We start from the raw sequence: 284,226 nt of genomic DNA on the forward strand, positions 1-284,226 counted from the left end.
TCACCTGACACAAACGTAACTCCTTCAGCATCACAAAGTGTTACACTGGACAGTTAGCCCCTCAATGACAAGCTTTTAATGGCTGAATTAGTGTCTATACACCAATGCAAGATCCTGCCCATTGGAAGCAACTTGGGGTTCAGTGTATAGCTCAAGGGCACTTCTGCCAACCTTGTGATTAAAGGATAGCCCGCTCTTCCTCCTGAGCCACAGCAGCCCCATTTCAAGCAGAAATGTCAAATACTCTCTAGTTAGCTTGTCATTTGTGAAGATTTGCTGCATTTCTGGATGTATATACTGTATAGATCCATAAATGCTTGATATACTGAAGTATTATACTGTTGGTCGGACAAAACAAGTACTTTAAAGATTTTGCCTTGCACTTTAGTGAAATTGTAATAACCTTAGATGACTAAATTATTAATCGATCAATCAAAAATAAAAATTAAAGATTAGATTCAGTAATCAATGCAGGCCTATGGACCTTCATCACACCCTTTTGACATGAATACGGGGTTCCAATAAGAGCATCAAAATTTAAATCTGCAGGAAAAAACCCCATCACCATTCTGATTACAGCCAGTCAAGTGATTTCTGAGAAACCATTGAGCAATACGTGACAAGCTTCAAAGATTTCACAAGAAAGAAAATGTGGGTCTTGCAGTTTGAGTACTTTAACAACTTTTGAAACTTCAAGTAGATTTGTACTTGTAAGTATTTCAGGAACTGAAGAACTGACGTAGCCAGTGACTACGGAATAAAACTGAACACTAGACTTTGTCTGCCTCGTGTAGACATGTCATGGATGTTACTAGTGCAGAGGACAGGGTCGAGTGTGCCACACCACAAGAGCAAGTGAAGATTCAATTTGGTTTATGAGTGTGAGTGCAGATGGATGAGTGAGAGGTAAATTGTGAAGCGCTGAAGTTAAAGGCACTATATAAACGGAGCTCATTTACATGAAAAATTACCTAATCTATTTATCAATAATCAAAAAGGTGTGGATGAAATTTCCATTGATCCGGTAATTTATATATTGTTTTTTTTTTTCTAAAGGACACAATAGAAAATCTTCCTCCCCCACCACGACCTCCGCGGCCCTCCGATGCTCCTCCCATTACTTCTCCACCTAGAATTCCTCCACGGATCCCAGAAAGGTTAGTTTAAAGACCAGTGAATGTGTTTACTGATGTTACTATGCCCAACAGTACAGCACTGAGCAATATGCTTCAATACAATTGTATATAAAACAATACGATACAGCAAATATATCGTATTACAACGTGGCAATGTCTAATAGCAATTCTAATAGAAGTGTAGGAGTAAGAGTGTGGACATGTGACAGAAAAAATATAGAGAGACCAGTATAGAACCTGCAGGTTGCTATAAGTGACAGTCGTAATAAAAAGGAAATGTTCACCCATCAGTGATTCACAACTGTACATTTCAGCATTTTGGAGGAAGCCAAAGTGAGACAGCGTTGAAGGCGCTAATGTTCATTCTGTGAAAACACATAAATATCTACACAGAGGTGAGAGAGCACATATTGAGAACATTTTAAAAGCTCAGATCAAAGTGATGCTAAAAGTGGTCTGATTGTTAACTATAACGGCACTGAATTCCTGTAACTTTCAGAAACTCAGCAGTCTGATTATCTTAAATGATAGAGGTCTTATCTTCAAAAACTAATGTGGGTAACATCTCAGTGTGTACCACACCATACCAGGTATAAACTCTGATACACCTCTAGTTTGTTCAGTTGTTGAACACATATTTATGGTATTATAGTGTGTTGTATATGTCATCTTTGTTTCTTGTTTATGATGCCATTTGTACATGAAGAATCTTACTTCTTTGTGAACATTAAGTCTCTAAACGTGTGTGTGTGTGTGTGTGTGTGTGTGTGTGTGTGTGTGTGCGTGTGTCAGAGAGGGAGATGTTTCATCAGTCTGTTCAGTTGGCATGCAAATACAACAGTAACAGAGTAATATGGCAGTTGCATGTCTGGCTTTTCGCATAAGCGTGATGTTGAAATCCCAACAATGCATTAATCATCAGCCAAGTTCAGCAAACTTCAATAGCTTAGTAGTTATTTGAATCGAGAAATTTAGAATGGACTAAGTAATGTTTCAGTGGCACGGTGGTGCAGTGCAAGAACCCTCTTGCTGTGAGGGGACAATGCTAGCCCTGGGGTGGGGGGAGCACTTCTGTGTGGAGTTTGCATGTTCTCCCCATGTCAGTGTGGGTTCCCTCCAGGTACTCTGGCTTCCTTTCACAGTCCAAAGACATGCAGGCTAGGCTAACTGGTGACTCTAAATTGCCTTTTGGTGTGAATTTCAGCATGAATTGTTTGCCTGTCTTTATGCATCAGCCCTGTGATAGTCTGGTAAACTGTCCAGCACCCTGTTGCACCCCACTTCTTGCCCAGTGTCAGCTGGAATAGGTTCCAGCACCCTCACGACCCCTAACACGATAAGCAGTTACAGATAACGAATGAACAAATAAATAATGTTTCTTAAATAAATGTAGGCATCATAATAATGAATCAACTGCATTTGGAGATACATAAAGAGAGAAGTAGCCTATCACTGTTTAAAATTAAATCAAATGAAATGTTAAATGAGATCACGAGAAAAAAACAAACTATATGTTGAATTAGAGCATTGAGTTTGTCCCTGTGTGTGTGTGAGTGTGTGTGAGAGCGAGAAAGAGAATGTGACATAGAGAGGGGAAGTGGAAGGTGAACTAGTGCACACTGTCTCTTTCAGTTATTAATAACTTACTCTGCCTGCTGCTTTGTCACTTTGACATTTGGTGTTTTGACATTTTTCTAGCAAGCATACTCAAACCTGTCGCATCACTACCACTTATAGCGCACAAATTTATAACCTCTTAGGTGCCTGTGGGTCAAACGCACATATTTTGGGTTGGTAAATTATCCCTAGCGTAATAAATTTAATTCCATCCAAATTCTTTTTAGGGTTGCTTATCACATTTTCTGAATTAATTATTACTTTGTGGGCCAGAGGGAAAGCTTTGGCAGGCTGCAAGTTACAATCACTGACCTACACCATGCCAAGAAAGTTTGAGGTGCTGGTGTGTCTGATGAGGCCGCATGTGTGAACTTGCGAGTTTAACTGAAAGTGATGATTACACAGTTATCCACCCTTTACTGTATACTGTATGTACTGTTGCTGTTGCATTATAGTCAATGACCTCATGAAACTGTCTGTTTCCCATAGGGTGCCAGAGAAGATGCATGAGCGCTACATATCCTGCCCGACGCGAGCACTTCCTCAAAGACCCACTCAGAGACACACAGACGCAGCACCTCCTGTACCTCGCCGCCTGCGGTGATTGACACATCGGCTTCTGCTGAATTTAGATTATAAAGTTAGAAGTATTTTAATAGAGATGGAGAAGTTAGAAAGACAGTGTAAACAAATAGGATTTTGACAAGATAAATACTCACACAGAGACAGTTTTTTTTATTTTGTTTGTTAACCTTTTATTGATTTATGTATCATTGTGTTGGTGTGTGTGTGTGTGTGTGTGTGTGTGGGTGTGTGTGGGTCTGTGATATTCAGTGTTTATGCTGTCATATGTTTTATTGTAAAAACGTGTGATGTTTTTCACCTGTAATATTTCTGGAACATTTAGATTTTACTGTCATTGTCGTTAAGTATCCTAACAAGACTTCTTATAGGTTTAGAGTACTTTAGTTCTGTTTGTCATAGGTTTAAAGTGTCATGTGTTGAAATATTGAAAATGTATTATTATTTGTTACTATGTTATTAGAAATCCTTCCTTTTATTTTGTATGTTCATACTTAATTGTGAATTGTTTTGCTATTATATTGTACTTATTTTACCTCAGATGATGTCACCATTATACTTTCTGAAGGGCTTACAGTTTGGAGGCAATATTTGTATATCTTTTTTAATAGCGAAGAATTCATTCATGGATGATCAAATGAATGAATGAAAGCCTTTAGAACGTCAGATTTGTTGTACATCAGACTTTATGTAGCTTCTTCTTTTCATAATGAAATATAAAGATAGTTTATTTGAATGAGTTCTTGTTATTGTGATTGGCTGCTTTGCAACTCCCATTGGTTTTCTGGTGCAATATGAGATTTGGTCACTGGATGGTGCTCCATATTCTTCGTTTAAAGGTGGGTTTCACTTACATATTTGCATTTGCACTTACATAGTTCCATTTATGTGAACACTTTTCCAAGTTGATTTGATCTCATTGAGCATGCAACAATTTAATGGAATTATATATTACTTCATTGTTATGAATATGAATGAAGTCTGACTGCCCAAACTGTCCCATCTACAGCTCTGGGATGGGAGACACATGTACAAAGTGTGAGGGAGTGTTACCAGCCAGGACTTCTGGTTAAAACTTTCAAAGTAAAGTCTTAACTGATGAACACACAACATTAAAGTGAAAAATATATCTATATTTCCGACAACATTTGTAGTAGCACAGCTACAGGCATGTTTTGTTATTTTATCACTTGCTCTATAGATTTAGGGTTTAAAAAAGTGTTCATCTTATTTCTAATTTTATTCCTCACTGATCAGCCAAAACATTAAAACCACTGACAGATGAAGAAGATAACTTTGATCATGTCCCAGACTGCTGGGAAACCTTGGGTCCTGGCATTCATGGAGATGCCACCTGACACACTCAACCCACCCAAGCCCTGCAGTAAATCAAGTACACACCTTCATGGCAACAACACTTTTTGATGGCAGAGGCCCCATACCACACCGCAAAATCTGCTCAGGAATGACCCGAGGAACGTGACAAAGAGCTCAAGGTATGACCCAGCCTCCAGATTTCCCAGATCCTAATCTGATTGAGCATCTGTGGGACATGCAGTACCAGACTTCACAACCCACAGGACTCAAGGATCGGCCCTCAGCACCCCGGTGCCACAGGTAACCCTCAGAGGTCCTGTGTCCATGCCTCCACAGGACCAAAGGTTTCCCTGCAGAACACTGCATTGTAACAAGATTATCAGTTTTATTCACATCCCTCACTAGTAGTTTTAATGTTCTGGCTGATTGGTGTATGTAACAGTTTTCCAGTCAGTAAGAATGTGCTCAAGTTTTTTGTTGTTCTTATTTAATTATTTATGAATAATCCGCTTTAATGCTTTGACTGTTACAGGTGAAAGGTAGAGGCTAGCATATACATTTTACAGATCAGATCTTAATTTGTTAGTTTCTTTGGAAACCAAAATTAGTCACCAAGTGTCTTTCCTGTGACCTGTGTCACACATGCTGTTGCCTGCATCTACCCAAATATGACAAAGGTCATCACAACTCTCAAAAAATTCATTTTCTGGTTTGACAACGGAAACTTTTGAAGCTAGAAAAAATTTCAGTAGCACAGTACTATATTTTGAATCCATCAGTGGGTACATTTTAGTTGTGAGACAGTGAATCATGATGACACGTACTGGATTAAATCAGATCTAATATTAGTCAGGCTCATTTGTAATACTGTAAACTACATATGGAATCGCCATTATAAAGTTTAGGTTATTTGTCAGTGCATCTCTTTTAGAGCTGCAACAATTAATTGATTAGTTGTCAACTATTATATTATTCACCAACTAATTTGATAAGTGAGTATCTTTGGGTTGTGGACAAAAGACATGAGGATGTCATCTGGGGCTTTGACACTGATTGACATGTTTCACCATTTTCTCACGTTTTATAGACCAAACAACTAATAGATTAAACAAGAAAAATAATTAGAGAGATTAAAGGGTAAAAAAAAAGTACACCCATTTTCAAAATCCATACATGTTATTCCCATGGTCTAAGACAGTCCAAAATATTAGTAAAAATGAACAACTCTTCCAAATCCAAAAGCTAGAGTACTAAAACTCAAATTTGTAATGTCATCAAGTATAAAGTCTGGAGCTGCTCCAGAGACAATGAATTCACATGACATTAGAGAAAATCAATTTATTGTGTTAGTCTGACTAAAACCTTTTAAATACATGTACGTAAACAAGTTTGTCCAACTGAATTTGTTCTAATTCACATTTCTTAAAGTCGGGCTAACACACCCAGATAACGCAAGTGAAAGTTCAATTACTTCTGCATGTATACAGTCAGTCTGACCCTAACTGGCTGAGGCACTCGGCGCATGCTCCACAGTTTCTACCCTGGTCTTTGTCCTGAAAGTCAAATAGCATTAAGTCTAAGAGAAGAAGAAGCTGGTAACAACATGGCGAAATCTACATCCGGAGCCATGTATATTTGTACGGATGAAGAGTACAGAGCCATAAAGTTGTCCACAATGGTACCAGTTTGCAGCTAGCTAACCGTAGCTAATTTGTTTGCTGATTGTTTGGTCTGTGACGTAATAGGTCAACTGGAAAAAGCTCCAATACTAACAAGCTGATAGGGGGTCACCTATGGTAGTGGAGTCGGACGTACTTCGGTCAGTGAATAGATCCCCCTACCGTGCTTGTATACTGACACAATCACAGTAAATAGCCTAGTTGAGTCATAACTGCTCGACTTAACTGTGCATGTAAATGTACTGAATGAGAACAGGTAGAGGAATGTTCTGAGTATATGGATATGTTTTCTGTTTCACAACGGAGAACACTACAATAGAACAAAGCTCATTTTGGATATAAAGAAGGAAAACAAACTGCTGGTTCACAAAGTCAGGCTCCTATTCACTGTCATCTATGGAGCAAGCCCAGACTTTATACCCTATAACATCACAAGTTTGATGTTACTTCTCTGGTTTCTGGCTTTGAGAGAGAGTAGTTTATGTTCACGTATACAGTATATTGATTGAACTTTCCCAGGCTATGGAAATAGCATATTGGAATTCTTCATTTTTGGTGGTGTTCCCCTTTAATTGTTGGCTAACATGGTAGTTATGAACTTTCCATTATAATATGTCAGTGTTGTGTTCATAGCTTGTTCAGCTGGTCAAAAGACATATATATTACTACTATTTTAAGTGAGAACAGTCTAATGTGGCTATAGCTCTAACCTTTATGTCGGTTTTATCATGCAGTGACTGAGTCCAGGCTTTTATTTTGAAGGGACGGCGGCCCAGCCCTCGGTGCTCGGTGGCTGTGTTGTGCGGCGGTGTTGACGCAGCTGAGGCCGGTGAGTGTGAAGCGCTGACAGGACGGACGCTGGTTGAGAGAAGCCGTCGGCGCACGGAGCCCAGTGAAGTGTGTCTGCAGCAGCGAGCATAACACTGGATTACCATCACACAGAGGTAAGCATGTTCCTGCTCAGGACTACTGCTGCATGTCGCTGCTGCCCAGGCTCTTTATTTTTTTCTGGAAATGTATTATTATTCCATGTCTACCTATTTGGGCTACATTGGCACCATAAAAGCTGACTTTGTGATATTATCGTTTGATGCAAAAGCAGCAGCACTTAATGCATTTCTTATTCAGCATTCAGTCATTTAGTGTGAGTTCAGCAGACTTTGTCAAACATAAGTGCTTTTATGAGTGAGTCAATTTTGATTTTGCATCTCAGCAGAGAGGCGCTCTGGCTGTGGGACAGTTACTGCAGTACAGAGTGATCCATACAGTGGGAATGCGACCCGCCATGGGTGCCGCACTCTTGAGCTAAATGCCCAGGAGAAAAGCCAAATGCTCAAGTCTGGGAATTAAACGCTCCCCTACTTTACATCATGTTAAATACCATTAACATAATTTATGAAAAACATAGATTAATTAATTCTCTCTGGCGTGGTTGTTTGTGTAAGTTGGCAGGTAGCAGTAAGGCTCATTAGCGGTTGTCATTGTGAGTCATAGGGAGCAGACTACAGGCTACTCCACATGCATACAATAAGGCTGTGACATCAGGACCATGCGCTTAATGGAATGCATCTTATGCGGCATGGAGGTGTCAGAAATAGTTTACTGAATAGTATTTCACTGTCATTTTCATCACAATGTTGTCAAATGAGGCTGCAGCCATTTCGATTGGATGAAAATGCATTGTGAAATTGAATGCAGAACTAGTTTCAGTCCATGAGGTGCATTAGATTCCCACTGCTGCATTCTTAAGTAGTAATAAACAGGTTGTTATTTTATTTTAGAGGAATATTTATGTAGAGTTTCTCATTTTCCACCTCTTATTCCAGTGGTATCTTTGTAAGTATGAACAGCTGACAGCACAGAGATAGTGTGAGTATTCTCTACAGTTATTGACACAGTGGACTTGAATGTTAAACTTCATGTTCTAGCTGACAAACAGGTCTGCCTGAGACCTCATAACGAACAGCATGTGACATGAACAAATGCCTCGAAGCACAAGTGTAGACCTATACAGACACTTAGGCAATCAAATATACTCACGTCCTGTACATTCTGCAGTTTTAAGAATTTTGAAAGTACAGAGCAGCACTGGTTGTTGTCTTAGTTTTGAGCTAAATTGCTGCAGCGGGTAAACTTAAAAACACCAGCAATAAAAATCCTCTAAATTCCAGCATATTTAGCATATTTCTGAGTATTTCTGAGTGCAGCATGAACTCTACGTCAGTTTATGGATGCCATTAAATCCCAGTAGAAACAGAAAATGAATAATCGCCCTCATTGCAAAATTTGTGTCTCCGCTGCCAATGAGCCATGTCTGTTTCCTCTGTAACTCAGCAGATGTATTTGTCTTGTTTGTCTGTGTTTTCATTCATACTTTTACTACAACCATGGTTTCTTTTTTACTCTAAAGGATCTAAGTAACATGACGCTTAACAAGCTTGATAAAATATTAACCCCAACACAAATAATTAATCAAACTGCTTCAAGGACAGAGGCAAAGCAGTCTGGCTGATTTTCTTCAAAATCCTGCTTTCAGTGCTTTGTTATGTGGGCAGCACATTTCAGAATATCACACTCTCTTCTGCTTGTGTTATCATATAGACACTTTTAGTAAAGATAGTGTATCGAGGCAGTGTTTACTCAAGAAGAACAGGACCTCCATTAGCTACATGTTAAAGGACTGCGTGTGTGTTTGATCAAGACTCAAAGAGTTATTGTTATGATTATAAGTGCTATGCACTGAGTGAAACAATATTTGTATTCTCTCTGAAGGCACAGCTTGTGTCCACTCTGTTCATTGCTACTGCTGAGTGTTGACTCAGTAGTAGTTCAGCAGCGTATGAAGCGGACTCGTGGTTGACAACATGTCAGCAGAGGAGTTGTAGATACTTAAACAGAGAAGGTGGTGGGTTTGGGTGTGTAAATGGAACTCACATGTTAGCCAGAGGCTCAGCCGTGAGCTATTTGTCCAATCAGTCACTCAAAGAGCAGCCAAACCCCTATGACCTTTCACACATACTGTTGTGCAATTAAAGTTAAATATGAACTATGTGAAGTAACGTTTTCTTGTTGGGATTGAAGGGATTCAACATATGGGAATATCCAGTGTGGCGCAATGTATTTTTGCAGTAGTTTGTATTTGTTTATTTTGGATTAACTAGCTTCAGTTTTCCAGGAAGATTTTTTTCTGACATTTTGGGGGTTTACAGGTGTTTTAATATGTGTCAGTGGGATTTCAGAGTGACCAATATTCAAACAAGATTGGGGCTTGGCACCAACTTTTATAGGCCAGTAACATCTACAGTAGTTCTTACTTTTTCAAAGACACAATAAATCAAGGTCAAAGTGTTGCATTTCAGTCTTTTTAGCTTGACAAACAGGAATGATAACCTGTAGTATGTGGACCTGTTGGTATGAACCCAGCACAGTTGTTAATATTTTATGGAGCTTGTTCAGAGTCACGTTACACAGGCCCCCTAGATTTGAGAGGAGCAACCCTCAGAAACATGAATCTCAAAACTGAATTTCAAGGATTTGCCCAACATCAGCTGGCCCCCAGATCCCACGGTCTTGTTTTCCCCAGATGATTTTCATTTGGTTTGGAAATCTGACAAAGAATATTAGAAAATATGAACAATATGTTTATTTCAAGGGGCGGCACGGTGGTGTGGTGGTTAGCACTCTCGCCTCACAGCAAGAGGGTTGCCGGTTCGATCCCGGGCGTGGGAACCCTTCTGTGCAGAGAAGGGTGTGTCAGCATGGGTTCTCTCCGGGCACTCCGGCTTCCTCCCACAGTCCAAAGACATGCAGACTGGGGACTAGGTTAATTGGTAACTCTAAATTGTCCATAGGTGTGAATGTGAGCGTGAATGGTTGTTTGTCTCTATGTGTCAGCCCTGCGACAGTCTGGCGACCTGTCCAGGGTGTACCCTGCCTCTCGCCCGATGTCAGCTGGGATAGGCTCCAGCCCCCAGGCGACCCTCAAGAGGATGAAGCGGTTAGAAGATGAATGAATGAATGTTTATTTCAGTTTAATCACCACGTCATTAGAATTTGTTTGCATTGCTAAATAAATGTGTGTTTTACCTGTTACTTTGAAACATACAACATGAGAGGATATTGTCTTTGTAGTGTAGGCCTGAACCCATGTGTTCAGAATGAGTATAAACTAATTATCAGCCATTATGAATTGCACCTCTGAATATAATGCAAAGTTAAACTGGAAAATAGTAAAATAATGTAATGATATTCTTCTGTTTTTTTTAAGGCATATTTCTTAAAATCAGCCTTATTTATTAGTCAGAGTTCACACATGCCAACTGCTCAGTGAAGCTGGATATTAGCACGACATGGACCAAAGCCCTCGTAGTGACAGTATTTGTAGAAAGCAGTCTTGTCTTTACTGTGAATAACGGATGTCTCTGGACACCAGGTTTCTGTTTTCACTCCATGTTAATGTTACAACCGGTTGCTTAGCAACCCCCTCCTCTCCTCCCCCCTCATCCGCTTTCTCCATCTGCTGCCATTGGCTGAAGTGGATGGTGAAGTGAAGTGTTATGCTTTGGCTTTTCAAGGTCCGTGGCACAAAGAAGCCTCCCCGATCATGGACACATGTAAACAAGGCAGTGAAAAGACAATTTATACTTTAGTGATGGATTTAAGCCACACTCCTCTCCACCAACACCGCACCTCCACCCTTCTCCCCTGTGTTACATGTCAGCAGCTGATGGAAAACAACAGCATCCTGGCAGTTGTTGGCAGATATTTTAATAAGAACCAGCATGTGTCCTTACTCATCACCACACAGACTACACCAGAATTATCAAGTGACAGTGATGCATAGCAGGTTTATAAATCACTCACTGCAACATGTAATAAACAGTAATGAAAATCTAATATCTGTGCCGCCACCTATGAAGCCAGGCCGTTATTGATGGAGCTGCCTGTTGTGTTTGTGTCTGGGTGTGACGGGATGGGACAAGTCAGACTGGGCAGGCATTCCTGAAATAGACTGGTGATGGGGGCCCGCTGGAGTCCTGCTGCACACTCATTTCACACGAGGATACCTTCATAGCACTTAAAATTGCTGGATTATCACATCGCTGTTTATATTCACGTTTAGCCGCCATATCCTATGACTCAATTATCAAGTAGTCCTGTCACATAGGCGCTCAGAGAGTTATATTAGGGAACACACTCAGAGCTTCCAATCCACGTCGGAGTCAAAACATCCAGCAGAGATGAGGAAACACTTTCAGCACTCTCTCAGACAATGATTTGAATTGTCATCGCAGCTCACCTAATGTGCGGTACGCCCCATTATCTAAGCCAGGAGGAATCTGTTGTGCACAGCTGAGCTCGTTATCTAGTGATGACATTAAAGGAACATCATGTGTGTCTCTTATTCATACTCCCAAATTAAATGCCAGTATATTATCTCAGGAAATTATCCTTTTATTGCAGTCATTGTGTGATTTATTTCCTGTTATGTCACTTACTGTATCCCAGTTGTGATTATTTGCTCATAAGCTTTTCATATTTTTAACTTTTCACTTTGCGCCTATCAAAGTAAACTCTCTAAAAGCCCTCCAACGAGACACCCCAGGGCTACTCGAATATTCAGTTCAATGTTTATCCTCACTCCGGGGCCTGTGATCCAAGCTTTATCACTCTTGGAGTGTAGCCTGGAGCCCTTGCTGTGAAGATGTATCACCCTGGGTAAACTGTCAGCTCACTGACATTCTTATTACACTGGCTCTAAAAGCCTAGCAGGCACGTTATAAGAAGGCTGGCTCTCTAACACAGCATCTGTAACAGTCTGTGCGGCCAACTGCAGTCCTCCCCAGGACCCTCACACGTGCCAACCAAGTGTTCCCTGTCCCGTGGATCCAGCCATGGTCACGTCCAATAACTGTCAGGGCTTCTCATGGACACGCTGGCAGGCTGCGAGCCTCTCAAAGCGCCGAGGGGCACATCTTTCATTGGCTGGTGTGACGGGTGCTTTAGTTTTTTGCCTCAGAAAAGGACATTTTATCCCTAAAGGTCACAAATATCCACAGAATATGTCCTCGAATATGACAGCGATACCTCAGGATCACTGCAAGTCTCTGTGTTACTGTGATATTTCATTAAGTGAGGTTCAAATAATTACGGCATAGAAGCAGCGTTCATATAGACTCAGCTTAAGCTCCATCCATTATCAACATGAATGTGTAATCCTGCTTAGAGGCCTATAATGACTGCAGTGTGTAAGTTACATACATTTCCTTTTATGCTGCAGTTGTTTGAAATGAACTTCAAATAGCTCGGTGGAGGAATGTGTAGAATCCCAGGCTGCTGTCCAGCGTGGAAGCTGTTTATGGAAGAGAGTTGGGAGGGTGGAGGGGTAGGTGGGGGTCTCTTCTCAATTAGGGGGATAAGCTGCTGCTCCGGAGCGGCCCTTTCGAGCCATGTTTGGAGCTGTTTGGTGGGATCCACGCACAGCACTGGATAGCTTCTCTCCTCTCTGCCATTTGTTGACAAAGCAGAAGTCAAACTGCGTTACGTAACAGCCCTTTCTCTACTTCCATAGTACAGCTGAGCGTGCGATGAGTGCTGTTTTGTGTGACCATAGCTCACTTTTAAGGCTGCCTCTGATTGTGGCACAGAGACCCCTGCGTAAAATACATCATAGTTCAACTTAGTACCACCCCTTCGTTGTTTAGTTTTCACAGAGGGGAGATGGACAGAATCTGGAGCCTGATTCAGATAAATGATTGCCGCTGCTCTGGTCCACTGGACGCTGAACTCATAAAACAGTTCTGGGAAAAATCAATTTTTATTTTCGAAAAAAAAAAGAAAAAAGCACTGTGTCTTTTAGGGTCTGACAAATTTGTTGGAATCCATCCAGTTTGTTTTTCCCACATCTAATAATAAAGACGGTTCACCCTGATCAAAGCTTCTTAAAAGCAGCTGTTCTTTAAATGTTTTATTAATTACTGTTATGTAAGAGTTTAACAATGTTTCTTGTAAATTATTTCTTCAAATTAGGTGACAATCTTTCTACACCCCACTACTGTTAGTCCTCAAAACAACAGATATATTTCAGTGCTAAGATGTAATGTTTCACTTAAGGCTGAGAAATATTGACAAAATACCAATATCTTGATATTATCAAGATTTGTTTTGTCCAAGTGACCATGTTGAGGAGAATTGCTTTCAGCAGTTATCTCTACAAACCCTTCTGCAATTCAGTATTTCCCAGGGTACAATTAGCAAGGTTAATGATCTCGATGCATAATATATTCTCTGTGGTCTTGAAGGTGTCCTCTAAGTGTTTCACCTCCTCTGCTGTCCTTTATTATCCACATTATGATTAATTGAATTTTACCTTATACTTAGGGCTGGGCAATATATCAATATTATACTGATGTTATATATACAGTTGTCTTAGATTTGGTTACTGTAATATTGGAAATGTTCTCTTTTCCTGGTTTTAAAGGCTGCATTACAGTAAATTGATGTAATTTTCTGAACTTATCAAACACCTCTAACCGTTCTATTATTTGTCTTTACCCACTTAGTCATTATGTCCATATTACTGATAATTATATATATATATTTTAAATTATTTTTTAAAAGATGTCATTGTGTAAATATTTTGTCAAAGCACCAATTGTCATGATATTTGATTTCCTCCATATCGCCCAGCCCTTAAAGGTCCGGTGTGTAGGATTTAGGGGCATCTATTGGCAGACATGGAGTATAATATTCATAACTATGTTTTCATTTGTATAATCACCTGAAACTAAGAATCGTTATGTTTTTGTTACCTTAGAATGAGACATTTACACTCATCGGCCACTTTATCAGGTACACCTTGCTAGTACCAGGTCAGACCCCTTTTGCCTTCAGTACTGCCTTTGTGGCATAGATTCAAGAAGAGGCTGGAAACACTCCTCAGAGATTCTGGTCCATATTGACATGATAGCATCACACAGTTGCTGCAGATTTGTCGGCTACACATCCATGATGTGAATCTGCCGCTCCCCCACACCCCAAAGGTGCTCTATTGGATTGAGATCTGGTGACTGTGGAGGCCATTGGAGTACAGTGAACTCATTGTCATGTCCAAGAAAAGCTTTGTGACATGGTGCGTTATCCTGCTGGAAGTAGCCATCAGAAGATGGGTACACTGTGGTCCACGGTCAGCAACAATACTCAGGTAGGCTGTGGTGTTTAAACCATGCTCAGTTGGTACTAAGGGGCCAGAGTGTGCCAAGAAAATATCCCCCACACTATTAACCACCACCAGCAGCCTGAACCATTGATACAAGGCAGGATGGATCCATGCTTTCATGTTGTTTACACCAAATTCTGACCCTACCATCTGAATGTCGCAGCAGAAATCGAGACTCATCAGACCAGGCAACATTTAACCAATCTTCTTTTTGTCCAATTTTGGTGAGCCTGAGTGAATTGTAGCCTCAGTTTCCTGTTCTTAGCTGATAGGAATGGCATCCGGTGTGGTCTTCCCATCTGCTTCAAGGTTCGACGTGTTGTTCATTCATAGATTGTCCTCTGCATACCTTGGTTGTAATGAGTGGTTATTTGAGTAACTGGTGCCTTTCTATCATCTTGAACCAGTCTGGCCATTCTCCTCTGACCTCTGACATCAACAAGGCATTTTTACCTTTTTTTGGACCATCCTCTGTAAACCATAGAGATGGTTGTGTGTGAAAATCCCAGTAGATCAAATACTCAGATCAGCCTGTCTGGCACCAACAACCATGTCATGTTCAAAGTCACTTAAATCACCTTTCTTCCCAATTCTGATACTCTGAGTGTAAGTCTACATAACGAGTGGGTTCTCTACCTCAGAGTTGCTATGTTGTTTCTACAGTAGCCCTGAATGGACAAGCCAAACACTGGCTCTAGATAGGACCATTTGCGCTTTAGCTTCGGCCACCATAGTTGTCTTACAAGCAATGTGCAACCTCACCACTAGATGCCGCTAATTCGTACGCACTGGACCTTTAATTCTAAGTAATAGTTAAGCATTTTGGGAAATGTGCAAATTCACTCTCTTTCTGAGAGTTTGATGAGAGTGATGCACAGTAATGGCTGTACATTGAGTACAAAGCTGGAGCCACCAGCCAATTAGTTTGTCTTAACATAAACTGGAAACAGAGGAACTAGCCGGGGTCTGTCTGCCATCCACAGCACCTCTAAAACTCACAAACTATCACATTTAAGCATTGTTTAATTCCTACACAAACCAAAGTTAAGTTTATAGGAAAACCAGTCTAACTGTTCCCTCCTCCTTCTAGTCTTCATGCTAAGCTAAGCTAACAGACACCTGGCTCCAGCTCCTTCGTTAATACACAGATATAAGAGTATTGATCCTCATCAAAGCGAATAAACATATTTTCACAAATGATGAACTATTCCAGTTGTCGAGTTGATCTCACAATTTAATTACCGTTTTAGTCATCTCAAGGCAAAAATAACAAATATTCACTGGATCTACTTACTCAAATGTAAGGATTTTCCGTTTTTCTCTCTTTTACATTATCATCATAAAATGAATATCGCTGGTTTTCAGACAGATGGTTGCAAAAAAAAGTCAATTTGAAGATGTCGCTTTCGGTTCTGGGAGCTTCTTTTAGACTAAATTTTAAAATGATTGATCAGTTTTATTAGTAGGAACTCAAAAATAATTTTTGATCGCAGCTAATATGCACACAAGTACATAAAAGTATCATATAAATTCAAGTTCCTGTTATCATACAATTCTAATCACTTCTTAAAGATGTGGTATCATCATCATCATCTAATCATACATTGACATGCGGTCAGTCATAGTCATTGCAATAGTTTGAAATGTTGACTGAAGTACTGAGACCTATTAAGACGGCTGAGTCATCCAGTGGCGAATTCCAGCAGTCCTCCAGTGGTCTGTCTGTCTCTCATCTACTGGCCCTGCGGGAGCATTTGGAGGGGGCAGGAGGATTTTATATGGTGGTCTGCACAGCTGTTGAGTGGGTGCCACATTCCCAGGTGGCATGTGGTGACAGGTCCATCTGGGCACGCCTGTTGTCAGAAACAAGCAGACCCCCTACATAGCAGGGGTCAAGGTCAAAGCTGGGACCGTCCCGCCCAATCGAGACCCTCAAAGCTCAGCCAGCAGCGTCAGGAGGCTTCAGAGGGACCTGATCTACACAGACTAAGGACTCGCTGTGAGCATCACCGAGTAGGTAATGCGCCTCTCTAGATCTGCAGTGGTGATCGTAGCCTTTTGGGAGTTGCTTGTTTTGGAAAGGTATTTTGGTTACGCCTGAGATAGTTCAGTTGGAGATTTATGTATCTGTGTGTGTGTGTGTGTGTGTGTGTGTGAGTGTCACATATTAGTGGAGCTGTGAGCTGCAAATGGGATGAATCATCCTCCTTTTGCTGTGTATTCCTGCTTTTAGGTAATGACACAGGTTTGAAATGAGAGGCCATTTCATTTGCTGTGGTTTCATGGAATCTTGACTGATAATTTTAAGGCACGAATAACACCTGCACTGTTGGAAATGTTTGGTACAACGTCTCTGAAGAGTCTTAAGAGAAGACTAGAAGACTTCTGAGCTTTGTACCAGTTTTCAGTGCAGTTTTTACATTCTGTGTAATTTTTAATGAGACTGCTGATCTAATCTAACAACGTCAGATCATGATGCGTCACTTCAAATTCCTGATGGAGAATGTGAGCTTAAAGCTTAACAATTACACGCTCAGTTTAACTCACTATCTGTTTAATTCAGAGCTCCCCAAAGTTCAGCAGGTCTGTTTGTTTGTGCCAAAGTGACCCCATTTGTGAGGCAAAGACATCTAAAACCTTCCTAGATTATAAGGAGTGAAGGTGTGTTTAGGAAATTGCAGTTTTACAGGAGTTTGGCTGATAAAGTCTCCTCTTATTTTCCTGTTTGTCTTGGCGCAGTCACCGCTGGCCGTCCCAGAGCTCTTGCACTGGTCTCCTCTTTTTCACAGGCTGGATGGATGGTGTTTTTTGCCCAGCTCTGCTCTGAGGCATCTTTTCCTAAAAAGGCCAGGGGTGATCTCTGCTCTTGTGTGTTTATACTGTGAGCCAAACGCTGCAAGCTGTCATCTTCCCATTATCTATCATATGTGAGAGGTTCAAGTACTCCCACATCTCTCTTTATACTGTATATTTACCATGTTGGGGTTCATCTGAGGATACAGCGGAAGTAGAGATGAGATCAGCGCAAGCACTCCTCAAAGGAATCTCTGTTAATGGTTTTGGAAATGAGATCACAGATGCATTGTCTCCCTGGGATGCAGGGGGTCAGGAAGCGAGTTGATTTTATTAAAGAGAGAAGGGAAATAAATACACAGAGTCTCTGATGCTCAGGGACAGCTCAGCTCCAAGACTCGAAGATGTTTTAAAAGGTTTTGAGCCTCATGTCCCCGGGGGACGTGTTTGGAATGGCTCCCATTTTCCCTCATCCATTTAGGACTATTTGTGGAGGTTTCCAGCTGGAACATGAGTCCCTGCCTGTTCTGCAGGTTGGCTTATTTACCACCGTGTGTTAACATAGTGCACACACAGTCCCACACTAACTCAGAGTTGAACAACTAAAGATACAACTTTAAAAGTAGCTTAAAATTTTCATTAGAGAAGAAATTTCAGATGGATTTTGCCATTTGGGCTTTTTTCATCAGTGTTATCTTTAGCATACAAACATAAACACTACTTGTCTGTGTGTTAGCATGTCTGCTTGAACGGCTGTTTGAGTGCCTTTGTGTGTGGTTGTGTGTGTTTGTGTCTTGACTCAATCAGCCCTTTTCTTGGCATTTCCAATGGGGACGTCTCCTAAATCAGTCGTGCTGGCTGGGCACAATAGGAGGCCCAGCGGAGCAATGGGAAGTGTTCACAGCCACTTTTCTGGTGGCCTTGGTGTTGCTTCTGCATGCTCCACTGATGCAGCTCAGATTAACATATGTTTGTTCCCTCTCACACCCTCCCTGCGTGTCCTTAAAGGGGAACACAGATACACAATTTGAATTCATGTTATTGGTTGAAGACAGGCCAAACCTCCTCCCAAAACAAAATAAAGGCATGCAAATTAAGGCTTGTGATGTCACTGAATAGGCCATGTCACAATAGTACCAACACAGGTGTAAATATTGAAATGATGATGGATGAATTCCATTTAGCTGCTTCAATTTCAGGATCCTACTTGCTTGCTCTTATCAGTCTTACTGTAGCACTTGATAGAACAGAGGCGTTGTTAGTGTCATTATTAACAGCTGTGCTTTTCCTGCTATGACAAGTCAAAATGTCTGCTGTGAGAAACGCCTATTGTTATCAGCTGTTTAACTCATAAATAAGTCACTATTGAATTTGAGATGGTTGAAACAGATCATTATGCACAGAAAATCCCCTGCCTAATTCATTTCAAATGTAGCACCTGTTGACATCCTAGAGAAGAAATGTTTTTTGGCTTTGTAATCATATATATCACAGTCAAATGTTCTGCTGCTTGCTCCCTTTTTCAGTATCAGTGAGATGAGATTTTACAGCACTTACCAGGGTTGAACAGTACAAGGAAAACATCATTTTATGTTATATTTTCTCATATCAGACCCTGGAGGTTATTGATTTTTTAAAAAGCAATAACTTTTCTATTTATAAAGCAGTTTAAGCTGTAAATGTGTCATTGATTACTAATAAAACATGAAGTCTTGTGTGTTATAGACTAGATTTAAACAGATGACTTGAGGTTCACCACCTCCCTGTCTGGCTGTATTGTATCTCATTTCAGCGTGTAACCCAACCATTGGAGTACTACCACAATTTCATTAGCTGTATGTGGTCCCCAGTTACAGCTATTGGTTGCAGTGACTCCACTATTTCTACAGTAGAAGCAACAGCCAAGCCAGCGCTTTCAAGGAATTTTCTTGAGGTGTAATATTGCTCCAGAGCTCATAAGAAAATACACAACATGCTGCATGCTGACACTGCAGCAAAGCACTGGCCTGGTTACCAAACTTGCCCTAAACCACAACTAATATTAGATTCTGATATCTGCAGCAGGTGATATTGTTACACTTCAAGGATACACAAAAAATTAAAAGCACATGTGTAAGTTTGGGATTTTGTAAGGAAAAGCTTAAAAACAAACAAAACACCAGAAGGCACATACCTAATCTAACTTTCTTCACTGCATTATGCAAACATCAGTGTTCGTGACATGTGATTAACTTCTCTCTGCTCGACTGGTTTAGCAATAACAATCTGGAAGTGAGCATCAACAAAACTAAAGAACTTGTGTTGGACTTCAGTTAAAAATCAGGCAGAACTACTGAAGCTGGTCATCAACAACCAGGTGGTAGAGAGAATGGATCATTTCAAACTCCTTGAACCAAGTCTTCTTCTCCCTGCCTTCATTTTCAGGCAGATAGTATGACAATATTAAGACAGCTTAGAAATTTAGGAGTGCCAAAGGCTGATGTGTGTTACAGCTCTACAGAGCATTAATATAAAGTGTGCTCACCTTCTCAATAACTGCTTGTTACAGCAGTTCTACAGCCCACAAGAGAAACCTGATGGACTGAGTCGTGTGTACAGCTTCAAAAATAACTGTTTGTGTACTCCCCACTGTTTCTGAGCTATACCACATCCACATTCTGTAGAAATGTTTGACATTTTAAAAAACTCTTCACACTCTGCAAACTCTCTATTCAGTCTTACCCTTTTGGGTAAAAGACTACGCAGTGTTAAGACCAGAACATCTCGCTTCCTGGAGCATTCTGCATCTTAAATGCTTCACTGGTTGTATTAACAAGCACTTTAACATTTAACCTAAAGGGTGTGAGCCTCATGGTTGCACTATTGTATTTACTGTGTTGGTACTGTTTTGTAATTGTGGCAGTTTGTTTCTGTGCACGTTCCTTGTTGTGTGCATTATTTGATTATAAGATATTTTGTTAGATATGTATCAATTGTGGCTGATCCGACCAATAATAATTGGATTTTGAATCTCTGCAGTTTGTTGTTGTGCCAGTTAGCCTCTCTGTATGTCTGCAGGCTGATGTTTACTGAAATGCTACATTGATTTATGTGCAGTATACTTCCCAGATATCAGCTCCTTTCCTTGACATCACTGTGTTGAATATTTGCATCCTTATGTTTCTCCTCCAGGGCTCTCCAGAAGAGGGCAGCGTAAGACAGAGCGCAACTCCCAGTAAGTCCCCTAACCCTGAGTTCAACAAATATTTCAGTGGGCCTTTGTTAGGAAAGTACAAGCTTTAATGTGTTTGATTAAATAGCTGTATGCTGGTGAACCACAAAGACATTCAGGTCATATTTGCACACAAACACTTTTCAGTTAAAGCTCTTATTGGTGCAGAATGAGTCAGCATCTTTCATTTCATCTGTCTGTTTCTACATTTTGGGTGATTTTTGCATTTACTTAGTAATTAACTGATGAAAGTTTCTGACAACATTTCAGCCCCATGAAAAAAAGTCTCCTTGTCTTTATGTGTGTGTGTGTGTGTGTGTGTGTGTGTGTGTGCGCTTAAGTCCCATCAGGTCCTCGAACAGTCTCTGCTGTCAGGATCACGCCTCTGACAACCATGAAAGGCTCTCCTGACCTGATTCCTTCCGCAGGTGATGTATCCCTCCACCTCATCAATCTTTCAGTGCCTACAACTATGGGACACCTTAAACTCACAATGGCAACTTAAGAGTGACACTTTCAAAACTCACTTGTTGACATTGTGGCGTCCCTTTATTAACCTGCGTTGAGACAGGACCAGCTCAGGCTGCTCTACTTTCAGCTCTGACAGTGCAATCGTGGCAATTAGTTTCATGGGATAGTAGGATATTAATTTGATGGCCTGGTTTTGATGTTACAGCTCTATTTTGGTCATTTGGGGCATGAGATAGCAGTAACTTTTATTCCCAGCAGCTCTGAAGCAGGAGTGCACTCCGAGAATACCTGATATAAGACTGTTATGCCATTAAACGAAGAGGAGCAGAGGAGGCGATGCTCATATTTTGAATGTTTTCAGATTTGGACCCCAGCAGAGTGTGCAAAGGGAAAGGAGTCGTGACTCTAAGAGCCACCCTCGTCCACATAGATGATGAGGGCTGCATCAGCGAAGAGCCAAATGTCATCACAACGCCAAGTAAGTCCGTGTGAATGCCACAGCTGCTTCGTAACAACTCTCCACATGATGCAAAAAATATTTAGAGGACAGTAATAGTTGCATGGGCATGTGAAAACAGGACACATCACTGTTGAATGTGGACAGACGATGTGAGCGTTGCTGTAATTTAAAAAGCATTTCATCATGTTCTAAAGTCGTAAAAATTCCTCACATGCCTTTCAGAGCTCTGTTTTGATGTCGGGATTATATAACTGGGCACGTTTAGGAGTGTATGCTCGGGCACACTCAGAACTGTGATAAAGGGCGATTGCTCATATTTTCATGCGAGTGTCAAAGAGCTGTATTGTTGTGGCCAGCCCACACTGCACTCTGGAGCAGGGCGCCTTGACTGTGGGCTTGTTTGTCACGTCGAGCACATTGGAACTGGACTGGAGGCTGGCCAAGGCTTTCGGGGAGATGCTTTAATTGTTGTAGAGCCTGAACATAAAGGCCATTGGAACAAACAGCCTTTGCAGCTCACTGAATGGGCGCTTTGTTCTGATGACAAAGTTCAGAGATTGTGGGAGAATCTTTTTTTTCTTTCCCTTTCCTGACCATATTAACATCTCTGTGCATGAAAACCTCCCAAGGAAAGCCTTCACGCCCTGCAGACTGAAATGGAGATGTATTTGGTCAGCAATTAGTTGTTGTGGTTTAAGTTAAACACTGTACTTTTTATTTTCATTCTCAGTGTTTTTATTCTTGCTGCACTGGCTGCCAAACTGAGAGTGTTCTGGACTCTTTTCAGGTGGCTGGACAAGCCAGATTAATGGAGACAGCTCTAAAGCAGGATTGGCTGAGGGAGGCAGCAACATCACAGCTGATTTACCTCCTGTAAACAACACTCAGTGCCAGGTACGTTTATTTCCACCCCATTTAACACGGGATCTTTGTTTTGCTGTTTGCGGTTTTACAGTTATGAGTGCTATGTGATATCTTCCCTTTGAGGACTTTATGTGATTTCAGTGTAATTCTCGGGAAAACTTGGTGTGAATTTGACAGTGTGTTTTCTATTACTTTCAGGTCAATTCACCAGAGAGTATAAAAGAGAATCAAGCTCCATCCTCCACTGACAGTCAGAACTGTTTCACACCGACCTCCAGCTCTGTTTATCCCTGCACCAGCGCAGTGAACCCCACAATCGTCCTGCTGCAACACAACAGAGGTGAGCACAGCAGTCTGTGAGCTGTGAGTTCATCCTGGACATGCCTTTACATGTCTGTGTGGCATTTTATCAGCCAAGCTTTATAGTACTTCTAGCTAGGTCTCAGCTGTCTGTGATGCATTAGCCCTGTGTTGCTCTGTTACACATAACCAGTGCTTTCTCACTTTTGCTTCATTGCTTAGTCACATTTCACAGTCCTGTCCTTGTCTGTCTTTCTCCCACAACAGAGCAGCAAAAGCATCTTTCTCATTTCAAAGGTATGCACTGGGGTCCTGGTGATGTCTGTAATGTATTTTTCATTTCTTTGACTTAGCCAGCAGCAGTCCCAGTCATATAACAGAAAAAATATTTTTTTGTTCCTTGAACTGAACCATCTGTCACCCTCCTACTGCAATGACACAGCCGGCTAAGTGATTTCACCACGAGCCTCTTGAAGTGAATGAGTCATGTTTGGTGCGTCAATGTGTTAAATGTATTGGGAATGTTGATTTGTTGAAGAAGAACGTGCCAGACTACACAAAAACACATTTTTTTTTCCCTCAGTATTCAGACCTGCACCAAACCAGATGTAAATCGCAACATAAAAGTTGCATGAGTGAGATTACTTCCGCTAACTGAAACATCTCATTCTTGGGGGTGAAGTGTCACACGTTGCACATGTGCATGTGTCAGTAGTAGTTAGCAGTTTTGTCGAATGCCTTTACTGTCGCAAAGTAGGGAAACATAACGAAAAGTTATAAAGGTATAGAATTTCAATTTTCCATGTTGTAACATTTTGGCGGAAATGCACTTTGATAACACTCAGTATGCATTCATGCACATTTTTTGCAAAATAAATGCAGTTTTGGTGATATTTGTTAGGTATTTAATGCCGTGGCAACTGTTGCTATGCATATTTTCCCAAGGTAGGGGAGACCGGGGATGGTTGTAACAAAGGGATAGCTGTAACACTCTCAGTTTGGCCAATTAGAAACTAGCTGTGGTGACGTCATCAACATAGTCCATACCCATTTACAGTTGGAGCTCACTGGTGAAGCTGCATGTCCAAAGTTGTCTGTTCTAGAGTCAAAAAACAGTATTTCAGGTGAGAAACCAAACATTTTCATCACAATAGTTTTTTGCATAGTGTCCATTGTGTTGTATGTACAATTGTTTCACTTACATAGGTTCAAGTAGTAGTTTCTCTAGTTTAATTTGATGTCTTTCATTAGTGCTAGCTTTGAAGCTGAATGCTAAAAACTGTTAGCTCTTTCATGGCTGCTAGGCATGGGGAGGGTTGTAACAGTTCTTAAAAAGTGTATATTTTGGGCCCACGAAGCCTGCACCCCAGGCAAGGACATCTACATTTGCCACAACTGCCAATCAGATTAAAAATAGGCTATAGGTATTATGCCTTAGTTTGCTCGGATAATAGCTACTCTTTGAAAGTGTTGTTCAGCTGTTCAAATGCTGTTCAAACGTCAACCTTTTTTGTATTTATGTTATACATTTCTATTAATTTTAATATTATAATTATTGTATCCTTACAAGTTTATTGTTCCTTCTTTATTATTCATTGAAGTGCTTTAATACATTTAGCCTATTGTGAATCTTTTTTAAGCACAATAATTTAATTGTTACATCCATCCCCAGCTAGTGTTACAGCTCACCCTGGTACTGGGATACATTGTAACAATATACCTCTTTGTATTTGACATTAATTTCCATAATCTGTGATGGTGTAGTAGAGGTCAAAGTGTGTGTTATTTATAGCAGACAAATATGGGTACCACGTATCAAAATTTAAGAGCTCTAACAAAATAACCCACTGAGTTACACTTGCTCAAACAAAAAGTGTTACAATCATCCCCAGTCTCCCCTACTGATATTGTATTATAATCATCTTGCTCAATCTTCTTTATTTTGTGAGAAAAAAACACATTCTCTGATGTAAAATGGAACAGTTGGTGAATATATGTACAAAAGGCTAAATCTTGATGTGTTGAGTGGCACAGAGTACAATCTTGGAACCCACTGGCTATTAGTCGGATGACGGTGATCTTCTGGGGGTGAGGGCCAATATGTTGCGCTGATCTTTTGTAGCCAGCAGATATCAGAGCCAAGACTTCCTCTTCCATGCACCATCATTTCGGCTAATCTCTATAAACAGATACCCACATATGAATGCAGATTAAATTAAAAAATAATTATATACAGCTAACTTGTCATCAGATGATAGCCAATGGGTTCTGCCATTCAAACGTGATTGGCCAACACTACTTAGACTACAAATGGACTTCCAACACTATAATCTTGTCCTGTCGCCTACAGATTCTGCATACATATGCATTTATAGAGATTACACAGAATATATTTGGTGCACAAAATGAAGTATATGAAATACAGTACCCGTAGATTCTCAATGTAGGTTAATACACATACTAAGAATTAATTGCCCATAGTATTTAGCCCAGGTCTAGAACACATCAATACTTATTTGTTTTTCATGCTCATCTTTAGCTGCCTGCTATTCACTGTATGCAGCCCACATTATTTATGTGTCTTGTCATGTAATTCAATGCAATACTTAAAGTGATTTTAGCATTATGTGTCATTTGACTAGAAATGTACTGTGATGTTTTTTGTGACAGACCCAACCCCAGAAAGAGACAAAAGCCCTGATCCTGGGAGAGACTCGGTCAGTCCAGTCCCTGATATGGACTGGAAGAGGCTGCGGCTATCACTGCACTCCCCTGTCCTCGGTCCTCTCAACAAGCCCATTGTGCCCGTACGGGTGAGCAACAAAACCAACCGTCAGATGAAGACAAATCTACTCACTGCAGACGTTAAATGGGTGTTTTGTTCATATGATACACAGGTCTTTGATGTCAGAGTAAAATAATTAGTGGTTATATAAAGCTCTATACTACTATGCTTTATTATAACATAGTATGTTGTTGATGTATTCTGATGTGAGAGTGATTTTTGTCTTTTTATTGGCAATAGCAGACGTAACTAATAACAGCAATGGCTCTGCTCCATGTTACACTGTACGCTGCTCTGCTGGGATCCCAACGTTGATATATTTGTCTCTCATCCTCACCTATTCATTTAGAATTCATATTTCTTGATTTCAGAACACTGAGAAGTCCAAAGACTGGTACAAGACAATGTTCAAACAGATACACAGAATACCCGGTAAGAAAAAAATCATCATTTCCACATTTTGTATGTCCGACCAATTTTCGTCTGTCACGTTTCCCTGTTGGTGTCCGAGCCCTGTGTGTGTTTCTATATGTGTTTGTATGTTATGTCATGCTGTGTTTTGTCTCTCCATCACTGTGCTCAGAGCCTATTGAGGAAAATCCTTACCGCCCCACCTACATTTTTCCTGAGAACTATGACATTCAGATGAAATCAAAAGGTATCCGACGGCCGAGTGACTCCACTCTCGTTGGCTTTACTGACCTGCAGCCATCCTGGGCCCTTTCAAATACTTTAGCTGTGTTTAACCTGTCAAGTGCAAAACCTCTCATACCTTTATGATGCCCAAAGTATTTGAAAGTCTTTACCTAATATTTTCCGACATCTGTTCCATACCATGATGCCACTATTTCCATAAACTTTGAATACACTGCAGGTTTTGTGCAGATATCCTGATCTAGCTCAGTTTAACATACACTCTTAAATTAAAGGGAACTGAAATGATGTAAATAATATGTTTTCCATGTAGAAAGTTATTAAGGGGGCAGTCCATAAATTTTACACATGACTGTCAGTTTATATGTCTAGAGTAGTAACCCTGGTGATGTCATTGGGGTTATCTCAGATAGAGCCTGGAGAATCAGAGAAGAAATTCTACATTATAAACTGGGGGCAAGGCATTTAGAAGAGTTGCATTATGGGAAATATAGTAGCATCTTCTGCTGTACCAATTTTGACCACCGTTTTTAAATGGGTCTTTAGTAATTCCCCCAACTACATCAAAGTGTAATACTAAATCGCTGGAGTACTCCTTTAATGTTCTGCTATAAACTGCTATGCTATGATTAATAGTTAAACACTGGTAAGCTTTGTAAAGTATAAAATAAATGCAGTGTAACTTCTAATTAATACGGAGTGGGCCTTTAAAATCTTCATTTAAACATAGTAAGCTGTAAACTTGATGACTTTGATACCTGATATTGACATGTTGTGAAGGATGATGCACGAAGCCTCGTAGTGTCATTCTACATTCACTTAACAAAGTGTAACAATTACCCATGGCTTTTCTCTTTATGCTGTTAACCATCTAATATTAAAAGCTTCAGACAGCTATTTTTTTTTAACAATATTTCATTAATACGTAAATAACAGAATTGTCATCATACTGATGAGCATGATCAGTCTTTTGGTGTAGTGTGCTGTTGTAACCACTAGAGGCTGCTGCAGTCCTGCACTGAGACTAAGGGCTTTATTGCCCTGTGTAAAGTCTCTCAGGCAGAAGGTAACCTTCAGACTGTGTACGGCTGCTAACAAGCTTCAGCTGTCACTGTTTTCTTGATGATTAGGTTTAGGTTCCTGGTTTTAGCTACGGGTCTGCCCATTCTAGTGAAGGAGGCAAGTGTTGTGTGTAGAGAAAGAGCTGCCTGGATGCTTATTTTTCGTCTTTAGTTGCACCATGTGCTCAACAGTGGGTTTTCTGAGCTTGACATGATTACCTCTGTATGTAGCTGTGACTGATAGGATTCAGTAAGTCTTGTCTGATAGAAAATATAACTTACACAGAGATGTGGCAGTCGTGTTTTTGCTTTACAATGCATTACTTATTCAGAGCCTCGATGCTCATCGATGCCTGCATCCCTTTTTAGCTCAGTAATGCTTCCTGTAAAGTGCTTTGATTTGACACTCTTTGATTATGTTTGGTGAACCTGTAATGGCCTAATGGAAGGTGTGAGGCAGAGTGGGTTTAATGCCTTGTGAATTATTTAGTTTTGTGCTATATTCATTACTTTTCAAGTAACACTGTATAGATAGATACAAGCTGTGATAAATGATTTTTGGTTATTGTCACTTTCAGATGATGGTCACACTCCCTTTGGTTACTTGGAAGATTGTGAGTTGAACTTTCATTCAAGTACAATTTTGAAAAAGTTAATAAAAACTGTGTATGATCCATTATTAGTCTTTATTAACCTTCATCCAAGATAACGTGTTTTACACATCAGTAACATCTTCAGGTTTAATGCAGCTGAGTATCATGCTGTTAAGTCTGTCGATATTAATGTGCCTGTTTTCAGTGAGAGCAGTCCCACGCTCAAAAAGTGATGCAGAGGTCGATTCAAGAGGCCGGTCGATGCCTGTGCCAACACGGTCCTCTTCCCTCAAACCCTCTGCCAAAAGGTCAGTGTCTTCCATTTGTTCCAACACTCCTTATGATATTCACTTTGATATCTAAGAGGACTTTTAACTAATAGATATCACCATGTAACTTTCTCAGCTTATCATTTACATTAAGACAGTAATTTATTGAACTTGAGTTTTCTAAATAAAAATAAATAAATTAATATGCAAATGAGGCATTATCTTATTAAATATGTGCTAATTTGCATACATTTCCAGAATAGAAATCTGAACAATGGATGAAGCCAGGTTCAAAATTCTTCTTTCATTTTGTTGACATAGTAGAAGCGAAGGTCTTTAAGTGGGGATTTGGGATATCTCTTTTAATCACTCCATAAATCAGAAAACACTGTCAACAGCCATAAAAAAATTTTTGCCATAATTTTAGAAAAAAATGTTATGTAAATCAGGCTATGAATGATATATAAACAAACCCCTCTGTAATGACCTTCAGAATATAAACAGGAATTAAACTGAGATGTTTGGTTTATGTAAGTGCTACTGAAGTAGAGATTTATGGCTCAGAGTATGAGAAAAAAATACTTTGACAAAATGGCCTTTAAATGTAATGTATTTAAAATTCCATATAATTTTCGACCAAAAATAAGACAGTGTTCACTAATAGATATCACCAGAGAACCCAGTTGATAATTTATATTAAGTCAATACTTTTTCGTATTAAATTTTCTCTTTAATGTTCTTTTTAAAAAAAGATAAAGTAGTAAAGTAAATATAGGCTAATTTGTTAACATTTCCAGAACTAAAATAAACACCTTAATGTGTATTTTGGACATTTTCCTTCTACCAGTCTGAAAGACAACATATCACAGAGGCAAAATAGCCCAAAATCTCAAATGAAATTTTGTCCTCTAGTGTCTCCTAACACAAAAGCGCAGTGCTGTCCATGTTTGTTAGTTATGAAAGGCGCTATCAACAACTTGAAATACTTCAAACACCAAGATATAAAAATGACTCACCATAAATATAATTCTAAGTAGAGAAATTGTGTTTATGTTTGTTTCTTAAACCGACAGTTTGTTTTTGTCTTCATTTACATATAATGCTAGTAAGCGTGACTAAACATGACTGTGCGCAGCAGGATGTAAAAGCAATTCCTTATTGCTCAATCTGATGTTACTTTGTCCCCAGTGGCTTTCACTACTGTGTCCCCCAGTTTATACCGAAGGGGTGATTAGTCTCACCCCTCCACATGCATGTCAGCACGGCCACAGGATGATCTGCTCTGAGAGAAATGAGTGATGGAGTGATGAAGTGATGAAGGAGGACAGGTGATGGAGGATAAACTGTTGCCCATTAGAGCCGCAGATGACATGTTGAGGACTGACCTTTATCTTTCCTCAGCGGTTATGTATGAAGGGGCACATTGCTGAATATGTATTTGAAAAAAACAATGCTGCTTGATGTTCTTGATGCTCAGGGCAAATTTTCTTTTTATTTATTTAAAGGTGTAAATTGGGTATGTCTTATTCATGAGTCTTATTTCAGTCCTGAGTAGTAATTTTAGTGGTGGCTGTCCAATACAGTAAGAAATCCTCCCAGGAAATGCTGCACTCTGTTTTTTGTCACCAGGTCCAATCTTGTTTACCTTATCGAATTACTGATGCGGCTCAACCGTGAATTGGATTTTCTGTCATATCATCATTAGAGGAGGAGAGCGACAGGAGGAGAGAGAGCAGGGATAATGAGGGCGGACGTCATGTTTATGATTAAAAAAAAAAAACATCTTAGCCTATGCTGGTTGCCATGGAGACTACTTGATAAGGATTGGCTCTCTTCCATTCCACACCCCACCCCTCCTTGACACCCGCCTCTCCACAGGAACGAGTGGGAGCCCCCGGATAAAAAGGTAGACACCAGGAAGTACCGCGCTGAGCCCAAGAGCATCTTTGAGTATGAGCCGGGGAAATCGTCGGTGCTGAAGCTGGAGAGAACGGTATGCTAGCCGCCTGCCTGTCTGCCTCCTTCTCTCTCTCTCTCTCTCCCTCTCTCCTTCTTTCTGTGTGCATGTCGTGTAAGCTGTCCCCCACTCCACCCACCATGCACCCCCCTCACCCACCCACCACCTCTGTATCTAAGCTCCCGGGTGGCAGCTTCACTAACAGCTCGGACGGCGACGTATGTGTAGCCTGAATTGCCATGTGCACCACATTCCTAAACGGTGTCCTGTTGCGGTGACAGATGATCCTGCCTGGCAGCAGGGGAGTATCACTTACAAGGATAGCCATTGTCTTCCTGTCTGCAATTTAAGGTTATTGAGCCGAATCAGCTCAGTGTGAGAGGATCCCAGCGCAGACACAAAACATGGATCCTGTGTGTTTTCTTTAGAGGAAGTGTAATGCTCTCTAGCCTACTTTCATCTCTAGCCTGTGCAGTTTTGTGGTGAATCAAATGGCGTGACATTATTCAGTGTCCTTGAGGGCTGTCTTTTGAGGATGAGCTTTGTTACATATAATAGATCATTAGTAGCTGCTCCCAAGATCTGCAGTGTACTATTCACCAAAGGGGAACATATATAACACCTTTTGCATTTAGATTTCTCAGGTCTATGGTCTTTTAAATTTCCCTGTTACATAATAGAGGACATGCAGCTGATGAGTGTTGTGTTTAGGTAGTTAATTGATTATGTAATTATTGTTTGTGTGATGCACGGTTACATCAAGCTGGTAGATGTCGTTAGCCAATATCTGGCTCAATCCCAGTGGCAACCGTCACACTCATTATAGAGAGTTCGCTCCAGTTCATCCTGGAGCCACCGTGCAATAATGGACTCTGCTGGTATCATGGGTCAGTGTTCTTGTTGCGTCAGCTGGTCATTTTCTACGTCAGGTATGTTCTTTTTATTCTCTGGTGCTTAAAATCGTGTTGGCACTGACTTACTTTTGGTCTTGCAAAAAAAAAAAAAAATACTGTAGACTATGCAGTATTTTAAAGATGATTTTACTACATTGTCAGAAAAAGCATGTTTTGTTGGTCGTCATCAGTATGTGTCTGTTGATTAGGTGGAGTAAAGTAAAAACAACAAAAAGCAGTTCAAATTTAATAACTGCACTTAAGTAAATGTCAAAGGCTTGGTTCGTGTTTATTTCAAGTCTATTTTAATACAGTACCCATATGCTCATATGTACATTGAAACAGTTTTTAATATTTTAAGGTTTTCTTATATTCAGACAGTTTTTAGTAGGCTGAAATTGTACCTCCTGGCCATACTGACCAAGGCAATTGCAGACCAGCTGTAACGGAAGAGATGCAAAATCATATTCAAAAGTTCAGCCAAAGCAAATGTGAGCCCCCAGCAGTCAAATCAAGTTTAAGTCTACTTTATATTTAGTTGGACAGCGTTTTTCTTGCTGAACTGCACTGAAAGGATAGTAACAGTATGTATAGGAGAAACAATTATGGTGACCTGTAACTTTGTTAATGCTCTACTGTTTGGGGAATATGCTTTTTTAATTAGGTAGATGAATAGATTGATACCAGTCTTGTATATTTAAGATTAATTAATTGGCATTTTCTGGCTTTATTTGATTATGACAGAGTAGATTGGAAACCACCAACCCAAAGCATTGGTACCTGACAATCTGACTCTTTACAATCAGCTTTATCTCTCCAGAGTTACGTACAGCACTTTAAAGACAGACTTGAATAAATGTGAACCTGTCCTTTAATTTACATTTCATAAAGAAATCAGTCACAATCAGTCATTTATGATATTGGATACAAACATGGGCTCAATCCACACTATCTGATAGACTCATTACCTTGGTGTGTTTATTCTGTGCTGTCTGAACTGTCTTTCTCTTTGTCTTTCTCCTCCTCTTCTCGTTGCCATGCCCCTAGACTCAGGATGTAAATCCAGAAGATGTAGATTTAGAGAATGAGCCTTGGTATAAATTCTTTTCAGAGATGGAGTTTGACAAAGCGGTAAGTGGTCGCTGTCTTTAAAGTGACAGTATATTGTATGTTACTGCATGTGATAACATCCATGTTCAAATAATGCCTAAACAAACCGTGTCTGTCTATATGGACTACCTCAGTTTCTACTCCCACTTTCACTTGCAGTATTGTACTGTATTATTTTAATTGATCCTGCGACAGCATGTGTAAGAGGAACATGTGTTTCCTCTTGAACTAAATTTACTACCATGTGTCCCATCAACGTGGCTTAATGAGACCAACTACTGATCACCATTTATTCATTCCTATTTTTTTAATCATAAACTGTATTTACTTTGAATGTTCACTGTTTTTGGACGCAAACCTACCTGCAGCAACTTGCACTCGATATAGCTACTGTCATTCCTCACCACCACCTCATACGATTTAAAAGGACATTGTGTCTAAAATAGTTGACTGACATCTATTTTTGTCGTCTTAATAAGTGTGTCTCAGCAATTTATCTGTATTTGTGATGCTGAATGAGCTCGATCAGCTCAGGCAACAGAAAAGTGTCTGACACTTGAGTTAGCTGCGGCTTTTACCCTGTGCAGTTTAGATAGTTAATATTTTATAAGGCTGATTATTGATTAGGGTTTGTTATGCTTCAGTAGTAGCGCAGGTGTCCATGATAAAAGATCATTTAAATTATCACAGGGCTGAGTTTATGACTGTCCTGTTTTCTTTACAAGAGTATCTTGTCTCGTTAACTCACCACCCAGGAGGAACACTTTGTTTTGTTGTTTTTTGATGTGCACCTTGCCAACTAGAATACATATCATAAGCCTTAGGTCTGGCCTGGATGATTCATCCAGTTTCACTTGGAGAAGCTGCAGTCCTCCCGAGCATTAGGCTCCAGGATAATCCCAGGTCCTTGAAATAATGATTGCTGCTCGTCTGCTATCTGGTGTATTTACCAAAATACACAAACAGGTGCAGGCATGTTGCAGCAGTATACGATGTCATGACAGATCCATGCCTCAGGTCTTAGTTGGCACCAGACAAGCATGGCATTGGCCGCCCACGAACAGATGTTGGTTCTGCTCGCTCTCTGTCAGTCATTGCCACACTGCCACACCCTGGATCATATGAGGTGGCACCACTAACCAAACATGAGGTCATGTCCTAGCATCAGCCAGACGCAGAGGCAGGGTCTCTCCCGTTCCAGGTTAGTGTATATGCGGAGGAGGTTTAGCGGTGGAGGCGGCCGACTCTGTCTCATGGCAGCCTGGATGTTTGCCAGATGATCTGGGCTTGATGACTGGCTCCTGTTTAATGTCAAAGTCACTTCTAAAGCTGCACCTGGTATGTGCAGTATTTGACCTTAAGGCCCAGCCAGACACTCTGGCTCATTGGAGTTTGATTGACATATTAGCACTCACTCAGTATTACCAGAGGAGAGATATGGCTGAAAGTCTGCAAAAACTACTATGCTCGGGGGTTAAATGAAGAGCTAGGCCTTCATGGCTCTGGTCCAGTTAGGTCTTGTTCTTTATAAATAACCTGTAGAGTGCTGTGGAGAACCACTTGTACTAATGAAGTAGTATTTTAAGAAGAGCAAACTTCTTGACAGTGTTAAAAGTTCATCTGCTCCACATCTTTATAACAGTCTTCATGTGGTTTCACACCACTAATTAGCCAGTTGTCAGCTAAATACCTCTAAAGAGTAGGCTTACTCTAAGTACTACATTAAGTAATCCTACAAGACTGCACTATTTTCTCCTCTTCTTTATCCCGTCCTGTCAAATCATTATTACTCATCCACTAGTGGCCTCTCCTAGTTACCTAATAGCAGCTGAGTATAAGTGACACCTTTGTATAATCACCGTAATGGTCCTCTTGATTAATATTAACAACTTCTGGGTTCAAATCTAAGCACACACCCAGTGACAGTTACGGTCAAACATAAGCTCATCGATATACATGGCGAGCTGGAGCTGGAATTCCACACATAACTATGGTCAGGAAGAGCATTTTGGCCCCCTACAACCGACAGAGTGACTCCATCTGCCGAGCATATGCTGACGAGGGGGCTGCTGCCACACTGTCTCAGCGCTGAGTTACATAGACAACCCCCCCCCACCCCCACCCCCCCACCCCCACTACCACCTGACATATTCTAAAGGAGGCAACTCTGTAAGCCCGCCAGCTCATTGTGCTTTAATTTTTAACCTCTGTTACACACTTAGCCTTTACCTTTAAGCATTTAGCAGAGATGAGCTGAGGGGCGCTCATGGCTATAACAGGCCCCTTCACTCTGGGGGAGCTGTTTGTTTTCATGAGTACATATCAACACAAATAAGGTGCTGGAAAGAATGAGATTCATGTTACCATGACCTACTCATGAATGCTATTTTGAATATGAAAGCAGCTTTGAGTAGCTGGGGACACCTGTTAGGAAACATGCACATGAAATTCTGCAGAAACGTTGTCATCGGTGTTCCACTGACTCACCGAGGCCTTGATTCATGCCCATATACAGCTTAGGACATTTCTTACTGCATTTAGCGAGCACTTTCATCCTCTATGTATGTGTCTTCATCTGATAAGTCAAAATTTTTTAGAATCTTTGTTTTACGCTCTTTAGCCTCATTTCATAAGCTGGATATAACATTTTTCTAAGAGTAAGGGATGTTCAGTGATATCAGTGTATGAGCAGTTTTACTCTTTTATATAAAGAAAAGTTCACATTACAGGAATACTTCAAGACTCAAATGATCATTTGTATATCAGTTACTCACCCTGTGTTATGTTGAATTTGTGAAGAAATCTGTCTTGCATGCCTCCACGGTGAACAAAGAATCCAAAGAGAGAGAATTCTTGATGAATTAAACTCATAAGCGACCTCGTTTAATGACAGCAAAACTGTATCGAACAACCAAAAAATAGTAATTTTACCTCTCTGAACATGGGAGCTGCTGGTCCACAATCAGTTAGTTTGTGTGTGTTATTGTGCGACTATGGTGTTTGAAAGGGTTAGTTCAGATTCACCTAAATCATGCAGTAACGCACATCAAGGCAGCAGTAGACCAGTAGCTCCCATGTTCAGCTAGGTAAAATTACTAGTCATGTCAATTGAGTCTGGCTTTGAAGAGAGCAAAAACAAGTTTTACCCCGTCAAATAAGAGCTGTCTTTTTGCAAAATATTGAGCATACAACTCGAACAATGAGACTTGGATTATACTGCAGGAGTTGTATGAGGGTTCGTGAAGGGATGTTTTGTTATAGTTTTGCTGCTGTTTAACGCTGCTGCCTATGACTTCAATTCATCAAGAATTTTCTCTATTTTTGGATTCTTTGTTTGTCTGAGGCACCCAAGGAAAACAAAGTCTTTATCACGGTTTCATTGTAGCACAGGGTGCGTAATTGATATACAAATGATCATTTTGGGGGGTGAAGTTTTCCTTTAACTGACACTAATCAGGCATCTTGTAAATAACCAGATTAAGATTCCATTCCTTTACTCCAGATAAGCCTTCCATGCTTGTTTCCTGTTTACTTTCCACTGATGCTGTGTGTGTATAAGCCCAATTACCCTAGGGTGCAAGAGAACACTTTCTTCTCCCCCCTGATATCAGATTTGAGGGGAGGGGTATACAAGATGTGGCAGAGCAAGAAAGAGCTGCAGATTATTCAGTGACACTGGCGTGTTCCCTGAGTCGACATGGAACATTTGGCTTTATAAATAGATCAGACTATAGACCTGCCAGCCTGATGTTCTGTTCTTATAAAGATAGGCATTTATTCTGAAAGGTTATAAATGATCATCCTGCCCTGGCAACTAAGTGCAAAGGCATGTTGTGGCAAACGAGCTGTTGAGAATGCTCCTTGTCTGGTCATCAGTGTGTGGAAGCGGAGACTTGGCCACGCCGTGGGGAAGTGGATGTGGTATTAACTGCAGGGCCAGGCTGGCTGGGATGGGATTGTGCAATCGTATTTGCAAACAACACTTGCGCTCTTATTCATAGTGCCCGTGTCACGTCTGTTATTTTTACCTGCTGTGACGTCCGAAAAGAGGAAAGCAACAGAAACAGTGGGCTAAAATTAGTTGGCTCTAAACCATTCAAAATGCTAGTGGGTGCTGCCACACTGAGTGACCACCCCTGTGTTTTGGAGATAATATCTGCTGCTAAATACTTTTACTCTTGTAGTCCTTTAAATATTATCCACTCACTATGTTTCTTCCTGCCTTTATGTTTTTGTCTTTATAACATTGTTATAATTATCTGTTTCTACAATGAAAATGTTTTACTGTACTCTTCACTTTGTCAGTGAGCATTTGTGTCTCTTTTTGGCTCTTTAAGTGTTTGAGATAGAGTGTCGAGTTAGTGTGTGCGCGTGCGTGCGTGTGTGTGTGTGTGTGTGTGTAATTCGGCCTGCTTGCCCCACCAGCTGGTTAATTGTCCCCCGGTCTGGTCCAGTGGTAATGAGAGTGACTCAATACCAGACAAAAGAGACGGCTTCACTGGGAGACAGCAGCCCATTGGCTGAGCCTGTGACAGCCCCCTCCCCGCATGGGCGCCCCCTGACCGATGCACGCCCACCCGCCCACTCCCCCCCGCCCTCCACTCTCCTCACTGCCGCTTGTTTTCTCCAACTTGCATGCAGGCCAAAACACACGCTTACTCGTCCATGCCAAGCCCAGTCCAGAGACGCTAAGAACCCCGGGTGCTCGAGACAAAAACCCAGACCAGCGAGTGAACGGCAGAGAGGAAAAGCAGAGAGAATCTGACCATAGCTAATGCTCCTGCCTCTGTTCTAGCTGGAGGAGACCTTCCTGTGGATCTATCAATGACTTCTTTGTTTGGTTTGTTGCAGAGTGCCCCCTCTTTCAGCCCCCTGGAAACAGCCTCCGACCTGCAGCAGTAGTAAGTCCATGCCTCCCTTTTATTCCAACACTTGTGCTTTAAATCTTTCTTCCTCCATCCAGCATGCTGATGATAATTTAAGGCATGTTATGGGGATAAATGTCAGTGAGAGATTTCTCCACCCTGCTCAGCTCACACACCCTCAGCAGGGGGACTCCGGCTTCCTGAGGAGATCCTGTTAATAAGGCAAAAAGCTACCAGAACAGTGTGTCCTCTGTCTGCATTTCATGTGTTTTTTTGTCGGGGGTGGGTGGTTGTAGTGTGGAGACATGGCTGCTATGTGGTGATTTATTTAAAGACAGAAACCTGGATGTCACAGGGATAGAGAGAATTCACCCAGCTGCTGCATAACTTAAAAACCGTTAGCTCCCTCTGAATGGGTGTGTGTACAGAACTATGACCAGCAACTGGATTGTGAAAGAGGATGCTAGCTGTTACAAAAACAATGCCCACCGACAGAGCCCTTGATCTTTTTTGTTTTTGCCTGACGAGATTGACATCTTCTATTTCTGTTTATGTAATAAAATGTAAGGAATTTAGGACTGAGCCATGGTAAATGTCTCGCGCTACAGCCCAGGGAAAATAAACTTCCTCCCTCCATTTCTGCTGAGAACTTTCCATCTGCTACACTCATTATGTCACCATAGCCAAATTTATGGAAAAAAAATCCAACTTTTTAATCCATGGATTTGTTGTTAATTTTGAAAGGAAGAGGCTCCTGGTTAAGGGGTGGTGGAGGTTCACTCACCCAAACTTTTCAAAGGAAACCTCAAGTCATAAACTGACTCCCCTCAAAGGCACATATGTTGAGGGCAGGATGTTTTTCTCTTTTGGGGTCTCTTTGAAATCAGAGACATTTTGAAAAACATAAAATATAAAACCGTATAAGCCAAGGTAGTGTCATTAGATGAATGACTTTAACCTCCAAGTAAATTTTTGTCTTTTCAGGCATCAAAGAATGATATAAATTATCCCAAATAGTCTGTATGGCCTCGCAATAAGAGCTGTCATCATGATGAAGTAGTGCATACTCAGTACTTGGCATTCAAATGAGTTCCTCATCATTTAACCTGCGTTAGACTCTGTTCCAGACTCTCTCTCAGACAGCATACTGATAGTTGATATAACCAAAACAGTTGCCTTAAATCTTGCATGGCTCCTGTCCTGCAGATTTCCTGTACTGCATTTATGTGAATTCTTGTACGTGGCCTCGAACCAATGTGATTTTAGTGGCTCTCTGCAGTCATCAGTGCACACAGCTATGAATGAGCTTTTTGTGTCAAGGTAGTGAACAAGGAGAGTAATGTATCCATACATTTGTGCAAGCTTGTAAAACTCTGACTTGGCAACACTGCAGATGTAAAACACGTTTTTGGAAAATACAATCCTCTTTTTCCTAACACTAGTGAAAAGGGTTTGTGTGGGTTTTCATTTCACTTAAATGACACTGGAGTCTCTGTCAGTTTAATGACCATGTTTGTCTGCACAAATAGAGGAGCAGTGTGAGTAACACGTGAGCGCCATGTGAAAGAGAGTAAAACCTGACAGTTGTACAGGTGCATGGCCTAGGCTGATGCACCATGTGGGAATGTTCAGGGAATATTTATAGAAATCTGTCCTGTCGGCCTCTCTGGAATGCCAAGATATGTGTGGTAGCTAATGCCTCCTCTCAACATCAGCCTCCATATTCGACACTTTCTTTCCCAAGTTTTTTCTGTTTCTGATTATTTTGTCTCCCACAAGTCTGCGAAGTCAGGAATTACCTCAAGATATGCTAAATAGGAACCATATGACAGCTCATTACCCAATTTGTGCGCCTCTGGTAATCATAAAAACATGCAACAAAACTCCTCTGAATGAATTTGACTGTGTTTAATTAGTCGTCTGCATTCTTCTCACCACTGTCTAGCTCCTCGAGCAAGTCTGGACACAGCGAGGTGGAGAAGGACGGAGAATCATCCTCGAGCGAGCCTGGGGCTCCAGAATGCGACCGCCATGTTTACAAGAGTGTCCTGGAGGGCGGCGACATTCCCTTACAAGGTCTGCGGGCCCTAAACAAGCGCCAAGCCAGCTCCTCCTCCTCTAAAGGTAGGATAAGAGCCACTTTAGATATGTGGCCAGTAAAATGGCAGGTGTGTGTATGTTAATGGGTATGGATGTGGGGGCTAGACAGTACAGAGGGCCATTAAAGGCCTTTCCTGCTGAGACAGAACAAATGAGTTACAGACTCTGATGCTGGGCTGTTCAAAGAGTCAGACAGGGACACATGTGTTTCCGTTTACCTTTCTGTTGGAATCCACACATTTTCTTTGCTCCCAGACCTCACAGCATTGGCCAATCACCTCGCAGCATTCATTCTCCCAGCAGCTTTTGATTTATTATTGATGCCATGGATGTTTTCATCAAACGTGTACCGGCCATCTGCTTTGGAAAAGTCATGGAGGGAGTGAGGTTGTCTTGCTAAGTCGATGGAAGCTAACCTTGGAGAGTCCCCCCCCCCCCCCCCCCCCCCCCCCCCCTTGCTCCAGTTGTGAGCTGCCGGTCGCTAGGCAGGCTTAGGGCAGGACTCCAGTGTTCCAGCGCCAGGGAGCAAAGGGCCAGTGAGGGAATGGATGAGGAGGGACAAACGAGATAAACAGACAGGGGTGAGATAAACAGGAGGGACACAGAGGGTGGGTAGGCATGAGGAAGTCAGCTGTCAGTGTGAGGTCAGGGGCTGGAATGCCTGCGCACATGGCTGGGGAGGAGAAGAGATGTAAGAAGAAAAGAAAGAGACAGTGTGACCTAATACATGTCATTACATTACATCTGGGAAGACACTTTAGAAACTGTCCACTCAGAGTTAAAGTCATATATTTTCACAATAATAACTAATATATTGGCGCTTAGAACAAAGATATATCACGATAGTTGTTTCAGCTTTTACCCAGTCATATTGTGGGCCCTTGCAGTAAATGGATTTGGCACTCCAGTCAAATGACTAGCACGCTCCTTCATTAGCGTCCTGCCTAAAGAGAAAACCAAGTGCTAGAAACCAAACACTTCATCATGTGTCTCTGTCTTGTGCTCACAAAATAAGAAAATAACTGTATTAATCTTTGTCTTTGTAAGAAGTGAGTCACCGCAAGGGCTTTTCAGCTGCCAGGACTCTTTAGTTGCCAAATGCCTTGGATAGAATATCTAGTTTAGTTCCTTAGTGTGTTTTTTCTGGTAGATATGACTGTGACAGATGGATCCCTCATGCTACAGAAGCGTCTCACAGCACGTCAAAGTGTCACTTCCAGGTTCCATCTGTAGTGCTATCACAAGCATACTATAGCCAGGAACAGACGCGAGTATTTCTCAGAGGTCCTTGACAGTCATGTTTTACTGGGCAGGTTGATTTAGGATACATTTTTTATTTACAACTGTGTAGGGCAGGAGTGTATTAACGGATGCCACAGGGGTTTTATCACTGCAGCCGCATGTGTAATTGCTAAAAGTAGAGGAGAATATATGTAGGAGGTTAAAGCGGGACAGGCAGCAGTCATGTGGGCGAAAAATGTATGAATACAAAATAGGTAACAGGAAAGATTTTTTTTTCTTTTTGTTTTAAATTGTACTGATACTGCAGTCAGTGTTGAGAATTCCTATATGACCTCCAACATCACATAACATTTCATGGCATATTACTGTTTTAATACTTTATGTTCACTTGTTATTTTTTGTTTACAGTAATACTGATAATGCAAGAATCTGATAGACAATAAATTTCCCCTTGTTCCATTTTTACAAAGCATTATTCTTCACTGCAGTACCATGCTGTTACTATAATAGTCATCTATTACTTGATGCACAATGCATCAAGTCTGCTTCCTCTTCTCATCTACTTTTGATGGAACTTGGTCTTTACTTTAGAAATGTGCCTGACTCTGTTTTAGTGTGTGTGAACCTGTGACCATTGTAATCTAATATGTTGTTTATTCTGTTGTCCTGCATGCTTGCCAGTGGATTATAAAGGTGGGAATGGCTATATAATTTCACCCTGCTCCTCTGTAAATAGTCGATCGGTTCTTGCCAGTAATGCAATAGGTAACCAGTGTAAGAGTATGAAGCCTCTATCTGCTGCCAAAGCCTGCATACCCCAAATCCTGCCCTCTAAATTCAAGCCCAAGCTGCTGCCGCCCAGTGGTGACAGTCAGGAGAGCAGGACTAAAGCTGTCAGGCACCCAAAGGCCCACAGCTGTGAGGATCTGTACACGGGGCCATGTGACACAGACTTTGCTAGAGCAGAGGAAAGGGAGATCGGGCAACATTCAGACTCTAAGTCCAGCTGTGGCAGCGAGTGTGCGGATGGCCTCAGGAATGTTTCCCCTGCAATTAGGAGGAGCGCATCTGAGTTTTCCAGCCTGTACAGGACCATGCATCACATCCAGCGGCCCAGCTCGGCCGGCTGCAGTCCCAACGGCAGCGTTCGCAGCCTGGCCTCTCTTTTTGAGAAGTCAAAGGCCGACGGGGGTGAAAGGTCAGAGGCAGATGACGGGGGTAACATTCCACGGGATGCTGTGTCGTCACGGGTCAGCGAGTTTGAAATGATCATTCAGCGGTCCAGCTCGGCGCCCAGTCGCTCCTCCTCCCTCCCCACCCTGCACAGCCAGGGCCACAGCCCCAACCACAGCCCCGCCCACCTCTACATGGCGTCTGCAGTGTCAGCGGAGTCCCTTTTGGTAGCTGATGCCACCCAGATGGATGCCTGCTCCCCAGTGGAGGCAGAGGGCAAGAGCTGTGGGGAGGAGGCCCTGACACCAGGCAGTGTGACAGTGGAGGAGGCTGCTTTCTCCTCAGAGGACAGACACAGTGTGAGGACTGATTCATCCTGCAACACTGAGGCAGAGGTTGAGCAGATCTTCAGCAAAAGTTCACCCGAACTGATCCCTCAAAATGTCAGTGGATCAAAGAGTCCCTCAGTACTGCTTACAGCTTCCCCAACACAACACAACCATCTTCTCCACAACCACCACCACCACCACCTGCACCACCTGAACCATCAACTCCTCCTCAAACCCAGCAAATGCAAAGGCTCTTGCCCAGCCTCCTACACCCGCTTCACCACCATCCTCAGGCACGAGAGGCAGCAGGCCACCCAGCAGGAGAGGCCACCTCAGGAGAAGAAGACCACGCTTCCTGGGAACCTCTTCCTCATGGGCCCTGCTCCTTTCAGGTTACGGAAAAACCTGCAGTCCCACCAAACTCGGAGGACTCTGTTAGCCACAAAGGTGACCACGGGCACCCAGAGGCCCTGCACTTTGTCTCCTGAGCCCAGACCTCTGATCCCTCAGCGCCTGTCCTCCTTGGAGGTCCTGGAGAGGCTGAGTAATGGAGAGGGGAGCAGCAATGACCACCTGAGTAACGGGCAGGGCTTGGACGCCAACGGGAACCTACTGCAGCCGCTGGCAGCTCACCGCAGAGGTGGCTATCTCCATCCCTTCACCACTGTCACCCTCCTCTCTCCTCCCTCTGTGGTCACTCATTTATCTCGACTCTCTTTTCACCTTGTGTCCCTTTTCTCCACAAAGCGACGCCGCCACCCTCCATCTCTAGACTGTGTGGTGTGTTTACAAAGTGACAGGGAGACCTCCATCTCATTCTGAGTGTGCTGTGTTTGGTGCTCTTCCATTTCACTGTGAATGAGTTTGGTCCCACAAACGCATCAAAACACTTCAGTGACTGTAGGAGGTTCAGGCAGCTTTTGGTAATGTATATTTCTCCTGGTGACATCAGATTTGAGCTGTATGCAAGAGTGCCAGAGCCTGCATAAGCATTACATCAATACAGACTAGAATCTGTGTTTTATTACTACGGTGTAAGATAAATGTAGATGGAACATAATCTGCTTTTATGATCCACAATGAGACGTCAAATCCTGTCCTCACACAGGCAATGACTTTGAAAGCCTTCCAGCATTCCTCTGTAATGTTTAAGCAGGATATTTCAATATAACATTGCATACACTCTGTCAAACTGATGTCTCGCCATGTCTGTATCTGTTTTTTTTCTGTTTTGGGAACAATTTACATCTGCCGTCTTTCATTCTCTCACCATGAAAGGTTTGTTTTAGCCGGACAGGATGTTCCCCTGCTTTGATTTCTTTTACGTAACAGCCGGGACGCATTAGACACAAACCTGAAACACTGATAGTTGTTACTTGTGGCCCTTGCTGGGACACAGAATGAAACATCTATGGTGGTGTGGGGAGCAAATTAAGTCTCAAAGACATCTAGCTAAGGTGAAACTTCACTAAACTAATGGATGCTGGTTGGTTGATCAGTAACACCACGATGTCATGTATATTTCTTTTGGCCAAGATACAGTAGGTTTCACATTTTCTTTCCTGCATTTTGTTTTTTCATGGACACACATCGGACCATTCTGTGTTCATTCCTTCATGCATGCAGGAATACATTTGGCTTTTTGGATGTGTGTGTGCTTTTTGTTTTAGTGTTGCAGAGATTATGGTGTTCATTTCAAGCATGTATAGTTGTATTTATTGTATATATTTGTATGATTCTATTCATTGGAATTAAGGAGTTGACTGCAATATCATCACCTTATATTTGAATTGTTTTGTTCTTGAGTTGGATTTGTCTTGAGGGTGACAGTGAAAAAGCTTCACTGAGTAATCTTCTTGCCGTTTCTGTTTCAGACTCATCCCCAGTTCTCGGGGAGAGCCAGGATGAAGTGTTGCGAAGGCGTCATGGAGACAAAGAGGTAACTTTCATAAAGTACACTGACAATGCATTAGCTAAGTTACGAATGAGGAAACCATATATTATACATAAAGAATGTGTCACATGAATAAAAGAGTGGAGGAGACTCATAATCTGCCGGGGACAAACAGTTCAGTATGGTTTCCTGACAGAAAATCTTGGAGGAGCAGCGGCGGCTGAAGCGGGAACAGGAAGAGGCTGACACAGCGTCGAGGCGACACACAGGCATTGTCCCGACGCACCACCAGTTCATCACCAACGAGCGCTTCGGAGACCTGCTCAACATCACAGATAACACAGAGAAGAGGAAATCAGGCGTAGAGGTACAATACAGGGCCATGTCTTATCCTTCTGTAAGCAGGAAAGAAGACGGCAGATACTTTGTCAGTTTGGGGTGGTGGGGGGGGGGGGGGGGGGGGGCTTGTCAGCAGAATTTCTGCAGACACAGATGGCTTTCTCTTCTGGGTCAAAAATTCAGAGGGTGAGAGCAGTGATAGAAGTCAAAATGTGAGTTGTGGAAAATAGCACTGAATATCTCAAATAGACTGTCAGATGTCACTTCCACAATGTACACCAGGGTGAATCAACTATATATTGTGAAGGGGGCCACAGTTTCAGAAAGCTTAGGGTCCGGAGGCCAAACATTCATTATGCATGTACACTTGACACAACATGCCACCGATTTCAAAACTTTAATCTCTCTAGACTGCAAAAATAACCTAATCATCAACATAAAACCAAGCAGTTTCAGGGTCTTTTTTGCATCTATAACATTTTCCTCACTGTGGCCTCATTTTTTATTGCAATATATAAATCCTGCAACTCTATGGAAACAGCACAATCATGACCAGATAGGGAGAACGCAAAAGTGTCTTTTGTTCTTTTGTGAAGTATAATGCAAATACAGTTATAATGCCATATACCATAAGAACAGAAAAGGCAAGTTGAATTTCCTAGATCATTTATTTTACAACAAAAAAAAGGAATCCATACAACATTTTTACAAGAGCCCACATCTTTGGGAAAAAGGGGTGCCCCACAAATTATACATATTGAACTGTTTACATTTTTACAACCCCTATTTTCAACCTGTCGCTCTGTGTAAACAGCCTTCAGTTCAATGTTTCACTGATTTTTTGTCATGTGAATGTTGGTCTCAGCCAAGTCATTCATGGCTTCCCAGTTCTGCTGATGAGTACAAAATTTAATAGTTTTTACAGGATCTGGTTAGTACAAAAATTAATTTTTAGCAATAAAATGAGACGTGTAGAATAATGGATTTATGAAATATCACTATTTTAAGCTTAGATTTACTTATTAACCTGTTGTTACGGTTTCTGGTTATGATAAATGGTGTATTCTTTGAGAGAAAACATGCCTTTCAAACCTCCCGGCAGGTTGTGGTGTTCAGATTAAGCATTAAGCCAAGTGCACAGGCGGGCTCTGCTGGTTTGAAGGATTTATTGTGGCACAATGTCTGTTATAACATGATCTTCTTCAAGACTTAAATTTTATTTATTTGTAAACAGAACTGATCTGCAGGCTGGTCTGGCCATAGTAGGCCCGCGGGCTGCCAGTTGAATAGGCCTTGTGTTCACTGTTTACTAGCTATATTCTAAAATGCAATGTCACTGGTCGTAGTTGCACCCTGGTTGTGTTTACCAAGGTGTGCCTGCTCCATTGGCAGGCCAGTCTCACAGTAAACAACCCCCTGTGGTTTGTCACTGAATGCTCCAGAGGACAAGTAACCCAGTCAGTCACAAGCACCTCATTCCTGTCATTGCAAGAATATTTATGTTCAGACGGGACACTGAAAGGACAACCCGGGCAGATTTACAGCTCATAACAAATTCCCAAAAAATATTCTCTTGAAACACATCTAGACAAAGCCCAGAGTGTAAAGTGACCACAAAGTAGCAAAGATGTACACAGGAATATTTAATCTTTTGGATAACCTTCACTGGCTCAAAAATAACATGTAGGTTTCATGAATGAAGACTGACACAAGTTTCTTTTTCATGTCTTTTCAGAGAACTCCAGCTATGGCTCGCTTCGACTTCAGAGCAGAAACTCTAAAGTGAGTAATCTATTTACAGTTTCTGTCTGAGTCTCACAACAGGAGGTGTTTGTTGCAGGGATGTTGGGTTGGATTGCGCGGCATTCCAGATTTGTTGATGATGCTTTTATATCATTTCCACATTGTGTAGATTTACATATGAGTAACCAATAATTGGCATGTGTTTTAACTTCTAACTCATAGGAGGGGTTAGCAGCTTCTGATGAAATGATGTGAAATTATACAAAGGCCTTCTCGTGCTATTTTCACACTGTAAAATTGTTCATTACTTCTTTCGCTTCATGTGATCAACTAATCTCTTTGAAACATTTCTAGGGAATTACCGTTTCAGAAGGGAGACATCGTCTACATCATTCGACAGGTGGATCAAAACTGGTATGAAGGGGAGCACCATGGAAGAGTTGGCATTTTCCCTCAAAGTTACGTTGAGGTATGTGAGTTCTCTCTGTCAGCTTGACTCACAGTGATAACTTGAAGTGGAGCAAATAATGATTTTTCAGTTCATCTTTTACATGCTATAATTTTCCACAAATAGATATGTAATTCTCAATTGCGGTTTAAGAGATGTTTTGCACAATCTGCTGCACAGAGTGATTTGTTTCCTTTTTCAGCTCCTTCCCCCTACAGAGAAAGCCCAGCCAAAGAAAAGTGCTCCAGTGCAGGTACTGGAATATGGAGAGGCTATCGCACGCTTCAACTTCAATGGGGACACAGTGGTGGAAATGTCCTTCAGAAAGGTATGGAGTGGGAATCATTACAAACTGAAGAATATTTAGGAGCATTTTTTTCTTATTCGTAGTGATGCTTTTATCCTAGTATTACTCATGCTCAATTTATACAGGAATTTTTAACAATATTTATTAGCAATGTTCTGAAACTACAAAATATGTATCTGCAGGGAGAGAGGATCACGCTGATTCGTAGAGTTGATGAAAACTGGTATGAAGGCAAAATCTCAGGCACCAACCGCCAAGGCATCTTCCCCGTCACCTACGTAGAAGTGAACAAGCGACCCCGCGTCAAAAATGGGGTGGAGTATCTCGACCCTCCTGTCAGCCATTCGCCACAGCGCAGCACCAATGCCTCTCCTCAGGTAAGGAGGCCAAACAGGTCAATCAATCGTGGGATATATTTATGGATGTAGCGAAGACCTGACGAGAGTTTTTATTACTACTAATTCTCTGAATCCTGTGGAAGCCCTGAGGGGCAAGGTGAAAGCAATAATTTTTGCAGACAATGTTGGCCAAAACCAAAAGTTTATCTCCTGCTTAGGAGATAAATTGTTGGCCAGCATTGGCTGCAATTTTTTTTTTTCATCTTGGCTCTCAGGGCTTCCGTAGAATCCAGAAATTCTCTTCTTGACACCCATCTTTCATTGATTTTTCTTTGTGTGAATTTGTCTCATCTTTCATTTGCCTTTATTTCTTTCTCTCATCCCATCTTCTTCTCTTTGTTTCTTCCTCCCACGTTCCTGTTACTCTTAAAAGCTGTATCGTAATCGTCTGACCACCTCCCCCCTGCCCCTCCCTCGCTCCCCCCGCCGCTCCGTGTCCCCTGAGGTCCACGCTGTCTCCTCTGAGTGGATCTCCCTGACTGTGGGAGGAGGGAGCCCTCCTGCTGCGCCCACCCCTCCCCTGCCACCACTGCCCACAGTGTCCTACCGCTGTGGCGAGTACCTGCCCCCGCCCTACTCTGCCAGCCCTGTGCCTCCCATCTCCGGCAGCCCGTACTGCGTCTCCCCCATGGCTTCCCCATCTGCCTCCCCTCTTCCCCCACCTTACCCACCCAGACCCAACTCAACCACTCCCTTCCTCACGTTCACCCCACCTCAGGGGGAGGACTTCCTGCGCTCTCCTCCCTCCACACGAAAGTCACACAGCCCCTCTGGGGGGCCAGTGCTCGAGGGCTGGGTGAGGGGGGAGAAGGAGATGACAGAGGGTGAAGGCACAGAGGGAGACAGGGGCCACGCAGCCCCAGGCAGCAGGCGATATAGCCCTGCAGAGGTATCTTCTGCATGGTGTGCGGTGCTGCATCTCAGGCTCACTCAGGAGAATGGGCTTTTGGCCACGGTTTGATTCCCAAAAACAGATGTTTAATGAAGTATTGAGGCTGATATTTCTGTGTGGAAGACATGACTAACTTGTAGATTTGTCCTGAAGTTGATTTTGGCCCCATGGATGAATCTGCTGGTTTAGCGGAGACAGAAATGGTTAAAACTGGTCACACTGCTTAAAGCTGCAAGTCTGCATGTTGTTGTGTGTGCGCCACTAACACGCAAGTGTTTTACAGTGTCTTACAGTGTTTATATAGTGAGTCTCAGATATCCCAGCTGTAAACGACTGTAAGAGGAGCTATTGTGCTTGCATTTCTAGGATTGATTTGAGAGCTCAAGTTTCTTTCTCTTCAAAAAATTCAGCATTTGGTTGGTTGGTTGCATGTTGTTGTTGTTCCATGCAGAGGTGTGATAAGTTGGATGCCATTGGAGTTTATTTAGGATAGTAAAATATTTATCAGTGAGTATTTATAGGATTCACAAGTTGGCTTCTATTTGAAAAGCTGCCGTGAGGTTAAAAATTTCCACCTGCAGGGAAATGCAGCCTGACTGTGACTGAAGTATGAAGATGTTCACAGCAAATGGATATGTGGCGCGAGTTTTAGAGGAAAGCTTTTATTTTGAAATGTCCTCGCTGATGTGATGTTTTTGTGTTGCAGTTTGTGAAGAACGAGGCTGACCATCATGGACGGAGCTCCAGAAGCCCTGTGATGCTGTTTGACATCCAGGATAACAACAATGTTAACTCCTTTGCGGTAAGATGGAGCAGAGTTTAACAAAAGTTATATGTAGTTTGAATGATTTCACCGTCTATGTAACTTTTTTAACCCATCCACGTCGACGATCCATTTGACTCACATCATCTTTAACTTCCATTACGTCTCCTATATTTGAGCTACATGTTAAATATGTGGGATATTAGAAGACTTGCCTTTCATTAAAGGAGCAGTTCGACATTTTGGAAAAAGAATGTATTTGCTTTCTCTATCTATCGGCACCTCTAAAGCTCACTAATTAACACGCTACATCTTGTTTGTTTAATCTGTACAAAAACCTAAAGGATTTGGGAGGTTATGTGCTGCCAGTTTCTTGGGAGCAGTGTTTTCGGGAAGATGATATCATCCCCAGTTTTCCCAACTGTTTTCAGTGGAAAGTGGCTGCTCAAAATGTTGTTTTTACATATTATAAGATTTTAAAAAATTAAAAAATGAAGTCAACTTAAACTTTACTGTCTCTAACCAGCTTTACCATTAGTTATTATTTTTGAATATGCTGTCATCTCATCATTATGCATCTAAATCCGTCTCTAATTTCAAAGACTTTTCATGCAGGCAGTTGTGCAGACTGTGGAACACAAATATCATGAATAGAGAGAATCTAGACCAGGCGTGTCCAAAGTCTCCACGGATGGCTTGACCTTCAAAATATATTATATGTGGCCTGCTACACAGTATAGTTCACCTTGCATTTTTACTATTCACCTCATGATGGTGGGACATATGCAGGCGGAACTACTGTGTTTTCATAAACAGTCGGTAAACAAGCAACGGTTATATAGCAACAGACATTTCCTGCAGACATGGCCACAGTAAAAATGCAATAAAGTCCACAGCAAGAGCTGTTGGTTTTGGGAAAGTTGAATCCTTTTTACTAAAAGATGAAACCATTGTGTTTGTCTCAGTGTGTGGGATTTTCTTTGATAACTCATGATGGGTGAGGCAGCTGGCCCCCAGGTATTTTCACATTATTTAATCTGGTCCCCATTCAAAAATGTTTGGACACCGCTGGAACAAACTCACTTCTGTAACTGCTGTGTAATTTGAGAGAAACAATAACTAAAATAGTCATGTTAAATCACTTAGAACAAAAACAAAGAGGGTAGATCAGTGATTCGTCATTAGGTATATACATTCACAGCTCCAGATTCTTTCTCGCTGGTCTTTGTTCGACTGATATGACAGAAGTTGCTGTATTGAAAGAAAAAAGTGGCTAAAGTGGTCAAATCTACAAGGTTGCAAAGTCGGCAACTTTTTCATCAACTTTGCATTACAGCACATGATAAACATTTTTTATCTTTACACTGTTCTCCCATTTCAGTCTTTGTGCTAAGCTAAGCTAACAAGCTGCTGGCTTCATCTTCATACTGAATGGACAGATATGAGAGTGTAATCAATCTTCTGATCTAACTCTCAGCAAGAAAGCAAATAGGAGCGCCCAGGAGTGCATGAACCCAAAATGTCGAACTATTTCTTTGAGCTGTCAGCTTCCCTTTAATATTGCATGTTCATACTGAATAGTATCCTGTAAAAAAGTGAACTAATATTTCACGTTTCCTGTCTACATGCTCTCACTCTGGTGTCTTGCCTTTCCATGCCTCTCCTCCTGGGCTCCACCAACGTCTCCTCTGCTTTTTCTCCCGGCTTTTTATGGACCACTTCCTTTTCTGCCTTGCTACTTACTGGACCCACCCTCCTGTCTCGCCTTCACCCCCCCCACCTCTCTAACTCTTCAACTCCCCCCCTCAACTTCACCTTCGGCCTCTCCCGGGACTCTCGGTGGGGCCACTGTCTGTCTTTCTCTGACGACTTCACCTACTACTACTACTAGGAGGCAGTGTGTAATGAGATCTTGAATATAGCTGAGACCTCGGTGAGGTACTGCAGCACCCTGTCCCACCACCCTAATGACTCTGTCCATAGACTGCACCCCCACCCCAGTAAACAATCTCTCATCATTTCTCAGCAACCCAAGTCCCACAGCAGCAGCAGCCCGGAGCCGAACCGTCTACACTGTGGAATGTGAGTAAGATCTGTGTTTCAGTTTCACTTTCACACCGTTTTTTTTAAATTTAGTATTTAATTTTTGTTTCCCAACTTTGTAATTTTACCCCTTTACAATTTTGTCCTTTGTATCCTGCTCCAGTTTCCAGGCTCTGTACAGTTATGTGCCGCAGAACGAAGATGAACTGGAGCTGCAGGAGGGAGATCTTGTCAGCGTCATGGAGAAGTGCGATGACGGCTGGTTTGTTGGTATGTGCCTGTAGGCCTCGGAATACATTCCTGACAGACGCAGTCACACTCGCTGTGTCACATAAATCCATATAGGGTTTCATGCAGAATGACAGCGAAGGACTTTACGCGTGCAATGTGCATGCTCAGGTCAGAAGTAGAGTCATTTTAACCGTGTCGCATCCTTCCATATATAGGGTTTCCAAAAAAATGACAGCAGAGAATTGAGTGCAATGCACATGCGCAGGATTTAATTTTACATATATCTTCAACAACTTATTTTTGTATTAAAGGCAAACTTCATCCCCCAAATGGTCATTTCTACATCAATTACTCACCCTGTTACATTGAGTTCATGAAGAAAACTTTGTTTTTCTGGTATGCCTCTGCAGTGAACAAAGAATCCAAAACAGAGAAAACTGTGATGGATTGAAGTCATAAAACAACATTAAAGCTATATCAAAACATCTGTTTACCATCTGTCACACAACTCTTTCAGTATGATCCAAGTCTCATTTATCCAGTTATATGCTCAGTACTTTCCAGACAGACAGCCCTTACTTACAAACTAAAAGTGCAACTTAATCATACTCTCCAGACTACCTTGACAAAATCTGCCTCATTCAGTTAGTATGTTTGTGTTATTTTGTGACTTTGGTGAATCTGAACTAAGTCTAAGGGCACCCGACACCTGTAGTTCGGTTCATTTGGTCCAGATAAAATGATTCATTGTTGCAGTTTAGTTTTGGTTCAGTTCCTGTTTACACTGACTTTTTTTGCAAATGAACCAAGAGGGGTAAACATAATGGTCTACTGACTTGATGATTGGACAGTTTTGGTGTTTATCATCAGGATCAACATGGCGAAATCAAATTCCGGTGACTGACAGAAGTTTATGTAACAGCACTAATGCTTCTAAAGCATTTATATTTATGGTCTTTGGTTTTACAAAGAGCTCATAGAGAAAAACTGATTGCAAGCATTATTAGTGGGCTATTATTAGACTGCAAATAAACCGCCTGTTATGAATAATGACCAACATAAAATAACATAAACTTAATGAACAGAAAAAGTACACAGAGTCGGATACAATGATGACATTTAGAGCTTTTTAGTCAGGAAAAACACCCTTACTGACATGCATATGTGTTGCCATGGTTGCACATATGCTTTAGCATAAATAGGTTATGGGATATACTTGGCCTTTATCAAGATCAATTATGACATACTGGACAGATTTTATGATCAGCAGATGGATTTATTATTGTTTAGTTGTGGTAATCACGCTAAAAAGACATAACTGCTATCATAAATCCTGTAGTTGGTTAACTTTCTTTCACACCACAAACAAATCTAACCAGAGTCCATTTTGAAGCAGACCAAGACCCACCTTTTCAAGCGGTCTGGGTTCAATTATTTGGTCCACACCAGGTTTCAATTGACAGCTTTCACACCAGCTCAAACAAACCGCAGTAACCGCACAGACAGACCTGACTTTCTGCTAACCAAACAGTTCAGGTGTGACAGCGCCCTAAAACACCAAAGTGACGCAATAACCCAAACTGATTTAGGTGGTGGTAGGTTTGCAGCTCCAGCATTACTGTTTTCCTCAGTGGAGTCTTCTCTTTAAAGAGAGAATAGATTAGTTGAACCTACTCAGTTTAGTTCCCTGTTGGAAAGAGCTGTCTGTTTGGGAAGTAATTGAACTTGGGTTTTTGGAATCGTCATTCCCCATGGAGGCATGCGAGAAAAATAACAATTTCTTTCAGTTCAATGTGGTTGAATAATTTATACACTAATGGTGATTCAGCGGGTGAAGTATTCCTTTAAAAACAAAGTCTTTTAGCCTCATTCTGAGAAAGAATCATTTTACTTTCTTTTGACTTGTCCTTGTTTCTCTTTCTTTTTCTCTCCAGGTACCTCAAAGAGGACAAAACAGTTTGGGACTTTCCCTGGGAATTACGTGAAGGAGATGAAACTGTAAAGATATCTAATCCGGCTATAACACATGGTTGCCTGTGAAGCTTGGGAAGTCATTACTATCGCGCATGGCTGTTGGTTAGCATAGTCATTTAGCCAGGCGAATCCATTTTGTCTGGGAAAGTGATCGGTTTGGCCTGAGGTATGTCAAACTGCACGAGATGGAGACAGAGACAGCTCACTGCCCAAACCTCAGTACGGTGTACACCTTGACCACATATTACACAACCCTTGACAGAAATTGTCCATCTCCACGTGTGGAATTTCTCCACCACAAACTAGCTTTTATTGTACAGATAATAGCTTCCATCTTGTCCATGTAATTTACATTACACAAGTGTTTACGTAGTGTGGAGGCCGGCAGCAGAGCAGTGTATGGATTAAGGAGTGGATCTTATTACCTGAACTGGACTTGGGAGGATTCAGAATGTATTTTTATGGGATGTGTGGTTGGAGCTGTTTGTCATGAGCTACCTTTCAGGACCAGTGGTGTTTATCATGATTATTTAAGTACAATGCAAACCATGCATCTCCTGATTCAAAGACATTAGACGTTGCTTTCAGAGTAAAACCTTTAGTGTTGGTTCAGCACACCAGACAGTATGAAATTTAATGTGGTGGTTTATCCTTGGACTCTGCTTCTCTTTTCTCAGTTTAGATTTGAGAAACTGACTTAAATTCAGTGCCCTCCGGAGTTTAAATACTTTAACCCTTAAATATAAAGCTCCTTTAGAAACTGGTCTGACATACCCCATTTACTTTCTGTTACATTTTATGAATCATCAAAAAATCAGTATTTAAAGAACATAACAGCATTCACAACTCAGTGCCCGAAAGCTTTAGATACCAGTTCAGTATTGCCTTCATTTTCTATCAAAGGTTGTTATACAACAGTTATCACAAAGTCACGTGCATGACAAGAAATACTCAAATGTTGAAGTGTGCTCTTAGCTTCTCTTTTTTCCCAGTAACCACAGCAAACACACGTACAGGACACGTGGACTGTGTTGCATGTCTTTAAAGTGAAATCGTGTATGTGCACATCCTTTTTCTTCAGAATCTATTCATTTGTCATTTTACACCTCTTCTGTCAAAAGAGAAGTGTGTTTACTGATGGATGATGCCTGTAAGGTAGCTGGTGGTAGACGCCTGGCTCCAGCGCAACCACAGGACAGGCGTGGTGGCACTTAACTTCCTGTTTAGTCATATAAGCAGATCCCACCTAACAAGACAATGGTATATTAATCACAAAAAAAGCTATGTAATGTTTTAAGCAAAGCCAACAAGGTGTCTTAGAATATAAACATGCTGATTTTTAAGAGCGTATTGAGATTTTAACCACACCCTCACTCACAAGCCATGTAAATGTGTACAGAAAACTTTAAGAGGCCTTCTAAATATGGCTACATATTTTCATATGTAATGACTACAACTTGGGTGATACACTCAGTGGAATGATTTAACAATAAGGTCAGCATTAGTACAGCATGCACTGTAATATAATAAGAGATTGACAAGTCAAATTGGAGCATGAGACGCTATCAGCCTCAATATTTGCCACCTTTAGCTTAAAGCAAACAGCAGTGATGACGGGGTTAACAGTCTGCTCTTTGAGCTTCAATAGCTCCCTGATGGAGGATTGCTTTGAATTCTGCTATCAAAGCATCACAGCCGTCTTCCCGCGAGTACAGAGCTCCCGCATCTCCAGCACCATCAGATCCTGTAACAGACACCACATGTCAGAATAGATCCTCCACACGCACATACTGAAAGATGATAGCTATTGTTTTTCTCCGCTTGTGTTTTCATCAAATTCCTCTTTGTCATCAGCTGCTGCACTGTGCTCACCAGTCCTGAGTGGAGGTGTCAAATAGTACTTGCAAATAATTCTTAGAGCTTGTTATGACCTGCTTGTACTGGCAGATGGATGGGAGATTGCTAAAGAAGTATTTTAAAATCACTTTTTTTTTTTACACAAGGTGGACTGAGGTGGTGAGCTATCTGATGCTCCAAGTAGCTGAACTCAGATCCTTTTCCCTATGAATACACACATTTCTAATCAAACGGTGCCAGACTATCAGTGTATCACTCTCTATAATTGCCTGAGTACAGGAAAAATTAGAAACGTAATGTGAAGTGTTGAAAGATGAAACAGTAGCTCTCACTAGATCTAAAAGTGTATGTTTACTATATCTTTGTTTTTTTTTAATGTGTTAGCTGCAGTTGTGCAGTGATGATGAACATTGACCTGATTGGATTGTGGTTTGAAGCTGTATGTGGCTGCCACATATATGAAGTTCAATAACTGATGAAGTGCATTAATTTAACAAGATTCAGTAGCAATCAGTGTTTCGTCCTCTCTGATGTTTGCTGTTGGGACAAAATCAGGTGTTTCCTCTGGCACAGATCACCACTGACAATTTTGCCAACATCAGCAAAGGGAATGTTTTGTCAAGATAATACACTGCATTATGGGTTTGCCTGTATAGCACTGATACAATATTCAGGTATTTTGTTACACCACAAAGGCATGTTTTCCCCTCCGCTGCTGGCTAAACATTTCTGTCCCTGCGTAACTCCAGCTCCGCATGAATGTGCTGATAGGTTGGGAGTCTGTTGGCCTGTTTCTTCCCTGACAGAACAAAAGGAGAGAGGTTTTTGCTCCACCTCAAACACACCACACGATGGACAAATAAACAATCACTCGTTTAGCCATAACACAACTCACTTTAGCTTGTTTCTGTGATATTGTGCTCTAGAAAACATCACAGGATGTATGAATATATGAATATATGAATGTGGCAATGTACACGCAATATGTAAAAAAAGAAAAGTCTGTATTTTCATCTTAAAGGAACATGCAGACGATCGATCAGCATGGCACAAGAAGGATTGTAAATATGTAAAATAAAAATAATAGACTGCGAGCGAGGGGAGCGTCAGATTGAGCTCTCTGTCGCTTGCGGCGGTTTATTTACCTGAAGGATTTTTGGCAAAGCACAGAGTGGAGCGTTACTGAGCACAGGATGTTTGGCGCATATGAACATTACGCTGCCATTTGTGACATTCATAATGCCTTATGTTAGATGCAAAATTGTGCCTCATTTTCATTTAATTATTTTGTTTTCCTTTGGAGTATCACTGAAATGTATCCATGACATATTTAATGTAACCATGGTTTTCCCATTAGTGATTTCCCCTAGTGATCTCTGTGATGGGAGAACATTTACTAAGAACTTGTCAGTTACTGTGCAAGTACCTAAAAGTGTGACACAATGCTTTAACTTAATGATTAATAATCATGAGAACGAGCTAGTTTGATGAGACGCACAACCTGCAACAGGTTTTTGGTTTGTTTGCTTCAATTTGCAGTGCTGTTACATTGACAATATTAAAATAAAGATACTATACACTGCTGTGACTTCGGTATTATGCAATATTTAATAAACCATTTAAACTATGTCGTGTGTGATCTGTTTTGATTTCTGACAAAGGTCTGAATGGGAATTTTAAAAACATTAAAGATGCTCTGGCATATTAATGTGTAAGGAGTGAAGTCTTGCAGTGTACAGGTTTATGAGCACATGTTTTTTAAATGCACGTGTCTTTTAAAGGCACATTCCCTGTGGCTGTATAACCATGAGCTAATGCAAATTAATGTGAGCTAAAGGTGGAGTTGTTGATGAGCTGTTGACTGTCATGTGATTTTTTTTAAGTAGCACACCATGTAAGCTACAACCTGGATAGTAATTGAAACTAATGGTATAGGGGTGGAATGGGTTAATACACTTGAGGATAGCTTCTGTATAGTCTGTGAGTTTACGTAAATAATTATAGTACACTTATGTTGGCAGCTGTGTGAAGCCCGTAAAGCAACAGGATGTCAGATAGGCAACATTCCATTAGGCTGATGATGTTGACAGATGTGTTTGTACAGCCTTAACAGTCAGGAGCAGATGTATTTTCATTTGATTTGATCTTCAATATTGTAAGGGCTTCACTTTAAAGGCCCTACAGACTTCAGTGGCATGCCCAGGGGCCTACTGAGGATGCATGTTAATCCTACAAGAAAGGACGTGTTTCATTCGGTCAGTCTGCCCAGAGCTTTTTCTCTCTACTTTCAGCAGAGATCCTCTGGCAGGAATTCAACTTTTGGGAGCGGCACATTCCACATCCTGGGATTTAGCTCTACCATAAATGGTAAGTTTGCATATAACACGGTGACGTACCGGCAGGCGGACATCCCTAAAACAAACACTGGAGCTCATCTGAGAGGAGAAAAAAATGAAGAGGCATCACTCTGCCCTGCTTTCAAAATACTGAGTATTAAAAGCAAATAAAGGCTAAATTTAAGAGCTTGCATTTGATTGTTGTCACTCATAAAAACTTAAAAAGGTTCACCAGTCTTTTACATGATTTGAATGGTTGGGATGTCTTTGTGTTGCTCGCTGGTTTCAGTCAGGTTTGAAAAAATCAACTCCAAATTCACAAATGTTTTCAGCCACAGCCCCACAGCAGCATATTACTGTCTCCCACCTTCTGACTTCTCTCTCCTGTCTGTGTCTCAGCTCCAAGCTCATTTATTTCAACTGAAAATATTTTGAAAGAGCTGTTTACGATATTCAGAGCATAGCTATGATTCAGTCTGAGTCGAAATTGACCCGCACACGGGTCCAGTTATCAAATGAATTATAAATTATCCAGTGATACCTGGACCCACACGCCTCTCAGCATGCAGGTGGCCTTAGCCAAAGACTATAGCAGCAAACAGTGCTAACAATGGTGCTGACAGTGTTAACCTGGGGGGGAATGTAGGGTAGGCATCATGCTTCTGTGATGTCACCATTCTGACCCAGGGTGGCGGGATGGTGTGCACAGTGCAGAGCAGCAGCAATTAGCTAGCCAGTTGGGTACACACACAGGGACTGGCATGCACTCACTCATATGAACAGCCTCAGAACGCCATAACTCCACTAGGCTATATCTTTACATAGCACACATGTTAATGTTGTGGATGTCCTAAACAGAACCTTAAGATGGCGCACAAAAGTATGGTTCCAGTTTTTCAAGGCTGAGAACATCTCATTAAGGGCGCATTCATACCAGGATAGTCCAGGGACTCGGTTCGATTGGGCGCTAAATGCAGAAAAATTTCACACCTTCATTTGGTTCGGTTCACTTTTACACTGCACTTTTTAAAGGACACCAGGGTTCACTTGCAAGTGAACCGAGAACCCCAGTTTTCAAGCAGACTAGGGTTCGCTCGTTTGGTCTGCACCAGAGTTCGAATGAGCGTTCACACCACTCCAGACGAACTGAACTATCTGTGGAAGTGGACCAGGGTTTATTTAAAGCAGACCAAATAGCACCAGTGTGAATGTGTCCTTACATGAGCATGGCAGTTTTTCAGCAAGTGTTGCTTTAACAGGTGCTGGTAAATATTTACAATTTTAAACTTCATTGCCCATGTGTATTGTATTGTAACTAATTTAGGTGTTTTAACAGTTTTGGCACAGAGTAATATGCCTTATTGTCTTTGGATGCACATCAGTGAGATCAATTGACTGTTGGATTTGGTCTCTTAAGATAAAAAAAAAGTCTTGGTCCAGGTTCCCATTGTAACTTGACTTCTATGAGAAAATGACCTCACATTCCTGGAAGCTTGGCCAGCTTCCTCACAGACATTACGGAGTGGGACACTTTCTCAATAGACGATCTTTGTGCTCTCACTTATCAGCGAGGAAACTTCAAAATCTATTCGTCCAAGTGTAACCTGTGGGTCCACCCCCTGCTCTGATGCTGCAGAGCCAGGCTGAAACTTCTGACTATCGACCGCTGCACATGTCATCAGCAGAAGGAAGTGAACCTCAGACAGATCTTTAAACACAGCCACAGTCGACTCTGTGAACAACCCAACACTGACGAGATGCCTCTCCGGGTAGTAGTGCAGGGTCCCGGGCCGTGGGGATTCAGGCTGGTGGGGGGAAAGGACTTCGAGCAGCCACTGACTATTTCCCGGGTAAGTGTTACTGTTTGCTGCCACATTGTCCCTCAGTTAGACGGTACCTGGGCATGTCCTGACAAAACTTTCACCTCGTTGTTTCCTCTCGACTTTACTGAGAGCAGACTGTTAGGTAGCGTTAGCTACCGTTAACAAAAGGTGACTTCACAGAGGTTGAAGTGATATGACTGACGTGACCTGTTGTTACAGTGTGTGTCGGCATATTGTACGTTACAGTCAGCTACTGACAATAGACTTGTCCAGCGTTTTACTTTGAGCGCTTTATAAAGTTACATTTCTATATTTCAGTTCTTATGTTACTTGAAATGCTGCTCTGGTGAATTGATTTTTGTTCAATATTGTTTTATATAACTGTAAGTTACTGTAAACGTAAGTGTAGCCCACAGGTTAACAAAACAATAACTTAGCCTATATATAGTCAGGGTGGGAATCACTTATCAGATAAGTCACGATACAATATTATTGCGATATGCTGCATATTACGAGAAAGTATATCGCAATTTAATACCGTTTTAAACTGCAAATTTTGTCCCCAAAAGAAAACTTTGTTAACATATGTTTTATCTACTAAAATATTATTCAGTCCGTATATCTCACTTCAGTCATTTTTATTGTGACAAAATATATTTAGTGGACTGAAAAAGGTATACAGATATTAGCATTCAAGTAGGCTACCAAAATTTGAATTTGGATTTGTAAGATTAATAATTTATATATTTAAAAAATTCTATACTTTGTGTCAGTGTATTGTCACAATATTGTTACGCAAAAATATCAAGACACTTTGCTGTATTCATTCCCCCCCACGCATAATCAAGGGCCTACCAGTATTTAATCATGTCTACACACTTTTTTATTGGGCTGTCATATTTAATCTTTTTTTTTGTCCTAACTTCAAATTGAAAGGATAATCTTGAGAAACTGTTCTTTACTTTCACATCCCTAACTGTCCATGGACCCCTCTTTGTCTAAGCTAACAGCTTTCACAGCCCATTTTGTTACTTTACAACAGCACAGTGTACATAAATGCAAAACTTTACAAGGCATCATACGTGTGTTACAGTGTGCCAGTAATGAAATCAGAATATGACCCTCCACTGTGTACTTTGCCTGAATGGCGGCTGCTGTTCCTGTTGTAAATGTTGTTACAGTGGTCGCTCCACTCCACCCATGGAAAAGTGATCAGGAATTCCTGGACTGGGTCACAGTCTCTGTCTGCTTCAAGCCTTTATCTTTGATAGAGTGTCTGCACTCGAGGCAGCTCTGTCTACCAGCACACACCTCTCTGCAAGTGGCTGTGCCCATGTTTATTGTAAATAATGAAATGTGTGTGAAGGTCCTTGAAGGTCAGAGTTAAAACAATACAACAGTGGAATTAAGCTCTGATTACAAAAGAGCCGTGCAGACTTTAAGGTTATATCTGACTTTAAATCAAAAGTGTGTTTTCCACACATTTATGATTCAAGTTATTTTAGTCATAAGTGGTGTTTATTTTGTAAAGAATCTTGTCAGATATCGATCATATAAAGGTTTTCCTCCACAGGTGTCATATATTTAAAATCTTATAATCCAAGCTCACATATAGTCCAAAAAGGTTGCTGTTTATTATCAGTTATGTGTCCTGTGTTGTAGGTCACCCCTGGGAGTAAAGCGGCCCAGGCCAACCTGTGTATTGGAGACATGATCTTGGCCATCGAAGGAGAACCGACAGAGAACATGACTCACTTGGAAGCGCAGAACAAGATCAAGGGATGCATAGAGGAGATGGTGCTCTCCATAGACAGGTAGGTTGTAGCAACATGTGCCAGTCTGATGCATAGCCGCGGGCCTGAAAAACACTGAGTAATACGAGACGGCTCAGCTGCAATCCAGGTGTTTGGGGAGTGATGTGGTGTTTAGTCATGGTTTTTAAAGGACAAGTCTCCTTTGTTTCACTGGAATCTTAAGTTTGAGAAGTGTATGTATGCTAAGATATGTTGTAACTTTGTGTTGTGTCAGCCCATGACATAATACCTCTCTGCTAGTGGATGATTTTACGTAGCAGGCATGTTGAAATGGAGTCAACAGGCAGGTTGAAGCAAATATGTTTGTTCACATTAAGAGGGAATGTATTGAATGCAAGGTGGGGTAAACTGTGGAGGAAGCCAAAGAACATACCTGCAAGGGGTCTGTTGCTTAAATACACAGTTATAGTATCACGTTCATGTGCAGCAACACAGGAAACATACCTAAAGACAAAAAAAAACAAAACAAAAAAACTCAAACATGTTGTATTTAAAGCTGATATATGCACATTTATTTTGTGGTTTCAACGTTTTACACTAGTTGTCCTCTCTCTGTTCTGCAGGTCAGAACATAAAATGTGGTCGCCGCTTTCATCTGAGGAAGGGAGAACACATCCATACAAGATGAATCTTGCATCAGAGCCAAAGGTGTGTGTGTCTGCTGTCTCAACATCAAAGCAGGATGAGCTTCTAAAATGACTTTCTCATTTTAGCTTGCAATCTGGGAAATACAATTACAGGTAGCAGTACAGTTTCTGGAAGCCTGCTCGTTCTTTTCCCACCGCGCCCACAGAGCCGTGTGGGTTGGGTTTTTTCTTTACACTGCCAAAGATGAAGTCATTGTTTACTTCCCAACAGGAGGTTTCCTAGGAGATGGTAGTTTATCAGCCAAACCCTGACGCAAGCCTCAGTTCCTGCCCGCTGAGTGGAAAGTTGCGGCCAAAGTGTGAATTCATGTAGGAAATGGTGTGATGTGTCTCAGGCTGTGTGTGTGTGTTTCACAGGTCACAGATGTTGTGCATTTTTCTCACACACACAATAACGCGTGTCTCAACCGCTTGTCTGGAGTCTGTCACTTTGACGTCTCTTCACTGTTGTATTACTTTAAGCCATTGCATCATACTTTGTAGGCCCTTGGTCAGTGCTAGTGTTGTGAGTTTATTTGCTCACAGACTCTGGGGTACTCTGCAGTGTAACAGTCAGATGCTTGAAGCATGAGCTATATTTGGACGCTTTTCCGTTTTCCCACTGTGAAGCATGAGCTAGATTTAGTGGCATTTATGTGCCCACTTTCATGGCATGCCAGTGTCATGACATGTTTGTCCTCAAAGATCGTTGGCTATAATTAAGGCAGAATCCACAGTCATACATTATCCTGCTAAATTATGTGTGACTTTGAGTCAAACGAGAAGCAGCAGTTGAAGACACAAATAAAGACTGTTTTGACGTTTTCAGTTGAACATTTCCAAGTCTCAGTTTTCAAAGTGTGCAGTCACAACATTATTGATTTCATCGTTGAAAACACCAGAGATTGGGTGTTTTCAGATATTGAGTAATATTCCTAACTGTCATGAGATCAGCTACATGTTTTTACACGCGCAAGCTCACATTACAAAATCTAAATTATAGTTCATCTGAAGGCGTCAAAGGTTGTGATTGACATTGCATCAAGTCTGCACTGTGAGTGTTGCATGTTTGAGACGGTGTGCGAGTTATTTCACAAATCTGCACTCACCATGTTGTGCTTTGGTACGTACAAAAAGCTTTAACAGAACTATTTTCCATTCATGTTTACAGGAGGTGAAACACATAGGCTCGACCCACAACAGGAGTGCTCTGCCATTCACTGGTTTTGGCCCCAAAGTTGTGACCAACCAGTACAACAACCCCTCTGGTCTCTACTCGTCAGAGAACATCAAGGACTTCAATTCGGCTGTGGAAGAAGTGAAGACCAGTGCCACAGCTAATGAGCCCAGCAACAAGTAAGATAATCTAGAGATGACACAGCTTTAGAGGAAGTTGTCCAAGTCGAGATTGGATCCCGAGGGAGTCAAGATTAGTTCAAGACACAGCCAAAAGCAAATGCAGTACTATCAATGGCCTTAAAGGGACAGTTCACCCCTAAAATCAAAAACACATATATTTCCTCATTCCTGTAGTGCTATTTTAGCCTGGTAAGATTATCCTGCTGACGATAAAAATCCGATCATTTCCAATCAGGCATCTGCACCGTAGTTAAAAACATAAGCAACCAAACAGGGACTGTGTTATAGTTGATGACAGGCTTGCACACCAATAATGGTGGCTCCCAAAGCAACAAGCACTAACTCCTGTGTTAGTAGAGTAAACACAGCAATAAGTGAAGTTTTGCGCAAATAGAGTTGATAACAGCAATTAAACAAGAATAAGAGTTTGCACTTGCTGAGTTTCTTGGAAGAAAAAACGCTTTCACCGTTCTTCCGACTGACTCTGTTGAAACAAGAGGCTTGTTGTAGCTCAGTGGTGGTAGGTGAGCTGGCAGTAGATGCACGCCACTCTCCTCCCTCCTTTCTGAAAACATTGCTTTTGAGTTTTTTTTTTAATTATTTTTTTGGGGGGCGCTTTGAGCACCACAAGCTGAGTGCCATCTTATTCCATTTCATTGGAGAGAAGGCAGACATCTCTACGGCCGACATCTCCAACACACGGCGACTCACACCAAAACAAAGCAGACTGATGAACAGCTCTGTTAAGAAACATTATATGTATTTTTTGATTCTGGGATGAACTGTCCCTTGAACAAAAAATGAAAAAGCATTGCTTGTGTCAGTCAGTATGGAACTTTGATTGCTCCGTAGGCTGTTAAAGGATTACAGAGAGGATGGGCCTCGGTGATCAGCAACAAATCAAACAATATTTTTGACTCACTTCATCAATAATCTGACAATATCTTATATTTGATTGTTGTGCTTGAAGTGTGTGTATATTGTGTGCATGCTTTGCAACAACACCTACATGTTGCTTTGTTAGCTGTGTTGTCAAAATATGTAGTCTTGTCAGGCATGACAGAGTATAAACAATCTATGGCTCTAACCCAGCTCTTTGTCCACATGACATTTAGATCAGAGGAGAGGAGGAGGTTAAAGTTTAACAACATGCCCCACTGCCCTCCAGGTCACTTACATGCTTAGGCTTAATGTTTCATGTCACACACCTCTCATTGTTGTGTTTTACTCATGTTTCACAGTCTATTTGGTTTAAACAACCCCCAACAGATTTATCTACCATTATGCAACATTATCAGTACGTTTAATCTTTAACATTGAAGCTTTTTACTGTGCATACTCTTAAGGGAGAACATTCAATTCAAAAGCACTTTGATCAAAGAGCGCCAATGATTAATGTTAAAAGAAAGTATCACAATGCATCTAAGAGTCAATCATTTTATTGATTGAAACACTCCCCTGTAGCTCGCTGGTAGGTCGGCTTCTAACTACATCAAGCTCATTCTCAGAGGAGCTTGGAACATCTAGGCCAGCTTCCAGAGGGCTGGGTGATACATGTCTTTACAAGTCATAGTAATGTGAATATACGAGGTATTCACTCCACTATTGTAGGAGTCAGCATGTGTATTTAGCCTGTGTTGTTTAGGCTGCACATGTTCTTTTTGGTTACTGTCACCTTGGTAATGGGTTAGTTTCACATCATATCCCTGTTTTCACTTGTGCGGCAGGATTCAGACAAAGACGGTGAGTTAGGCTCCGATATTTCCTGTTGACTGTCACAGCACATCACATCAAGTCCTGCTTTAATTATTCCATCACAGCAAATGTATGTCTGTTTAATAAACGGCATAAAACACATCATGACTTCAGTATGGATTTGTTTAAAGGCATAACAGTTAATAGCCTACTTTGCCCCTTAGCACCTTTTTTGCAGTGATAGTAGTTGCTACAGCTATAGTAAAAAAACCAATAAGAAAATTGTATGACTTAATGCAGCATGTAAGACCAGGAAAAAAGATTGCTATAACCCAATACTAAACTATACCACAAATAGGACAACCTTAGATCTCAGTTCTGTTGGGTATTAAACAGAAGTGTAGGGGATTTCTTTCCCTAGTGAAAATAAGTAAGATACACAAAAGAGCAAAGTTATATTTTTTATTATTTTACTGTTTATTTGATAGGGGCAGAGCAAGTTACTGAACATCAGGATAAAATATGAGATATAAACATGTCTGTGTTAGCAAGATTGCTTCTTTCCATCCATAGTCCCCAAGCAGGTAACAAAAAATGAAACTTAGCTATATTCTTTAAGTATCAACATGAGGTATAATGAAAAGACAAGTGTTTGCTGTTTGTTGCCCAAGAATGTTTTGACATGTTTGCATCCTGTGGTTCCTGCAGACATGTTAAAATGTACACACCTCTCTTGTAGTGCTCCATCAGATCCATCGCAGACAGCCAAGCGGGTGCATGTAGCAGCAGATTCAGAGGTTTACAAGATGCTGCAGGAGAACCAAGAGTCTGACGAGCCTCCTCGACAGTCTGCTTCATTCAAAGTGCTTCAGGAGATCCTTGAGACAGGTACAGATCCTGCTTATTACTCTCAGCTTCCTCAAGCATTACACTTTTACAATATATAGCTTCAGGGTGCAGAGTTATCTGTCACTTTTAATGAGATAGCAGATTTATGAGCTTTCACTGAGTCTACACATTTATAATACTGCTTTCATTAGGGTTTTTTGTCATTTTAAGCAACAAGTTATCAGGAGTGGAGCAAAACAAAACAGACAACCACTTAAGTATGTTAAAATTGTTCATCTGTATGTGTCTGGTGTTTGTAGGTGACCCTGATAAACCGTCTGGGTTCAGGAGTGTGAAAGCACCCTCGACAAAGATTGCATCATCAGTGGGGAACACAGAGAAGTTACCCTCCTGTGACAAATGTGGATCTGGGATTGTGTAAGTTTAAAATGATTCGTCAGCACTGTTACACAGATGATGCTTTTATATTGCAGCACTGAGGAGTAGGACTCAAGTATCAGCATGTGCTTAGTTGTCCCCTCAGGTGATTCAGTCGTACCTACTGTTTGTCTTGCTCAGTGTTTGACACTACAAACTTCCACACTGACAAAATGTGATGCAAGGCAAAGGTCCCCAGAGTGTGTCGTCTCTGTTTGGAGTTTGTCTCCACCTTGTGGTTGAATTTAGTTACCACCAATACAATGCCTTGTTGCAGCTGTTGACTTGACATTTGCTCACAGTGGTTTATTTTCCCAACGCTATATTTATTTTGACAGTTTTTACTTAATTTGAGTGGACTTTACTGCTTTGGATTCAGTATCCTTTAAAATCTGTGTTGTTACGAGTGACATATGCTTTTCAGCAGACTGCATAATGAGAGTTTTTGCTTCCATCAGATTAAGTTAAAATCCACTCACTGATTAAGGGGTTAATTATGTACCCAGACACTTTGATAACCCTTTTTGATTATAGGATTATTTACCAAGTTTTGTTGTGGTTCAGAGATTTGAGATATGAAATAATGTGTCACCAAATATGAACTTTTTTGTTTTCAGTTATATATATATATATATATATATATATATATATATATATATATATATATATATATATATATATATATGTGTGTGTGTGTGTGTGTGTGTGTGTGTGTGTGTGTGTGTGTGTGTGTGTGTGTATATATATATATATATATATATATATATATATATATACACACACACACATATACAGTACAGGCCAAAAGTTTGGACACACCTTCTCATTCAATGCGTTTTCTTTATTTTCATGACTATTTACATTGTAGATTCTCACTGAAGGCATCAAAACTATGAATGAACACATGTGGAGTTATGTACTTAACAAAAAAAGGTGAAATAACTGAAAACATGTTTTATATTCTAGTTTCTTCAAAATAGCCACCCTTTGCTCTGATTACTGCTTTGCACACTCTTGGCATTCTCTCCATGAGCTTCAAGAGGTAGTCACCTGAAATGGTTTTCCAACAGTCTTGAAGGAGTTCCCAGAGGTGTTTAGCACTTGTTGGCCCCTTTGCCTTCACTCTGCGGTCCAGCTCACCCCAAACCATCTCGATTGGGTTCAGGTCCGGTGACTGTGGAGGCCAGGTCATCTGCCGCAGCACTCCATCACTCTCCTTCTTGGTCAAATAGCCCTTACACAGCCTGGAGGTGTGTTTGGGGTCATTGTCCTGTTGAAAAATAAATGATCGTCCAACTAAACGCAAACCGGTTGGGATGGCATGTCGCTGCAGGATGCTGTGGTAGCCATGCTGGTTCAGTGTGCCTTCAATTTAGAATAAATCCCCAACAGTGTCACCAGCAAAACACCCCCACACCATCACACCTCCTCCTCCATGCTTCACAGTGGGAACCAGGCATGTGGAATCCATCCGTTCACCTTTTCTGTGTCTCACAAAGACACGGCGGTTGGAACCAAAGATCTCAAATTTGGACTCATCAGACCAAAGCACAGATTTCCACTGGTCTAATGTCCATTCCTTGTGTTTCTTGGCCCAAACAAACCTCTTCTGCTTGTTGCCTCTCCTTAGCAGTGGTTTCCTAGCAGCTATTTGACCATGAAGGCCTGATTGGCGCAGTCTCCTCTTAACAGTTGTTCTAGAGATGGGTCTGCTGCTAGAACTCTGTGTGGCATTCATCTGGTCTCTGATCTGAGCTGCTGTTAACTTGCAATTTCTGAGGCTGGTGACTCGGATGAACTTATCCTCAGAAGCAGAGGTGACTCTTGGTCTTCCTTTCCTGGGTCGGTCCTCATGTGTGCCAGTTTCGTTGTAGCGCTTGATGGTTTTTGCGACTCCACTTGGGGACACATTTAAAGTTTTTGCAATTTTCCGGACTGACTGACCTTCATTTCTTAAAGTAATGATGGCCACTCGTTTTTCTTTAGTTAGCTGATTGGTTCTTGCCATAATATGAATTTTAACAGTTGTCCAATAGGGCTGTCGGCTGTGTATTAACCTGACTTCTGCACAACACAACTGATGGTCCCAACCCCATTGATAAAGCAAGAAATTCCACTAATTAACCCTGATAAGGCACACCTGTGAAGTGGAAACCATTTCAGGTGACTACCTCTTGAAGCTCATGGAGAGAATGCCAAGAGTGTGCAAAGCAGTAATCAGAGCAAAGGGTGGCTATTTTGAAGAAACTAGAATATAAAACATGTTTTCAGTTATTTCACCTTTTTTTGTTAAGTACATAACTCCACATGTGTTCATTCATAGTTTTGATGCCTTCAGTGAGAATCTACAATGTAAATAGTCATGAAAATAAAGAAAACGCATTGAATGAGAAGGTGTGTCCAAACTTTTGGCCTGTACTGTGTGTGTGTGTATATATATATATATATATATATATATATATATATATATATATACACACACACACACACACACACACACACACACACATATATATATATATATATATATATATATATATATATATATATATATATATATATATATATATATATATATATATATATGTATGTATGTATGTATGTATGTATGTATTGTCTTGTGAAACAGTACAACAAAATCATTTTTTAAAGTAAGTAAGACTGTGTTATTTTTAAAATTAGGGAAGTGAACGCAATCATTTTTACACGTTGAACTGATGAACTGCCCTGATTCATGTTGTGACTTAGTTTCTATGCCGAACCTCACAGTTTTATTTCACATAGTTAGCAGAATATGAGAATCAGAATGGCTGGGATGTTTGTTGCATCTCTTTCCCATGTTTCCTGACATTTCTTTCTGCTGTCTGTCTGTAATAAAGCCATAAAAATGGCATAACATTTAAGTTACAAGAGAAATGTATGTGGAAACTGTGTTCACATATGTGCACTTTTGGTCTGTAATTTTTTAGGCCCTTAAGTTCCAGTTAAGGGAAATCATAACACTCCAGCAAACAATGATGTTTCAGACAATAATGTGGATCTTAGTGGCAGCATGTCTCCTGTTTCAACATGACAGTGCTCCTGTGCACAAAGCCAGGTCCACATAGAAATGACTTTATGTGTTTGGTGTGAAAGAGCCTGACTGGTGTGGACAGAGCTCTGACCTCAGCCCCATCCAGCACCTTAAGGATGGACTGGAATAACAACTGAGAGTCAGGGCCTAGCATCCAGTGTTGGTGACCAACCTCACTAATGCTCATGTGGCTGAATGGGAGTACATCCTGCAGCCAGGTGCATAAGTGTTGTGGAAAACCTTCTCAGAAGAGAGAAGGCTGATAAAGCAGCTTATGATGACCCTTGTGTTAGATCACATTTGGGTGTGATGCTCAGCTGTCCAAATATTTTGGCCATTCAGTGTAGCTCCTAACCATTTGTAGTGCACATAAATTCAGTCATGAATTAGTGTCTGGATTAACTCTGTGATTTCATGTTAATCAAGTTAAATGTGATCTTTATATCTTTTCCTCAGGGGGATGGTGGTGAAGCTGAGGGACAAGTTCCGTCACCCCGAGTGCTACACCTGCACAGACTGCGACATCAACCTAAAACAGAAGGGACATTTCTTTGTGGAGGACCAGATTTATTGTGAGAAGCATGCACGTGAGCGAGTGACCCCGCCCGAGGGCTACGACGTGGTCACCGTCTTCCCCAAGTAGAGCACTCGCTGGGCTCAGCCTCGGACTGCACGCCACTATAGGACACCGTGACATTATCCAAGACATTACAACATTTAGTTCATGCTACTCCCAAGACTATAAAACTGTCTTCTCTCACAGTATGTGTCAGTACAGTCACTGGTAGGCAGGACAGTAAAGAACTACGTCTTTGAAAATGTTGATTTGCACATTAACTTTGGTCTCTGAAAAAGGAAAATTAATGAATACTATGAAATGTTGGCATTTTTCTCTCCCTAAAAAACATTTGAATCGCAACCACTGTGTTTAAGTAATATTTGTCTTTGTACATTTTGTTCCTTTGAATCATTGAAACAATGAACATTTCACCCCAAGACACATTTTCTACAGTTTTTTATCAAATAAATAAACCTACTTTTATGCAACAAAAATAGCTCAAGAAAACATCTGAATATCATGACCTAATAAATATTTTAGTTAAAACCATTTATCTTGTCTTCCTAAATCATTAATTGTGCTTCATGGTGTTTTAGTATGCTGGGATTGAGTAAGTGCAACGTGATCATGAAATTGCAGAGATGAAGTCAGACTCAAGTCAAATATGTTGATTTTAGACTTCAGAAAATTGGAAAAGACCTCCAACTCTACATGGAGCTTTATGCCAGTGTCTCAAGACGTCACTTGGCCTTGACCTTGAAAATATTTTGATATTTTGTAAACATTTTCCAATGTAAGATGTTTTAAATGCAACAAGATGGGGTAGAAACACAAAATTAAGATTTTCTGATTAAGTTCAGTCACACCTGTTTTAACAGAGAAATACATTTTAAAATCATTCATTATGTTTGCTGATTTAATATATCATCACTCTGTTTTTAAAATGGCATTTGGCGAAAAGCGCATTATGACTAAAAGGGACTCAGGGCCTGACTTGAGACTTCAGACTTACTTGTGACTTGCAGAACACTGACTTAGTCCCACCTTTGTAAAATAATTTTCTAAAACAAATGGCCTCAAGTGAAAGTTATGGCTTACTTTGTAAAGAACTAAATCTTTTGAACAGTCATTTTGAACAGATTTTGTTTTGTGAACTCAGTGTAAGTGCTTTGGAAGACTACATTTACATGGATGCACTGATATGTATGGGCAGAAGCAGGCTGAGTTTCTGGCCAATTAGGATCTCAATTTGTGATGTGACTGCAGGTGTTTGCCTGATGGAAAACATCTGCTCTGACATCACTGATCAGCTTGTGTCTGGAAAAGTTTCCAACCACAGAGAGCAGTGCAATAGTTTTTTCTGTTGTATATGGCCCCTGACATGGGAGCTGTCATTCAGAGTTCCTCATACAAAGAGAGAAGTCAACAGTGCCAAGTGTTTTTGACATCATCGTCACCACAGAATGACTTGAAATAAAATGTAACAGGGATAACACTTGATTGATCTCTTGATAAAACCTTACACTTCATTTGAGGAGCAGAGGTGTAACAGTTTCTGGGGTCAAAGTCAGCTGAGGTCATATAACCAGACTCTGCAGGTGAGACTGAGTCCCACTCCGCAGATGAAACACTTGTTGGGCTGCTCAGGTCAGATCCAGCCGGCAGGTATTCCGACGTGTGTCCGTGTTGGTCGGCCATGCGCAGAGTCTCCGTCAGAGCCCAGATGTAGTTGTGGGCGAAGCGCAGAGTTTCGATCTTGGTCAGCTTCGCGTCCTCTGGCAGCGCTGGCAGGATGCTCCTCAGCGCGTCCAGAGCGGTGTTCAGGTTGTGCATCCGGGAGCGCTCTCTGTCGTTCGCCTTCATTCTGCGCCGGCCCCGCTGTGTAGACTGCTCACACCTGCTTCTGGGTTTGAGATATTTCATTGAAGTGGATTCACCTCCGGTAACAGTCAGCGGTTTTCGAGACAGGTTTTCACTGCAGCCTCCTGAAGTGTTACCAGCTTCATTCACGGGGCTGGGAACAGTTGGAGAAAACCTGCTGTGCGTCACTGCGTGTCTGGATGTGGGCAGGTGATTGGGGGCGCACGGTGCTTTAGGAGACATTCTGCGGGATTAAAAAATAATTTAAGGAGACTCAAAACTCTGATGCATAATCACAAATATTAAAGAGCATTTGCCACTATTTTACAAGAGTTTGCAATAAGAAAATAATGAAAATCTTGAGTCATTCAATCAAGTTTTGTTGCTAAAAATCTCTCTTATTTTAAAGCTTTAAGTCTGAAAATCTTCAATAATCCTCTAATATGTTCAGAAATCTCTTACTGTGCTGAAATGATTCCACTTATATCCATTGCAGGGTTTCATCTCGAAATTATTCAAGTGAAAAATGAGGCATCTGCACCAAAATCTCTTTGTGAGTTCACATACCAGATTTTAAAACAACTTCAGATGGATGGATTTATTTGCACTTACTTGACAGGTGATGCTTGGGTAAAGAGACAGCCAGTCGTCCTTGTTTATCCCCTCGTAGCTGGAGGCAGCAGACACTGTATAGGTGCAGCTGACAGTGAGGGATGGATGCGCATCTCTGCTATTTTATATGGCCTTTATCTTATCTTTTTGCGCGGTGGGCGCCTGAATCAACAGCGCCTGTCAAGGGGCCAATCAGCTTCCAGGCAGCGCGTCCTTCACCCTCTCCCCCTCTCTCTCAGTCTTCACACTGCTGTATCTCTTTGTGTATCCCTCGTAATTTCCAATCAATAGTATGTGTGTGGAGAAGTTACATATACAGTATGCATGCCAGGTAACAAAGACTATATTTTAGACTCTGTATGAGATCAACTTGACTTGACTTTCTCATGACTTTCCCCAAAGGTCTGCCTTTAAAATCAGGGAGCATTCAGGACAACTGCTGGTTCTTTGCTGAGATGTAAATGATCTTATACTGTTCATAATATAGTCATACATCCTGTCAGCCATGCAGTCATTACTCCATTTCACAGAGCCAAAACTGGACGTCTGGGTAGAAAACACTACTGGGAGCTTTATCGTAGGGTTCACAGAGGACACGCTTGGTTCTGTTAAACAGCCTAGTATCACACATCACTTAGACTCCAAGCTGAACTGTATTTTTACCTTTAAGATTTCAACCAGAGTGCAAGAGCTGGAGAGTTCCAGGCATAAAAGAAAAAGCGCTGACATACACTAAATATAAATATATTATCTTTTTACGCATAAAATTTTTCATCCATAACCAAGCTCTGTAAGAATGACCTGGTACATGCGTGTAGATGGTGAGTGTTCAGCTCTATTTGAAGCTCTCAAGGCCAGTCAGTACTTTGTCATTAGCAATAATGTCTCTGTGTTGATAAAGAGACGCTGGAAAGACGGTACGCTATGCTGGGTATATTTTTATGCGCAAAGGCTGGAATCATAAAAAATAATTTAACATATCACTGTATTTTTCCTTTCAGAACTTTTTTTTCTAGCACGAGGTGTGAGTTTGCTTTTGCACATGTTATCAGATCTCTGTCCTTAAGGATACCAGTAATGCCACACTTTACCATTCAAAGTACTGGCACATGCTGTGCAGGGCACATAGTGGTCATGGTAACTTTGCAAACTGCCCTCTTAAATCAACTTCAAGTGCACCACAGTATTGAAAATTGGTGTAAAATTAAAAGGATCTCATTGATTATTTCCCAGTAACTTGTTTATTATCAAATATACTCTTGCGTATTTTCTTTTGGATTGTGCGCATATCACAAATCACGGTAAGGATGGCAGCAAACATTAAGGTGCTGAAAGTCGGTCTTTGCTTGAGTGTTTTCAAAAGATATTGTAAAGAGTAAATTATCTCTTCTTTAGCTCTGAACTATGAGCTACATCAAAGGAAATGTCACTTTCTAATGCCACATATATTTGGACAAACATGTGCTTAATGCGTTAAAGCGCAAAGCTCAAGTACTTGGGCAGAGACAATTACGCATGGGGCCCCCTAACTTAGAGTATTTGAGGGGGTGAAACCCGTTGTGTGAACTGATAGTACAAAGGGTCTTGTTGTGTGTCACAACAAAAAAAGCTCGATTTCTTCTGTAATGTGAGCCTGTATGTGTGCGCTATGACATCTCCAAAAACATGTCCACTATCGCCACAACTCAGGGGCGCATTGCTTTTTATAATGTAACTTTACTTTTAGAGAGTTAAAGATTAGTAAAATGTGTCAACAACATGCAGACACGTTTCAGCTGTGGTGAGGGGGAGAGGGGGAGTGTGGCAGAGCTCAAACATGATTTACAATTGCCAACAAAGGCTCACAAAAAGCTCTCCTTAACTTTCTGTCTAAATATGTGTTTTGGGAACAATCTGATAACCATATGATAACCATATGCTTTCAATAAACTGGACAAATACACCGGTGAGATACGAGATGGTGCCTTGCTGTTATAAAAGGCACGAAAAGTCTAAAGTAAACTGAATATTACCACTTTACAAATAATCATTGATGCCAAATCCATATTCAGATATCATGGACAGGTGTGGGTTTGAAGTTGTCAGTGTCTCTCCTTGATTTTTATCAGTGTGCTGTAGTGTCCTGCTTGTTATGCAAAGTGTAGGCAAACATAAGCGCCCAGTTGCTGTGGAAATAGCAGATATCGGAGCAGACTTGGTACGAAAAGTGATTTAACAATATTTAACAATAAACTGAGCAAGCTCCGGAGCAGGTGATACCTGCCCGATGCTCCTGATTAATACTTCCTCTACTACTTCACTTTACAGTCTCCTTTGCTTATTTATTAAACGAAATCTATTTATTATTATTTTAGCAAACAGAGGTACCAGGTGGGGCTTTATTTTCGTCTTCAGCTTTTTGTTTGAAGGACGTTTTGAGGGGGGCAATCAAAGTCCAACAACTCGCTGACCAGATTGTTGTCATCCCAAACTAGCAGCGGAGCCATTCAATGTGCCCCCCTCCTCTTCTTCTTTCTGGCAAAGAGCTGCAGGGAGGGGGGGGGGGGAAGAAAAAGGGAAACTTCTTCAAGAAAGAAAAAACATCTTAAAAACATTTAATTGCAACCCGGATGCCATATGTACACCTCTTGTGAAACCCCTCAACAATGTGACTGCCTTTTAGAAAGTATGGAGTGCGCCTTTGGAGACGTGTGCGCTTTTGGAGAGGTGCGCGCGTCGTGACCAGAATGACCCCGAACACACTTTACACAAGAAGTAATTCACTTTTAATGTGCTTTAGAGTTCCCTTTCACAGGCAATGCATTGTACCTCTCACCTCAGCTTTAGAAGACAGTGTACACCAATTACAGTGGAATAGCTGTCCTATGGACACAGTTTGTCTTTTTGTAAAGATTTGAAGCACGAATAGGGCTGTGGCTGCAAGTCGCCCTCTTTCACCCCCGAAACTAATGCAGGATGTTTTGTTTTTCCTTTCTTCCGATAGCTTGTTTACGACGTTAAACCTTGTGTTAATTAGTAGCTCTTTGACATGAAAGAACAAAAGTTTCAACAAATGGGGGGAATCCTCAGAAGACACGTGGCACTAAGGCGACGCTCATTTTAATAATTCTATAATTTAGCCTTTGAACATTAGTAATTTCACTTTTCTATCACAAAAACCCTTATATACTACCAGGTGCTCTTTCTTGCAGAGCTTTTGAGTTGAAAGTCTCAAGTGAAATCCAATAGTTCTTAAATGCCTTATCTTTTGAAAATATTTGGTAAGCATCCTATTTTTGGTTTTAGTAGGTTGGCACAGAGAAAGTCGAGTATATACGAATATTATTTTTCCCTTTTACTGTGAAGCTACTGTCATGTTTACAGATTAAAATACATATGAAATCAACAGAACAATTAATTTTTCCATGAAGGCAGCACACTCTGAGGTGTGACAGCAATTGCATTCCAAGCAATTACACTTCACCTAAATCTACATCTTTAGAGAAAATTAGAAAATGGCTTTAAAAAAGTCTTCAATTATGGTAATTTTTAAAATGTTCATATGGAGCTCAGTTGTGCACAAACATGTTCATTTAACCACTGTGGACTATGTAGGGGAGAGTGGGGTCGGTTGGGACAGAGGGCAGTGGGACAGTGCCTTTTTAGCAAGTTAAAAAGCAACTAAGCCATTCACCATCCTCATACTCAGCCACACACTCTTCACTTTCAACTTCAAAGTGGAGATACTCTGACCTTTCCTTACAGCTTATTTACATTTTTAAAAACTAAGTGTAGCTAGATTTTTGGCTCTTTATTTTTCAGACTGTTTTAGTTATGCCACATACAAAAAAACATATCACTGGAAAGCTGATTTTCTGGTCTATCAGCTGATGCTAGTGTGAGCTGTCTTTTGTTGGTAGCAAGGAATCCCGAGTCTTCTCTCCCTGGAACTGTTGGGACAGTTACCTATATCTACATTTTAGACAGTATTGTTTACAGCTCCTACCGTGTTACGAATCAACAAAAAGTAGACAAAAACAAGACAATGACGTTTCCTAATTGAATAAGGGCCAATGTGAAGTTACTGGGTGTAGAAGAATGCGTGAACTTCATAAAAGCCTATGTCAAGCCCTGAGCATGTTTTGAGTTTGTTTAAGCATGTTTGTTTTAAACTATTCAGACTATTTTTTGTTTACTCTCAAGTTGTTTTCAGTGTTTTTGGCAAAATGAGCCAAATTCAACAGCCTACATAATAGTGACCACATTGAGCTGATGAGTGGAGCCACTTAAATGAAGACTCAGCAGACAGCTGAGCAAGTCCAATATCTCAGTAATTTAGGAAAATAAAATGATTTCAAAAATCTTTTTTTCCTCAAAGATGTTTTTTAAATTTAAATGTTTTTTTTTTTTTTTTAGCTAAGAACAAGGTGGTCCCAACCGTCTTGGGGAGGGTGAATTTTAGGGACATACATTCCCTGTAAATTTAAATAAACAGTGCCTAAAAAACGTAATAATATGTGAGCAGATAGGTCCTACCTGTATCTGTTTGGGTATCAAATTATTTTATATGTAGTCCGTGAGTTGATAGAATTGTCCCAGCTGACCCTGCTCTCCCCTACAAACCTGCCTGTATAAGGTATGATAATCAGCAGCATGCCATACACAGTTAAAGCCACCCTGTGCACCACAGGCTGAGCTCACTGAGTTACTGATTCAAAATGTTGGTCCATCCGTATTATATCAGGAATAATTATTTGAGTAGCCTAATACAAAATACCTTCTCACTTATCAGTCCATCAACATTATTATCAAAAGAGACACATCACTCTTCAATAGACCAGAATCTGCCTCAGCTAGAAAAGAGATTTGTGTCTGCAGCACGTGTCCTCATCATGTTGTTGTTGGAGGTGTTGTTGCAGTGCAGCACTCCGCCGCTACGAGGCGCTGTTTACACTCATGAAACTGCAACAAAAAGACCAAACGATGCCTTCAGGTGGTGTCGAAAATACGGAAACTATAAGTGGAATAAAGGTTAACAACCTAACTACTGTTGTAAATGTGAGTGTGCCACTTAAGTATCAACATTTTTAAAATGCGGAACTTTGCACATACATGGCTGTCACTTCAGTCCTTGTTTTATTTACCCAATAGCACTTGGGTCATAGGCTTACAAAATCAGCAATTCACACTCATGAACACAGTGTCACAGAAGAGTAGCTCAGTGCCACTTTGATTCATCAGAAATAACAGTTAAAGGTCTACCATCAATTTACCAATTTTCAGTTTTGGCTACTTTGAGGCCAGTAAAAAGCAAACTAATTAAAGAATTTGTTATTTACTTGGTAAATTTGAGTTTTTCAGATAAACTTCAAAATTAAGTGTTACTTTATGGGTTGTTCTACTCATTGGGCTAAATTAAACATTAAACCCATTGGACCAGTGGTGTTGTGGTAGTTGACAAGGTGGGTGTATTACTGGGTAGATGGGTAAGTTACTGAGGAGAAAGTGGGAATACTCTCCCATGTATTCCAATGGCTTTTTGGCTGATAGGTGGTTAAACTGTAAATGGCCAGAAAAAGAAGTGGTTATATCCTGTATACCTGCATACACCCTCCTCTACACCACAGTGCTGGACTGTGTGGAAAAAAAAAACATGGTCAAAGATGGAAATAGGACTGATTTTCTAAGTACATGAAACATTGTGGAGAAACAATACTACTGACAACATAAGGAAACTGTTATGAATAAGTGACCCAATCATATATTTCCTGTGGCAGAGGGGTTGGATTTATGAGCACAGTATGTTCCACAATCCTTGCTATGACTGTTATATTATGTTGTATTTGTAATTATTTTTATCAATGGCATTATTAGGCCTGGGTGTTCGAGGCCTCTGCCCTGAATGTTTTCTGAATAGCCCTGGATCTAAATAGGCTGTATGTATATTTATTAATTGATTATATCTTTTATTTTATTAATAATCTAAGTCTTTCAAATAACTTAAGCAGACAAATAAATGTAGTGGAGTAAAAAGTACAATATTTCCCTCTGAGAGGTAGAGGAGTACAAGGCACTGTTCGTTACTCATGAGGGAGGAGGAGGTGCAAAAAAGGGGGAGGCATGTGGGGTTTTTTTTTAAATTTTGGTTCAGGGGAGGGGCATACAAATTTAAAATGCCATATTTTGAATTAATGTTATGTGAAAACCTATGTTTGCATGTTTGCAAGAAACATGCCTTCCAAATTGCCACAATTACACCATTTACCATTGACAGAACCTGTAAAAACATGTCATGTCATGTCAAGATCCTCCTTGCCACTGGGGAAAAAGCACTTACAAAGAACAAACAATGGCTGATCATCATAGACGATATTCAGGAGATGGAGAATCTTACGTACAGGATACGAATGAATGAAGGACAATTTGAAAAAGACTGGGAGAAATGGTTAAATTACAAAACAAAAAGACAACAATATAAACAGTGACGCTGTCTCTGTTGATTTTTGGACTAGTTTACTCCCACAGGCTCTGTTCATTTTATGTTCATCTTTTGTTATGTTATTTACGTTTTTTTCACTTTTTGCATATAGCCAAGCAATGAAAATCCTTTAGATTTCCCACATACAGTATGTGAGACATTCTCCAGAAACAACTCCAAAAAGCAATGATGTAAAGGGAGGAAAGAAAATAGAAAGAATAGGATGAGGTAAAAGACAAACAGGGCAATTTATTTGTCTTCATTATTGACAATTGTATTTGTTTCCTATTTACACCAGATTATGACATCCTGGAGGAGAGGCAAAGTGGCTTTGAAAGTTGTTTGAGAACTCAGACCTAACCAGTTTTTACCTTTGCTTGATAATGTAACTGGAGTTTTGGTTTCAAAATTCATTTATTGAGAAGACCAGTGAGGAAGTAGAAAGTGGTGTGGCTGAACAAAAATTTGGAAGTGCAATGACGGACTCATTGGGATTTGTTTCTATGTAAGAATGTATTCTGTGGACAAATCAATAAAAAGGATAAGTGGGGGAAAAATGTGCAACAAATGCTTTTGTCAGAAAAAAACAAACACAATCAAAGGTTAAAATAGTGATATTTCATCAAAATCACTCTAATCTACATGTCTCATTTAAAATTTGGCAAAAAATAAACCATTAAACCACTAAATGACCAGCATGCAAGGCTTTTGGTCTTCAACTTTTTGGGAGGGTCATGTATTTCCCACCAGTCACTCAGGGAGGCTCAAGAAAAAATATTTGTAGCTTTGTGGAAGGTAAAAAAAACCAAACAAAAAAAAAAACCTCCACTACCACTAATAAGTAAAGAACAGTCCCTAAGTATAAAATGGAAATGTACAAGTACCTCAGTATTGTCTAAATTTTAATGATATTAGTTGCAAAGGGTTCTGTTTCTACTCAGTACTAATCACTAAAAACTATTAATATTTTTGATGTCACAATTCACCATTTATGTGGAAAAACCTCCCTGATTTTTAGTGAATAAAGTCACCGATACGGCAGACAGTTGTAGTTTTCGAACAGCACTTGAACGCAGCATAAGCTCTTTGCTAACTCATCCGGCTGTGAGCGTCAAAACTGCTACGCTCCTGTTTCTCTACTCCTAGATCTACAAATCAGGCGGTGTCACGCGGACAGGGAGTGAGCATGTAGTCAAACTCCGCCACAGCATTGTTAGATCTACACGTTCAGCCCGCGCGCAGCTTTATGAGCCTGCTGATTACTTCCTGAATCAGGGTTAGCTTGCTGCTGTGTTTGATAGTAGCATGTAGATGAGAGCGGAAGACTCAAAGCAGGCTACTGGAGGTGACTTTCCTGAGTAGCAGACACAAAAAGAGGGCTTTCGGTGAGAGTTTGCCTCGACAACATGGATTACTGGGTGAGTGTCGCTTCACTTTTAGTCTGTTTTTATCAGAGGACGGCGGCAGTGCTGCTACAAGACGCTTTAAGAGGCGAAGACTTGTTTATCAATAGTGAAGTGAGCTAATGAGCCGACTTGTTTTGCTCTCAGGGATGCTCCAAGTCCACAAAGACAGTGTTTGACCGTCACCCTTGATAAGAAAGCCTTACGTCACATAATTTATGGCTGTTTATGAAGAAACACTTCACCTACACTGATACTTTGGCTCCTGAAATGAGACATTTTACATAAGAGGAGTCAGAGTATTATTTCAGACACCTATAATAAAAAGTGAACAATGGTGCTGCCTAGATATGGCTTCATGTTACCCTTTCATTAAATGAAAATCTGATTTATTTTTTGATGTGGTGCCTGGTTGTAAAGTTTAGAGCTCCTTCCTATTGTTTATTGCAGCAGCCAGTGTTTAAAATTAGAGATCCTGTTCATGTTAAACCTGCAGGAAGTTTAAACAAAGCACTAGTCTCAGTACTGCCACCAGAGAGCTGTTGAGATTTGTGGGGTTTTCCTTAAAGGAGCAGAATCAAGTTTTCTTTATAGTGGACATTAGACTGAAGACTCAGCACCAGGGGGCAGCTCGTCTGATACACATCTGCTGTCAGTGCAAAATTAACCCCTAAGCTGTCTGTCACAGGGACTCCTCCTGATCAGTTCAAGGAAGAGAAAGAAGAAGTAACTCAAATAGCTTGTTTTCGATTACGCTTTTAATGCCAGTTCCTGTCCCCATAGCCCTGAGGCTTTGTAGACATTTAAAGCAAACACCACAGCTGTAATTACTTCCCCCTGAATGATTTCTGGATCTCTGTTTGACTGAAAGCCATTGTGATGTTGTGCTTGCAGTCGCTTTTCCCTTGATGTATCCAGGAGCCGCAACCTCACACGCAGTACATTTCCATGAGAACATGACCTCCCCTCTGAGACAACAAAAGCTCTCCTTACAGAATAGTCAAATGTTGTATGAGGGGGAGCAAAGGAATGGGCGTCCACAGCTCAACAATGCATCGGACAATACTGGTACAAGTGTCTTTGTGTGGACTCTGTGTAAGTTTTCCTGAGGCAAAGATAGCATTGAATGGTTTGGGCGGACCTGGGGGCGAAATATAGACAGAAAAGTGTTGGGTAACAGAGAGAGGCCAGTATCTGAAGGGGCAGACTTGCCTTTTGCACAACTGTAGATAACACAGTTTAATATGTTCTTTATGACAGTTGCATGACAGCAATCTCTGATGGGCTTTTCACCTGCACTCTACCTGCACATACAAACGTGATCCCGGTCATGAAAGCTCAAGTCAAGCCTCCCAGTCAACATGTTAATGGCTTATTTTCCATTGCTTTCTACCCAGCTCTATGCAGCTGATCTGGCCAAACCTGTATAAGAACATGTTATCCAAACAGGCAGGTATGACAGCTGCAGTGTGGGCAGGGGGGCGGACTCCTGCAGCTCGCTGACAGCCCTCCACTGAAGCCTCATTCACTAAAAATACCTTGTTATTATCATCATCAAACTCTTTATGTACCTGGGGCGTCGGTGGCTTAGTGGTAGAGCAGGTGTCCCATGTACAAGGCTGTTGCCGCAGCAGCCTGGGTTCGACTCCAGCCTGTGGCCCTTTGCTGCATGTCACTCCCTCTCTCTCTCCCCCTTTCACACTTGTCTGTCCTATCAAATAAAGGCTAAAAATGGCCCAAAAAATATCTTAAAAAAAAAAAAAACTCTTTATGTACCAGTTTCCCCTGTTAGCGGATGATGCTTTGAATAACATAATGAACACAGCGTTTCAATTGCGCAAGGGAACTATTATGGGATGTTTATATCAGGCGGCGCAGACTGGGATTACTTAAGATATTGTATTTTGAACCTTAAGCTTTTCTCCATCTGATTGTGGCTGAGGTGAAGAAACAAGGTTCCTCGTTATCAAGCTGCCTGCTGTTGTGTCATAAAAACACCAGTGTGGAGAAAGATAATGGAAAGATAATTTTGTTGCACTTATGAAATAGCGTTTATAAGTCTGTTACTGTGATTTTGCAGTGATTCATGCTGGCTTTGATCTTCTCAGTCTGTGAAAACTGCTGCATTGACATTCAGACTGACAACATTTCTGCATTTTTTTTGGTGATCAGGCATGGAAATAAATGTGCAAATTGCAAAATATCAGTCATAGTTCTTTTATTGTGAGACGAACTTCCTGTCATGTGTGATCATGATTGATTGCAAAACATCCCCCCGCAGGCTGGATGTGTTGTTGCTGGTTTGGGTGCAGGGAGGAGTCTGGTAATAGTTGTCTAGGCAGCTCAGAGCATTCTCTCACTCTCACCTGGAGAAGGAAGAGATGACTCTCTGCTGCTGACAGTGTTATTAGTGTGAGGGGGAAGCTGAACTTTGTAGGTCTGACAATGTCTCCAGAAGTAAGTACTTAGTTTTGGGATTTGTGATATTGGCATTGATACACGTATTCATCGTTAATCATACTTGGATTTTCAATATTTTGCATACAGTCGTCTTAAATTGGGAGAGATGTATTATTGACTTATAATTACTTTGGTGACATAGATATTTTTAACTTCACTGTGAAAGTATGCTCACGTGTTGGGGGAAGGGTCTTTGAAAGCTTACTTGTCTCTAAAAGTAACTAGTTACAATGTTACTGTTTCGTTAGTGAGTTGATGTATTTTGAGTATTTTTCTGTTTCATAGTGTGTATGTTTTGTGAAATTCAAGACAAATTTCTCTTTGCTGTAATTTCTACTTCACTGTTTATCTAGCATACTTGTACTGTAGTTTTTTCAGTGAGCAATAAGGCATTTCCAAAAAGGTCATGCAGTCACACTGACTCATTGAATAATCTTTTGCACATCGAGATTTAGGGCTTGATTTTACAGTACTTTATCAGATATGCTGGTGCATTACTGTAATTTAATGTCTAGATAGATACACAGGAACATTTGAAATGCAGGTACACAGATGACACATCTTGTCGTAAGAAACCTAGTAAAAATTCATTGAATTTGAATCTATGCCTCATTTTGAAATGAAATGGTCATGATGGTGTCAAACAATGTCAGACTTTCATCAGCATAGAGTATGCAGAAAAGCCACTGCTCCACCCAACTCGTTCTTGGCATGGTGCTGAAAACATCAATGAGTCCAAATTGGTAGAAAAAGATTTCCACACACTTACATCTATGCTGTGTCTCACTTTATTGCTGAACTTTCGGTCTATTCGACCTTCATCAGAGCATCAACATAGAGTATGCAATGGCGACTTCCCCATCATTGCAAAGTATATATTATAGGGCCGTGCATTGACCAAAATCTGGTGATGTGATGCGTATCACGATACAGGGGTTACAATTCAATATATAGTGAGCAAGGAGATTTTTTTTTCAGTCTAATCTTAGGAAAATTGTCATAGTGTAAAAACACACCACTATATATATAAAATCTGAGTAAAAAAGTTTACTTTTTTTGTACAGTCAGAACAGTGAGATCTGCTTATGTATTTATCACAGTCCCTGTAACATGTTAGTGATACATTTATATGTTGGATTGGTAAAAGTGAAATGGCAGAAGATACACTACAACACTGCTGTCAACAACTCAAAATGATCACTGCCACAAATCTTTGCATGTTAACTATTACATAAAAAGCAGTAGTGTTTTTAGAATCGATTCAATATCACAAAAAATAATACCACCATACTCAAGTGTATCAGTGTTTTCTTAAACACTCCTAAACTACATTAAACAAATATTTGTAACAGTTCCATTGTGATCTAAGGTTCTTGTGTTCTTAATTAAAAGCAACCATGTTGTAACATACAGTATGCGTGTCTGTGTCCAGAGTGCCTTGGAGGTGTATAAGGAGATGGTCCTGCTGTACCTGGAGGAGGGCCAGCGGCAGGTCAACTTGCGTTGTGCGGACCTGGAGCCATGGCAGATCATTGGAGCGACTGTCCTCACCACACTGGGAGCGGTCTGGATCAAAGGCTTTCTCTTCCAGCAAGAAAGTAATCTTTCACACGAGATGCATGGGTGCAGAGAACAGGGACTAAATCAGACATGATGAGACATGAAAGGAGATAACAGCCTCCTAAAATTGTAGAAGTCATGTTCACAAAGCTTTTGAGTTAATGCTCCTATTTGGCCATGTTAAAAGTGAGTGAGTTTGACTGCCATACTCTAATTTGTAGTCATATTCTCTGAACTGTCAGGTTTACTGATAATCTACTGGATGGTATCTTAAAATGTGGTCTGAGCAGTTACGTGAATAGATTTTTGATAAAAACCTTTTGTTAAAGTTTCACTGGTGCTCCACAGTTATTATCTCCTAGCACAGTACTTGTTCCTCTTGTATGTCTGACTGAGTGAATACCTTCAAATCAACAAGACTTTCTAGATCTGCTATCAGTCAATCAGTGGTTGGATCCCTTAGCAACAAGGTCAGCTCTGCCCGTCCTACTTCAGCTCTTAGAGAGTGAATGTTGGTCAGATTGAGGCTTTTTGAAGAAAACTGCACATCTTCAGTGCCTTCAGGGTCAGCATTAAATGCTTTGTGAATATGGCTCCGATTTTCACTGAGCACGTCTTGTCTTGACGCGTGATTATAGGTCATAGTCAGCTGTTTAATGTTTGTGGTTGATTGTGTGCCAGCCTTTCACCACAGCTGCAGCCTTGTGTTTTTGGCTAATAGGTCTCCCGTCCCGAATCAAGAAGCTGTGCTTTCGACTCATCAGGAAAATACCCTTTGTTGGCGCAACAGTAAGTATCAGTGGTGAATGTGTTCCTTCTTTTCCCAGCAGATGTGCACTGACTCTGGCGTCTAAGACTCTTATGAGTCACTCTTGGATGACTGAGTACAGCGTGCAGGGGGGGGGTCAGACCTTTGGCACACTTAACATCACGCACTGGTGATAACATTCAGTTACTTCTGGTCATTATGTCACCAACGGAGAGCTCACTTTCGGGCTTTATCAAAAATTTACACAGACTGTTGATAAAACAGTGGACATGTTGTCATGTTCAGTCTGAAACACAGTTACCTCACATTCCCTTATTTTAGGGAATAAGTTAGGGGTAATGTACAGCGAGCAGGTCATTATTGCAAAATGAACCCTGACAGGGTGATACAGGTCTTATATCACCCTATAGCGTGTCAGCCCCCTTAGTCCTCCATGTTAAAATGTCCAACTTACAGCCTGGGTGAATTTTTATATAACTCACCCATTTAAATCTTATTAAGGCTTAAAGTTACGCATATTTAAGGGCGTGGCCACTTTGAGTTACAGATGGGTGCCTTTTAGTTTTATAACGTAACCATGGTGTAACCCCAGATATACAGAGTATCGATGTACCTGTAGCTGCTGCAACATCAGTGTGTTTCCAGTCCCTCAAAGTTAATTTAATGATTTGGTCGCATAAAAAAATTCAGTGTTGTACTGAAAAAGCTAGCAAAAAATAGCATTAGCATTTTCACAGTTAATCATAGCTGTAAATGCAACATGCTAACCAAGCTGTCAGATGGCAAGGTAAGCGCCATCCTCTCATCCAAATATGGTCACTTCCAGCTCCAAAAATCCAAAATGGCGATGGTTAAAATGCCAGTCTGGAGGCTTCAAAACGGGAGTCCACAAACCAATGGGCGACATCACCGAAGCTATGCCCAGTATTTTATACAGTCTATGGCTTCACGTTACCTCGCTTTTTACATGTTTGCCTACTAAAGAAATCAATACTGTAACACAAAATATAGATTTTAAAACAATTTAATTTATTCAAACATGATTTTATACCTTCCACCAGTCTATGATCAGAACTGTGTCCATAGCAACAGTCTGTTATTTATAGCAGCGCTCTGTTATTCGGAAATTACAGACCATAGAATGCCATAAATGACCAATCAGAACCAAGTATTCAACAAAGCCGTGTAATAACACGCTTTACTTTACTGTTGTTCTTACTGCATACTGAGACAGTCGATGCCTATAAAGTAACTCTGTCCTCTTTTTTATGACAGATTCAGAGTCAGCTCAACAAGGCTCTAGATGACATGTCTGCTAGCCTGTGTACTCTGAAGGAGGGGATGAGCTACACAAAACAGCTGCCCTCTAAAGGCCTCTCACAGAGCCAAGTGCTGGACAAAATCAGAGAGTACGAGACTCTGAGTAAGTCATCAGTCATCCCTGAGCTCCATTATCTGTATAGGTGACTTCCTGTAGAGGATTTCTAGTCCTCATTACTGATAGGAAACTTTGAGGTCTCTTTTAATATTGAAAAGTAATGTCTTGTGTCATTGCAGATGAGGTGCAGTGGGAGAAAGGATGTGTTTCCGGTGCAGTATACTGGGGAGATGAATCACTGACTAATCTCCTGGTGAAGGTATGCATCTTTCTCTGGACTTTCCAAGCAAGATTAGTCACATGAATACATTTTGGTGTTGGCGACAGTAAAATTGAATGAGTTGTTTTTTGTTTCTATTTTGCACTTTTTGACAAACAACTCTTGTTCACTCCTTTAAAAGAGACAACTGTGACCCTGGTGTGTGTGTGACTAATTATCTTAACTTCTTTTGGCACTCTTTTCCTTTCCATTTGTTCCTAGGTATATGGAGATTTTGCGTGGAGCAACCCACTTCACCCAGACATCTTTCCTGGCGTGAGAAAGATGGAGGCAGAGGTTGTCAGAATGGCGTGCACACTTTTCCATGGTGGACCGAATGCCTGTGGCACAGTGAGTTTTCATAAACATATGCTCAAAAATCATCTAAGCTGAGGTTGGATGGATCCAAAGCATTTCGACAACTCTCTGCCTTTGTGTCCAGGTTACCTCAGGGGGAACTGAGAGCATCCTGATGGCCTGCAAGGCGTACAGAGACATGGCGTATGAGCGTGGTGTCAAATACCCTGAAATGTAAGATGAGGTTTATGAGATATGGTTGATGAGTAATTCTGAGTTGTTTTTTTGTTCAGTGCTTTTATCTTTGTCAGGTCTTAGTATAGCCATGAGGAGGTTTTGGTTGGGACTATTTATGGGCAGTTAGTGTTTTTTTTGTACTGCAGCAACAAATTTACATCAGGTTCAGAGGATTGTCTTTCATTTAATCTATGAACGGTTGCTGTTCCTTGTTAAAGGTTTCACTCTTGTTTGTTAACCAATGTGTGATATTCTTTGGTGGTATAGCATTAGTAATTCCACATTCAAACAGGGTACAGGATTTTCTTATTTCCATTTCAGTGTGACACATTTTTTGGCTGTAATCAAGATTTTTGCAAGCTCAATAGTGGTGCCATGACTACAGTTTAACTTGGTGAAGTGTTGCCCAGATGACAAATTCAGTTTGCCAGCTTCCTTTAGTTCTAACGCCAAATTAAAAATGTATCTCATCTCTTGTACTTGTCAACCATGAATAACATGATATGGCAGTATTGTTCTTAATCATGGTCTTGCCAGTGAAGAGAATGAATACAAGACATTTTAAATTGGCAGTCTTAAAGATTTTAGTCCTGGTTGATTTTTGCAACACTCACCCACATGCACTGGTGGTAACAGTGCATGTGGTTAAATACTACACGTCACAGAGATCTGGAGGTAACAAAACAAACTACTGTAATTTTAATAAAAAAAAGTCAGCCAATAATTGGCTCTGTACCACCACTCTGAGCAACCATGATCTGATTTTACACTGCACACAGCATGAGTCTACGGACAGCAGGGAACAGTAAAAGTAAAAGTTGGTTACCTTGCTCAGTCTTAGGTATGCAGCCTGTTGCCTGCAGCTCTTTGTCTTTAACAGCCCACTGTGGCTGCTCTTCCTTGTTCAGTTGCTCCTTGCAACACTTCAAACAGATCCACTGTCAAAAAGTGACAGAAATGACTGTTGTCTTGTTTTACAGGCAATTTTTTTTAAGAAAAATGTTGGAAAGGGCAAAACTCGCTGAAAAACAAGCATTTCCTGTGACAACTCCACAATAAGTAAACTCATGTTTGGCCAGTTTTAATGTGAAGCTGCAGTGTTCGATTTGCAGTAACCTAACAAAGCTTTTTTTTATCAAAAAATGTCGCCCTCGACAAAACTGCAAATATAAATATATTGCATTACTTAAATCACTGGGCCATAGACTTAATCACCACTGTGTTGCGACCTTACAGGAGATTATTACTTGAAGACTTGTTCCTCACTGCGTTTTCCACAAAAGCACTAACATTATTTTTGTGTTTTTCTACTTTGTGCAGTCTTGCACCTGTGAGCGTCCACGCAGCCTTTGACAAAGCAGCACATTACTTTGGGATGAAGCTTGTTCACATTCCCCTCGACAAGAAAACCATGAAAGTAGATGTGAAGGTGAGAATACAGTAGATACAAACAGTATGTGCTACTTGACTGCTATTCTTAGACACTAGTTATTCCCATATTGTTTATTCTTTTTCAAGGCTATGAAGAGAGCCATCAGCAAGAACACCGCCATGCTTGTGTGCTCAGCGCCTCAGTTTCCTCATGGAATAATGGATCCCATTGAGGAAGTAGCCAAGGTCAGAAGTGATACATTTTTTCTCTAGAACGGGTCTGAGATGAAAACAGGGAAGTCAAATCTGTGACACTTTCCCTTGGTGTGTTCCAGCTGGCTGTGCGCTACAACCTCCCACTGCATGTGGATGCTTGTCTGGGAGGGTTTCTCATTGTCTTCATGGCCAAGGCTGGTTACCCACTCGCCCCGTTCGACTTCAGGGTAAAAGGTGTCACCAGCATCTCTGCAGACACCCACAAGGTAAGGAGTGGTTTTTAATTTCCTTCAAACCAGTGCTTCTTTTAGGCTTACATACTCACCTCTTGTTCTGTTCTTTACCAAACTAAAAAAAACAAGTACACAAGGTTTTAAAAAAAATGATATGACATATCCAAGAAATAGACATTTCAAAGTAATAGTCATGGAATTTAAAGTGACAGTTCACCCGGAAAACAAAAAACACTTTCTGTTTGCTATTTATCAGTCTAGATTGTTTTGGTGTGAGGTGCTGTGTGTTGGAGATAAAGGCCGTAGAGATGTCTCACTTCTTTCCAGTATAATGGAACCAAATGGCACTCGTGCTTGTGGTGCTCAAAGCGCCAAAGAATACGTTTGAACAACTTAACAGCAATTTCACTTTCCAGAAATAATGACCTGGCTACTCAAGATAATCCACAGACCTTGTTGTGAGCCATTTTCTATCAAACTACACCCACTCACTTTATCACTGAGCAGAAAGAAGCGTGCAATCTTAACTGACTCCAGGCCATACTTTTATAGTTATTCTCATACTGCATTGTCTGTGTGTGTTTGTGTCCCTGCATTCCTCTCCAGTATGGTTATGCCCCTAAAGGTTCCTCAGTGATCCTCTACAGTGATAAAAAGTACCGTCACTACCAGTACTTTGTAGCTCCTGACTGGCAGGGGGGAATCTACGCCTCGCCTTCCATTGCAGGCTCCAGGCCTGGAGGAATCATTGCCGCCTGCTGGGCGACCATGATGCACATGGGAGAGAATGGATACATCGATGCCACGAAGAAGATCATCAGCACAGCACGCAAAATCAAGAAAGAGTGAGATACTCACGCGTATCGACAGTCAAACAGCGAAGATGTGTTCATTTACAGTGTCACGTCCAACATTTAAATTACATTTTGTTGTTTTTTTGATTGACAGGATCAACAAGATAAAAGGCGTGTTTGTGTTTGGGGATCCAGAGGTGTCAGTGGTGGCAATAGGCTCAGACGTTTTTGATATTTTCCGTCTGTCTAATGCGCTGACGTCAAAGGGCTGGAATCTGAACACGTTGCAGTTCCCATCCAGGTACATATTAAAAAAATATATCAATTGAAATAAAAAGTAATATGATGATAAATAAGTCAGTAGTGTAACAACTATATGGTCTTCTCTCTCTCTTACAGCATCCACATCTGTTGCACAGTTCTGCACACACAGCCGGGCGTTGCTGATCGGTTTGTGCGTGATGTCAAAGAGCAGGTTGCTATCATCCTCAAGAACCCCCAAGAGAAAACCACAGGAATGGTGAGCCAGCTCTGCTTACACACCTGTTGACTTTGCATCCATACACTGAATATACAGTATGTGTAACTAGTACATTCATATGTAAGTAATCCCTAAAAGAACAGCTATGTGTACATTTGATTTCATGCTGAGGGAGTTTTATCATCTCATCTCAAGATATACAAGGACACCAAAAAAGATGGCACTAAAGAAGTAGATGAATGAGTGCTTTGTGAATTTATTAGAATTAGTCTGACAACATTATGTCAAGGATCTCTAAGGAGATAGACCTTTTTGTTAAAGAGTAAGTGTAAGTGTTAATCCTTTTTGTTTATCCAGAAACAGCCCCAAAATAGCCATCCCCACTCCATTTATATAAACAGTAATTTTAGTGTGTATAGAGCCAGCATGTTTTCACATCTAACTGGGTGAATTAAGGGTTCATGTCAACTTAACCAGAGTTGGTGCTTGTGGAACAGTGGAAAAAGGAACGAGATGAGTTTTCTGAGTTTGATTTTGTTTCTGTGGACTTTGAATGACGTGCGTTTTACAACGATGTAAGTAATGTTTAATTTAGTTTAATTTGCTATAGCCTTTTTGGGGCTGTTTCTGGATAAACAAAAATAATCTTACTCTTGAACAACAAGGTCTGCCTCTGTAGGGAACCGTTACATAATATTGTCAGACACTTAGAATACCAATCTGAGCCTGTCAGTGACAAAAACAAGCACTTTTAGTGGACGGAATCTGATGGTGTGCATATGCCTTGAGTTGTCGTGTTATAGCCTGTTTCGTAGCTGCCAGCTGCAGCGCTTTCGTGCAATACTGGACCCATTATAAAAAACTGTTTCCATTAGTCATTTACACACAAATACGTGGGAGAATAGGGTCCAGGTTGAAAAATTAACAAGTTAAGTTACCTTAACTTGTATAACACCCTGCAGGATCTTAAGGACTAAGTCCCCACTTCGAAAATAACATTTTTATTTTTAATTTTTAAAAATGCTGAAAAAAGACTGCAATACCTTCAGTGCAGCTACAATAGAGTATGATATCGTAGTCTATCTAAAGTAATAATAGTAAATGACACTTTGTGATGTTAGCTCAGACTCTATAACTCACCATTTTGATTTGATCTTTACAATCACATAGTGTTTCCTGTTATCTTTTGAAGCAACATGTTGTCAGTCTATCACACAGACGATTGCTGAAAAATGTAAACCTACAGTCAATTTACAGTACTGTTTCCAGTTCAGCTGACCTGTATGTCTTTAAACTGTAGGAGGAAATCAAAGAACGCAAAGGAGAGAATCCTGTTAGTGTGTTGTTGTGTATTCAACCAGTGCATCTGTCATTAAGCCAAGTGTGAGATGACAAGCCATGTGAAATATGTTTGCCAGTCTCTCTTGTTTATACTGCTGTTGGTACACGTGGCATTTTGTTTTTGTGCTGCACAACCTGTCAATTGAACAACACGTGCTGTTTGGTGTGTCAGTTTTGAATGGAAGGAAACTCCACCCAACATGCACAAACCTGCCCTGTGCCAGTCAGGTTTCCGACGAGCACATCTGTGAGTGAAGCGTCACCTTCAGTTGAATAAAAGAGAACAGAGGCCACACATGAACCAAAATCTCAGTGAAAAAAAATCCTGAAATAACAGTAAAATATAAAAATATCAGTATACAATAAATAATCTAGTTAACACATTTGAGTTTATTTTAAATTTCTTTATGAAGTGTACTATTTCTTCCTTCATTAATTATTTGACAATTACTTCACTTATTTCATCAGGACACAGCACATGGAGACAATTCAGGTACCTTAAAACTGTTAGCACCTGATTGCCACAATTTTTTCAAAAATCTTAGTCTTTCTCTGAGTTATAACTCAGTCAGCTCTGAACACACAGATATGAAACACATATTTGATTCAGTGTGTAGAACACTTTCAATATCATCATATCTGCCATGTATCCATCATGAATAAAGGTCCATAAATCTTTTATCTTTTATCTCATTATAACCCCAGAACTTGCTTGAGAATCGTCAGGTTTTAACGTTATATTCAGTCTAAAAATAATCCAGTGATAGTTGTCTGTACATCTGTGGGTACACTGCACACAGACATTGCTAATACCTAACTCGGCATCCTTCAAATATTGACACAAAAATGTTGTCAAGTTATAACACACATCTTGCTTATTAACTCCATATAAAATCATACTTCATGCTTACCTCCCCCAAAGCTTTAAGGGAACTGTAGTTTGGAAACTTAGGGCATGGTTATCTACGGAATTGAAGTAAGACAAAGATTAACAGTGACATCGATAAATATTAACTTTTTTTCCTGCTTTTGTCTGATGGGAATTTTGCACTGTCTGACTACAGCCACTGGGCAAACACAGTGACTCTCCATCTATAATATATGTACACCAATCAGTAAATAAGGTTGATTATCTTGTTACAATGCACGTCAAGTGGTGTCCATATGAATGTCAGGACCAAAGGTTTTCCTGCAGAACACTGGATTTTAGCAAATGATCAATGGTATTCACTTCACCCACCAGTAGCTGTAATGTTTTGGATGATCGGTATACACAGCTCAGAGGAAATCTGTTCTCTGTGGGTTTTTAAAAGGTATGCTGGGAGATGTAGGAAAAAAATAAAGGAAGTGCAACTATTGAAGGAAGGTTTATAAGAAAAGTAAATCATCAACCATTTCCTGAATTTCTCAGCACACCACACCAACACCACAGACTGGTGACAGTCTATAAGTGTAAATGAAGTGTGTGTTTTTCTTTGGCTACTGTGCACCTGTGAACTCACCTGTGTCTTCCTGTTGTTTCAGGGAGCAATCTACGGCATGGCCCAGTCTATCCCAGACAGATCCATGGTGACGGAAATCTCCCGAGGTTTCCTGGACTGTCTCTACAGCACTGAGGTGTCAAACGTCAGCCACATGAACGGTAACGGCAAAGCCCACTGAGGCAGGATCGGGCCAGGAGGGCCCGACCCCACCGCACGCAGGGAAACACGCTCGCCTCCTCCCAGAGCACTGAGCTAATTGCTCAACAGTTGCCTTATCTTGCATACCTACACCATATGGAAAACATCTGCAAAGATCTTTTGAAGCACAAGCCATTGTCATTTTAATCAGCCCAGAGGGAAATTGCTCGTAACACTTTGCCTCAGTGGCACAGAGAAAAAATGACTGGTTCCAAACGAGTTTTAGTGTTTTCATTTGATTTTGTTAATGTAGTGGAAGTGTGTGTGTTTGTTTTTTATTTGTTTTAAAAGTTCATTTCAATTTTAGTTTTTGTTAAATGCATATGTCTGTCATAATTTCTACTGATTACAAAGCAAAACCATTCCTTTTTTTTATTTTTACTGCCGCAACATTTCAGCTTGTTGCCATCACCACTTCACTATCTGTGATGACTCCGCAAAAACACAGACCACTGAAAGCTTTTTAGAAACGCTGTGCTGCCCTCTAGCATGACACCTGATGTACTGCTTTAAAATGGCTCTACACATGGAGGCCGGCTGAAGGTGAAAGTTATCATTATCATGTAGCAGTTCTCTGGAAGACAGCATTTTTAATGTAAAAGCACTGCAATGGCCTGACGAGAACATATCAGGGTTATCTGTGAATCACTTGAAACAACAAATTCCGATGTTATGATTAGAAGTTTGTCTGTAAGCATGAACATGCATGTCTTTGTTTGTTAGCACTTAGTATGACGACATTCATTTTGTTTTAAGTCTGCATTTGTGGTCCATCTATCATGGTTGGATTTGTAGACAGAGGGAGAGTGATTCAGATAATGGGAGTTTTAATGTCATTAATATTCAATAAAATTGTCTTTAAAGTTTAAATAAGGGAGAAGTTTTAACCAGACCATGAATACTTTAAAAGCAGCTTGTGGAATCCAAATTTTATTAACCACTTTGGTTATTTTTGGGATCGCTTTTCAGATTTGGAAAAGGACTTCCACACAGAAGCTGGTTTGTTAAGTAAAGCAGTGAAATTTAACGTCTTTTAACAGACTGGACTGAAGACTGTTCCGACCCTTGTCTACTGTATGTTGTCATGAAGCAAAAAACGTAATACTTTCTCCGTAGAGTCACCTGTGTACCACCTTGCTTTAATCATTTGTCTCCTAATTCAATCTACCTCAGTTTCTACTCAGTACAAATGTCACTATTCATCCACTGAAACGTATTCTAACAGGGCGACTTTTTTTTTGTTTCATTTATAACATCAACTTATTATGGCATTTGACAAACTGTACTAAAGTGTTCTTAGATAAACTGATACTGAAAGGAAACAGATCCACTGTGATGGCGGTTTTAGATCCACAGACTGACAGATTTGATAGTTTTATGTTGGGACAAACCCACTCTCTGCCCTGTCTGAATGTGCATATATTTAGTAAATATCCATTCAGCAGGATACTTACACATTTACTAACAGGTTGACAACTTAGCGATGCATTCTGTAACACCAAAACAAACTTGTCTTGTTCTCTTTGCTTTCTTAATATTGCTTGTTGACATTGTATTTCCATGAAATTATTTCCATGTTTGTGCAATACATAACTTTTCCTTTTGTGAAGTGATACCAATGGGAATGCTCTGCTATAAATGTTTAAGAGATAAGTCATCAGAAGCATAGTGTTGAATGACAGCATATCGGCGTTGTTAGTGTAATTTAACCATTTGTGCGACCACTGGGTGTTTATTAATCACTTAATTTGTGAGTCCTCTTTGTGAGTGTTTATGTTTTTGCATACTGAGCAGTTCAAAAAGAGATTAGACATGAATGTATGTAGTTTTTTTTCCATCTTCTAGTCAGCACCTGGTTAAATAAGACAGGACTTAATGTCCTCAAACTCATCATGTGTCCATCCATCCATTTTCAGATCATATACCCAGTGACAGGGTGTAGAAACCTGTGCCCATGCAAAAAAAGACTTTTCCAACATGACTCATTCTGTTTGCTTTCGAGAAATATCCTCAAAAATTGTGGTGATTGAATGGCCAAGAAATCTCTTGTGAATAAAAATATTTAATGCAAATTCCTCTTTAAGCATTAAGTGAAAGTGACCACAGACTGTAAGAGAAAATCTAAATTGTGTCGTTGCAGTTTGGTGACATAATGTAGCAATAATGAGCGTTCACCTCTGTGCCTTCAGAGGTTTGAACTCATGATGTCCATAGAAGATTTAGTCTGTAACATCCTCAGGGATTTGGCTTCATAACAGTGAAATCATTAAGGTCCACTGGTCTTTCAAACACACATGGGGAGGACAAAGCTGCGGGGGTACTATTGCATTATACTGTATTGTGTTTTTGACTTGTCCACCCCTGTACACAGTCATATGAAGCTCTGAATGTACAAGGCTCAAAGATTTGTGCTCATGTCAGCATGCATCCTTGTTTACCAGATTTATTTTGAGCTAGGAAGCACCTGCTTGTTCCTCCCAGAAAACACGTTAACCCACTCCAGGGAGTTACCACAGTCACGCTCTTGGCTGACCACAGCAGATGGTCATTTTGTTTTCAATAAAATGCATTCAGTATGATGAGAAAATCAGTTTCTGCTCTTTTTTTCAGTTATGACAAGAACAGTTTGACAGAAAATAACATTTACTGACAGCAAAGTACAAAAGAATTGTCACATAAGACACTAGTGGGGACAGAGGGACACATGTACCATTGTGAATGTTATCTGGAATGGTTGCTGAGAAATTACTTCTCTTTACTTCAATGTGTAAACATTATTTTTTAGCACTAGCTAATTATCTCATTTATCCACCAAGTGTAAAACCAACAACACATTGATGACACATTGGACCCTTTGCACTTTAACACCCACAGCTACATTTTCACAATTCATTGAAACTAAGTGGTTCATATTCTTTGGATTTGCAGGTCACATCCTCAGACTTCTCAGTGGAACGAATAAATGAAGAGCCGTGACTTTCAGCTCTCCAATTTCCATTTTTGAGATGACTGATAATGTGTGTGGCTCACATCAGTGACGCCTGGTCAATAAAGGTGGCCAAAGTGATGTCTCGCTGGGAGAGCCCTCCACAGTCATGTGTGCTGAGAGTTATCTGGACCTGTGGCAACAAAGGAGAATGAAGCAGGGGAGTCATCATATGACTAGAAAAGGCTATTTTTATCAAATAACTTTGTGTTGCTTCAGCCAAAAGATCGTGCTTTTAATAGAAAGCCTCTAATCGTAGATCAGCCAACTTAATAATGGCATCAACCACTTTTTTCCTTCCCACTGACTGACACACAGCAAAGCGAAAGAAAGAGAGAAAGGCAAATATCTACCCCTGCAACAAATTTCAGTGATAAAAGTAGTCAATAAAGTTCATGTTTGACAATGCAATAAATGCAGAAAGCAGCATTTGATGTGCAAAGTGTCTTTTGATGTTTTTGTGTTTAAACCGGGAGAGTTCAACAGTAAAAACTGAAATTAGCTGAGGCGTAAGCATGAAAGAGGTTAAAATGTCAACTCAGCTGTAGTTAACAGTAAATGATGAAAGCAGTGTCAACCTGGCATAATTTAAGATGTCTGAAAAAAATGGAAGAATAAGATATGAAGTTAAAGTGTGCCTAGCATCTGAAAAGGTAAACACAATACTGTCATATTGTCACTGTTCAAATCCTAAGTGCAGACCACACAGGTAGGCTAATAGCGTTAGCATTGATTTGGAGTCGTGTTTCTCGCCACATATTGAATGTAAGTCCAGCATTTACTTTCTTTAAGCTCTGTTTCAGTCTCTACCAACTTCTGAGGGAAATATCTTGGCACTTGAGCTGCGAAATGATCCGGTTTGTTCCCCAGCTAGTAGCTAGCTAACTGTGTCTGTTAGCTGTTTGGTGCTAAACAGGTAGCTAGCTACAGTGAGTGTTCAGCTAAAAACTGCTACACTTGAAACGCTGTGTTTAAGCATTTATAAATTAATTTCAATTACTAAGACAGTGCTTTGGCAAAGGGGGCGGAGAAAGAAGTATTAAGATCGTTTACTTAAGTAAAAATTGAAAAGCTACAATGTAAAAGTATTCTGTTATTAGTAAAAGCCCTAAAATCATACTCAATTAAAGCTACAAGCAAGTACTTGCATCAAAATATACTGAAAGTACTCATTACAGCACAAGTACAAATACTCATTATGCAGAATGGCCCATTTCATGTTCATAGATTTTATTACTGGACTACAGTATTGATTCATTAATGTGTTCATTTTAATGTCACAGTTGATAAATTGGGGATGATTAATTTCTATATGACCTGCTGGGTAGCTTAATGTATTATATATATCTATATCTATTTGTCTATATCTACAAAGATAGATATATAATTTAATAGTTGAGTTATATTTTGTATTGATAGTCTGAATCTGCAAAGTAATAACTAAACATTTGTCTACAAAATTTAGTGGAGTATTAGTATAAAGTAGCATAAAATTGAAAGAAATAAGTAATGTACAAACATCTTAATGGTGTCACTGGTCAGAGATGTGTTTTTGTCAGTCTTAAGAAAAATGTTTATGATTTTGCTGATAAATATAGGTATGGTTTTATTGAAGACTCATGAATTTGAATCTTTGTACATGGTCACAGTACTGGGCTCCTCAGGACCAAGTTAAGCAGTGATGTAGCCTATTCACTGATTACTAAAAGTGCAACCACCCTATAGGCTGCAATCTCCTTTACATGAGTCCTGATTAATATTTTATACCTTATTATAGACATTGAACCACTCAGGATGATGGTCCATCTTCTCTGCTTGTAACGCCACTCTGGACATGAAACCAAAAGCCTGAAAGGAAAGAACATCATATTATCTATGTCCATACAGTAGTGGTTGCTATTTATGTGGATTTTGTGAGTTAATTATGATATGTTAGAAACCTGATTAAAGTCTTTAAAAATAAACTCTTTATAGATTGCATCCCGTCCAACAACCTCCACCCACTGAGCGTTGCGTAGCAGGGGGAGTAGGTGGGTCCTCTCCTCCTCAGTTAGACTCTGAATTTTACCAGCCTGGTAGGAAAGAGAGGAGGCAACAGTACAACAGATCAGAGAGGGGCAGTTTCACAAACACAAACTGCGATTGGTTGCACAGGATCCCATCTGGAAACAATGAAAGGCTGCATTCCTGGTTTAAAAAACTAGCTGGTTCAAAGGCATGTGGTGGAAGGGGGTGGTAGTGGTGGGAGGGGGTGGTGCTCCTTTTTGGTAACTCAGTTCCTAATCTTGACACATGATGCAGGGTCACATGGATTTTAAAGTTAATTATACTTGTTTCATCCAGCTTCAGTGACCCTGACTCCAAACTGCACTGTCAACATTTCACAACCCCAAATAGACGTCTGATTTTATTGCACAACCAAGAGGGGACTTTTGAAGGCTTTGAACCCAGATGAGCAGTCATGCTTGTAAACCAAGAGCGCAAACAGATGTCACAATGACCAGTAACAGAGCAATGACATCAACAGGTATCATAGCAACAGTCTAATCTGCTCTGTCAGTGGAGCGAATGGGCAGCACACAGACAATAGCCAGTGGCTTACACCTCATCTATTCATCACGTGTGGCAGCTTAATGCAAACACAAAGACAGGAAATGTGCTTATGTCAGTCTTATCCCTGCAGAATCACACTGGCACTTATGAAACTTAGTATCAAATTTATCTATTTGCAATTGTCAGCCTGCGATAAAACATCATCTAGTGGAGTTTTAGAGTATGAGAGTGAGTAAATGGCAACAGGTGTGTGAAACACCCTGTGTGCAGCCAGGATACACACTGTAGAGAGGTTGTGTACTCACCATGTTTGCAGAGTGTTTTTATACACAGAGGAGGTTCAGCTCCAGCTCCCTGTTGCACAGATCTGCTGTGGCAGCCAGCGAGAGGGACTGGATTGACTTTATCTGACACATGAGCTGGAGGTCCTGCTTGGCTGCCCCTGCAGAAGCCTGAGCAGAAATCCTCACTGCTGATAGGTTACTCAGCCACATGTCATCATGGGTTTAATCATAAACTGTCATCTGTTGCACAAGGCATGTATAAGGCCAGCTATTGTAGCAGGATTCAGTAAACACTGCTGCAATGGCCAGCTGTGTGAGGAAAGGAGGAAGAGGCTGTCCCTCTTATATACACCTTTTAATAATCTATGTACATTGTGTATGCTCACGTATTAAGCATGAACTTAAACTTCAGAATAATAGCACACTATTAATGATGTCTCTGTTCATTACGACAGCAGTTTTTATAGCAAGTGCTACTCTTCAGCTGGCTGGAGTTCATGTCAAAGGTTAATGAGATGTTCCTTGAGATTGCCCTGGTGAACTCATCTGTCACGGCGAGCGCTCAGGGAAATGAACTGGTTAATGAAATGAGGAGAAGGAGAGGATGTGACAAGTGATGAGCATTTAACAGTTGGCTGAGTGGGGAAATGAGAATGTGTTTCGGTGTTTTTGTTAGAAAGCTGCAATTTAGAGCAAAACCATTAGATTGGAGTCAAATGGTTGTGTAAATTGTGTTTGGAAATTTAGCGTGTCCCTCTGACTTCTACACTGATACATACACTTAACTCATGTAAGCTTTTAAACTGGCAAAGTGTATGTTTTCTTCATTAAGTCTCATTTTATTCGTCTTCTATCTCTGCAACAAAATTGCAAACAAGTTTTGCCCTATATCTGATTCCAAACATACGCATCACATACCAGTTTAAAGATACCACCAACCACGCATGCTTACTGCCCTTTGACCACTTTTTATATTGGTGTGAGTGTTATAAAGATGAGCAGTGGAAGAAGTGTTTTCAAGTGGCAACATGGAGCCCAGGAGACTGCTACAAGCTAGTCTAGCTTTGTTAATCCTTGTAACCAGCAGCTATGGAGGACACTTAAACCCAGGTGAGTCTTCTAGGATTCATTCTGGTGTTCAGTGTGAAGCAGTCAAAAGTTTTCCTGTTGTGTCCATTCGACACAGGAGCAGTCACTTAATGTCAACACCAAAAAAATAACAGTTTTCTTTTTAGCTTCTTGTGACAATCAGTGTTTGGTCTTCATAATCAAGGTTAACATTCAATTATGACAAATTGAGCTGTCAGTAATATGAGAACACTCAGTCAATAGTATTGAGCTGTGTTATGATCTTGTTAATGTTAGTGATCTGATACACCCCTCTACTATCGTATATTTATGATGTACAAAAAGCATTGTGTGCACCATAAATCAGTGTTGCTTTGAATCTATGTAGGGCTGACACTGAGAATGGACCAGGCTTTGTTAACATTTCATAACAAGCTGACAGAAGAAGTGCAGGTCCTCTACACGTCAGATTACTGCTACAAGGTAAAGAATATATACTGTCACTCTGTTTGTCTCTTCCCTTTGTCTGTCTGTCTCGGTTGTCCAAGATGTCAATGTCAGCAAAATTACTTAAGTTTTCTATTTGTCACATTTGAGTGGTTCATAATGATGCACACATAACAAGTCAGCAATTTTAAGCAAGTGCCTATTTTGACATTCTTGTTTCTTACCCAGATCTTTCTAGAAAGGTTAAAGGTTACTCCAGTGATTTAGCAGTGGATCCTTCTGAAATTGGGCTCACATGAGAAAGATTCCTTTAAAAAAAAGTTCAAAATCTGTTACACCCTGACATGTAGTACTTAGTGTGAGTCAAGCTTCAAAAACACTGGATCCTACATTTTTCATAAACAGGGTTCCAGCAGATGTTAAATAGCCTAGTCTAGTCTAGTTAAATGCATGACATCTATTAATCTCAAAATATGACCCTGACTGTTAATGAAATGTCTTAAATCAATCTGTCAAAAGTCTTAAAAATGTTACGACACGGGAAGTAGGATGTTGTAGGAAAGAGGATTGTTGTTCTGATGTTGCAATCTTAAAATAACTGGAACAATTTATCAAATCCCTCTCTCATAACATCAAGCAGAACAGGATAACCAAACCAACAACCCTCAAATTTTATTCTGGTCAGGATTTTCAGAGCAGATGATCCACTGGCTGCTGGCTAGCTGTCACTGTACCCCGGATGACATGGGAAATTGTAAATTCGATTAAATTTAGCTATTTGACTAAGAACTTCAAGGCATGGCTGAAACCAGTAGAAGGTAATGCCCATGAGGCTTGATGTCTTTTATGCAAAAGGTTATTCAAACTTGACTCGATGGGAATCAAGGTAGTAGAATCTCACATGCAGAGTTAGGAACAACTTTACCAGGAAACCCGCCAACAAATAGGTATTGCCTACTTCTCTTCTACTCTCATCTCTGCCACAAGACGAAAAAGTAATTTTTTTGTTAGAATAAACATTTGAGCAAAATTTTCACAAACCATAAATAACTGTTGTTTTTTCTTAATTTTTCTTTCTCCACTTTTAGTTATTGTAAAATTGTTCCTAAATTCGTTCTTCGAGCTGTGTCAGAACATTGTGTGAGGGTTGGGGTTTGAGGGGGTTAAACAAAATAGGATGGAAATGACAATGGTGGCCCGTTTGTCAATTTGTGTTGCCATGGGCATTTCTATCAGCTTTGCAGCATATTCAATGCATTCAGTGGGTTGTTTGAGCATCATTAGGTTCTTTGAATGTATTGTGACAACATACAGCAATGGGTTGAAATAAAAACAAAAAAAAGGTACCTTCAGTACTTTAGTATTTTTAGAAGCAAGTACTCAAGGACTTCAACTCAAGAAATGATATGACTCAGCAACTTTTACTTCTATTGGAGTAATGTTTGACCAGGAGAAACTATACTTTGACTGTAACAAAGCTGTGAACTTTGTCTGTCACTACCTACCACTGAACCTAATACTGTCTCTTTATAGTTGCATTTGCCTGTTGGCGAAATGTAGATTAACTCACTCTAATAACCATATTCCTACATAAAATGGGACCATATATATATTCTACTAAACATTATACTTACCTTCAATGCTTGAAAAAATCAGTTTTGATCTTGAAAAGGTTGTAAAAAGCATTAACTTTAACTGTCTGACAGCTGTAGAAACCCTGTTTGTTCCTAGGACTTATGTGCATTTTCCTTTTTACATATTTTTGTCTTCATTTTTTCCTTTTATTTCTATTTTCTAATCCTGAGGAGCACACCACGTTGCATTTCACCATACATATTTGTGTATCTGACAAATAAACCTTGAGTCCTTGAATCCTTATACCTTTAATCATCATGACCCCACCAGATTTGTCTTGAGACCCCTCTGATTGTAAAGTACTTTAGTGTTGTCCCTGTTTTTACTTCTCAGTGTGTGTACCAGCATTTGCTCACTGTGAAACCCAACAACAACAATGCATCTGCAGTGGTCAGCACTAAATTCACTCTGACTCTGCAAGTGGAGTCCCAGACCAGGAATGAAAGTCTTTGCAGGTAACAAGTTTACCATTCTAACAAAGCATCAATTACATTAAACCACCTACAATCCAAAGAAGTAAAAATGCTGATTTGTTTCCTGTTTACTCGTATTAACTGCCTGTGGGAGTGTATAGCTCCTCTTTGCAGCCATGATATAGTGTGGTGGCATCCAATGATTACATCAGCAGTCTGCGAGATTATTTACAGTGCTCTGGGAGTAGGCCTGACCTGCTTTCTGGACCTGACTGATGCCCTCCCTTAAACTACCTCCCCTGGTATCGATCAGGAGCCTTTTTGGGGTTAATAAGACCTGACATTCCAATATTGATGAAAGGGCTCATTAAAGCTTCAAAGCTGCTCGTCCTGTGGAAGCCTCAGTGGGGATGTTAACTGGAGATGACAGTCTGCATATTTATAAACAATCAGGACTGACAAGACACCAGGGCAGAGTTTTCCATCTGGGGGTCACCTGTAAACATGGTGCCAGAGATTCAGTTACAACATGACAAGCCTCTGATGCTTTTCTTGCTCTCTCAAAGGTCTGGCCCTGGGCTTCCTAGATCAATGCTGAGGTCTCTAACCAGACTATTGATTTCCTTTTCCCCTTTGAAAAAACACTCCAAGTGATAGCTAGTATGTCATCCCAACAGTGGATCAATATGAGCATGTAATGCATGTTTTTGGGGCCTGAAACTGGAGATGACGAGAGGGCAGAGGGATGCACTTTTAGTCTGAGGACACTAGGTGGTGCTCCTGAGCTTCAAAGGTGTAAAACCAACAGAGGGAGCTAAGTAGACCATTTTTTATAGTCAGGTGAAGAGTAAAACAGCAGCAAGTGGATGAAAAAAGTAATTTAATACATGCTTTTAAGGAAGTATAATTCCAAACAGAATCAAATAAAAACAAGCAGTATTTCTATTTGCTTTTAGAGTAAGTGTGTGTCAATATTTCACTGTTTTGGATGCAGGTGGAGTCAGACATATGGAGAAGGTGGTCATTACTCTGTTTGGATCCAGATGTCCGAGGCCGCCAGCTGCACTGAGGCTGTGGATAAAAGACCAAACAATGCATACTTGCGTAAGTGCACAACACTGATGAAGGATGCGGGATGATGACATTCAGTAATCAGCTGCACAGTTTTGAATAACGGACTGAGAGTGAAACGTGATTGCTTTGGTGAGACCCAGTGACAGTAAAGGGACCTGTGTCCATGCTCAGGCCAAGCCTTTGATCCACTCTTTACTTAATTGAGTCAGCAAAGAGGAGAATCACTCGGCTCGTCCACATCTACTGAACAGTAATACTCACCCGTCTCCTGGGACATGATGTGTATTGATCAGATAAGACATGCCTTCTTGAAAAGGGATAAAAGAAAAGCTTTTCTGTTTGTTTCGAAGGCCTGGCTCCATGCGTGGAGGATTGTGGGTAATACATTAGGGAGTGTGGAAGGATTAGGGCGTAATGGGATTTTGAAAGCGTCTCTCTCCATAATGTACACTCTACTTAACAATATTGCAGATTATGTTGTAGATCAGACTTTTAAGGCCAAGTAGCCATTATCCAAGCAGATATATGGTCAGTGTGACGGCACCCCTCACAGTATGATGAGCTTCCATTAGCTTCGCAGACCTGTGATTATACAAACTCCCCATAGGACTTGCTCAGCTTAAGTAATGGTCTGGTCAGCAGCTCAAGACAGGTTAGAGTTGCCCTGCTAGGACATTTCAAAGTTTACTTCAGCGTCTCAGATTGATTAGCTGCATGGCTTCATGAGGTCATTTGATGGGTGCGGTATTCTTCAAGGATATGTTTCTGTGCAGCTGCAATCAGATCCACCCTTTAATCATATTAGTACTGTATTCTGCATTGTACCACAAACCACAGGTCACCTGCTGAGGCCTTAGTTCTCACAAAGAAATCCAGAATATCGACTGCTTTCAAGTATTTGTTCGACTTCAGCTGTCTCATCGATGAACTGAACTTAATCTAGCTGTTTTGTGTCCATCACTTTCTATTTGTTGTGACAATAACTAATAGAGGGAGCGTGGTTGTTGCAGAGATCAAGTGTTGTTTCACTTCATGTGCTGAGAGCTTTATGGTGCTTTTATGAGTGGACAGCAGAGATGCCATGACTTTTCCAGCGCGATTAAGTGACCACTCTTTGTTCAGAGTAGATGTCATAGTGTGGATTTAAGCTCAGTTTAAATGGCTTCTTTTTGTTTGTTTTTCCACTGAAGACAAACATGGCGCGTACTGCCCCCTTATTTCCTGTGCTTTGACGCAAGAAGGCCATAGTGATATCTCCTGAGCCTATGTGTTATAGTTTTATAATCAGCAGCACAGCTGTAAAATGTCTCACTGTTCTTTCAATGCTGCTGGTGCTTATGGGTGAACAATAGTGTAGCAAACTTGCATTTTTGTTTGCATAAAAGAAGATAAAATTGGACTATGAGGTGTTTGGCATCATTTTCATTGCACTAATGCCTCTGGGAACATTTTTGTCGCCATTATGCAGTGATCATGTAACATAGGCTTTGTGGTTCCTTAAACACTGAATCCTTAAGCTTTTCCCTATACCTTTTTTTATGATCTGTGTAGATTTCATTATTTATTTAGCAGGTAAAAGGCACCTCAGCTGCAGCATTTGTGCCCTCTCGCACTGTAAACCTCATCTTGACCTCGTCCCCATCTATGATGCCCCTTGGCAGCACAGCTCTTCCCTTCTTTGTTTTCTTCTCCTCGTTCCAGTGTAGCCTTACATTTTCCTTTTGGTACGCCTGCAGGGTTAGATTACCCAGATGGATCGACCAAGAGTTTTCCATTAGGTCCTTGTTTGTCACTTGAGGGATCCCCTTTGACACTGGTTGACTGACAGACAGCCACAAGGGAGTCCAGAGGCGAGTAAAGCAGACAGTTTGGACTGGTAATCTGGCCCTTTATCCCCAGTCAGATCCCATTCGGATAGAGATGTAGAATATAAAGCTCCTGACATGGCCATTTCCATTTGTAAACGTTTCCTTTTTTTTTTTTTTTTTTTTATTTTGCAGCTCTTCTGGTGGCAGCTCTTTCACTGGCCGTAATCGCTCTCTTATTCGTTGTGGCACCCTACATCTACAGGTACATTTATGTTTTTTACATCATCCACAATGAAAATACCATTCTGCACTGATTACTTCTCCATAAGAACCAGGCAGCTCAGACTTGTTGTCCCACTTACAGGAGGCGTTGTACATCAAAATTTATGAAGACCATTTGCTGCCAAAGCCCAGAGTACCCAATGGATAATGTAAGTAAATTGCTGCTTCCAATGAATGCATTAGATTATTAATATTTTAATAAGTGCAATGAGATGACACAGATGAGTGATTTGATTGATTAGATTTAGATCAATCATAAAGCAATAAAATATTTTCCATCAAATGAATTCTCATCAGTATCATCTGCACAGTTTTGAGATACTAAACATCTCATTATGTTCAAAATTAACCATTAAAACTATAGTTTTGTTTGTGGACAATGTGCATATGAGAAAACATATAGAAACCTTTTCCAAATATTTGTATATCCCTTCTTGGTCCCCTAACTCCTGGATTTTTCTAGAATTTAAGGTGTCCAGAGGAGCACTATACCAAATGACTGTGCCACCTCTATTTCTTCACTGCAGAAAATAATTAACTTTCTTTGTAATCAAACATCAAAGTTGCCTTAATCCAACAGTAACATTGCGTCATTTTTATTGGCTAACCACGCAGCCTGAGATGCATACCAAAATTGCTCCGAGACTCCAGTCATCAAGACATTTGGGAGACACTAATGGAATGATTGATACAAATGTTAGCAGAGCCAATTGTACAGCAGACTTACATGGGAGTGATAGAGCGTCGTATCCGTCCAATCATCTTGCTTGATGGCAAGAGCTGCTGTGTAATTTTGGTGAGCATGAATGGCTCCTCTCATTCTTCCAAGCAAGATGTCTCTGTCTTCCATATGCTGCCTGGATGGCATGCAGATCCATCATAACATATTAGTGTTGGTGTCTTCCTGCTCTGGCTCTTTAAACTGCTGCATGGAGGCCAGTGAGTCAGGCTAATCCAACTGAGAGGGCAACAGGCCAGAGTCATCTCAATGCTGCCATCACAGAGATAGGGGAAAAAGAGGCGCCAACACGCAGCGCAGAGCATGACCCAGGATAGAAAGATGGCCAACATCATTTTGAGGAGTTCTGACCCATGTGGCAATTTGGATTTTCAGTTTTGTCAACATTTTTACATCTCGGAACAATTATATATTACGTAAAATCTTCAAATAAGTTTGAATGTAGTGTATATTTTTTGTGGTTGTTTTAAGTATATTACAGTTATGTATTCATAAATGTGCTTCTGTTTTCAGCCTCTCAACTTTTTTGCCTCCACTCTGCTGATAGCCATGGCCGGAGGCATAATGTTTTTGGGTTGTCCATCTGTCCTATTCTCATGAACATGATATCTCAGGAACGCCTTGAGGGAATTTCTTCCAATTTGGCACAGACTCAATGATGAACTGATTAAAATTTGGCTTTCAAAGGTCAAAGGCCATAACTCAAGAATTCACATACTAATTATGACAAAATTACACAAATGTTTAGTAGGACATAATGATTAAGTGATGAGATTTTATATCCAAACAGTCAAAGGTCAACGTCACTGTGACATTATAATGCTCTACAAAAACAAAGCTCTGACCATTATTCAACACCATATCTCAGGAACAGAAGGGGGGACATTTTTTCAGATACTAAGCTGGTGACACTAATCTTGGGTGTCCACCTTGAAACTGTGATCATTGTGTAGCTCTTCTCTGCTGCCGGTTGAAGATGTGTGTGAAGCATTCACGTTTTAGAATATGTAGCTTCTTTGAAGAAATATCCATGTTTGAAGCATTGTCAGCTGTCATGGCTATATGTGAGTCTGAACAGACATGGATGTAATAATAGTTAAAGTCTAAAAGTGAAAGCTGATGGTGCACAAAGTAATGTAACCATCTCTAGAGAGACAACTTTTATTATAATGTAATCATAATTAATCACTGCTACAGAAGAGGGTCATTTTGAACTTAATGCGAATTAGCAGAACTTGTCAGCTATTAGAAAAAGGTCTGGTCATCATCAGCACTTTGATATGTAAGCATTCAAAGCAACATGAGAAAACGAAGGAGGCCTCTAAGAAACAAAAAAAAGCAAAATTATAAACACTACAGGCTGTTTTAGTGTCTTTCAGCACATTGTTATGGTGTTACTGTTTTGGTTTAGCATTCTGTTCTCACCATGAGTTTGGCCAGCAGGGAGCAGTTTTGAGCAAAAGCTTTAATAAATCCACTGCACACTACCTACCCACCACCAAACTTCAGACAGACAAAGTTAGCTGCTAGCTAGTGAACATACAGCTGCATGTAGAAGCCAAATATCTTTCTCAGGTGTTGGTGGAGACCATACACTGTATAATAAAGATGGACGGCATAACAATTTCACAAAAGTGAAGCCATAACATACTGACCGCCCCCTGGTGGCTGGCTGCAGTATAGTTTATAATCTCCGCCACCTCCTTAGTGGACGGGACATGGGCCAAAATAAAAAATCAGAGTACATGTCAAATCAATTTTTCCTTTCTGTCATTTTATCATGCTGATGTATATTTAAATGTTTTTGTTTTTTGTTGTTGTGTTTTTTTATAGGCTAAGTTTGGTTTTAATTGAGTCAAGTACTGTGCTCACTCGCAATTGAATTGAGCCAATGGTGCTGAGTCAGGCAGGAGCATGGGCAGGACCTTGAAAATCGTGGCTCCACCACCCAATCACTACTGCACAGACTCCAAATGACGGACCACCACAAGATGGCTGCGCAAGAATCTGTGATATTTTGGCTACATTTTTGTATAGTGGGAGGAAGTGGAGACGCATTGTCCATCTTTAGATATAGTCTATGGTGGGGACCAAAACAGAGCTTAACGGGGACTGAATATTAGACTTACATTCATCAGGTTAACAGAAACGTGACTCCAAATGAATATGATTGTTGCTCCATGCCTGCTTATATCAACTTTATTAGGCGATAGATTTTGAATGTTTATACTTTGTTCCCCTGCCCCCAAGAGGCCAGAAAATCCGATGATATTGCTTCAATGCATTAAGCTAAATTGTTTTGAAAACTCTAACACATGCAAACATGGATTGACTGCAACAAGAAAAAGAAATAGCAGTCGCAAGTCAAAACAACAGGGATTCAACATATACATCGATAGTCATAGTAACAACTGTTGATAATTTTCATACACCTTTGTGTGAGCCAAACTGTTTAGTTACTTAAATTCAGAGTTCTGACATTATTTTCTCTACCCCTTAATTGTTTCTACAGGACAGCGCACAGGCTTGTGAAGCTGAGCACAATACCGCTAAAGCTAAACCAACACGTCTGCGCTCACTGGACACTTTCCGAGGGTATGTACACCATCAACAACCATCCTGTTTATCAGTCTATCACCACATGCAGTTCGTTCACATGCTAATTCTCTTTAGAGCAGTCTAAGGCATGATGAAGATCTACAGGCCCAACATAATGAATAATTACAGGGGTCACAGTCTGGCCACATGCTCCCCCAAGCTTTTGTTATCAGGCGGTATAGCTTTGGGCATGATTTCTGATATCAGTGCGTCTCGGGTTTGGAACAGTGTGTTTCTGTTGGACAGGAGTGATGCATGTGATTGAATCTGGGCTCCCTGCTAGCCTTAATTGTGGCCTGGGGGTAGACACAAAGCACGCCTCTCTGGAAACAGGATGCTGGTGTGGCTTTGACCTCCCCCTTGCCAAATAATTGATGTAATAATACCGTCAACATATCAGCACACATCCACACAGCCATAGATCTCCTGCCAAAATGGAGAGCGAGAGGAAATCCAGCAGCACAGAGGCAGCATCCAGCAGACAATTGGCATCTTCTCGTCTGTGGCTTCCTTTTGGATGAAGAACCTTCAGAAACCACTGTGCATATGTGCTCAATTCAAAATACCACATACTGTTATTTAGTTTGGGAGCTGAATCAGTTGAGTACACTTAGACTAGACTTCGCAAAGGTTCAAGGAAAGGCTACATTTCGATTTCTTTTCCCTTTCTGTTCTGCCTGCCTGTTCAATCCTATTAGCCAAAATGTCACTCTGGGGTTACAGATACTTGTCACATATTGATGTCCTGATAGGTAATACTGGAAATTTTCATACCTGACAACACACTTAATCAAACTGTGACTCAGCGCTCAAGATTAACGCTGCGTGTGCCTCCTCAGCCCTGTGACTTATGATCCATACTCCCTGACAAACAACTTTCTACAGAGAACAGACACATCATCCACCATAAATGCTGAGACATTTCTGAAGGCAAAAGCCTTTTCTTCTGAGCTGAAAGGTTTTTCTGATCATTGCTCAGACTCCACTGACATGATATACAGAGACCAGTGGGGTACGGTTGCACGTTAATTTTTCTAAAAGGATTTGGATTTTAATCTTGTGCCGCATTGCTAAAAGCCTGTCGCCGGTCCCTGTACTGTTGAAAATCGCACCGTCAGTAGTTAGCAGTGCCATACAACAGAGGGAACAACTATTACTGCAATACAGTGGATTGTCATTCACATTTAACACCAGGTGGCTGACTCATTCTGTGCCTTATTTTGACTAAGCTCCAAGTTTTCCTCTGATTCAGTTTCAGATATGCTCTGATGTCTGGCCACAAGAAGAAAAGAACCTTGGCATTTTCACTGAAGTAGTAATTTATTATGACTAGATTGGATGTCTGTGTATTTGATATGGCCTGCACAGTTGGTAACTCAATAGTCTGCAGTGATAGAGTGTAACTATCCATTTGCAACGGGGAAATGTACTAAGCTAACACTCTAATTGGTAATGCATGTACAGTGATTCAAATCAAAGAAGTCCATAAGCGTCTGTCAGCAAGTCGTAACCAGTTGTCACTGCTGCACGACAGACATGTCTTTGTGTAATTAGTTGGCTATAAATCATAAATACTGATTCCCAGATGTGAATTAAGTCTATTACTGAAGTGACAAATGCCCATTGGAGAGCTTCACAGGGATATTTACAACTTCAACCTGATTAGCAACTAGCCTGTGGTGTTTCAGCCTGGACATTATCTTGTATTAACATTGGTGCAACATAAAACAAAGTCATCTCAGCACACATCCTATTAATTAGGCACTTACAGTCTCCCTTAATCATAATTAGCAGACAGTGTTGTCACTTGTGTATGGCATTAGTAGTCTGCCTAAAATGGAGCTCCTGTTCACCCAGAGTGTTTTGATTAAAAAGATGGCCAATAAGCCTGCCCTGATATTGCAGAGATTTTCACCAGGTCTCATCTGGTCAGTGATTTAACCTCCGTCTTTGTCACTATGGCGACTAATGGATATGTTCGTCAAAATTTAAATGATAGCCTGCATGCATATGTGTGTGTGCGTGAGAGAGAGAAAGAGTACATGGACACATGCAGCAGGGTTTACTCTAATAGCCCTTTTGAGATGATAGTGGCCGATTAAAATCTTGTATCAGCAGGTTGGGGCTAAAAGAGCAGTAATGGCTTTGGTGCACCTCTTAATTGAATCTAAGTAGAAAAACAAGAGGAGGCAGAGGTAGATACAGTGCATCTTATCAAAGAGTCTTGTTCTTAGAGGTTGTCCTAATGCTGTTATGGCTCTTAAAGACCCCCTGATGATATATATATTTCTTTTGATTAAATAAAGCGTGAATTAAAAGCATAAATTCATGTATTTAGGATGGCAAGAGGATTGAATTTGCCCCAGAGCAAAACGCTGTAGCCGCTTGACCATGCAACCATTTACATTCCCCTGCAAGTTTGTGTTGTGTAATGGCCCACACCCATTTTCTGACATGCAACACAAACACCTCTTTTCCCTCCAGTGTTGGATTCAGTGAAGCACTCTATCACGTGTGCTGTGTTTCAGCAGCCTTGGCCGGTGCTGAAGTATAAAGTGTATCATATATTAGACGCAAAGTCTTTAGTCAGCACTACTGCTGAGGAGATCCAGAGGACAAGTGTTCATTTCCTGAGTGATTCATAATGCTTAGATTGCATTACCTTGCATTTGGAGTGTGACAGAAAAAAAGCCCCTCCTCTGCCCTCTTTAACTTTAATTCAAAACTTAATATTGTATCAGATGGATTAGTTAGATGGTAAGAAAATACTTAGATATCTTTTTTTCTGTTTTATTTATCTATTTTTTAAATGTATTTATAATTGCTTTATAACAGTTGTAACCTATATTTCCACCATTCATTCTACTGCATGAAGGTTAATCCAATTATCACTGATTTCCTAAACTGTGTGCTACAGTGTGTGCTCATTGTACTGTCTTTGTAGGTTTGCCCTGACAGTGATGGTGTTTGTGAACTATGGAGGAGGAGGGTACTGGTTCTTTCAGCATGCACCATGGAATGGTATAGTATAGTGGTATGGTGTAAGACGTGCAGAGAAATACAAAATATAATAAAAATAAGAGCTTCACAACTGCTTATGCAGTACAACTACAACAATAGGAATTTGAAATGCCACTTTAATTGTGTTTCCCCTCATTTAGAAGTAGATTTAATATCTGAAAGAACCAACAGCTCACATTGGTCAGTCTGTTTCATGAAAGGAGCCGATACTTCTAATATTAAAGGAATAGTTTGGATTTTTTTGAAGTGGAGTTATATGAGGTGCTTATACATAGTCAGTGTATTACCTATAGTAGATGGCAGTCGGCACTCCCCCAGTTTAAAGAAGCAGGCAGGAATACTGGGGCACAGAAGCTAACTGATGTGCTGTGAACGGGGGCAGCAGCAAAACATATATTTGACACCTAAAAAAGGCCCACCTAAAAACATAACAGTTTAAAGCTACTGTTGGTAACTTATATAAAAAGTAACTTTTTTTTATATTCGCTGAAACTGTCACTATATCCACACAACGCTAAATAAGACAAATAATCTGTGAAAAAAAATCATACTCTTTTACCTACTCTATTGTCTTGTAGCATTTCTAATGGCTTGACTGCATGTGAACGAATAACAACCAATCAGAGCTGAGGAGTCTCTAAAGCAGTTGTCAGTCATGTCAGTCATGGCCTGTGAACTGCGGTCAAACCATAGACTGTGTATAAAAAAGGATGACGCGTCTCAACTCACCCCCACTGTACAGAAGGGAAGCTAAAATATCCCGTATATAGCTGCTTCCATCTTGCTCTGGTGACGTCGATTGCAGCCAGAGTCTGCGAAGTAGCTTTCTCCGTCCAACCAATTGTGAGCATCACCACTGAATGCAAGTCCACAGATTGGCTCACACAGTTGTCGATAATATCAATCATTGAACATACAGCAGTGTCATAAGAATTACCTTAAATGACAGAAGCCATCTTTGGGAAAAATGTGTACTGTGAGTTTTTGGTTTGGCCTATGTTCCATCCACTAACATGGAGAGGGTGGGCTTTAGTTATTTATTTTTTTCAGCCACCAGGGGTGATCGAGATGTTTCGGCTTCACTTTTGGGGAGCTGCTATGGGGCAAATTGTTCAAATAGGCAGTGCTGATCAAATATGAACCAAGATTCTGTGACTACATCACCCATTTCTGGTCTCAAATGTTTTCAGAAACATATTTTAGTGCACTGTTTAGCTGTAAAATGAGAAAGTTTGTGACCTGGCCGCCATGTTGGATACAGTTAAAAGGAAGTACCAAGCACATCTCATTTTACAGCTAAACAGTACACTAAAATAGGTTTCTGAAAACATTTGAGGCAAGAAATAGTCAAAACATTTATGAAATCTTGATTCATATTTGATCAGTTCTGCCTAATATGACAGTTTGACCGCAGTTCATAGAGTGATTGACATGACTGACAGCTGTGTTAGAGACTCCTCAACTGCGTTAGAGACTACTTGGCTCTGATTGGTTGTACAGCCCGATTCTGGCAAATGCCATTAGAGGCAATAGGAAGAGAAGGAGGGATACAATTTTTCCACAGACCATCTGTCTCATGTACTTCTTTCCGAATATAGTGACAGTTTCAGCAAATATGACACAAAGTTATTTTCATAAACATTACCAACTGTAGCTTTATGTGTATACTGTATTTAAAATATTTTCACTGCTTTACCTTAGTGCTCTTCCTGGGAACCAAAGCCATTATATCGCTTTCTTCAAAGCCATCCGACTCTACCAATAATTTAAAACTTGCAGTATATAGGAGTTGATGTTCTACTGTCGTCTCAATGGGTTAGTTTGTTTGTGTTATTGTGTGACTTTGGACATTGATTTTAGAGATTAGTCTTTTTTATGTAGCTAAAACACGTTTCGTTGTTGCCCCCCGTCCATAGCAGTGCATTACTAAGCTTCTGTGGGTGTGCCGACCTCCATCTACTGTAGGTTATTCACTGTCTACGGATATGTACAGTACAGGCCAAAAGTTTGGACACACCTTCTCATTCAATGCGTTTTCTTTATTTTCATGACTATTTACATTGTAGATTCTCACTGAAGGCATCAAAACTATGAATGAACACATGTGGAGTTATGTACTTAACAAAAAAAAGGTGAAATAACTGAAAACATGTTTTATATTCTAGTTTCTTCAAAATAGCCACCCTTTGCTCTGATTACTGCTTTGCACACTCTTGGCATTCTCTCGATGAGCTTCAAGAGGTAGTCACCTGAAATGGTTTTCCAACAGTCTTGAAGGAGTTCCCAGAGGTGTTTAGCACTTGTTGGCCCCTTTGCCTTCACTCTGCGGTCCAGCTCACCCCAAACCATCTCGATTGGGTTCAGGTCCGGTGACTGTGGAGGCCAGGTCATCTGCCGCAGCACTCCATCACTCTCCTTCTTGGTCAAATAGCCCTTACACAGCCTGGAGGTGTGTTTGGGGTCATTGTCCTGTTGAAAAATAAATGATCGTCCAACTAAACGCAAACCGGATGGGATGGCATGTCGCTGCAGGATGCTGTGGTAGCCATGCTGGTTCAGCGTGCCTTCAATTTTGAATAAATCCCCAACAGTGTCACCAGCAAAACACCCCCACACCATCACACCTCCTCCTCCATGCTTCACAGTGGGAACCAGGCATGTGGAATCCATCCATTCACCTTCTCTGCGTCTCACAAAGACACAGCGGTTGGAACCAAAGATCTCAAATTTGGACTCATCAGACCAAAGCACAGATTTCCACTGGTCTAATGTCCATTCCTTGTGTTTCTTGGTCCAAACAAATCTCTTCTGCTTGTTGCCTCTCCTTAGCAGTGGTTTCCTAGCAGCTATTTGACCATGAAGGCCTGATTCGCGCAGTCTCCTCTTAACAGTTGTTCTAGAGATGGGTCTGCTGCTAGAACTCTGTGTGGCATTCATCTGGTCTCTGATCTGAGCTGCTGTTAACTTGCGATTTCTGAGGCTGGTGACTCGGATGAACTTATCCTCAGAAGCAGAGGTGACTCTTGGTCTTCCTTTCCTGGGTCGGTCCTCGTGTGTGCCAGTTTCGTTGTAGCGCTTGATGGTTTTTGCGACTCCACTTGGGGACACATTTAAAGTTTTTGCAATTTTCCGGACTGACTGACCTTCATTTCTTAAAGTAATGATGGCCACTCGTTTTTCTTTAGTTAGCTGATTGGTTCTTGCCATAATATGAATTTTAACAGTTGTCCAATAGGGCTGTCGGCTGTGTATTAACCTGACTTCTGCACAACACAACTGATGGTCCCAACCCCATTGATAAAGCAAGAAATTCCACTAATTAACCCTGATAAGGCACACCTGTGAAGTGGAAACCATTTCAGGTGACTACCTCTTGAAGCTCATCGAGAGAATGCCAAGAGTGTGCAAAGCAGTAATCAGAGCAAAGGGTGGCTATTTTGAAGAAACTAGAATATAAAACATGTTTTCAGTTATTTCACCTTTTTTTGTTAAGTACATAACTCCACATGTGTTCATTCATAGTTTTGATGCCTTCAGTGAGAATCTACAATGTAAATAGTCATGAAAATAAAGAAAACACACTGAATGAGAAGGTGTGTCCAAACTTTTGGCCTGTATTGTACCTCAAAAATATGAACTGTCCCTTTAATGCACGCCTTCTTTCACATTAAGCCAGATATAAAATGAATGTGTGAACTCAAGGTGATTATTCAATGGAAGTATTCTCGTCATCATGTCTGCAGCATCTTCTGACCTGTTGTCACTAATTATGATAAATGCGTTCTCAAACCAAACACACAGGATGCCATTCCTCATACGAGCCAAATCAAAGGCACGATCCATAGATTTTTATTGTTATTAACAACCAGGGAGGAGATGAGAAGGAGGAGGGATGATTGTTTTAAAAGGCAGCTAGGAGAATATGGGCAGAAGCAGTGAATGAGTAGTTTTTCACCTCCAAGGCACCTCTGACTCAAAGAGACCGTGGTTGTTGAAAGGTTAAAGCCCCTTTTTTCCTGCAGTAAATTAAAGTTGAAAAAAAAAGCAAAACTGTCACTGTAACTTTTATGAAATCCATGTCACTGTTTAGGGGTGTTCTCAATTTAAATCTTATAATAGCCTCTTTGCCATATCTACAAGGGTGTATTGATTTCAGGGGTGCTTTGATTAATCTTCTCTTTGCTGCTGTCACAAGAGTGTAGATATTTATTCGGCTTTCAAAATGGAAAGTTAATGACTAAAACAGCACTTTAAGGATATGACATTGTTCCTAATTCACCTTATAGTCCTTTTGGATTGCATAGATTAGAAAAGGACAAGAATTGTGCACTTTGTAAAATGGCATCAAATTCTGTGAGTCTATTGATATTAATCTGTGTCTCTGGATGTGTTGCAGGTCTAACTGTGGCAGATCTTGTCATGCCATGGTAGGTTTAGTGTAAGAGCACTGTCTGTACAGATATTGGTATGCACATGTAGGTGTTTTAACAGCGTCGTACTGTTTTTTATACCAGGTTTGTGTTTATTATTGGGACTTCAGTGGTGTTGGCTTTCAGATCCATGCAGAGGAAAGGAGTTAGCCGCCTGCAGCTGCTGCGCAAAATCTCCTGGAGAACAGTCGTCCTCCTGATGCTCGGCTTCTGCTTCCTCAACTACTCTCCAAGAGACGGACCATGTAGGTGCAAAATGTGTAGCGCATTGTTGTTATCAGAACAAATACATTACATGTGGATGAGTTTGTTCTGTACTTTTTGTTTGTTCTATATATATGTATTTTTTTCCCTTGTGTTAATGGACCTGCTCATCTGAAAAATGAAGCTCAGTACAGCAAACTGTTATATTATGTAACATCAAACAGTTTTGACACAGATTCTGTAGACAGGTACTCTATAACAGGATTAATTCCATATTATTTCATATAGACCTGCAACGATTCATCAATGAATCAAATAGTTAATCAACAGTGACTTAAATGTTTTCAAATGTGAGAATTTGCCACTTTTTTTTTCCTAGCATTATAGTAAATCGAATATCTTTGGGTTTTTACTGCTGGTGGAACAAAACAATACATATTAACATTACAGTAGCTTTGGTTCTAGGATTTTTCCTGTGCATTTTCCATTGTTTTTTAGACCAAATGAATATTCTATGAATCGAAAAAAACATCAACAGAATGACTGATTATGAAAATGATAACTAGCTACAACCCTTTAAGGTTTATGTTTGGTATGGTTGTAATATGCGCACTATTAAAAGCCTTGTTTTCACACAATTGCAGTCAGTCAGGTGACAAAGACACAGATGTTGTGAGCGTTAAGATCCAAATTTGTGTGATAAAAGCCGAAGCATCAGGGCTGTGTCGGGGTTAAAGGAGGGGAAGCAAGCTGAAAAATCCCCATTTTATAGTCCACCTGGGGATGCACAGGGCGCCCTTCACACATTAGCCATCCCAAGTGCTAATGGACTTTCCTGGGTGGATGTCTGCGTAACTGGGTTAACAAAAATATTGTTATTGTGTGTGCAGTCTCAAAATCCAGCACCAGGGGACGTTTAACAGAGGCAGATTGAGCAAAAACAAACCGCTGCGGTAATGGACAATTACAAACAGATAGTGTTACACTCTTCAGCCCCATGCAGCTGCTGTGGAGGCTGCTGCTGCTGGAGCTGATCATAACAGCACTGTGACTTTTACCATAAACTGCAGCTTTGCCCTCCGTCTCCAAGGACGTCCTCGGCAGTTTAGTCTCAGGGTTTGATCTAATAAGAGAATGGAGTCATATCTGCTCAATATGTTAAACCGTTTCAATGTCAGACGAGGCAGACGAAGGTGTTCACCTTTGACTGAAACTATGAGTCATTTCAAATAAACGCTACTACGCTTAGATGTCCAATTCGTTGTCAAAGCAGTGACCTTGAAACTCCAATTTTGTTTTATTTTTTGTTTTATTTTTATTTTGTCACTTTAATGAAAGACTTACACTCTACTTTGTTGGTTTAGATGAATATAAATCACTTGATTTAACTGATTAATTTCAGTTTCCATTAGATAAACGCAAAAACACATTGTGGTGAAGCTAAAAACATGGCTGTTTCTCTTTATTCCTTTGAGGTTTTTGACATAAAAACATTATTTTGCTTAAGGCTACATTGTGTTTTCACAAACCTATCTGACCATTTGACTCTGTTTATTCTTTTTTGGATGGTGACAAGTTATAAGAAAAGATCAGTCAGAAAAAGATGAGGTCAGAAAGTCAGATTTGAACACCTACTGTTGAGTAGCCTTCAGAGGATGTTCAAATAAGAAAAACCTTCCTTTTGAAACGTTTTCGGTTCAAGCTATTTGCTCTACTTTCTGCTGGCTTTATTCAGTTCTGCTCACTTCCACCATGAAATCATTGTTTTATTCAATCTATCACTGAAAGTGCTCAGAAATGGGAAGTAGACAGCAGAGCTTTCACATCTTAAATGATATTGAACGTAAAAAGGTCTCAATTGATGAGAAAGTGAAACAAAAGATGTAACCGTTTTCCTGCAGTTCACCTAAAAACTGCGACTTTCAGACTAATTTTTATTTAAGTGACACTTTTGTGGGGGGAGAGATGTAGTAAATTATCTTGGTGGGGGTGTAGCCAGCAGATTTAACAAATGTGTCATAAGTCAGAGCTTCCTGTGAAAGGAGAGATTTCCGCCTCTTATTTGATTTGTCCGGATCAATGATTGGGATTACGCTGTTTTCACACCACTTTGTGCGGCAAAGAGGTTTTCAATTAACTAATGTGTAGATTACCATCAATCTCTCAACCAAAAGCCAATCTTATCCTCCCCAATTTGTCGAGACAAAGAGATAACTGGGAATCTTTGATTAGCTTCCCACATTCTTGACATGTCCATATCCTGAAGGCTGACACCATTTCCAATTGTGTCACACTGTCCATCATCCTCCTTCAGGAAGTAGTAGCAGTGGAGTGATTGAGAAGATGCTTTCATGTCCAGGATTATCAGTTTCCTGATTTATAATTTGCTCAAATCAGCTGAGATAGCTTTACACCACTGAGTTATATCTGTGCTTGTACCTGAGTTGTAAGGTCATATATTCATCATCAAAGCATGAAGGTTCATGCTCTGTGTTGTTGCCTGTGTTCCAGTGTCATGGTCCTGGCTGAGGATCCCTGGAGTGCTACAGCGTCTGGGCTTCACCTACTTTGTTCTCTCTCTTCTGCAGACTTTCTGGGGCCAGAAAGAAATCTCTCTGAGAGTGGTGAGCAGCTCTGTCACGTTCACTTTAGTCTGTCATTACACACAAGGGCAAAAAGGACCAGTCTAGCCTGAAACAACACATTTATAAACAGCTAAGTCACTGCATGCACCTTGGATTCCTGAGTCCATTTTTGTTATTCAGTCTTTTCATTATTGCTCTGATAACTGGCCAGACATTAGGGCTGTACCGAAATTATTATTTTTTAAACATTCAAAGCTTCTATTAAGGTTTTTGAAGAAGGCCTTGAAAGTCTGTTTTCATGTTTTATGACGTTGTCACCCTAAAAAATACAATGAAATTAAAAAACAAATCTCTGAACAAAATAATAATAATAATAATAAATTAGTTGTGCTGAAAATGAGTCTTTTTTTAAATTAAATTAGCTTTCCTAAATGAATAAATATAATTTATGGTGCAGTCAGATTGTTGCTAAACTGCTCCTCTGCTACTAGTGGATCTGCTGCTAGCATAACCCTGCTTGTTTTTACCATGGGAGCTAACCAGCCAACAGGAATAGCTTATAGTATGCTGTTTTGTGTTATCACCATTTACACCACCAACTTGGAGAAAACCACAGTTACCTAACTGTGGTTACTTAACAGCGGGCCCCGTCTTTGGGCCTGTGCCAGTAGGTTTCACTCCCAGTAGGTCCTCACTGGTAAGTCTCACCATGTCTCCAGCTTTGCAGAAATACTGAGTTTAAACAGAATAAATAGAAATGGAAAAAACATCTGCTGCATTCAAATGTTGATTTAGCATTCGGTACAGCCCTACAAAACACACTAAAATAAAGTTTCATGTTAAAAAGTGTCAAAGATATGAGCGGGGTTTTTTTTAACAAGATTTGTGTTCTGCGTGATCCAGAATGACTGGTGGAACCCGGTCCAGGATGTGGTCCCTTATTGGTCCCAGTGGCTAATTATCATCCTGCTGGAGACTCTGTGGCTCTGCATCACTTTGCTCATGCCTGTACCCAACTGCCCCACGTAAGTCCAAGCAAGGCACCCACTGTCATGTAACTGAGTCCAATCCACTCATTAATCCACATATGCTGAAAGTGTAAATCTCTCCATGCTGAGATAATCTCCAGACGGGGCTGTTGCGCTGCTGCAGAGGTGTTAGTGTGCAACTTGTGTTGCTGGTGTTATGAACCGCCGTGATTTATGGGCCTGTGGTGGATGCTTCAGAGGGCATAATTAGCCAATCTCAGTCTGTCATGTGCAATAAGAGCAGCGGAGGCAGAGGATCCATCTTCCTTGCTCTGTGTCTTCTGCTCAGTGCTGCTTTTAGTGTGTGTTTTTTCCCCACATTTCTGTGACCCTGCATGGCATCAGTGTTAGAACAGTGTGGGGTCAAACAGTAGCGCTTATGTTTATTCCAGCATCTGATTGGTTTATTTTTGTCAGTGGAATGTGAGCATGTGTGGTTCACACAAATCTCATACAAAGCTTAAAAATAAGGGGGATGATCTTCATCAGACAGAAAAATCTGCCTGAGGAGCTTCCTTTGGTTAAATTGTCCCATGTTCCTAAAATTAATTTTGAAGACGTGCATTTCATTTTATTTTCTTAATCCTTTTTACCTATTTTGTTACATTTTCAGTGTTTTAAAATGTCTTATTCTTTTAATACTGATTGTACTACATTATTTATTATCAGAGGATATTTGGGAGCTGGTGGAATCGGTGATCACGGTCTTTACCCAAACTGCACTGGAGGTGCAGCAGGATACATTGATAGATGGATGTTTGGTGACAACATGTACAGATACCCCACATGCAGAGTAAGATCTTTTTCACAGTCGGCATTCATTATTTTAGACATCTCTCTTAAAACCTTGCAGGTAGATTTAAAACCATTAAAACAACCTTGCCGTACCTTTTCATCTTGTTTTTCCAGGAAATGTATCGCACCACGCAGCCCTTTGACCCAGAGGGGGTTCTGGGTACAATTAACTCCATTGTCATGGGATTCTTGGGGATGCAGGTAAGATGGATCATTTACTTCTCCTGTGTGATTCAACAAGTGCTACAAGCATATCTCTAATATTTCAGAGTTTTTTAAGTGTCAGTAGTATTCTGTTGCTGTTATTTATATCCAAATGTCCTATTACTTGGAAATAGGAATCATGCCCCTTATGATACTGTATTTGATGACACTTTATTTGGATGGTCCGCCTACAGATAGTTTAGAGTATATAGAGTATTTGTAACATTTCAACAGCTTATTAGTTGAGATTCATCATCCATCTTTGTCTATAGATGTTTGTTGATAGAGTATATGTTACATATTCTTGAGGAATTTAATTAAATTTGAACTATTTATTCAACCCGTGCCGCACAGGTTGAGTGAATAGTTCAGTTTAATTATTCTAAGAATATGTAGGCATGTTCATGAATTGTCACGTATACTCTATAGATAATCTGTTAAATATAGACAGAATAAGATTAACAGTTAAATTGTTGAATCTTAACTAATAAGCTGTTGAAATGTTACAAATACTTCATAAACTACCTGCAGGTGGACAATTCAAAGACTGTGACCATGTATTTTTGCAAATTTATAGTTTAGCTTAGTTAAGATGGTATTTGTTGAATAATTATGAAGGCTAATTAAAGGGTCAGGCCACTCTCTAATTTGTGTAATGGTATCTGACATTCATTAAAAAAAAAACAGTAATCTGTCTTTTCATTAACATTCACATTCAATGTTGATGTTAAGTAAAAAGTAGTTCTAGTGAAAACTTTTACCAGCAGGAAAGCTGGAACAGTTTCAGGAACAATTTGTTGGTTTTGTCTTTAACAAGTGTCTTTAATTTAATACTTTAAACAAACAAAATTCCATTCACTTCCATTGTACTTGACTAGATGACAGAAATGTGACATTTTAGAATCTCAGAAGGTTTAAAATGACATGCTGATACAAGTAGAAGTATGAGAGAAAATACTGCACTGTTCTTCTGTGATTTAGGTGAACTGCCTCCTAATGTCCACAATTCTGGCCTCTGATTGGCTGAGAGAAGTAGCTTCTTTATTTCTGTAGAACCAAACTTAATCAGTGAAGGTTTACTGATCACATGCAGAAGTCAGATGTGTGATTGTGTGATTGTGATTCAATCAATAGTGTAGAGATAGAAACCAATCAGAACTATGTGTACAATGACCTTAATCTGAATTTCTTACATCTAAACATTTAACATTCATATTTGTGATTAAACTGGGATCATTTCTGTATCAGAGCTTCTTTACCTAGAGGATCCGTGATGTTCTTCAATGCTAAGATGTGAATAAAAAGATAGATCAGAAACAGAGACAGCAGTTAACTGTGTAGTTAAATGAAGGTTATGTGAAAGACTCTTCCCCATCTAAGTGAAAGTGCACAGCTGCCCTCCTTTAATGACAAAATGTTTTTCAGACAGTGAAGAGAGAGCTTTTGGTCTTTAGACCTACAGCCTCTGATGGCGGCTGTGTCACTTATAACCATTTGTGTTGTGGGAAGTAGCCACGCAAAAGCAGCCACATTGCTCAATTCCCAGTGGGCGGTTAACATTGAGCCTTTCAGTCAGCGAGTCTTAGACGACACACCAGGTGTCCGCTGCCCTCCTCTGTGCTCGCCCGTCCTAATGTCCTCAGCTGAAACATATTCATCATCACCAAATTAATCAGAGGGTGTGGATGACTTACACACCACATCTGGCTCAACAGGATAGGAGAAATGTGACCGCCATGTCAGGGACATAGACACCCACATCCCAGGCCTATTTGGTTACCCAAGGGCAAATACATGCAGTTATTGGTGTTTACATGGCATTTCTCATTAAATGTGGGATTGAATGAGTTGTGGTGTCTGTGCTTATCTCTGCCTCCTTCTCCGCAGGCTGGGAAAATTATCATTTTCTACAAGGGGATGAACGCCCGCATCCTCTGTCGATTCCTAGTGTGGGCCGTCCTTCTGGTACGTTACATCATGTTGGGATTTTAAACACAGCTGGTGAAGTAAACGAGTATAAAAGTCAATTGGTAATTTAAAACCAAGTCAACAAATCACTTAAATCATCGTTCTGCTTGTATGACTCACACAAAGCTGAGCACTTTTATGGTCTGGCCGTTTTACTTCGCCTCGCAGGTAAATTCTGCAACGTGTTTTCCAGCCCCTTGGTATTAGTCATAGCCCGCCGAAGCCATTCATTAGCAGGACTTAGTAGAGGACATGTGTGTGATCTCGGTACAATTAAACAACATCCGTGTGTGGCTGTGTTTCCGGGCAGACATGGGTATCCAGCGCCTCAGGGGGATACACACTGTCTCTCATTGCCTGCATGCCTCACATGTGGTTTTAGATGAGAAGAGTTGCACATATTACTTACAGTCTACTGCAGTCAGTAGCACCGGATGAAGAGTATGATTAATTCATATACCTGCACACTAAGTCTCAACAAACATTTACACACCAATCACAAGAATGTATGGATGAAGTGGTATAACAGCATAAAGTCCATTGAAACCCAGAATAAAAAGATAGATTTCTTCATAAATCTGCTAGGATAGAATTTGAGGTCTTATTTGTTTTGGATCTGAATTCATTCTGGGTGGTCTCAAAACACAAGAAGAGGCAAGCTGGCCTCTATTTCATTTAGAGGGGGAATGTGTCCCACAGGGAGAAGCCAAGTGTTACATGAGAAAGCCCGTTTTGCATTTCTAAACCTGCGACAGGAGGCTGTTAGGCTGCTCTAAAGAGATTGACAGATATCCCTGTAGAAAAGCCAGGCTTTGCTGCACTGTGCTTGGCCACTGTTTGTGTGTACGTACAGTGAGATGCTGCAGAGATGTAGCCAGTTTGCAAAACGGGGTTAGTGGGAGCCTGCATGCTGTGGAGGCAGACATCCTGAACTGGCAGCGCTGTGACCTGAAGCGATGATGGAGCTGGAGGAGCTGGCTGCATCACCCGGCCTTTGAAATCAAACTGAGCAGGATGAAAACAAGGGGCCGGGAGACGCAATCAGAGAAACACACAGTAACAGATCCCATTAGTTTTAAGTTATGTAGTTGTTGTATATTATTGTGCCTTGTCTGCTATTCAAGATATCAGGTTTGTTCAGACTGGCATGTATAACTGTTTCTTCTATGTGATTAAACCACACAGAGGACCCTTAGATTAAGTAAACAGTGTCATCCATTAACTTTTGTTTTATCAGCACTATATCTGTCATAAAGGTCTGTTGCGTCAAGTCAGGTTTATTTGTGCAGCCCCATATCTCATGCAATATCTCAATGGTGTTTTCAGGCCCACAATAGCAATGATTCCTCTTCCACCCTGTCCAAAGAAGAAACAACCCCAAAACCTCAGCATGTAAGAAAAAAAGACAGCAGGTCTTCAGCCATGCTAGTAGCTCTGAAGCTGCATTTAAGCACAGCTGTGTTTCAAGCTAAACGCTAACATCAGCATGCTAATATGTTCACAACAACAATGTTAACATGCTGATGTTTAGAAGGTTTGTTTACTGTGTTCCTCATTATAGTTCAGGGTTTTAGCATGCTAACATATGTTAATTATGTACAAATTGCAGCTGAGGCTGATAGGAATGTCATTAGTTTGCAGGTATTTGGTCACAAACAAGCCCCCAGGAGCAGAGCAGGCTTTGAAGCCAATATTTGTAGTGGCCAAGCTGTGAAATTACAACTTTCTGGTCCGTCATATGATGCCATGGGGCCCAAGAAGACTATTTCCTATCGACTGAAACTGTGAAAGAGATGTCAGTGGATAACATTTTTTGAGCATCACAACCCCCGCGAAATGGGTTGTTTCACAATTGGGATTTGATCCATTTGGTCCAATTACATTTAACAAGTCTCAAAGAGTGGCTTGACTAAATCATTTTAACCCCATTCAAGTTAGTCAAGAGCTAAACGCAAAGTTAACTGCTTGGCCACCAAAGCCTCTAGTGCGCTTGCTCTATGGGCCCAACAGTGAGGGAGATCCAGGTAATTTGATACCTGGGAATTCAAACTTTTTTGGCTTCATGCCACTGAGCAACTTTCATAGGAATTAACATGGCCCGGTCTCCAACACTTTATCCAGTTCTCTTTATACATCCATGGTCACAATCCATGGATTGGACAAATTAAAATGTTGGTCTGATCATGATTTTAGATGAAAAATCAAGCCACAAAAAGTTAATACAATTTGTCCTGAGGAGAACAGGAATGTCAGTACTGAATTTTATGGCAATCTGTAGATGTCAAGACATTTCACTCACTTTTCACATTTCACAAGTTACAAATTTGACCTCATTGTGGTGCTAGTAGAAAAGTTTTAAAGATCCATCATCTGGAAACCATGAATGTCTATACTGAATTTAATGCCAGTCAATTTAGTAGTTGCCAAGAATTTTCACTGAAAGAAGTAAGGGGAGGTCTGTACGACATTCCCCAAAAATCCATCCAGTGGTTAAGATATTTCAGTCTGAACCAAAGTGGTGGACAGATTCTGTTGTACATAATACAACAACAGTTTTATAATCCAATAAGGTTGAAGTAGGTTCAGTATTGATGTACTAAATCCAATATAAGAAGTCCAGTAGTCTGAGGAACGGGTCTTTAGTGTTTGTGAATCAGGAAGAATCCTGCTCATATATGTGAGAATCAATTGAAATTCTGTTGTAAGAATTTAACGTCATTAACCTCAATTCTTAAATGACAAATCTCCCCATTTTGTCTCCTGGTGTTGAATCTTATTGACTATCACTGTGGAGCGAGTGACTGGAGGGAGGTGAAATAAATTAAATCCATTTGGCTTCTCCCAGAGGCACAGAGTGATGAAGTAACACATGAGGAAATAAATAAACATTAGGCTTTTATGTTTTGCCACTGTATCTCATGGTTCACTGCTTAATGCTACACAGCTGATGTGGATTCCGCTCAAGATTATGATGTTGAAGATGTTATATTCACGATCATACAGTGTTTAGTGATGAATCAATACAGATCCTGGTTAACTGAAACAGAGAATAACAATAAAATAGATTTCCTCACTTTGCAATGGTTGACAGAGAGAGCTGGCCTCTCTTATTGATTCTGGGAAGAGATACAGACCATGTGTAAAGTATGAATGCAGCATCTGATTGTGTTCTACTGTATATGTTGGTTTCTTTTTTAATCTCGGTAGCTAAATCTATTTTTAGCCTCACAAAATGTTTTCTCCAACAAAGAAAGCAAAATTAGTTTTAGTGATTGGCCTGCTCGTGATATTGACTTTTCTAATACGATTTCGCCTCAGAGGGGAGGCAGTAAGCAGAGCTGAACTACTTCTTGTTTCAGACATGTGCTCTTGACATTAGCAGGTTCCCTCAGTGGAGGAGGGAGCTCATTTCTGCAGGCACCCAACCACAGGATTGATATTATGCACAGGAGGTTCGCAAAGATCAGAAAGTGTTGATACAGTAAACGACAAGCCAGATTTTACACCACAGTTCACTGTAGTGTGATTTCTGTGGTGGATTGATATTCAGGAGCGGCCATGCATCTTCCTCCTAATAAACAACAGCCCCTGTTAATTAAAGTCCAACGATCAGGCTCCAGAAGTGAGAGATTGAAATTGAGCGATTGCCCCACATACCAGCCCCGTCCCACATCCTGCTGCCTGGATAGCCTGGAGACTCAATCCAGCCCCGGCTAGGCTATTTCCACACCATCGATTCTGTCATCTATACACATGATGGATATCCACCTAACAAGCATGTTTGGATTCTGATCCACCGCCCTGGGTTTCTCTGTGGAGCACAAAATGTTTCCTCAAGTATCTAAATCATATGTAAAGGTAAATAGATGGGACAATAAAAGCTTTTAATGATGAAGAGTTCATGAGATCATACACAATTCCTCTGTTTCGTGGCCAATAAGGCCGTGAGTCAACTTCACATGGGTGCGATTCTTTGTTCGGCCCTCTGAGGAGCACAACTTTGTGTTTGCAGTCAGATATTGTGCATGTGTATTGATGCACCTTGTTCATCTGACTTTCAGATAATCGGTTAATCTACCGGACTCGCTTGATTCTGTTGCCTCACGTTTTAGCAGCCCAATACGGCTTGCTATATCGCCCTCCATCGATTTGAAACCTGTTTCATTTCCACCCTCAGGGAATCTCTGCAGCCATCCTTTCTAAGTGCACACGAGACGGAGGATTTATACCTGTCAATAAAAACCTTTGGTAAGTGCTTCCTGACCCTCTAAATCCAACCACTTTTCCTCACAAAAGAAAGGATGGGTTTCCAACAGGCACAAATCAAGGCCGCTAAAACACGCGTTTACTTACCTCTAACGACAGCTACGACTGTAAATAATCACCCCCGCTGTCGGGAGTGTGAGGTGGTTATACATCCTCCCAACATGATCACTCTTCCTTGCGGCCAGGAAAATAAAGGATGCTTTATCCTCTCTACTCACTCACTACACATTTTACCAGCTCTGTGAGATGAAATGGGATCAGCCTCTGGGAAAAGCATCTGTGTAGTGTAGTCTAACCGCTCCCAAACTATCACATGCCTTTTTGGTGAAACAAGGCACGGCATCTTGACAAATGTTTGTAGTGGTTTTGCATGAAATACAGCGCAATTACTACCTCCGACGTAGATTACTTTACGACCTGTGCATTTGTTCCACTCCCACATTCCCCTTAATATGATGTGAATCATTTTAATGTTGCAGCAGGAAGAATACCATTTCATCTGTGATGTGTAAGCAAATTCTTCATGATGTTCCACAGGGGCCCCCACTAACGCTGTGCTCATCCCTCGCCATTACCTGCCTGGCTTTTATAGGCAGTTCATCATACACAGGTTATTGAGCTCTTGAGTATGAGTCCCTGCCTGGATGTCTAGAAGTAATTAACTCCCAGCTAAGAGTCCTTTTTGGCCCCACTTCAGCTGAGATTGAAAAAAAAAAAAAAAAAAAAAGCCCACTGCAAGGAGGCTCCAGGAGGCAGCCATTTTACATCAGATGATATTACATCAAACATTCTTGCACTTAGGAACAGACAGGGACATGGCTGGCTGGCACGGCTCCACGGGGCACGTGCCAAGGATCCACTGCTGATGTTTTAGAACAATCCAGCAAACTGTCCCGCAGTTTGCTGGATTGGCTCGAGACCCCTGGGTGTTATTTATCTGCAGTGCAGGATTGATAGACTCCATGTTTTTACACCCTTGTTCACAACACACCACTAACATTTTAGTGATGCCCACATGTACAGAGTAAAATGTTGCTGTAATTTGTTGTTAATGGTGTGTTTCTACAGGTCGTTGTCTTATGTGATGTGTATGGGATGTTTCTCTTTTCTGCTGCTGGGAGGCATGTACTTTGTCTGTGATATCAAGGGCTGGTGGGGCGGACAGCCATTCATATACCCAGGTACTGTTTACCCACAAATCAAAGGGCTCAGTGCATTACACCTGCATATTTTTAATGATAATAAAAACATTATTGGCACATGATTGCACACCTTCACCATTTAAAAATCAAATCTCTAATAGTAGTGATGAGCCCAAACAAAATTATCACGACTCTAATATGCTCTATTGATCATTTTAATGTCTTTCAGCCCATTGTTTTGATTTTATGTTGTGTAAATTTTACTGTTTTGGTGAAATCTTACCTCTCATCATTGTTGTTTCCATTCACGTGCAGCTATATTCAGCTAAAATGCTCTAAAAACTCCACTGAACAGTGCATGCCTGGAATTTAACAGACAGTAAGCAACTAGCTAGGTAAAATAGTTCAATTAAAATTAAACTTGACTAAAAGTGAATGCTAATGTTGCTCTGTATCAGTGTGTAAATAGGCATCTGTTTGCTAAAAAGTTTACTATATTAGCATCAAAGATGATGACATCATCAGTGCAGTGTTTTCAGGTAGTTTACCCTTCCACAAAGGGGTCAAAGTATCAGTTATGTAGGTTTACAGGAAAATGTTAGTATATTTCAGCCTGGGTTCTATTGTAATAGTTGCAGCCATTTTGACTTTGAGCTAACTTTGCACTCGCTTCATCCATTTTAGTAGTTCAGAAAACAGGAGTTTTGGTATAATGGGTCAATCAAATGCTAAACTCCAGTTTACAGTCATCTTAAAATGCTTGTCTTAGACTCCAACCAAAGTTAAACACAGTTATTAGCCTCCTGGATTAGCTATTGTAGCTAGCTGCATAGGGGTCTACCTCCAAAGCAACTTGCAGGTTAACCAAGCGAACTGTCTATTAATCTGCAGTAATAAGAAACATTTAATACCTATCATTTTATATATTGCAGGATTCTACTTCAACAGGGGTTAATAATACAACGGGTTTGATTGCTTTGTCGGGGTTTTTATGGCTGTTTTGGTCTAGCTCCCTGTTATCTGTACTTCCAGTTATGTGTTTACTCTTGGTCAGACTCAGAGACAAGTGTTTGACCAGCCCAGTCGCCAGAGGAAAATGTTGGCATTGTACATTTCTGCAAATCACGCATTTGTACATTCCATAGATAGCACATAAACATTTTTAAAGTGAAGTCATTCAGGTTACATGTATGTGAACTGAGTTTCTCATCTGGAGGAGGGGATGCTGGATGGCATGGCAAGACAGCTGCCAACAGCAACATACAACAGCAGACACCTGCTGCCTGTAACAAACAAAAGCTGGTATTATTTAACGACACTATGGGACATTTCCTGTTATGTTTGTTTTGACCAAACTGGGTATTTGAAGTCAAAACATGATGTTTTCCTAACCCTAAACATGCCTTAACATAAGCACACATTAACCACAGCATTGTCACAATATAAAACTTAAAACTAAGACATAAAAAACATTGCAACATAGCCGCTACACATGAGATGTGCAAATGTAACATATCTATGGTTTACAGAATCATATAAGGCCAACACTTATTCTGGCAATTGGGTTTGATTGACAGGACTAATATAGAATTGATGTTTATTTTGGATGCTTGCCCTGAAATACTTATTTTGTCCGAATTTACAGAGGTGCTGAGTGCAGTGTAGCATGACGGATGAAGAATAACACCTGGGTTGGGAAAAAAGGAGTTCTGTCAATAACAACTTGTGTTTGTCTCTTCTCCTCTCCTCCTCAGGGATGAACTCTATCTTTGTATATGTTGGACACTCTCTGCTGGGTTTCTACTTCCCGTTCAGCTGGGAGATGCGCTTCCAGGAGAGCCACTGGGAGTGGCTATTCCAAAGCCTGTGGGCAACTGCACTGTGGGTGTTCATCGCTTACCTGCTGTACAGGAAGAAATTCTTTCTCAAAATATAAACTAGGATGATCATCTGTCACTTTTCAGTCTGTAGATGCCATTATCTTGTGTTTTAGTTCTAAACAGACAGTATTCATGCTAAATTATATAGATTATTATAACATCTGGTGGAGATATCTGGCCTCCTGTTCTTGGCTTAATCAGTTTAGTTTACTTTTCAGTGTTGTACAGCCTACCAATGTACATTTCAGTGAATCAATGCTAATATCCAAGCCATCTGATAAATCATGCAGCTCAAACACAAGCTGCAGCACAGTGGCAAAAGTATGAAAATGTTAATCCATTAAACCCACCTAATCACCAGCCAGTTTCTAAAGAAGATGTCTGATCTACTGTCAGTGTGGGCAGCTGAGGATTTATTTGATGCCTCTTGTTTTGTGCACTGAATAGACTGATTAAATCAAATATACTGAGGTGGTACTTAACAAATTAGGCCGAGTGATTCCACTACACACCAGGCCAGCCATTATGAGTCTGTTGCCATGGCCACTCCTTCTCCTTCTGTGTGTGTGTATGTGTGTGTGTGCGGATACCATCTGCTGTCCAAGTGACAGTACTTTAATAGGGGTCAAGATGCACAGCTCACAAAGGAGTGTCATTAATGGGACCGACACCTCTTGCACTCATTGTATTAGAAAATCAAGGAAATTACACAAATCCAATTCATCAGAGAACAATGACGAGCCTCACAGAGCCTGGGCCCGTTACATCTTTTACATATTTAACACATTAAGCCACTCACCTACTGAAACAGGGTTTATTTTCACACCTGGATTATGTTTCTGCATGGTTGACAACTGCTTGAGTGATTTAATGATACTTTTGTAGGATGTATACTAACTGTATTGAACACACTCAGATCAGCGTGCCCTCGGTATCATGTCAGGTGGTGTGTACATCATGAAATGACCATCTAGTTAATGAAATGAAACAGCATCATGCTCTTCCTCCACAGTAAAATCACATTACCCACTGTTCAGAAGCTGTAATAACATTGCGTAATATGGTGTAGTGGTTTAGGTAACTGTCTTATTAACAGAAGTTGTTGTTTGAATCCCTGAAGGTGCATCCTGCTTTCTTGAACAGGACTCAAGTCCATAATTGCTTTCCCAAACTACCGTGCCAACAATGGAAACGCATAGCTGCATCTTCTTGAGATGAAAATGAAATCAATACAGACTCACCACCAAGGTCTAAAGATATCTTTTGTGTGCAATTATGAAGCTTTGTATTTAAATATAAGCATTTCGCTGACTCATCCGGAGCGACTTACAGGAACTGAAGATGAGCTCCAAAGCCATTAGAAGCATCACAAGAAACTGTTGATGAAGATCAAAAGGATCAAAATAAGAATGTCTCGACTGCCGAGATGATAAATATTCTGCTTATGTTTCAGACTGAATTTCTGCTGAACCCATGTGACAGAAATATTGTAAGAAAGAAAAGCTGATAAGATTGCATTGTGGTTCCACATACCATGACTACACCACAACATTTCCTTGTCTTTATTGATTCTCATCGAGCATATGTCTCAGGATACCTATAGTCTGTCATATGGAAACTTTATCCCAGATACAGTGTTCTCATTTAGACCGCTCAGCTTCTTATATCACATAATGATCCACGCAGTCTCCCTTGATACAGCAAGCAGCATTACATTCATCCCCCCTATACAGTGTAAGTGAACATCTGCTAACGTACTGACATCAGTTTCACATATAAAGACAACATGTTATCTGGAAGCAAGTGGCAATTTTCAGACCTTTTCTTTATAGTTTTTAAGCTGTAACTACTAGATGGGCCTACTAGGCACAGGCCCAGGGGCCCAACATGTCAGTGGGCCACCTGGCCATCACTTGCAAAATGTCACTCAAGTTAACAAATACCAACAAGGAAGAGACTCAACATGATCACAAAGGAACTTCAAAGAGATGCAATATAACTAAAAAAACAGGCAAAACAACTACAAGGAGACACAAAATGACCACAAAGAGAAACAAACCAACACAAAGATGCATAATGACTACATAGAGTACAGCTCTTTCTTTCTTTTACCCCCTGCTGATTCCTCGTATAGGTTTCTTCCTCTTTATGTACAGTCTACAGTTTCTTCTAGTATTTTCCTTTTAAAACAAAATACAGTTTAGTCAATACAAATTGAGTAAACCAAAAAACAGCAGGTGCAAATATAATAGCGGTGTTTTCTTCCACTTGGTGAAAGTCACTGGAGCTCCTGTGAAGCCCTGCTGTCCCCTCTGCAGCCAAGCGAGCTCCAGTGTTTTTGCTCCATGCAGAGACATTGATTAGAGAGCGATTGCTATGTGAGTGACTGGTGTCCTGCCCCGAGGCTGCAGCAATGCATCACTCCACACCATGCAGTCACAGAGAGAGCCCTCAACTGAACGACAGCCTTTAGCCTCAGACATACACTCAGGGCCTAAGAGGAGAAAAAGGTCCCACAGAGTTCGGCCAGAGTCACACAGCTGGTCTAACAGCAGTCAGCTGATTAGGTTCTCAAATCTGGCACATTAAGTATATTTAGATAGACACTTTATGCTAGTCAGCAGTGGAGCATTATTAATCCTGGCTTGGCAGTAATTATAATATACGTATATATATTGGGTGGACCCAATCATTGCTGTGCGTTGTTTGTCCAAGTGGTATTGCCGCACCCCAACAGAACACAACTCACAGACATAGTGCCCCAGGAATGAGTCCTAAACCTGATAATGAGTTGGTATTTCACCACTCACAGTTCCCTCCTTAAGAGATTTTTACAATTTGTTCTACAACATAAAATACGTTAGTAAGTATCCCACTCGTAAATGGCAAAGCTTCTATGTGTCTTAAAAAAGTCAGTTGCTGACAAATGGCTAAATGAGACTACAGAAAGTCATCGTGACGGAGCCACGCTGAACGTGGCTTTACAGTCTCATTAGAGTGGTGACGTTAGGTCATGCGACTGTTGTGTCGTTGGTTTATACCCTAATGCTGGCTTTTTATTTGAGTCCTTATGAGTCCTAAAATGCGAAAATGAGTTCTTGCACTTCCAATTCTTGAAGTCAAGTCATTTTCTTGGATTTTTGGTTACATGCCTGAAATATGGTTTGTGGTTAACACAAGCTTAAAGTTTGTTCTATGACATGAAATACACCTCACTCGTGAATTCTGAAGCTTTAACGTCTTAAAAAAATGAAACTACAGCCTTTCTGACGTTGAAGTTGTGACCGTGTTGTATTTCGTCTATAGCTTAACGTTAGCTTTTGACTTCTAGTGATTGCATTTAGGCTTCAGTAATCATGAAAGTGGTGTTCATTTGTGAGGATTTTCTTGCTGAGCAAAATGTCTAAGTATCATTGAAGTTTGTTTTCCACGGGACCAATTTTTTTTTTTTTAATTAATCCAAAATCCAACAGAAAAATCCCAAAGGCTTTTCGATGAGGGAACCATCCCTGAGGTGCTTTATTCAAATAACCTTAATGGTCTTATTACGTTATATCTGTCAGATAGCCCACATGAAGTCTGGGTAAAGTGTCATTTATGTTGTACTGCGTGTTTAATTAATGTAGACAGTAGTAGCTTTCATGTATATGCATATTCGCATAGTTTACTGTATAGCTGTACTTGGTTGTGATAAATAATACAATAAAGCCTCGTAAGAAATTAGTTTTCAGATTTTTTTTTTTTTTCTGGGGTGGGGGGGCCTCTGGCATATTTGCCCACCCAATGTTGACTTCATGGCTACGGCCTTGCCATATGGTTTTTAGGGCTGCAGCTGTGGTTCATCATTTAACCAAAGCACTCTGCTACCTCCCCACTGACAGGAGTTTATCTGATGCTGGGCCACTGACTGAAACCTTGCGCTTAAATGTAACCTTTGAAAATGCTTGAATCCACTGAGGTAATGTATTAATGGTGCTACTAGATGTGAAATAATTATTATTTTGAAATAAGATTCATACATAAGTGATACAAGTCTGTTATAATGAAGCAATGTTAACAGCTGATACCCTTTTTAAAAGCAATGCCTGTACCTTTAAAATGCACCATTACGCATTTAATGATAATTGTTAATAATTTTTCCCCCGCAGAGTGTTAATGAGGTGACTGACCTGCTGTTAAATTATGCTCTTAAATTTCCTGTAGATGCTGTGTTGCCTGCTGCTGCGGAAGCAGCGGGGCACTGAGTGGTGAAGCAGTGAGCCTCCTCCCCCTGTCCAGCCAGCCAGTCAGTCAGCCCAGCAGCAGCCACTGGAGCCGCACACAGCAGCCCGTCTATGGGACACTGAGGATTTCATCTGGCTGCCCGGAGCCGCGCACACAGGACGCACGCTGGTTTATACAGCGCCTTCATTTCCTTTTTTATCGGTTTGATTTTTCTTTTATTTCGTCGCTCAAAGGAACTTTTTTTCAATCTCGTTTTCATTCAGAAACTTTCACTTATGGTTCGCAAAGATGGGGTCAAGTCGTGGTTTCTCTCGGGGAAACGTCGTGGTGGTGGTGCTGCTGCTGCTACAAGGTAAGGTTCATCATCAGTTTTATTGTTAGAGTCATGCCGGAGGACCACAAGATGAGATTGGAAACAGTTTTAAATACATTTTGCACTAAAATATGTTTCCAAGTGACTTGTTTTGACAAAGATGAAGACATTTATGAAAAAAAGAAGGAGAAAAAGTCTATTCTTTATGTTAATTCAGAGGAGAAAATAGTGTTTTCTTATCCTCTGCCCTGTTTGAGACATTATCTGTTAATCTGACAGCATCAGTTTTTGTTTAAAGCATCTTCATCTCTGGCCGCTCCTGCCAGTCAGAAATGCAATTACTTTTGGTATGAGCACAGCAGGAGCTTAAATATGTTTTGGTTTGGGATGCACTTTAAATTCACAAAATTTATGATTCTCTCCGAAACTGACTGTCATGGAGGAGGGAAAAAAAAGCTGAAGAGAAATACAGAGAGGAAAAGATCTCTGAGCTGCCACAGACAGAGCCAGTGGACCTGAAGTCTGATAAACACACATGGAATTGGCTGCTCATGTGTAAAGCTAAATTGCTTTGCTAAATTGCAACATTTTGGAGGCTGAGTGCAGTTTTAAGGCTTTTTTCCAAGAACTATCTGAAATGGCACGAACACAATGCCGGCACTGTTTCATGCTGCAGAAAGTGATACTTGCATTGTGCGCCGGTTGTTATGTGTGGTATGGCACACTGAAACCTAGAGTCAAATGAATACAGCCGTATATCATAATATTATAATCCCATTCACAATCCCCACAGCCCAACTGTACCAACACTGTCCTGCCATGCCGTCTATATTTAAAGTATCTCTCATAGCTCAGGAGTGTGCAAATCTCAGTGTGTGGGAAGTATGTCAAATGTGATGCTTGGACAAAGATAAGCCATTGTGTGGAATTCCTACATTTGTTTTTGGACTTAGATTGAACAGAGGTTACTGTCGGTGCTTTCATCAGGGATGTAGAGTGTGAAAGTATCATCACCAGTCTTTTAGTGGAATTGAGATGTTGAAAAGGGTGGTCATTTTCATGTGGATGGGTCAGCCTGCAAAAGTGGGCTTACTAATAAACTACTGGCCTACTTAATCGCCCATGGGAGTAGTTTCCTGCAGTGCTGTTAAAATGATTAATGAAAATTTTAAGGTGCTACAGTTGTATGTAATGCTCCCTGCTTATTTTTCATTGTGACAGACAGGGTTGCTCAGTGCACAGGAGTTGAAAGACAGCATGATGCTCTTGTCACACACATCCTGCATACATTTACATCTCTGCTTTATTCTGCGTGTATGTTCACTGAAGTGGGCGTTTCTCCTGATATTTATAGATGAACACAGTTGGTCCAGTTCAATTTCATGTGTCAAGGACATGATGGTAATTAAACGGGTGCTGAAATCCACACCATATGGAAACACGGCGCTCCTCACCTGCCTGTTTGTTGCAACAAAAGACCCACACTGGTTCAGAGAGGAGAAGAAGCGAGCTGCAGGCAGGTGTGCAGCAGCTGCTCCTATCTCTGGGTAAACACTGGCTGTTTGTTTTCTTTAGGAAAGTATATCGCCTGTTATACAAGTGCACACAGCGTTCAGATTGCATGTTGGACGTTAACTGCCCACAGAATGACACATCAGATTGATTTTGCTGTGTATGTTGAAGCTGATGATTTTGTTACACATCTGGAGGATGCTCTGAGTGTTGCTGCCATGAACAATATAAACATTTTAACCTCTACGCTTCTTTAAAAGTTATTAAATCACCAAATGAGCTTTATATAAATGTATCTTTGTCTTCTAAGTCATCTAATCATGTTATGATGCACTTTTTGGATCATATAACCTCTTATGTGATCACCATACAAGTTATTTAATATTTGTTGGACTGTAGGGAATGGTTAGATTTTAGAAAACCAAAGTGTTCAGTGATTCACATCATCACCGTCCCAGGTTACAGGTAACTCATTAGTTTAGTGTTTCTTGCTGAGGTAATCAAACTAGGAAATTGGCAATCAGCGTTCACTATAAGACTAGGCCAATCAGCATTTTTAAATGTGGCTGTGTCGCCCTGCACTTACAAGTAGAGTTAAGAAGAAGAAGTATAGCAGTTTAAGAAATAAATTAGGGAATTAAAAGTGCCTCTTTGCTTAAGTAGTTAGAGATTGTGGAGATTGTTGATGTAAAAAACATTCTGGCAAGCACTGAAATCTTTTGGTCAGTGATGGTTTTGTTACGATTTTAACTTTGGATGTCAGGAAGAAGCATGTGTGCTTTGGTTTGCTTTTTTTTTTAATGGAGGCTGGCTAATGAGATCTCATGACTAGTTTAAAGAAACAATGAGGGCTTGTGACTGGTAGCTGCAGAGGTAAAAAACATTAGAGCTGAAACTCAATAGTACCTTTTGTGATTAAACCTGGTGAAAGCCTTCATTGAAATTAACCAAATGCTCTTAACAGACACTTCTGTGTAATCCATCACTCCCCTAAGAAGAGCCACAGATGTTTTCACATAAAAGCATCGATCGGTTTTTCCTCCACCGTTGACCTTGCTACTGTAACTTTGACCCTGCTTTGCCCTCTGACCTTAGAAACCTTAACCAAGTGGTAATCTCCAGTGATGATCCCACCGTCCCAGAGGAAGCGCTGTTTGCAGCCTCTGTAGTTGCTGCTCCTCCTCCTTGCATTAGAATGATGATTTTCATCAGCATCTTTTTCCTTTTTGAGAAGGACCAGACCAATAAATCTCATTTGATACATGCTGCTATTTGATTTAGCTCCTTATTACATTATATGATTTGGTAAAGCTTCTGTCTTGTGCTGCCTATGGATACATCATAAATCTTGTCAATTCTTTTACTCTTGCTGTCACTTCGTCTCTTTTAGGATAATTGGAAAACATCATGATACGAGTTGTTTGCTGCAGAGTTTATCTTTTATATTGAATTGCGTAAACAGTGTTGCTTCTCTTTGTGTGGCTTTTAAAATGGCACTGGCACAGGGAATATATTTTTTGGTGTTTAGTTTATTGCTTTTTGTTTAAAAAAAAGTGGCAACTTCTGGTCTCAGCTTCCCGCCACCCATTTAACCCCAGTTTTCCCAGTCCCTAAGAGGACAATAAAGCTATAAATGCTAAACAAAAAATTCTGCCCCACAAAAAAATAAAATCACATTTTTAACAAGGAATCAAAAAAGATATTAATGAACAACAGTAAACATATTGTCTATGTATCGATTGGAAGAGTCAGTAAAATGTTGCATCATCCCTCCAGGTTTGATCAGTATCATAGCAGTGATGCAGCACTTTCAGCCTTTCAAAGTTTGTCATTTTTACTTTTAGTTATGGCTCTCTTTTTGCCAGCGCATGCGATTTTTAATCACCAAAATGTTGGCAAAAATTCATAATCCCATTAAGTTTTGAACAAACTGGATCAGTGTTTTTTTTTTTTTTAATGTAATGCCAAATGGAGGGACACCACCCACTTCATTATTACTTCCACTGCTGAGCGTCTCCGTCCCAACCTCTAACTGTGGAGTGTTGCTTCTGCTGCTGCTGGAGCTGCATGGATGCTGCTCCTACCTGTCAAAGCTCTCTGCCTTATCCTCTAGTCAGTTCAGGGTCACACTTCCCTCTCATGCATGGGCAGAATCTAATTTGCTGTGGCGAAAGGACAAGGAGACATTGATTGAAATTTTGCCCTCGGGGCATTTAGTCCTCTCGTTTCACATGGGCCTTGACAAGTTATTTTCCAGTCGCCTAGCGGCGTGCGCTGTGTTTGACCCATCATTTACAACAATGAACGAAACAAAAGAATGAGCTAAGCTCATTTGATTCCACGTGGTCGTGTGACACTGCAGAGCTGCATGTAGGTGAACGTAGCATTTTGTAGTTTTAAAGGTGCAAAGTGTACCAGCTTTAAACATGAATATGCAAACTAAATTTAATTAGAGTGAAAAAATTAGACAATAGAGTGCTTTGTGAGTGTTTTGTTTTTGTTTGTTTTTTTGTAGGCCAGCCTGGAAGTTAACATCACCCTGGTTCCCTCAACAAAAAGCCATTGTGGGTTTTTTCATTGGATTTTGGAATTATTGCAGAAAATAAACTCTGTGGCAAACAAAGTTTTATGCTACTTACACACTTTGTTCAGCAAGATAAACTTCATAAATTAACACCACCTTTATGATTTTTGAAGTGTAAATGCAATCGGCAAAAGTAAAAAGCTAATGTTAGGCTATAACGAAATACACCACTTTCACATGACTTCAATGTCAACAAGGCTGTAGTCTCATTTTTAAGACATGTTAAAGCTGCAGAATGTCGTAGAACAAAATGTTAAGCTTGTGTTAAGTACAGACCTTATTTCAGTCACCAAAAATCCATTCAAAAAACACTTGACCTCAAGAACGTATTTTTGCGTTTTAGGACTCATTTCTGCAGCTCTCTATTGTGGGGACAGATTTGCCTTTTTTTCGTCTTTTTTTTTTTTTTTAATTCAAACCTCATTTTAAATCCTGTTGCTTCTTGTCAAAAAGAGAATGCATTTTCTCTCCAGCCCCACCCTGTGTCCATTTGTGTGATCCTTCACTTAACTGAAGTGGGTAAACATGTTGGAAATTATTTTTCCACTGGCCTTCCACTCCTTCCTCCACCTGTCAGTGCCAGATACTCTGAGAGCTTCACTTCCATTTGTGCTGGATGATCACTGCCCTCTATTCTCATGCAGCAACTGCCTTCCCTTTGTTTCCATACTGTAATCCATCAGATTCACTGTTAAACCTGACGTGATGACACGCCATTTTAACAAGAAGCTAAACGTGCTAGTCATCTCAACAGCACTCTTTTTAGTTTAGGCACTGTACAATATCTGAGAAATAAAGAGGTAAAGATGTAATGATGCAAAAATGCTACACATAGTGCACAATATGGAAACAGTATAGGCTAACTTTTATATTTAATTCATTAGATTTTTAAGTGTTTATTTCCTTAGCACGACTGACCACAATGTGTGTAAGTTGGCCTGTACTTATGCATGCCTGCTTTAAGCCATGCAACTGTAACAGCATAGCTTGAGAGATACCAATGCTCTGTTAATGTGTCTGTCAGATGAATACTGGTGGCAATGATCCCTGGACTTTTGATTTAACATCATCATTAGGTTAACATTTATGTTTTTCGCTCAATATAGTGTTGTGTCGTTCACAAACATTTCATTCAAAGAAGCTAATCTTTTGGGTGAACGACCTGAACTGAATCACTTCCTGAAACGATCCGTTCATTTTTCAGTTCAGTTGAGCGCTCAGTCAGCTGAACATACACAGTGAACGTGAGCCCTGAGTGATGGTAGTTGCTGAGTCGCTCAAGCCTGCCCCTCTCCCTCTCATGTCTTGAAGACTCGACATAGGAAGTAATAGTGCCAAAATTTTTTTTAATAATTAGGTGTCATGAAAATATTCAGTTCAGTAGTTAGCGAGCTGAACTGAACGTTCAGCCGTGTTTCTGTTCCTTGAGTGTGTATACACGGTGGATGTATAAAAATAACTGGATACAGCGTTGGAAGTAGGGCCCCGTTCATTCCTGCAAAATCTCAGTGGCACATGGCGCTAAAAACATTATCTGCCATGTATAAAATTACCCGAATGATTGGAACTGCTTCTGCACTGTGTGGCCCGTAGAGCAGGAACACTAGAGACTTCGCCAGCCAAGCCGGTTATTCCTGGTTTAGGGCTTCACTGACTTGAATGGGAATAAAATGATTCAATGGGGTGGCTCTTCTAGACTTTCCAAATGTTATCCGACCAAATGGATTACATTGCGACAGTGAAACAAATAATTTTGCAGGGGTTGTGATGCTCCAAAAAGTCCACCACTTTATAGACACCTTGCCACAAAAGTCAAAGGGAAAAGTCTTGTGATGGTTGTAATTATACAATTTGGCCACCACAAAAATTTGCTTCAAAGCCCAGAGCGCATCCAGGAGGGGCTTTGGCTACACACAGTCAGAGCTCCGGTTAGGCACTGAACGATTTGGTGAACAATTTTTGTCATGAATTTATTCTATTGATTCAGTACACTGAAAAGAACTGCTTTGCCCATCACTGATCCAATACTTTGGTTTATGACCATAGACTGTAAAGATGGATGCTTGTCTTCATTTACCCCCACTGTACAGTATAGAAGCTAAAATATCCTGGATATGGCCGCTTCCATCTTGCTCTGGTGACGTCAATTGGAGCCAGAGTCTGCGCAGTAGCAATATATGTGATATCAAGTTTCCTGCCCAATCACCTATGCGACCAATCGTGAGCAGTGCCACTAAACGCAAGCCCACCAACTGGCTCACAATCATGTTGTAATATCCTCGTTTTATAGCATTAAATAACTAATTAAAACCAAAAAAAATTATTTTAAGTGCACTTTGAGTTTTTATTTTGGCCCATAACCCATCCACTAACATGGAGAGGGTGGGCTTTATGACCTAACTGCAGCCAGCAACAAGGGGGTGATTGAGATGTTTCGGCCTCACTTTGGGGTAGCTGTCATGTCGTCCATCTTTATATACAGCCTGTGTTTGTATCAAAAAACTGCAAAACTAATGACAGCAAATGTTAGCATGCTAACAACAATACATTGTTAGACATGACAAAATAAACCTGCTAAACATCACAGTTGGCACTGACAATGTGAGCACGTTATTATAATGTTACCGATTTGAGCATTTCACACAAAGCAGTGTTGTGCGAGAAATGTGAGAGTATAAAACCTCACAGAGATGTTAGCACGACTTAGGTGTTAAGTTGTGAAGGGTCTGTCTCTCTTTGCAGTGATTAACAGATTTGTTTGGATACTGTTAGTAGGAGCAAATATAAAGATAAGATATTCAAAAAGTAAACATTGGTCACAAAGTCTGTCAAAGTCGTTCATCTAGTAAACAGAAACCTTCATGAGATCTGCGGCAGGAAACTATTTATACAAATTAAAAATGATATCAGTGTATTTTGCCAGAGGCAGCTAATGTCTTTGTCTACCTCTGTGCACATGTCAGTGAGTCTGATGGCTTTTTACCACCGCTGTGATTAGGACAGGGATGTTTTATCAAAGCAGTCTAATGACTACTGCGTCAAACTCAGTCTGGAGCTCTATGATGTACCACGTGTTCAATTTTTAATGCCACTGTCACTCCCACAGGAATTCTTAAACTGAATTTGTAGTTGCAGCTAACCCCCGAGGAGATCTTCTATTAGATTTCTTGATGACTGATGAACACGGTTCATTGGATCTCAGCTCTTGTATTCTCTGAGGGCTAATTGGATTACATTATGGTGTAATTGATTATTATGTTACGGTATGCATCACGGTAAACTGAGTAATCTACCTGGAGCCTGACTACCTCCTCCAATCTGAGATCAGATATTGTATTACTCTGATGAAAAGTTTGATGACTGTGTCATCATAACAGGAAATGAATTCTTTTCCCCATTACGACTCATTGTTTTGAGACTGAAAGCATCACAATCAGGACTATATTAAATCCAGGTCCTGGATCCAGCATGATATGACAAAGCAATTAGGCATGCTGGCACAGGAAACCAAGAGGGAGAGATTTCCAAACATTATGATCAATAATAGCTTTCATAACTGGAATTATAGCTCAATGTGCAGCTTTTTAGTTAATTGAATCCTGAAGAGAACCATTCCCATAACTGTTACATCTTTGGAAGCAGAGTCATCATGATCGGTTTCAGAGTGATTATGATAGTTATTGTATTTATATCACCATGATATAACTGGGTGGATGCTCCTCAATGCTGCTGGCTACTGCGACTTTGTAATAGGTGATGGATTTTTTAAAAATGTGGATATTGATGTGGCTGTGAAATGAAACCCATCCAGCAGATGTAACATTTCTGTGGCCATGCAGCTAAACAAGTGGGTCCATATTATGTGCAGTGGAGATGATTGCACACATGCAGCCATCAGCCTTTCTCCCCGTCTGTCTCATCAGTGGAAAACAATCAGCATCACTGTTGATTAGTACAGTTATTGATTGGTCTGCTGCCAGAAACACGGCCTTTCCAATGGGTCGTTACCAGGGACAGATGCAGCGCACGTTGACCTTGGGAGAGAAAGGGCACAGGGCTGAGTCCTCACCGCAGGAGCTCCAGTCTATGAAAGAGATTAGTGAGGGAATGAATCATACAGCAAGCGGGACACTTTCCCCGATCTGCCATGCTGTTGACAAGTGAGGACGTCTGGGTGGGAGGTCCACGTTTTCTTTCATTGAGACTTAGAGGGACATTCACAGAGGTGGAGGCTGCCTGTGGGTTAGTCTAGCACATGAGCTCATAGCTGGTAAATCTATCAGCCGAAGCACGCATTGAGCTAATTGAGTTCCTGTCTTTGTCTGGGACGACGGAGAGGACGTCCCACCCTATCAGCTCTCACCAGTCTTAGACATGTGGTGGTGGTCTATGGCTGACTGAGCACATGGTTCAGATTTTGTGATGATGAGCTTGTGTCCTCTTCGTCCTTCAACAGTTAAAAAATGAGACAAAACTGACACAGGCCGTAATTAACTCAAGGAAGCTGCCATCATCAAAGGTACACGTGAACAGATGAGTGAAGGGTTTTTCCAGTGTTGTTGTTTTTTTCAAGCGACACACAAGTTCAATTTCACTATCCACTCAGCAGTACATGATATCTATTGTAAACATGGATTGCTACAAGAGTCCTCCTGTTCAAACATTGGCTTTGTTTGCAAAATTACTTACTCCGGCTTTTGAAGAAATGACACTGTATATGGCAGCTTAGCATCAGTTTTATAGGTGTTTGAGGGCTATAAAAAGGTCTGCTTATGGTGGTAATGTTTACACACTTTGAGTTATGAGAGGGCAAAGGCTGTTCCAAAAACAGCTTACTGTCCTCATATCTGTCAAAAACTTGAAAACAACATTTTTCAGTTTTCCCAAGACATTGAAGTAAAATCTTTTACTTTGAAAGTTCTCACCCGTGCATGGTCATCAGAGGTGAAACATCATTACTGTCTGTATTTCTGTCATTCGTGTGCATCATTTAGGGAAGCTAATGAGTCATGCTTTTGGAAAATCTTCATCATGGCATCACAGACCAAAGATGCCATTTGCTAAGAGAGGCCTGTTTGATCCATTCAATTAATTAGTTTTGATATAAACTGCTTGCTTTCTGTTGGCTTCAGTCCTGGAAAGAAATTGAATTTTGAATGATATAAACAAATTGTGTTGCGTGGGGTCCAGCCACCATGGCTTCAAGCCAAGATCAGCATTCATAAATGCGTTCAGCTCCCACGGGTTAACACGCTGGACCCTCTGGTTTTATTTGTAAAGCTGCTGTCATCTGCACTGTTTGATGCATGAGAGTGTCATGTGTAAAATATCTGTAGATTAAATTAATTGTTTTTATTTATCTCATGGAGGGTTGTAGAAAGGACTCATTTCTGGCTTTTTAGAGACAATTAAATCCAGGATCTTTAGCATCTTATCAAATGAATACAAGCATTAGTCCAATAATGTATCATGATAATGATTAAGCTGCAGCTTTCCACTGTTTTGGGGCCTGTGTGTGTGAGATAATGGCTCCCTCTAATGGTCATTTTAAGTATAGAGCTGGAGACCAACACTAAGAATACACTGAGTTTCACATCCTATATTTTCCCACATAAAACCAGCGCACCCTGTGTAAGTTCTTCAAAGTTTTTTCTTAAAGTTTACTGTGTGTTATACCATGAACTACTGCTATAGTAAGGCCATCCATGTTGAACAATTTGTTTCTGCTTTCCAAGGTCTTGTAACACCACCATTTTATTACAATAAAAAAGTACAATGTTTTGAGCCCAAACTGGCTTTAATCAGGCACAGAGGTATCAAATGACCTCAGGTGGTCGATGCTGGATAAATGTTGTTTCACTTAAGAGGAAACTTAAGATCATCGTTTTTTCATGCTCCTGCGTACGTTCTGGTTTGAAATCTACAGCCTGATCTCTTGTTTGATAAAATCTCAAATTCACTCTGAACGATATCCTGTGTTGTGCAATTTAGGAAACAAACATAGCCAATTAATTAGCCTCATTGGTACATCCAAAACAAAAAGAAAAAAAAAGCTAGATCATTGATGGGTTTGTGGAGTGGAGTGTCTATGGAGAGTATTACAATAACAGAAAATGAAAAGGCTAAATTTATCCAGGGTGCAGTACAAAAAAAGGAAAAATGTACTGTATTCTTTTATCATTTAATATTCATTATTATTATTTGTTAGCTAAGTTTTTCATTTCTGTTGATTTCTAATTAACCCGTGTTCTTGTCTGTAATATATACAATGAATATAAAAGATAAGAGGGGTGCCACAGAAAACTACGTCCGGCACTGTCCCTCAGAAATAATTGTGAAAGAAACATAAAATTGTTGAATGAGCCAGTCCAGTGCTGCTTTTAATGAAGGATATAAAGAGGAATCTGATTTTATATATTTTTGTTTATTTGTATCATTATTTTCAATCTTTTTTAAAACTTTGACAATCGATTGTTTGCCTCTGTGTTGTCGTTTCCAGAATATTGTTACACATCTGATATTACGATGTGGGTTTTTATTCAAGTTTTAACTAGGAACAATGAAGACAGGGTAATTGTACTGAGTGAAATGTGCAAAAACACATTCATGGAACACATTCATAAAGAAAAAATATCAGGCAATTGATCTTTTTTTCTTTCTTTGGTTCCCCATAAGCATCAGCATTAGCACTGACTATTCTTCCTGTGGTCCATTTGCATACTTTCATACACACTTACAGTAATACTACGATAAACCCAACAAACAAGAGCAGCTCATCATGTTGGTTTTGAGAAAGGAACAGACGCACAATTGTCATCCCTTAAACACAAAATTATGACTTATTTACACTTCCCAAGAGTTCATAGTAGACTCTGATCTCCTTTATCATAAACGTAAATCCTTGTCTGACTGACCTTGAATTATATATTACCCATCCTGTGCTTTCACACATTTAATTCCAAGACATTAGGGTATTTGAAAAAACATAGGCTATTTCATTATCCTCCAAGGGGGTTTTTGACTGTTACACAGGTATATAATTAATTGTGAATTTTGTTTCAAAAGCACCACCATTTTTGGTGGTGTCTATCAGATCTATACACCTAACAGAAAATAAGATGCAGCAAATGTTAGCCAGATAAGGCCCAAAGATATTTTTCAAGCATGAGCATGAATGGTTTCAATTTGGTTGTGATAGATTTAGCAAATGGAAACTCATCCCTAAAATGTGAGTCATGAAACTGACTCCCACCATCCCAGCAGGACTGACAAACAAGTAGCCTGCTGTTTGTTTTTGTCTCAGGAACACTTTTAATGAAAAGGGCTGCAGTCTCGCAGAGTGTATCTCCATCCTTCAGGAAGGACGGCCACATTTTATCCATCAGCTCGGCCTCCTGTCATCCAACCCCCACGAAATTAAATCAATGTCTGAAACCAGAGCCGAGGCCTCAACTGCACCAACAGAAATAGAAAATCTAGTTTTGCTGTCTGCTAATGACATTAGTGCGTTCCCTAAATGGTCGCCTACCGTCGTCAAAGAGGAACATAACAGGGATATAATTACAGGAGGAACACTCACATCTCCATTTTCCTGTAAAACACACAGCCTGCTCTTTATGGATTTCCTCGACACACATGCACACATACACATCCCACACTCCCCTCTGGCAGGTAATGATTCATTTCTCCTGCATATCATGTTATCCCTTGTAATTAAACTTCTCAAGGTGAGCACAAGGAGAATCGGAAACCACATGTTATTGACCATATGAGAAATTCATTAAAAGAGCTGCATAAGTGTCATTTGAGCCCTCCTTTCAATTTCCGCTAACAGGAGAGATGAAAGACGTATCAGAGGAGGGAAAAAACTGAACCTGTCATATTCCATGTATGTGTTAATTTCCATTCAGTGGCCAGACAGCATTGTCAGTGGGTTTTGTTCCCACAGTAAAATATCCAGAAGGAGATGTCTGATAACCTGCTCTGTAATAAGACTCAGCAATACTGCCAGGCCTTATTTTCAGTTAACGTTTTCCTTAAAGGAAATATAACCAGATTCCCCTGTGATTCACTTGGCTGCCTGTTTTTTAACATCTGGTTATTTGGTCTTTCTGCAGGAGTGACAGGGCTGTACTTCCCTCAGACTGAATACATTGAGACGGTGTATGTTGGCCAGCTGGCAGGGACGCCGATCCTCCAGGTCCACGCCATGCTGGACAGCGACACTGAGCGGCCGCATTTCTACCTGTGCTTCACGAGCACTATCAGACGTCCACCTTACAGCTCCTGGTTCAACCTGGACATCAACACTGGAATACTGTCCTTGAACAAAACCCTGGAGGGGAGTGACTTTGCCTTGCTATGTGAGTTGGATGTGAGCATTTTAATCTTAATGTATAGTCTCCTTTCAGTGCCAGGTATCCCCTACACATGAGAGTAAATCAGTTTCTTGACGTTTATGCTCTTTGCATACTAATAATGCATTGGCTCCATGTTCAGGTCTCTGACTTCAGGATGATAATGTAATTGCCTACAGGCAAAAAAAGAGCTCAGTCATCAAAAAGAGCACTGTCTGAGATTAAAACACCCTGTTGTTTTTGTTTTGGCTGTACATCTTATCAGATCAACACTCATGGTCTGTGAAGAAGTTGTTCCTGCATGCCATGGTGTTACCTGACTACACCAAGAAGTCCCTGTGCATCAAAAACTCACCTCGGATCACCCTGGACTTTGTCAATGCCACGATGCCTCAGTGTGCTCAGACAGATATGAAGGAACTGTGCTTCCCGCACAGAGACACCTCCAACCCCCACATCATGGAGAACAGGTTCCCCGGGGCCCTACGGCAACTCCGACGTCTCACCAGACTCAACATCTGCCCAAACTACACCATTTCTTACAATGTGGAATCAGGTTAGACACATGAAAGAGAGACTTTGTAACATTTGAAAGAAGAAATAACATATTCTTCCTCTTACAAATGAAGAGTTAAATTCATAAGCAAAAAAATGCACCATTGTTTAATGTAATACACTCAGGGATTTAACAGCCACAGCCTTCGTTGGTCTGGTATGACCAGTAGCTTATGGCAGCTAATTTTAGCAAACTTAAGGTAAATATTTCTGAATGTAACACACAATTGGGATTACTTTTCTGACTGTGAGACTCTTCTCCACTTGTGCTACCATTAAAGGAAACTTACCCCCAAAATCACCATTTTCTATATCAACTGCTCACCCCGTCTTACTGTGAAAGGTTATGATTTGTAAAGACAACTGTTTTTCTCACATGGCTCCATGGTGAATGAAGAATCCAAAAATCTTATTAAAAATCAGGATAAACTGAAGTCATAGGGGTCCGCAGCAAAACTATATCAAAACATTCGTTTACAAACTCTCACACAACTTGTGCAGTATAATCCAAGTCTCATTTATCCAGTCGGATGAGTAGCACACCTGGACAAGTCCATACATTTGAACTCTGCTTGATTGAATGCATAAGCAGAGCTCAAACGCACACGCTTGCCCAGCTGTGCTACTTGCCTGTGTGTGAGACACACTGACGCAGCCCCCCTTTACTACAATTCATCAAGAATTTTTCCATTTTTGGATTCTTCATTTACCATGGAAGCATGTGAGATAAATAGTTTTTTTCACAAATTCAGTGTAACATGTGATGAGTAACTGGTGGGTGAAGTTTTCCTTGAAACTAGTTAGCATTTTAGTTAAATGCAATTATTCCATTATTATTACTTGTAGCCACAATGGCAACTGTTCAGCAAAAGTCACATTACACCCCCACCATCTCTGACTCTGTATATTCCATTTCAGCTGTTGACACTTACACTCCTGATTCCGTTTGTTCCTCTTGTCTACAGATACCCCTGCTCCATTTGCTGTAAATGAGAACACCACAGAGCTGGTGGTGACGGCTCCGTTAGACCGTGAGGAGAGCGAATGCTACAGACTCCTGCTTGTGTGCACAGTCCGCACAGAAACAGTCGTCACCAAGGTGGACACTTCACTGGATGTTTTTGTTGATGATGAGGACGATAACGCACCGTATGTGAATGGAACAGACACAGCAGATATTATCATAGGTTTCAATCGGACAAAGGTGAGGAGACTAATGAAACACTGATCAGATCAGTTTTGATTGTTTCATAGACACAATGTCTGATTTTATCTTTTAAACAAAATTCTCACTTTTTTCCCCCAGGGTGGCTCTTTTGGCACTTTGTTTGTCTTTGACAGGGATTTAACCCCCATCTTTCCCATAGACCAGACTCACAATAAGTATGTGGGGACCTTGCTCAATAATGACCCATGGGTGAAGAAGACATTTAACATAACAAGGACCTTCAGTGAGAAGAAGGCTGCTATTGGAGGCATTCGAGAGACCGTCTACAACTACCGTAAGTAATCCAGTGTCTCCTACACATCATCTGTTTTTATGAACATTGCTGTTTATCATTTAAATGTTCATGTTTTCCCTTCAATTTTAGAGCTTATCCTGGAGAGGAACCTGTATGTGACTGAGAATCGCACACTGCAGCTGGACTACCTGGTCAATGACACCACCTACCCCGGTCTAGAGGGAACAGTGTTGCTGCACTTCAATGTCACCATCTTACCTGTCCACATCCGCTTCCCCAACATCACACAGATGTTCACACTGACACGCAGAGCTTCTGTTTATGCTCAGGTACTCGTCACTAACCAGCATACAAATCTATAAATCTGTGTTTAGTCTGCAGGTAGACTTTTTTTTCAAGTCAAACATGAAATTATTCACATGCCCACGTGTACGTTGGAAGAGTTATTTGTCGCTGTAATTGTTCCTAATCAATCACTAACCATGAATTCCTTTCCAAATATGAGTTTAGGCAAAGCTGATTTTAGGCTTCAGCACTCACACATGTCAAGGCAGCATCTGCCAAAGTTACAGCAATTTTACACTCAGCTGTGGTTCACGAAGTAGAGCGGGTCATCCTTTAATTGAAAGATCGGTGGTTCAATCCACAGCTCCTCCAGTCCACATGTCAGTGTCTCCTTGGGCAAGACACTGAACCCATATTGCCCCAGATGGTGTGAGCACGTGTGAATTGTTTCAGCACCTTGTGTGGTAGCCCCGGCCACCAGTGTGTGAATGTGTGTGTAAATGGCTGAATGTGACATGTAGTGTAAAGTGCTTTGAGTAGTCGGAGTAGCCAGACTTCAGCCACTGAAGTAGCCAGAAGTGCAACATGCTAGGCGTTGATGCTATGATGATATAAGATTTGACTCTGACATGTTAAACATTGATATTTTTCAAGAAGTACAAATTATTTTCCTCAAGAAAAACTTATATGCACCCCATGTTACATTGAATTTGTGAAGAAAACTTTGTTTTTCTTGTATGCCTCCATGATGAATGAAGAATACAAAAACAGATTTTTTTTTTAGGTGAAGAAGGCTATCATCAAAACTAAATCAAAACATCCGTTGACAGACTTTCACACAGCTCATGCAGTACAATCCAAGTCTTATTCATCCAGTCATATGCTCAGTGCTTCTCAGTACAAACATGCATTTTTGCTAAAAATGTTGCTAAAACAGTCTCACACAAGGACAAGCAGCACCCTGGGCAAGCTTGTTTACTTGAACGCTGCTCAGTGGAATGCACATGCAGGATTAAAACACACCTGCTTGCCCAGGTGTGTCACACGTATGCAGACGTGTTTTAAATAGTGAGGTTTTAATGAATACGCATGTGGTTGGGAAGTACTGAGCAGACGACTTGATACATGAGACTTGGATTATACTGAACGTGCAGTTGTGTGAGAGTTTTAAACGGATGTTTGATTTAGTTTTGCTGTTGATAAACGCAGACATTTATGACTTAAATCAAGAATTTTCTGTTTTTTGATTCTTCATTGACTGTGGAGGCATTTTCCATGCATACAGCATAACATGGGCTGAGTAATTAATGCATAAATTATAATTTTATGGGTGAAGTATTCCTTTAGAAAAGTGTTGACTCACTTCTACACATACTGACAGACTGCCATCTGCTGGCCCAGTTAAAAAAGTATCTGTAATTCATCAATCAGTTTAATACGCTGACCTATAGATGTTTGAATTTTGTCATCCTCCATTTGAATTCCCTGTTGTTTTTACATTTACAATCTCTTCTCCCAACTCCTCTCAGGTTGGCAGAATCTGTGTGGAAAACTGCCAACAGTTCGATGGCTTCAGGGTCACATACCGGCTCGAGGTGGCAGATAAGAACGTGTCTGCTGACGTACAGTCCTGCTATACAGCCATAGGCATCACCCAGGCCTCAGATGAAATGTGGGGACTGCTTTATGTGAATGACTCAGAGGCGCTGCACAGGCCTGACTGCCAGGAACTACAGTACCTTGTTGTCGCCCAGGAGGAGCACACACAGTTGGAGACCAGCACTCAGATACACATCATACTAGTTAGTGAAGGTGAGACTGTAACAGTTAAGCTCCACTTGATATTTCATTTCATTTCAGATTTTAAAATGAAAGGGTGTATTTCTTCACATCATCTGTGCTCATCTTTAGTGTGCATCAGTAAACTGCACACATGTTCATGTTTAGAGGCAAAAGATCTGAAAAGATTAGTTGGGTTTTCTTTGGATACAGTGACGACTCGCTGCTATTTAGGACACAGTTTGAGTTTCACTTCCTAACTAATTTAACACCACCGCAGGCACACATGTGCAGGCTCTTTTCAACAGTTTTCCTTTAATTCTCCCAAATGTCTTTTAAAGATTTGGTTGTGTGATTTTGGCACTTGTGGTACATAGCGAACAAGGCCAGTCAGGAGAGCCAGCAGTTCCTGTCCTGTGCAGAAAACAGACGGCGAGTAGACTGTGAGTCTGTCCGAGGCCTGGGGGCAACAACAGGGAGATGCCAGTGGAGGCAAGGCACTGAGAAAGGTACTTTATATTTAATGAACACTTATGAAAAACATTACAGGCTGTGTTTTTTGTAATGATATAACATTTTAGCATCACTGAATCTTGTCCATGATAATTATGAAACCTTGGAGTAATTTAACTAGAACCAAATGTGATGGTCTCCAGTGAGAACATAATTTCCTCAGTGTTGGTAATGGAACAAATTAAAGGACCAGAACCAGTGTGTGTATTCTTCCCAGTAACATCCTTTTTGCATCAGGACGCAGCAAGAGCCATGGAAAAATGCGGTCTCGGTTGTGATGAACACAAGCACTGACAACACCATATGATGGCTGAAGAAAGTCACCACAGTGTTGTATTGTTGTTTAAACTACAATGTTTACACTGTTAAGGGCTTTAACTCAGGCTAACATCAGGACAAGCTGACCAAACCTTAAAATGTGTTTCACATCTGTTAATGTTTCCCACTTAAGTTTTTCTCTCCTTTGTGTTCTTGTTCCAGGAATATCTGAAAATTACTCAACCTGCTCCCCTGACCTGCGGACATGCCCGGATAGTTTTTGTGACGCAGTTGAAAGCAAAGACCCATTAATATGTCCACAAGACTGTACAAGTAAGAAACACGTGCACACATTTAAAGATGCAAAGCACGTTTTGTGTATAAATCTGTAAATAAGAGCATTCTGTTTATTTGTCTATGAAGAGGAAACTGTTACTGGAGGTCATGAACGAGGCTTGAGGAATGGGATCCAGGCTGGCTATGGAACCTGCTACTGCTACTCTGAGAGATGCTTCTGTGAGAAGGAAGATGTTGAGGGTGAGGTGATGTAAATCACACAAAAAAGTTAATAATAAAGTGAAATATTGTCTCCAAGGGGTCATAAATCATGTCATCTTAAGAATAAACCTGAAACGGATGGCTACTCTCTTGAAAAATAAAAGCATTGTGCAACACACTCTCCTGCAGAGGCCATATGTGACGACATGTGTAAGACCATCATTGCCACAGCACTGCTCCTCTCCTTCATCGTCTCCATCCTCCTGTCCTCCTACTTCATCCACCGGTACCACAAGAACTCGCCCAAGCCCCCAATCGCCTCTGCTGAGATGACTTTCCGTCGGCCAGCTCAGGCTTACCCCATCAGCTTCCCTGCTAACAACGTACGCAGGGGCTCGCAGGAATCCATTGAGACTGATACCTTTAAAATACCTGTAAGCTGATTCTTTTGGCCTGTTTTCTGCATCAGTTTTCTTCATCATAGTATGCTGAACTGAAGAAGTCAAATATTCATATGTTTTTTCAACAGGAGGATCCTAAGTGGGAGTTTCCTCGTAAAAACCTTGTACTTGGCAAGACTTTAGGAGAGGGAGAGTTTGGGAAAGTTGTCAAGGCAACAGCATTCAGGCTCAAAGGAAAAGCCGGTTACACCACTGTGGCTGTGAAAATGCTTAAAGGTAAGACAAGCCAGCCAGAGACCTGACAAGTAGGGGAGGTAATGGTGATATACGAGGAGTGAATGTCTGAAGAGATGAATGGTTCCAACATTACAATCCCTTATGTTCTGACAGAAAACGCCTCCCACAGCGAGCTGCGTGACCTGCTGTCAGAATTCACTTTATTGAAGCAAGTCAACCATCCGCACGTCATAAAGATGTACGGAGCGTGCAGCCAGGATGGTAAGACCTCATACCTCCAGCCACCCTCTCTCAGGACGTGTGTGCTGCACATGGAGTCTAAGTGCTACATTTCTCTGAATAGGTCCATTGTATCTGATTGTGGAGTATGCCAAGTATGGGTCGCTCCGCAACTTCCTGCGCGAGAGTCGGAAAGTTGGCCCGAGCTACATGGGCAGGGACGCCAACCGAAACTCCAGCTACCTGGAGAACCCAGATGACAGGGCGCTCACCATGGGTGACCTGATCTCCTTTGCATGGCAGATCTCCAGAGGCATGCAATATCTGGCGGAAATGAAGGTATTTTATAAACCGAAAAAGGCTTAACTTTATATAGAAAATGTGTGTGGGCTTGCTGTGTAAATTTTGCTGTTGAAAGTCTGAAATAGTTGAAATAATGAAACTAAAAAATACAAATACTAAAAGAAGCTGACATTAAATCAAAGTGCTATGTGAAGTTTAAAGGGTAAGTTTGGTATTTTTCACCCTGGCCCCTATTTTCCCATGTTTTGGACCTAAGTCAGGGGTCGGCAACCTTTTCTATCAAAAGAGCCATTTTTGCCCCCCCAATTTTTTTTTTATTTGTCTGGAGCCACAATACATATTTGAGCCTTACGGTGACTTAGAGTGAATAGCTAGCCTCACTAAGGAGACTCAAGGCTAGCCATCGCTATTGAGATTCAGCAGATTTTAGGAAAAGGCACCAGACGTATGACACACATAGTTGACGAAATGCTAAAACTTTTTTTTGATTTGATTTATAGGCTACACATTTTTTTTTTTTTTTTAAAAAATCAAAAATGTATGAATCATTCATCACAACAATGATAAATAGAAATTAAAATGTAAAAAAAAAAAAACTTATTTATTTATGTGTAATTTTTTGTCAAAGCCACAGGGAGCCTCTGTAGAGGGGCTAAAGAGCCGCATATGGCTTCTGAGCCATAGGTTGCCTACCCCTGGTCTTAATGAATAATGGGAACAATTTTTAAAACTGGTCCAGTATTAGGCGAGACATAGGCTGCAAAGAAACTACTTGACGCATGCACATTGTCCATGTATGTCCACTAAAAGTGCTTGTTTTTGCCACTGGCAGGCTAAGATTGTTATCATAAGTGTCTGACACATTATGGAAAGGATCCCTAAAGAGAAAGACCTTTTGGATAAAGAATAAGATCCTTTTTCCCTGAGATCCAGCCCTGACATGACCATCACCAAATACACTAGACTCCATTTAACCCTTGTGTTACCCCTGGACATTTTTGTCCATTTTCAAAATTCAAAACTCCCTCACAGACAAATTAAAAGGTCACAGGGGGGTGATTTTTTGCATGGGGGTGTCATTCTGGGTGAAATTTCAAAATCTCAACTTTCAGCACGAAAATCCATTATTTGACCCTGTAATGCATTTTTATCCCACAAAAATCACCCTCCTGTGACCTTTTGTTGGACACTTTCTAGAAAATGGACATTTTTGTCCACTTGAAGGGTCATGGATAGGATAAAAATGCATTACAGGGTCAAATAATGGATTTTCGTGCTGAAAGTTGGGATTTTGAAATTTCACCCAGAATGACACCCCCATGCAAAAAATCACCCCCCCTGTGACTTTTTGTTGGACACTACAGAAGTTTCTAGAAAATGGACATTTTTGTCCACTTGAAGGGTCATGGATGTAACTTTTTTGAAGGGTAACACAATTAAATAAACACTTATTTTATCACCTGAAAACACACTTCATTCAAAATTGACAGAAACAAAATCAAACTCACAAAAACCATCTTGGTTCATCTTTCCACTGTTCCAACAATCACCAACTCTGGTTTGGTTAAAATAAACCCTTAAACCACCCAGTTAGATGTGAAAATATGCTGGTTTAAACATGCTAAAATTACTGTTTATATAAATGGAGCCTGGTGGCTTTGGCAGTAGCAATGTCAGGGCTGTTTTTGGTTAAAAAAGGATCTTGCGCTTTATTAAAAAGCTCTATCTCTCTCTGGATCCTTTCCATACTGTTGTCAGACACTTACAATAACAAACTTAACCTGTCAGTGGCAAACATAAGCACTTTTAGAGGACATACATTGACGTTATGAACATGCGCCAAGTGGTTTCATGGCAGCCTGTTTATTGTTGCCAGCAGCGACGCTTTATTTGATCAGTTTCAAAAATAGTTGTCTCCATTAGTCATTTAAACACAAACATGGAAAAACAGGGTTCTGGTTAAAAAATACCCTTTAAGTTTAAAGGCTGAATGAAGTTGAAGTGTTTTGGTGAAAGTCATACATTTCAGTTGAAGTGGAAGAGCAGAGACCACCTCAAGTGTTTGTACTGTAAACAGCTGAAATGTTAGTCGGCTGCGTAAGCACTACAAGATACTCTAAATGAGCATTTTGGTCCGACAGCTTGTTCACAGGGACCTCGCAGCACGAAATGTCCTCGTAGCTGAAGGGCGAAAGATGAAGATCTCCGACTTTGGCCTCTCCAGAGACGTGTATGAAGAGGACTCGTACGTTAAGAGGAGCAAGGTAAAGAAAAGAGACAGAAGAGCATTCATGTCGATGTATTTACAACTTTTAGATAGAGATGAACGAGGTTTCTTTTTGTTTTCCAGGGCCGTATACCTGTTAAATGGATGGCAATAGAGTCCTTGTTTGATCACATTTACACAACACAGAGTGACGTGTAAGTACAATAATAATATAAAGCAATGGTTTGTCATGTTTGGACATACACTTATTGGCTTCCTTGCCAAGAGTTACAAAGCAAATAGCTGTATTTCCAAAATATTAAACTATTTTTTCATGCAATAACGCAGATGAACCTGTTCTCTAATTACTGAAATATTCTTATGAGCTGCTGTGTTTTCCTCCAGCTGGTCCTTTGGAGTGCTTCTGTGGGAGATAGTGACACTGGGAGGAAATCCATACCCAGGTATCGCCCCTGAACGCCTCTTTAACCTGCTCAAGACTGGCTACAGGATGGAGAGACCAGAAAACTGCTCCGAGGAAATGTGAGCTCCCCTCTGTTACACAACAGCATCTCGTCATCTCTACTGAGTGCAATAACTCCTCCACCACATTAAGACAGTCATGGAAAATGACCGCTGGGAGCATTAAATGATACCTCTTCTCACCCACTGTAAAACTTTTTCCTTCTGCAGGTATAACCTCATGCTTCGATGCTGGAAACAAGAGCCGGACAAGAGGCAGACATTCTCAGACATCAGCAAAGAACTGGAAAAGATGATGGTGAAAAGTCGGGTATGGTGAAGCTATACAATACATTATAATAAGTTATTCATATTCTTCCACAGGAAGAAGTGGGGGGTGGGGGGCTATTAATCAGCCTCTTTCCATGCATTACTGGTGCAATTTTGACAAAGCTTTGGTGATGCATCATAGAGATCTGGCAGTCAGAAGTTAGAGTTTTTTTCTTTCCACTCCTTTTTGGATTTGCAGCTGGCCCAAAACGACTGAAATGAAATGAATGGGGACATCGTGTACTGTTGGCTTACTGTTTAGAGTCAGATACACACATGCTCTGTTATACTGCTTCACCGTATGATCTGTCACTCTTCTCAAACGCTTTAGATACCATAATTAGTGCTTGAAGAGCAATCCTAAAATGTGGCCTTGGGCAGCGTAATCACAGAGCATACCAGTCAGGCTCCTGCTGCTGACGTGAGGCTAAATATAGAACATTTAAGGACAAGGGAATGCAGGCATCCCAGAATACAGCGGGCTCATTCTTCCCTGTTATCATTAAGCGGTAGTGGGCATGTCACTTGATTTAATGAGTAGAATTTACACACAGTTCCCCAGGATCTTTGTCAGTAGATGTCACTGCACTGCATGTGTGTGACCTTTAGCATTTAGCAAGCTCAGCTTTAGTGTGCTACGATTCCTCACCTCAGTAATCAGCCTAATCACACCCTCATCTGCTCTTGTCAGGATTACCTGGACCTGGCGGCGTCCACGCCAGCCGACGCCCTGCTGTATGACGACGCCCTCTCTGAAGAGGACACACCACTAGTGGACTGTAATAACGCCCCTCTCCCTCGAACCCTCCCCTCCACATGGATTGAAAACAAGCTCTATGGTAGAATCTCCCATGCATTTACTAGATTTTAGAAACAGGACACACAACACAAGCTCTCTTTTTTGGCAAGTTGTGATTGGCTTTTTCCGTAGTCAAGTGTGCGTGACTGTGATCTAGGCATGCCTTTCTCTGATTAATGCTGACATATCTCCCATTTCATTGTAAATGAGAGGCTCAGTGAAAAAAAAAAAGATCTTGTGTCTTGACTTTTTTTTGTTTTTACTTGGACCTGCTTCTAATGTACATGAATGCTGACCAAAAAAATCTACATTTGTAAATATTCAGTATACCCTCCATTCTTATTTATATGGCACCGCTCATACTCATGCTTCATCTGCATTTCATTTGTAGATAGATCATTTTTTTTCACTCCATCACATTACCATCGTCATCATTTGATTATTTGTTTGCATTGGAACAAACAGTGTGTAACATTTGAAACAGGTCCTCGCTGAATCAATCACTCACTGTGTTTTTTAAATTCCAGATTGTCTTAAATTTCCTGACTTTCTAATGTATATTAGCTTTTGATCTATAATGATTTTCACAATGCTGAACAGAGAAACAGTAAGGCTTTTGAATGCAACTCTCAGGTGCCATTGATTAAAAGTAACAAACATATTAGTTACTTGTCATTCATCTGCATTTCGTAGCAGTTACAGTTAAGCAGCCATAGGTCAAATATAGGGGCATGAGCAACATTATAGCCTTGATACATTACAAAATGTAAAATAAACATTACCTTATATAATATTTCACTTGATGTAACATATACGAAGCCATAAGTTTGCACCTCTGAGCACTTGTTTTAGAGACAGGCACTACAGAGTTTGATTTAAGAGCCTTACTGTCTGCACGCTGTTTATCTTTCACTGAGTGCAGAAAAATGATATGTTCTCGTTTTTAGGCATGTCATACCCGAACTGGCCTGAGAAGAGCCCGGTACCGCTCAACAGACATGATGCCACTAATCCAGTCTTTACAAGATATGCCAATGATAGTGTTTATGCAAACTGGATGGCTTTGCCTTCACCCGCAAAAGCTGTGGACAAGCTCGATAGCTAAAGACAAACCAACACTGTAGAAAAGATGACTAATTGGTAGATGTGTATATTTCTATAAGACTGTACATATACAATCTGATGCTAAAGCTGGTTCCCTTTTATTTCTGTTGCACGGGTATTCAACGTTTGAAAAACTGGGGTCTTTTTGCTGCAAAAGCAGCAGGATCAATGTAGACCAAGCTTCATTCAGCTCTTCAGTATGTTAATTATTACCTCACGGGTCATGTTGGCCAAGTTGTATCACTGCATGACTATTGTACCAGATTGTATGCCACTTGTCGATGTCTTTTAAGTGCCTGTGCCGCTTCTACAATAGCCTCCAATTATTAATGTGCGACTGTGAAGATCTTGTTCCAGCCCAGGAATTAAAGGGGACGTCTTTACCATCACCTGTTGTAGACAGCTGGGATTGAGTGGACAGAAGCAAAATGCTGAACCTGTTCTGAAAATGTAAAGTTTCTACCTTAGAGGATTGTTGCTCCTCGAAATGTCAAAGACCCATTTTGTGTTTCTCCCACAAGATGTTTCAAAAACTGTTCTTGCCAAAGAAAAGTAACACAGACATGTTCAGTGAACAGTTTTCTTGCTTTTGTCCTTGTTTTGTTTTTGTTTTTTTACATGGAAAAATATCAACTAGTAAGTGCTTCTCCAGTGTAACGACATGAGACTTAATGTCGCTTGTGACCATGTCTGGTGTCAGACTACAGTTCTCTTTTGGATTCACTGTAATGGCAATCTTTGTGGAAGTATGATTATGTAAACTAATGAGTGTTATCATCGTTATGTTGTTATTATTTGATTAAGTTACAATTAATAATAAACGTTGAAAATGTGCAGTATGTCTCAGCTCATATCTAAAAAATGATAGTGAGTGAACTGTTGACCTTTTTGTTTTAATTTACAGTGTTATAAATGCAACTTATGTCTGGTGGTTCACATAAATTATTTTTATAGCATTACAGTATAAGGTTTACTCTCAGTTCACCTCCAGACATGATTTGTTCATTATTCGCTCTAGTTTTAATACATATTTATTTCTTATTAAATATTTGCAGCAGTGGCCTTGGACGCATTTGTCCACTGAAGCCTTTTCATGTGTAAATATTCAACGTCACAGAATTATGGAAACCTTGTGTGGCTTTTCTAATGCCACTGAGTCTCAACTCTGCTTCACTCTTGTTTTGGCTGTAAGCAAATATTTATATTTGAAGCTGATAAAGGTTTTAGTTTTTAGGTTTCAATGTAATTTCGGCACAATATTTAATAGCCTGTTTATTGTATTGTTTATAACACACTGTAAAAGTTAAAGTTTTGAGTAAAGATGTCTGAAGCAGGCATCACTACTGGGCTATATTGGTTCTAGAATTCTTATTAGATTAAAATACATATGATAGAATATAATACACATCATCCCTTTCTCCTTTATCGCTGTCATTTTCAGGATTTTGACAGCCCTCTGTACTTTAGAGGGGTAAAATTTGAAACCCTCTTGATTTCACAGTCCTGAATTAGCTGGTTGACTCCCCTGTGACTGAATCACTGTCACAGAAGAAAAGAAGAAAAAAGAAAATGATTAAAATAGCTCTGTGACAGACTGGTGACCTGCCCATGGTATCTCAGTGATTTCCGCATAATGTGTGCTGGGATAGGCTCCAGACTGCTGCCACCCTTGATGGGAATTAATGAAGGAAGTGAATAAAAGACTAAAAATAGAAACTCATGGGAACATTTCCTTGTTTACCCTATGCATCATAGTAATACCAGATCACATGTTTGAACATTACACAAATGATCTGTTTCCAGTTAGAGTCCACTTCAGTGGTAATTCAATTCAGATGTATCAGTTAGTGTATCACCAGATAAGAAGTTTGTTTTACCAGTTAGGACAGAGAAATACAAAACAGCACACAAAAAGCCATATCATGATGAACCTCCCTTTAAATGGTTAAATAGGGTAAGAGACAAGATAGAACTTTATTTATCCTGGGGAAAGTGTTGTACATCAATTGCAATACAAAGTTGAAGGAGTGCAGAGTGCAATACAAGGACTAATATAACAGAAAAAAGACCAATATAGAGCAAATATAAAAACTATAAAACAGTTAGGTGCAAAATATAAAACTTGATAACAGCAAGGTGCAAATAAGGTGCAAAATAAGGTATGAAATGAATCATGTAATTGATATTTACAACAAAATCAAGTGGCAGAAAAAAATTAATTCTTCAATATTCTATTAACAACAACAACAACAACAATAATAATAATAATAATAATAATAATAATAGCCTTATTATTATGAACAAGGAGCTTCAGCGTGTTTGATGACGACACTCGTTAGCAAACCTCCCATTGGTTAGTCACTGACCGGAAGTAGACTACGACCCACTCTTTTCTCTTTGCTCCGTGGCATTCTGCAACACAGGCTGCTGCTGCTGCTGGTTTGACACTAAACCCACGGCTGTAAGCTCAGGCAGGAATGGACAAAGACGGCATTAGGTGAGTAGTCGGTTTAACACTATTATTACCGCTTATTAGGCTCTCTGACAGATATGAGATAACCTGAAAGCGTAGAGAAGCTCCGAGCATCGCTAAGCTAGCTACATAACCGTGCCAATATCCGGTTAGATTTTTTCAAAGTAAGTGCACACGATATGTATGGTAAGGTAGTTTTCAGGGGAATAAAGGGCGCTGAAATTTGTGCTACACTTTTATAGAGCAGTGTGTTACCTGGGTACAACACAACGTAACATGTTAGCCAGTACAGTTCATTTGTTGCCATCGCCAAAAACGTGCAGGACACATTTGGATGCCAAACTTAAAACTCACTCTAAAGTCGTATTAATCAGGCATCAGGCCAGGTCACACGTTTGTTTCCAGTTAAAACTCAAGAGTAACCAAATAAAATGGTTATAATGACATGTTGAGAAATAGTAGGCAGAATTTCTTATGGTAAACATACCCCACTGTAGCCTGCTTAACTAGTCAAACACTTCAGTAACAATTAAGTAAATTCACTAGCATTTCTGAGTCCATGTTGGTGTATGAATATGTAGTCATTATGAGTTTACTGCCAACAAGATTGATAGTTAAGACATTGGTTGTACCGTATTGAGACTGTTATATCAATGTGAAACTTGTCCTGTAGCCTTCAGTCAGTAATGAGTTGCATTTATCTGTAATCATAGTCCTTAGCAGCGAGAAAGAAGAGAAAGCTAAGGTAAATATAGGACACAGTCTGTTAAGTATTGATTATTATGTCAAAGTAATGACTGGTGAGAGTTTCATGTGACGTTTTCTTTGCATGTGGGCAGATCTTACAGGTGGTCTATTTGACTTTGACAGAGCCCCAGAGCTCAATATTTAATGTCACTGAAAGTACAGTGTAGTTCAGTGTGAAGATAAAAATTCACAGGCCTTGTTTCCGTTATTAATTGAACCCTAGTGAACTGCACACTGTTAAAGCTTAGTGTCTGTTTCTGGGGCAAACGTCTTGCCAAATATGTGCTTTTTTGAGTTTTGGAGGGGTTCTGTTAAATTCTGCATAAAAATAGTCCAACAGTTTTCAACATACAGTTTTTTGGATGGGTTCCTCTTTTTTGACCGTGTGAAACTTTGACACATAACCAGCAGAATGGCCCTCTGTGAATATTTGTATGTCATCAGTTATGATGTCGAAAATGTCTGACACAAAGGTGAACTTTGTGTTATTTTAAAGAGGAAACACAAAGTAGAACCTACTAAGAAGATAGTGCTGTCTGTGCAATTTTTATGAGAAAAAGGAAGTGTTAGGGGAAATAAAAAGCATTTCTGTCAAGCCACAAATAAATGGTTTTATAGCTATGTATTTTTTGGAAGCACTAGAGCAGTGGTTTCCAGCTTTGGCTGTTGGACTCAGAGCCCTGCTGGTTTTCATTATAGCCGTCTTGAGCCTGATTTACACCTGTGAGGCCAGGTGAAGAAGAATGTCAGGATAGAAAAACAGCATTACTTTGCATGCTGAGGGATGGAGCTGTAGGTTTGACTGCATGACCTTTAAGAAACAAATGTGCGTGGTATGTGGTTGATAAGATGATGTAAAGGCTCCACAAGGTTATAGCCTCAGTGGCTTCCACAGTATAGGATCTTTTCAGCATTTAAGTCACACAATAATCAGAAAACCCCTCATTGAATAAATGCTGCTGTTTATTTTTTTTCCTGGCATTCCACAAGGTAACTCTTGGCACCTACAGTTTGTTGTAAAGCAATTCTAGAGTGTGTCGGGCTTTTATTTTGAAAAGAAAGCAGTTAAACCGGATATGAGTCTTCAGTAGATTGCGGTGGAGCTCGCGCACCAGTTTTCCTCTGAGCTGTTGTTTAGCAGAGCGCGAGTCTCCGTGTGCTAGCTCTCCAGGTGAAGCTAATTCCTGCTGTCCCTGTGTCTTCAGCTTTAAATTTAATCGTTAATGTAAACTCGTCGCAGAAGCTGGACAGATATTAGACGCGTTGTTATTGAAAAATGTTAAATTCATTTACTGGATGAAATTGAAACTGTCAGGTTGGTTAATTACAAAGGCTGCTTGAATGGTAACACAGTGTTGTATTATCAGGTATTATTGTCTGATCTGAGACATAACTAATTATCCAAAAGTCTTCACAAAGGGCTCACTTAATAATACAATTGTTGTCTTACTGTGATTTTACCCAGGTGATCAGTGCATGGATTTACACAGGACATATGAAGACACCTATAGGCTGGAGCCAAGAAACCACACCTTCACAATGAAATGACTTAAAGGTCCTTCAAAACCTCTGAGATGACGTGCAGAAGTACATTATAAGTAATGTCATCAGAGGGAAAAGGGAATGCAGACTTGCCAGCTATAGCTTATATGTGAGCGTGATGCCCAGGCGGGGGTTGACGCTCCAGGGCCGGGTCCGCTGGCTCTTCCTGAGCCTCTTCCTGCTGCTGGTGCTGCTGCTGTTTGCATACCTGCTGGAGTGCACCCCTCCGGCAGATGTCAGCCTGGCCCTGCCCGGCTTGGCAGGGGAGAGCTATGGGAAGGAGTACTACCAAGCCCTGCTGCAGGAACAGGAGGAGCGCCACCTAAACCGTGCCGCCAGTCTCAAGCGCCAGATTGCCCAGCTCAAACAGGAGCTGCAGGAAATGAGTGAGAAGTTAAAACTCCTGCAGGACAAGAAGGAGCTCCCCGGGGTGCAGGGCCTGTCGGAGACTAAAGACCAAGAGCCGGGAGATCTGCTGGAGTACCTGCACTCTCAAATTGACAAAGCTGAGGTCAACACAGGGGCACGCCTCCCCAGCGAGTATGCCCTAGTGCCCTTTGAGAGTTTCACCTCGTCCAAGGTTTACCAACTGGAGATGGGGCTGACGCGGCACCCAGAGGAGAAGCCTGTCCGCAAAGACCGCAGGGACGAGCTGGTGGAGGTCATGGAGGCTGCGCTGGACATCATCAACAACCCTGATGAGGAGGATGGTGTGGAGGAAGACATGCCGATGCAGAGACAAACCTACACAGAGGGCCACTTTACTGAAGGTAAGAACTACACTGACTGACTACAGACTACTGACTGATGACTAACAGACTTGTTTTCTCACTACAGCATTGTTTTTTTTATATTTCACAGGACTGTACAGGACAGAGCGAGACAAAGGGACACTTTACGAGCTCTTCTTTGCCAAAGAAGACTCCAGCAGCTTTCGCCATGTCACGCTCTTCAGACCTTTTGGTCCCTTAATGAAAGTCAGGAGCACATCTGTAGAAACATCAGGAATGATTATTAACATCATCGTGCCACTGGCGGGCAGAGTAGAAACTTTCTCACAGTTCTTACACAACTTCAGGTGAGAATAAACAAGAAACTATCCCCGTCTTTGAGACATGACCCAGCATGCTCTGTTTAAATTTGCATTCAGTAGACACATTGCCAAGGGTTTCATCATTGTTGTGCAATAAGATGCAAAATTAAGGTTCTTGTAATTAATATGAAAAATTCACATGTTTTTAGGGAGGTGTGCATACAGCAGGACAGACGAGTACATCTCACTGTGGTTTATTTTGGTCCGGAGGGCCTACAGGAAGTGAAGTCATCATTGGAAAAAATGTCAAGGTTCGTCCTTTTACTGGAAATGAGCTTTTGATATGCTTGTGCTGGTTTTGTGGCAGTTATGTGTCATGTTTGATTGAAAACCTCTGCACGTGTTGTTTTTTAGGGAGGAGAGCTTCTCCAATTACACTCTGATCCCAGTGGACGAGGAGTTTTCCCGAGGTCGGGGTCTGGATATCGGGGCCCACGCCTGGAAGAGAGGCGATGTCTTAATGTTTTTTTGTGATGTTGACATTCATTTTACTCTTGAGTTCCTTAACACCTGCCGTCTCCACGCTACTCCAAGTAAGTTTTTACATGTTAGTGCACAGATTCATTTTTAGTCTTTCTGAACTTTTGTTTATAGCTGGACTGTCACAGATGTCTAAATCATGCTTGACTGTTTGTTTTGTAGACAAGAAAGTCTTCTATCCAGTGGTGTTCAGTTTGTACAATCCTGCCATAGTTTATGGGAATTTGGAGCTGGCTCCACCTACTGAACTCCAACTGGTAAGGATTTCACATTTATGTTTTAGTGGTATTTGCAGAAAGATTGATTCAGACCTGTGCTTTTTAAAAATCCCCTCCACACTCTAAAAGTATTAAAAGGACAGTTCACCCCCAAATCAAAAATACATATTTTCCCTGTAGTGCTTTTTAACAATCTAGAATTTGGTGTGAGTTGCTGAGTGTTGGCGATATTGGCCGTAGAAATGTCTGGAATAATGGAACTAGATGGCACATGGGTTGTGGTGCTCAAAGTGCCAATTTTTTTTTTTTTTTTTAAACCTTAAAAACGATGTCTCTTTACAGAAAACTATTTCTTTCTACTGAACTACACCACCCCAACTGTATCACCTCTAAAAGGAAGCATGTATCTACTCATGAACAAAAAATATGTATTTTTGGTTTGAAGGTGTTCTGTCCCTTTAAAGTGAACACAGATAAACTTTTCTGAGTGGAGTGATCAATAACCAGTACACTTTTTTGAGTGGAAAAGGACTTTAAACAGGTGTTTACATGACATTTAAACTTAATTTTAGTTCAACAAAATATGTGGTGTTTATTGTGATTTAAAAATCTGTTTTCAAATAGATTCACAAAAAAGATGCTGGATTCTGGAGAGATTTTGGCTTTGGAATGACGTGTCAGTATCGCTCAGATTTCCTAAATATTGGTAAGCACTGTCACTAATCACTTCATGAATATTCTCAAACAGCTGAAACCGTTGACTAAAAAGCAAATGGTTTCATTTCTTCCAGGTGGATTTGATCTTGAAGTCAAAGGCTGGGGTGTGGAAGACGTCCACTTGTACAGGAAGTATCTTCGGAGCGACATGATAGTGATTCGGACGCCGGTGTCCGGCCTTTTCCACATGTGGCACGAGAAGCAGTGTGCAGATGAGCTGACGCCGGAGCAGTACCGCATGTGCATCCAGTCCAAAGCCATGAACGAGGCCTCCCACTCTCATCTGGGCATGCTGGTTTTCCGCGATGAGATCGAGGCTCACCTACGCAAGCAGGCCTTCAAGACTCAGAGCAAAACAGAGGACTAAGCCTGCCTCTACACACACCCATCATCATTCCAACATTAAGACTGCAAGGTGCCGACATTATTATTATCGCACTACAGCAAAGACATGTTTACATGGATCCTGTATTTCACAGCACAGCTGTAGACAAATGAATGTACAAAAACGAGCATTGATCAATGTGAAATTTCACAACATGGTACAACTCTTACTGGAGAGCTACAGCAGTATCAAACAGATAATCAAATTGGTAATATTTAACCTTCTGAAGGAAAACTTACACGTTAAACAATCAATATGTCTCTCAGACCTTGGTTGACATTATATTTTACATACTCATACTCAGTTCAATAAGCATGCCGTTATTATCTTGTGAAACAACTTCTCATTAAGCCATCCCACCTGCTTCAAACACAGCACCTGACTCGAAACCAGTTCCTTCATCGCTTTCACCTTCTCTTCTGCTTTAATATGTCTCACTGCTGAATGTGACCTCAGTCAGTAGATTTCACCTGTTTCAGGTGATTTTTGCATCCCAAAAAATACCAAACATGATCAAATATGACCAGCTGTTGATGTGTAGAGTGGCTTTTAACAGAACCAAGCAGTTACAAAAGGGTAACAACAAGTCATTATGTATTTACTGTTGACAAAAGGAACAAGAAGAAGTTGCACTTTGTTTAAATGGAGGTCATAAAAATTTGACCCCACAAGCACCAGTTAAATTTCTACTGATCCCCAGCTGTCAGCACGTTGAGGATCAGTATATTGGCAGTTATGTGTGGAGCCGTTCTGTTAGTATTATATTTATCGGTTGTTTCAGACTGACGATGTGGTAAAAAGGGACCTTATTTGTGTGTTTTACGTAACAATCGGTCACTCTCTTCCTTTGCTGGTGACCATGTGATCAGTTAAACAGAGAAGCATGCTGAGTAAATAGTTTAAGAGCCAGGAGCAAAGATGTTTTCCGCATGCAGCGCTTTGGTATCAGGTCTATGTGGACCAGTATTATTGTCTAAATAACATATTACATTATTAATAGTATTTGTCATTTATGCCCAGTGAGCATGACTCACATTATGATTCCTATTAATACTGGACTGAGTTTGAATGTTACAGCCACTCTTGTAAATACTTTTCTAGTATTTCTTTGTTTCATATTTGTGAGTTGAATACTTTTGTCGTACGTGCCTACATGCTTAAAGTGACATGAAATGTGTCTGAAATGTTTACTCCATCTCATAATGAGAGAGGATGTTACAGATGAACAGTCACAGAGGTTGGAGGCGTAATGTTGATGAGTACAGCAGTCCAAACTCTATGTAGGGCCGGCAAAGAAGTGCTTTATTTTTCCTCACAATGACAGCAGGTTATTCTTGCATCTCATCCTGTACTGTAATTCTTTTTAATCCATGTTTTTTTGCTAATGATACAGCTTTTTGTAGATAGTCTTACAGCCTCCTCACCCTGCGGGACAAATGTGACGCGTCTTCCTCCCAGCGGTACACAACAGTACAAACAGAAAAAAAAACTGTGCAAGGAAATGATTTATTTTGAAATTTTGGCCATTAAATAAAACTTACAGAAGGCTGCAGTAACTGCTGCTATGTCATAGTCGTTTCTGCTGCTGTTAGCATTCGATTTGATGATACATACTTTGAGTAAAGTTCTATAATTTATACTATAAAAATGTAATATCAAACATGTCAAGTGTCTTTGAATCTACAAGCTCATTTGTATGTTTCTTAATTTAAGACAAATGGCATAATACAATTGTATTATTCATCTGTATACAATAAACTACATGAATAGAAAATAAGAGAGGAAAAAAAAAAGAAAAATTAAAATCAAGGAAAACTGACATGAAATAAACCAAATGGGATTCAGACAGGCTTATTTTCATCTCGGGTAAACTTCATTGTATTAATGTGCGATCTGCTCCGGATGGATCCCCGTGGTCTTGTAGATCTCTTTGAGAATGAGCAGAGCTGTGTCTTCAGATTGCCTGCAAAACAACAGAAGAGTTTATATTAAAGATTTACCTTCATCTATGGCTGAGCGACAAGCCTGGAGACATGTTCTAGCCAAGAAAAGCACAGGTGTAAATAAATTAATCATTGCTGAGTTCTGTGTAGCTGTTTCAGTTTCAGGGTCCTGGTATAGGCTTGTTTAATAGCGGTCATCATGATTTAAAGTAGGAAAAGCACAGGTGTGACTAGCAACTTAAACAATGGCTCTGTTCCACTTAAACTATTACAATGGAAAACACTTATAGTGATCACAGTTAAAGTGATCAATTGCTCATATGGATCAAAAAACCTGGGACAGAATAGTTCTTATACAAATGCTTTTTCATATTATTTGCTTATAGTAGTCAAGTTGTCTGCTTACAATGTTCATTTTAGGTATTTTCATACATAAAATGTGTGGGAAAACAATTGAAAACTACAGTAAATATTTTTTTAAAAACTCTACTCCCATGATACTTGTTTTGCGATAACCCGTCTGCTTCCAGCAGACTGCCTGAGGCTGGTGCTTTGTGCTCATTAAAAATTATGACGGGGAAAGAAAGTAATTTTCTCTCAATGAAAAATGTAGCAAGCTTATGGCCGCTGGCAATGGAGACGGTAAACAAATATGCATGGGTAAAGCACCTGTGGTTAAAACTGCCTTTGCCAAGTGGATGGGAAAAGTAGTTAAAAATTTGGTTATAATAATCATCAGCTTACAGTGATCAATATGGCCTGGAAAGACGTGATCATAATAAGCAGTTTCCACTGTATTTTTATTATTGATTAATCACTGGATTAAAAAAAAAATGCCCATTGGTCAACAGGACCAACAGTTAAAAAACCAAGGATATTGAGTTTACAATAAAGTCAGACAAGGAAAAGTAGCAAATTGTCAAAACTGAGAAGCTGGAATCATTTTGGTATTTTTGTTTAAGAAATGATTTATCCAATTTATTTTCCAATTTTTTTCGAGCCAATTTTCAAAATAGTAGCTGATTTATTTTCTGTTGATCGACTCATCGTTTCAGCTCTTGATGCGATTAGAAAATCAGTGGAGGGACTGAATTTTAAACTTTATAATTAGTTAACATGTGACTGTGTGGTGATTAAAAAGCCTGAATGAAGTGAAGATGTGTGTACCAGTAGCAGAGATGACTCTGGAGGGCAAACAGGTACTCGTTGAAACTCTCGATGGGCTTCTCCTGCAGAACGTAGTCGATGCGATTCCCTCCATTCAGCATCCCGACCTTTACCTCAAGCTCCTCTTCTTTTATTGGCTCAGGGCTCTCTGGGATCTTTTGCTCTGTGAGAAAGAAACAGAACAGAGTTATAAATATCTCATAGTACAAAAATAACCTGACTGAAGAGTCAAAAATTGGAGGAACTCACCCTCCCGCGCTTGTTTCTCCTGTTCTTCGATCTGATTGGCTACGATGGCCAGCTCAGCCTGGAGCTGGGCTGCTGAGGTGTGAGCGCGGGCAAAATCATTGAGTGTCTGCCAGGCGCTCCTGAGGGAGCTGATAAAACCATGCTTCAGGTCGGAGCCCATCCTGGTGAGACTTTCCTTTAGTTCTGAAACACAAAGAGATCCATTAAACCCACCTGCACAGAAAAAAAAGCTTTGCACATGTGATTGATAAAGGCTTTTTCTGGCATTCAAACATTTATCTTTGCAGAGAGAAAAAGACAAACATTTATTTTACTTAACCAATTGTTAGACATCTGTTTGTCTTCAAAATGTAACAAGAAAAAAAAAGAAAAAAACCCCCACAAGCTTTCAATGAAAGAATGGAGTCATTGTATTTTGCCACCACATAAATTAGGGCACTCCACCCATAAGGGGCGGAGAGGGCTAAACTGAGGACACAGCATGCAGTAACACTAGACAACAACTCAGTTTAGGCTCTTATGAAGCCATGATGTAACTGCCAGGATGTGGTATGAACTCATGACATACTTTGATTTGTAAACAAACGACAGAGGTCTAGTTGTCTGGGGTGATTTAGGGGAAAATAATGAGTGAGTGTCACACCGAGATGAAGCCTCTTCCTCCCCTTGTGATGTGGGATCAAAACAGGCTTCAGGTCCATGTCTGGTATTATCATCGGCTCAATCCTGTATGCCACCGGGTCCAGCTGAAAGAAAAATGAGTCACTGATGAAGCCATCAGATAGTAGTGCATGAAGTGACTCAGCTCCACTGCCTTCATCATATTCTGATTATACTTTTAGCCTCTTAGTTCTTAGTAACTAACTAATGTGTGGGCAAGTAGGGTTAAGGGAAAATTACTATGTTTCTGTGATATTAAATACATAACACTGATGTGAAATGACTCATTTTAGGAATTATAGTTAATGCCTTTGCAAGGCACAATAATGTACAGACTTCCTATCAGAACTAATAAATACCTGCTACAACTTATACAATTAAATTTTGCGTATCTGCACCTAAAAGGGACAGTTCACCCCAAAATCACAAATTCCTGTAGTGCTATTTATCAGTCTAGATTGTTTTGGTGTGAGTTGCAGAGTGTTGGAGATATGGGCTGTAGAGATATCTGCCTTCTCTCCAGTGTAATGGAACTAGATGGCACTCAGCTTGTGGTGCTAAAAGCACCTAAAAATAACTCTGAAAAAGTCAACAGCAATGTCTCTGTATGTATAGTATGCGCCAAAAACACATTAGAGAGAAATTAGTCCCTACATGGAACTGCTCGCAACAGGGTCGGTGGATTTTTGGCGCTTGGAGCACCACAAACTGAGAATCATTTAGTTCCATTATATTGAAGAGAAGGCAGACATCTCTACGGCCGACATCTCCGACACTGCAACTCACACCAAAACAATCTGGACTGATAAATAACACTACAGGTACGACGAAAAATATGTATTTTTGATTTTGGGGTGAACTGTCCCTTTAATTAGCAGTAATGCATCCAGGTTATATAGGTTGGAAGAGCTGCATACCGGATGGTAAATATTGAAGAATCCCTTGCATGTGGGCAGCTGGTACGTCTCTTCAATCTTCTCCAGTCCTCGCACTGTCAGGAACATGCCGATTGGAGAACCCAAGGCAAAGAAATTCGTTGGCTCAAAGTCCAGAGTTCGGTACACCACTGACACCTGAAGAACAACACATGAATTAAGTTATTATTAAATGTCAAGTCAAAGTCAGAATCAGCTTTGACATTGTGTCTGAAGTCACATTTACCTGTCCAGTGCCAACTTCAAAGCAGTTGTAGTCAACGTGACAAACAGAGTTGCCCGCTGGAAGCATCTTCATAGAGGGATCAGGAGGAGCTTCAGCTGCTGGTGGGGACGCCGCAACCTGACTGACCTCTTTGACCTCCGCTTTCTTTTCCTGTGCAGCCTGCGCACATGAAACCAAGACAGAGACACAAAGAGCGTGTCAATAATCATCCTGAGGTCTGCAAGCATCACAGATAGTCGGGAAACTAACTTACCTGCTTATTCACTCTTTCTTTGACAAACTTGGCGATCTTTTTCCTGGGACCCAGTGGGATTCCCATCTCTTTCAGGTCCTCGATTGTGCACATAAGCTGAAAGAGCATAAGAAAGGGGCAAAGTGAAACACCTTATACAAATGAGATCTAAAGAACAACAATAAGTGTCCCTCCATGACCTTAACCACATCTTTTTGTCGTACAAACCCATGTATTGTTTTCTACAATGTTAGCCTTTTTGTAGACCTCAACCCCAGAACTTACTGATTAAAGGTTCAAGTTTTGACTTCATAACAAGCAAAGTAGGCTTATATTCTTACAAAAGATTCTATGTCAATCTTCTCCTCATCAAAGGTACTCTTATATTCAGTCAAGCCCAGATGTTCCAGCATAGCAGAAAGATCCTCAAACTCCTCTTTGTCTACTTTGGGCTCCTCTTCCACAGCTGGAGGGGTGACGGCGTGAGAGACGGGGGCTGCTACCTGATGTCACAGAGAGAATTTACAATTATGTACTGCAACATTATCTTTAAAAGATCCATTATGCACATCAGTACCTCAAAGACCTGAGGATGTTTATGATCAATTACTATATACATCAAGTTAGGTGGAGAAATAAATACACTGTGCTTTACTACAAAATCTTTCAGAGATGTTAAGTGGTGTAGGACCTGTTTGGTTTCTCCATTAGCAGTGGGTATGACTGGTGTGGCCAGTGCAGGAGAGCCATCCTTCTGATTTGACAACAGGTCGAAGAGAATCAGGGAGCCTGAGAGTACAAAGGAGAAACAACACAATCTGGGTGAAAGATAGAAAAAGACAAAGCAAGTGGTTTAGAAGCTAATAATATACTGCTTTATTACCTAAGCTGTGCCCGGCCACTGATATGCCTCCTCTGTAGTCTGGATTCCTCTTCATAAAGAGGGCGTAAAGTCGGTTAATCTCTTGGGCAACTGTGTCCATGATGGTCTGGCAGTAAGTGGGACTGTTGTAGAAAAGCACATCTAACAACGTCTCATTTGTAAAGTGACGTAAACGTCCAGTGCTGGGCAGCGTTATCTTCTTTATCCTCCTATAAAGAGAAATAAGACATACGGTAATTAAATGACAAGTCTGGTGATATTCTATATTTTTCTTATTGAAGACCAAAACCAACAAATATTCTCTCTGTGTATCAAAGCCTGATGTGTCTTCTTCCTCTGTGCTACAGAGCTCCACTGTTGTCCAAATACTATTAAAGAACACATCAATGAGCCACACTATTGCACTGGGCAACATGTTCCTTCACTACCATGACCACACACTGTAGTTCATTTTGAGTCAAACCACATACACTGCTCTGCTGCTGAGTCACAAGAGCACCAAAGAATATTAACACACAGTTGAAAATAGTCGCCAGCAACTGCACTGTTTGAGTAACATACAGCCCCACTATATCTTTACACAGCAAATAGTTGTTTACAGCTAAATTAATACTCTGAATACTGTATAGAGCTCCTTTAAAGATTAGGTAACTGACTTTGGAAGCATCCATTGATTCACTGACATTTCCTCCCCTTACCTGTCCACCCCTGTGGCGTCTCCATGTAAAGCCGTGTGCCACTGGACAGGAAGGAACTCCACCCTACTGATGGCATGCTCATCCAGCGGTTTCTTAAAGTGACTGTGCAGCAGCTTCAGTGACACACTGCGGAAGTCGTCCACTGAAAGCACAAGGGTTTGTACGGTTTATGTCATAAATGCCGTCACCACGGAGGGTACACGAATACAGGCACTACTGTTTGGTACTCACCACACTCGACCATGCTCCGAAACCTGAGGTCACACACAGGACCGATTCCATGAACCATGAAGACAAGATGATCCACCTTTGCGAGCTCACCTGAGGAAAGTGCACAGGATTTATTCACTCATCATCTACAGTCACTTATTGCCCTGTTTACATCTTAACATGCACCTAAATCTATCTGAACCTTACTGACGTATAATTAAGCAGCACTACATTTACAACCAGATATTAAAATGCATCTCACCTAAATCTGACTTAATTGTCCCTCATAAAACAGACCGATGGCTGGCACTCCCTCTAATGTCTTTTGAAATGCCTCATCTCACTTTATAGTGTCCTGACAGTCTATTTGATACTTTTAGAGATGCTTTCTCATTGGATCAATCATTTACATTTACACAGGGGGTCTAAAATGACATTGTAAAAGCTGAGTTTCATTTTTTCCTCATGAGTGCCCACACTTAGATCACATTAACTTGGGTACAGAGGAACTTGACTACCATCTGGCACTTCATCATGGTCATCATCAATCCCCCTCTTCACCACTCTGGGCCTGGTCTGCCCATCCTGAGTTGTGCCCCACTCATCTGGCATGGAGGAGGGCTGAAACTGCACAATCACCTACGGAGGCAAACAAAACTCATTAAAAGAAAACTTCACTCACAAAGTGATCATTTGTATATCAGTTTCTCACTCCATCTTACGCTGAATTCATTAAGAAAACTTTGTTTTTCTCCCATGCCTCCACAGTGAACGAGGAATCCAAAAACAGACAAAATTCTTGATTAATTGGAGTAAAGGGGGGCTGCGTTTCACAATAGGAAATTCTAGATCAAAACATGCGTTTACAAACTCTCACACAACTCGTGCAATAAAATCCAAGTCACATTTATCCGGTTGTATGCTCTACTTCCAAAACACATGCATTTTCACTAAAACATTACAATTTAAAACACCTCCACATAAACAGTCACAGAGATTATATAGGAATATAGATCCTCCCCTGTAACCATGTGGCTTCAAGAAATCTCCTCATACACGGTGAGAAAAATTCTGTTTAATCTCAAAATAAAACCAGTCTGCTTTAAGGGCTTCTATTGGAAATATCTTCCAGTATGTCGTGGGTTGACAACGAGATATGTTCATATATGTAATCGTGCTAAGGTACAGACATCAGTGCTATAATTATAGCCCTTGTCAAGTGGTGAGGGTGGGAGGGACTGGTCTTGTGGGACCATTATTTCATATTATTATATGTTGAAATAAGGATCCTGTGTTTTCTCCTGCTGAGACATTTCTGTATGAGGAAAAAATAAATAAATAAACTGTCTCACACAGAAACAAATACGCCCACGCCTGGGCAAGCACGCACATTTAAACTCTGCTCAATGGAATGCATGAGCAAAGTTCAAACACAACACTTGCCCAGGTGCACTACTCATATGCAGAAGTGTTTTAGATACAGCAGTTTTAATGGAAATGCATGTGTTTGGGAAGCACTGAGCATACGACTGGTTAAATAAGACTTGGATTATACTGCAGTAGCTGTGTGAGAGTTTATAAATGCATGTTTTGATGTAATTTGTTGTCAAATGCTTTTTACTCCAAGTCATCCAAAATTTCTCCGGTTGTGGATTCTTTGTTCACTGACATTCAAGAAAAACAAAGTTTTCTTCATAAATTCAGCTTAACACAGGGTGAGTAACTGATATACAAAAGATTATTTTGTGGTATTCCCCTATATTAAATTCATAGGATTTATCATCACAAAATAACAACTGAACACTTAATTTACCTTTGGATTGTGCATGACAATAGTTTCTCCTGACGGGAACTCCAGTCTACGGTGCCACTGGTGGGTAGACACAGCTTTCTTATATTCTGCCTGAGGTCAGAGACAGATTGTTTAAGTATAAACAGTGATTTACAATGCAAAAATTGCACATTCAAGTCAATGCAGAACTGGATAAAAAATAGCAGGATGTTATCTCACATTTTACTGAAATAGCATTTGTGTCTGGTAAAATGTAATAATGAGACAAACCTCCAGCTTGTCACTGAACTCCTCAGAGTAAGGAATAAAGCGACTATCTGCATCCCCTTTGTAGAACCAAGTGCAGCGTCGGACCTCTGTTGGCTCCTCTTCCCAGTACACTGAAGTCCGCATACGGTCGTACAGCTGCACGTCATAACGCCCTCCATCTGTACGTATGACCACATTTTCTGGGTCTGGCTGAACTGGAGGAACAAAAAGCCCACAGAAACATTAGACCACACTTTCATAGCGCTGTGAGAGCACCGACACCGCCAAGGTTAGATGTACTGATCTCTCTGGAGAGAAAATTAGCATGCGCACTGTGTACCTGAGTTATATGTCTCCTCTAGCTGCAGGGAGTCGATGATACTGAAAGGAAGCCAGACGCTCTTTGATTCCACTTGCTTGCAGTAGAACCAGTGAGGCTGAACAGGCTCATAGACATTGTAGTTCATTGGCATCATGGGACCAGCAGGAACTACCGCCCCAGCAGTGGTGGCTGTAGGTGGAGGCGCTTGAATATGTGTGGGAGGAGGCTGAGGAGAGAAGAAGAAAATCCTGATTATAAACTGCTCTTCACTAATGATGATAGCGTTTGAGGCATGTACTGTAGCTAGTCCGTTCAATATTCATTTCATTAACCTCATGAGTTAATCAAACTTCTGACAAACAAATCTGCCACTGCCACTAATTAGCCTTTATCTACCTTTGTGAATGTGGGTCCTGCCAGCGGGAATGTCTGTGGCGGAGAGCCTAGAGAGTATGGATTCTGCTGAGGTGTGTGTGTCGGCGGCAGGACTTCTGGAGCTGGAATATAAGGACTGGCTCTACTGCTGGTGGGGGTGTGTCGGTAGGGGTTATGACTCTGTGGCTGCATCTGGGGAGGCGGTGGGGTCATTGTGGTGGGAGGGGGAGTGTGACGCCCCATAGGGCTCTGGTAAACTGCACTGCCAAACGCTGGAGGGGGAGCAGGGTTCAGTTGTGAGCCTGGAGGGGGTAGTGGCGCCATGCTGACACTACTGGGAACAGAAACCGGGCCGGTTGATGTCGGGGCTGCTGACAGGATTGGTGGTGGGCATGGCGACTGGCCGATAGCTGCGAATGGGTCACTGCTGGTTACGGGGCTGGAGAAGTAGTTGAATGTAGAGGGGGCTGGCCCATTACCAGAGGTCTGACCTAGGAAGCTGTCTTCTTCACCAACTTCAGTGGAATCCTCTGATAAAGCAAAACAGAGTAGAAGTTTGTAAGTTGAACAGTGAGCACATTTATTTGTAAATAAAGGGGACTCGCAAGGAAAATCCAGAACATATGACACATTAAAACACAACAGGCAAAGTGGGCGTGTAGATCTATATATCGACCATTCTTGAGAATAGGGACAAAACCTTATTTTACTCTTCAATTAGGCTGGGAAAACATATTTTAAAAGATCAAAGTCTTGACTATTGAATCCTGTTATGGGCAAACCTCCTAGTGATATTATTTTTGTTTGAATAGCAAACACGATGGATGCCATTTATTAATTTCACAGCAGCCGTAGTGAGCAGCCATTTTATTTTTCAAAGTTGCTATGAGTTGTCTTAATGTTAATCCAAATACTCATTTCTAAACTGTAATTCTTTTTTAGTTTTGATTTAGGAGGGCTTAGGAGTTGACCAGTTAGAGTTGAGACACACCCAATAGCAATATACTTTAATGCATTTACAAATAGAAAGCTCACCAGTACTTGAACAGCATTCAAGTCTTTTTGGAAACCAAGAAGTGAGACAGTAGTCCTGAGGATATAGCTAACATCTTTTATGCCTGATTAAATGATGTTTTTGCAGAAATCTGACAGAGTTGACAAAAATCTTGGACACATTTTTAAAGGGCCAACATTATCACAAGAATGATATTGTAAAACAAAGACGATATAGGACTACACCAGGATTACACCAATGTTATCAGTATGAACTGTAAGTTTTAGATTTTGGCATCTTTAAACACATTTTTAAATTGTTTGAAGCTGTATGTTTTTTTTTTTTGATAGGACATGACTTGACCAAATCTCAAGAATGGATACAACAGTAGGGCTGCAGCTGACAGTTCTTTCCAAAGGTTTAATTCATGATATACCAGAAAATAAAGAAAAATGGTCATCAAAGAGTCCAATGTGACATCTACAAATGTTGTGTTTTGTCCAACCAAAACCCAAGGATATTCAATTTACAGTGATGTAAAGCAGAGAAAAAAACAAGTTCTCACATTAGAGAAATTCATATTAGTATTCCTAAAAATGATCTAAACAATTAATCGATTATGAAAATAGCTGACATATAGTTTTCTGTCAACTTATTCAGCTCCATTTAACAGTATATCAGTACAGTACTCACTAGAATAAACACCTGACACCAAGGACGCTCTGAAAGTGGAAACAGACCCATTTTAGGTACAACCCAGTGTACAGCACAGTGCAGCTAATTGGCAGTGCTGTTTTTAATACGTGGACTTTAATTTGTTTGTTAAGGCAGGCAGGCGGATGTGGCCAATTAAAGGGCAGATAAGGTTTTGATCATGTGGCTCCCAAATAGCTGTACATCCTCTTTATGTAATACCAGACAAGACAGTCTAACCAAAACACATCACTGTCATTAAGGCTAATATCTCTGCCAAACGTCCTTCAGCTCATATCCGCTGTTTCTTTCTCTTTCCCTTTCTGTTACACTAAATGACAGCTGATAGCAGCACAGGGACCCCGGGTTAGCTAGCTAGCTTAGCCTGGTAACGACACCGCTAATGTTTGGACATTTCCCCAGTCGGTTTTTCATCTCACCTCCTGACAGCACCGCCGGGCCGGTGGCCTGGCTCACCGGCATGAAGGGCAGGTTGAAATTAAACTCCGGAGCGCCGCTGAACAGTAAATTTGCACCGGTGTTGGGGACATTATTATTCTTTCTATCTGCCATTTTCACCTAGAATTACACGTAGCCACTACTGGCGCAGGCAGGCAGTAAACGCAGAGTTCCCCAAACAGCCTCTTCCTGCCCTCACAGATTTTACTGATCTCTAAATCATCACTAGCGTACCCAGAAGCAAAACGGTGGTGCGCATTGTTTGTAGCTCTACATAAATTACGCAGGTCGTTCGACCGCTGTTCGTTGGTTGTAGGAGAAACAACCACTTTTTCTCACTACTGCCACCTACAGGTTAAACATATAACATACACTGTGACATTGTATCCTTTTAAAGGGGCTCAAATAAGAACACACAATTTTTCAATGAAGAATAATTTGTGTAAAGATTAAATATTTTTCTTCTCACTAGACCAACGACTTCAAATCAAACACCCAGTCCGCTGAAGTACAGTGTGTATGTCCGCCAGAGTGATAGCTCCGTGCTCCGGTTGGTTCCTGTACACACAGCAAACGAACTACGCTCTCCGGCTGGTGACGCAAATTTCCCGCCCTCACTTCTGCCATCCTGTGTGTGCCGAAAGTCAACAAAATACTGTTTTCACAGAGACTTTACTTTGATATATTTTATATTCTTAAGTATCAGTGGCTAACGATGCCTTCCACACACGACTGGATAAACAACCCTCTCGGTGTTGTTGAAGGGATGTTTGGTAAGAGACACACCGGAACTTCACTCCTTGACAGCTAACGTTAACGCGTGAACCTAGCTAGTTAGCTATGTGGCTAACTATCATGCTAACGCGCATGCTATCAGATATATGCTGTTCCTATCCTTCAGAAACGGTAAATATATTAATGTGTGGGTTGTAAGTGCTAACGCCGCTGTGCTGCAGCTTTTACCGGCAGTGTTTTCACTTAGAGAATGTGCTGGGTGTGCTGTTTTATCTGAGGACCTGTATGCACACAGCCAAATTGAAAACCAACAACATGAGGCGTTCACGGGTCCTTTAAGAATCCTAAAGTTGTCTTAACTTCTGTGAGTGCACTGAATTGGTTTGGATACAGACATTTTTAGTACTTGCGTCAGAAGTTTTGTAATTTGGTATTATGCCTTTGTCATAATATGAGTGATTTTCAGTTTAGCTCCTTTAATTCACTAGTAAAAAGAGCTGGTACCTAACTCTGATCATTAATTTAAAATGTATTGTTCCACCTTCTGAAGCAAGTAGTAATTTTTGAAGTAGTTGAAGTATTTTTGAAGTTATATATGTCCTGAAAAAGTCATCAATGTGATGCATTTTCACTCTTAAATAAAGTGGACAATACAGATATGCATTTGTATGATAGTGGGTTATGGGGTCAAATGGATGTAAGTTTTAATTTCTTCCTAAGTTGTATGTACACCGAACAGCCAAAACATAAACACCACTGGCACAATATTGATCATATTAGTACAAGCCAATGTTCTGCTTGGAAACCTTGGATCCTGGCATTCATGTGGATGCCACCTGACATACTCCACCCACCCAAACACTGTTGCAGACCAAGTCACCCTCCTCATGGCAGTGGCTCCCCCAGCAGGATAATGCACCATGCCACAATGCAAAAACTGTTAAGGTATGGCCAGAGGAATGTGACAAAGACCTCACAGTGTTGACAAACCTGTTAAATTCCCCAGATCCCAATCTGATTGAGGATTTATGAGATGTTCTCATACCCCAGAGGTACCCCCAGCTCATGGTGGGGACTCCTTGAATCAGCCTCTGACTTGTCGAGGCATGGACACAGGATCTCTTGTGGGTGTCCTGTGATTTCTGGCACTGGGGCGTTGGCAGTTGATCTTTTGAGTCCAGTGGGTTATGAGGTGGGGTACCAGCATGTCCCACAGATGCTCAATCAGATTGAGGTCTGAGAAATTTGAAGGCCAGGTTGACGCTTTACGTTCTTTGCCATGATTTTGCAGTGTGGCATGGTATGTTGTTCTGCTGGCAGGCCACTGCCATCAGCGTGTGCTGTTGTCAAGAGGGGGTGTACTTGGTCTTCTGTAATGGGAGGCTGTGGCTCAGAGGTAGAGCGGGTCGTCCACCAATCGAAAGATCAGCGGTTCGATCCCAGGCTCCTCCAGGCTGCATGTCGAAGTATCCTTGAGCAAGATACTGAACCCCAAATTGCTCCCGATGGCTGTTCCATCGGTGTGTGAGTGTGTTAAAATTGAGTAGCAGGTGGCACCTTGTATGGTAGCCTCGGCCACCAGTGTATGAATGTGTGTGTGAATGGGTGAACGTGACTCGTAGTGTAAAAAGCGCTTTGAGTGGTCACTAGATGACTAGAAAGGCGCTATACAAATGCAGGTCCATTTACCATTTAATGGTATTTTATTAGGTGGAGTGTATCAGGTGGCATCCACATGAATACGTGAATGCTGGGACCCAAGGTTTTCCATATAGATTGTTGCATTGTAACAAGATAATCAAAGTTATTCACTTCATCTGTCAGTGGTTTTGATGTTGTGGCTGATCTGTGTGTGATCTTTTATCTAATGCAAACTAAATAAAACATAACTAATGGGATTCTCAAAGCCAACATTTTCTGTAATTATAATGACCAATTTATTATTCTCCTACTGTAAATGATAAATAACATTATGCTCTTGTTGATTATTTTAGCTGCTTCCCAGAACAATCCTAGCTCTGGATGGGAAGCCAAGGCGGTTGAATTCTTTAAAGATCATCTGAAAGAGAAGGACGCTCATACCTGGGTAATGCAGCTCTCGGATCCTTTTTTTAATTTCAACAGAGATGGAAAAGATGTCTGTAAATGTCGATGTCACACCCAGTTTCAGCACTTGCAAATGATAACCACCTTCATTTTGGTGCAGGTCCCATCTTTGAACGATGTCCCTCTGCACTACCTGAAGCCCAACAGCCTGGTGAAGTTTCGTTGCTTAATCCAAGACATGTTTGATCCTGAGTTCTACATGGGAGTGTATGACACTGTTGATCCATCTACAAAGGCTAAAGTAAGCTCTTCCTCGTCCTCTCCTGTGCAGCTTATCATATAAGCACAGCCCTCCTGTGTGTGCAGTGCATGTTTTTGCATTGATAATGTGTTCAATGTCATCATCTTATTTTACTGTCTGACTGTCTCCAGGTGTTGCGATGTGGGAAGTACAAAGATGTGACAGAATGTGGGGTAAGTCCCCCTTTACTAAATCACGTTGGAGATCCATAAATACCTTAATTCAGCTTCAGCTTTGCTAACAGTGACACATGTTTTATCTCCAGGTGGATTTTAACTCCAAAAACATTGTGACTGCAGAAAGACAGACTTTCTACTGTGTGCCAATCCCTGGAGAAAATCCCTGGGTGAAAGAGATATCCTCATCTTGTTCTCAGTATGCGTGGAAATGCTCCTCAAACTAGATTTTTATTATGTGTTCTTTGTGGCATACAACTTGTGTTGAAGTATTTTTGAATACTGCTCCCTAGTTGTCCTTAATACTGTTGCACAGTTATGCCAGCTCCAGCCAAGCAAGAGTGGTTCCTTCCACCTCGTATGCACCGACTAGACAGAAACGCAGCTACGAGGAAGACGATGACATGGACGACATGGACGCACAGCCGCAGAAGCAGAGGGAGCCGCATACTGGTATGTAGGGGTGTAACGGTACAGGAAGGTGAGGGTTCGGTTCATACCCCGGTTTATGAGTCATGGTTCAGTGTGAGTTCGACACAGTAAGGAAAAAAGGAATGCATAAGGATCAGTTTCTTGTCTTTTATTTTTAAAAGACAGAAGTGCAAGTGTCAGAAATATTCCAGTATAAAAATAAGAAAGATTCCAAACACACAACAGGTTATAAAACAGAAAAGCAACTCTTATACTATGAAATTGATAATACATAAGTTAATAAGAAAATAAAACTTGTGCTTTGAGAGGTGTGTTATAAGTAGTTCCATTTTTGCTATATTTAAACATGGAAAGCACCCAAACATTTATCGTCTCAGTAATCAGCACATCTCAACAATTCCATCAAATGTGCATTAGCATATTGGATATGTTTCCATTCACATCCCCTACAATGGTGGAGCACTGCCAACACAGACTCCTTGCTATATGCACAAAACTCTCTCCGTTGCCCTCGCAGCTGACCGGGAACCTGCAGGCGGGTCCAGTGTTTGATTTACACTCTTCATCATGTCACTGACTCAAAGCCAATCTGCTTGTTGTGCTAACCTCAGCATATGTTGCTAATAGCGTAAGGCTAACAGTTTCCAGGCAGTACTCGTGCTTGTGAACTTTGGTTCCACATTACGTGCATCAGTCTACATACCGTGTGTTCTTCGTGCACTGTACCATGACCTTTGTAATGTGACAGTTCAGTACAAAAACACCAACCGTTACAGCCCTACTTGTTTGAGCTGCTGTTAAAGTGAATGTGGAGCAGAATGCCAAACGCAGGCATCGTCCATTCAGTGTTTTACTACTGTCAGAAGTGTTTTAATAGACATGAGTCTTGTATTTTGCCTTGTTCCCATGACAGTTTGTATGCCAAAGATGTAGATTATCACCCACCTGAAATGTATTTGACATCATAGATTATCAAACCATTTTTGTCATAAATGCACACTGCTCATTCTGTCGCTTCAGGTCCTCAAAGTCCCACAGAACAGCACGGCAATGGTGATTGTAAGCGTCAGGAGACAGAAGCTCCCTCCAGCCAGACGGCATCTGCCTCCCATCTCGACCTCAACTTCCCCCTACCAGGAGAGAAAGGCCCCTCCTGCCTAGTCAAGGTGTGTTATGTCTCTAACAGGGTTTTGGTACCTTTTCTCTAATCCCCTCATTTTCATTGCCTGCTGCTTGACAGATCTCTCGTCAAACATTTGTTCCAAGAGGTGATTTCAGAGACTGTTCCTGGCAGACTTTCTGAGTGTAGAACAGAGGCTAAATAGTGCGTATTGTTGGCAGGTGTACGAGGACTGGGACAGCTTTAAACTAAACGACGCACTAGAAGTCTTTGGGATCCTTTCTGTCAGCCCTGCTCTCAGCGCTCTGGCTGATGAGAAGTATGACACTTCATTCAGTTCAATTTCCCCCCTGCTGGTGATCAGTGTGCTTGTAGCTAATTCTTGGCGTGTCCTCACAGAGACGCCTCCTCGTCCCTCCTGGACCCCACAGAGTGTATGGAGACAGCAGAGGAGCAGAGAGTACACTGCCCGCCAGCCTCGCTCGTTCCCCGCCTCCACATGCTTTACGCCAGGCCACTGCCACACAACAACCCCCTGCTGCCCTCCGCCACCTTGGAGGACAACAGCGCCTGTAAGGACTAATAGAGTTTTCTTATTCCCCTGTGTGTGTGTGTGTGTGTGTGTGTGTGTTTTTGTATAAATGTAGATGCCAGTAGTCATGAATATTTCAACCTAATTTTTGAATAGAAGCCTACCACACTACATCAGTGCTGATATTTACAAGATTAAAACAGTTTCCAAACCCTGACTGATCCCACTGTCAGAGGAAATCTAGGAATATGTTTACTAAGCCTGCTGTGAATAACCATCAGAAGGTCAACATATTGCACCACCACATTTATTACACACATGTAAGTGAGCCGAGGTACAATTTATCTCATTTGCATAATGTGCTGCTAAATAAGACCTGATGGCAGGTTGTTTTGATACGTGTTGAACATGTTACATTTGGAACTGCATGTGTGTTTTCATCCCATAAGAGGAAGAGTAAACATCAAAACTCCTCTGACTAGATTATTGTTGTAAACAGAAAATCAAATCTAACAGGCCTACATTATGAATATTATCAGTGATGCCTCTGCAAAAGCTTTGTCCTTTTTGTAGACAAACACATTTTGACTTTGAGTGCTTATAAAGTAAAATTAAAAATGTAAATTCCTAAAAAAAAACAATCCCTACTGGTGCTTATTTCCTTGAGTTTACATATAAGGCCTTAAAATTAATCAAGCAGCTCTGCTACAAAAGATTTAAAAAAATCAGCTGAGTCAAAAATCATTATAAATCTAAATATTGAGCTCTGTCCTTATCGTGCTATGTACACTGTGTTGATGCTACACAACGCTACGTTAATGCACTGTGATGATACTTTTGTTATTTTTGAGTTCAATTTGAGTTCAACTCTTTACGTATAAAAAAGCAGATGTTAAATTAGGTGCTGAAATGATGCGTCAGCTAACCTACTATTCTGTCAATATGAAATTAATCAGTGATTTAAAAAAATCAGTTAAAATGTTATTTATCAAGCAAATCTGCAAAACATTATAATACATTATAATATAAGTATAATACAGTCACATTTTTTAACTTAAAGCGCATATTCTCTCCTGTTTGACTCACAGTTTGTGCAAACGTTTGCAGATTCAGTTCTTGATCAGTGAAGTGTGCTGTGATGCCCAAGTAGCTTTCATTACTCACAGACGTCAAATGATCCCTGTGAGAGCGTGATATCAGAATTCGCTGCCACATATTGATTTTCTATTTTTGGAACTGTGCTCCTCTCCCTCTCTCTTTCTCTCACTCACTCACACTCACACTCACACACACACAAACACAAACACACACAAACACATTGGGTGTGATCTTACACCCATAGCCCCAAAGTGCACTTTGGCACAACCCTTACTGTTCATTTGGAGCACTGTTGGAATGTGTGTGTATATATATATATATATATATATATATATATGTATACAGTACAGGCCAAAAGTTTGGACACACCTTCTCATTCAATGCGTTTTCTTTTTTTTCATGACTATTTACATTGTAGATTCTCACTGAAGGCATCAAAACTATGAATGAACACATGTGGAGTTATGTATTTAACAAAATAAAAGGTGAAATAACTGAAAACATGTTTTATATTCTAGTTTCTTCAAAATAGCCACCCTTTGCTCTGATTACTGCTTTGCACACTCTTGGCATTCTCTCCATGAGCTTCAAGAGGTAGTCACCTGAAATGGTTTCCACTTCACAGGTGTGCCTTATCAGGGTTAATTAGTGGAATTTCTTGCTTTATCAATGGGGTTGGGACCATCAGTTGTGTTGTGCAGAAGTCAGGTTAATACACAGCCGACAGCCCTATTGGACAACTGTTAAAATTCATATTATGGCAAGAACCAATCAGCTAACTAAAGAAAAACGAGTGGCCATCATTACTTTAAGAAATGAAGGTCAGTCAGTCCAGAAAATTGCAAAAACTTTAAATGTGTCCCCAAGTGGAGTCGCAAAAACCATCAAGCGCTACAGCCAAACTGGCACACATGAGGACCGACCCAGGAAAGGAAGACCAAGAGTCACCTCTGCTTCTGAGGATAAGTTCATCCGAGTCACCAGCCTCAGAAATCGCAAGTTAACAGCAGCTCAGATCAGAGACCAGATGAATGCCACACAGAGTTCTAGCAGCAGACCCATCTCTAGAACAACTGTTAAGAGGAGACTGCGCCAATCAGGCCTTCATGGTCAAATAGCTGCTAGGAAACCACTGCTAAGGAGAGGCAACAAGCAGAAGAGATTTGTTTGGGCCAAGAAACACAAGGAATGGACATTAGACCAGTGGAAATCTGTGCTTTGGTCTGATGAGTCCAAATTTGAGATCTTTGGTTCCAACCGCCATGTCTTTGTGAGACGCAGAAAAGGTGAACGGATGGATTCCACATGCCTGGTTCCCACTGTGAAGCATGGAGGAGGAGGTGTGATGGTGTGGGGGTGTTTTGCTGGTGACACTGTTGGGGATTTATTCAAAATTGAAGGCACACTGAACCAGCATGGCTACCACAGCATCCTGCAGCAACATGCCATCCCATCCGGTTTGCTTTTAGTTGGACGATCATTTATTTTTCAACAGGACAATGACCCCAAACACACCTCCAGGCTGTGTAAGGGCTATTTGACCAAGAAGGAGAGTGATGGAGTGCTGCGGCAGATGACCTGGCCTCCACAGTCACCGGACCTGAACCCAATCGAGATGGTTTGGGGTGAGCTGGACCGCAGAGTGAAGGCAAAGGGGCCAACAAGTGCTAAACACCTCTGGGAACTCCTTCAAGACTGTTGGAAAACCATTTCAGGTGACTACCTCTTGAAGCTCATGGAGAGAATGCCAAGAGTGTGCAAAGCAGTAATCAGAGCAAAGGGTGGCTATTTTGAAGAAACTAGAATATAAAACATGTTTTCAGTTATTTCACCTTTTTTTGTTAAGTACATAACTCCACATGTGTTCATTCATAGTTTTGATGCCTTCAGTGAGAATCTACAATGTAAATAGTCATGAAAATAAAGAAAACGCACTGAATGAGAAGGTGTGTCCAAACTTTTGGCCTGTACTGTACATATATATATATATACCGATCGGTTATTCAGAGCACCACATTCTTGGAGTGCAGAGCGTAGTCTGGGCACAGGTGGAGTGGCAGATCGCCAAGTGCAGTGAAAGTGAAAACTTAACTGTTTGTGAATTCCTGTTTACATATATATATATATATATTCGTTACCTTTTTTTTCAACCTACTTTAAATGAAAACAGCTGCGATGGCAGCAACAGAAGGTTTGCTTTCACCCACCTCTGCAGTGGCTGCTCCTCTAATCTGATAAACCTCTGAATTGAGACAGGAGACACCAAAGTATTACAAAGAGACACACACAAAAAAGACATGGAAAGGATCTTGCGCTTGCACTTTGGATATTCACCAATGAATACCACACTGCTGTATTGTAGAACAGCGACGTCCTGTAGTTTCAGCAGGGTGTTTTGCTTTGAGGTGACATGTCAAAGACAAATTACTTCTGTTGTAACTAAATTCGGATTTTATGCAAATTACTTTGTTTTTTCAAAGATCCATCAGGCAACTTTAGAAAACAACAGTTTTAGTCATGATGGTTCACTTTGGCAGCACATTGTTATGTTGGTCAGCCGCCACAGAGTAAACAAAATGCAGCTGTGTAATTGTGTTAATTTTTAAAAAATGCATTCAATTTTTTCAAATTAATCACAAAAATGTACTCATTAATTTTGACAGCACTAGTTACAGCCTGACTCAGATTATCTTTTTGTCCTGCCTTCTAGTGCTGTCTGTGTGCCACACTGAATGCAGCTATTTTAAAAACCCAGTTTTAAACAAACAGGCAACACACATCTTAGTTACAGTCACATTTTCATGTTGCCCTCCAGCTGTATATGGAAGCAGAAAAAAGGGGCCATTATGTAGAAGTTTATGTGTCTTGTAAAGCCGTTCAAGAAGAGGAATAATGCAGCGAATATTTTCCCCCGTAAAGCTTTTAAAGCACACATGCCTGTAGTCGCCATAGGGACTTATTTTAACTCTTTGTGCTTCCTTCTCAGTTTTATCTTCGACCCTGAGCGAGATGGCCGCTGTCAGGGCAGAGCTGCTCACATACTTCACTCACATCCTTCTGGGAGATGCCCTGGCTGCTGAGTACCTTATTCTGCATCTCATTTCTAACGTGTAGGTGCAATCTGTAATGTTTAAGCAGAAACCTAACTGTATTTGTTTTGTGGCTTCTTGATAACAAAGCTTTTTAATTTTTTCAATGTGGTTGACCGTCTTGCAGGTACAGTAGACGGGATGTTCTCCCACTGGGCAAGTTCACCTTGAACCTGAGTGGCTGTCCTACTATTGCCTCGTACACTGAACGCCTCTATCAGATCATCCAGCAGCTCGTGCCTTCTGTAAGTGAATTTAATCAGTCCAAGCAACTGCGACTACTGCTAGGTTTATGCATGTTTGATTGAAATGAAAGACACTGAAAGGTTTTGTCCTTCCCCTGCAGTCGTACTATCTGGGCATGAGCCTCCAGAACATGAACCAGATGCGGTTTGTGCCAAAGAAGGACTACGTGGCCAACCGGCTAGTGAGTGGAGCCCTGCAGCTAGCCAGAAACACTTCTCTCTTCCTGGATGAAACCAAGCTGGAGCAGGGACAGCTGGACACGACAGGTGAGGCTTCCAGACACCAGGAGAGGATGACACTGAGAGGACAGTTAATGCCCTCCCTGCAGGCTGTACACACCGTTAGTATGATTTGACTGACACTAACCAGGTTGGATCTTTTTCTGTGTGTTTGTTTTGGTTGTGTAGGTGTGCGTAACGTCACTGCCCTGGGGAACCTGATCTCGTGGCAGAAGGTTGATTATGACTTTAACTACCACCAGATGGAATTCCCCTGCAATATTAACGTGCTCATCGTGTCAGAGGGCCGCTCGCTGCTGCCGGTGAGGACAAAGAGGGATGAGGCGTGCAACCGCAGAACGAAAACTCACCCCTACCCACCCACTGATTCCTCCCCTCCAACACCCCCCCACCCTCCCAGGCCATGCCGGGGAGGGGTTAGGTTTCCTTCAGCCTCTCATGAGACAAGCCATGTCTGACGCTGGAGGTTGTTTCCAGCCGGCGTCACGCTGTCATCTCAGCTGCCATTGGTTGGCTGCAGCCACCTCTCCAGTCGGCAGCTTTAGCTCGGGTCTCAGTCGGTTGCGAACAGCCCGAGGAATGTGCTGTGTGCTATTCCTGTGTGTTGGTCTAATAGGTTGCCATGGCGGCAGCTGTGTGCCACAGGAACAATTCTGGGAGAGGCGTCAGGCTCGGCCATCTATTAGTCCTGCAGTGAAGGGCAGCCTGCTGTAAACAACTCCCAGGGTTGGTTAGAAGTCAGGAGTGCGTGGCTGTGTTTACATTGAACAATTATCGGCTGATGAGCAGCTGTAGGGGCAGGCTGATCAAGTGCTTCACGGTCAGCTCACCAAGGCTTTGCTCCTGTCTGGCATGCTATTAAGTTCTGAAGATGTGCCAAACTAGGCGCACACACCACAGGCAGACCTTACTTTTGCATAGCAACACCACAAAAACTAGAGATGCATATAGCTTGTCTTTGTACAAAGTTCTTCTCCAGCACAGTGTCAATATTTCTCTTTCTCTGTAACTTCACAGTCAGACTGCCAGGTCCACCTACAGTGTCAGGTCACCCCACCCCACATGGAGGAGTATCTCAGCAGCATCCACATGCATCCACAGGCCTCGTCACAGCTGAACAAGTTCAGAATGTACCTGAGCGTGGCTCGGCTGCTAGACTACAGCATCTCTGATGAAGTGACAAAGGTGAGACATGCTGTCATCTTCAGCCTGAGATGAGTTGCACATTAATGAATAAGTGACAAGGGGGCAACAACCATCTGGGGAAAGAGCACAAAATGACATCAGTATAACTTGGAACTAGTTGCTTGCAGATTAGTTGTTCATCCGTGTACTCAGCAGCCCCGTGTGTATCTGTTTAATGACCAGACTGTTATCATCTGTGTGCATAACGGCCGAAATACATGGAGCACAGATGCGGCGCAGCATACCCCTGCAGAGAGCGTCCATTATAATGAACTTAAACAGCTACACTGACCACAGAAGCCATGCAGCCATTGTGCTGCTCATCTCTATTTTTACCCAGCTGATCTTTTTTTTTTCCTCTACACATGGCTACAAAGCCCTCTAACCGGTAAAAATACATACAACTCTAAAAATACAAGTACAATCTGTTTAATATGGTTAGCAGAGCAACTTTGTGGGTGTTTTTACATTTCACATTAAAATAAATCAATCAAATCAATGCATCATGTAGTGAAAACAATCCAGTTAATTGTTCAGCACCAGTTAAAGGTCCAGTGTGGAGGATTTAGGGGGATATATTGGCAGAAATGGAATATAATACTGATAACTATTCCTTTATGAGTTTATCATCACCTCAAACAAGAATCTTTTTTTTTTTCTCGTGTCTTTAGAATGAGCCGTTGATATCTGCAGTCAGCCATGTTGTTACTACAGTAGCCCAGAACGGAATCTGTAGAGTGTCTTTTAACTGCTTGTCCTTTTCTGTTGTCCTCAGTCAGTTGAGGATGACTTTGTAGACATGAGGAAGGATGACCCCCAGAGCATAACTGCCGAGGACCTCCACAGGATGCTCATTGTGGCGAGGTGGGCTGTGATTAAGTTTATATAAGCTCCTTTACTTGGCATTTCTTTCTTTCATATCTGGTGAGAATAACAACAACAGCCTGTAAAGCCTTCTTTAAAAGGCAAAGTGTTAAACAAACACAACGAGCCATTATGACCAACTACTGAAATGCCAGATATGACATAAGCAGGGTGATTATCACTTCATGGGTCAATGCAACCAAAATAAAAAAGTCGTTAAATACTTAAACTTCAGTGTTTGTCTCAAAGAGTGTCTTAGGAAACTAAAATGTTATCACAGTATTTCGAGAGGCTGACTGTGACTGTGTCTGCAGGTTGCTGTCTCTGAGCCTGGGACAGACCTCTCTGTCCAGAGACAGCTGGCTGAGAGCCAAACACATCGAGATGCTGCGGACGAGCCGGATGGAGCAGCACAAGTGTGTCAACGGCAACGAGCCATGATCACAGAGATAGAAAACAGATGGCCTTTGTTTTTCTTTTTGATACGTAATAAAAGTTTGTAATAAAGATGTTTTTCATATGTCATAGTTCACATTGTGTTCAACTTTTCCTTTTTTTTTTTTTTTACCAAACTAAGTTGCAGATAATATTTCTTGTAATGCTTTTTCTTCTTGAGCCAGTTTACATTCAGCTAACCAGCATATAAAGAGCAAACTGTTTAATATGCTGGCATGGAGACTTCCTGTTAATGGATTTGACAATAAACCTCATGCAAGACTTGTACACTCATATTTTTTATTCCAATGGAATATCTTCCTAGACAAAAAGTGTACAGTGCACTTTGTTATCAAGTAACACGCCCCAAAGAGGATAAGAATAAATAGGATACTTTAATATACAATACAATCTCAGTACACCGTGGAAAACAATGACAACAGTCAGTTGGTAAGGAGGAAAGACATGACCACAGACATTAAGATGAAATGGTGCTAATGCTGGAAAATGTGCTTAGACAGTGCAAATCAAATGCTTTAAGACCTCGAGTCACATGATAACTTGTCATGGTCCTAATGGGAGGAGAGGACAACCACTGACGACAAATGAGGAGGTGGTTGCAAAAGCACTTGGTGTGAAAATGAAAGGAAAAGAGAAAAATCTCACCCAGCAAATACAGGATCAAATGTTAACTGCCAGCTTTTGCATATAAAAACCAGATACTCTAGCATTGTGGTCTCTATCGGGAATGTTGAGGATGACTGTTCCTTTAGCCTAACACAGCCAGAATAGGACAGAAAAAGTTTCTGCTCTGCTTGAGAACTGCTCCAGTGTTTGCAATCCTGCGGGAAGTTAAACAAAAAAAACACCTTTTACCCTCTGCATTAAAACTCTGCATTACAGCTATTACTTTAAAGCTTTGGCAGTACCACACACTATCAGCAGGTTCAATAACTTTATAATGTAGCACCCACAAAACAGCCAAGGCTACAATCTCACTTAACACAAGAATAGTCAGACACAATATACAAGCATCCCACTCCTTATCTGCTGGTGAGCAAGCTGAATGCAGAAAACAAGCAAATATAACACAAAATATGAAACGTGACTGTTGATCTTGGGATATTTCAGCACAAGGCAAACCAGATTATTATTATTTATCATAAACAGACACCCATATACAAAGCAGTGTGACAAAGAAGCCATTATAATTTCCTCTGGAGGTCATGTGGGACATTTTTTTACTGAATGACAACAACTGTAGAGTGTAACGGATGACTCATGAGGCAAAACCTCACTTCTGGAGGTTAACGGAAAAATGTGTATAATATAACAACGTTTACGGCTTCATAGCACATAAATATAACCAGGGTTCTGAAGTGAGCACTCCTAAATACCAGCAGCAGCAGCAGCAGCAGCAGGGATGCTCGAACACACAAACGCACTCATAACTGTACAGTACATACACCCAACAATCTGCTTACATCTCCAAAACCTGCTCGTTTCCATGGAGAATGTATGTGCGCCACTGGATGAAATATCCCAAGATAAAGCTTGATGACGTACAGTAACCCTGATAATGATCTTTTATACAGTACACCAAATGTAACATGTAAGGATGGACTTAAAAAGGTAGATTTTGCCATAAATACCTGATATACATAATCCCACTTCAATTCCCTGTTAAGGCAAATATGCTTTCAGTTTGGGGAGTGCATAAAGCGTCAGTGTGTCCTAATAATTGGATGGGTGCAATTGCATATATACCTACTATATGCTACTCTTCTGTTTTTGTCAAACATGCAACATCAATGCACAACGCTGGCCGAGGACTCAGTTCAAACAAACCCTCAGATAATTAATGCAACCATTAGCAGAATAGTTGCTTTTAGTTACATTTCTCTATCAAAAACAACTCCAACCAGTAGTTTTCTGGTTGTTCCTGGTTAGCAATGATGGTACTGGGCCTTATTTTCAAAATATAATGCTCATACCTCTTTGAACGTATTAAGATGCCACCCTGCCATCAATACAAAAAGCTCAAGGGAAGGCTCTACTCAGGGAACAGATAAACATACAATACTCACTGTACATATCAACAACCAGGAAACTCTTACCAAGGTCTTGTGTAGTCATTATTTCTCTAACAGTATATCTTCTAAGTTACACTTGACAACATTGATATTACATAGGATAGCTACGTACAGTATGTCGTCTGGCTAGATTCTGACAGCTATACAAAGGGTAATAGTTAACACAGAACTGTCCTTCTTCAGCAATCACAAAAAAGTATTTGGTCGGATTCTACAACAACTGTTACAAATTGAGGGTTATTACGAGGTCTATATCACAAATGCCAATACGTGACCTGCACATACAGGGTGACGTACAGTACATGATAAAGTCGAAGTTGGTCTTTCAACTAAGGATAGACCGATACATCGGCTGGCCGATATATCGGGCCGATATTTGAGTTTTTTTACTTGTATTGGCATCGGCCGATACGCACGTGGGTTCGCGGATTTATTTTTCCCTGGCACTTTTTTTCATTTGAAAGTATGTGGTTAAGTTGAACAAAGCTGTTGAATCCTACTGTGTACAGTAGTTGTTGTTTTATTTATGCTTCAGCTTAAATATTTGTTTATTTTATAAAGACATTACTGGAAGATTTAAGAGCACTGAACTCTTTTTTTTTATTTAAATGTATAATAATAATAATAATAATAATAATAATATTCTACCTGTTCTACCTCAACTTTCCATCTTGTTTTAGTATTTTTTACTGTTCAATAAATGTTTCTTATTTTAAACTTGAGACCTGTAATATTTGTTATCATGGTGTCATTTTTTTATGTAAATTGAGGGAGCAAAAGCAGTATCGGCCCCAAATATCGGCTCAAGAAAATCGGCAATTCATAATCGGTCATCGGCTAAGGGTGATGGAAAAAAATCGGTATCGGCATCGGCCCTAAAAAATCCATATCGGTCTATCCCTACTTTCGACATACAATTAATGTTTACCTGCCATGTCAAAATCAGTTACCGTTAACCTCACGTGCAAGCACTGTGGGTAAAGTAACATGTCAGACTTATAGTGACATGTTTACATGCACAAAAAAATGAGTTTAAAACATCTTGAAAACCTAAACATCCTCTCATGTATTGTCATTTGACTCTTAAGGTAATAATAATGAGAATATACTTGAACTTTGATAAGAAAACTACTTAAAGAGAACAATTTACTTCAAGGGCTGCACAATTAATCAAAATATTATCGAAATCGCAATATGGCCAAGTGCAATATCCACATCACACGTGCTGCAATCTTTTTGATAAAAGGTAAAAGGTGTCACAACATGCCATTATAAATGAAGCACTGTGGCGCTACAGAGATGCCTCGGCCTACAAATCATTTTGCAGACCCAAGGGAACATGCTTTTGGTACAAACCTCAGCAAAAATCACATTAAATATTTTTTCTGTAAAAATGAAATGCAAAAATTACCATTCCCACTAAAATTGTGACTCATATTGCAAGAACAATATCTGTGAAAATAATCACAGTATGATTTGTTTCGCATATCGTGCAGTTGTACTTTAACAGTAGCAATATTTGTGGAGTGATTTATAATTTAAATGGACATACACTTATCTCAATCAAATGTACTGTGCTGTACTGAATATGGGTATTGTAACAGAGTCCCCAAACACATAAACATTGACCATATACCATTTTTATGCTCAGTCTAGGTACTCAGTACTGGTATTCTAAGACATTTACATCAAAAATGTCATGGAATCTCCCCTATTGCATTTTCTATAGTAAAGGAATATGACAGCAATTAATTTTTAAATACCTGACACTGTGCAATGCTGCATGGTAAAAGGGATATCTGCTAAAAGTCCCTCATGTCAAAAAACTGGACCGGACAGTAGGTGCTCTCTTGAGTATAAGGGAATCCATAATTATGTGCATGTAAACATGGTCACTGTCATATTGGGCTTAAATATATATGTCTAAGTTCTGTACAAGAGCCATCACTAACATGGGCAAGTTTAACTAAAGGGCAAATTTAGGAGCGCATTTCTTGGCCGAGTAGTGACGCTATGTGCAAGCTTTTGCTACTGCTACCATACAGGAAGTTTTTACACGATGTACGACTACAAAATCCTGCTACAAGGAAAGCACTAGATCTGAATGATCCTGGTCTGGCACTGTGTAAACATTGCCTTCAGCTCACTCTCTTGGGCTTCATTGACAGTATCTGGCTCCGGGCTCTTCTGTACCTTTGCCACAGCAAAGTTGATGCCCTGGGTAAGTCCCGCCTGGGTGAGGCTGGCTACCTGGACCATGGAGCTCTTGATCTTGGCAAAGGGGGACACCACTCTGCTGCCGTTGCTGTCGGCAGGTGACGGGCCAAGGCTCCCTTCCAGCTGTGAACACAGACTCCTCTGAGAGCCTCCTGAGGCGGCAGAGCTGGGCTTCTGGACGGTGAGAAGGTTGGAAGCGGAGGTAGTGGAGTCAACATCTAGCTGGGACGGCCTGGGGAGCTGGGGCTCAGGCTGTGGCTCCGAGCTTGGCTGTTTGTCTGTGTCTGCTGGGGTCTTATTTTGCACAGGCACCGCGGGGTTGAGAGGGGGGACAGCAGCTTGTGGCAGCTCTCCAAACACCTCCACAGGTTTGGTCTGCGCATCGTGGACAAACTGGTGGCAGTAGGCATCAATGGGAGTACCAAAGTCAATCAGAATGGCTTCTTCAGCCACTGAGGCAGCCCCTGGGGACTTGTCATCACTGACTTGAGAGGGGCTTTCCTGCTTCCCATCACAGCCTGTGACCCGAATAACAGAGGGGATATTTAGCTCCACACTGCCAATAGACTGTGAGCGACTTCCCAGTCGAGGGTTTGATGCTACAATGCCACAGCTAGGCAGCACATAGTCCACATTTTCTAAAGAACCAGCACACGGGTGCTCTGGGTCAGAATTATAGGAGTCAGAATCATCAGAGATTTCAGAGTGCCCATCACCGATATCTTTTAGGGCTCCTGTGCCAGGGTTATCTGATGTCTCCAAGCTGCTGTCTGACTTCCACAGGTTGACATGCATAGTTGGCTTTAGGAAATTGACTTTTACATCAGGCTTTGAGAAGTTGCCCAGCCTCCCAAGTGGCTTGAAGGGGCCAATGTTCACATTCGTCTTGGTCTGTTTGACTTTCTGATTGAGGGAGGAGAATTTGTTGAGGAGGAAGCTTTTGCCCTGTGCCAGACCAGAACTACCCTGGACATGGTCAGCAGGTCTGTTCTGGATGCCCATTATATCCTCATGAGGTTTACTCTGCCGCCTGTAACACAGATACAAAATAAGTACGCCACCCACAGCTCTTGTCATTGGTTAAAAGTTGAAGTACAATGGCCGCAAATGTTTATTTTCATTTCAATTAAATATGTAAAACAAAAACGAGACAGACACTAATGCTAATCATGTTAATGACAACAAGTTAGTACTCACCTCTCCAGCCTCTTTTCAACCACAACCAGGTCCAGTCCTGTGGCCTGTTTAGTTATGCGAAGCATCTCAGCTATGCATTGTAATGTGTCTGGAATATGTCACAATGTAAATCTCAATCAGTATTTGCAGAGTTTGATCTACATGTATCCTTTTCTGGCCATTTTAAGAACTGAAAGAATTATATCCTACCTTTTCCGTCATCCTCAGGATTTCGTGTTGCTGCTCTCAGCGTGTGAAAGTATCCACTCGTCTCTTCGCTCCTGTAGTGCAAACGCATACAGCAGAACTTTGGCTTCCCAAACAGTGTAGGCTCGGGACCTGAAAGAGAGAACACAACTTATAACTTCCATTTTTTAGTGATGTGCTTTCCTTGTATGAATCATGAGCACAGATATTGCTGAAAAGGTTACTGAGAAACTGTTAAGCACACTTTTAGGAAGTGTGGTGTGACTCAGTAAGTGCACGAGAACCCTCACTTCTCTTTTGAGTCTTAACTTCTTACCAATTTCGATCTTTTCCAAACCCTCCAAATTGAGGCGCTGGTACTGGTTGACTTTATCTGCTTCATCATCGTAGCTGCAACAAAACAAATGCAAACATAAATTAATAAATAAGAACAATTTCTACAAGAAAATGTGGGTACATTTTAAAGTCAGACTTACTAAGCAATGTAATAGGCTTTGTCAGACAGAAGCAGCAGCACATCCACGTCTTTGTTGGTTGCATCAACAAGGCTAGTGGGAAATGAGAAAACAGTGTCGTGAAAAGAGCACTTCCACAATTAATAGAAACTCAGTATAAATAGTACAAAAGGCAAGGCAGCTAGAAACTAACCTCATGTCACAATTGATGAGGGCCCACCCTCCATGAAACTTCTCATCATCAGGCAGCAGAAGCTGCATGTATGTCTGCAGCAGGAGGCTAACCTGCTCCTGCGCTCCCCTCTGGCTCTCTTTCTCCTTCTCTTCATGCTCCTTCTCCTTACTGAAAATGGAGTACAGGTCCTCTGTCACTGGCAGGCCCATCATTAGGTCTGCAGGAAGAGGCAGAGGATTCAGAAGAGTCAATTAGGGACAGACTTTTGGGACAAGCTGTGTATGAATACATATATACAGCTATGATGTGCGTCTGTTTTCCGTACCAATGACCGCTTGTCTGTAAGCATCCCTAAAGCGGTTCAGATAGTAGCGGTTGGCTGAGTTCACACCATCCTTCATCACACCAGCCAGTTTCCTCTCCCCCGTCCTGGTGAAATCTCCCTAAAACCAATCATAATTTGTTGAATACACTTTTGACTCGTGAGCCTCTGTGATTTTAGTCTCATTGAAGTTAAAAAAAAAACCCTCAGTCCCTATTAATCATATGTCATGCTCTGTTAATTTATGACTCCTACTGTTAGAGAAATAGTGCGTCACAACAGCTTTGACTATCCACTGAAAACAAAAGATGGCACGCTTCACTACAATTTGTTTAAGCAAACAGAGATTCAGACGTGAACGTGTGTGCAAAGACAATTATGTTACCTTGAGCGCTGCTGTGCCAGCATACTGTCTGCTGATGGTGTCTCCGTTGTTGGCCCACATGATCTGATAAATCCTGTAGCATTTGAGAGGCAGAGGCTGCTCTGGAGGCATCACGCCCAGTTTCTTCAGCTGCAGGAACACAAGAGACATTTTTGTCTACGGGGATGCTCTTAAAAATGTGAGTACATGATGACGTCTCGCTTTCAATTTACATTTCATCAGTAGAGAAGGTCAGCCTTTATTTATTTAAATCAATTTACACTTATATTTGCTCATTAAATGTAATCCAAGATGAGTGGTGTAGCTGGATTTTACTGAAAGCTTAACATATTTTGGGAGAATAAACTGTGGTTGTGTTGGTGTGCACTCAAGATCTGTTTCTGATATCTGTTCTGTACGAGCATCACAGATGACATTTGTGTGTGATCTGATGAGCAAATACATGCAGATGCCGGTAATCAGCTGTAAGCAAACTGCAAAAAAACTAACAGAGACAAACATTCATTTTGCCAAGTGAATCTGGAGAATCATGCTCACACCTTTGGTAGAGCATTTTGCAATCCTAGTTTTAGAAAGCAGTCATAAAATAAGTAAGTGATGGTGACATTTGATGAGGATGAGCAAAGTTGTTAATGTGTATTATCCCAGAAAAACTATTTAATTATTGCTGTTCCTTACATACTTGATGGGCACCCAGGAGAATGACATTTACTTATATATGCACTAAGGACTCTGAGCAATTTCATAAGAAACAACATAACTTTGAGTCCAAAAGGTCACTGGTATTGGAAAAAATAAGTTACATTAAGAAAGCAGCACCTACAAGGTACAGCAGACCTACATAATAACAAATGTTATGTGCTGTGAGAAATGTAAGTTCATTTCTTTGCCTGGATCCACACAAGAACTGATTCTCACCTGTTGTTCCATCACCACCCGCGCAATAGCAGCCTGGACCACGTTGGTCCTGTCAAGACAGTCCATACAGTTGACTCTAAAGATGCCCTCCTGCTTGCATATAACTCCGGCCTGATCCACCCTGACAGAAATAGATACATTCATAGGATTACAATCTCACAGCCCAATAAAAACAGGATTACTAATATGCACTGCAACCTACTAGTAGTTAATTGTTGTTTTCTATCAAAACAAAACATGCCCCTATGAAAACCTGGAATTAAAATTAGAAAATAATATGCATGACACTTACCAGGCCCACTTCATGTCAGTTATGATATCAGAGATAGCATCTGTCAGTATTTGCACGTTCTCAAACTTCATACCTCGGCTGAGAAACAGGATACAAGAAGCATAAAGGGGAAGTAAATGCAGCGTGGTATAAAAAGAATTACTACATTCATGAAAAAGTTGCTGAGGAGAGTGTTTTCTTTTACCAGTGCTCGTGAAAGTCAAATGAAACATATGTGAGGTTTGGGTTGTTGTAAAGCAGGACTTGTTTCAGATATGCATCGCCAATTATCTTCTCCCGTCCACTTTGATCCACTAAGTTAATGATGACCTGAAGAAGACAATAAAGAGTGCTGTCATTTAGCCTTGTGTATAACAAATGTTCCCCTCTAAGCTTTTCCTGTGGAAACACACTGTGATGTTCAGTGTTAGAGGAAGGAAACTGATGCTTTTAGTGGCACCTTGGACATGGACATGGTTGACTACATTTAAGTTTGCAATTTTTAAAAAGCCAATAGTTTAGCTTTTCAAAATCTTATATAACAGTGCTGCTACATCCAAGCACCATCTTTCTCTCTGCACCTCAACAGCAACACCTTTGTTAACACAGCCTAAAAAACTACCACTACTACTTGCACGCAAGTAATCAATAACTATGCTAAGCACATATCCAAGCATACGCTCTGGCAAAGCAAACCCACCTGGGTCTTGTAGAGTTTAAGCTGTTCCTCAAAGTGAGCAGAAAAGTAAGACATTGTTTCTTTCTCCTCTGAAACAGAAAAATATGCATACAAATGATTTCAGTATAACAGAATCTGTATGAAGACACCAAGAAATCTAGTTAGCAAACGTTTACATCATTGTTAGTTTGGAGACTGAATTGCTGTCTTCTTAAGAGAGTTTTTAATTCACCTACAGTTATATAAAAAAATGGAAGTGCATGGCCCATGATACTCAAACAAAGCCTCTAAGGAACCCTCTTTACAGGACTGAATGCAAGATAACATATTTCTGCTGACCTTTCTCTAAGCGTGGCCGGGGATTGTAGCGGTACCCTGCCTGGCTCCAGAAGACAGGCACAGAGCCACGAGTCTGCACAAACGATAGAGTGTGGCTGTGCACATGGATCAACTGCTCTGTCTCCACATAGTTAGCCACACGGCCCTCGGTATCCACTCCTCTGCGTTTGTACCGCATCCCTTTGGGAGAGAGGGAGAATACTTCAACACTATTCAGGTTATTCATGACAGATCATGCTTCACTTGAAGAGTATAAAAACTAAATTGTCTGCCAGGTTATTCAAAGAAACCCTATTTGGAAGTTGCAACAATGAGTCTTAATTACAAAACATATGCTATATATTTGGGCTGAATCAGAGTTCAGGCATGATCTTCCTCTGGGCCAAGCTGACAGTAAGCGTAGCTCTACCTGCACGGTGACGGCTACGTCTGGAGATCAGGGCCACAGTGAAGCGAGGATGTATGTCATCAACGCAGGTGATCTCCTGTGGTGGAGTCTCAGGGCTGCTCCTCTCGTCATCGGATGTCTCGTTGTAGTTCACCACCAGTTCCTCCACCTGTACAAAGCCCTGGATGACTGGTGTCACCCAGAAGTCCACCTCTGGCACCTGGAGCATTCAAAGAATTAAAAGTAACACAAGGACAAGAAGATTAACATGCTGTTTTTAGGTTGATAAGGAAGCACTTTACACCAAGTATCCCAAGTAGATAATCTTTCTTAACTCAGCCGTTGACCTTTTATTCACCAAGTATTTTCATACTCTCCTGATAAAGCTCTGATAATTATCAGCACATGCAACTGTTGCTTACACAGCAAAGCCAGCTATGCTCACAGAGCTGACAAGTGTAAAGAAAAACACTATGGCAGCAACTGTCAATGAATCAAATGTGGAAGAAAAGTATATTTACTGAACTCTTAAATGAGAGAAATGGTAACTGTCCAACTTATTTCTGTGTGGAAGAATAATTTACCTGAAGGTCAATAAGGTCTTGGATCATGTGTTTGTTCCAGAAGAAACGGTCATCCACCTTTCACAAAGAATAAAAGTTACTGTCAGTCACACATTCAAGGGTTTTTGCTGTATAAATATGTAAAATATAACAAGTTGTGAGACGTGTTCCTCTCCACACCTGCTTCCACAGGGGTAAGCCGGATTTATCCGAGTCTCCCTGGCGTTGCACACTGTTTGTCAGGTCGTAGGTCATGCTGTAGTAGAAGGAATCTGAGTCCATGAATATCTTGTACAGCTCATCCAGCAGCCGCCTCTCCAGACGCTCCTTCTCTTTGTTTTCTTTGACCTGGAAGGCAGGGGAATACTGGATTGGGTGTGTGGCTAGAAAAGAGTGGTAAGTTGAAAAGCAAAGAAAACAAAATCCCTCAAGAACTTCACAGCCCTTAAAAGCCCCGAAGATAGGAAAAGCAGAGTGTCGGTCTGAGGATGACAGAAAACATTTTTTAAGAAGTGGACAACAAAAAAATACCTTTTTCTTGATCGGCACAGCTACATTAGATTTGATCTGGCTGAAGGTTTTCATCAAAAACTTTGAGTCGTCGGGAGACTGGGCCAGTTTCTCTGGTTTGTCGATTCCAAAGTGATGCTTTTTGCAAAGCTGCAAAAGAGGATCCTCTATCAAATGTATGCAAGTACATGCACATGGTGGTGATATTTATAAAGTTAAAGAAATTGTCAATTTGGCGAGGATTTTATAACTGAATTTAATACCACCTTTAAATTCTTAAAACAGCAAATTAACAAAAAAATGTTATTACTACCCGCTACAAACAGCCAAAAACTGAAACACAAAACAATACAGTACTCTACGCAGTTTTCATTTTCATAAACAATCTAACAGCTACATTGATCTATAGGATTTCTAGGCACAATAGGGGTGGAATGATCATTCTGCAGTACAAGCACAATGTACAACAGGATGGGGTCTAAAAGCCTATCCAGCAACAATCCTCCTCAATATTTACTCACTTGAAAATATTCTGTCTCACCATCCATGAAGCTCCCCTGAAAGACTGAAATCTTAGCAATATTCAACTTCCTTTGTTATCTATTACAATAATCAAATGTCTGCATCTAATTTTCACTCTAAATGTCTGGGTGAAAATAAAAACATCTTTTAATAATAGTAATAATAATATTAAGTCTACAACTCATTTTGCAGCACTGTCAGCCCATCAGAGAGGAATCATACGGTGACGCATACAGGGTATTTTTGGGCACATAAAATAACAATTTAGGGTCCTCACAAGGACTGTTAGAATCATCGTCAGGAGAGCTGAGTGCAATAATTAAAAACAGTACATGAAGTACATGAACACCGCTGCTCATGGCTCATTACAGCATCAGTGTACACACCTCCAGCTCAAGCTCCTGAGGCTCTTCATCAGACAGAGGAATGACAGCTATCTTGGTAATCTTGTAGACTTTGTGGTTGCCTGGTAGATTGCCTACCAGTGCTTTCTGACGGATTAATACAAGGCCCAGAGGAAGGTCTGCCAAGAGGAGAAAGAAGAAGGGGGAGTTGCGTCATGGGTGCAGAATTCCTCACATTCTGAAAGGTGTGAAGAAACCAGCTGTACACCAGCCATTAACTGCAGATTTTTAATAAGGTATCACAAGACATCTGGTAAAGAAATACACAAACCATGTTAATCTACCTGAATTATTAGAATAATATATAACTGTTCATATATTTTCTTGTGGAGGGTATAATCTCAGACTTTCTACCCTGAGGCCCACAGAGGCAAGCCATCAACAAAATCAGAATTATCATCAATTGAATCATCGCTTTTAGCTCACTCCTCTTCATAACTACACACATCTCAAAGTACTTTAACACATTTTTTCACACATTTCATGGTGAGTAAGAAACATGCCTAGCACCGGATGATTTGGTAACTCAAGTGTCCACTGCACACAGATGGGAAATACTGGGAAGAATGTGTGTGCTCTGTGCAAAAGCAAAAAAAAAAAAAAAAAAACAGCTGAGGGTGACATTTTCATTCTCCACTTACCTGTGTGAAGCTGTATCTTTCCGATGACACCTTCTACCAAACCCAAACACACTGGATTCCAAGCTAACAACAGGTCTGTAGCTGAAATAGAAACATTAAGATGAAACATCACAACAGTGGTGTAGCAGGACTACTCAGCAAGATATGCTTGAGGCCAGATAAGCAGCCAGGGTCAAAAACTACACATGCTAGGATAGAGTCAGATAGGCCACTTTGTTTATTGAGGCCTCGGGTCATTGCTTGAAAGGTTTGAGTATGTGCACCTTTAGTGTCAGAAAAAGCTTAATAGTCACACAAAGAGCTTAACCACACAGAAAGTACCTCACAGTTGTGGTTGGGTGATTTCCTGTTACCATACCAAAAGTTATATTTAATACCCAGTAAAACATGTGTAACCTCAAAGACTTGATCTAGAAATTGCAGCTGGGGTAAACGCTGCAACAACCCATAGATCCCACTAAATCTGTATCAGTGTTATACATCTGTCATTCTTCCTGCAGATTTGCATTAAAAGTACAGATACACTAAAACTGTCTAGTGTTGAAAGTGCCTATTGAAGAAAAGTGTGATTTGATTGGAGACAAAAAGAACTAGCCTGTCTTCTTTTTTTAAAACAGCAGGTCAAGTCTTAGGTCAGTTATAGCAACGCACAGACTCAATAACTAAAAGAAAAACTGGAATGCCTAGCATTGGTGAGGGATTAGACATCAGAGGGGAGGAAATTGGAAAAGTGTGAGGGGTGTGGCTACGGGTGGAGTACACCAACTGTAGGCAGCCTCAGACAATGACTCTTCCTGTTCCACCAGCCAGAACATTTCATGTACAGAGGAACAGTCTGTAAAGCGCCCCACAGGAAAAGTCTCACAGGAACAAAACAAAATACAACAATGCTAACAAATAATACCACACTTTCACTCAGAAGGTGTAATATCATGGAAAGACTTCACTGTGAGCTTGAGAGTGGAGTGGAAACCCAGCGAGGAGTGGAAACCCTTTTTCCAATTAAATAATGAAAGAGTGGTGCAACTAAAAACCTGTTCAGGATGGCTGCACAGCCATACAACTTCAACTGACACAGAGGAGAACATGCACTGCCTTCTGGTGACTAATGAAACTTCTCTTTTAGTTCAGCAGTTCTTCCACTTAAGCCGGGAATATGTAATTCCCACAGTCCACTGTGTTTCATTCAATATAAAATCAAGGGTTTGTCACAGCTATGAGCTGCAGCAGCACTTCAGCAATGTGGCTAAGGTGTAATGCCAGGAGCTGCTTTACAAACTGCTGGTGTGAACCTGTGTATATTGTAACTAACTACAATACACCATAATTGTATTGTAGTTTTCTAATAATTCACTTTACCAGCATATTACATACTTTAAGATGTCATAAGTGAAGCGTATCATATAAAAGGTGAATTTCTGTTTTCCCACCTCCTCACAGTGCTGTAATGTGTCTGTTTGTTCTACAGAAGAACTGAGGAGTCAAATTTACCCTTCAGTGTGTAACATAAAAAGCAAAGCAAGAACTTTGAAGTCTGTTTGGGGTGTTGGCACTCCCGGAATGAAAGCTAGGACGATGATTTAAAGACATAGGAATGGCGCATTCAATATTTTCCATCCTTCCTTTATAACGAACAACTTCTTTTCTTTGACGCAGCTGGCTAAATAGAGCTGTTTGATTACATTTATTTCAGATATTAATAGGTGACAATTAGGAGTAGAAGATTAGACTAAACCGCTGAGGTGTTTCAGAGACATGGTGACAAAACCATCAGTATCATAATGTTTGTCAACTCAAGGCAGGTCAAGAAATAGCGTTTATTTCACTCTTATAGCCAAAAGATGTAGTTTCAGGTAAATGGCCGGCTGCAGCGAAGAAAGCTGTCATCCAGTACATACCAGGTCTGACGGTCATGGTCCCGTCTTTTCGGCTGCACCACAGAGCACGGTCCCCGCTCTGAAGAATGTACTCGTCTTTGGCTTGGAACAGCTCCATGTTGTCCCTTTACGTTACACAAAACCGGTAACAAGCTGGCTCGGCAGCCAGGTACAGGCAATTATCAACTTCCACGTCTTGGAGGTGAACTGTAGCTAGCCAGAGAGCGACTGGCTAGCCACGGTTAGCTCGTTCCCCACAAGCTGGTGAGCTACGGCGGCTAGCTAACGTTACCTCGCGAGCTAGCGGCAGCAGCTGGATGCGTGTCGGATTTGTTTATTCCACTTCTACGCATACTGGTAATTAAATTCCCTTTCAACTGGAGAAGCAGCCCTTCCCACAGTCATGCTGGACAGAGTAAAGCCAAAGACACATCAATGAGTGAGACGGTGTCCCAGCAGCTGCTGCGTACAGTTCACAACGTAACCGACAGTTTCCTGCTCTAAACAATGGCACGTGATGTGTTCCGTCATCGCCGGCGTACAGGTACTGTACAGAAACACTGTTTACACAAGTCACTACAATGATTACTGTAATTATTAACTATGTGCTTAAGTGTTATTTTATTTTGAAGATTTCGTATGTTAACTGCACTTCCCATTCTGGTGAAAGTGACAATTAAGAATATGAGGCTTTTTTTTTTTTTAATTAAATCATGTCAGGGAAAGCACGTCACAGCTTCAGCATCCTTTGTTTCCTGACAGCAAATCTGGGGATATTCATTTATCAAATATTCATAAAACAACCATCAAGCAAAAGTAATGAAGCCCCTTTCCTGATATTTAAATTTGGGATCATTTGTATAAAAAAAGCGCAAACCACACCACTCACACATTTTCAGTGTCCCCACCCTCCTAGGAATAAGGCAGCAAAAATGTTCTCAGTTATGACTCAGTGGGGCTCTGAGGGAAAAGGCAGGGAGCAGCTGACCTCATACAGACATTAATCTTACCATTGAAAGCTCTTCAGTGGAAAACTAAGCCAGACAGCTGAAGACTGGGTCAGGGACATATCTTCAGATCCAAATGTGGAGCACACGCATACTCATACATTATTAAAATATGAATTATTTTGGCAGGGAGTAAACATACTTTAAATTCAGTATTAGGTCTACTGCATATACACAGTTAAAGCAAACATCATTCCTTATGCTCTGAAAACAACTAAGGACTACTAACATGATCCTATATAAAAAAATACTTAGCAGAATGTGAGGGAACCCAAATATCAGTCAAGATCCATGTCAAATACATTTTATTTTCAAACATACCAACGTGACTTGTTTTCAACAATGCATCATCCTGCTACTCATAAACAGTGATCAACAAAAAACCACAATCCATAATTTGTAAAGGTGTGTTAGGCAGTGGCCCGACCTTACAGATGGTTAATGATCGTATTATAGAGACAAATTATGACACAAACAGCAGGGTTATCTCGAAAGTAATTTTGGACCTATCTAAAAGACGGATTGAAGTGTTCTTGCACTCCATCTCTTAAAGAATTGGGCACTGTCTCACAGTAGGCATCTGTAAGGCTTTCAGGACGTTTTTTGGGTTAGTGTTGTTACAGATTGTGGCTGTGGTAGTTATACATTCTGACAACTGTGATTCCTCATTAGCACCAGGTGCTGATTGTCTGACATCTTGAGAAAGATCCACATCTCACCTCCATTTGTCATTACACATTCATAAATGTACCAAAATACTATATAATGATATAAATACTGATATAATGTTTTGAGATAACAAGTAAACCAATGCACATACAAACACGTCAATCAAAACTTGTGTAACTTATATATTTCAAATGAAGTGCCGCTGATTGTTCAGCATGATACATTTCAATGATGGCAAAGTGCAAAGACAGCAAAATCAGTAATGCACCAAAAAGCAGCATCTAATAAACATATTCACTGTGTTCTGTGACAAAGCAGCTCCAACATGGCCATGTGGCTATAAAGGGGAAAATGCTTCTCTGTTGACTGAGTTTTGCAGTGAGTTCTGCTTTAAAGCCCCAATGTTTGCACTCATGTACTAACTGATCCACTGGCTGGATTAAGAAAAGCTTCATACAATATTTGATCAAGACAAAAGGCAACCACACATATTTCTTAAGAAAATACTTCTACTTTTCTTCCATTTATTGATAAAGGCCTCTTATTCAAACTTTAATGTGACTAGAAATTGTTGTCAACACCTTGATCATGACAGCTGTCTTATTATGAAGACATTGGCACAACATAGAAGGCAACAACATTGGCTTGAAAAACATGATTGCACTGAGCTACCATCAATTATGTGCTGAATGGCAGGAAATACCAACACTGTTAATCAATGCATGCAACTTCCACAAATGCTGTAGATAGAGGAGGAGGAGTTAGCCAGAGCAGACTTGTTCACTGTCAAATATACAGCAGGTTATCCTGCTCTCCTCTTGATTATGAAGTGTGAAGTCATTATGATATCTCCTTTGCCAGCTCAACATTCTCCGTGGTGATCATTCTGGGCTCTCCTTTCTGCGTCTGGTTGTCTCCCTCCATCGAAGCCTGGCTGGCAGGCCTGGCTGGCTGCTCCTCCAGTTGCTCCAGTTCTTCCAGTATGGTCTGAACACGACGGACTCCATCCCGTCTTGCCTGCCGTACATCTGCACGACCCTCTGGGTCAACCGAGTCCAGTGCTAAGAGCTCTTTGGTCAGCAGCTCCTCGAGTAACAAATATTTCTTATCATTCTTCTTTCCATCAAAACATTTCACCTCGTGCTCCAGTTTAGCAACCCGTTCAACTATCTGCTGCACCTTAGCCAAGCCTGGGTGAACTGGGCACTGAGCAGCCTGTTCAGCCTCAACCTTTGCAGGTGGGACCTCTGGGGGAACAGGTGCCATGTCCTGGGCCTCAGGTTTTGGAGGTATTTGAACCGTGATATCTGCAGTATGTTGTTGTGGTTGCTCAGGTTTCTGGGGCTGCTGGAACTGTTGCTGCGACTGCAGTAACTGTTCAGGATGCTGAGACTGTGGAGATGTTGGAGGTGGTGCCTGCTGAAACTGCTGTGGCTGCTGAAACTGCTGTGGCTGCTGAAACTGCTGAGGTTGCTGGAACTGCTGAGGTTGCTGAGGTGCAGGCTGTTGCAACGGTTGAGGTTGCTGAGGTGGAGGCTGTTGGAAGGGTTGAGGTTGTTGAGGCTTTGGGATGTCAGCTTCTGTGTGCATTGGCTGGGGGAGCTGCGTGATCTCGGGTTTCTGCTGAGTGCTTTGTTGCTCCTGCTCCATTTTCTGGGGCGGGTCTCTTGTGAGGACATGCTGCTGAGCCTTAGAAGTAAAAAGAAGTCGTCACAATGTAGGTCAACACATACTGACATGAAAATCAAACATTTCTGAACCAAGAAAAATCCAAGTGAAAAAACACAAAAATAAATTACCTGTGGCCTTTCTCCAAGCACCTGTGTTACAATAGGTGACTGGCTTCTAATATGAGGTTGGAGGTGAATAGACGAAGCATCACGATGCTGGGGAAGCAGTATCGGAGAAGCTCTTTCCCGGGGAGGCTGCATTGCCGCAGAGTAGCCAGGCCATTCGTCGGTCTGAAGGCGATGGTAGGGCTGCTGGTGCTCTGAGTAGGGGGTGCGCTGAGAGTAGACAGAAGGATTTAACTGAGCCTGTGTTTGTGTTTGGCCTCCTCCACCCTCATGGATCACCGGGATGGGGATGTAACCTGCTTGAAGACCAGTGCTGCTGGGCCGTTGGGGTTGGTGATGATGCGGGGCAGTGTAAACCTTGAAAATATATCAAATTAAAACAGTGAAAATTCAGTATTTGGTCATTTTTGTGCATACAAATGAGACAGTATTGCAGCATGCATACTCAAATCCCACCTCTGCTGTCTGTGTAACAGGCGAGCTGGCCTTTATAGGCTCAGCAGAGCAACTATCCGAGGATCCATGTAAAGGTGATCTGGGCCTGCAGTGGAGCCCTAATGTTGGGGAAGGTGTGCGCCCGTCTGACCGGATATTCTGTGCAGTGGTTGGCTGGATGTAGGAATAACATGGATGCTGTTGCTGCCTCAGTTCGGCGCCCTCGTGGAAGACTGGGATAGGAACATATCCTGGGCGCAAAATAGGGTGTTTCATCTCCCTCACAAAGGTTTTCTGTGTCTCCTGAGGGCTTGGTTCTGGTGGTATGTTGGGTCCATTTGCTGACACTTCTCTGACCTGAAACACAGCCAGCAGTATGTAGATAAAATTTAAAATGTGAAATCACCAGTAATGATACCTTTACAGCAGTTAACACCAAGAATCTTTTCATTTGTTTCTATTACAAGATCCAGCAAAGGAAAGCAACTTAATTACTACTCTACTAGCACTTAAATACCTTTATATTAACATTATAGGCAACACTGATGCTGGTTTCTCTACTTATATTAAAAATATTAAAGAATTCAGATTTAAGGAGAATACATTGAAAAAGAACTGGGAAAAAAATGGAACATTTACATGAGACTTGACACCCGCTGAAAGAATGCCTAATTTGAAGACCCTTATTTCAATAGTAAAACAGTACCAGACAACCAATTATTGTTACTTTACATTTTTAATTGGTTTGTGTATTGTACTGTATCACTTCTTTGTCAATGTGTTTGTACTGTTGATGTATCTGTGAAAACTCAATAAAAATGTCAAAAAAAAAAAAAAAAAAAAAATTAGACAGTTGACATTATGATCCTCAAACCTAAGTCAATTATTAATTGTTATGATATTATCAAATTTTTTTCCAGGTGACTGGCATGTTTTGCTAAATCGGAAGCTATAAAAACTTTTAAAACTAACAAAATGCTAGAGTATTTTTAACCAAGCTTCTCTCACGTAGTTGAGAAAAGCTGTAACATCCCTTTCATCTAGTGATTTGCATAGGCACTCCTCCACTAAGAGATTTACATTTAAATTAAGTACATCCAAAACTGCAAGTGAACCTTAATAAATCCAACATACGTATATGCATATGTGCAGCCAAACATGTTCTCTGCAAAAACTTACCACGGACATAATAATACACGCAAAAGACGTTTTTGGAGGTATTTGTCATAGGAAAGTTCTCTCAGTCCTGAGATTACTGCAAAGGTTATAGGTTAAAATGTGACATTTCCACAGAGGGATGCCAAATGTATCACCTCTTTGAGGATTTAATAAATAAAATTGACTTGTCTGATTAATATGGACTTAAGCTAACATCCAGTCAGACAGTGGCTGTGATATTTTGCTCCACAATCTGGGTGACATCATTCACCTGGCTAAATGATCCTGCTCACAATAGTTTGGCACGCCCTCAAAGCTAATATTTCATTAGCTAATGATCATTGTGTCATACATAAAGAGAGAACTGTCTATGCTCCAACCTTTGACAAACTTCACAAAGACAAAAGAGTCAATATTAGTATTATTTTTGCATTCACATGAATGACAGTGTATATCTTCCTTGTCAGTCATTTTTGACCACGCCTGTTCTGGTCTAGTCTCGTGAAAAAGAACATAAATAAACCAAGAATACATTTGTTTGCTTAAAAAACTAAAAGTAAGTCCTTGCTGGGGACTTGCTGTTGCAGGAAATAAAAATAGCACAATATCTCACTAAGTACAACACTGGCACTATCAACACGCTGCTGGATGTTTGACAGTGAGACTCATCAGGAATAATGTTGCAAATTTCCAGTCGCCAAGTTAGAAAAAGTCTATTTTATCATTCTCACAATGGTGACTAGACACCTGCCAGTGACAGCTATGGAGAGGTACAAGCAACAGGTCTACTGATAGTTCAGCACTCTGTCAATGATGCATCTGAAAAGTGATTGTAGTTCTACCTCTGGTAATTAAAAACAACTAACCACAGAGCAAAAACTGCATTCATACGTAAGCCAGTGGCATGCTCCCTGTGGGACAAAAGTTATGAAGTAGCTGTGAACGACCCTTTGCCCTCTGCCATTTCAGTGTGGGACACTGCACACTGCCAGCACCATTGCACCAATTTTATCCTCTGACAGCTGTGTCTTTCTAGCAGATTCTTCGGGACACTAACTTTGGACAACAGTGTCTGTCTACGAGGCTAAAGATTACCAACTGTGGAAGCCTGTGAGGTTAACTTCAGCCCACGGGTTGTCTCTGCAGACCTGTGTGCTTTCACAACATGTATTAAACACAGTTGAACATGACATGCTGTGGCAGCCAGCGCCTCTATCATTCAGTTAATACTCTACAGGCCAAAGTGAACTGGACCAGCCTCAATCCTTGTAAGGGAAAAAGTTTAATATGAGCTGGACGTCGCAGTGTTTGCCACCGTGAAAGACACGTTATTAAAATACTGGAAGCCCATCATAGGTAGCCTTTACATACTGCATAGTGAGTCATCGGGTAATAATAGTGTTAGATCATGACACGGGAACATAACGAGGTTGATCACCCGTTATAATAGGCTTATGAGCTGTCTGTGAGGGGGAGGTGACGGTGCCAAACAAGGCCTACAGTCAACAAGATTAATATTACAGTGATGTAGCATAACGCTTTTCTTTAACAGCGCAACAGTACACGCGCTGTTACCGACGTTGCTCGACACATAAAAAAATAGCCATTTAAGAGTTTTACAGCCGTTAGCCGTTGACATCGACTACCCAACTTTATTCCGCCGCTCTCATACGTTACCTTTTTCGTGTCGTGTCGCGGGTCATTCCAGGTTGTCGTGCGGTTATTGTGATCCACAAAGAAGGGCCACCCAGTCTGAGGGTCAATTTTGACTTCCCAGCCGAGGGGGAGAGGGTCGTTGTCATTGTTGGCCATTGTCATTATCGGCGACTGTGTCTTCATGCCGTTCATGTTGCTGCTGGCTGTCGAGTACTGAAACATTTTATACAGGCGACGGACGCTTTAAAGATTCCTTGAAGTGACGTGTAAAAGTGGGCTGGAAGTTTCTCGAAATAGCCGGGTTAATGTTGGGGGCGGACAGCGCTGGATACTGTGGCATGGGTTCCCAAACCCGCTATGTCGCAGACCCCCCAACATAGACACAAAGTAAACCTCTGAATCTGATCTGCATTACATTTTTTCCCAGGGAGCCGCACTCGGGCGGATATTCGCTGCAGCTGTAGAGAGAGTGGCTGCTGGTCATATTGTCTCCTGCTGGATCTTATTATTCCTGGGACACCCTGGAGCACCCTTCACTGACCCCTATGCGTCCCCGCACCCCTGCTCGAAAACAGATTTCTGTGTATAAGTCAAGGGAATCCCGAGCTTTTTCATAACAAAAGCTTTCCCCAAATAGATGTACTCTGACTCCCACATTATAAATCTTGTCCAAGGGATCTCAGTCTGGCTTTGCTTGAATTTGGTACACAATTACGTAACAGTGGTGGTGTGATAACAGTGTGGGCACAGTGACACCTCTAATGACAGATCTTCTTTAATCACTGGACTACTCCAATCTAGCCTCATACTAAGGGAAATACTAGTAAATGTCAAAAAAACTCATCCTCACTTGGATGGAGACGGTCTGAAATCAGTGCATGGATTTTTTTTATAGATGCAGAGATTGCAGTTATAGACAGATGATTTCTGTATTTTTGGACACCTGATGTGTGCAGATTGACAATAACAAAACCTGCATTACATTAGGCTACATGTGGAGCCAATTCCTGTAGATGGGTGTTTGTATGTATTATCAGCATAGATATTCTCTTTAAAAATTCCAACATACAGGAGTGTGTGGATAAGTCAGCTCTATAAACATTTTTCATCACTAATATTAAAGGGACTTATTTATATTATTATATTGTCGTGACACAATACAGGAGATTCAAATGAATCATGAAATAGCCGAACTAAATGAGCAAACTGTAGCCCCTCTCTTGAATCCCAGTGTATGTGTGACAGACACATTTCTTTCAGAGATTTTGTTTGGCGAGGGGAAAATCTTCCTTTCAACCCTTCATTGTTTATTTGTATGTGCCACAATAATTGATGCCTGTAGACAGTGGACTCATTAATACAGTGATAAATCACATTGACAATGCTTATCAGTGATGATGCTGTTTCCAGAATATTTCATGACATGTTTGCAGAATATTTGCATGCTAGTATCAAGGGGCCATCTGTGACTTTTGCAAACCTATCAACCATGCAGTACTGAATGGATATGTACCTGCCTGGTCACCATCCACCACCCGTCCTGCCACTCATCTCAGTGGGTAGGTGGTGGTCAGGAAATGGCTACTGATGAAGTATAGACCTCAGTGTTGCTCAATACAAAGTGAAGCCACAAAGCCTGGATGGTAACAGAGACAAAGTGAAACTCTATTTTTAAGGGAAATTTGACAGTTTAAGGACTCGGGAAAAATCTCACCTGTTGGCCCTTTAATAAAATTACTTTGAAATAATAGTACCTGCCAAACACTCATTCAAGAGTGTCAAAGTTCCTGTCTTTGGCGCCCCCAAGTGATAATATCAAAAACAGAGAGTTTCTGGTTTTGTGTGTGGAAATGCCTGTTTATTTATTTTTTTAAATGAGAAGGCCTATTCACATATTTATTTTTCCTTATTCCTGTTATTCTTTACTGATGATCATAATTGCTGTAGTTTTGCCTTTAGTTGATAGCTGATGGTGGAAAGGGACAAGGGGACTTAGATACTGGAAGTTTAGGCCTATATTTCCACCTAAATTTATATAATTAATTTATTAATTGTTTGTTTATATGTAAATGGACAACCTGTTTGGTTATGCACAATTGACTAGTCACATTTTAAATACAGATTAGCTCATGTTCTCAAATCAATTTATCATCCTTTTGACACATTAGTCCAGGGACACTCAATTTGTTTTGCCCAGGGGCCAAACTTTGCAAAGTGACAGGAGGTCATGGGCCAGCAATACACAAACATTAATAATATTTATCAGATTAACAAAAAAAATAGGCAAAGCCAGTACAGGTCAGGTCTATGCAGAGGCGTTTCAAGGACTTGAGGACATTTGGGGCATACCTATTTTTATTTTTTATTTTTTTATAAACAGGCTCTATCTAGATGCTTTTTTATTCACTCTGGTACATTTCTATTACATTGAAGTACAAAAAAAATCCCCAGAATGAATCAAAGTATTATATTGTTTATTAGAAACAAGTTGGTGGGCCACCAAGCACCGTTTGGAGGGCCAGATTTGTTCCTCATGCCATAAGTTCAGTATCACTGCATTAGTCAGTACTCAATGCACTTTAATAAACGTTTTGTACAGTTAGATCAACACTGCTATAGGAAACTATCTGTTAATCAAATCAAATTAGGAACGTGTAATTTAAATCCTGCTCCCACTGGAGTCTTCTCACTGATTCCTGATATAAGATCCAGAAAGGTCTCCGTGGTTCGAGACACTGCCATGAACCGTGGAACACAGGTGACTAAGACAAGCGCACCATCGCATTCCACTTCAAAATAAAAGTCTCTTACGCAAATGGCCTCCGGTCGTTGCCTAATGTGATGAGTTAAATACAGAATGTGTTCGCCGTTGGGGTTTTGTTGTTATTAATTAACTAATGGCCTCTAAAAACATGAGCTATATTTAAGAAATACATCATTCCCACTGCTGACACTGTAAAAATTGCTTTTCGTTACCTCCGACCCACCGACGCTCTTCACACACAGCACCCACGCACGCACGTTCGCTCACTAGACTCCCAACGTGACGTATACACTTGCGCCCGGTTAGCTAGCTTCTTAGCTAGTTAGCTAGTTGTTGTAACTAGGGAGATAACAGCGGACACCGGAGTCGGTTAACGCTAGCTGTCGGCTTCGGTCATGGATGACGAAACCCACCCCAAAACCCTGTAAGTAGTTTTATGTGTCTTACAGATGGTCATCGATAGCGTCGGGAACCGGTGGCTAACCTAGCTAGCCGCAGACTAAAAGATAACACAAACCTGGCAAACACCGCCACACAGCATAAACATTTAGCTAATGCGTCACTAACGTCAGGTTAGTTCACATAAGGTTAGATAAAAAATAAATAAATAAATACCACACATTTCTTTGTGTGTAATATGTAAGCGTTAACAAAGGCAACTAACGTTAGCCGTTACTAATGCTGGGCCAGCTCGAAAGTCAGTCATGCTAATGTAAATAACGTCACATTAATAACTTATCAACGAACCATATGGTAGCGTTAATACTCGAAATAAACTGTGCGTGGCACATTGCTTTTTTTATAATAAGTATTACTGTCAGTATCACCTCATCGTTACCTTAAATGAACTGTAACAGTGCAGATGTACTAAATGAACCCCTCTTTACCCTGCAGGTACGTGGGAAACCTCTCCAGGGATGTCACAGAAATTTTGATTCTGCAACTCTTCACCCAGATTGGACCTTGTAAAAGCTGTAAAATGATCACGGAGGTAAGCAACTAAGATTGTTTGATATCTATGTCCGTTCTTTTTCTCATTATGCCCCCTTCCCTGTCATTCACATTTGGAGGGTTACTACCATATTTCACTTACTAGCAATGAGCATCTGTAACTAAAACCAAAACAGCAGTTTTAATTATAGCCCCTCACTGTTGGATAAATGCCTCCATTGTTAAATACAATGAAAATAGACAGTTACTTTGAGGTAAATGGAACCAAACCTTTTAACTTTTGCGTTTGACCTTGTCTCCTGCAGCATACAAGCAATGACCCATATTGCTTTGTGGAGTTCTTCGAACACAGAGATGCTGCTGCAGCCCTCGCAGCCATGAACGGGAGGAAGATATTAGGAAAGGTAGGAGACTTTGTCTGGTCCAAAATTAAAAGATTAAGGGGCTCAGCTGTTTCTGAATTGACCTGTAATTCAGGTTCCTTGTGTAGAAAATGCATGTTTCTGTCATTATTTGTCATAGTTTTAAATAATCTTTGTGAACCCTATGCTTACAGGAGGTCAAAGTAAACTGGGCCACCACTCCTAGTAGCCAGAAGAAAGACACATCCAGTAAGTGGTCCATCTCACTGATTGACTTATCCGCTGAGATCCAGATTTATCAGAGAATAGTAAATTGTTTCTTTTTTTCTTTGTTTCATTCTAGATCACTTCCATGTTTTTGTGGGAGATTTGAGCCCTGAGATCACCACCGAGGATGTCAAGGCTGCATTCGCACCTTTTGGGAAAATCTCGTAAGTTTTCACCTTAAAGTGGATTTCTTTTTATGTGCAGTACAATATTTAGATGCTACAATGTAAGCATATTGATTTCTCTTGAGATGAGCAATATTAAGGTATTTCATCATAATCTTTTAAACGAATGCTCTGAAACAGCCATCTGTGACCATGTTTACATGCATACTACATGGGTATTGACTTGAATATTAATATAAAAACATGAAGTTCAAATTGTGATTTTAAACAGTGGTCCACAAGGGCTGACACCTTAAAGGTTTTTGTTCCCTTCAACAGTTAACAAGTTATGTCTGATCTCAGATTAATTATTTTGCTTTGGGACAAAACAATGGTCTGATCAATGAAACACAGGGACACCTTGGTGTCTTTGGCATTAAAGGGCTGAACTTGACCTGAGACTTCTATGCTGTGTTGCACACCGTTCCCTCTCCTGTTCTCTCCCTTCATTTCCTGTTATCTCTCCACTGATGGCTATCCAATAAAGGCAAAAGATGCCTCACCTGAAATAAATGAATAAGCTAAAGAGAAACTTACCCAAGAAGGTATTAATAAATATTGAAAAACAGACTCAAACTGTGAAGGGGAAACAAAAGCTTGCATTACACAACAAGGCCTAGTCTGCTTGTGCCACCTGTATTTTTGATTGCTGAGCACTTTGAGAGAATGAAATATCAGGTAGATAGACAGATGAGCAGTTTTTGGGAAGTTTTTACTTTTACTCTGGATGAGTACATGGACAAGATAAATACAGAGAGAAACCCCAAGTTATCTCTCGTGAGACACAATGCTTAGAGGTCAACAGAGATGGTTAATGTTCAGGAGGACAAATGAATAACCACTTCATTTTTGCTTCATCTTGACTTTTTTTTTTAGTATCTTGTAAAAGACAGTACATCCATGCATGTAAACATAGTTGATGGTGGACCAACATAATTTATAAATAAAGGGGAACACCACTTGAATTAAGTATTCCAATATGTTATTTCTGTGGCCTAGGAAACTTTCATCAATATATGAACTACTCTCTCTCTAAGCTAGAAACCAGAGAAGTAAGTCTCCAACTTGTGATGTCATAGGGTATAAATTCTGGAGCTGCTCCTCATACAGTGAATGGGAGACTGATATTGTGGATCTACAGAGTGTTTGTTTTCTTTTTTATACCCAAATGAGCTTTATTCTACTGAAGTGTTCTCAGCTCTGAGACTGAAAATGTACGCATATATTCATTCTTTCTCAATATATTGTCTATGGAGCAGTTCCAGACTTAATACTTGATGGCATGACAAATTTGAGGTTTAGCACTCTAGATTTTGGATTTGGGAGAGTTGTTTATATTTAGTAATATTTTTAGACTGTCTTAGACCATAGGGATAATATATACAATTTTTTTCTAATGGGCGTAGTTCCCCTTTAATTGTCACATGAAAGTGAATATCATATATAATGCTTTGTTTTTAAAAACACTCTTAACAGATTGGATTAGCCTCATTTAAGTTATTAATTACGAACACAATTCCAGTCAGTTCTTAAGACTTTTATTGCAGTTACCGACTTGTAGTCTGTGTATTGTGTCCCCATTTTAATGATTGAAGTGTCAGCTTTTAGCCTACTCTTGCTTCTCTTTGCATATTTAGGGTGTGGTAAGTAAACTGTATGTCAGCAATATGTAAGCTGTGTGTATGAACCTGAACAGCTTTTAGTTGTGGGTCTCAGTGAAGTAATAGCACTTTGGTTATTTTACAGAAATGCTCATAGGATTGGACAGGAGCTTGAAGGCTAACAGCAAGGAACTGTGCACTCTGGAGACTCAGATGTAGTTTTTTTTTCTCTATTTATTCCATTCTTTCCATATGTCTTTATTTGTAGATGCTATGTATTAACATGATCTAGCTTAGATTAACAAACTCCAATACTCAATGTATTCCTCTAGATCTATGTTTAAATTGTCTCATTTTGATTTGCATAGTGTTGTTTGTAGTGCAATGATCCTCTTCCGAAATTTCTGAAAATGTCAATTTCTTAAAATTTGCAGCTCCCCAAACTCCATACTCCATATTGGTGGTAAAGAATTGACCAGGAAAAATAAAGAAATCTGTTAACAGGCCATGTATGCCGTTTAATTCCTTTTTTCTCTTTTGCTATTTTCTATATATTTCTATTTGTAGGAAGAGCACCAACAGCAGATTTTAAGAATGCATGGTAATCCATATAATCTGTTCCTTTGTGAATTTAAATCAGTAGCCTATTGTTGAAAAGATTGAAAAAGAAGTGGTGCTCTAGTGGCAAGGATCCATTAATACATCTGATAGTATTTAAAACAGTACTGTAGGCTGCATGTTTTTGTACTTGTTTTTTTTTTTTTTTTTTTGTCTCAAGTGTTGCTTTGAAGTTATATTACGATTCAGTGCTCAGCACAAGGTCATGATAGCTAATGTACATTAATGTAGGACAGAGTAGAGGATTCACAGTTCAGTGTGTTTTGCGTGGTTCCTTTTAGTTTGAAACATTTAAACTGGAAAGTGCTCTAAAGTTGTTTTCACATCTCCCTCCAGGGACGCCCGTGTTGTGAAGGACATGACGACAGGCAAATCAAAGGGGTATGGATTTGTGTCCTTCTACAACAAACTGGTAAGGCTCCAGTGCAAGAACACAGACTGAAGGTTATTTCTATTTTCTGTTTATTATCCTACTTTAATGCATTTACAATAATTAAGATATAATTAATCATAGTTGAAACCATAGTCACAACAACTTCAATCATCTAACATTACGTAGTTTCTGCTTTACCATCACCATTCTCAGTATTGTTTAGATTAAAAACAGTAACAAACATTTTGAGAACTGATCATAGTCACCAATACAACTTGACAGATTTATCAAATCCAGAGAGGTAACTCACTGATTTGGATTTATAGGATGCAGAGAATGCCATCATTAACATGGGGGGACAGTGGCTTGGAGGACGCCAAATCAGGACCAACTGGGCAACACGCAAACCACCTGCTCCAAAGAGTGTCCAGGACAGTAAGTTTTAAAGACCCCTCACACCCACTGCACACCCACGCAGGGGAGTTCACTTATCAGGGGAGTAAATTTCACAAGGTGTATTTCAGTCTGGCGACACCATCAGGATTGTGTGGGAGTGTGCAGACTTCCTTCTCAGTCTCTTGTTAGCTTTGTTGCATCTTCCAGGGTGGGACACATTACACCTCCCCTCACAAATGTTTGTTTTTATTTCAGATGGTTCAAAGCAGCTGAGGTTCGATGACGTAATGACTCAGTCCAGTCCACAGAACTGCACCGTGTACTGTGGAGGGATCCAGTCAGGACTATCAGGCAAGTGTCATATTCTTCAAAGATGCATTATTACAGCCCTTAGTCACACTTCAGTTGTAATCTTGTTATTTACTATAAACTTTTTCTGAAATTAACATTGTTTCTGTTTGATTCTTTCAGAGCACCTAATGCGACAGACCTTCTCGCCGTTTGGTCAAATAATGGAAGTCAGAGTTTTCCCAGAGAAAGGATACTCTTTCATCAGGTACTGCCTCAGTCCATTGCAGCATTTGGCCACTAGATGTCAACATAAGCTTACTGTATGACTCCATAACAGGCCAGTCTGCATTTGACTCAGCGTCACTGGTCTTTTCTGTTATGTTTGTCTTCACCTCAGATCAGTTTGGTCAGTGTTTTAATACTATGCATTTTCTGATTCATTCATATCATTGCCTGATAGAGATTCTCTTTAATAGATGTGACCACTAAACTGCTGTTTTCCTTCGAAGGTTTTCCTCCCATGATAGTGCTGCCCATGCCATCGTTTCAGTAAATGGCACAGCCATCGAAGGACACATAGTGAAGTGCTTCTGGGGCAAAGAATCTCCTGACATGGCAAAAAATACACAGCAGGTAGGGAGAATATAACAGATAATGAAACTGACTAAAATATATGCATATGGCCATGGAAACTAAAGATTTTGATGGTGATTCAGATCTTGGACTAATGAAATTTTAGGAAGGGTTTTTAGCCAAAACTGTGGAATGTAAATAGAAACTGTTTACTGATTTATATTACAAATCACAAGCAGAGTGGAAAAAAACAAAACCAATAGACAAAAAAGGGTACAAATGAATAAACGTCACTCGTTTTTTAATGCGGCCTTTTTCTTGCAGTATTTGAATATTATTTACTCCTGATTGAACATAGAGGTTATATCTAATGGGCTATTAAAGACATCTATTCACTTTTTCGTTGGTGTTACGCAGGTTGAGTACAGTCAGTGGGGTCAGTGGAACCAAGTCTATGGGAATCCGCAGCAGCAGCAGCCGCAGCAGCAACAGCAGCAGCAGTATGGGCAATATGTGACCAATGGGTGGCAAGTTCCCTCCTACAGCATGTACGGCCAGACGTGGAACCAGCAAGGATTTGGAGTAGAGTAAGTTTCACTCAGTAGTATGTATTCAGTTCATTCATGAATTTATTGTATTACTATACTGTTATGGGCCAGAAGACTTATCTCCACCATCATTAAATGGATGGATGGTGATTGGATCACTCTCTACTTAAAAACTTTCAAACATTTTCCCTATAATAAACAGGAAATCTCTGTATGCAGTGACCACAGTCATACTAACTGGTTATTTGTGGCATCTTTGCAGGCAGTCCCAGTCACCAGCCTGGGTGGGAGGCTTTGGATCTCAGTCAGCCCAGGCCGCCGCCGCCGCAGCCCAGCCCGGTCAAGTCATGTCCAACCTGGCCAACTTCAGCATGGCTGGCTACCAAACACAGTGAGCTGGCCCTAACCTAAGTGTAATACCAAGAGGATTTCTTTCAACCCTTTTAGACCACACAGCACTCTTACATCTGAACAGCCGCTGTGGTAAAATAGGGACAGGGGCCATATTCACAAAGCCTTTGTAGCTGATAGTTGCTCCTAAACAACCAGTTTAACAATTCTGTTTTAAATGACAATGTCCATTTCACTTAGAACTTTTTAAAAGTTTATTTGATGTAAATTCATAGTTTTGTTATGGAGAAGTGCTCTTGGGCTTTTGAAGTAAAGCCAAACCAGCTGTCTTTGTCTGAGTAGATGTTAAAGGAAACACCAACCTTTTGATTGTTTGGCCCAATGAAAACATTACTCAGTGTATGACAAAGAGGATTTAGTGTTTGCATGCTTACTGGACAGCTTTTGTAACAGACACACAGACCGTTTGATGCCTCTTATCTCACACTGAGTAAGTTGAGAAATGGGCCGAACTATCAAAAAGTCAATATAGTCCTCCAAGACTAATTGTTACCCTCTCATATTCAAAGTTTGAGCAAAAATGTGTCGGAGAAACTGAACAGCCACGATATTTCAGTGGAGCTAAAAGCACACTTAATATAAGCCATCACATTACTCCAGCTGCTCACTGGAGCATTACAAGGATTAAGATACTTGGAAACCTCAAGCTTTATAACATTAATATTGAATTATCAAACTATAGCAATATCCACTATCAGTTTGCCAATATATCTTTTTTAGTATTTCAGTGTTTGTTACAGACTTGTCAACATGTTTATTTACTTTTCATATTTGGGGCATTTTTCTGTTATTTTACACAACAGAATACAAAACTCCGCTCAAGTCTTCATGCATCAATTAAGTTCATTCTTGTGATATAGGTCAGTTTTTAAAATGATGATGATGTCATCAGTGCTGACAGCTGTACAGATTGCCCACCATGAATTTGTGTTACAAACTGCACTGAGCCACAAGAATGAACCAACCTGCTGGAAGTTGGTCTGGGCTTCGCTTCAGCTCATAGCTCAAAATTCAGTCCTATTTTGATATATTAATGAAAAATGCTTTGTGAATAGAGGCCCTGGATCGGTAGTTTACCTTTCCAGTATATGTGAAGAAACTATTTGTATAAACAACTGTGGCTGTAAAGGAGATTTAAATGGGATGTGGTATCTCTTGAGTAATTTTGTGTACAAAGAAAAATTTCACCTACTCAAATCTAAAAGCAAAAAAAAAGATTTGTTTTTTCATGTTTTGTATCAGAGTGATCAGCATGTTCTTTGCAGACTTTTGATGGATTTTAGTTTATACCTTAATGTAGCCTAGATTGGATTAATTTATAATCCTGTGTCTCAAAGTAAAGGCTATAGCACATGCTCACGATATAAAGAGAATATTGGTTTCCTGGAAAGATTCTGAATCTTAACTACTTTTTTCCTTTCTCTCGATAACCTCAGTTAGTTTATAGTCAGTCTTTCTAATGACTATAAGACTTTTTATGAAGAACAGAGTTTATTTAGCACCAAAACCAGGCCCTAATGATATTGCATTACGTTTTGCGGCATTCAAAATGCTGCTCTTTAGTCACGTATGTAAAGACAAATTGTCCAATGAATAAGACTTAAGTTACTAAAAACTGAGATGGTTTTATTTTGTGAAATTGAAAAGTTTCCTAAACAAATGACATTGATTTATCAGGGCAGCGGGCACCTTTGTGCCCCTCAATGTATTCTGAATTTTCTCAGTAACTGCAGGATATTTCCTTATGTAACAGGTGACGTATTTTTAAAAATCACTGGCAAATTGTGACAAGAGGATTTCTCAAAGACGTCCTGCCATTTGGATTTTGTTTGCCTATGTGCCATTCTGTACAGTCAATTACACTCCTTGTAATTTCACTCTCCTTTTCCTGTTGTACTAGCTGACAAACTTGATGATGTTTTTGTTTGTTTATTAGACCTGGGGCATATTTGTGTAACAAAACAGGTTCATGTTGGCTGGGAGTGTAAATATAAACCTTGATCACAAACCTTCATGAAACTTAGAAATAATGTACATACTGTAGGTAGAAATGCCATCATTAAATTTCAGCAATATAATTTATGAATAAGCCTTAATTGATGTGTCAGTAAATTCAAAGTTTGTGTTATTAACGGAGGCTCCATGTCAAATCTAAATTCTTTTCCATTGTAGATTTTCCCATTTTTAAGTTTGCGTGCCATTGTCAGAACGTAGCAGAAAGCGGGTGATATTTCAGCTTGAACTGCACGCTTATTACATGTATTACATTTGTTGCTTAAAAAAATTGAATGTAATGGCAATTTTGCTTTTATGACAATAATACAAATGAGTTGAACAATAGAGGTGATGTTTAATAATAAAGGATGAAATCAATTTTCCATTTAAATGGGAAAACTCAAGAAGTGACTTCAAATAAAGAAACATTTGAACCGGGTTGTTCAGTACATTTATTAGACACTAACAAATTGTGCTTTACACAGAGATTCTGACAGCTAAGCATAAACTGATTTTAAAATTATGTCTTTTCGGTAACTCTACCAGACACAATATATAACATATATAACAGTTATTAAACTGAGATTCTGACATTTGTACCATCTGAAAGTTAAATACACTAGGCAGCATGTATTTTATATACATTTGCTCAAAAACTTTTTTGTTTTGCAGTTATGGTGGGATGTATGAAACCTGAATTAAGATCACCAAATGTTTTTTTGTTTGTTTTTTTTTTAAAACAAACAACAACAACAAAAAAAAACACCTTGTCCACTGGGATAATAGGTCACAGATCCAATTATTCTGTATTTAATTTAAATATATTTTGAGGTGATCAATAATTATTGTACTATGGATTCCATAAACATAATTAGGGAATTATTTTATAGACACACTAAACTGCAAACAAGTCAGGGTGCTGATGATTTTTAAACAACTGTAATAGAACTTGAACATTCATAGACATCACATTACTAAAACAAAGTAAGCATTCATTCAGATGTTACATCGGATTATGTTGCGTAACTTTATTTTCCTAACCTAACTGTTGAAATAAATGTATATTACACAACACTACTAATATGTAGATTTACATTCAGTGCTCATCTACAACATACACTGTAGTCTTCTACATATCTGAGCTTAAACTTGAACCAGTTTGTTTTATTAAAGCTCTAGTGCAGTTGCCTAGTAAGCATCAATTTTCAGAATTTATTTATACAGTATTTACATATTTCCATGAAATGAGTAGCTGTAATAAATGAGTAGTTAAAGCAAAGTGCATGATATTGCTGTCATACCGTCTGTAGTTTGATCTGAGCGCCTACTTGTGGTTTTCTACCTGAAGAATTGTTTATTGAACAGACTTTGGAAACTTGTGATGCACAGAACATTGTTGACATGCGACTCGTTTATCCTCGTGTCAGCTGACTTCCAGATAACCCATGACTCTGTTTCTCAGAGGTTAATCACATATGACAGTCATATGTGGAGTTGGTGCGAACTGCTGGTCTCCTTGATGACGTCTCAGCCTTCGTCCCTCTGTCCATGCAAACCAGGATGCCCCCATCTGAGGCAGTGTCATCACTCTGGATAGGGGAAAGAAAGGCAAAAATTAAACATTTTGTATTCATTAGAATAAAACTAAGAGTCAAGTCTCATTTTCTAAAGTAAGAAAATATTAGACATTTCCCTCATATTACTGCCCCTGTGACATTATCAGTAGCACAGTTGTTACATAGTTTTAATATACTTTCTTAAGCCCCAACTTACCTGAGCACTGTCGGTTTACACACCCATAAACATCTCGAACACAGAAAATAAGGAGAAAATAAGACAATACAGGCAGCGGGCACTGCAGATGGAAACACCGCTGCACACTTCTAGTGGGTCACAAGTGATGATTTAGAGGATTTACTTCTGAATGAGTATATATATTGCATTTAGGGAAACCCTGCATTGTGTATCTTAAATGTTCGTAAAGCAAAGTTTCCTCATGGTATAGTCTTCCATTGAAAAATAAAGCATTCATTGAATACAACAAGGTTTATGAATATCTTAGTAACCTATTTCCATACTCACGTCATCACTGGTCATAGTCAGTTTCCTTGCCATTTCGTTCCCTTTAGCTTTTTCTTGTAATCCCAGTTTCTCCATAATCAAATCAATCCTGGATGTGATGCCTGCCACAGAGCTTTCAAGGTGGAGAACCTGTCTGGCCAGTCTTTCATTGTGAGAGAAAGGTAATTCAGTTTTTTTTTTACTTAATGTCCATTGTAATGAAATGCATTTCTCTTGTTTGAAGACAAGAAAATTAAAGACATTTCACAGGTTAAAAGAGAAAACTAACCCACCTCAGAAACTGTTCCCGATCCATTAAGGTGTGACTGGAGTGGTTCCTCTGCTCATTTGATGTTACAGGAGGCTTCTCTAGTAATTCTTTCTCATAATTCATTCCAAGATTGTTAAGTTCAGCGCAAAGAGCATCCTGACAAAAATGGGAAAACCATGAACATAAAATGCCTTTTGTATTTGTTCTTACAAATGTCTTTTATTACTTGTCAGGTAAAATAAATAAGTCAAACTGTGTAGCATATCACACATACCCTCTTTTCCTCCAGCTCAATCTTCATCCTCTCTTGTTCGCCTTTGTCTAGAATTTGGTTCCCATCACGGTCAAACCGTGAGAAGGCCGCAGAAATTTCATGATCAGCATGTCCCATCCTATAAGATCATCAGAGCGGTGAGGGTTAAATTTGATACTTAAGTTAGCATATGCTCCTCACTTGATTTTTTTTTTTGTCACTCACTCTTTCAGAGTTTCTCTGAAGTCCTTGAATTCAATTTCTCCAGATCCAGATCGTAGTGCTTTCTGAACATCTGATATTTTCTCCTTTTTGAGTTTCAACTTCGTAAATGTCTTCATATAGCTCTGCATTACAAGAGAAAATCATTTGTTCGTAACTCTTGTAAATCTTTTTCCATAGATGTATTTATATTTCCATGAATCTGATTGCATTTACCTGTTTGATGATGTCAGTAATCTGTAGCTCATCTTGTTGGGATGAGAGCTCCTCCTTAACCTCAGAATATGTGTCATTTATGATGGCCAGAAACATGTTCTGGGGGACAGATACATAGAGAGAAGGCTCATCTTTACCCTTCTCAAATCAAACATTTTGTGTAGCAGAGTGACTCACCAGTAGAACAAAGAAAACAAAGAACACATAGGTGAGAAAGTAGATTGGCCCAAGAACTCTATTAGCACGGTCAATGGCATCATAATCAAAGTCCCCAAGAATAATCCTGAATTGTGTGAAGCTGGAGAAAGAAAAAATAAAATGATTAATTCATTAATGTTCAGGCGTGGTATTTAAATATTCCCTGCTGAGACGCTCTTTTGAACACTTCTTACATGCACTTGATGAAGGTGCTGAAAGATTCAACCTCTGTCCCAAAGAGCAAGTATCCAAGTTGGGCATAGGCAAAGAATACGATGAAGAACATGATGGCGAAACCCAAGATATCTTTAGCACATCGACCCAGTGTTGAGGACAGTTGAGTCATGGTCTTGTTGAAACTAATGTACTTGAAAATCTAAAGGACGAGAAGAAAACAATTTTCAGGATGACAGTAGAGACCGGCAATTTTCAGAAGTAATGTGTCAGAGTAAAAGATGTCAATACTTTACCTTGATCCATGCAAAGAACAAGTTCACTGCATTCATGTTGTTGTACTGTGTTTGCCAGAAGGCCAGAAATTCAAAATCAGCATAGATACCAGGGTGTTCCAGCAGTTTGCCGAGCAAGTTGTCCACTTTGATGGTTCGGAAAATATTGAATACAATGGCAACGATAGCGAGCTGGGAAGGAGAATAATTTTACTTCTTGGATTCAAAGCACAATCAGAGAGAAAATGACTTGTTTGAGTCAAATAAGACTGACATTTGCTTACCATTATGACAACAATATCCAGTATGTTCCAGATGCTTTTGAAATAGGAGAGCTTGTGTATTCGTAGCTCAAGAATCTCCTCCACCACATAATAGATGATGAATAAACAGAAGACCATCTCACAGCCGAGGATGAAGAAATCCCAGTAGGTGATGTAGCGGATCAGTTTGACTGTTCTTATCTGGTAGGAAGGGATCGCCCCACCAGTTGCTGGGAATTCAACCAGCAACCTGAAATAGCAGTAAAACTTTGGTTAACCACTGAATGGGTATCAACCAATGGGTAAAGTTGGCATTGTCAATAGTGCTCTTTACCTGATGACACAGAACATGTTGATGTTTGCATTGTAAGTGGAGAAGTCAACGAAGACTGCTCTGGTTCCTCGGTCGAGCCACAGGTTGTCCACCAGTTCCTTCAGTGTGTTGGCACTCTCCTCTTTGGTGAGACTCAGGTCTTGGTAGTATCCCGCTCCACTGTATGTGGTCAGCAAGCCCCAGTGAGAGGAACCTTTGACTTCCTTCTCTGTGTGGTAGGTCCAGCTGCAGAGGTAGAAGAAGTTTTGTGATATTTCTGTAACTGCACACCCAAAATAACCCTGGAAGGAAAAAAACACTGCGTGGCTTACGCAGTGCCGTTGATGAGACCGAAGCTGAGGTCATCCTCCTTCTTGTCATTGTAAACATCATAACACCCTATGATCTCTTCTTGAAAGTCGTTGTGGACCTTGCAGGAGTTGTTCACGATCTTGATCTGCCTCATTCTGGGGACTCCCAGCAGCATGTTCTCGTAGTAGATGAAGGACTGGTTTCCGCTGTCCAGTGACTGGTTATTGTACCACTTAGTCCAGTAGAGTCCATCCAGCAATGGGCCCTGAGCATACTGTTCAAATAAAGAGAGATTGGATGTGGTGTGAATTCAGAAGACATTTCCTATTCTTATTTCTAAGTGATTTCTCATTGTGGCAAACATGGAGGAAATGACTACTGAGGAAAACTCACAGTCCAGAAGTCGGCCATGGTGCTAATGGACTGAAACCTAACCCCACTCTCACCGGCTGTATTCACAAACAGGTCCGTCATGGCTTTAGTGTAGTAGTAGGTGCTCGAGCTGGTCATACCATACGTCACTGAAAGACAACGCAATCACATTGTTAACGCCCAATCGTCTATTCCTATCAGGCTTTGCTCAGGCTCAGCCCTAAATGTTTCTCCTTTCAGCAGTCCAAGATAAGACAACCCAGAAACTGACACGCACAGCCTCATTGAAGACTCTTAAACAACAAGCTGTGTTTATGTCGCTGTCGTCAAATGGATCCAGATTAGAGGCCATCATTTGTTTGAAGAGAGAGCACGCTGGCTTGACTCAAATAGCCTCATCAAACAATGTAAATCTAACCCAGACAAAGCAACAATGGACGACGCCAAATGCTCTTATCGCTAAAAAGCAAGGGAGCAGTGGCCATGTCCCTTTCACTCCTAATGCTCAGCTGGACAATGGCTTAGGCAGAGGGATGGGGGGGGGGGGGGGGGGGGCATTTGTTGTAAGTATTAATGCAAGGAGGGAGCTTTCAATGATGAATCAACAGCCCAGTGTTCTAAACTGTAACACCCTGTCAAACACTGAGCACTGCAACAAGTGATCAGATGACTGAAATATACACAGTGTACATAGGATAAATAGATACAGGAACACCAAACAAAATCTGCAATTCACTTCGTTAAAAATACACTGTCCCCTCTGTCTCATTTAGGTCATTAGATGCGTAAAAGCATATAAAAATTGCTAAACAAACACTTTACTGTGTTATGCTGCATGCAAGAGAAGGGCCAAGAATTACTTGCAAATACTATTTGACCAGGGTACGAAACATGATTTTCAACAACTACAAGTGCCAGGAATAGACATCCTTGGGAGAGTAGAGTACTTACGGAGGCATATATCCAACAGGAACACCAGATAAACAATTAACTCCCGTAGCGTGGTTCGTACAAACAGCTCCCTGTTGTTTGAGGTGTTTTCAGTCAGTGTTGTGCCCCAGAAACCTACAAACGAATCACGGTATTTTATGTCATAATGATGCAGAATTATTGACAGAGTTGAGACTGTTTAAATACCTTTCATGCAGAGGGTGTGTCGACTTTAATACTGGGTTGAAATAAGTTAATTGGGTTCTATTAAAGACCTATACTGATTCGTCAACAAGATGATCCACAGAAACTCTAGGTTAAAAAAATATCAGTTGAATCAACTGATATTTTTTAGTGGCCCAGACAGGACCAGAACCAAAGAAAGGTTTCAGTGAGATAAATAGTTTTGTCAAGATCTTGTGCAGGTATCATCCATACTCATTAAACCTGTTGTACAAATGTCATTAATGGCAGAAACACAGTTGTAAACTCAGCTGAATGAGTTCCTACCTTTGATAAAAGAGCAGCAGCCTCGTTGTTTTTTCACCAGGCTTTGGTCAGTGGATGGTGGCTCCTCTGGAAATGGCCCGGGGCTGTCCAGTTTGTATATGCTGTCCATGGAGCCCTGGAAGAGGGGCTGTGGGTTGTAGATGGTGCTGACAGCTCGGGGCAGGGGTGGAGGGGAGCCACAGTAGCCATGGTTCACCCAGGCTCCGTTGCCCACGCTGTCCAACTCTACCTGCCCGGTCAGGTGGCTGTCAGCCCGGTTGTTCAGGCACTTCATGCTGTTGGACACCTATGTGTCTGTGTGTGGACTGCCAGTGTTTAGATTAGAGAGGAGAGTGAAGCAGAGCAGTGCAGCCAGCTTTTGAACACCTGCGGGAGGGATGGTTTTAAAGAGGGGATGACATAAGCTTTGTTGAGGGAGGAGTTGCCGATCCTCTGCTGGAGCTTTTGTAGTCTTGAGATTGAGACCCAGTTAAAATACACTGAGGTGATAAAATGGTAGGTATTGTACAAAGACAACACTGACGTACTTGTGACCTGTTTTTTGTGGACACCTCAGCAAGGTTCACACCAATACATCATATTTAACTTCAATTTGTTAAGGGAGAAATAATAATTCTGGGGCCAGTTAATATGCAAACATGAATAATATGTATTAGTATATAGTGTGTACATGGAAAGAGTCCTAAAACACTGAAATGTGTTAGCATTTTAGCACTCCTGGTTCCCTCGCCTTGAAGTCTGATTTTTAATGGGTTTTTGGTTAGATATCTTAAATAAGGTCTGGGTTAACACAAGCTTAAGAAATTGTCAAGTTTTGTTCTACAACATACAGTACAACAGTAAATACCCCGCTTGTGAAACTTCTACGTGTCTTAAATAAGATGGTTCCTAACAAGTGGCTAAATGAAACTACATAATGTCGTCACGGCAAACATGGCTTTACAGACTCATCGTGGTAGTGATGTAAAGTCATGCAACTGTGGTGTAGTTCACCTATAGCATAACGTTAGCTTTTTACTTCTGATGATTGCACTTACGATTCAAAATTCATAAAAGTGGTGTTCATCTGTGAAGATTATTTTGCTGAACAAAATATGTAAATATCATAAACTTTTGTTTGCCACAGAGCGTACATTCTGCTGTAACTAGAATCCAATGGAAAAGTCACATTGGCTTTTTGACGAAGGAACCAGGGCGACACTGATTACAGCGTCAGCCCACAGAAAAACAACATCCCTGCAGCACTCTATATCAAAGGTGTGGACCCAGGTCACATGACTTGGACTCAAATCAGATTTGACGAAATCAGAAAAGACCTGCAACTCAACTTGGACTTAAACACCAGTGACTCATGGCTTCATTTAGACTTGAGCCTTTTGACTTGAAAATACTTTAAATCTTCCCCCAAGGCCAAAAAATAAAAAGCATGTTATTTAAAAAGTGTTTGATGAATCAATTAATTTCCTGAATCAATTAATGGTAACTCAATTTCCATCAAGTCCACACTTAATTTCCCAGATGATCCACTTTGTTTGAACAAATCAGACAACGTCCAATAAAGATGCAGGAGAAAACCATGAAGAACTAACGTTACCTTACTGAGCTCCAGTCGGAAAAATTGGTACGAAAGCTTTGGCAACAAAAAAGGAACTGCAGTATGCAAAATCACAGACTGAGACCTCAAACTTCCAACAAACTTGTTTTAACAAATAAATACATACTTTAAGAAGCATTCATTATTTTGTGAAGTTATGAATTAATTAGGACTCAAAATTTAGGAATTGGGACTCAACTTTGGACTTTCTTGTCTTGATTTAGGACCTGAGTGCAAAGACTTGAGGCTTATTTGTGACTTGCAAAACAATGACCTGGCCCCTCTGGTATAATAAATGATGTCTGTTTTCAACCTTTCGATGTTGCTGTCCTCACTCATCTTTGTCAAGGGGTAAATCCAGTCGCAGCAGGTCCATCAGGTCAGGTGTACACAGGGGTAACTTTTGTTTTTGAGATGTGGGGTTTAGCCGGGGTCTGGGGGATCCTCTTCTTGGACTTGCTTTTTTATGCAGCCTGACACCTTATTTGCATTCAAAGTTAAACAAAATTCCATTGTAAATCAGTTTGACACCTTACTGGCCCGCAGGTCATATGTTGAGTATCACTGCAGTAGGCAATGCATTTGTTAGAGTGAAATGAAATCACCTAAAAAAACAAAATGTAATAAAAACATCAAATTGGCAGTGAGAAGCTGAAATTATGAAATCAATTATGAAGTTCTCTCTATAATAGTTAATTTGCAGTAAATGTCTTATAATAGAGAACATCCTGCCGTGTATGAAGGCTGAATAATTCAGCAGCTAAAAGACAGTTTAATCTGTTTTGCCCTCTCAGTTACTTCCATGCTGAGCACATTGTTGTCACTATTGATTAACATCTCATCCAATAACGTGCCTCTGTTGAGGAAATCAATTAATTGCATGTCAATGATAAATTCTGTCGCCAACTGTTTGCGGCTTGTGACTGAATTAATGAGGACCATAATTGCAGTGTCACTGATGGTCTCCGCCTCGTTACCATTACGCACTTTTGACTCTGCCATCTATTCAATTTTTAACACGCCAACTGTCAGAAAGCGTTTATTAAGTATGCAAACATTCAACATGGCATTTGAATCATTATGACCATCTGTAACAGAGTTCGGCACCTCCTCTATTGGTCTTCTCTACCAACCCAACAAGCCTGCTGCAACACCTATTACATGTGTATATAAGTGTTCTGGGCTGTCTAGGTTAATATGATGCATATTAGCAGTTGGACAGTACAGTTAATGCACTGCTGTAGATGTCTTATACTTAATACAGATAGAGTTTGGGTCCAGCTATGGCCGTTCATGCTTCAGTGGCTGTGAACAGAGCGATTACACGCAGCCATTACCACACAATAGAGTTTCATTTCTGCTCCCCCTCTGAAGCCGTGGCAGGATCTGGCACACAGGCTTCCTTAATTTGCTGTGGCTTGTGCCACCATTCAAACTTTTTCAAAACTGTAACAATCCCTTGTTAGTGGCTGACGACTGCCATTTAAATCTGTAGCGCTGTGGCTTCAACAACAGCCAGTTGCAGATCATTTAGCATCCTGGTTTGTGAAGACTTACACTGGCCTGTTCTGGAGAATCAAATCAGTTTAATACTTTAAAACTCCAAAGAGAGGATTTACCAATAAAATGGTTAAATAATTGTACAACCCTCCCCAACGTGAGTCTATTTTAAATGTTTATTTTTTGGTTCCCCACTGACGTAAAAGTGTCTTATCTCAGAGCCCAGGAGCCCAGGACAAAAGGATGGTTTATTCCCCAGGGTGCGGAGCGAGGCCGAGCAGCAGACGTGACCTGCCATTACTCCTGCTGAGAACATGACACACACAACACAAAGGATGTGCCGTAAATTAGTTGTTCTCCTCGACAACCCTTGTTTTGGCACCACACAAAGGAAACAAAGTGAGATTATGAGGGCTAAAATACCAGAGCTTTCTAATAATAGCAGCAAGTTTTTATAGAAATGAGAAAATGATGCATATATGCAGTAAAATGTGTGAATGGATTATTAGAATTTTAGGGTTATATTTTGACGATATAAATGTTTTTGAGGATGCAAAAGTAAAATTGTTAGTAAGGAACCAACCTTTTTTGTTGCAATATTTTTAAAATCCCGCATTTCACTCTTATAATCAGCTCAAGATGAAAAATAAAGAACAGGAGAAAGGTTTTTTCATACAAAATAGGTTTTATTTTCTATTAAAAAAGTATAGTTCAACAAAATAGAGGTCTGCATGTGAAAAATAACATCTATTTTTCAACTCAACACTTTGACAAAATATTTCATATCGATTTTACCTAAGATAACAATGATTTTCTCAGAATCCATTGAACATTGCACAACATTTTAGGGCCGGGTCAACATAACTGATAACAAAATACATCTGTATCGTCAGTACATGATAACAAAATACACCTGTATCGTCAGTACAATCTAGTGGTTATTATAACGACTCTACATTTCTGTCATTGCTATACTTTGAACAAAAAGATGCTCAACAATGCTGGGTGACTAGCAAAAATAAAAAAGACTTCACACTGAAATAGAAGCCTTTCTGATTGTCATACACAAACTAAATAAATATAAAAGAAAATAATGCAATACAAATGTATTTACTGTCTCCTGGATTGAAGGAGGAATATTCACATTGTCACTCATATCCAACAACATGACTGATTATCTACCAAATGGTAGCAGTTTAGGCATGGACCTGATGGCCATCGAACTGATAGGAGAAGGACGAGTGGATGTAGTCCTGTTCAGTGGGAGAGTCGTACCTCATAAGGCAGGGGTAGTTCTCAGGCTGCACGCAGTCAAATTGCAGGTCCAGCCACTGCCTGTGAGGAGCAGTGTGTCTCCTGGTGTCTGTCAGGATCCGGTTGAGGGCCATGATGTAGCTGAGGGCCATCTGCAGGGTTTCATACTTGGACAGTTTCTTGTCCTGGCCCCACTGGGGGACCACTTTACGTAATCGATCAAAGGCTGTGTTCAAGCCCTGCATCCTCTTCCTCTCTCTGGCATTTGCAGCCATTCGTCGCCTCGTGGCAGTCTCATATTTCTCCGGGCTCTTGGAGTCTGGTTCTGAGGACTCGGATCCCGAGTCAGTGCAGCTGGGTCGCCGAGACTTCATGATTGTTGGTGGAAGAATCAAACCGCTGTATGTCCTCAGGTCAGAAAGACTCAGCTCCGAGTCAACAGATTGATCAGGTTTCCAGTTTCAGCTTCAGGGTTTCTCAAAGGTCTCGGTGTCACAGCCTGGCTGTGTGTCCTTTGTGTCTGATATTTGTAACTCCAGATAGTGGACAGAGAAGAGTCCAAGGTGTCTGTGATCCTGGAGACAGTGAGGGTGCAGCTTTTATAAGATGGAGCAGATGAACAGGTGGCAGCAGGTGGAGTCCATGCCCCCCCCCATCCTCAATATTGCATATAGAGAAACACACCCATGACTCATAAACACCCACTCTCAACACACACACACACACACACACACACACAGGCGTATATATATGCACACTCAGCACACACACACACACTCACACACAAACAAAACCTTAATGAAATTCCAATTATCTTGGGCTGGGCGATCTGGCCGTGGCTTCACTCAGAGCCATGTGTCACAAACACCAAAAGTCCACCATCTGGTAGCACAACTCACCACAGCTGATGGTGCAAACAAACTTTTAAAGGGCTAAGTTTCTGGATATGTCCCAAATCACCAAAAACCCAGCAATTAACATTTAAGGATTACATTCTTAATTAAGATTTGATCAAACAGAATATTGACATATGTTGTCAGGTATTAGTAAATTAAAAAAACTACACAAATGTTTCTGAATTTTATTTTATTTTATTTTAAATTCACTATACTCAAATTTTACTCATGAAAACAAGGAGTATGTTACCACATTGTATGATAATAAATAGTGTCCTATTTCTTAATCAGTATTTTACTAGTTAATACTTTTTTTGCTTCTAAAATGTAACTTTTTGTATCAAAGTTTTAATACATTTGTGACTTGGTTATACTTATATTAAGATGCCATGTTTCAGAGATAAATCTGAAGGCATCACAATTTAATATTTAATTTATTTCTGAGTTAGATATGAAATCTTCGGGATCACCTGGGCTTTAAATCTATTAGGTTATGTTAAGTTACATAAGCCCTTCAAGAAGTGTCCTTTCACTTCTCATGTAACTGGTCTCCATGTGATAATAACCATAATCTGAGATTAGCCCGAGGCAACAGAAGTGGAAGTGTGGCCTGTAACCTCAGGGATTTGAGTAGCACATCAGGGGATTATGGCTCTCAAACAATATGGGCCAAGATGGTTCACAGATTACTGCGCCATCTCAGTTTTTGGGGAGCAGTTTGCGAGCAGGTGAAATATGAAATTCTCCTTTATATATCAGAAGTACATTAGTGTGACAGGTTGTTTATCAGTGCCGTGTCTGGTCCTAATGAATCACAGTATGTGGGATGCATTAATGTTCCTTATGTAGCCGGGACCACATGTGAAATAAATAATTGATCTGTGTGGTGATCCGAGAAAAATGAGACAGACAGAATAATTTGTCTGTCTGTCCTCCCCATCTGCTGACATTGAATTGTGTAATTCAGGAGGATGGATGTGAGCAGGGTCCTCCTTTACAAACACACACTCAAACACACTGTTGACTGTTGACACACAATCAAAATTAAGATAATATGTGGCAGTTTTGCACTGTGAAGAGTCATCATAATGAGTACTTTTGATACTTACACACATTTTGAGTAATACTTATCCACTTGTAACTTAATACAATGTAAGAGCAAGACATAAACTTGTAGTTGAGTACACTTACACTACAGTAATGGTACTTTTACTTAGCAAAGGATCTGAATGTTGCTTTATATTCTGGTGTCATCCTTTGTCAGCTCCTGTGGACTGTCAAACTCAAAGCTTGGGTGTAGAGGCAGGTTATGAATGATTAATCACTGTCAGAGGCTGAGAATAATGCCCGTCTCTGGTATTGGGTCATAAACACAAGCTGATGCTGTCTGGTCATTTTGGGATGGACTGGTTAGCTGTGCAATTAGGCATATAATCCCATCTACCAGTTGGTTCATTGATTACAGATTGATGTAGTTTGCCAGCTGCTGCTTGTCTTGTCTGAGGGCCTCGTCTGAGACGTGGCCCCTTCCTTCCGTGTCTTCCGCAGCCTCTCACGATTGGCTTGTCTGAGCACCGGTGGCTGAGCCATGCTCTCTGTCAAAAGCCATATGTCACAACCGAGGAGTGACCCGTCTGCTCGGTATGAAACATGTACCCTTATAAATCCAGCTCTCCTTATGGAGATATGGAGATTAGGGCACAAAGCTTATGTTTCAGTGGAGGAGAAAGTGTAAGAACGGATTCTCCCTGCATGTGTGTGTTGACTTGATAAATCTCATTATCATCACAGGATTAATTTACAGGAGCAGTGTGAATAAGCTCATGCTTCATTTTAATGAGATTACAAGTAAGCCACTACTTTTGCTTCCTGATGTGTGGACTTTTACTGCTGGTTTTGTAACAAACTAAAATCATTGCTGCTCTTATGGTGCCATTACAGCAGTATTAAAAATGAGTATGCTTAGAAAATGTAAACCAGAATTTGAAACATCATGGTAATATTTAGTACAAGTGAGCCATGAGTGTAATAAATTAAATAAATAACAAAAAATCCAAACCATTGGATTTTAAAAACAAAACTCATTCAAATCCCACAGATATTTACAACACATACAGCACCCAGTTAACAAGTAGGCCTAGCAGCTGGTGAGATGAGGCTCTGAGTATAATTAGGTCACGTAAGGTGAATGTAATTTTATGCCTATTTGAACTCTCTTCCCCTCTAATTGGACTGATTAGCAATGCTTAATTGGCTTCTGAGCTTTCCCATTTGCTTTGAATCTGGCATCAGTTTAAGCTAATAGGGCTCTGATTACAGCGTAGTCAAAACAAGCTCTCAGTAATGACAGCAGAAATTTAGATTTTAACCCACATTCATGTCAGACGCAACTACCCATTACCCTCTTTTAATACATTCTGCATTAAATTCTCATAAAGAGATGAAGTGAGACACACTACATAGAACTGTCACAATAACTACTTTTGTTGGATGATATATTTTACCCAAAATAAGTGCAATAAACAAGATTATTATCATTCTATGGCCAGTATATGCCACTAATATAATGATAATAGCATAATAATGCAAGTGCACCCTTTCAGAGAGCAATGGACTTTTAATTCATAAGAATATTTAGACATTTGAATTGGAATTAATTAATAAATTAATAAAACATAAATGAATGTTTGTGTGTGGAGGAGCTGCCTGAGCCCTGCCCATGGTGAAACTCTGACACAGTGTGTAGATAAGAGACAGAACCAGTGCAACCATATATTTATTTTATTTTTCTTAGGCACTGTGTCCAAGTCTTATAATGGTAGAGAAAACCCTGTTCTTTATTCTGGCATCCTAAAAATGTTGTTGACATTCTTCAGTAAGCTACCACGCATGTAAACATAACGGGAAATATTAAATGATATATGGACATGACCTTGATCATTTTTACCGACCTCGATAAGTCGATAGCATAATTATCATGACAGACCCGACTCTAAACTTCATCAGGTGCAAAGCAGCACTGAAAATATGGCAGCAGCAGCATGCAGCAGAGTAAAAATATCACTCATTTGAATAAATATAACTTTATTCTGAGAAGGACAAAACTATTTTACAATGTGCAACTTTACATCAGTTGATTATGTGCTTTTCTTTCATATGTTTTCAAAACGACTTGAATTTATGTTATTCAGAGTTCAGTAATAACCTCTGTAGGATACGTGTGACTTGTTGGTGTCATTTTAAAGTGAAGCCAACAGAGACTTTAGTCTCATGTGACTCATTCCTCTGGTGATGCAGCTCCATCTATAGATGCGGTCAAGATAAATCTTTGTCAGTACAAAGATGAATTAAATCACCTGAAAGCAAAAAAATCACAACAGTTCTTGTGTCAGCCACTAACCACGAGTCAACTAACAGCATGTTATTATTATGACTGTGAGCAGCCATAGTGTGTTTGTTATGTTATATAATATTGCATCTTCATCAGCCTTTATCATGCAAGCACATGAAAAAATGGTGCAAAAAATGTGAACCAATAAATGACTTGGGTAAATGTAGAAAGAATCCTATCTTGCTGGAGCCACTTAAATAAACTGATCTAAATGGCACATTCAAATGTCTATTATTATACTGTAAACTATCTCTGATTAGTAATAAACAATAACTTAAAACTACTTTTTTTATATATAAACTTTAAAAGAAACTATTACTACCAATACAGGTATATCTATATTTTTGCAATAAAATTAAGCAGTGCTTGTACCACTTCGAGAACAGGACTAACAATTAAGAACAGATGTTACCACTAACACTCAGCCTCATTATCGTAGCTAAATATGATGTAGAAAACAAACGTGTGTCATTCAAACCTGTCAGAGAACACTATTCAACTCCACTGATGGCTCAAGAGCTAAGACTTTGCAAATCTGTTTTTTTTTCCTGTATTTAAAACACTCTTCATATGACTTGAATAAATAGGAATGGTGACAAACTCACTATCAATGCTGATAGCTTTAACACAGTAATTCTTTGCCATTCTACTCTGAGTGTATCACTTCAAATGCATCACACAAATCACATGACAATGCTCGGATCACTCTTTTAGCCCTCTACTGTTTTGACCTCAGAGAGGTCGTAGCGTGTGCTGGGAGGCCTCTGAGGGTCACCGTGCTGCAGCGTCACAGCTCCTCACTCTCCAGCATGACCTCAGGAGGGGAGCTGGAGAACAGGATGGGGTTGGTCTCTGAGGTGGGGAAAGCTGACTTGATGTCGAGCCCCTGGCCTGTCAGAGCTGCATAGCGGCTGCCCATGCGCTGAGTCTTTTTCATGGGTGCAGGGACGCTCTGGTGCCACTGTGCTGAAGGCGCAGCAGATAGCTAGCATTACTTCTTAATAGCGACAAGCTAAAAAATGTGGCAACATGTCTTGATAAAGCTGATAGTTAAACAGCTAGACAGAATATTCACCATAGATATCAAGCCTGCATGTGCAGGATACAACTCCAGCATCGTTTTTTGCTGACACTGTGTACCAGCCAGCATCGTCCTTTGTTGTCGGCTGGATAAGGAGACACACATATCCTGTTGAATCCTGGGACATGCTGAAATAAACAGATCATGGAGAATTTATTACAGTTCCAATAGAGATATTTGAAACTCTTAAGTTGTAACACATTGAACTGAAACAGCCACACAGAGAGATTCAGGACTCCTACCAACCTGATTCTGTCCCTAGTTTTAGGAATGGTGTCATTGTCTTTCTTCCAGAAGATGGCTGGAGGGGGCATCCCCACCACCCGACACTCCAGCCTGACTGGAGTCCCCTCAGGAATACCCATGTTCTGCAGCTTCTCCACAAACTCAGGAGGGTGCTTCATCTCTTTCTCTAAAAGAGGACAAGACTTCGATTACTGGAGCTTCTACAGTCAATTTTCAGCTCATTTGCACTTAACAAGTAATCAATTCCTTTTCACTGATCGTATCCAGTCCTTACCCACAACTTTCAGCTCTAGACTAAAGGAGCTCTGTCCTGCTTTGTTGCTTGCAATACACGTGTATGTGCCGGCGTCATTTTGTGTCAGAGGATCAATGACAAGAGAATGGATGCCATTCTCCCGCACCAACATCTTGTGGTAAAAGTCTGGATAGATTGGCCTCCCGTTGACCAACCACATCAGCTCTGGGTTGGGGAGGCCGCTTACCTGGAAGACAAAACATTGACAGTAAGATGAAGCAATAATGTTATATTTTACAGATTGCAAAAAAAGAGATGACTGGTTACTCTGTATGATCAAATCTAGATCAAAAAAGTGTGTTGGATGCTCTTGGAAAATGGGGAAAAAACACAGACAGGCAATCCAGGTACTCCACTCCACTTGAAGTGTCTGGATTGCCTTTATATTTACAGACTGTACATGCCAGGACCTGCTGCCTACCTTACAGTCTAGTCTACACAGTCGTCCTTCGTGAGCCAGCATGTCCCCCGGAGCCTGAAGGAAGTGAGGCCGAAAAAAACGCTCTTGCGTTTGCTCATCTTCAACTTCCTGTATGCGGGCTCGCACCCTAAAAAACATAAAGAGGTGAGCGGATGTACATGTACATGTACAGGGCACAAACACACACTTTGACATTAATCCATGTTTGTCTTTATAGTGGTGCATGTTAGTATATTAGATTAAAAAGATACATATGATAATGTCATAATGTCATTATTGTCAGAGAGGAAAAATAATAAATGGCTGGTTCCTCATGCTGCAGAAGACTTCTTCTTACCTCTGCAGATCACACTGCACACTCAGTCCTGCTCACCTCTGAGAGTGAATAGGTGTCAGTCTGTTTCGGGGAGGTCCCGTTTGGACTATTAAATGACCCGAACAGCTGATTCGTCCCTGGTGGTCATTAAATATCACATATTAGATTTTGCAGCTGTGGAGAAGGTGCTGACAGCATGAACAGGATGTGTGAAGTATCACCTGTGGATTAGCTGCCATGATGGTGTAGTTGCCATCGTCGTCATTGGTCGTGGACTCTATATGCAGAGCACAGGTCCCATCCCCCTCTCTTATCTTCCTGTAATGGATGTTCCTCCTCAAGATCTGCTTGCCATCCTTGAACCAGTAAACCTGATAAGACACCTTAGTGTCAGATCAGCTGAACGTATTCCTAGACTCGCACAGTATCCTAAATCCCATCTAAATCCCATCCCAATCTAGATTTAGACCAATTATTCTGTGTCTGTTTGTTTTTAGATTTAAGACATTTGAAACAGTAGATCATCATGTTTTATTAACATCCTGGTGAAAGCTGGTATCGGTCATAAAGTGGCCAACTGGTTTCAGAGTTGTTTAACTGACTGCATGCAATTTGTCACATTTGGTGATGTTGTTTCTGATCCCGTTGTTCTGGAAAAGGGAGTTCCTCAAGGATCTATTTTGGGGTCTCTGCTCTTTCTATTATATGTCACTACTGTTTGTAACCAGATGAAGCAAATAGTGTGCCATAAGCATGCTGATGATACAATCATGTATTCCTCTGCTCCTTCTGTTAAGACTGTAGTTAACAAGTTTTAGTCTGACTTTTGTTTCATTTGTTGCAGCATTTTCTCATTAACTTAAAACTGCTCTTAAGTGCAAACAAAACTAGGGCAATGCTATTTGCACCCAGTTTTACTAAGGTTTCTTCTCTCTCTTATAACTCCCTTGAAGGTGTGGGTATTGAGTTTGTTGATGCATATACATATCTTGGCATTTAGTTGGACATAAATCTTAATTTCAGACATCAAATTTATAATGTATTGTTTTGTATTTTCTTGTATTATATAATCATTGTGTACTTGATAAGTTTGCTGCCTTTCTTGGCCAGGTCACAAGTGATTTTATTGTAATTGGATATTATCTGGTTAAATAAACGAAAATAAAAACAGATGAGTGGAGAGTAAGGGATCAAAATGACAGGACATACTGTAATTTCTGCGGAAAAGTTGTCGACCTCTCACCTTTGGAAAAGGGATTCCCACGACTTTACATGAGAAAGTGACAGGCCCGCCTTCCATGGCTTTAAAATTCTTCAGTTTCTTGTCGAATATTGGGGCGATGCATTTTCCCCTCGGGACGTCATCGTGTTGCACCTCATCATCCGACTCCTCCACTGGCGTCCGCTCCAAACGGAATTCGATCTCGCTCATTAGTCTCTGCTCAAAATTGGACACTTTGTACTCCTGGAAGAGGAAAACCACCACATACAAGTAATGACCACAGTCAATGTCGCATTGCATCTGTCTTGGACGTGGACGCGTAAAACTGAAACAAGCAACAAATGCTTTAGGAGAGGTATGCACTAATCAGGAACCTGTGACACCGTGCATCTAGTTATCATGTAGCAACCGCGGTATTAAAGTAACAATCTATAACTCAGATCTCAGAACAGAAAGGTACAGATTGTGACTTTAAACCACTCGATGATGAGGCTCATGCAGCGGCATTTGCTGACATTATCACTCTGTAAAACATTTTTCTCATCCAACCAAACAAAATAAGGCCGAAGGTAAAACAGAGAACAGAGGAAGATGAACTGAAGTGAACTGAAGAGTTGAATGACATATCGAGCAGGAGATTGTTAAAGTGTGTGAAAAAACAATATGCAGGTTTGTGAGTTCATTTTTTTTCTTTTTCAGAAAAGTGTTGCAAAGAAGAAGGACTATGTTAAAATGGCCTTTTGGGAAAATCTGAAATGCATACAGAAGAAATGGGCTGCAAGCTTCAGTGGGGAGAGTGTCACATTAGTTTAGGGGTAACTGGTATTTTCCAACCTGGATCCTATTTTCCCATGTTGTTCCTCACAAATGGGAACAAATATTTTTGAAATTGGTCCATTATTGAGCAAGTTTGCTGCAGCCAGCAGCGGCGAAACAGGCTGTAATGTCCATGCAGCCATGCTTTGGTTGCTATATGTTGTGTATGTTATTTGTCTTATTAAAGAAAAAAAAAGAAAAACAAAACAAAACAAAAAAAACAGCCGTGGCTGGAGGCATTATGTTTTTGGGTTGGCTATCCAGACTTATGCTCATACATCCCATTCTTGTGAACGAGATATCTCAAAAATACCTTGAGGAAATTTCCTCTAATTTGGCACAAACGTCCACTTGGACTCAACGATGAACTGATTTGATTTTAGTGTTTATAGGTCACTGCGACCTCACAAAAGATGTTTTTGGCCAGCACTCAAGAATTCATATGCTAATTATGTCAAAATTTCACACAAATGTCTAATGATAAAATTAAAGTGATGACATTTTAAATCCAAAAGGTCAAAGGTCAACGTCCCTGTAACATCTTAGTGTTACTTGTAATATTTTAGAATTTGTAGCTTCTTTGAAGCAACATCCCTATTTGAAGCATTGTCTTCTGCCATGTCTATATATGAGTCTGGACAGACATGGATGTAACCTGTAACTGCAACTTGACTGGTTCTCAGAGGCGATAATTCTTGTTTCTGTCGACTTTGAAAGAAGTATGTTTTACAATGATAAAATTATTGTTTATTAAAATGGAGTCTGATGGGCCTGTTGGGATTACATTTGGACACTGCTGGCTGCAGCCCTCTTGCTGTATGCCGGAACAATTTCACAAATTGTTGTTCCCATTAGTCACTTAGACATAAAAACATTGGAAAACAGGGTCCAGGTTGAAAAAGAGTCGTTTCATTTCATCAGTTTAATGAATTTTAACCCTAAATTCAATTTTTCAGATTATTCGTGCAGGTTTTATATTAGTACAGAAGCTTAAATGCTTGATTAGAAATATCGATAAATTATAGTATTTAGATAATAAAGTTTTAAATGTCGGTCTGAAACATTTGAATAACCCATACAGCCTCGAGCAAAGCAGTGCTTGGGACGGGAGGATCCTTGTACCTCATCATAGTTAATGACAGTAGCAGGAATGATTGGTCCAAGGGGTCTGCTCGCTGTTTTCCCCTCATAACTCAGCTTCTATGAGAGGATAGGGATGGATGATGAACGCCAACACAGACACACAAACATATACTGATGGAATAACACATGAGCTAATTGTTAATAGCATGCGTTTGTTGCTACACTACATGGGCACACAACAGTGAATGACTGGGGAGGGAGTGATGGCTGATGCTCTGCTGAACTGAAGCAAGCTCCTCATTGCCTCTGAGTCAATCAGGATGATTTTACACTTTTAAAAATCTGTCTTTTAATATCCTTGTAGATATCTACTTATGTATTCATCTCAATATGAATACATAAATAGAAGCCTGGAGACAATTGAGAATGCAGCACAGTTATTGGTTAAATGTTGGTTAGTTAAAAATTTGTGATCACATACCTACATGTCAACAAATTGATCATTTATTGACATTCATCAGCAGGGATGTAATGTAAGCTAAAGTCTGCATTATTATATTTATTCACCACTACATCACTGCCAGTAAAGCAGTCAAAAAGGAAGACATCGATCAGAGCTGGAGACGACTTGGTACCTGTTGATGTGCAAGATATATTGTGTCGTCTCTAAATCGAAGCTTTTTCTCGATGTCATGGAGGAGAAGTTCTTTGCTTTCACGAATGTCTTCAATGGACGGGCGGCGCACCTTTGGTACATTCTTTTTTAGCCTGAAGAGACAGAAGGAAAACACGTATTAGAGCACATGACAGTTCACCAATCTCATGAACACTGTGGTTTGCAGAGAGCGTACCCTAAAGGAGCGCCTTTTGGCAGGCCCATTGAGTTGGTGAGTGGACTCGGGGTCAGTGATGGCAGGACGGCGCTCAGGAACGCCACAGGGTTTTGAATGGGGCTAGGGGTGGAGCTGCTGGATGTGGGTGAGGAGGCCTGGGGAGGCGACTGAGCTCGTATGGCGAACACACTGTTCAGTAAAGACCCCGACACTGGTGTAGGTGAGGACACGAGCGAAGGAGGGCTGGTGGGAGACTTGAGCACCCTCGTGGGGAAGATCCTGGGCGGGGGGGAGAATGGCGGTAGAGTAGGGGAGCTAGCTGCAGAGGAATTGAGCTCGGCGGCCAGCTCTTGGAGCAGAGGGACTGGTGATTCTGTTGGGGAGGGACTCCTGACTGGTGAGAAAGTCTGAGCAGCTATGAACTCTTTAGGCCGGGTGTAGTTGAAAGTGTGGGAGGTGGCGGTGAGGTTCATGAGGGAGGCGTGGGTGCTTCTCAGTAGAGGAGTAGGAGATGTAAGCTGCTGTAAGGCTGGGGTTGGCTCTGTAGGGGCTGTAGTAAGCTTTGGTGCAGCAGGAGAGAAAAATTGGGGTGTGGGGGCAGTTTTGGCAAGAGCTGCAGGGGACAGGTTGATGTGAGAGGCATGGATGGTGTTCATCTGGGTTACAGGAGCTACACTAAGAGGAGGAGCTGTTTTCAGCTGTGGGGCAGGTGGAGGGGAGGTCACCAGGGAGGAAGTCTTTAGCTGAGGGATTGAAGGAGGGGAGCTAAAAGGAGAAGTGTTGAGAGGAGGTGAAAAGGTGGTGCTGAGTGCTGGAGCAGAGCTCAGAGAGGGTGCAGGGGGAGCGGTGGTCAGTGGAGGTGCAGAGTGAGGCGTCTGCTGCGGGGATGTTGTGGTGTTAAGGTAGACTTGGAAAGGTGGCGGATGGGGTTCGCGGTGCATTCTGGGTGACCACAGCGGACCTTCGCTGGAGGTTTGGACCTCAGGCTGGATCTGGATCTGAATCTGGAGTTGGGGTTGGGACTGAGGCCGGGTGGGGGTGCGGGTTTGGGTCTGAGGCTCAGTGTCCTGCTGCTGCTCCATGAGGACCTGGTTGTGCAGAAGCTGGAGCTGGGCCGGGTCCCTGTTGATGGAAGCAAAACTAAAATTAAAGAACTATGAAAAAATGACACTATACATGGTGAAAATGAGAGCGGCTCAGTGCGCTGCTCTCATAAATTAAGTCCACCCTGTAAACCCCAGCAGGAATGAGCCAAAGTCAGCATGAAGAATACTCTGCCCTTGTATGGGCTACCAACAAGAAGCCTAGAAACAAAACACTGTCCAAGCTCAAGACACGTAACGCTTTCATTCTAAACAGGATGCTCTCTTTTATTTATCATCAAATTACTGCAACTTTACTTAGATGAAGCAAAACAGGACAAATTGCCATATTTATCTTATGGTGTTAAAAGAGCAACACTAAACAGGCTAACCAAACCATACAGGATATAATTTACAGCATCATCTGAAATATTAGATGAACATAAATGCATAGAAGTAAACTTACAAATAGAAAATGCCATCCTTTGTTTTAGAGAGCCGGAAGGTCCACATTTTAAGTCCGCATGCATTCATTTATGAATTGCAACTGATTACAGCTGCAAGTTGAGCAAGAGAAGAGGATCCTCCCACCACTCAATACAGCCCATCTCCCTCACTTTGATACAAAACAAACTGAGGACACAATCTACAAACTCCCTTCTCCTCATACTACACTGTCACAGAGCATTCTGACACACTTGTGGGTTAGTGTCAGTTTCAGCACAGTTGGGACATTTTTGAGACTACTCACAGTTTGGGTTTAGCCAGCACTGGTGGGGGTTCTTTGTTAGCCAACAAGGTGGTGTCATCATCACACTGACTGGATGCATCACTCTGTTTATCCTCTTCATCCTCGGGCAGTTTAAAGTGCACACGCAGGCCGACTCTGGAGTCTTTGTGGTTCGTCTGGTTGCCCGTCTTTAGGCAGGAGTTAGGAGGCGGATCCGGGAGGGGCACCACAATAATGCTCCCATTCTGGTGGTTTGGGGTTCCCTTAATTTTGGGGCTTGTGTCAGGCGATGTCACTACAGGTCTGGACACTTCCTGTTCAGTTGAAGCCTCAACTGCAAAAGGAGAAATGAAGGGTTTTGGGTGTGAGAGCACCTGTCCGCCACTCTGTGGTTCTGGACGTGATCCTCCACTGGATCTATGAGGGTTCTGGTGGACATAGAGGGGGTCTAAGTTTGGGGTGCTGCTGCTGCGAGAGTTGAGGCCGGAGCTGCTGCTTAGGCTGGAGGGTTCCAAACTGGGTAGACTGGTGCGAAGGGGGTCTGGACGCAACATGCTGGAGCCATTTGGGTCCAAACGGAGGGTGCTGGTGCTTAAGGGGTCCAGGCGCACGGTGCTAGAGATAAGCGGGTCTAGGCGAATGGTGCTGGAGTGGGGCTTGATGCTGTTGGTCACAGTAACCTCTAGTTGAGGGTTCACAGTGGGAGCTGATGAAGGTTCATGGATGCGATTGGGCTCTACTGTCAAACTGCTGAAAGGCCTCACGTGGCTGTTGCTGCCATTGCCTGATGGGAGTTGGAGAGACAGATATCAATATTTGCTATGTACGATTATAAGAATGCACAATAGCTGAGAGTGAAACAGAAGTGTTACCTTTGACCTTTAGAGCAGCGGCGCTGGACACGGTTCCATACTTGTTGCTTGCTGTACAAGTAAACATCCCCGAATCTTCAGGAAAGACCTCAGCAATGACCAGAGTGCATATTTCCTCTAGAGGTAAAGAAATGATACTCACATAATCAGCTTGGCTTGGTGTGACTGCATCACATTACCTTCTTAACACTGAGGACAGATACATGACTTTTGTTTGAGATGCCCAGCAGTGAGGTTTCTCTGTGTTACTGGGGCTGAGAGTCTATCTGCAGCTAAAGCAGGTTGTAGTGATCTGCCATGGTGGTTTGACACAGGATGAGAGACTACCTTATATGGTCCAGAGTCAGGGAAAAGCAGTCCTGGCTTATGTACAGAAGACGAGCAGACGCCTCAGCCAAGGACTATAAACACTTGAGCAGATTAATATGTACACACTGCAGCATCATATACAAACAGGCAGCTGCTTCGGTGCAGTCAACACTTGTGTTTTTGACTGATGAGGGTTTAATATATACCTGATTCAGCTGGAGATCTGGGCTCTGAAATGGAAATAAGTACCAAAAAGCATCATGAAACTGCAGTAAATGTTATGGTTTAAGAATCATTAGCACTTCTGAGACTCAATGTCATCACTGAGTTTAGTATATTTATGCTGCTGATTTCCACAATTCAACACTGTTTTATAAGATAACATATTTACTTTCTTTAAATTATACAAGATAGCAAAAGTATATTAAACAACAAATGATTAAAAAACAAGGGAGAAAGAAAATAATAGAAGATAAATAACTAAATAAATCAATAAAACAGATTACAACAGGTTCCCAGCACCTACACATAACCCTGTTAACCCGCCCGCACATTAATTCACCCCCACACAATAGATAGTATGTACATATTGAGATTAAATGCATCAAAATATAAAAATAAATAATACAAATAAAATTAAATACAAAATCAACAGAACAACAAAGCTATTCAGGAGACAATATTTGTATACTCCCACCCCTTGACCCAAACATACACCAATTGTCTTCACCACTGGGCTGTGACTTTATGTTTTTAGCTCTGATTTGTCAAGTTAGACCTGTCTCTGAGTTGGATACCCTGGAATGTATCAGAAACAGTTCCCAGATTCCCAAGAAGAATCCGGTTTACTGTTTATCTTATAAATGATAAGCTTGTAGGAAGCAGATTTCACTATATTAAGCCATGCTTGATAGTTTGGAGGATCACTCTCCTTCCAGTGTCTGAGTATGACCTTATTATTAGTGGTAATAGCAACTCCTGGCCATTTCATATATTTAACAGTCACATCTTTGATATCTTTCTTTAATATTCAAGAGGCATAAACTAGGGTTGAGAGTTACCTGCCGCCCCCCAGACTGTTGCTGTTCTTTTCCATGATCTTTATATGGTATATTTATCTTTATATTATTTAAACTGTATATAGGTTTATGCATGTAAACACATCCATAACTTGACACTCTTTCACAGCAACATTAACATTTTTTTAGCTTTTTGGGTTCATAAAAAAAATTAAGATAAAGGACTTAATGTTAATTTGAAGACAATACTAATGTTTTTATTATAGCATCAGTTCTTTGATTCATTTTCTTCTCAGCACAACACGGTTTTTAAGAAACTGTGAGATTACAGAAATATATCTGAATTAAAATGACTCATTTAAGATGCAATTACGTCTTTAAATCTCAGAGTTCCAAGTGTTTTTATGAAACACAGCATGTCAGATCTGGCTATGGTATACAGTTCAGAGATACAGCTCTCTCAAAAATATATGAAGTTCATTTGCACTTTTAATAATATGACAGTATTTGGGCAGCAGCAGATCTTACTTTTCTGCAGGATCCTGAAATCAGGAGAGTCCTCTATGATGTTTCCATCTCTGTACCAGTCCACTCGAGGGGACGGCACCCCTTTCACACGGCACTCTAGCACCACCAGCTGGCCTTCTGAGGCATGAAGGTCCTGCAGGCTCTGGTGGGACAAAACATTGCATATGTTGCATTAATAAAGACATAACCGACAGCAGCAGTATGCATTTTTTAAAAAGGTCTCTACCTTTGTGAATACAGGGGCAGCCATGATAGGTTGGCCGTTCAACCCTTGTAGATAGTTGTGGTTGGAGGTTTGACTCTGAAGATAAAAGCCCACAGAAGACATGTTGATTAAAATATATAAAACTGAGCAGAAACTATAAAGGAAGGAAGTGTTTCAGCTCTTCTACCTCAGGTTGTGGTGTTTGTGTTGGAGCTGACAGGACAGGCAGCACAGTGGAGACCACTGAGTTCAAAGGCAGCAATGTAGCTATCGCTGCAGCTGTCTGCACTGGTGGTGGTGTGGATGTGACAGGCACCTCCTGGGATTCTGAGACCTCTGTATCACCAGGTGACAAAGAAGGAAACACCTGCACAGGTGACACTGTTGCTTCCTCCTGAGCTGGTTGTGCTGTGGATGCCACAGATGTTGTAGGGGGCTCCTGAACAGGAAGTATGGTGGCTGATGTCCAGACTGGTAGGAGAGGTTCTGGGATTATTTGGTTAGTTGGTGGAGAGGAGAGCCGCTCTGCTGGCTCCTCAGTGGCTGCTGCAGGTTGGGATGACGGAGAGTCGCCCTCTTCTACAGAGGGAGTCTGACTCTTTGATGGAGGTGTAGATTTCTGTAGCCTTTAAAATCACAGAGAAAGAAAGGTAACCTGTTATTTAGTGTTGCAATAAAGTAGCTAAAGCTCCACAAAAATAAAAAGTAAGTCTTAATGAAAAAATGGTAAAAACTCACTGGGCTACATGTTCAATGTGCTGCTCCCCCTCAGAATCTGATGAGGAGGCACCTGTTGGATTGAACAAGAGCACACACTCCATCACTGACAGTGTTTAACTTCACTGTAAAACGTGTCAATAAGAAAGACAGAATCACCTTCGACATAGATCTCAGCTGACGTGGAGTCAGTGCCATAGAAATTAGATGCAAAGCATGAGTAGCGCCCGGTATCTTCCTCGAAGGCCTCAGCGATGATCAGAGAGTGCAGCTCACCGTTAGTGATGATCTGAATGTCAGGGCTGTTCTCCAGCTCCTTGCCCTCACAAAACCACCTGGAATTAAACATATACAGCAAACTGCTCAGTGCACCCAAGCATTGTAAGCTTATTTTAGTGCTGTATTCTCTAAAACTATATTCTCAATTATTAGTCTGTTAGTATGAAAAGCATGTTCAATATGCAAATATGATGGTCAACTTTGTGTCAATTGTTTACCATTAGCTTTAAAGGTACCCTATGGAGTTTTTGACCACTAGTAGCGTGCACCTACTCATGGACAAGAGGCTCGTACTTGTGACAACATGAGATGTGAACATTAATAGCGTCCTCCTTGACTGAGCTGTAACATTAGCTAGCTCAGTGGTGCTAGGTGAGCTAGCAGCAGATGCACGCCTCCTCCTGTGCAGTGATCTGGTTAGCGTGCGTAGTTCATTAGAAAGAAAATAGTTCCTACATGAAACTGCTCATAACAAGGTTTGTAAATTATCTTGAGTAACTGAGTCATGATTTCTGGAAAGAGACATTGCTGTTGAGTTTTTCAAATGTATTTTTTTGGCACTTTGAGCACCACAAGTGCCATCTAGTTCCATTATATTAGAGAGAAGGCAGACATTTCTACAGCTCTCCAACACTTGGCAACTCACACCAAAATAATCTAGATTGATAAATAGCTACAGGTGAGAGGAAGAATATGAGCTTTTGATATTGGGGTGAACTGTCCCTTTAAGCGTGTTTAACTGGGGTTGACTTTAGATAAGAGTTGGTGACTGTGAAGGTAAAAGTATACAGTTCCCATCATTTCATTCAAACCCTCAATGACCCCTTTACATTCATTCGTCAGTCACTTTATTTGAGTTGTTTTCAGCAGTAATCTACTTCTATTTCCAAATCAGTGATAGCACTGTAATGTGATTCAACTCAGAAAGATATGCCAAGACTCTCCTACCCTTGCTTTATTATGTAAAACCCCATTTTTACACAGCTTTCCCTTTCCTTCTCTTAACCTTCTGACACCATTTCTATGAGGCTGGTACCATGCGGTGTCTTTCCCTGTACCCTAATAGTGCCTCTGGCTCTGTGCCATGCAGTTGAGTTATGCAGGCCAAGAGAAAAATGTTTTGATGTGCAAGCCCTATCAATTTCCCTGTAAGACAAGAAGCAATGCGAGTGTGCCAGTTTAGAGGCCGCTTAAATGCACTGTTGACGTTATGAAGATGAGGAGCGCAAAACAGTTGATTTAAAGGCACAAATGACATGCAATAAATGTACCTGGCTTCATTCAAAGCAGGTTTAGTAATCAGTATTGTAATCTGACTGGCATGACTTATATTAAAATGTGATAAGTGACAAGAAAAACATCCTCGCTGGCTAACATTATGTACCTGGCATTAGTTCCACTCAGTAGCATCCTCTACATTGGAGCTGCAGTTGGCAACAGTCTATTTATTCATTGTGAAACTATAATAGTGAACCTGTAATTTTCCTTGTCCTGATCAGCAACATATGCAGCAGCCTCTACATCAAAGCATGTCTATTTTGAGAAGATGAGGTTGATGCTTTATACAATCCAGCCAATAAACATGCAGGAATGAGGTGATGTGTTACTTTCTGGCATAAAATTATAAAATCATATCCAGTGCTTTCACCAAGCTCATGGATCACATATATGAAACACTTTTACAAATAAATATGCAGGCAGTCATATTACCAGCTAAAATGTCTCACTCCAGATAGACCAAAGTGTTTCAAAAAGCAGTTTAAACAAAAAAAAACTATTCCTCAAAACACAAACTAAGTTCCCCATGGCTTCTCAACTGTCTATAGAGATGAATTCATTTGAGCTCTAAGTATTTCTTTTTAAATCCTGGCATAGTTTCCAATGAAAACACAAAGCTATGCTGAAGATCTGGATCTTGGATACAGCACATGTTGGAATGTGCTGTCAGTGTTCTGCCCGAGGCGAGGCTATGTCATTTCTAATGAGTAAGGGTCTAAATTGAAAGCATGAGTAGTAGAGGAGGTGGCTGATCTGCACGGCAAAGACCCCGCTCACTGCACCTGTCATGGCTATTTTCCCTCTGGACTTCAGAACCAGAGAGGAGATTCCCTCTGGAGCCTGGGAGCTCTGACTGGCTGACCCAATCACATACGCATAAGGCTAAACTTAGACTCCGTATACACACAATGCTATACCCTGACGCACCAGAGACAATATACACCACTGCAAACTGATGGGAAATATGAACTTGACAACTCTATTTTGACTACACTAACCCAGCAGCTGAAGGGATAGAAGAAACAAGCACAAACATCACACTAAAGTCTACTAAAGAGCTTTATGTTAACAGAACATGTAAAATAAGAGCCAAGCTTGAACATAATGTCAAGGAAACGAGAGTTTTTTAAGTCGTATCCACTGAAACAGGACTCTTCAGACTTGTAGGACACACAGACCACAAACAAACCATATAAAGAAATGGTGAAGCAATATCTGTGTAAATCATCTTACCAAACTCTTCATGCTTCTGCCAAGAGCTCAGCAGGTTCCATTATCAGACACTGCTGCAGCTCCCAGTGCTAGTCCAGTCTAAAAATGGCTGAGAGCTACATTCTCCCTGGACACGTATATGTTAGTGGCTCAACATTGTTCAGTAGAACTAACAAGCCCATGCCCCCTATAGTCTGACACCTCAGCTTCACTTCAGTTCAAGGCTTTGTTGTGCTGAGAGTCCAGCCATGGTTTTAATACATATCCAACTAAACTTCCATAACCATAAAAAAGGATGAGACAAGCAAACACAAATTGTGAAGTACTGTCATGTTATTCTTAACAATGTAATCTGCTTTACTCTGAAATCAAAGGCAGTTAAATGAAGGCAGTGAGAGGTGTAAATTCCTCTTCTGTTTCTGCACATTTTGACTGTAAATGGTCATTTATCAGGACGCCGCCCTCATTCTTAAGAATGACCGAAAGCCTAATGTGATTATCGTTTGTCCCAGACATAACCCTGACTGACTACCAGTGCACACACACCTACACAAACACACACACTCACACCATTCAGAATCAGCTGTTGGCTATCATCACATGTCACTTCTGTCTGGAAGTCCCAAGAAAGAATCATTCATCCTACCTCACACCTCTCAAAACACTTTGTAATTGTTCAGTAATGGTCTGAGGCCCAGGCACAGACATGGCTCCATCTTTAACCCCATGTATACACTACAGTCTGACTGATACTGGATTGTTTTAGGCTGATATCCATGAAACTATTTGAGTTAAAAACTCTCTGATAACAATAAATTGGCCAATATGTATGTATATTTTTAGCTTATAGGCTTTTCACACTGGGCTATGAGTATATCTTAGCTTAGCCCCTTTTCACACACACATCGTTACCCAGGGTTGACCTAAGCCCAGGGCTGTACAGTTTGCACTGCGCCTCTGCTACCCCTGCAGGGTTAGTTGGAGCACGTATCTCATGTTGATATTCTAAAATTATATTGTTTACTTAGCCCCATTTCACACTGGCAACTTTTAGCCTTGGGTTAAGTCCATTTTCAGGGGATCAGTCTGCAATCTCAGGGCTTTAAGAATTTCACAATTTGAAATCAATAAAGTACATCTATCTATCTGTCTGCTTCAGAGGGCCAGCAGATGCTAGGCTCAAAATCAGAGTTAGCCCACTTGGAATTTGTCAGGACTGTGCCAGTGTTAACGCTTGCTCCCTTAGCCTGGGGCTAAGTACAGTGTGAAAAGCCTATATAAATGCATTAGACACATATACACAGTTCTTGATTCCTTAAATGTGGTTATTAAAGAATAAAGACAGTATGCTCAGTGGGACATTTTACAGTTACAAATTAACTCATCAGTGGTCTCTGGTGGACAAATTGACAGTGACACCATGCTTACGTTACCTCAAATATATTTTTGGAACTAATATTATGTTACTAGAAATTGTTACATATTAGCAGACATAGGTGGCAATACCAGTAAATGTATGAGTTATAAGTTAATATTGGACGTCACCAAAGAGATTATGTTTTCGCCAGCGTTGTTTTTTTTTTTTTTTTTGGTCTGTTTTTCTGCAAAGTAACTCGAAAAGTTCTGAATGGATTTTGATGAAATTTTAAGGAAATGTTGATAATGGGACAAGGCACAGATGATAAAATTTTGGTGGTGATCGGTTGAAGCGAAGTGGATAAAATAATAAAATGGCGGGCAATACTGTTCAAAGTGAGAACAGAAAGAAAGTAACATGATATTAATATTTTATTTTTATAAATATCACGGTTATTGTCAATACTGGTATATTGCGACCCCCATACATATTTCCTTTGTCAGCAAACAATAAATGTAAAAGTAGCAACACTGTAAAATAAAAGTACTCCATTACATGTCCTGCATTGAAAATTTTACAAGTAAAAGTATGTGAGTATTATTAGCATCAAAAGTAAACTATCAAAAGTAAATGTCCTCATAATTTAGAAAAATATCCCCTGTGACTGTTATGTTATTAGACATAATGTGACATTAAATTACTGTTACTGATGCATTTATGTGTTTTTTGTTTTACTGTTGGAATCAGTTGTCTAGTCAGTAGACCTTTTTATGTACTGTTGGGGAGTTAAATCTATAAATTTGCATTATATATAATAATATTGTTGTATGTTTTGTAAAATCTTAATCAACAAAGTAACTAGTAACCAAAGCTGTCAGGAAGCTTTAGTTACTGTAGTGGAGTAGAAGTAAGAAGTAGCATAAAATTGAAATGTATAAGTCAATTGGAAACACTCCACATTTATACAGTACTTGAGTAAATGTGCGTAGTTACATTCCATCACTGAGTAAAACTGATATCATGCCACCATCCCTGCTCTGACACCCTACCAAAAACTCTAGTAACATCTTCTCCAAACTAAAAGGTGATCAAATGGATCCTTAGTATGCTGCCACTGACACCACCTCACACCACACTGACCTGTCTGCCTTTTCAAGTTTTACATCTTTTCAATGCAAACGTACTTATTTTAAGAGTATGGAAGCAGAAAGTCTGACTGTATCTCTGGCAAACTAAGAAACAAACTATTAACAGCACTCGTTTGCCTTACCGGACTTCAGGCACAGGGAGTCCTCTCACAATGCAGTCCAGTTGGACCTTGCTGCCCTCTGGAACCTCCCTACTTTTCAGTTTCTGGATGAAACAAGGAGGCTCACACGCAGGCTCCGCCGGGTATGGAGTCTCTGTCAGCGCACAGCTTTCAGCCACCTCCTCCTCCTCCACCTCCTGGAAAACAGAGTCATACTGCTGCCCCTCAATAATCCTGCTGTCCTGAAACTCCACACGCCCAATCCCAGAGTCCAGCCGGGCCTCTGGGTAGTGGCTGACAACAGGGCTGGATCTTTCCTTCTCCACCTCTGCAGGCATGGCAGAGCGCTCCCTGTTGTCTGGACAGACGGGATAAACTGTCCCATCATTTTGGCTCTTGTTCTGGGTCCTACTCCTGTGGGATTTGCACGCTCTTGGTCGTACCCGTTTGGAGCTGTTGGCCTTGAAGAGAGAGGAGAGTTCCTCAATGAAGTCCGCTGCCTTGTTGAGGAACTCCTTCTTGGACTGGGTCTCTGGGCCGTATGGGGCGTTCCTTGCTGACCTGTTAAAGTCGTTGAACCCCTCAGCAGAGTCCCTTGTGTCCCTAATCATGTTTTCCTGCCGTGTGGATGCTTTGTGCATCTTTCTGTCTGATGTGAATGTTGTGTGTACGGCTGGCAGTTCTTTGAGTTCAGGGGCTGGTTGGGTGAAGGGCACAGCAGATGTGGCGGCAAAAGGAGCAGCAAAGGGAACAGATGGGGGTTCAGAGGAATAGGCTGAGGCTGAGACGTTGGAGTGGGTTAACGGCACGACAGAGGCCTTGACCTCTGCCCTCTCTTCTCGTGGCTCATGTCCGATGGCCTGGCGGGCCAGGTTCACACTCTCATCCAGCTCCTCTTGACTGAGGAAGGCTGAGAGGTCTGGTAACTGGGGCTCATTGTGACCCACTGAGTCCTCAGCCTTGCCTTTGAGTGAGCCATAAATCTGAAGACGTGAGGAGGAAGCGTCCGAGCGGCTCATCTCACTGTGCCGCTGCTGGGCTCTGGCCTCTGCCAGGTAGCTCTCTCTTAGGAGCTGAGACAGTGATGGCGGCTGGTCGATGTTGTTTTCCTGCATCCTGTGGAAAATAATCACAAGATATAAAATTACATTCTAAACACAACAACAGCTATTTGTGTGGAAAATATTTTTCATTTTATTGTTGATTATTTTCCAATGATTTCCCACTACAGTCCATTATCACTGCATTACAAAGCAACAATAATCTAACTGGCAAAAAATTAATTCTGTCATATACATAGATTTTTGGGGGGCATATAAGCAGCAGAGAACTTTTGACAATATTAAAGACGTTTACAATATAAATTGATGCAGAGAATGCACAAATTGGTGCATAAAAATTTTTCTGGGGGAAGACTACCAAACCCCCCCATTTCATATGTGTACCCCCCAAAGCTGAAATGAAACATATGCCCTTGACGTCAACTTAGTGTTCACTATGATGGATGCACTTGTTTAGCATATAATTCAAGCTCTGCAAGTTTGTCTTCATACTGCACTGAATATTACTGAAACCAGTGGCTGCAGGACATCAGTCTCAAGACATCAAAACCACTAGTCGATTAATCGATCAGCTCTAATAAACAATAATTCAAATTTGCCACCGTCTTTTTTTTTTTTTTTTTTTTTAGCAAAAATGTCAAAAGTTGTACAGGATCCACCTTCTGAAATTTGAAAATTTACCCCTTTTCTTTGTCCTTTGTGATAGAAAATTAAATTTCTCTGGGTTTTGGACTGTTTTTCAGACCGTCAAGCAAACAAGCAACATCTATATCTGATATTCTACAGAACAAATGCCTTATCAATAATTGAGAAGCTAATTGGCAGGTTAATCACTAATAGTTGAATCCCCAAAAAGAAGTTATATGAAGTACACAATTATACCACAAGTTACATATACTTTATACCTTTTTTGTTAGGATAAAACATTCATGGCTTCAAAGGCGTCACATAAGGACATAAAGGCTCGAAATATAAAAATATAATGGAAAATAATGCAGTAAGGCTCTCAGCCACTCTGTATTACTTTCATGCATTTATTCTCCTGTAGATCAACTGATTTATTTAACGTTTCCCTGCTGAGTCAACACATGTAGGCATGATTCACTCTTAAGTCCTCATTTGTTTGGGGAAGTAACCTCTTTAAATGTTCATGTGGTACCTATTTGTGTCAATGACACATCAAGTCATTTTAATGAATGTATGGGACTTTAATAACTTATATGTGTTGTCATGTTCACAGAGAGAAAATGGAAAACTTGGACATGAAAAAGTTGTGTCAAGAGTTTGCTAGAGGTACTGATCTTTTCTTTTTAGCCTACTTTATTTTTTTGGACAATGCACATTCGTCTCTGCTATATTTACACTGCATTGTATGTTTTCTTATTGTTCAAATCAGTCTGTCTCACAGTGTTCTTATTTGTTAGTCAACATTTCTTGGCACTAATTTTGAACTTATGCTCTTAAAAAGCGATGAGGATAAAATCAGCCATTTCAAAAAGTCATTGGGACATGTCTTAATTGCACCAGTGTAAATGACACCTAAGCATGACCCTTCAAATCACTGACACATCTAACAGACCTTTAACTGGAAATGATTAATGGTCAGAAGTCAATGAAAAAAATGTTGTTTTGATCCCCTCACATATTTATCAGATATATCTGGTACATACAGTGAAGAGCTAACAAAAACACATACTGATATGTGGCTCAGATATATCTGACAGTAATATTACACTTGTGAAATATTTGGAGCAAAGATAGAACATGAGTACAGAGGCTGTAGTTAAAAGCAGGGGATATGTGGTAAAAATAGTTTTTTATTTTAGCCTTATTTCAGCCTTCCTCTAACCTCGACAGGGTATCAGGTTCATGCACTGAGACCAGATCTGCTGGGATCCAGGCAGGCTTCCACCTCAGACCAACATCTACATGATGTTTAGTCTTTGCACAACTTTTTGACACTGAGCATGAGCAAGTTATTGAATCCAGACATGAGATAGGGCACACATATGCTACTGACACTCAAATCAGCGCAATTAAGAGAGGCAGCAATGCCCTTCCAACGGACCTGAAGCTGCAGCTGTTGTGTACATTAATCCTTTGCAAACAGGCTCCAAGCCCACCGAGTCATATCTAATAATAGCGAGGGGTCATCTTACATGAAGAAAATCAACAACAAAAAAAGCAGTCCCCGTCATCCCGTGTGCCCTTGTTATCATGATTTTGATCAGCCACAACAATCATTAATCAAATTACACAAACAGATCTCTAATTATCATAAATGGGACACTGCTGAGTGAGAGAACACACAGTCACAGTCACAGCCCACACACACACACACACACACACACACACACACACACACACACACACACACGAACGCCCCCTGGCTAAACACAGCAACACACATGCAGGCAGGTTAAGATAATTCAATTTAACAAACAGAAATAGACTGCAGCCTGTCTGTGGCTCAATGTCAGAGATTTTCTGAGTCTATGCACAGCATACGAGGCTCATGCCAGAAGACAGTCAACATGACTCTGTGAACAACAATCAAATTAGGGGGTGATGTGTTTTACCTTCAGAATAAACCCAGCTGGCCCCCTGTGAAGGACTGGTAAATCCTCAGAGTGCACCTGTGCTCAAAGAGGGAGACTCCGGTCTTCCGGTGGCTGCCACCTGGGGAAATCTTGGACACAGGCAGCTGCCCAGCCTTCCCGGGTTTAATCGCACAGAGTTCACCTTGGAGTTTGTGAAAATATGGAACCGTGTAGCTAGGGAAACATGTCACCAGTACAAGTAGCAACATTTGTCAGTGCAGTAGTCGCAGGTTATTTTGGGGAGGCCTGGCCCATGTGTCTGGGTGGTGTCCCAGCTCATTGGCCAGGGAGAGCATGCTGTAAAGGGATTCCTCCTCCAGTGGTCTGTCAGAGACCTCCATCCTACAGAATTAGAAGCCCCTTGTTGAGCCTCCCAGACACTAATGTTAACACAGCAGATTAACAGCGATAATCAATTTTCAAAGCACTTATGTCAGTTGTCGTACAGTGTAAGTGTCAGTACAGTGTCAGTGGTGAAAAAAAATCTGGCAGTAGTGTGTGCTTGGATTCAAGGATTTTATTGGTTTTAGAAAACAGATTTTTTTGCAACAGATTCCTGAAACAGTATTTAAGCCAACTGAAATTTTATTCACAGTTGTTCAGTTGTTTGAACATGAATGCTTTTTGCAGTGTGTTAGAAAGTAATATCTCAGCAAAGTAACATACATCCAGTGTTTGGCATCTGCAATGACCCTGACTTTGTTCTACTCCTGTAGGTTTATCATAATGCCTGCTTATTTAGGAGATCAACATTTGTCAAGACCCAAATTTAAAATCTTGAACGGTGAAAAACACAATCAGCTTCGTGCCCCATGAATAATGAAATTAGTTTATTTGAAAGACGATGAGAACCATTTCCAAGGCCCACAGATGGAAACGAAAAGCAAGCCTGAGCATCTATTTACACTTAAAACAGTGTAAGACCTTGTATCAAATACTATTCAAGTGAATCATTCAACAAAAAATGCATCTGTGACAAAAGCTAGTGTACACTGACTACTATGCAAAGACCAAAAACTATTTACATCGTTGATAGGCTATTCATGTTAGGAACATTTAAAACACAAGTAAGCCAGACTCAAAGGGCCAAATGGCATTTGCATATCATTCTTTTTTGGCTTGAGAGGTATTAAGGTATTACGGTATATATGGGTATTTAGAAATCCAGAGAGTATGATTTCTTTAATACTGTCAAAAATACAGACACTCTTCTTCCTATTGAACTGATACAGAGATGCTGTATTAAGGTGATGTTTTGTAGTGCACAATGTGCACCACCAGAGGTCAGTCTCTACAAGTAGCGCTGGCAGCTGAGGTGAGACTGATGGTGACTGTGAGTGGTGGGGATAAAGTTACAGGACCTTTAAAGCTGGTAAGCAATTGCAGAGACAGACCACTGGTAAAAAACAGTATGTAGAAAAAGTTGGTGAATTAGGAGTTTGTTTTGACCAAACCAGAGTTGGTGATTGTTGGAAAATGGAGACTAACCAAGATGGTTCTGGTTCTGACAGGGTTTTTTTCCCCCCAACACAAATACCATTATATACCATATACCCTGGTGAATTAACAAGAAGGTATGGAAAAAAAAAAGATACCACCCAAGCCTAATTTTTTATGTAAATGTGATGAAGCATCATTGATATATTTACATTTTAGGGACAATTTATTTGTCAAACAAGCTGAGGTCAAATTAGGAAATTGTCAAACACCATTCAGTGGTTGTTTAAGCTTTCTGGCAAGTACATCATGTAATGTCCTCCATGGCAGTCGCTGCCAATCCTACATGCAAGGCTAAAACAGACAAGTCATATCTAAAGTTAGAATTTGACTGGAGCCTAATAAACAACCAAAGTTCAAAATGTGTTAGTATAAAAAATTAATGGCTCAGTGACTCAGACAGCATACAACATTAACAATGTCAGCTTGAATCCAATGCATTATATATAAAATAAACTGCAAATCCTCTTTGGCGTAACGGGAAAATACAATCCGGTTTACCAACACAGTAAAGGCAACATGAAGAAGAGAATCATAGTTGAAGTCAATGACTTAGTCCCCCTTGTTCTCATTTCTTTCTGTGCTCGTTTGAGTTGAGTGAAGCCGCTGGGTTACAGACACAGTGGGTGAATCTGAGGGAGCTGTAGTATTATCACATGGACAGTATTATTAGCAGCAATAGAAAGTCTTGATTAGCCCAGTCTATCAAAAAGACACTTCCATGTTAAAGGTTAGGAATGAAATACCCATCATCAGCCTATCCCTCGTTAGGATATCCGATCAGAAGGCACCATGAAGGCACTCTTCAAATGAGGAGAACATGAAGAAACCCATCTCAGCACACACAGCAGCATCCCACAAATACTGAAGCTGGATGCATCACAGAGGAAAGCACCATAATGGAAGTCTGTGTGCTTGTTTTTAGTGCAGTAAGATTACGCTTCTGCTCAGCAACCCAACACCGAGCTGTCTTTGTTGTTCACAGTGTTTAGGGACTTGGGACAAAGAAGAAACTGACACATTGTCAACATTGTACCTAGTGCAGTGAGCCAACTTGTGATAAAGATGTAGGAGGCACAGTAACAGTTCTGCATCGAATCTGGTGACGGCGGCTCTGCTATCAAGAGTCTTCACTGGCCCGCTTGCGAGACTGATCACCTCTGGAAAACAAAAACATATTACATTAGTGATTTAAAGCAGGAGCAGGGGTGTTTAACTCATTTTAGGTCATGGGCTATATACAGCCCAATTGGATCTGAAGTGGGCTGGGCCAGGAAAACCATTGCGTTATAAAAAGTACAAGTAATTCTGAAACTAGAATTACTACTTCGTGGTTGTACACATCTGCACACCTGTCAAGTTGCACTTACAGGTTACATGCATGTCTGTGAAAACACTGATGCTTCATACACATGTTCAATCCAGCAGCACAGAAGATCTACACAATCAACACAGTTTCAAGATGAACATCCAGGATTAGTGTCACTATTTCAGTATCTGACCGACCAAATGTTTCCCCTTATGATGCTGAATAATGGCCAGAAAAGGGTTTCTGCAGAACATTATGATGTCACAGTGAAGTTGAACTTTGAACTTTGCCATAATTAGTTGATGGATTCTTGAGTTATGGCCAAAAACATGTTTTGTGAGGTCACAGTGACCTTTGAACTTTGACCACCAAATTCTAATCAGGTCATTGTTGAATCAAAGTGGAAGTTTGTGCTAAATTTGAAGGCATTCTTGAAATATTGCGTTCATGAGAATGGGACGAACAGACAGAAATCCTGAAAACATAATGCCTCTGGGCACGGCAATGGCCAGTGCAGAGGCATAAAAATATTCATCCATCGACAATAAAGACGCCGAACAGCCTGAGATGTCTTGACAAAATTAAGTGCAGTTTAACAGTATGTCTCAGTTTTTCCTTGTTCAGTCAGTTTACTACTCACTGTTACCCGAGTACCTCTTAGCCTTCACAAGTTTATCAATATAAGGTGTTTTAAGTCATCCAGTAGGCCAGGTTGGACCCTTTGACGGGCTGGTTCTGGCCCCTGGATGGTATGTTTGACAACCCTGATTTGAAGTTAAGTGTACATCCCAAAGCTATGTTTTTATTCAGACTGTGAATATCTGAGACTGAAGCTTCAGAAAACTGACCGCGGGAATCCGTTCATGGAGAGCTCCATCTGTAACTTCTGGTCATGAGCGGCGTAGTCAGGCAGCAGAGACTCCACAGCTGGGGGGTTGATTTGGGGAATAAACCCAGAGAAGAGAGCAGGGGCTAACTGGGCCCAGTCTGAAAGAGGAAACAAAAAAATAATCTATGAAACAAGAACAACATCTATCGTACATCTTATTCTGTAGGTGGAAGAAATAAACCAATATGTCTGTTTGGTTTGCTGCAGTGGAGGCAAGAAAATTACATTAGCTTGCAGCAGGGATGCACTTAAATGACATTAAATCAGACAGAAGCTTTCTGGCAGCAGAACATGTAATAACAATGAGCACAGCTCACCTGGTCGGAGGCTGTAGAGGCCTTTAACCACACTGGCCATTGTAGATGGCTGCACTTGAAACGGCATGGAATGAGCTTTGATGAGAAGAGCTGTACATGAAAAGAATAAATTAAAAACATTATATATTTCAGAAGATGTTTGTGTTAGCAAAGAATGAAGTCTTCTCTCGGTGCAGTTCCCACGTCCACAACATCCCAACGGGATGAGACAAACATCAGCTCTTCATGTAAGTACTTTTAGGTGTTACAGGTTCACATTTAAAAGCAGAGGAGCAGTGTTTGAATTTAATGAAAGCCATCAGGGCTTGAAAAAAAGCAATACACTCACGCATCAGTGTGTTCACGTGTATTTCTGCGACGTGATCAGCAAACAGCTTCATCAGATCCTCTCTTAGGTCTCTGTTCAGCTTTGACTCGATGTAGAACTTGTTCTGAAACATTAACAATGAAAATAAAAAGAGAAAAGCCTGCATTAAACTTAATACAATTGACACCATGGCACAAGGCTGTATTTTTGTACTGAGAAATGTCACTTAATAGTGCATGTTCTATGCTGCCTTCACAACATATATTAAACAAACTAGATGCCTACCAAGTACATAAACACAGGAACTATACACTGAAGAGAAGCTGTGTATTGCGTCAGTGCAACATTAAAGTTCTCAATGAAGTTCTCAGGTGGGCTGGCCTGGAAAACAAGAACACAAATGTTTGTCAGTTTTACAGTTTCTGCATGTGCTGAACATAATCACTTCCTTGACTTTGGATTTGCTTACTTGTAGATGGGTTGAAACCTGTTGGAGATGATTTGTTATTTTTAATGTCAAATCATTGTAGAGCAGCTCAGAGTGCTGCTGGCAAACACACTTGTAGACGTAACTGGGGAAACAAAGCAAAGGAGAAACACGGGCTGGTAAAGAAACACAGAATATCAGTTTAATTAAATCTACCAGTGAGGCACGACATCTTTATGGCAGTGTTATAGTACTCAAGATTAGCAATATTATATGTGTTACATATGCTAGAAAGGTTGAAGGTCTTGGTCTCGTCTCATATTTCTCATGTTATACATATGCACATGCAAACAGATGCATAAAGAGGAATCTTCATTTGTTTTCTGTGAGTGTTTTTATGGGAATGTGAACCTTTTGGATCAATCTGGGGACTGCCTATGGTTTGCATGCTCTACATTTTATTATAAATGTGCTATGCAGTGTGGGACTCGCCCTGCCATGGTCTTGGTCATGACTTGGTCTCAGTTTAAGTGGTCTACTCTTGGCTACAACACTGCTTTATGGGGCTTCTCAAGGCAACAGAAATCACAAACTGTAGGGTAATCTGGTTTAGCCCAGGTGTATCTTTACATTAGTCTCACCTGTATATTTGTGCATAAGAAACAGAGATGTGGTCTGTTGGACTCTGGATCAGCAGACGGTCGATTGCCTTCTCCAGGTTTGGCCAATGGTTTTTCCGGTAGTCTTCTACAGCCATTGCATTCAGCACTGAGTGGAAAGAGGAGAGCTGGTCAGCTTTAAAATGACCTGTTAAACATTATGATTCTGGTCAAAGCCATCAGGCCTAATAGACAGATAGTCGTTCCGCCGGGAGCATCAGTCTCCACATGCTGTAGCAGGCCGAGCTGCTGGGTGAACACAGGATATCAGGCCCCGCTGTCACAGTGCCTGCTTCATCTGAACTTACGGAACTTGGAAGTAGAATCGAGAGTGAATTTTCCCTCAGCAGCTGGCGGAGCCGTGCTGTCAGTCTCGCTGACTTCGCTGCTCTCGCTGCCTGAATCAGAGTCCATGAACTTAGACCCCCCGGTGCTGCCGGACCTCAGTTTCCCTCGTCGACTCCCCGGTTCTCCTCCCGACGCCGGTGTACAGGCGGGCTGCGGGACGGCGCTTCCATCCGACAGCTGGCTACTCAGATACGTGCGGACTTTGCTGCCGCTGCTCGCACAATAGTTGTGGTTATGGTCGTCTTTTATTTCCAAACTGTCATCTTCCATGGCCTCCATTTTCACAACCGGTCCTGTGTGCTGAAGCCTGGCGTCACTACATAAACATTTCAGATAACAATTAGGGACAAAGACAGAAACTGTCAGGCGTCTTCGGTGGTGTCCATCTCGGTTTTTCTGTTGTTAACTGAATTTTACGACACGGCGTATTACGGGACAACTGAGACAGATGGGAAATGTAGTTCCAAAGACCCGAGACCTCAAATAAACCGTTTCTAGGCTTCGTTTTTGGTAACTTTAATCAACTGGACCATGTAAAACTGTTTAAAGACTAAATATTGATAACCGACTGTTAATAGATTAACTGGTTTAGGTAGAAACCTCATATTATCGTACTACGCATGCGCACACTAGTAACGCACGGATAGTTTTCGACAACATACTAGTGTTAAATCCTCACATACTGTACTGTGTTGCTGTTGTAAAGGTATTTATCTTGTGATATAATGAAATGAAATGTATCTTAGTCGTTGTGTCCCGTTGAAACCCTCTCAATCGAATTAAATGGTCTTTAAAAGCCCTGTTGGGTGGAATGAGGAACTGTCAGTGTGAGCTCTGAGGCGCTAGATGGCGCAGTATTCACGCCTGCACCATCACGTTGAAGCTATTGGTGTGAGGGCCTGGTTGCAGTGTGTATGAAATAACAGAAATGAGTTGTCAGTGTTTTTCATTATTTTTTTTACTGAGAACCCCAGAAGAGATAACAACTATAAGGATGTAAAAAAAATCTTATTCCTTAAACAAAACGATACCTTGTAAATGGTAAGTGAATTATGTTGGTGCGGACCTTTATCCAACACACTGGCTCAAACATGTCCATCTACCAACACTGAAATCTTTACAGGCAGCAGACTCCTCTGTATAATGCATGGAACTGTTTTAACTTTAAACTCTATGAAAAGTGACATGGGCAACAAAACCGCTTTTATAAGAAGGAAAAAAGTGTCATTTTTCAATGTGAACTCATTGAATATATCCCTAAGGCTTAATATTACAACTTAGTATAACTTCATTCAGATATAAACTATCACCTACTCTTTGATGAGTATGTCTCACATCAGAGTATAAAAATAAGAGGGTTGACCATAAAAAGTAGCTGCCACATGTCGGAAGGAACACCTTTTCAATAGTTATATTTTTTCCAAGATTTAAATGACAGGTTAAACATACAAAGCTTATGACAATGTAGGAGCGTGTTGATTAAGTATTCTTTGGTCTAAAATTAAAGAGTACTGTTCTTTTTTTCTAGCATTTACCCTCAAGAAAGGGCAGAGCTGAAACTTTTATACTGCAAAATAGACAATGTGTTCAAGTAAACCATCTGAAGATTTATGTGTCTGAAACTCATAGTACCCACTATTTAGCAGGCAGTAGGCTTACATATATACATGTGTCCCCAATGGCAACATGACCCAACTCTAAAACACATCATTAGACCACAGCTGGCTTCACACTATGGACTGAGACATTTGAAGTCTTTGCTTGTAATGACTGCAATTTAGGAATTAAAGCTTAATCTAGTGTCACATTCGCTGTACGCTGCAGTGGATGTGTCAAAGAATTTTACAAAATGTGAATGTTCATGAGATGAGCACATGGAAAGAATCCTTATAAAGAAAAAAAAAAAACAACTACTGCATTCTATTTAGTAAGTAGTATACAGTATGAAGTTTCAGACACAATGCATGTGACCAAACTGGGCACAAAGAAAAACCTGCTGCGTATTCACACAAAGTTGTCATTGTAATTTCAACTTTATGGAAGAAAAAAAATTGTAAGGTTGATGAGTCAAAAATATACGAAACATATATATATATATATATATATATATATATATATATATATATATATATATATAAAAGACAATTAGTGCTTTATCGACCCCGTACTTTACATTTAAACATGTGTGGTGCTCTGAGTCTTTTCAGAAGTATTGTCAGTCTGCGCACTTGATGAGGCCTCGTTGGCTAAAGTGTGTTGTGTTGTGTCTCTGAGACATGTCTCTCCATCTGCTGCTAGTGTGTCGGCGTCCTCTGGCTCGCTGTCTTCTTCCACCCCTTCTACGCTGCATTCGGACTCGTCGGTGTCGCTCCCGCATGAGCTGGACGTCTCATCTTCGGAGTCGGAGTAAACCTCAGCCCCATGGAAGATATAGTGATTCGGTGTTTGGAACAGGTACTGGCCTGCTGTGGGAAATGATACAAACAATTTACAGCGCTGAAATCAATATCTGGAGAAGATTTTAAATCATCCATACTTAGTTGGTTCAACATTTGTTTTCCTGCTGCATGAGGAAAAATTAAATAAAATATTGTTATGGCAAGCTTTAAAGGAGCAGTGTGTAGAATTTAGTAGCCTCTAGTGAGATTTGAATATTGCAACCAGCTAAAACTTCTCCTGTGTGCTAAGTGTGAAGTCCTGGCTAGGATTCCTTCTGTGTTAATAGTTTATGAGGTTTTTACTGGGAGCAAAATTACCCACAGTGGCCCTTTTCTCTCCAAAACAAATGGGTCCTGAGATTTAGACAGTCGAAAACACTGATTAAAGCACTTTCACATTGGAAATCTGTGTTTTTTTTCCACACAAGCTATGTTTCCATCCAAAAGTGATTCGAATCATTGGGAAATGTGCATTAAAAGAAATACAAATCCTGTGTGTTTCCATTAAATGTACGGACTTTGGTGAAAACTACAAACTCACGCGAGTTTTCCCACAGAACCGGTAACAAAACAAGTGTCGCCTTATTCTTCTTCTACGTTTTCTGGCGGTTGGCAACCAGCTTGTAAATGCAATACCACCATCCTGACCCAGAGTGTGGATATCACCATGAAGAGAGGTGCGCTACGTCATACTTAATTCGAACATAACTGTTTCCATCCCCCGTTTTGCGAATCAACATTTTTTCAAATCAACCAAAATCCGGCTAAAGTGAGCAAATTTTAGTTTGTGCGAATCAGGGGATTTTATTTTGAATTTTGGTGTTTCCATCATAATTTTCCGATGCGATACTTCTAGATGTGCATCTAAACAGGCTGATGGAAACATGGCTACTGTTTGGCTTGTCCCAGAGGGGCTGCTAACTACAGTGGCTACTGCTTTCATTTGTGTGTGTTTGGTTTATCCATTCAGGGCTACTGCAGAAACATGGCAGTGCCACATGGTGGATTCCATGGACGAAGACCAGCTCCCTTTGTGGATAGAAGCACCTTATTCTAAGGTACATTAACACAACTATTCTTATTTTCAGGATTATACACTAAATAAAAAAAACACTCCTATTATATTTTATCCCATTTCTGCCAATATATCTCCCTAAGGCCTACACACACTGCACCTTTAATTAATGAGATGAGTGGGTGAGCACCTGTGTTTTAACACACCTATGTCTCACTTTCATATATATCAAAAAATAAAATATATTAACTTGTTGATTACAGTAAACAGTGTTGTCCTCAGTACAATAGTCTATAGCTTACTCTCAAGGCGTTTGCTGATTGGACTTCTGTTGATTCGACTCATCCAGCATCGTCTACGAAATTCAATGTTGGAGGTTTGGCTTTTTACTTCAGTGGCATCCTCTTTTGGCGCATCTTCTGCTGGTTTCTCTGAAGGCTCAGCCGTCTCTTCACTGGGACACTGGGCATTTGGACAAGGCTCTGGCGGTGTTACATTATTACCAGCAGTGTCTGTGACATTCGGACGTTCTGTCTCCTCTAAAGGCTTAGTTACTGAGTCTGTACTGTGCTGCTTCTGCTCCTGCTCCTCCTGAGCCGCGTCGCTGGAAGCAGGCAAGGCCTCACTTGGTGGCTGTTCTGGTAACCGAGGGGGTTTCTCTGTGATCTCAGCGAGTCTTACTGTGTTGTAGCAGAGCTGCTCAAAATCTTGACCTAACCGGTGACAGAGCTCGTTGACAATGACATCGCAGTCCCCGAGTAGCTCCACGTCAAAGTTGAGGTGAGGCAGCTGCTCCCTATTGATCAGGACCTGAGGCACTTCATGAGGAATGGAGTCTGGATAAGATCAAGAGAAAACAGTTACTTATGTATGTTTGGGTTTACTGTAGGCACAAGAAGAACTGATTGGTTATTGCATTCACCTTACAGAAAACAAAAAGTCATTCATCTGAACAAAACATACTTGGGATGAGGGCAACTGGTCGGACTTTAAGTGAAGAGCCGATGACAATCAAGAGGTCCACCTCGTCTTTATCCTGCTTCATGGCTCTGTGGAACATCTCTGGAAGATTCTCTCCAAAGAAGACAATGTCGGGTTTCATGATTGCCAGGGGAATATCTGGACACCGCTGACAACGAGGGACAACCTACAAGATGAATTCATCTTATTAGCACTGTTACAAAATATAGTTAACGGAACGCCATGCCAAAGTTCCTCTTGTTTAGACAGGCATTGCAGGTCTCTAATATCCACATTAACAACCAATGTCCTCAAAGTAGGAAGCGGTACCACCCTGATTTACTTTCACAATCACCCAACAATTGTTCATTGACGCATAGTGCAAAACCCGCAGGGCTAGATGTTTATGTAAGCATGTTTAATTTAATTATCTCTGCTTGTGGATAATCACTACAGTCAGTTTGTGCTGGAGCTGGAACCTAGGTCACATCTTAAAACATGATCATGACATAAAAATAAAACAAACAAACATCCAAAAGACAAAATAAACAGAAACAGAATAAAGCAAAACACGTTTCCCTCTTACTCCTAGTGGTATTAACTTAAGAGAATAGTTTTGGTGTTAAATGCAGAAGATTTCTGATATCTACTGCTGCAAATACTGCTATAAGCCAAATACGATGGAGGTAAATGACATTTCAAAAACGTTTTTAATTCTAATTTAGAGGAATGAACCTGCTATAAGCATCATTTACAGTACGGTAATGAGAAAGGACAGACAGCTTTTCACCACAATACCACCACTGAGGTAATGGTCTGTAAAATTGACTGTAGAGTTAATGATGCCTCCAATCTCACTATTTTAACTAGAGTATGTGTGGACAATACTGATGACACTAATATAGATTTACAATATGTTGTAGCTGTATACGTAACAAAGCTGTACAAACACTGCTGAAATGATTCCCAAACATTTTCTGTCATGTTACTTCTAATAAGCAAATAAAAATACTGTTTGATGAGCATCAGTTTTCTTTTTTTCCTTCTCAAAAGTCTGTCCATCTACAGGTTTGTGCATCTTCTTGCAGTCTTCAAAAAATGTTGCTAGACTAAAATCTTGACAGCCTCGCTAACATCAAGTTGTTTAAAGGTCTTAAGTAAAATTCAAAGAGCTTTTCAGTGCAGAGACTGACTTCTCCGAGCAGAAAAATTACATGTGGAGCTCATAACATTAACAGCTCCCTTCCAGCAAATAAAGCAATACAGCGATTAATGATGGTTGTTACACCTGTGTTTGATGGGCAAAATGTCTACTGTGAAAAGGATCAATGTGTCTTTAGTTTCACTCCGATAGCTCCTGCTGGAGTGGCCCACTCCTGGAATGGTATCGTTTTGACACCCGTGCTCACACCAAGGGTAAGATCTCTTACACAGCAAATGTACTCAGATCAGCTTTCTCAGGCCCTGCACTATTCTCCACTGGAAGCTGCTTGTTGGGTATTTTCATGCAATAACCATGAAATGCTGTATGTAGTTACCGTTCAGCAACGCAGTTTGTGCATTTTCATTTGCATTGTTGCTGGTGTTGCTTAATATGTAGTGTGTGCAAAAGTGTTCAGTAACACATGCAAGTGTGTTCTCTTGGATCAGCTTGTAATGAATGAATACCTGGTTAAAGATGTCTTCCCTTACAGCTTCACAACCCACTTTGTGTTTACAGACAAGACAGGAAGCAGTTGCAAAGGACCCTGAAATAAAATGTATGATGCACAATGACTTTCACCATCACAACGGACAAAACTATATAAAAAAATAAGCAAGATCCATTTATTAGCTGTATCGCTTACCATGGCACTGAATAATCCGCTGAACTCCAGCCACCTGTTCCAATGTATCAATGTTTTGTGTGTAATTGCGCAGCAGCTTCCCGTTCTTATCCAGCATAGATATGAATTTGTGACAGAGCGAAGGCTGGAACTGACCAGGGTAGATCTCCTGTAACAAAGAGAGCACAATCAACACTTGTGGACTCGATCCAGAGCCATGCATATCACCCTGTACTGACTTTTATGCACCCTTCATCTAGAAAACTTTGGAACATTTCTTTTTTCAAATCTCTGTTATCATTTAAGGGACAAGAGGACATGAGAGAACATTTCAAAGTCTTGTGCTAGATTTAAGTTAAACAAGTTATAAATCAACAAATAAAACAAATTAATAAAACAAATTGTAAAAACACAGTAATCTGCACACAGGAGTCTTCTGCAACATATATTACTATATTACAAGCTTTTGTTCATAGACCTTCCTCATGCAAGGGGCATATATCTCATCTATGTGCTCAAGGATATATGTTTATCATATTAAAACCACAAAACAGGAAGCTGAAGGATACAAATATATTAGATATAACACACACTTTATAGCTTGCATCACTTTTCAGCGTGACCACTGCAGCACCTTGCAAAATGTGCAAGGGTGTGTTTAATTTTGACTACATCATTTTACATATTTTTTTATCTTGTTGCATCATACACCAGATACAAGGATCTTTGTTGAGGGATGATCAAATCATTCTTAATGTATTGTTATCAACTTTGATATGGACAACAGTATGTGGGCACAATGAACAAACCTTAGCAAACTTGAAAAAGGGTCTTGGGTCCCGTCTGAAGTATTCAATGTCAAACATAGCTTGAGGGTCCGGAAGATCAGGGAAATCCACAGCAAGCCGTGCATATATTCCATCTCTGGAGCGAAAATCTGGTATTCCACATGAGACCGACACCTACACAAAAGCATACAGGCATTTTGACTTTACAGCATGGACACTTGTATTATGTTTCCACTCAAACATGTGGCAATACTGTATAATATTACTGTAAATGCATACCCCAGCACCAGTCAGCACAAGGATCCTTTTACTTTCATGGAGTAGCCTGACCACATCCTCTAAGGTGTTAATATCCTTCCGCTTCTTTCTTTTTGGAGGTTCTGAGATGTTGATGATGATCTGCCACAATGTCATGTCGTCTAAATCTGGTGGGAGTACAGTCTCAGGCAGCAGATCCCTCAGAATGGTCCTCGGATCTGTCTCTCTGATGTGTTGCTGGATGAAATTGTAGGAACCTGGCGAGAACACAATATCTCAGTGTGAATTGTATTCAACAATATGCTGTGACACTTATTGAGTAGTTTAAATTTTTTTCTTCTTACTAAAACATATCAGAGAAGTAATTCAAGCTTGCTGCTACAACTTTGTGTCAACCGAAATCCACATGACTGCTTACCTATTTGGGGTTGAGGTGCCCAGTCGCTGGAGCTTGCATGAGAGGATCTGTCATCGTCCTCGTTGATTTGGTCCGGCGTGACAGCCAGACCATTGGAGGGTATATCGTCATGTCCGAGAAAATCTGAGCACAGAGAAGTTCATAAAATGAACAAATAAAACTAGAAATAAGATGCGTTTATCACAAATAACCACTACAATAATTTACAACCAATATCACTGACAAAAACCTCAGTGTGATAACGGTTACTGAAGTGAACGCTATTCGGAAAGAGCCATTAACCGGCTAAATGCTAACGGTAGGCGGCTATGAAAGTTTAGTGCCGTAAAGGAATGAGTTAAATCCCCTCAAAATGACTCACAAACGTCACAGACAGTTTTCTCTTTCATTTTTATTTTACGAAAGAAAAGTTAAAGTTGCCGTCATGAAAAGTAATGGTTAACATACCTCAGCGCCCGCACATCTGTAGTTAAAGTTAGCTAGCTTTAGTTTACCAACGGTAACTTATCCCCTGTGTTAGCTAAACTCGCCGGTTAAGTTGGTAAAAACAAGCACTGCCCACTTCAACTTGAGCTTCATTAAATTTCCGTCTCTTTACATACCAGGACTCTCCTCAGTTGTCCCTAGCACAGCGCTGCTGTCTAGTTTCACTGGTTTGTGTGGCTCGGAGACCAGCAGTCCCAGTCCATTGTTGTCTCCGCCTAGCGCTGCCGGGGCCTGCTCTACCGCCATCACCGGCTTCGCTTCCTTCTCCGCTGGCTGCGCACAATTCACCGCCGCCTCCCAGCTCTCTGTGTCCCCAGAGGCGCATGAGAACGGGTCTGCTTTAGCGACTTTGAACCCGTGGTTAGTTACCGGACTGATTTTCGACTTTTTCGCGGCGGGTTCTTCCATGTCGGAGGCGCCTGAAAAGGCCGTTCCGAGACTGGTCTCTTCGTCCGCCATCTTCAGCACGTAGAGCCGCTGAGCAGATCCTTCCCCTCGGACAGCTGTCTCATTTGCATAGCGCACGTGACGCCTTCTCCACCAGTAGTCATGGCTGGAGCGTCCCCTTTTTACGTCGATGACGTAAAACCATAACAAAATATTGCTGCCTTCAAGCACCGTCCGAAGAGTTTTGCGCAAATGTTGGCTCTCATGAACGACCACACAGAGCTGTGAGTAAAACGCAGATGTCAAACCAGAGGCCTTGGTAGGTGTAGGCGCCTGAGGCCTCAGCCCCCGGATCTAAATTGACTGTACTTAATAAAATAAGAACAGGCCTAATAATAAATGTAAAAAGCCCAATTTAATTTAATTCATGCATTAAAGCCCTCAAAAATAATGTGAGATAAGATAAGATAAGATAAGATAAGATAAGATAAGATAAGATAAGATAAGATAAGATAAAACTTTATTGATCCCATTCTGGGGAAATTCACATTACAGTAGCTCAAATAGCACAGATGGCAATAGAATACTTATAAAATATAGATAAAATACAAAAAGATACATATCGGAACTAGAAAAATATGAAATATAAAGTGCTAAATTTAGACACAACAAAGTTTGTTTAAAAGCACACGTTTTGGGTCCTCTGTGTCATTGTGTGATCACAAGAGAGAGAGTGCTCAAGTAATGGCTTTAATGTTGCAGCCGATAAGCTTTCTTTTTAGATGCTTCATATACTGCTGGGTAGTTTAATCTATAATGATACAACATCATTTATTAGTTTATTATATTATATATTTTGTATTATAAATCTGAGTCTTAAAATAACTAGAGCAAACATATAAATGTAGTGGAGTGAAAAGTGCAATATTTCCCCTTTGAGATGTAGAGGAGTATAAGTATAAAGTAGAATAAAATGGAAAAACTCAAGTACAAGAACCTCAAAATTCTTTAATGATAGCATTTGCAAAGTATTCTGTTTCTACTCAATACTAATTACTAGCAACTACAAATATTCATAACATCATAATTCATCATTTATCTGGAAAATTTAAAAAAAATGTTTATAAGGGTAAATAAGATGACAGCGTGTATAGGTATCAAAATAGAGCTTATTTATTTAAAAAAAAAAGAAATATTTTTTAACTTTTGTATGTATTACATGTGTATGGTGACATTTTAATTTCAATCTAAATGATATGGCTCCTGCAAACTTACTCTGTTCATTTTGCCACATATGCCATATGATATGTTGTTCAGTCATCAAGAACATGATTTTATCACAATATATATGCTTTGTAATTGCTAAAGGTTATCTTTAACTTTATTGTATGGTCCTATGAATGCTAGAAAGATTGAGCTGAGTGGGGGGAGCTTTTGTTTGGACACGTGAATGCAGCATATGTCGTATGGTGGAAGGGACCGCTAAACATTCCCAGCAACTCAGGAGAGGTCTCCCTTTACAATTTTAACTATTTGATAGTTTTTCCACTAACTAACCAGAGACAGTTGACATAATAATAACAAGATAAACTTTGAGAATATCTCCAGTGTGGATAATTGTCAGTGAGTGACCCACAGCAGCAGCGAGGGGGAGCCCAGCAGCAGCAACCCTTGAACCACATATCTGTGATCCAGGATAGCAGACAGTCAAGCTGCTCCGTGACGAGAAGAAAGCATACACACCTCATAGCGGGTTTATATGGAGGCTATTTTGAACTGCAAACCAGAGGACTTGGAGGATTACTACGGGCTGTTAGGGTGTGATGAGTTGTCGTCGGTAAGTTCTCGCCAGTGGGTTTAAGGATCAGCCTATTTGCTGGGTGAAATAATGGTGTTTGGATCCGCAAACCAAAACATACAGGTGTAAGAGTTCCGAAGTGAGGGATACTGTTAAATGCTGAATGTACGTCAACGATCTTGTGCGTTGTTCAACCAAAAGATTAATGGATTAGGCTGTGTGCGCTCCAGAGGTTAGTCTGAACCGAGACCTGTTGATGCTTCAGCAAAAGATGTCAGAGCAACCAGTCGTGCGTCATCCAGTGTCTGCGATGGTTGAGTCACAGCATTTGTAATTCATAATTCATAGGCCTATTTCTACATGGAAACATGATCGAAAAATCAGAATTGTTATAATAACTACAATAACATGATGGCCTACATTAAAAATATTTTGTCTGTAGCAACACTAAGATCAATACTTGTCTCACACGTCACGAGCAGTGAGTCAGAGCATTTCAAGGCCTCAAAATAAACTGATCAATATATTATTTAAGAAAACATAAAATAGACCAGCTTCAGAAAATCAATGGGTATGTTTCCTTACATATTCATGATTCTGAATTTGTTTTGTTTTTTCAGAAATGTGTGTGTAAATCTGGATGTCCCTTGGAAATAAAATAAGTGACTGATTCCTGGATTTCAAATATTTAGTTTGGCAAAAGTACATTGTATTTATATAACCTTTTGTTGTTGTTGTTTTTGTGCAGACTGAACAGATCCTCAATGAATACAAGATCCGAGCCTTGGCATGTCACCCAGACAAACACCTAGACAATCCAAAAGCAGGTTAATATGTGAACCATTACTGTGACACGTGTAAATTGGCCAGAAGTATGATAAAAAGTCAAGATGAATCCAACTTTTAAATTTGTTTTACCTTTTTTTTAAATGATTTGTGACTTTCTTACCAACAAACAGTTAATGCCTCTTTCTGATGTCTTGACTTCAAAGCAGATTATGTTAATGAAGAGCTGCCCACTGTATGCAAAGAAGAAGGTAATTATTATTGCTAACTTGGTGCCATCTTAGACCCATATATTTTCTTTCTTTCTGACAGTGGCAGATTTCCAAAAGCTGCAGGAAGCCAAAGAGATTTTGTGTGATGAAACCAAAAGAAAAAACTACGACCTTTGGAGAAGAAGTGGAGTTAATATTCTGTTTAGTGACTGGCAAGCCTTGAATGACTCTGTAAAAATGGTATGTAACATCTTGACTTTGGTACAGATTTTTTTTTAAATATTGTGTAATAATCAGTTTAACTTAGAAAGTCTGCTGTTATATTTGATAATCTGTTTTCAGTCAATGCACTGGGCTGTGAGAAATAAGAAGGAACCAATGTTGGAGGCCTCAAATGCAGAAAGCCCTGTCACTTCCCAAGCAGAGGACCCTCAGTCTGAGCAAGACGCAACGAGGATTTCTTCATGTGACACGCCATCCTCAAGTAAGTGAATTACAAAATATAATTAAAGTCTTGAGAATGTAAGGAGATCCACTTTATTTTATTGCATGATGCTTCTGAAGTGCAAAACACAACAACTATTAAAAGAAATCTGCAGAGATACAAGCCTGGAAGTGGATAGTTGCAGTATGGACAGCATACAAATCCTGTTTTTTTTAAGTGCCTCTTCCTTATTTCTGTAGCTTTTGTAGCAGAGTTCACACAGCCTATGTGTGACTGGCACCTCTTCTAGTCACATAGTTATGGTATATTTTTTCCCTAAAGTCACACCAGAAAGTCACATGATACTCGGAAGAGCACTGTGGGCAACTAGAGGAAAACTTTTTGCTGCCCAAGTTCCCATTTTCGGGACATTAGGGCCACTGAATATTTAAAAAATAGGTACTTGGCACTCGTATTAAAAAGGGTTGTGTTCCATCCTTTTTTTATGACGTGCACCTCACGGCAACCACTTGGCGCTGAAGTCTTAAAATTGGGCAGAAAAGTCAATGGTAAAGAAAAGGTATCAAAATATTATATGACCTATTTGAGGAGGGCAATTTTCTTTCCCATAACAGGATGAGGGAAAAATTCAACCTGGAAGGAAGAGGCCACTTTTGGAAATATCTACAGATTAGAGACTGTATTAAAGGGAAGGTTCCCTTTCATCAAAATAAAAATCTAATAGAGTGATGTGTGCAGTTGCTACTAATGTTCCAGAAAGCATCACAGTGGTATGAAATATGCCCCTGGATAAAAAACAGTGGTTGTGGTAATGTAAGGATGATACAGGAGAAAGACCCGTGGTGTAAATTGGATGAAAAAACATAGAAGGGGATTCTTTCCAGCGTCAAGGAATATGTCAGAGAAGCCAGAGGCAAATTTATTTAATATAAAATAATTCACAGATATTATCACACTCCAAAACAGTCAATAGAATGGGCCGACTTAAAGATGATCTATGTTGGAAATGCAGGAAAGAACATGGCACATACATGCATGCATTATGGGAATGTCCTCTGGTTTTTCCCTTGTGGAGGAATGTCTCCTTGGTGACAAAACTGTAGTGCCGAATTTAAATAAATTTGTATTAAGAATATTGAAAACTAGCCTTATAACTTGTGCTCGGATGATTCTAAGGTGCTGAAGGATCCTCGCACTCCAACACTGAATATGTGGACAGTTCAAATGATGGAAATCACGGTGTGTGAAAAGACGCTGAGAAGATTAACTTGGAAAAATGATATGGTTAATGAACAATGGGACAGTTTCAGCAGATATATGACAGGAGGGACCATTTGATTGTGTTAATGCACTGATTATACAGTGGTACCGTACACTTCTATCTGACATGTTGGACTAATGATTGGCTCACCACTGTGATTGAATAGCTGCCTTTCCTCTATTAATGTCTGTCAATATTTGCTAGACCTCCTGCCTGTTTGTTTGTTTTGGATTGTTGTTTTATAAAAGATTGTCATGCAATAAAAATCTTAACTACAAAAAAAAAATTCAGAAAATTATGAACAACATTTTCCAAATTGTAATATGCTACAATGCTGTTAGTTTTTATATTCATTTCATCTAGTTTTAAGTGTCAGTGCAGAGGGCCACAGGTGTACCTGCTGCTTTTGTAGCTTAGTTAACTGGGTCTGTCTGAGATCCCACAGAAAAGTTAGTCCCTGCCTGCTAGATGGATGAAACACCAGCAGAAACCACATGCAAAAGTTATAATTAAACAATGTTCCATTTTCCTAGTAACCCTTCATCTTACTAGCTTACCATGACATATGTAAAACTGAGCACTGACAAAATGCACTATAATGCTAGCTGTAGAAATAATTACAAAGTTGGTTTTAAGAAGATAATGTTTTTCCACTTGTATGTTGTTTTTGCTGTTAAATGATATACCTCTTTTTTCTGAAATGAAACAGTTATCATATGTGTATTATATCATAAAATGTAATACAGTTTAACATTGCTTACTGTATCACATCAGCAGGATTGAACTGTTTTTGTGCCATTCATTATTTACTATATACCACTAACTCACCTCTCTCATCATTGCTCAGGTGATTACTGCCATCGACGTTTCCGCTGGGCCGCCGACTCACCATCTAGTCTGCTGCAGAAGTTCAGAAATTATGAAATATAAATATATCAACAGTTTAATTATGTGTAAATGTTTGTGTTTTGTTGTTGTCCTTACTCATTTGGGACCCTGTGAACTGTGGTGTCAGTTTCTGTGAATATGGCTCGGCTATAACTCACGAAACTTGTTCCATAAACTGGAACCTGTGAGCTCTAAATGTGTCCATCGCAAGTGTCAAATGTTTTGTCAAACAGAAATCAAAGAGTTGCGTATGAGATTATAAGAATAATTTATTTTGTCGTTAGTTTTGCTGAGATTTGATCATGCCTGATGCTGGAGTACCTTTAATGCTGTAATATGTGTTTGTCTGTAATGTTGGGACCATAAAACTGAAGCATCTTGTGTATACTACTTTGCTTGTGTGTGTTATTTAATGTCTTCAATGCAATTTTTAATATAAATGGTCTTAAATGTATGAAGATTAGCTCCATACTTCAAATGTCAGTCAGCCTCTTATCTTTAATCATCTGTTGTCAAATGTTAAAAGACTGAATGAGATAAGGTGAGCTATACTTAAGGACTGAATCAAAGACTGTAAACAATACAGAAGAGGGCAAATACAAGATATATTGATAAAAAAAGCAGATTAGATCTATTGGCCAAGGACAACAGATATTTTTCTCACCAAATCTAGCTTCTCTGCATTCTGCAAGATTTAACCAATGAATTAAACTGCAGTACCTACATTAACAGGCCTGCAACCAAAGTATTACTTCAGTTAAAGTACATAAGTATCACCAGAGTATTGTCCTTAAAGAATCCAAGTTAATGTACCCATTATGCAGAGCAAATTCTAACTACTTATTAGAATCTTTTGTATAGTTGTATCCATAATAATGCATCATTTTTATAAAAGGATCATAAAATTTAATAAAATCTTAAAGGCCTTCCACACCCATAGTTCACCCACACGTTTTCAATTGTTGAGTAGTGACCTCTTCTCAGGACCATGTGTGTACAAACTACCCTTGATTGACATGTTCAACACATTTATTATTCCCCTGTTAAATTTTGTTGTTCCTGTTGTGGTGGGGAAATTTATACCCCATCATTCTCATTAGTTAGGGTTACTAATTGCAACCTGGGTGTGCTGGGTAGAGTCAGCTAAGGCATTTCTCTCTGAATGGTTGTTGAGAAGAAGTAAAATTGAAATGTAAATATTTGTACAAATAGGGTGAAGTTAGGTAATTTAGGACATCAGGTAAAATGGGACAAATAAGGTTTTACATATTGGGTGCTTTAGATATTAGCAGCCGATTGGCTAACATAATGAACATGCTTTTGAATTGTTTCTACAAATGTCTTTCACATTAAACACTCCTGTTGATTGGTCTGAGATAACTAGAATGGGCAGAGCAAAGGAATAATAAAACAAAAAATAATAACAGTGCTGCAGCTAAAACAATCAGGGTACAACTGTTTGACATAATCTTATAATTAAAAATATTTTCACATTTCACTTTATTTGTTATGGGTGAGTACTTAATGCATTCAGGTAAAATGGGACAAAAAAGACATTTTTCTTAGGTGGAACCAACATTTTTCCAGGCTACCAGGTGCTATAAAATCGTGAGTTACTATGCCATTGTGTGCCACCATGTCACATTTTTTTTTCCACTTAGAAAAGTGTTAAAGATGATGCAGTGAGTCTATGTCAGCCACAACAGTCCAAAATTAGCCCTAATGACTACAGGCACGCAAGCACACACACACACACACACACACACACACACACACACACACACACACACACACACATTTCCATTATAGGCAATATACCACCAAGGAAACAGGCTACATGAATGAATAGTTCGATTACATTAATAAATTAATGACTGAAATGATAAATGTATTTGACCATAAAAATGACTAAATATAAAACCCAGTCAGTGTGCCAACAGCCCTTACTCCAGTATGAACACACACTGCAGCTGTAGTAGAGAACCGTTAAAACAGACTCAGTCTACAACACTGCAGCTGCGGTGTTTGTGTCGCCAGATGCCGCTGTTCTTTTTGATGACGTCTCTACAAGCTAAAAGCCCGATGAATGAAGGCAGTCTTCGCCGGGTGCGGTGGCGCGCGCCTGTAATCCAAGCTACCGGGAGGCTGAGGCTGGCGGATCGTTTGAGCTCAGGAGCTCTGAGCTGCAGCGGACTATGTCGATCGGGTGTCCGCACTAAGTTCGGTATCGATATGGTGCTCCTGGGGGAGCCCGGGATCACCAGGTCGTCTAAGGAGGGGTGCACCGGCCCAGGTCGGACACGGAGCAGGTCAAAGCCCCCGTGCCGCTCAGTAGTGGGATCGCGCCTGTGAATAGACGCTGTAGTGCAGCCTGAGTAACACAGCGGGACCCAGTCTTTTTACACTCTGTATACTGTTCAACTAACAGCTGGGACAACACACACACTCAGCAACAGTGTGTTTATGTGTTACAGCAGCTTCATCACTGCTGCTTTATTTTCTTGTTGCCATTAAAACCCTCACAAACCAGTTGTGTTTGTTTGTCCTACAGCGCCTCCACCTGGAGGAGAGAAGCAATGATCATAAAAAAATGCACAAGGTAATTTGAACTCAGTATTTCATGTTAACTGTTAAACAAATTGTTTGGCCTCTCAAAGAAATGTTCCATTATTCTGCATGTCTTGAGGACATTAGGGGTGCAACAGGATGAAGAATCTACATCCACAGGGCTGAGTGATACAGTCCATGACCTATAAAGTGTTACACTGTTAGAGAGAGCTAAAAACCAGACACCACAGTTCACAGTGTGCAAAAAAAGCTTCACAAAAGGTGATGTCACCATCTTTTTTATAACTCAATAGTTTTCCAGGAGACTTGGACTCTGAGAGTGGAGAGCACAGGATGAAATATGAGATCTGATCAGATGAAGGAATGTGCTCATTTATAATTTTGTAAGTCATTAGAAGCACTTTAAAGTCTGATCCAATAAGGAGCTAAGAGTAGTGTACCACAGTCAGACTTTTCAGTTTTACAAAATCCTAGCTGCAGCATTCTGAATCATTTTAGGAAAAAGACAGCATAGAAGCCCTTTACCTCTGTTATGATGTCTAAACCTACTGCTCCTACTGGTAATAAAGCTTGTTGTTGAAATATTGAAGTACCACTAGAACTGCTGTTTCTGCTATTATTGCTGTTATTGGTGCTACGTCTGATAACTAATTAGTTAATGTTTATGAGAGAGAGACAGAGAGATGAAGACAGGCCCAGTCTGTTAAACCTCCATTCAGTCTCCTCCTGCATTCTGGTGTATACTGTGTTATAATGCAGTCTTATTCCCACTATAGTTGTTCTCGTTACATATTTCACTGTTGAAACAACACATTGAGTGTAAAATGGTGATTTAATTGCAGCTCTAATACAACCTGCTACTCAATGATCACAATATCATCTGACAAAATAAAGATAAATACAGTTCAATGACAGCTGTCATATACTGTGTGATGGGCTATAGTGACATTTAAAATGAGTGATCACAGGAGGTAACAAAAGCTTTTCTACTGTCAAACTGCCCCGACCCTCACTGAGCTGCTCTATCCTGGTTTGCAAAAGTTCAGTTTGGGGTGATAAAAACACCAGCCTAATAAAGATGGAGGCACCAAACTGATAAAAAAATTATGCTTATGAATTTTACAGGTTAATTTGGACAAAGACTTTATACATTAATCAGGGCATTCAGATAGAAGACAGTGTGAGGTCATCCAGAAATTTAACGCTACAGTCCAGCCACACAGCATCTGTTACCACATCTCAAGCTGCAAATGTGCATTTATGCTTGTAAAGCATCACAAATATCAACAGAACAACTGTAAACTACATTATATTTGTGGCTGCTGAAGAACAGATGCTCCACATCTGAGATATTTCCTGTGGGCACTGAAAACACACTGGAGACAAAAATGAGCCGGAACTCAACCAGAGTGTTGGATGTTAAAACATTTTTTAGTTTCCTTTTAAAAGCTCTCTTAGTGCTGCTGTTGTTAATACAGCTGCCACAGTATTATTAAAGCTGATACAAATATCAGAGGTAGGAGTAAGTCACACTTGAGCAAGTCATCAGCAAGTCTCAAGTCATAACCTTCAGGTCTTAAGCAAGTCCCAAGTCACTTTGGTCAAAATCAAGCAGGTCGAGTCCTTGCTATAAGTCAAGCAAGTCAAGTAAAGTAACTGGTCAGGTCAAGCAAGTCACAATCAAGTCGTACTCACAAACTCATAAAGATAATTTAACATAAGCTACACCCAGTGGTGGAATGTAACTAAATATATATATTCAAGTACTGTGAGTACAAATCTGAGTTTTTTTCTTTTCATTCTCATTCCAATTTTTATGTTGAGGTTTGACCTGTTGGTTGGACAAAACAAACATTATAAAGGTGTCACTTTGAGCTTTGGGTAAGTGTGACATTATCTTTCACTGTTTCCAGAATCTTAACAAACCAAACAATCAGTCCATTAATGGAGAAAATAATCCTCAGATTAAGCCATTATACAAATAATCCTTAGTTAATAGTTAAAATGAGCTCCACCCCAACCAGCTACAGCAATCACATCCTGCTTTTACATTAATGCATGAGTCATTATCATGTAATGAGATTATATATAGTAGACTACAACAGTCATAGGGAATTTTTTTTTTTTTTACAGTACTTTGACTTGTAATACTTTAAGTACAATTTCCTGATTATATTATTATATTATATTATTATTTTAAAATGCCACAGGACCAGCATATAACAGAAGTATTCATTTGATTTCCCTTGAAAAAAGTTTGTTTTTGTCATATGATTAGATGTGTTAGATGTGGATGTTGTTGTTTATGCTATCCTGCTATATTATAGCCTAACCAGTCAAAGAAGTTTACAATGCAGAAAAGGTTAACTTGCTTTTAAAACCTCATCACCCCTTAATTTAGTGTCATGTTTCACCGAAAATGAGGAATATATAAATAGGAGATTTTCCATAAGTAGCACAACTCTGCAGCTGCAGGTCTTATTTTCTTTGCTAGATGCCGCCAGAGCGTGCTCCCTGATGACGTCATGTTTACAAAAACCCAAATCCTCTATGAATGAAGGCAGTCTTCGCCGGGTGCGGTGGCGCGCGCCTGTAATCCAAGCTACCGGGAGGCTGAGGCTGGCGGATCGTTTGAGCTCAGGAGCTCTGAGCTGCAGCGGACTATGTCGATCGGGTGTCCGCACTAAGTTCGGTATCGATATGGTGCTCCTGGGGGAGCCCGGGATCACCAGGTCGTCTAAGGAGGGGTGCACCGGCCCAGGTCGGACACGGAGCAGGTCAAAGCCCCCGTGCCGCTCAGTAGTGGGATCGCGCCTGTGAATAGACGCTGTAGTGCAGCCTGAGTAACACAGCGGGACCCAGTCTTTTTACACTCTGTATACTGTTCAACTAACAGCTGGGACAACACACACACTCAGCAACAGTGTGTTTATGTGTTACGGCAGCTTCATCACTGCTGCTTTATTTTCTTGTTGCCATTAAAACCCTCAGAAACCAGTTGTGTTTGTTTGTCGTACAGCGCCTCCACCTGGAGGAGAGGAGTAATGACCATCAATGCAGCACCACAGACTGGCTGCAGTAAACTCACAGGTTTTCTTTTAATCATTCAATGAACGTGATGGAGATAAAATCCTCCTGGACAGAACATCAGGGCTGCAAACACTGGACACTGTCTGTTGTTTCTACCTTATTGCAATATTACTAGTGTGTACCTAAAATCAGCACTCTAATCACTTTATGTTCCTTCATTCATCCTAAGTCTCCTCCAATAAACAGCTGAACTACCTAATTGCCGAAAAACAGCTGCACAGCATCCACACCAACATGTAGCCTATTTGTAACATAAGACTTTCCACAGAAGATAT

The 284,226-nt window shown here is 40.6% G+C and overlaps 19 protein-coding genes across 40 annotated transcripts in view; 10 read left to right on the forward strand and 9 right to left on the reverse strand.

The window, feature by feature from the left end:
- pik3ap1 (phosphoinositide-3-kinase adaptor protein 1) overlaps positions 1-4,071 on the forward strand; it is a 15,973-nt gene extending 11,902 nt beyond the window's left edge. The window contains exons 16-17 of the mRNA XM_033612706.2: positions 1,057-1,157; positions 3,243-4,071. Coding sequence (XP_033468597.2) covers positions 1,057-1,157; positions 3,243-3,357 — 216 coding nt within the window. The 3' untranslated portion in view covers positions 3,358-4,071. The remainder of the gene's footprint in view (positions 1-1,056; positions 1,158-3,242) is intronic.
- A 3,009-nt stretch (positions 4,072-7,080) lies between these two features.
- sorbs1 (sorbin and SH3 domain containing 1) lies at positions 7,081-54,085 on the forward strand. Of its 12 annotated transcripts, none has more exons than XM_033614110.2 (28): positions 7,081-7,275; positions 20,514-20,556; positions 20,895-20,981; positions 21,386-21,502; positions 22,272-22,378; positions 22,547-22,688; positions 22,916-22,945; positions 25,319-25,461; positions 25,805-25,865; positions 26,017-26,091; positions 27,727-27,762; positions 27,947-28,049; positions 29,889-30,003; positions 31,908-31,991; positions 36,822-36,871; positions 38,781-38,959; positions 40,859-42,319; positions 43,554-43,618; positions 43,770-43,940; positions 45,648-45,694; positions 46,010-46,124; positions 46,306-46,431; positions 46,593-46,787; positions 47,182-47,697; positions 48,407-48,502; positions 50,355-50,545; positions 50,670-50,776; positions 52,672-54,083. In XM_033614110.2, exons 3-28 carry the CDS (start codon positions 20,948-20,950, stop codon positions 52,737-52,739), a joined length of 4,434 nt encoding a protein of 1,477 aa, XP_033470001.2. In that variant the 5' UTR covers positions 7,081-7,275; positions 20,514-20,556; positions 20,895-20,947; the 3' UTR covers positions 52,740-54,083. The 12 variants fall into 12 exon arrangements, with proteins under 12 accessions (XP_033470001.2, XP_033470007.2, XP_033470008.2 ...); XM_033614116.2 differs by having other exon boundaries at positions 50,490-50,545; XM_033614111.2 differs by lacking the exon at positions 7,081-7,275 and adding an exon at positions 16,454-16,566.
- Positions 54,086-58,529: 4,444 nt separating this feature from the next.
- pdlim1 (PDZ and LIM domain 1 (elfin)) lies at positions 58,530-69,668 on the forward strand. Its single transcript, XM_033614104.2, has 7 exons — positions 58,530-58,754; positions 60,390-60,541; positions 61,105-61,189; positions 62,339-62,523; positions 64,961-65,109; positions 65,370-65,487; positions 69,017-69,668. Exons 1-7 carry the CDS (start codon positions 58,662-58,664, stop codon positions 69,201-69,203), a joined length of 969 nt encoding a protein of 322 aa, XP_033469995.1. The 5' UTR covers positions 58,530-58,661; the 3' UTR covers positions 69,204-69,668.
- A 9,640-nt stretch (positions 69,669-79,308) lies between these two features.
- sgpl1 (sphingosine-1-phosphate lyase 1) lies at positions 79,309-93,438 on the forward strand. 2 transcript variants are annotated; one of them, XM_033613389.2, is made up of 14 exons: positions 79,309-79,466; positions 83,344-83,509; positions 84,193-84,260; positions 85,516-85,663; positions 85,798-85,877; positions 86,100-86,228; positions 86,320-86,408; positions 87,732-87,840; positions 87,930-88,028; positions 88,118-88,264; positions 88,838-89,076; positions 89,180-89,326; positions 89,425-89,545; positions 92,372-93,438. In XM_033613389.2, the coding sequence occupies exons 1-14, from the start codon at positions 79,455-79,457 to the stop codon at positions 92,507-92,509; spliced, it is 1,692 nt and encodes a 563-aa protein (XP_033469280.2). In that variant the 5' UTR covers positions 79,309-79,454; the 3' UTR covers positions 92,510-93,438. The 2 variants fall into 2 exon arrangements, with proteins under 2 accessions (XP_033469280.2, XP_033469279.2); XM_033613388.2 differs by lacking the exon at positions 79,309-79,466 and adding an exon at positions 81,767-81,908 and having other exon boundaries at positions 92,372-92,656.
- A 1,518-nt stretch (positions 93,439-94,956) lies between these two features.
- On the reverse strand, positions 94,957-98,509 carry pcbd1 (pterin-4 alpha-carbinolamine dehydratase/dimerization cofactor of hepatocyte nuclear factor 1 alpha). The gene is made up of 4 exons (XM_033613390.2): positions 98,374-98,509; positions 97,456-97,587; positions 97,283-97,363; positions 94,957-95,648 (listed from the first exon to the last, which is right to left on the reverse strand). Exons 1-4 carry the CDS (start codon positions 98,374-98,376, stop codon positions 95,556-95,558), a joined length of 309 nt encoding a protein of 102 aa, XP_033469281.1. The 5' UTR covers positions 98,377-98,509; the 3' UTR covers positions 94,957-95,555.
- An 803-nt stretch (positions 98,510-99,312) lies between these two features.
- LOC117248020 (heparan-alpha-glucosaminide N-acetyltransferase) lies at positions 99,313-130,299 on the forward strand. The gene is made up of 18 exons (XM_033612737.2): positions 99,313-99,462; positions 99,809-99,903; positions 101,836-101,957; positions 102,910-103,019; positions 104,990-105,059; positions 105,162-105,228; positions 108,331-108,413; positions 111,361-111,437; positions 115,834-115,864; positions 115,952-116,112; positions 118,583-118,695; positions 119,560-119,681; positions 120,354-120,477; positions 120,594-120,680; positions 122,571-122,648; positions 126,829-126,899; positions 127,986-128,098; positions 129,814-130,299. Exons 1-18 carry the CDS (start codon positions 99,381-99,383, stop codon positions 129,993-129,995), a joined length of 1,788 nt encoding a protein of 595 aa, XP_033468628.1. The 5' UTR covers positions 99,313-99,380; the 3' UTR covers positions 129,996-130,299.
- Positions 130,300-133,738: 3,439 nt separating this feature from the next.
- Positions 133,739-159,175, forward strand: ret (ret proto-oncogene receptor tyrosine kinase). Of its 2 annotated transcripts, XM_033613903.2 has the most exons (21): positions 133,739-133,897; positions 134,143-134,515; positions 146,690-146,935; positions 147,195-147,485; positions 148,450-148,688; positions 148,791-148,986; positions 149,077-149,276; positions 150,762-151,044; positions 151,389-151,520; positions 152,005-152,115; positions 152,206-152,319; positions 152,470-152,714; positions 152,810-152,957; positions 153,072-153,179; positions 153,262-153,476; positions 155,582-155,704; positions 155,791-155,861; positions 156,052-156,189; positions 156,340-156,439; positions 157,130-157,277; positions 158,185-159,175. In XM_033613903.2, the coding sequence occupies exons 2-21, from the start codon at positions 134,452-134,454 to the stop codon at positions 158,340-158,342; spliced, it is 3,330 nt and encodes a 1,109-aa protein (XP_033469794.2). In that variant the 5' UTR covers positions 133,739-133,897; positions 134,143-134,451; the 3' UTR covers positions 158,343-159,175. The 2 variants fall into 2 exon arrangements, with proteins under 2 accessions (XP_033469794.2, XP_078032477.1); XM_078176351.1 differs by lacking the exons at positions 133,739-133,897; positions 134,143-134,515; positions 146,690-146,935; ... (2 more) ...; positions 148,791-148,986; positions 149,077-149,276 and adding an exon at positions 150,293-150,390.
- A 1,513-nt stretch (positions 159,176-160,688) lies between these two features.
- On the forward strand, positions 160,689-167,552 carry csgalnact2 (chondroitin sulfate N-acetylgalactosaminyltransferase 2). 3 transcript variants are annotated; one of them, XM_033613319.2, is made up of 8 exons: positions 160,689-160,838; positions 163,027-163,873; positions 163,965-164,181; positions 164,346-164,447; positions 164,551-164,729; positions 164,839-164,933; positions 165,519-165,600; positions 165,686-167,552. In XM_033613319.2, exons 2-8 carry the CDS (start codon positions 163,222-163,224, stop codon positions 165,976-165,978), a joined length of 1,620 nt encoding a protein of 539 aa, XP_033469210.1. In that variant the 5' UTR covers positions 160,689-160,838; positions 163,027-163,221; the 3' UTR covers positions 165,979-167,552. The 3 variants fall into 3 exon arrangements, with proteins under 3 accessions (XP_033469210.1, XP_078016768.1, XP_033469211.1); XM_078160642.1 differs by lacking the exon at positions 160,689-160,838 and adding an exon at positions 162,681-162,928; XM_033613320.2 differs by lacking the exon at positions 160,689-160,838 and adding an exon at positions 162,681-162,876.
- sec23ip (SEC23 interacting protein) lies at positions 167,484-178,262 on the reverse strand. The gene is made up of 18 exons (XM_033613318.2): positions 178,065-178,262; positions 175,959-176,467; positions 175,581-175,788; positions 175,262-175,455; positions 175,013-175,102; positions 173,718-173,838; positions 173,221-173,310; positions 172,990-173,131; positions 172,292-172,500; positions 172,100-172,197; positions 171,750-171,911; positions 171,430-171,525; positions 171,177-171,335; positions 170,933-171,088; positions 169,999-170,101; positions 169,356-169,538; positions 169,107-169,269; positions 167,484-167,959 (listed from the first exon to the last, which is right to left on the reverse strand). Exons 1-18 carry the CDS (start codon positions 178,195-178,197, stop codon positions 167,878-167,880), a joined length of 2,898 nt encoding a protein of 965 aa, XP_033469209.2. The 5' UTR covers positions 178,198-178,262; the 3' UTR covers positions 167,484-167,877.
- Positions 178,263-178,661: 399 nt separating this feature from the next.
- mcmbp (minichromosome maintenance complex binding protein) lies at positions 178,662-190,678 on the forward strand. Of its 2 annotated transcripts, none has more exons than XM_033613770.2 (16): positions 178,662-178,856; positions 180,813-180,904; positions 181,025-181,165; positions 181,297-181,338; positions 181,431-181,520; positions 181,656-181,794; positions 182,794-182,939; positions 183,115-183,212; positions 183,293-183,465; positions 187,510-187,633; positions 187,740-187,857; positions 187,959-188,124; positions 188,266-188,399; positions 189,115-189,282; positions 190,058-190,146; positions 190,461-190,678. In XM_033613770.2, the coding sequence occupies exons 1-16, from the start codon at positions 178,799-178,801 to the stop codon at positions 190,585-190,587; spliced, it is 1,905 nt and encodes a 634-aa protein (XP_033469661.2). In that variant the 5' UTR covers positions 178,662-178,798; the 3' UTR covers positions 190,588-190,678. The 2 variants fall into 2 exon arrangements, with proteins under 2 accessions (XP_033469661.2, XP_033469662.1); XM_033613771.2 differs by lacking the exon at positions 178,662-178,856 and adding an exon at positions 178,950-178,989.
- Positions 190,679-190,957: 279 nt separating this feature from the next.
- On the reverse strand, positions 190,958-205,228 carry inpp5f (inositol polyphosphate-5-phosphatase F). Of its 2 annotated transcripts, none has more exons than XM_033613485.2 (20): positions 204,745-205,228; positions 202,847-202,927; positions 202,188-202,324; positions 201,301-201,429; positions 200,950-201,117; positions 200,791-200,847; positions 200,228-200,426; positions 199,819-199,998; positions 199,501-199,568; positions 199,006-199,130; positions 198,822-198,899; positions 198,530-198,650; positions 197,612-197,740; positions 197,230-197,347; positions 196,923-197,121; positions 196,751-196,822; positions 196,591-196,664; positions 196,278-196,406; positions 196,089-196,176; positions 190,958-195,921 (listed from the first exon to the last, which is right to left on the reverse strand). In XM_033613485.2, exons 1-20 carry the CDS (start codon positions 204,839-204,841, stop codon positions 194,769-194,771), a joined length of 3,402 nt encoding a protein of 1,133 aa, XP_033469376.2. In that variant the 5' UTR covers positions 204,842-205,228; the 3' UTR covers positions 190,958-194,768. The 2 variants fall into 2 exon arrangements, with proteins under 2 accessions (XP_033469376.2, XP_078016767.1); XM_078160641.1 differs by having other exon boundaries at positions 200,950-201,135.
- A 790-nt stretch (positions 205,229-206,018) lies between these two features.
- On the reverse strand, positions 206,019-211,761 carry bag3 (BCL2 associated athanogene 3). Its single transcript, XM_033613487.2, has 4 exons — positions 211,466-211,761; positions 208,652-208,987; positions 208,199-208,552; positions 206,019-208,088 (listed from the first exon to the last, which is right to left on the reverse strand). The coding sequence occupies exons 1-4, from the start codon at positions 211,664-211,666 to the stop codon at positions 207,240-207,242; spliced, it is 1,740 nt and encodes a 579-aa protein (XP_033469378.1). The 5' UTR covers positions 211,667-211,761; the 3' UTR covers positions 206,019-207,239.
- A 2,687-nt stretch (positions 211,762-214,448) lies between these two features.
- tial1 (TIA1 cytotoxic granule-associated RNA binding protein-like 1) lies at positions 214,449-223,197 on the forward strand. 3 transcript variants are annotated; one of them, XM_033613488.2, is made up of 12 exons: positions 214,456-214,632; positions 215,103-215,199; positions 215,465-215,563; positions 215,716-215,770; positions 215,865-215,952; positions 218,508-218,583; positions 218,871-218,979; positions 219,196-219,291; positions 219,412-219,496; positions 219,741-219,864; positions 220,222-220,391; positions 220,615-223,197. In XM_033613488.2, exons 1-12 carry the CDS (start codon positions 214,604-214,606, stop codon positions 220,745-220,747), a joined length of 1,161 nt encoding a protein of 386 aa, XP_033469379.1. In that variant the 5' UTR covers positions 214,456-214,603; the 3' UTR covers positions 220,748-223,197. The 3 variants fall into 3 exon arrangements, 2 of the variants coding, with proteins under 2 accessions (XP_033469379.1, XP_033469380.1); XR_004500914.2 differs by lacking the exons at positions 219,412-219,496; positions 219,741-219,864; positions 220,222-220,391; positions 220,615-223,197 and having other exon boundaries at positions 214,449-214,632; positions 218,508-218,615; positions 219,196-219,213; XM_033613489.2 differs by lacking the exons at positions 214,456-214,632; positions 215,103-215,199; positions 215,465-215,563; positions 215,716-215,770; positions 215,865-215,952 and adding an exon at positions 217,743-218,062.
- Positions 223,198-229,506, reverse strand: pkd2l1 (polycystic kidney disease 2-like 1). Its single transcript, XM_033613486.2, has 15 exons — positions 229,129-229,506; positions 228,640-228,753; positions 227,710-227,837; positions 227,337-227,590; positions 227,026-227,250; positions 226,713-226,941; positions 226,450-226,620; positions 226,174-226,355; positions 225,959-226,079; positions 225,782-225,880; positions 225,569-225,690; positions 225,365-225,482; positions 225,113-225,246; positions 224,841-224,982; positions 223,198-224,347 (listed from the first exon to the last, which is right to left on the reverse strand). The coding sequence occupies exons 1-15, from the start codon at positions 229,400-229,402 to the stop codon at positions 224,228-224,230; spliced, it is 2,433 nt and encodes an 810-aa protein (XP_033469377.2). The 5' UTR covers positions 229,403-229,506; the 3' UTR covers positions 223,198-224,227.
- Positions 229,507-232,923: 3,417 nt separating this feature from the next.
- On the reverse strand, positions 232,924-234,135 carry atoh7 (atonal bHLH transcription factor 7). The gene has a single exon (XM_033613945.2). It carries the CDS (start codon positions 233,848-233,850, stop codon positions 233,419-233,421), a length of 432 nt encoding a protein of 143 aa, XP_033469836.1. The 5' UTR covers positions 233,851-234,135; the 3' UTR covers positions 232,924-233,418.
- Positions 234,136-237,137: 3,002 nt separating this feature from the next.
- mypn (myopalladin) lies at positions 237,138-258,692 on the reverse strand. 3 transcript variants are annotated; one of them, XM_033613332.2, is made up of 21 exons: positions 258,554-258,692; positions 254,935-256,029; positions 249,698-249,873; positions 249,560-249,611; positions 249,009-249,447; positions 248,843-248,917; positions 248,617-248,758; positions 247,276-247,299; positions 246,761-246,877; positions 245,910-246,672; positions 244,095-245,198; positions 243,879-244,011; positions 243,283-243,360; positions 241,366-241,587; positions 240,344-240,493; positions 240,180-240,259; positions 239,807-239,933; positions 239,365-239,572; positions 239,091-239,256; positions 238,839-238,972; positions 237,138-238,729 (listed from the first exon to the last, which is right to left on the reverse strand). In XM_033613332.2, exons 2-21 carry the CDS (start codon positions 256,026-256,028, stop codon positions 238,551-238,553), a joined length of 5,463 nt encoding a protein of 1,820 aa, XP_033469223.2. In that variant the 5' UTR covers position 256,029; positions 258,554-258,692; the 3' UTR covers positions 237,138-238,550. The 3 variants fall into 3 exon arrangements, with proteins under 3 accessions (XP_033469223.2, XP_033469224.2, XP_033469226.2); XM_033613333.2 differs by lacking the exon at positions 247,276-247,299; XM_033613335.2 differs by lacking the exon at positions 243,283-243,360.
- Positions 258,693-259,076: 384 nt separating this feature from the next.
- cacul1 (CDK2 associated cullin domain 1) lies at positions 259,077-264,739 on the reverse strand. Its single transcript, XM_033612477.2, has 8 exons — positions 264,288-264,739; positions 263,962-264,088; positions 263,363-263,465; positions 263,179-263,274; positions 262,915-263,017; positions 262,587-262,676; positions 262,229-262,367; positions 259,077-261,231 (listed from the first exon to the last, which is right to left on the reverse strand). Exons 1-8 carry the CDS (start codon positions 264,604-264,606, stop codon positions 261,192-261,194), a joined length of 1,017 nt encoding a protein of 338 aa, XP_033468368.2. The 5' UTR covers positions 264,607-264,739; the 3' UTR covers positions 259,077-261,191.
- Positions 264,740-265,267: 528 nt separating this feature from the next.
- sirt1 (sirtuin 1) lies at positions 265,268-273,022 on the reverse strand. Its single transcript, XM_033613920.2, has 9 exons — positions 272,633-273,022; positions 272,031-272,153; positions 271,634-271,869; positions 271,376-271,528; positions 270,588-270,735; positions 270,409-270,488; positions 268,744-268,927; positions 268,083-268,616; positions 265,268-266,792 (listed from the first exon to the last, which is right to left on the reverse strand). Exons 1-9 carry the CDS (start codon positions 272,973-272,975, stop codon positions 266,503-266,505), a joined length of 2,091 nt encoding a protein of 696 aa, XP_033469811.1. The 5' UTR covers positions 272,976-273,022; the 3' UTR covers positions 265,268-266,502.
- A 1,329-nt stretch (positions 273,023-274,351) lies between these two features.
- On the forward strand, positions 274,352-278,683 carry dnajc12 (DnaJ (Hsp40) homolog, subfamily C, member 12). Its single transcript, XM_033613921.2, has 5 exons — positions 274,352-274,740; positions 275,450-275,528; positions 275,800-275,939; positions 276,042-276,183; positions 278,253-278,683. The coding sequence occupies exons 1-5, from the start codon at positions 274,663-274,665 to the stop codon at positions 278,333-278,335; spliced, it is 522 nt and encodes a 173-aa protein (XP_033469812.1). The 5' UTR covers positions 274,352-274,662; the 3' UTR covers positions 278,336-278,683.
- The last annotated feature ends 5,543 nt before the right edge of the window (positions 278,684-284,226 follow it).

The sequence above is a fragment of the Epinephelus lanceolatus genome, chromosome 17 (assembly GCF_041903045.1).
Source record: "Epinephelus lanceolatus isolate andai-2023 chromosome 17, ASM4190304v1, whole genome shotgun sequence".
Lineage (NCBI taxonomy): Eukaryota > Metazoa > Chordata > Actinopteri > Perciformes > Serranidae > Epinephelus > Epinephelus lanceolatus.

Bases quoted from the DNA above. Each gene is read 5' to 3' on its own strand.
- sorbs1 (XM_033614110.2), top strand. From the start codon at position 20,948: ATGAAAGGCTCTCCTGACCTGATTCCTTCCGCAG. The intron at 20,982-21,385 runs GTGATGTATCCC...GAATGTTTTCAG, and splicing joins TGACCTGATTCCTTCCGCAG to ATTTGGACCCCAGCAGAGTG. The intron at 46,432-46,592 runs GTATGGAGTGGG...ATGTATCTGCAG, and splicing joins TGGAAATGTCCTTCAGAAAG to GGAGAGAGGATCACGCTGAT.
- pdlim1 (XM_033614104.2), top strand. From the start codon at position 58,662: ATGCCTCTCCGGGTAGTAGTGCAGGGTCCCGGGCCGTGGGGATTCAGG. The intron at 62,524-64,960 runs GTAAGATAATCT...CCTCTCTTGTAG, and splicing joins GCTAATGAGCCCAGCAACAA to TGCTCCATCAGATCCATCGC. The intron at 65,110-65,369 runs GTACAGATCCTG...TGGTGTTTGTAG, and splicing joins TCAGGAGATCCTTGAGACAG to GTGACCCTGATAAACCGTCT.
- sgpl1 (XM_033613389.2), top strand. The intron at 86,229-86,319 runs GTGAGTTTTCAT...CTTTGTGTCCAG, and splicing joins GACCGAATGCCTGTGGCACA to GTTACCTCAGGGGGAACTGA. The intron at 88,029-88,117 runs GTCAGAAGTGAT...GGTGTGTTCCAG, and splicing joins CCATTGAGGAAGTAGCCAAG to CTGGCTGTGCGCTACAACCT.
- pcbd1 (XM_033613390.2), bottom strand. The intron at 97,364-97,455 runs GTTTCTAACATA...CTTTCCTTTCAG, and splicing joins TTTTTAAAGACTTTAATCAG to GCTTTTGGTTTCATGTCCAG. The intron at 95,649-97,282 runs GTATAAAATATT...TTGTTGCCACAG, and splicing joins GGTTCAATGTCTATAATAAG to GTCCAGATAACTCTCAGCAC.
- LOC117248020 (XM_033612737.2), top strand. From the start codon at position 99,381: ATGGAGCCCAGGAGACTGCTACAAGCTAGTCTAGCTTTGTTAATCCTT. The intron at 99,904-101,835 runs GTAAAGAATATA...TTTACTTCTCAG, and splicing joins CGTCAGATTACTGCTACAAG to TGTGTGTACCAGCATTTGCT. The intron at 126,900-127,985 runs GTAAGTGCTTCC...GTGTTTCTACAG, and splicing joins CCTGTCAATAAAAACCTTTG to GTCGTTGTCTTATGTGATGT.
- ret (XM_033613903.2), top strand. From the start codon at position 134,452: ATGGGGTCAAGTCGTGGTTTCTCTCGGGGAAACGTCGTGGTGGTGGTG. The intron at 146,936-147,194 runs GTGAGTTGGATG...ACATCTTATCAG, and splicing joins GAGTGACTTTGCCTTGCTAT to ATCAACACTCATGGTCTGTG. The intron at 155,862-156,051 runs GTAAGTACAATA...GTTTTCCTCCAG, and splicing joins TACACAACACAGAGTGACGT to CTGGTCCTTTGGAGTGCTTC.
- csgalnact2 (XM_033613319.2), top strand. From the start codon at position 163,222: ATGCCCAGGCGGGGGTTGACGCTCCAGGGCCGGGTCCGCTGGCTCTTC. The intron at 164,182-164,345 runs GTGAGAATAAAC...ACATGTTTTTAG, and splicing joins CAGTTCTTACACAACTTCAG to GGAGGTGTGCATACAGCAGG. The intron at 164,730-164,838 runs GTAAGTTTTTAC...TTTGTTTTGTAG, and splicing joins CCGTCTCCACGCTACTCCAA to ACAAGAAAGTCTTCTATCCA.
- sec23ip (XM_033613318.2), bottom strand. From the start codon at position 178,197: ATGGCAGATAGAAAGAATAATAATGTCCCCAACACCGGTGCAAATTTA. The intron at 171,912-172,099 runs GTCCTACACCAC...CTGTGACATCAG, and splicing joins CTAATGGAGAAACCAAACAG to GTAGCAGCCCCCGTCTCTCA. The intron at 171,089-171,176 runs GTAAATGTGACT...GTTGTTCTTCAG, and splicing joins TTGAAGTTGGCACTGGACAG to GTGTCAGTGGTGTACCGAAC.
- mcmbp (XM_033613770.2), top strand. From the start codon at position 178,799: ATGCCTTCCACACACGACTGGATAAACAACCCTCTCGGTGTTGTTGAA. The intron at 178,857-180,812 runs GTAAGAGACACA...TGATTATTTTAG, and splicing joins TGTTGTTGAAGGGATGTTTG to CTGCTTCCCAGAACAATCCT. The intron at 183,213-183,292 runs GTATGACACTTC...GTGTCCTCACAG, and splicing joins AGCGCTCTGGCTGATGAGAA to AGACGCCTCCTCGTCCCTCC.
- inpp5f (XM_078160641.1), bottom strand. From the start codon at position 204,841: ATGGAGCTGTTCCAAGCCAAAGACGAGTACATTCTTCAGAGCGGGGAC. The intron at 196,665-196,750 runs GTAAGTCTGACT...GTTTTGTTGCAG, and splicing joins AAAGCCTATTACATTGCTTA to CTACGATGATGAAGCAGATA. The intron at 195,922-196,088 runs GTGAGTACTAAC...TCTGTGTTACAG, and splicing joins GTTGAAAAGAGGCTGGAGAG to GCGGCAGAGTAAACCTCATG.
- bag3 (XM_033613487.2), bottom strand. From the start codon at position 211,666: ATGTTTCAGTACTCGACAGCCAGCAGCAACATGAACGGCATGAAGACA. The intron at 208,553-208,651 runs GTGGGATTTGAG...TATATTTTCAAG, and splicing joins CTGTTACACAGACAGCAGAG to GTTTACACTGCCCCGCATCA. The intron at 208,089-208,198 runs GTAATTTATTTT...TTTACTTCTAAG, and splicing joins TGCTTGGAGAAAGGCCACAG to GCTCAGCAGCATGTCCTCAC.
- tial1 (XM_033613488.2), top strand. From the start codon at position 214,604: ATGGATGACGAAACCCACCCCAAAACCCT. The intron at 215,200-215,464 runs GTAAGCAACTAA...TGTCTCCTGCAG, and splicing joins GCTGTAAAATGATCACGGAG to CATACAAGCAATGACCCATA. The intron at 218,584-218,870 runs GTAAGGCTCCAG...TTGGATTTATAG, and splicing joins TGTCCTTCTACAACAAACTG to GATGCAGAGAATGCCATCAT.
- pkd2l1 (XM_033613486.2), bottom strand. From the start codon at position 229,402: ATGAAGTGCCTGAACAACCGGGCTGACAGCCACCTGACCGGGCAGGTA. The intron at 228,754-229,128 runs GTAGGAACTCAT...ATTCGTTTGTAG, and splicing joins CTGCTGCTCTTTTATCAAAG to GTTTCTGGGGCACAACACTG. The intron at 225,483-225,568 runs GTGAGTGACAAA...ATGATCTTATAG, and splicing joins TTCAGAGAAACTCTGAAAGA to GATGGGACATGCTGATCATG.
- atoh7 (XM_033613945.2), bottom strand. From the start codon at position 233,850: ATGAAGTCTCGGCGACCCAGCTGCACTGACTCGGGATCCGAGTCCTCA.
- mypn (XM_033613332.2), bottom strand. From the start codon at position 256,028: ATGCAGGAAAACAACATCGACCAGCCGCCATCACTGTCTCAGCTCCTA. The intron at 249,612-249,697 runs GTGATTCTGTCT...TCAATCCAACAG, and splicing joins AGCTGAGATCTATGTCGAAG to GTGCCTCCTCATCAGATTCT. The intron at 249,448-249,559 runs GTGAGTTTTTAC...GTGATTTTAAAG, and splicing joins CACATTGAACATGTAGCCCA to GCTACAGAAATCTACACCTC.
- cacul1 (XM_033612477.2), bottom strand. From the start codon at position 264,606: ATGGAGGCCATGGAAGATGACAGTTTGGAAATAAAAGACGACCATAAC. The intron at 263,275-263,362 runs GTAAGCAAATCC...CTTGTTTTCCAG, and splicing joins AGGTTTCAACCCATCTACAA to GCCAGCCCACCTGAGAACTT. The intron at 262,677-262,914 runs GTGAGTGTATTG...TTTCATGTACAG, and splicing joins ACACGTGAACACACTGATGC to CTCTTCTCATCAAAGCTCAT.
- sirt1 (XM_033613920.2), bottom strand. From the start codon at position 272,975: ATGGCGGACGAAGAGACCAGTCTCGGAACGGCCTTTTCAGGCGCCTCC. The intron at 272,154-272,632 runs GTATGTAAAGAG...CTCTGTGCTCAG, and splicing joins GACAACTGAGGAGAGTCCTG to ATTTTCTCGGACATGACGAT. The intron at 270,736-271,375 runs GTTTGTTCATTG...TCTTTGTTACAG, and splicing joins CCTTTTTCAAGTTTGCTAAG to GAGATCTACCCTGGTCAGTT.
- dnajc12 (XM_033613921.2), top strand. From the start codon at position 274,663: ATGGAGGCTATTTTGAACTGCAAACCAGAGGACTTGGAGGATTACTAC. The intron at 274,741-275,449 runs GTAAGTTCTCGC...GTTTTTGTGCAG, and splicing joins GGTGTGATGAGTTGTCGTCG to ACTGAACAGATCCTCAATGA. The intron at 275,940-276,041 runs GTATGTAACATC...ATCTGTTTTCAG, and splicing joins TGAATGACTCTGTAAAAATG to TCAATGCACTGGGCTGTGAG.